This window comes from Silene latifolia, chromosome 1 (genome assembly GCF_048544455.1).
Source record: "Silene latifolia isolate original U9 population chromosome 1, ASM4854445v1, whole genome shotgun sequence".
Taxonomy (NCBI): domain Eukaryota; kingdom Viridiplantae; phylum Streptophyta; class Magnoliopsida; order Caryophyllales; family Caryophyllaceae; genus Silene; species Silene latifolia.
The window spans coordinates 5,018,302-5,299,797 of NC_133526.1; the positions used below are offsets into that span (position 1 = coordinate 5,018,302).

Below are 281,496 nucleotides of genomic sequence, written 5' to 3' on the forward strand. Positions count from 1 at the left end.
TGTAGCCAGGGGCGTCTAATACCCCGGGCGACCACGAGCGGCGGAACCGGGCCTCCACTTTTGGCCACCGAATTTATAAGCTTACTAATAAAATTTAATACAAATCTCGACGTGTAATACACTTATACATTCATATTTGGGGCCTCATTTTTTTGTGGTGCACCGGGCCTCCGTTTACTTTAAGACGCCCCTGCGTGTAGCATTACCTTATTACTCCGTATTAGTTTAAACAGACTATAGACGAAATATCTTCTTTAAAAATTGAACTGTTTTACACATGAACAAATTTACTAAGATTGTTTATTTACAAGGATAGGCTAGTCTTTTGTATAGGGTTTTACACAATTTGTTACGTAAAACCGCCTTACACGAGTATTTATGATTTATTATGAATATGAAGTATTCTTTGTTTTGATATTGGAAATACTCAGTAGGTTCCTCTATAGTCTTAGGTCCTTAAGGACAATGGAGTAGTGCTTCCGCCTTGGTTACGGACTTAAGACTCCTTTTGACCGTTGGGCGTTGGCTGCGTGGATAGTGGCAGAATTAGGATTTATAGTTAAAGTGGCGGGAAAAATTCCTTGCTTTTCGCTGTGAAAAGTGAAAAATACCTAAATTGAAGGTAACAAGAGTTACAATACCAGCCTTTGCCACAATATTGTGTTGTTATAAAGACTTACTGTTGCTTTCAGATTCGGCAAACACAGAATTATTTCATGTCATGAATCCCGCGACTAAAGTAAAAATCAGTCTGCCTCCCTTGGTCGGTTTCCTCAATTTTCAAAGTATGGGTTTAGCGGTTGATTCCTCTGGTCATTATAAAGTGGTGTATGTTTCTGGTGAAATTGGATCCTCTATGCAAGTACAGATGAGGGTATTTACTATAGGCGTTGATAAAACTTGAAGATTTATCGATTTTCAAGGTATATCTGATAAGTCAGCTCCGAAGTATTTTAGAAGTATGTTGGACTGTCAACACTGTTGTGGAGGATTTATATATTGGCTCACTAATCACAACTTGATGAGTTACCTTGGTTTAGCCTTGGATGTTAATACGGAAACCGTTTATCAATTTTCTAAGCCAAATTTCGTATGTCAAGGATATCATCCAGGGTGTGTTATCGGTATGGGATCAGGAATAGGCATGATATATTGTAATTATAAGCAATTCAAATGGAAGTTGTGGAAATTAAGAGACGTAAAATCTAATGAGTGGACTGAACTGGCCTGTATTGACATGTGGGATTGTATACGGAATTTGAACTGCGTGTGCAGTTTAGTTATATGCTCCATCCTGGGGGCCTTTCGGAAATAGCTCCAGTTAGGTTATCAAGGAAAAAAGTTTGTTGTGGTTCGTTATAATATAGGCAACGAAAGCTTCAAGATTTTTCCGTTCAACAAAAGACAGTTGCAAGTAATCAGACCCGTCATCTTCAAGCGAACACGTGATTTCACCCAAGAATTGCTAGCCTAACCTGTTTTTATCAGAAGTGTTAATTTTACAACTGTCTTTAATTATTGGTACCTAGTATTTCGTGGTTAAAACCATTGTGAGCTAAGACGATATTTATAATCAATTTAAATAAGGTTAAAACTATCATTATATGAAATATTTTTATCAGAAGTGTTAATTTACAACCGTCTTAAACATGATCTACTAATTCAAATTGTTTTATTGTTTTCAGTAATTCAATTCCGTAGGTTTGCGAACCAATACCACGGTCTTTGATTACAATGGTCCGTTACTACTTTCCCACATCCCTGCTAACGTCATACATGACGTTGTGAAATACGTGTGCAAGCAATGGTTCGAAATAGTTAGAGACCCTGATTTTGTTAAAGTGCATCGTCAAATATCTCCTCCCGGTTTCCTCCTCCAATTCCGTTAAAAATCATGAGTTTGCCTCCGTTGGTGGGATTCTGTTCGTTTCAAAGTATAGGTTTACCGTTGATTGCTCTGGTAATTATAAAGTAGTGCATATTTTCGATGAATCTATATTTTTTGAACAAAAGTATATATGAAGGTATTTACTATAGGCGTTGATGAAGCTTGGAGGTTTATCGATCTTCAAGGTATACATATTAACTCGGCTGTGAACAGGGCCGGTCCTAGACATTTTGAGGCCCTAGGCAAAATAGTAAAATTAGACCCTTTTAAAAAATTTAATATTGTAAATTTAATAATTGACTTAACACTTCATAAACACAAACAATAAATCAATAATACATGCTAGAAATTGAAAAAAAAAAAAATGTAAACAAAACGATACTATAACAGCAAAATAAAAATTAAACGAAAGAAAGGAATTAGAACACCCCGAGTCCTCGATTAATGAACAGGCGAACGAAAAAGCGGATGAAGTGGCCAACGGAGGTTAACGAATAACGAGCCGTAAAGACAAGGGTTATCTACTATTTTCGAAAATTCCAATGTTGAAGGATGAAAGTGTTGATTTTTTTAAGAACCCTAGATATTTTATAAGAGAAATTGATTTTGGGATTGAGAAAAACTTATATTAATTGAAAATTAAATATGGAAAAAATGTTAAATTAGAAAAACTATTTAATTTGATTCCTTATTAAAAGTTGACTTTTTTTTACCTCCCCTTTAGCCTTCCACTTCCTCGTCTTTCTTGTGTTTTTATTTTTTATTTTTTTATATTGAGCCCTTTCCAAGCTTTGGCCCTTGTCATTTAACCCGGCAAACCGGCCTCTGGGTCGGCCTGGCTGTGAAGAAATTAATGTTAGAACCTCCACATTGTTTTGGAGGGTTTATGTATTGGATCGATCGTTCGAAATGGACGAATTACCTGGTTTAGCCTTGGATGTTGATACAGAAACTATTTATCAATTTTCTAAGCCAAATTGCTTATTTCAAGGATATCAAATGAAGTGTGTACTCGGTATGGGAACAGAAGTAGGCTTGGTATATAATACTTATAAGAATTTAATGTGGAAGTTTTGGAAATTGACAAACGTAAAATCTGGTGAATGGACTGAACTAGCCTGTATTGACATAGAAGAACTGTATCTGCGTAGAGGATATAGTTATGTGCTCAGTTCTGGTTTATGTTTGCGAATAACTCCGGTTAATCAAAAGGAAAATATATACTCCGTAACTACTAAAACACTTTAAAATGAAATAATTTTTTTTTTTTTGGTGCAATAAAATGAAATAATTAAAAGACGTACTAATGATCACTAGAATACGTCTCAACTTAAGACCGTCACGACTTACGAATGAGGGTAAAATCGTGAATAGACCAAGTACAATTTCATCATCAGTTTATAATTTGTTACTCAAACTTCCGTAAAATCTTTGCTCGATCTACCAAACATTCAAACCTCAGAAAAACATTACATCAGGTGTTATCTCTGTTTCAATCTTTTAATTAAACCTAATTAATTCACTTCAATTAATTCAATAATTATTATGCGATATTAATCTGCGTTTATTAATTTAATCAATTTGATTTTGTCCTTAGCTTTGCTAACTGTATGATTGCGGTAATTTTATGCGTTTAATTGTACAATTTGATGTAGTAATTATTGTTGCTGGAAAAATGTTTTTGATCTTCTGTAGTTGTTGTTATGATTGTGAATTTCGTGATGTTGATTTATTGAGATGAAATTTGGATGATTTAGGTGATACTCAGGTGTATGAATTTGGTTGTGAATTGTGATTTTACTGATTTTGTTAGGGTAAACTCGATTAGTTTTTCGAAAAGAGGAAATGCCGGAGCGAAATGCGAGTGCCGGTAATGGACCGCCGTTGATTTTCGACATAGAAGATTTCAAGGTGAGGAAGACAACTTCATTTTTTATTATTATTAGCTGATGCTTATAGAGCTGGTTGTTTATGAAGCTGTGTTTTATCTGCTCTCGATTTTGGGGTTATTACAATACTAGGGAATGAAACATAGTTGCTCACTCAAGTGACCGTGTTCCTTTTTTTGGGGAAACAAATGTGAAGTAGCAGTTATTTGATGTAATTGTTGGCGCAATTTTCACCTTGGGTCAAAACAGCCTAGGGGGGTAAGACATCATAGGCGTTGGGGAAATGTTGTTGTCTATAGCAATGTTTATATATGAAGGGTTTCATAGTTCTGAATGGAGGAAAATACGGAATAAAGCAAAATCGATCACTGAAGTGACCACAACTGCGTTGTACCTTTTTGAAAAAAATATGTGTAGTAGTAGTAATTGATGCAATTGTCAGCTCAATTTTCATTTTGGGTCATTAGATTACCATCTTGTTAGCCTAAGGGGGTATGATATCATAGACGTTGGGTTAATGTTGTTGTTTCTATTGTAGGGGGATTTTTCGTTTGATGCATTGTTTGGCAATTTGGTGAATGAATTGCTACCATCTTACCAAGAAGATACCGGGGATGGGATTGAAGGGCATGGTGGTATTGGTGGCAATGATGTATTGTCAAACGGGAATTTGAGAAATTTCTCAGATGCAACAAAAGCGGCTCAAGGGCCTTCCATCCCTTTGTTTCCGGAAGTAGATTCATTGTTGGGGCTCTTCAAGGATTCTTGTAAGGAGTTAATTGAACTTCGCCAGCAGGTAATCGATAATGCTTTCTTGATAAGGGTCTTTTTTAACTGGATTGAGTAAAATTTTACAATGGGCACCGTGTTTTGCTTACTTGATTGTTGTGAATTATGAAGGTTGATGCAAGGCTTAGCAGTCTTAGGAAGGAGGTTTCTGGGCAGGATGCTAAACATCGGAAGACACTGGCTGAGGTTAGTTTGGAAAACGCTTTTTATTGTTTTACTTTTCCTTCATGTTTTCTTTTTTAAGTTATTAAATGTCACGTTTGTTACAACTTCAACACAAAACGTCCCAGGGTTTGACATGCTCAGGGAACTATATTTAACTGTGTCAGACACTTTTTAAGCTGTATAATGCTCGTGATTATCATTTGTAGATATTTTATTTGACAATAGATTGTTGTTTAAATGTTACTCCCTCCGTACCATACAAATGGTAACGTGGTAAAAAATGGGGTTTTTAAGAAAAGAGGATAAAAGAAGGGGCAAAGAGGGAAGAAAATAGGCGGGGTATGTAATTGTGGGTTTAATTGTGAGTTGGTAGGTGGGGTATGTAGTGGCATTTTATGTAAATATCAAATGGGTATAAGGATAATTTGGTAATGTTGTGGGCCAAATAAGGAATGTTACCATTGGTGTGGTACGGCCGTATTAGGTAAGTGTTACCATTGGTCTGGTACAGAGGGAGTATGTTTTAGCTTTACTTATAATTGAGTTATCTTCAAATAAACATATGATGAGATGGTTCATTGAATGCAAGACTGTGCTCATATTTCCTTTCTCTATCATTTCTCAGCTAGAACATGGTGTAGATGGGTTATTTGATAGCTTTGCAAGGTTGGATTCCCGTATCTCAAGTGTTGGACAAACTGCAGCTAAAATAGGAGATCATTTGCAGGTAAATGCACGCCCGTCAAATATATTTCATATCCTATTGTATGTTACTTTTTCTGTTTACTAGGTAGCATTTTTTATTCCTTTCCCGTCTGATTTTTAATGTTTTCTTACTGTAAATTATTAATTATTGATGTATGGGCTGTAAATCTTGACAACCCCATGCACATTTCTTTCTGATTGTGTTTGGTCTACACGTCTGGTTAGTTATCTTTATTTGCTTCTGTTGCCAGAGTGCTGATGCTCAGAGAGAAACGGCTACTCAAACTATAGATCTCATAAAGGTAATATGGTTTGCTGTTATGTAAAGGCTAGCATGTCAAACTGGTCTAGTTCTTTTATTCATGGTTGAAACAATTGCAGTATTTGATGGAGTTCAACAGCACCCCTGGTGACCTGATGGAACTTTCACCCCTGTTTTCGGATGACAGTCGTGTTGCTGAAGCAGCTTCAATTGCTCAGAAGCTACGTAAGATGTCACTTCAAACCTGACCTTCCATGTATCCCTTTTGTTTATTTTCTCATACATATTGTTATAATTTGTTACTATTCATATATACTGTATCAGCTATTGAGTCCGTCGTTGTTTTTTTGCTAATTTATGGACATTTTCTTTTGCCCATGAGGCCGTGACTTCTGTATTCAGCTGTTAACTGTGATCTTTAAATTGGAAGGTATGCTTTTCATCATGAGAGAATGTTGATTGAACAGGGCAATTTGCCGAAGAAGATGTAGGAAGACAAGGAATAGGAGTGCAATCAAACACCGGAAACGCCACTGCCAGCAGGGGATTGGAAGTGGCTGTTGCTAATCTCCAGGAGTATTGCAATGGTAATTAGTTGCTCTGCTAAGAGCATTTTATTGTTGACACGAATGTGGATGAGAATTAGGATTTTTTTTTTTTGATAAAGTCTAGCCGTGAACAAGGGAAGAGATAATGCCTTACTAGGTTTTATAATTTAAGGCTACAAGGATATGTTTTTTTATGTATCACTGGCTATTCCTAATCAAAGAACTCCTGTGTTACTCAGACACGCCGACACGTGTCGGTGTCCGACACGTGTCGGCGTGTCGGACACGGCTATTTGGGGTGAATTTTCCTGTTTTGTGGTCTAAATTGAAGTGTCGAAGTGTCGTGTCGTGTCGGACACCGACACGTGTCTGACACGCGACACGTGTCTGACACGCGACACGGCAATTAAGTGAAGTGTCGGAGTAACATAAAAGAACTCTACATATCCTTCTTTCTCAAAGATTGAAACAGAGCAATTACTATTTTGTGATATTCACGTAAAAGTTCTGGTTTCTGTTGTCAGAATTGGAGAATAGATTATTACAAAGGTTTGATTCTGCATCACAGAGAAGAGAATTGTCAACCATGGCAGAATGTGCGAAAATACTGTCCCAGGTATTTCACCTCTACTATTGCATCTCTGAAAAGCTATCAGATGAAGGGTATGATTGTGAGTCAGACACATTTATTTCAGTAACACAAAGATGATCAACTTTGTAAAGCGAGTGCTTCTTGTTCATAGATTCATACCTGTTGGATTCTGCATATCCTTCTTTCTCAATGGAAGAGCAAATATAGAAGCTGAACTCATGATTACATAGAACACAAGTTGACGTAAAATAGTTAATTGGACTCTACTGGACTAAACTGTTTGAGCTTAAATTAGATTATGTGGAATTTGGTTTACCAGCTTTGAATGAGTCAAATAATGGGCCCAATGAAAGAGACTCAGAGTGTGCTTGTTTCTTACATGCTTGGCAGCGGCACCAAATACTAGTACCAGATAACCACAACTATGACGTGAGCAGGACTAATTTGGAGATAGCAGTCATGATTCTTCATTTTATTGATAGTGATTTTTGTGTTTTCTTCTTTTGGGTCATTAGGTAGAAGTTATGTTCCACTAGGTAGAGTAAGGTAGCAACTTATAATTACTTTCATTCTGACTAATGACTATTTGTCATTGCTGACCAGTTTAACAGGGGCAGCAGTGCTATGCAACACTATGTAGCAACACGGCCTATGTTTATCGATGTGGAGATTATGAATGCAGATAATAGGCTTGTCCTTGGTGAGGAGGGGTCACAAGCTAGTCCCACTAATGTTGCTCGTGGACTTTCTTCGTTATATAAGGAGATAGCAGGTCAGGAAATTATTCTGAATGTGCCCTTTTGATTTATGTAAAATACAAATAGAAGAGAATGCAATTCGTTAAGTTCACTCTTGTTTCTCTTAAACCAATGTAATTTTGATTCTAATTGGAAGATAATTTACAGATACTGTAAGGAAAGAATCTGCTACAATAATGGCTGTATTCCCTTCTCCAAATGAAGTGATGGCTATCCTTGTTCAGGTACATATATGGGAGTCTAGTCATCCTCTTCTCCTTCTACGATCGGTAACTATCGTAGTAACCATGTTCGTTGTAGTAGTGGAAAATACAACTGTTGAGTGTAGAGTGTTCCTGTTACTTGTTGCAGAGAGTTTTGGAACAAAGAATCACAGCCCTATTGGACAAATTACTACAGAAACCCTCTCTTATCAATCCACCTCCAATAGAAGACGGTGGTCTCCTAGTAGTAAGTTCAAATTCCATCTATGGGGCTGCCCTCCTGAACCCTCTTTCTGTTGCATTTGGAAGAAGTCTTGATTATTCATTGAATGCTTATGCAGTACCTCAGAATGCTGGCTGTGGCATATGAAAAGACACAGGAGCTTGCAAGGGACCTTCGAGCAGTAGGCTGTGGGGACTTAGACGTTGAGGGTAAATCTTTGTTTCATCTGCTTAAAACATTCTGCATTTGTATTTACTTTTAGGGTACATTTATGAGAAGGAATTGACCTTACTTCCTGGTTTTGTCTAAAATGAATCATGGCTTTCTGTGACGCTACCCTTTTTAGTCTTCTGCTGCTATTTGTGCAATACAGTTCCATTTGTGCTTTATGTGACTGGGATGTATTAATATGATTTGCAACTATAAAACTGGAAAGCCTCAATTGTGAGTTGTCATGAAATTCTATTTGTGATATCACTGGCATCATTCAATTAACCATCAAGCTTATAAGAAACTTTTTTATTGTTTGTTCCTTAATATGACATGTCTGGAGCAAGATTCTGCTACAAAATACTAGTCTTGAAATATTAATTATCTGTGTTTTTTTTTTAATCTTTTCATTTATCTATTTTGTTTGAGGGCAAAAGGGTCAGGGTCGCTGCCTTGCTGTTGGGTCTTTTAGCTTATCGGGTTGGTTTACGATTTTATTTAGGGATTTGGTTTTCTTGAGCACAGTAACTTTGAATGACACGTGGGAATTATTTCTAGTAGCGAGGTTTGGATTTAGGTAACTCTTAGTGAATTGCCCTTGGATGGGACTTGGACGCTTCTTTTTAGTATTTTAGAAGAAAGGGTCGTTCTTGTAATGAAATCAAGCATATGGATATTGATTTTTTTTTTTTTTTTTATATTGCAACCGACAACTGACAGGCTTTTCTCTGTAGGACTAACGGAGTCATTATTTTCGGCCCACAAAGATGAATACCCCGAACATGAACAGGCCTCTCTCAAACAATTATATCAAGCAAAGGTGGGGACCTCAAAATGCATACATTTCTTAATATCTCTCAGATATATCAGTTTCTTATTTTTAGCTATATTCGAAATTTTGAATTTGCTCGGCTGTAAATTGTAATAAACTGGAAAGATGGGAGAACTGCGTGCTGAAAGTATGGCTGATGTCAGTGGAACTGGGTCTATAGGAAGATCCAAAGGTGCTTCTATATCTTCTTCCAGTTATCAGATCTCTGTCGCTGTGGTGACAGAGTTTGTGCGATGGAATGAAGAGGCAATATCCAGGTGCAACTTATTTTCATCACAGGTAATGTTTCTTTCCGACTTTTACTCTTTAGTATATTGGAATTTTCAAGTTGTTGGAGTGTTTGACAAGTCATAAGACTTTTTTTAAATTTCCTTTTTTGTTTTCTATTCTAGAAGTTTGAAACTTTCAGACAATTTCAATTGTAGTTTCAGAAATAATGTAACTTCTGAGAGTCTAGAAGAGGGCAGAGATGTTCATGAATTTTGAAATAATTTAGTTGGCGTACTTGGCGACGCTTTATGGCAAGTTGGTCTTTGCCACTTGGCATTCGAATTAGCAGAAGGGTAATTTATACGATATTTGTTTAACAATTTGTTATCTGTTGACAGCCATCTATTCTTGCATCCAACGTTAAAGCTATTTTCACTTGTCTCTTGGACCAAGTAAGTGGGTGGCTTTTGGTTTACTTTCTTAGCTTCACTTGGAAACTGAAATTGGATATTTGTTCTTATGTTCACTCAGGTTAGTCAATACTTAACGGAAGGGCTTGAGAAGGCTAGGGAAGGCTTGACTGAAGCTGCAGCTTTGCGGGAAAGGTTTGTTTTGGGAACAAATCTTAGCAGAAGAGTTGCAGCAGCTGCTGCTTCTGCTGTAAGTGCTTATCACTTGACCACTGGATATATTATCTCTCACATAACTTAAGATAAAAATAGTCTTTATAATACTAACAACATTGTAGACTTGTAGTAGTTTGTAGTAATATACAATAATAGTGTGAAAACTATTGTTTTTGTTCCCAATAGAGTCAAAGACCCATTATTCTTTGGTTTTGGATGATGATGGAATGAAGCAAATGGCTAAATAAATTGCTGTGCTTCCTTCATTATGAAGTGGCCATCATTCAATGCAGTTCAAATGAAATTCTCATTGTGGTTTGCTCAAAAATGTCTATGTGAGTTGTCAGCATAAGGGTTAGTACATCCTACCTCCTTACCCCTGCCATAGGTGGGAGCCTTTGGGTCACCGTGTAATGTTGTGGTGGTGTGAAAACTACTGTAAAAAATTGAAAGTAATGTATTATGTGTAGCTTGATAGCTTTTGCATATCGCAATATGTGGGAGTTATTCTGGAGAAACCCATTGCTTGACACAACGTATGTTTATTGATCATATGCAGGCGGAGGCAGCAGCAGCTGCTGGTGAAAGCAGTTTTAGGTCTTTCATGGTTGCGGTACAACGCTGTGCCAGCAGTGTTGCTTTAGTGCAGCAAGTATGTGAATGGCTCTTATATCAGTACTTCTGTTTTCTTTATCATTTGTGTGAGCATGACTTTAGCCAACCTTTTCATTGCAGTATTTTGCCAATTCCATCTCTAGGCTTTTGTTGCCTGTTGATGGAGCACATGCTGCATCATGTGAAGAAATGGCCACTGCAATGGCAAAAGCAGAATCTGCTGCTTATAAAGGACTTCAGCAATGCATCGACACTGTGATGGCTGAGGTTTGTCATGAATAAACGTTAAACAAAGAATCAGATTAAGTATTTCTTAATGTACTTATGTGGCTTCCATATACATTAAAGGGTATATCTTATACTCCGTAGTTGTCATAAATTGATTCAAATCCTTGGAGTTTATCTATATTTCTGCTCTATTTGCAGGTCGAAAGATTGTTGTCAGCTGAGCAAAAGGCAACTGATTTCCGCTCTCCTGAAGATGGGATGATTCCTGATCACAGACCCACAAGTGCATGCACTAGGTACTGCTTGTTCCTTCTTTACAGTTGCCTCATTGACTTTCAGCCAGGTGAATACACGTATACAAAACCATTTAAGGCAATGTTATCAGTGTGATTCTTGAGAGGCTAAATTGATACCTGAATATAATTTGCTATCCTTGATTCCAAAAGAAGTTGTGCATATTTTAACTTGTTATCATCTATTTTCGTGATCTCTTCTACTTTAGATACAATATGTTTTTATTTTAAGCTACTAACCTCCATTTCGCTGTTTTCTTTACAAATTCAAAATATGAGAGGGGGATTTTTAAAGTTGGAAATAACTAATAGGTGAAATGGAGAGAGTAACCGAGCAATACATTTTTGAGATCCCTTATTTCATGATTTTACCTGCAGAGCTGTTACTTACCTATCACGTGTTCTGGAATCTGCTTTCACAGCTCTAGAGGGCCTCAATAAACAGGCATTTCTTACGGAACTGGTATGGCTGTATGTGACTTTTTCATTGATATTTCAAAGAATGTTATTTATATCATTGTAGAATTAGCAAAAAGCTAAAGAATAGGTAATGGGAATTTTTTATCCACATGTTTAAGGTAGGCTTACCGGGTTCGCTCGGAAATCCTACGAATAGTGAATCATTGAGCGAATTCTATCTTGTTCTTACTGAAAAAACATATAAAACGCATTCTATAAAAGCGAATCGCGAATCAGTATGGGCGTATTTGTAGCAAACCCCGAAAGTCCGAAACCATGGTTGAAGGTTTAGAGGCGGTGTTTATTTAGGTCAACTGTGACAAGATTAGTTTGGGTCTCCTTCTCGCACCCCAGGCACATAGCAAGAAATTTTTTAATCTTCAAACATGAAGACCTATAAACATGTACATAAGTAGTTTCTGAAAAATCCCTGAACAATTTTTTTGATGAACCATGCATAAACATGACTTATGTATCAGGTCACAACTCTCTCGAGTCTGGAGACGATCCTTGTTTAAGTCTTCCGTTTCTGTAAATGTAGATTGGACTTGGAGTCAATTGGACCTATTTTTGTTACTGAGTTGTTTAAAATGTTAAGACTTAACATGGTTTTTTTTTTCAGGGAACCCGTTTGCACAAGTTGCTTCTCAATCATTGGCAGAAGTTCACTTTTAATCCCAGGTAGCATTCATTTCCGTTACCTCCCTTTCTATTGAAACTGGAACTATCAGCCTTTCTATGCGGCAGTCTCTCTGTAAATGAATTTTCTTTTATTCAGTTGATATGTGTTTTCATCTCTTATGTGTTTGTTCTTTTCCAGTGGGGGCCTAAGGCTGAAGCGTGACATAACTGAGTATGGGGAATTTGTACGAAGCTTCAATGCCCCTTCAGTTGATGAGAAATTTGAAGTCTTAGGAATGTAAGTCTACCTTCAGTTGAGTTGAAATTTGACGATTAATTTCTCTAAATATATGTGAAGATACAAACGTACAATAGTGACATTTGATTTATCAAAATTCAAAACTATATTCGTATGATCATTTAAACAAGGTTGTAGTTATTGAATACTGTGAGAAAATATTGGTAAAAGTTGGCGTCGGGTGACTACTAAAAATGGGAACAATGTAAATGGAATGGGGGTATATATTATTTACTAGAATAAAAGTACTTTGGACAGCATTTACTACAACTAACAAAAACTTGTTTCCAGCTTGGCCAATGTTTTCATTGTGGCTCCTGAAAGTCTTTCCACACTGTTTGAAGGATCCCCAAGTATCCGCAAAGACGCGCAAAGGTATGGTTGATACTACTGATACTCCACTTTTCTGACTCTACGTTTCTCTAGTTTTGCCCTATTGGAAAATAGGAAGAGCAGTTTATAGTGAATTCCAAACAAATCCCTACTCGTTTTAATATAAAATCAGATTGCAAAACAACTTGCATTGGCTAAAACATCACCAAAACTGGAGTGTCGTTTGTGTACTGCTGTTATATTTCTAAATTGTGTCCCACCCTCAACTCCATTAGTCCCCGTATCTGTAAATAAGTTGTATACTATTGCATTGCAAGCCTAGCATTATAGCTTACTCAACGGATAATAAAGTCCCTGATGCTTTTTTTTGTGCTCCTAAATAAATAACTATTCCTTGACTCACTTTCATTTCCGTGCTTTGTAAAACCTATCTGTTGGTTTTATGTCAGATTTATTCAGCTCCGGGAGGATTACAAGTCTGCCAAACTTGCAGCGAAACTCAGCTCATTGTGGCCGAGTCTAACTTAACTTGAAAATACAAAATGACAGAGAGGTAATATGCACTTTATACGGAGTAACATTTTCTAGTTGTGTACTAGCTGAAGTAATAACTTCCTGGTCGCCCTAGTTTTGCCCTCTCGCACCAACCAACTAAACATGGTATAGAAGTAAACAATTTTTAGATGGTCGCTTGTGACTTCATTTACCAAGTTTTGGTGGTCGTTTTTCCTTTCTTAGTGATGTATTTTTCTCATAGCCTTGTAGCCGTTGTAGGTAATGGAGAGCTTTATTGTAGATAGTTAAACACCTATGTAGTTCAGTTTGGTTAGGTTAAACAAATTTAGAAAGATCGGTATTGTTGCATTCGTGGATAATGCTTTTGTTTAGATTGTTGAATATTTGTGCATATCTGTCAAGCTTGTAAAAAAATCCACAGATCGAGTAAGTCTTGAGCCCCGGACCAAGGAATACTTATTTGTTTTGTTTTACGGGTGATGGCTTCATAAGCGTCTCATGCATGATCCAGGAAAAGAACAAAATATCTGACTACCACAACGGTGGCACACTTCGTGCTTCATACTTTTACCGATCACTACATGATTAATGGACTCGGTCCTGTAAGAACTGTATTTCTTTTTTTCTTTTTTTTGAAGCAGTATCCAAAATTTTGCTATTTCTTGTAAGTTTAAACGAAGGTATCAACTTGGTTAAAGTTAAATTTCTTATTAATACAACAAGCTCGAAGTTCATTAGTTACGTACTTGTTAGAGTAGATGAAGCTTCATACCTACGGAGACAAGTTAAGCAAAATGCAACGCAACCATCTCATCGGAATGAATTTCATAAAACATGTGTATCCTACAAGTTAAGCAAAATGCAACGCAACCATCTAATCGGAATGAATTTCGTAAAACATGTGTAACCTATAAAATTGTACGGACTAATACATGAACATACGAAGACGGTTTCAAGCCATTCAATGTAATCTACTCCCTACATTTCATAATAGAACAGTTCATGACGTGTTTATGCATACACCAGATTTGCTGTTTGCAGAAACTATGAAACATCATGGAAACAAAGTCTTAACATGGTTTGGAGTCGGCTAATATTGATCCGTTCTGGCGTAAATCCACCAATACTGTCAGGGGTTAATAAACAAAGTAAAAGAAATTAAATAAGATATTACACACAACATAAGATATTACTGATCTGTAGTAGTAAATTTGGTTCAATTGGGTAGGTTATTCAAGCATCTTCAACAAGTTCAACATAAAGAAATAGCACTACACAACCCCAACAGCTCAAAATAAACGCGAAGTACCACCAACAGCAACACAAGTCCGCCATCAACTGGACAATCTTTAACAAGATCGCCACAACACTAGCTGACTACAGTAGGCGGAGGGGAAGAAACCGGTGGGTTAAACATCAGAAGTCCAAGAGCCAGACGTCTGGTTAAGTCTTCAGGTTCCAACTTCACAACATCCTTCCTCATGCCGATGTCAGCTGCCACCCTGCTTGTGCAATACACACTCACTGCCATCACCGCCATCCCGTAGACATTGCTCGTCATAATACGCAACGGTGAAGAGAGAACAGCAGCAAGGGGACCGCCAATTAGCGACACTGCTTGTCCACTCTGGCCCATTGTTACTTGGTCCATAATTACAAGCCCGGTTTTGCAATATATAGTGAAATCTTCACAATTGTTCTTGAAGACGTTGTAACAGCCGAAGCCATTGTCAAGTAAGTACTTAGCTCGACGCACAACGACGTCACCGGGATCTGATCCTGCGAGAGTGCAGGTCCCACCACGCAGTTTTGCCACAAAGAGGGCAGGATTGACACTGTACTCAAACCGGTATAATATACCACCGGCAAGAAAGCAGTCTAGGCATGAGGAGAGCACTCCATGGCCTTCTTCTGGAGGGACACAAGTAGGGCAAGGTACATGGGATTTATTAGGTCCCGAGCTTACTAGGAGAATATCCAACACAGTTCCTGTTCCTACTTCTTGACCGCGTCTTGTGAAGTGAATTACTTTGTTGTCTCCAACATAAATACCTATATAAATAGAAGTATGGAGAAGTCAGATTATATAGAGTCAATAATTGCTGATAGAACACGGGTCATTGCTACAGCATCAGGTATTTTAGTGTTCAGTAATTTTATTGATATTCCTTGTGGCAACCTATCCCGCAAGTTAACATTATAATAGAGAATCTTCATATCTCATATGTTTCTACTTTCTAGTGTATCTAAGTGTGTTTTGGGACATAAGATTTCTACACGACAAAGGATACCCTATGGAAGCTTCAAAATTCTGAATTACGTAAAACATACAAGTTTCAACTGGGTTGAGACCCGAGTTCAGAAGAAGGGGAGTGGGAATGACTTCTCTTCCGGTTTTTCCAATACACGACAAAAGATGCAAACCAACTTTTACAGACCAACTTTTTAAAGTATGATGGTATATTGGAATATTACACAAGTATACCATAGTGGATATGAAATATGATACGACTTCAAAGAGACCCCGTTTGTCATGGTACCCTAGTTCAGTGCATAGAAAATACTATCACGACTTCACCCCCATGATAAACATGGAAGTGGCTAGTTCAATGCATCAAAAATACTAGCACGACTTCATCCCCACCATAACCATGGCAGCCCAATTCGTTAAAAGTACAGAACTACTGATTCGTGGTACACTGAAACACAATGTCTAGTATGTAATCCCTATGACCTGCAACAATCTTCTTTTACTTTCTTACTTCCCCTCAAAAATTTTGATATAATTGGAGAATAAGCTTAGTGTGGGACGAGCGACTGTATTTAACTAAGGACCAATACTATGATAGAACACAGTCAAGCCAATTCGCAATTCACCACGGGTTGAGCAAACCCAATAAACTCAGGGCATAACCTAGTAAAGCATTTCAACTTACTACAATTGATTCTAATTCTAATACAACTTCACTTTAACATTAAAAAATAAACATCCAATAACACACAATCAACAAGCTAAGACTAAACATCCAAGACGAACATGATTAAATGACTGAAGCAGCCATTTTAAATCATATTTCTAGTAAGTGACACCATACAACAATAAATACACTGACTTGATAATGCTAACTGCAACGCGATTGAACAAAAATAGAAGAGCGACATAGATAGACAAACCATGATGAGCATAAACATAAGCAGCCCTCCAAGAGTAGATGTGATCTCCTGCTTTCAAACTCTTCCTATCAACCCTATAGCCAAAATCCCACAATTCACAAAATCCATCAAACAAATATCATAAAGTTTCGATCTCTAGACATAAAATCACAAACAGTCCGTCTCATTATAGACGGCCACTATCCATCTATATCTATAGACGGATAGTGGCCCTCTCACAAAATTAAAGTGGGAGGACAAGTGGGGTATCCATTTCCCACCCACTTGTATTACCCACTTTCATTTCCGTCTATAGCTATAGACGGATAGTGTCCGTCTATAATGAGAATCTGTGAATCACAAATTTGACAATATCCACCCTATTGCTACAATCCCACATTTCTCAAAACCCATCCAACAAATATGAAATACCATAAAGTTTCGATCTTTAATCATAAACTCACAAATTCGACAATATCAATCATTTTGCAAACCCCCACAATTCTCAAAACCCATCAAACAAACATAATAGAGTTTCAATCTTTAATCATAATACAGAAATTTGACAATATTTATTTGATGGGTTTTGTGAACTAATCATAAAATCACAATGTTTATCAACCCTATTGCCAAAATCCCATAATTCTCAAAACCCACCAAACAAAAATCATAAAGTTTCAATCTTTAATCATAAGATCACAAATTTGACAAAATTGTCGGCAAAATTGTAAGGTTGCCATCAAAGTGTCATGCAAAATAATTACTCTCTCCGTCCCCAATCATTTGTTTACCTTTTTTATTCTTTGAACGAAATTTTAATCAAAGGTAAACAAATGATGGATGCGGAACAACTACATAAATTATACAGTATAATAATAAACTGATACACTTCATACCTGTTGGAAAGAAGTCCCATTTATCTGTGAAGCTCTCTCCTAGTTTCAAAAAATGCGAAAAAATTGGGTTCAAGTGAAAGAGGGGAAAGTGTTGGCTTTTTTTTCTAAAATTTTATTCGTATTTTTTTTTTAATATTTTGATCCTATCTATTTGGTGGTGTAATAATAGATGGAGTACATAAAATAATGTTGATGAAGTTTGCGCTGTTATTTCTTAACAACGAAGGCTCGTCGTACACTGCGTGTTGACGCCTTGGAAATTGGGAGTGCCGACTACTTCCTTCATTTAACTCTACTCTATCTATTTTCATTTTCTACACTATTCACAAGTGCATATTTAATTTCGATTGTCTCTCAATACATAAGTGAAAATATATTTATGTGTGATGTTATTTGATTCGTCTCTACGAATACATTAGAAATATATATCTTTTATAATTTTTACAAATACGTAGCTAACGGTATTTACCGCGTAAAACATGCGTTGGAGTGGAGTTAAATGGAGGGAGTATATTGTTGATCGCGATTTTAAGTAAAATCAACAATACTCCCTCGGTCCGTTTTACTTATGACGATCTTTTCAAAGAGATCTCTCACAAAGTCACAGCCTTGGAAACTTGTGAAAAGATGAACTGAGTTTAAATTACCTAAAAATCAAATTCAAAAGAAGAGAACCTTTGCAAACAAGGTAATTAAGTCGGGTCAAATTATACAGATCAGTTGTTAGCAAGTTTTGAACTCGATCAGTCTGATCCGTTATAATGAACTTGATCTGATCAAGTCTAGACATCATAAGTAGACCTGACAAAAGCAACCCGATCCGATTGACCTGACTCGAGACCCGAAACCCGAATTGACCCGACCCAACCCGAACATGAACATGAACCGAGCTTTCTTGACCTGTAACTGACTCAACACAAAAATGATCCGATCTGAAACAACCAAACTCAAAAATGACCCGACAAAACATAACTCTAATGGAACAAAAAAGGCTTGAAATTGTTTTTTATCTCTTATTCGTTGACCCGAAAATGACCCGGCCCGCTTTACTCGAAACAGACCCGACCAACAAATCCGAAATAGAGCCGAAACTCGAAATGACCCGACTTGGCCCGAATTAACCTCAAATTAATGAGAGACCTGTTCTGACCTGACCCGAACAAGCCCGATCTAAACCCGACCCAATTGACTCATTTATCAGGTCTAAATGTCTAATGAGAAGTCGGTAAATCCCATATTTACTAAAAGAATAAGCGAAACTCCAATATTTCCCGCCTAAAACATATTTCATAAAATTTTGTTTGGTATTTTTAGCATATATTATAGGTGTGGACATGATAAGTTATAAGACATAATCTTTTATATTTAAATATTTATAACATTTAATATGTCACATTCTGCATAAATTTTTGTCTGATCTTTTTTATGATAAAGAATTTTTTGTTTAAATAACTTTATGATAAAAATCTATTGATTTTTATGATAAAAAGTTGCGGCTAAAAAATATGTTATTAGTAAATATTTGTTAAAATTCATTGAGTTTTTATGATAAAAAGTTTCGGCTAAAAATATGTTATTAGTAAATATTCGTAAATTAACACCATTAATTTCTCGGTAAAAAACAAAAAAAGTGTTTTCAAAAAATACTCATTTCATTACTTCTTTCAATTTAAATTTTGATTTCTCTAATCAAATACAATGAAGAGAAACATGAAAAATATATAAATTGTAAATTTAAATTACATAAATAATACACTAAAAAGTAAAACTCTATAGATACCGTGCATATATTTCACCATAAGCTTGTGACAGGTTAAATAAAACCCACTCGGATAGATAAAGATAAGACATTTGTAATTTCGAAGGCACTCTTACTTTTATCTTATCTACTTAAATGAGTGATATTTGACCCGTTACGAGGGAGACCTATTAATATTGCACCGGATGTATACTTAGGGCATCAACAATAGAGGTTTGTCAACAAATGTTTGTGTACTTTTTAGAGGTTTGTTGACAAACCTCTCTATTGTTGGGAATTAGGGATGTCAATTTCACCCGCATCCATCAAAACCCGATCCAACCGATCCTAAAAGATGGATGAAAACCCGACTTAAATGGATGATGGATGGATGACGGATGAAACGGATGATGGATGACGGATGGGTTGGATGAAGAAATTCCACCCGCCATCCACCCGACATTCATCCATCACCCGATTTTTTTACTTTTTATTTAATTTTTTTTGACATATAACACATTATTAAGATATAAAATATTTAAATTTTCATATTTGTCTACTCTCAATATAGATATTTTTGTGAACCTACCCACTAAAAAGTTAAACTAACTAATTATCTAACTTTATTTTTGTAGAGAAAAAAAAAATCATCATTTTTTTGAACTTGAAATATATAAATACACAACACCCGTTTATCACCCGATCCACCCGTTTCATCCATGGATGATGGATGGATGGATGACGGATGATAGGTTTCACGGATGACGGACGGGTTGGATGAGATTTTAAAAGGACGGATGGATGACGGATGAGGCTTCACCCGACCCGAACCCGATCCATTGACATCCCTATTGGGAATGGGGTTTGAGGTTCATAGATGAGAATGGTTACAATTTTATATACAAGTTTGTGTTTTTGATTGTGAGTGATAGTGGACCCCATAGTATACTTTTATGAGGTTTGTCTATATTTAAGAGGTTTGTCTATTATCATATTGAGATTTATTGTTAAAGAGGTTTGTGTGTTGACTGATGTGACATTAGACAAACCTCATTTAACGTTTTGTCTATTGCTAATAGTTACAACTTACAAGTCACAAGAATAACTGTACCAAAAAAAAAAAAAACAAGTCACAAGAATAAACCGATATGATAAAGTCACGAGAATAACCCGAGGTGAAATCATGAACTCGATCCGTCCGATCCGTTTAATAGATCTACCATTCTACCCCCATCACGTTCACTCCCGGTCTCCCTCGGCCTCTCCCCATCCCTCTCTTTAAACCCGTACTGTATCAACTAACAATTGGACCAACTAATTCATTCATCAATCATCATTGATCAATTCACTACTGACAATCTCCATTAAAATCCTCTCAAAATCTCATTTTGTCGTATCCCAATAAAATGAACAACCTATTCTCATCCACATTTTCACCCCACTCCGGAAACGCGTCCGATCTCGAGTCGGGTTCAAGCGTAATCATAACCGGTGCAAATCTTGACAACTTCTTCCAAGATGTCGAAACCGTCAAACAAGACTTGACAGACTTAGATGACCTCCAAAGAAAACTCCGGTCTGCCCATGAGGAAACCAAAACGGCCCACACGTCCGGTTCGGTTAAACTGCTCCGGTCCACCATGGACCGGGACGTGAAGTTGACCTTGAGAAAGGCCAAGCAGATCAAGGTCCGGCTCGAGGCGTTAGACCGGTCTAATGCGGCGAACCGGAGTCAGACCGGTTGTGGACCGGGCAGCTCGACGGACCGGACTCGGACTTCGGTTGTGGCGGGGTTGAGAGAGAAGTTGAAGGAGAAGATGGAGGAGTTTCAGGAGTTGAGAGAGAGGGTAAATGCGGAATATAAGGAGACTGTTAAAAGACGGGTTTTTACTGTTACTGGTGAAAATCCTGATGATAATACTCTTGATCTTTTAATTACTACGGGTGAAAGTGAATCTCTTTTGCAAAAGGCTATTCAACATCAGGTTTGTTTGTTTTGTTGAATTACTCAATTTTCATTTTGGATCATTCAGAAACCGTCTCTTTGTGTTCTAACAATTGCGGGAATGCTGATGCTGTTGATTTTTTTGGTTTTGTTGAATTCCGCAATTTTTATTTTTGATCATTCGGAAATGTTACTAACAGTTGCTGGAATGTTACCAAAGTTGGCTGGTGTGAGTGGTTAGGACTCTCATCTCTTTTAAACAAGTGGTCAAGGGGTTCGATTCCTGACTCTTGCAAATGAAAAAGCTAAACTTGGGAGGGATCAACCCATTAAATTGCTTTCAGTACCCGAAGGAGACTGTCGGTAGAGGATACTCCTGGTCAACACCAAAAAAAAACAGTTGCAGGAATGTTGATGTTGTTGAATTTTGCAATTTTCATTTTGAATCCCTCGAAAACCGTCTCTTTGCGTTGCTGACAGTTGTGGGAATGTTAAATGTTCTCTTTTTTTGTTAGTTTTTTTTTGTTTTGGTGACATTGTTTGATTTGAAAGTATTTTGAAATGCAATGAAAAAGCTTGTTAATCAAAATTTTTGAGATATTTGGATTTTGGGGTATAGAATTTGGGTGATTGATTGCTAGTGTTTGGCTTTCATGATCAATGGCGGAACTAAGTACTGTAATTAGGGGGCGGGAATTTTAGGGGCAGTGAACTTCTTATGGAATAAGGTAAAGAGAGTAAATAATCGAAAATTTTAACCAAAATTTTCATTGTTTAGGCCTATAGGGGGTGACTGGCTGACTGCCCTGCTAGCCTCGTTAGTTCCGCCACTGTTCATGTTTCTCTACAATAGTTTGAGGGGAAATTGCAAATTTGGTCAGTATAAATGCGACAATAGCTTACATTGCTCGGATGATCTTACAGCTAACGATATTCTCACTTCTCAGGAAAATTAGGACAGGATGTTTCGGATTTGATTTATGATCAGGGAGACCTGATTTGAATGCAATTTCATTATTTCAGGGCAGAGGACAAGTACTAGACACAATTGCTGAGATTCATGAAAGGCACGATGCTGTAAAAGACATCGAAAGGAGCTTGAAGGAACTACATCAGACATTTCTCGACATGGCAGTTTTGGTTCAAGCCCAGGGTGAACAGCTGGATAACATCGAAGCTCATGTCGGTAAAGCAAGTTCCTTCATTAGGGGCGGAACTCAACAATTACACACTGCCAGGCAACACCAGAAGAATACCCGGAAATGGATTGTCTTTGCTATCATTTTGATTCTAGTCATCGTATTAATCATTGTCCTATCTTTACGCCCATGGGAACAAAAATCTGAGCCTCCTAAATCTTTATTGCTTGTTGCTGAATGCTGATCCCGCTTCTGTCAACCGAACTTTCCACACAGAAAACTGTCAGTTCATATATTTCTTCCCTTGCGCCTTTTCTCTTCTCATATTCTTTCATTGTGGAGTTTATACTGTGGAGAGCAAGATTGAATTTTTATCAGTCAAACCGAGTGTGAATGAACAATTTGTTACTCCTAGTTAGTAGTTAGTCTTGTGTGAGACCAACCAGTGTGAGATCGTCTCATTTAAATTTTTGTGAACGAGAGTGAGTGTTCTACTGTTGTACGGAGTATTTGTATATGTCGTCCCTGTTGTAAATACCATATTGTTTGCTCATGGATTAGGATGTGAATACTGTTTTTTCATATATTTATGGATTGTTTCTGTACATTGTTCTGTTGCACGAGTAATTCCATATTTTTACATAGACAACTAGACCTGGCAAAGCTGATCCGACCCGAGATCCGAAAATGACCCGAAATGTATCACCCGAAAGTGACCCGCCCCAAAACGACCCGACCCAAAGTGACCCGACTTAAGTGACCCAATTGACCCAAAATGACCTAATTAATGCAAAATCATGACCCGAAATGACCCAAACGACCCAGAATGCCAGATTGACCCGATCCGAAGTGACCCAAACCCGACCCGAATGACCCATTTGCCACAACACAAGGGACGACACGCTTTTCATAGTGACGTCTGCTCGATGGGAAATGATATCTTTAGGAGGGACTTGTAGAGTTGTAGGGGTGGTCGCCCTTGGAACAATCACAAGTTCAGCACAAGGGCTCTACTTTTTGGCCTATTCCTTTGGTATACTGTATGTAGCTGAAGACGGTCTTGCCGCAACGTCACTGCCTCACTGTGGATATAATTAAGGCTGTAATTGAGACTATTGAGTCGGATTAATTTGACAATTTTGCATAATTAATTTGGTCAAAGCTTGATCAAGTTGATCTTAAGCTGGAGCTCGACTTGAGCTCTATCTAAGTTTAGACTTGTTAGTTGTTACTGTCATAATTATATTCATTATCGCGATTAAGCATCATTTGCCTTTTCACATTTCCCATAAGAACTCCAAATAACGGGTTCATTGTAAAATATGCTTAAAATTGTGATATTTTTGGGCCTCACCATACAACTTGTTGCTTGTCTTATGCTTAAAATGGGTGGATAGTTGATCCGTCTATAACTATAGACGGATATCTCCCGTCTATAATGAGAATTTGTGATAGAAGAATATATTATTTCTGTCGATTAATTTTCAAAAGGGTAAAATTTAATGTATTAGTTATACCGCGCTTCAATTGAGCACGGCCACGCTCGAGCCTATTTCTATGTGAGCCCGAGACTAATTTTTTTTAAAGACACAAATACGGTTACGCCTAATCTAGAGTGGCGGAGTTTGTATTCTTGAACCAAATAACCAATAAAAAGATCATAAATTAAATTCAACTCGGTTACACAACTAGGAATAACAAAACCCAAATTGTGGATTCACATGACACAATTAACCACACGTAGTTGAGTTGGTCTCCCTTCAGGCCATTTTGGTCTGAAATAGTAAGACGGATATTGAGACCATTTTACAGTTAAATGTAACTATATTTGCAAATTAGTTATCATATGCTGTAACTGTAATACTAGCTTGGTCATTGACGCATTGTGATTACATTTAACTATAAAATGATCACAATACCCCATCTTATCTTATTTATTTTAGATGAAATTAACCGTCTAAAACAAGAATTTGCGCAAGTAGTTAGTTAACACCTTGGAAATTTTCTTTTGGTAACAAACCACTAGAAAACGTTGATCAAGTCTCCAAAACACGTATTTGTTCATTGTTAGGAAACACGTTTACGTAAAGTAGACTATATTCTTCCCATTATATTCCTCTCTGTTTAAATAAAAAAATAAAAAAATACTTGTTGATTTTAGACCAAATCATCTAAACTCGATACCATCCAGTACCGCTATCTCATTTTTCATCCGGGGAAATATCGTCTGAATAGTAATTATCTGAGGAAAGTTGATCACAATTCAACTTGAATTAAAGTCAAAGATTAAGCCACCTTCCTTCCTTATACCATTCCTATAATGTTTCTGGAAGCAGTAATGGAAGTTGAATGATATAATCCATGTTTTGACAAGTCTTACATTCAATTTCATACAAATAAAATTCCGACTCCGAAAACACAAAAGTCACCTCTCAAAAAAACTTGTCAATCTTCTCCAACATTTTCCGTCGAAAACAAAATGAACAATCTAAGATCATTTTCGTCATCCCGTCACACCGGCGACATAGAGATGGGTTCCCCAGGGAACCTAGACAAGTTCTACATCGACGTGGAAATGATCGAGAACGACCTGAAAGAAATCGACGAAATTCAGAACAAACTAAGAGCTGCCCATGAAGACAGTAAAACGGCTCACAAGGCCGGTGTGGTGAAGGAGTTGAGGTCTAGGATGCATGGAGACGTGACACGCGCTTTGAAAAAGGCTAAGGTTATTAAGGATAGAATTGAGGCGTTGAACAGGTCGAATGCTGAGAGTCTGAACACGCCAGGGTGCGGTCCTGGCAGCGCTACTGAACGTGCCAGGACGAATGTTGTTGCAGGTTTAGGGAATAAGTTGAAGGCGAAGATGGATGAGTTTATTAAGTTGAGGGAAAGGATTAATGAGGAGTATAAGGAGATTGTACAGCGGAGGTATTTTACTGTTACCGGTGAGAATCCCGATGAACAAACTGTTGATTTGTTGATTACTACCGGTGAAAGTGAGAGTTTCCTGCAGAGGGCTATTCAGCAACAGGTTTGTAGCATTCTGTTACAGTTTTCTGGTTTAGTTTTTTTCATCTGATTTTGAGTATGTTTTTGTATTTTATGTATGACGGGTTTTGAACCTAGGTCACATAACTCATAATGGAAACCTATCCTTGTGTTATGATATAGGGTCCATGCCTCCATGGTCCCATTACTTTGGTATTAGGAAAAAGTTCAGGGATATTCTACGTGGTACCTGTTAACTTCTTTTTTAACATAAACGTCTTTGACTGGCCATAATTCACGATCAAAACTTCTGAAAGCGACGATTTTTTTTTTTTCAAATTGACCGGCTTTACGAGATCTTTAATCTGGAAAAAAAATATTTCAGTTTCTGAACTCGTGGCAAGAATTATGGCCAGTTAAACTTTAAACTTTGACTGACCGTACCTCTTTGTAGCGTGTTCCGAATGCGACATTTTTTTTTTCAAATTGACCGCGTTAATGATATCTTTGATTTGAAAAAAAAAATCATAACTTTCGGAACTCATGGCCGTGAGTTATGGCCAGTCAAAGGCGTTTTTGGTGAAAATGAGGTTACCATGTAGAAAATAAAAAAAACGGGATTACCACGTAGAATATCCCTAAAAATTAAATTTACGAGTTTTTTGTTCTTTGATAGTCACTTTACCAACTACTTTAGCGGACATTTTCATTGGATGACGTCACTATTTATACGATATAGGGTCCATGGCACCATTATTTCAGTACTAACAAAAAAATTTGAATCTACAATTTTTTTTCGGACAAGTGACTTGGAAATTTCAATGGAACCCATAAACAAAATTTCACAAATTTTCTGTCATTGAAACAACTTTATCAACAGCTTTTAGCTAACATTTTTGTTGGATGAAGTCGTAATACCGCGAGTCTATTAGCTGGATTGGAAGATGTGCTGATAATGATAATGGTTAATGAAAATGTAGGGGAGGGGACAGATTCAAGATACAATAGCAGAGATACAGGAAAGGCATGATGCAGTCAAAGATATCGAAAGAAATTTGATTGAATTGCAGCAAATATTTCAAGACATGGCTACATTAGTGTTCCATCAAGGAGAGCAGTTGAATGATATCCAACGAAATGTTGAAAGATCAAAGTCAGTGGTACAGGCAGGAACACAACAGTTGGTGCAAGCGCGTAAGAGTCAAAAGAATACCCGAAAATGGACTTTTTTTGCCATTATTCTCCTGCTCATCATCATTTTGGTCGTCGTCCTCTCTATACGTCCATGGCAGAAATAGTCTCCTCATTGTTCGGGTTTCTATGGTTCTGTAACTGATCATCATATTTGGTTTTGATTTTTTGTTGATAATAGCCATTAGGTTATACTGTTTTTTTTTGGTTTGAGATACTGGTTTGGTTCGGTTATGGTGATATTCTTATACATTAATGTTCATATTTTGTGAGATGTTAATGTGGAGAAAATTCTTTTGTTTTTCATTAACAAGCCGAAACACTTACATTTCAAAACCGAAACCAATTCTCTACAATTCCTGCATGTTAATACAGATCTATGCCTCTGGCAATGATTCAAAATACATAGGTTTCTGTTTTAAGAGTTTACAGAAGAAAGTACTTCACTTTGCCCAGTAGCAGCCGCAGCGTTAGAGCGACTCCTATCCGTTGCCATATTCAATCGCAAAGGTCGCCCTTCCAGTTCCTATAAAACGCGGAAACACAAAGTTAGTGTTCCTATCCATATTGTGACATTCCTGAACAAAAATGGCAGATGTCAACTAGCTTAGTTGGTAAAGTCTTAAGTAGTGGTACTTAGGACCTGGGTTCAAACCCCGTTAGCATCATAATCGCCCAGAAAAAAAAAAACATTGCGAATAATATGCGTCTAGGCCGAAACGAGTTTAAGTCAAAGGAGTAATTTAATAAGTACACATACCACTCCATTCATGTCACTGATAGCAGATTGTGCATCCTCTGCTGATTGAAATGAAACAAACCCAAAACCTCGAGATCTTCCACTATCTCTCTCATAAACCACCTTGGCACTCGAAAAACCTGCTTGGTTTGAAAATGCGTCCCTAAGGCCTTGTGTAGTGACGCCCCATCCAAGATTACCAGCATAGATCTTATGAGGCGTGTCTACAAAACTCTGGTTGCTGATCCGGATTTTAGCCCCCATCATTTTCCGCTCACCTCCTTTTGGAACTTCAGGGAAGTTCACTCTAATTGTTCGGCCTCCTACTTCCTGCACAATGAACTTCCACATTACTTACATGATCGGTTTTATGATTACATAAATAACATCATTACCACACTGCCTCAGCCCTCAAGACTCTCTTCTACCGGACCATGAGTAACATGAAGCATCATGAAAATTGCATTGAACGACTGTTACTACATATCAGATATTGTTAAACCCTCTGCGAAACCACACAATGCACAAACGCAAAGCACCGTTCTGCATCTAAGACGACAGTAAAAATTTAACTGATGACAATTTGCCTCCTTCCCTTCTCAAAGTAACACATACTACCAATTAGCTTGATTATCACAGCAACAGTGACACACTGACACATATGCATCAACCAATTCTAACCCTATTTCCTCTAGAGACACCATCAGCCTACACAAGATCGAGGATAAGATGTACGCAACCTCTATGAATCTCAAAAGATTAATTCTTTTACCCGCATACTTCCAAAATTCATACTTGTAGATCACTGAAGTAACATCACAACTTCTACTCCATAAGTCTATACAAATTAGCAGTAAGCGAATTTCATCAACATAAGTTCCTCCGTATTAACCACTAGGCTAAGACAACTTCGGTCAGCAGAAGTAACAATTAGAAGTTTAGAACAATTAGAGAGACTTACAGAACCATCAAACATCCGGATGACCTCTTTCGCCTCCTCAACGCTTTCCATTGTCACAAATCCAAACCCTCTGCTCCTATCAGTCATCTTATCATGTATTATCTGCAATTCAGACCAAACTGATTAAAACAGTGGCGGAACTGGAGTGGCTAGCAGGTGCGCTCGTTCTTTACATATTCAAACTTTCAAACTTTTAATTAAAATTTCCGAACTTTTTTCAAGTATACCATACTACATTACTCATTGTCCGGTGACACGTCTGACAACTACAAATCCCAATTCCGCCACATTAATAATGTTCAAATTTAAGACAATTGTAACTTTTAATAAAAATTTCCAAACTTTTTCCGAGTTTACCATAATACATTACTCGTTCGTCCGTCCCCTAATAACTACAAATCCCAATTCCGCCACATTAAAATTATTCAAATATAAGAAAATTGAAATTTCTAATTAAAATTTCCAAACTTTTTCCGAGTTTACCATAATACATTACACGTTCGTCCCCTAACTACTAAAAATCCTAATTCCGCCACATTAAAATTATCCAAATATAAGACAATTAAAACTTCTAATTAAAATTTCCAAACTTTTTCCGAGTTTACCATAATAATACATTAGAGTAGGTCTCCTGAGAGACGGTCTCTCAATAAAGCTTAATAAGCTTGGTCTCTCAATAAACTTCTAATAAGCTTTATTGAGAGACCATTGTACAATTTTAAGAAAAAGTGGTACTAAAGGTAATAAAATAGGTACAAATCATGATTAATGATAAAATGGGTACATTTATTATCTAAATAGGTACGAAATTACTATATCACGATCAACAATAAAAAGAGTACGAAATACAAATAAAAGAGTACAAAAGATTGGTCTCTCAATAACTTATTAAGAGACCGTCTCTCCCAAGTTTTAGGGAATACATTACTCGTCCGTCCCCTAACAACTACAAATCCTAATTCCGCCACATTAAAATTATCCAAATATAAGACAATTAAAACTTCTAATTAAAAAGTTCCAAACTTTTTTCGAGTTTACCATAATACATTACTCGTTCGCTCCCTAACTACAAATCCCGACTCCGCCACTAAATGAAAACACAAGAATGTACCTCAACAGACTTGATTTGACCAGCCCTAGAAAAGATTTCAGACAATTGAGAAGAAGTCATAGAAAATGGCAAATTTCCCACATAAACTCTACCACCATCAGAACTTCTAACATCATTCTCTTCAACATCAGTTTCATCAATCTCACTGTCTTGCACTTCATCATCACCAGAGATATCACTGCTTTCGATATCGCCGAAAGCGGAAGAAGAGTGACATAAGTGAAAAGGGAAGAGAAAAGGAAGAGGGGTAGTATTGAAATTACTGGGTTTTAAGAAGAGGGATTTGTGAAGATGTTTACTGGGTTTGGGAGAGAAGTGTGTGAAGGAGTGAAAGTGGTCTGAAGGAAGAGGAGTGAGTGAAGTTGAGGAGGAGGAGGAAGGTGTAACAATGGCGGAAAGTGAGGATATTGCTCCTGCTGCTGCTGCCATTATTGTTGCACAGAGAATATTGGTGACTTGTCTTAGGAAAGTGGTTTGTTGTAGTTGTAGATAAGGTAGTTGGTACGAGTTTGATGGCAAATTGGCAATAGATAATGATACGGCGTCACCGGGTACCGCCCAATTTCGGCGCCACCCTCTTACATGCACCTCTTATTATTGAGGTCCCCACTTATTCTATGTGATGTATCCATTATTTTGTGGGTCCCATTTATTGCATGTGAGAGGGTGGCGCCGAGATTGGGCGCCACCGGGTGGCGCTAACTCATTTTCCATTAGCAAGATCCCGGATCTGACCCGATACCAATGTATTGGGTCTGGGCTCCATTTTTTCAGACCCGTTACTCTGTTAGATCCGGATCGGACTAGTCCACTGTCCACTGTTATTAGATCTGGTAAATGGGACAACATGCTCGGGTTATTTCGAGTTTAACAGAACTTCAGGTCTGCTTGGTCAATTCGAATCCAAGTTATGGAGTTCATTATTATCAAGTTATTTATAAATAATAGACCGTATAACAATTGATATTTAGGGTCAGGTCATTTTGATCGCTCAATTTGGGTTACTAGTCAAACTCAATTCCTTAGTTTTGGTTGTCGGGTCGGGTACAGGGCAGAGCATTAGGCTATTCGAGTTAAGATCTAATTCCACGTTTCCACTCCCAGACCTGGCAAATGGGTCAGTTGGCTCGGGTTCGGATCGGGCTAGCTTGGATCAGGTCATTTCAAATTTGTCACATTTTTAGGTTAGTTCAGGTCATTTCGGGTAACAGGCTTGTTTCAGGTTTGTTGGTTGGGTCTGTTTTGGGTCAAGCGGGTCGGTTTATTTCGGGTCGAGTCATTTTTGGGGCTGTTCGGGACACAATCAGATGATGTAGTTTGGGTCAAATTCAGATCTTAGGTCGGCCGTTTCAGGTCGGGTTGATTTTGTGAGGTCTACCACCACCCCTAGTTGTACACTCGTACTAGTACAGACCCCACATGAATCATTAAAAATACGGTAATGATAAATACAATCCTTATGGCTGTATTTAAGAACTAAATTACTTCCCAAAATGGAATTAAATTAGGAATTTATGATTACGCGTAAATAAATGTCATTAATGCTTGATTTAAGATTTTAATTTCTTTTTTGGCACCTTAAATACAGCCCTTAGGACTTAGGGCGATATTTATCATTTTCCTTAAAAATAAAAATAATAAAAACCAAAAAAAGGACTAGTATGGACAATAGAGGAAACCTATAAAAGCTCCACACTTAAATTTCAGGCCTTACAGCAATCTTTTGCCGCACTAATCCCCCTTCCATTGTTATCTACTCCTGAGTCCCGAGTAACCCCCAAAATTCGTTCATTCCAATTCACTTGTCAAGAATCAGACGGTGTTGAACTTGTGAATTATATAAAGATCATCTATCTCCTACAATTATCTTTCATAGTTATCAATATTCAAGGTAAAATTAATTCTCTTTTTCTTCATCAATTTTCTAATAACTGAATTACTCGTAATTCTCTCTTTTATCGTATCGAGAAATTCTCTCCCGAAAGACTGTTAGGGAATCTTACAGTATATGATAACAGTTTGTATTTGATGTTAATCGACACGAGTTGGTCTTACTTAACACCGTCTCTATTTTAATCGGGTGTTAGAGCCGTCTTAGGTATACTGAGAGGTTTTATATTCCGTACTTCATATTTGTTAGGTAGTACTTGAGGCCTCATTCTGAAATTTCGCACAGGTTCCCCAAAATCTCCGAGTCGGCCCTTGTTTATCCTCGAATTAGGATGAAAAACGCTTTCGACGTTCTAAGAAAAGCAGCAGCGCGAACATCAGCAAATAAACCGAAAAGATCAAGAAATGGGAAGGAAGAATGTGTATCAAAGAAAAAATCATCAACATTATTATCAAAAACCACAACACAAGACTACATTGATGTTAATGTTGATCTTCTGAAAACGAAGATAAGTAATTTGAAGAAAGACCCGATATCTTTTAACCCTGACTCAGTAACCTGTTGCTTCTCTAGGGCAGAAGACGGCCAGCTAATGCCGCTTCCTTTCGTATTTGTGTGCTTTGCTCTTGAACTTATGTCGGATGAACCTAAACGAAGTATAATTACGTATATTGCGTGTAATATGCTTAGAATTGCAATGTCGTCTTCTCAACAAGAGGAGGATTTGGTTGCTATTTTAGGTCTATTGTCTTACAAAATTGCCCCTATGACTGACGGTGGATCGGACCAACTTGGGATTGGAGAACATAACATTGCTAAGGCAATTGCCGAGACATATGGTTCAACTACAGACCTTGTTAAAAGTCGCCTTAAGGTCTTTCTTCTGTTCCATTGAATTGTATCTATACGTTTTTCAAATATGATTAATAATTTTTTTTATTATTCGTATAGGATAAGGGAGATCTCGGTCTTGTAGCTCAAACTGCTCGTTCAACGCAGTCTAAATTATTTAATTTTAAACCCAAGCCGTTGTCTGTGTCTGAAGTGTATCATAGCTTTCAGAAGATTGCACAGGTTTACTGTCAGAAGCTTGTTTATTAACGCGTTTTTCCAGTCTTCATCTTGTCTGGTTGTTGGTTATGTTTTCAATTGTTTATTAATAGATCTCCGGAAATGATAGCAAGGGGAAAAAAATTAGCATTCTGAGGAAACTTCTTTCTGCTTCACGCGAGTGTGAGCCTAAGTACCTAATCCGGCTCCTATTTCCTAAGGTACTGATAGGTCGTCATAAGTCATAACCGTGGATTGATTACTCTTGTTCAACTACTTACAAACACTTGAATCTGATTGCAGATAGGATTGCGGATTGGGGGTGCGGAGGCAACTCTTCTTGATGCATTAGGCCGAGCTGCTGTTTTTCTTGAGAAAGATAACCCGCCATCTTTGGAAGAGGTTAGATTCTTCCTGTTATGATTACGCTGAATCTTCCTGTTATGAGATGATTATGTACATTGTCTCCATTTCAGGGTGCTGCAATTGTCAAGCAGGCTTTCGCTGTTCTTCCTGATTATGATAAGATAGTTCATGCATTGTTCAGTATTGGCGTAAGGAAGCTCCAAAAGTCATATGGCCCTTCAGTGGGTACTGCTATGGCGCCCATGCTGTGCAAAGCAATTGGTTCAGTGCATGATGCGATAAAGAAATTTGGGAATTGTCCATACATATGTGAATACAAATACGATGGAGAAAGAGCTCAGGTAATTCCGAAAGTATTATATGTTGAGTTATAAAAGAACGGAACAATGAATTCCCTGTCTGCTGTGTCTCTCTTATGCAGATACATTTCATGGAGGATGGCAGAGTTGAGATTTTTAGTAGAAACCTTGAATGCAGTACAAGAAAGTACCCAGATGTTGTTGATACTGTCAAAAGGTATTTTAGTTTAGACTTTACCTGTTTGTTTGTTAATGCTATAAACAAATTGGGAGCCAAGTGTGTGAATGAAGCCTTTTGGTATGGGTCGGGGCGAGGTACTGAGGTGTGGGCAGTTGTGGATGTTGTTTGCTCCTAAGTTTATGTAATGTTTACATTGGTGCAGGCTTAAAATGTCCTCGGTTACGTCATTCATTATGGACTGTGAAATTGTTGCATTTGACCGTAGCAGCAAGAAACTTGTAACTTTTCAGGTATTACAATTTAGGGGCTTCGATATTTCTGGTTAATTTTTCTTGTGTTTAACAATTTTTGGTTCACATTTATGTGCTGTATCTTGTACAATGGAATAAACTATAAAGTAGCTGATGAATATGATTATATGAATATGCAAAATCAAAAGTTCTAAGGGATCTGAACTGCATTTCTAAAGGCTCCTCTTTTTGACAGCAACTCAGCAACTAAGGGAACTAACTATTCTAGTCTCTCTCTGATTCCATATGAGAGAAATATTCCAAGTGCTCTACTTATCAGCCTACCGTCATCTGGAATATACAATATCATCGTGTCAGTAATTCTATCATGTATCCATATCTCTGCACATCATATAGTTATCATTTATATTTATTTTGTGGACAGAAACTTATGACTCGCCCTCGTAAAGATGTCGATATAGATGATATCAAGATCAACGTCTGCATATTTGCGTTCGATTTATTGTATCTGAATAGCCAATCACTTATTCAAGAGCAACTTGGTGTTCGTCGAAAGGTATAGCTCTGTGACCTGTATTATAAAGTTTTGTTTGGGCTTCTTTTCCTGGCTCTTTGCTGGAGTACTAAATATACCTTGTCCGTATCAAAATGGTTGTACTTAATCAGTCATTGTATCAACTTATTTTTCTTGCCCATTTTTCTTTTGCAAGAATTTGCATTCTTATAGGTATAATATTTTTGTGCAGCATCTACTTGAATCTTTTGACGAGGATGCTGGGTATCTTCAGTTTGCAACTGCTTTGTCGTCTCAAGATCCAAAATTATTACAGAATTTCTTGGAGGAATCTGCTTCGGCAAGGTACTTGCATCTCTTGTTTCATGGTTTCAGTTATAGAAACTGTGATGTATGGTGCATGCTTGTTTGTGTTAGTAGGTATAATTAGTACAGTTATTTAGTTTCCATGATTTGCAAATTGCTCATGAAGTCGTATATAGAACTTTCAAAAGTCATCTCATCCTTGCCATCGAAACCCAATATCAGTGGCCTTTGCAAATTGGTATACTGGATGCGACTGTAAGCTGTTACGTTTCATTCTTTGAAGGCAGGGGGATTACTGTAGAACTTTTCATTGCTGCGAGATGTTATGAATGAATTGTCATCAAGTTGATATATGGTAAACTAAGGCTTGCTGAATGAGACAGAGGAATCATATTTCTATCGAATTCCATACTCTGGCTGGCTCTTTAGATGCTGTCCTGAGATTGTAAAAAATAAAGATTTATCGCGTGAATTTTCTACAGATTACTTCCTGCTTTATTTATTGTAATTTCTCCTGATCAAGAGTCAGTGCCTTGTATCTGGAGAAGATGGACCGGGTAGTTGCGATTTTCTGCTCATTGGAAATCAGCTTATACTATTGCATGTGTAGATGCTGTCCTGAGCTGCCTGTTGCAAGTGTTTCTACCCTTGTTAATCCTATTGCATGCTCTGTAAATGAATGCTACAAATTCTGGTTCTGTTACCGATTAGGAAAACTGAATTATACCGGTTATTTGTGGAATCTATACTCACTATCTTAACTTTTATCTCTTCTTGTAGCTGCGAGGGTCTGATATTCAAACCATTGGGGATGAACTCCAAATATGAACCTGGAAAACGCAATTGGCTAAAGTTAAAGAAAGATTTTATTGAGAGGTTGGTGCATTTTGTATGTATTGTGTGGTTATTCACTCAAATCTTTTCTTATTCTTCATGCTCCTCTTAATTCCTCCATTTCAGTATGTGGGATTCACTTGATCTCGTGCCTATCGGTGCTTTCTATGGCTGTGGCAAGCGTACTGGTAATTGACTTCTTCAGCTTTATTTTTTTAGCTGCAATCTTTGTATTTTATTTTTCTATTTCTTTGATTTTTCTTCACTTATTTATAATATATAATTTTTACAATAGGTGTTTATGGGACATTTCTTCTTGCTTGCTATGTCCCTGACACGGAGGAGTTCCAAACCATATGCAATGCAGGTTGGAACCACATGCATGTTAATCTTTCAGATTTAGGTTATTAATTATTAATGTGTCCCCTTAGGTTAAACGTTAGAAAGACCGTTATTATTATATCTATTTGAGAAATTTTTCCTTATTAACTGGTTAGGCACCGGTCTTTCTGACCAATTGCTGGATGACTGCCATGAACGTTTTGCACCTAAAGTCATAACAAATCCAAAGGTTCGTCTCATTTTTTTTGCTATCCTTGAATGAAATGAGACGGCCCTCTGTCTGAATTTGTAACTGAATTATACTGCTGACAATGTCTCTTCATGTGATGCAGTCGAATTACATATATAATGCAGACATTCAACCAGATGTATGGTTTGAACCAACAGAGGTAATGAGATTTTGATTTCTGTTGCGTAAAAGTTATAATAAATTTGATGTGATTGAATGCCGGATTGTTTGCATCTTGAAAATAGATGGACCTCTATTGATCCGATCTTGCGCTGCAGGTGTGGGAGGTGAAAGCCGGTGGATTGACAATCAGTTCCGTTTATTCTGCCGCGATTGGTTTAGTTGATTCTGACAAGGTTCAAAAGCATATAATTAAATTATAACCATCACCCCAGTTTTAATTATATCATTTTGGACTAAGGCTCTGTTGGTGCTGTTGTTGTAGGGCCTCTCTTTACGCAACCCGGCTGTGCTTCGTGTACGTGTAGACAAGGTTCCAGAAATGGCCACAACAGCTGACCAGGTTTTTTTTTGTCATCCTTTAGTGAGGAGTGAATTCATAACTATGCTTTCAGGAATGTTATCTTGCGCAATTTTTTTAATTTCTCTATTTTAGGTTGCTGAAATGTATTCTCAACAATGGCGGATATGCCCAAATTCCGAACGTGACGATGGTGAAGAAGTTAACTGACATTATCTCCCTCCGAGGTTCCCATAGTACTTGAATGATTTAATTGAAGTCATTTGAGGTTGTAGCATGACGTGCAAGATATCAATCACATTTGTGCTAAACTGATTTCTACGATGACCAATATAAAGGCAAGAAAAAAGTGATTTGTACGATGATTTAATTGAAGTCATTTGAGGTGTTTATTTTGACCACTTGTATTAGAGAGGACGTGAATGACAAAAACAAGAAAGTCTAAGAAATCAAACCAAACACGAGGGATTTGATCCGATAGAATCCCAAAATTGGGTGAACTGAAATTGATAGCGACTTTATTTTTTCTAACCCATGCCCGACTTAAACTGACCTGCATCGACACGTGGCCTAATATTAAGTATTAACTGCAAATGACTTGATAATAAATTAGTTTAATAATGGTGTAAAAAGACTAAATTGACGTTCATATTAATTTTGTTTCACTTAACACTAAAGTAAATAACCCGTATAAATTGTTTTTAACATGAAATTAGCAATCCAAATTAAGATAAGTTATATGGTGATAGCCCGATCGGTTATTGACCCGAACACAACCCGACTCGATTTTTCACCCTAGGATCACTTTATTCACTTCACCCTGAACACCATCATTGACCCGACACACCCCAATCTATTACATCCCGATTCGTTTTGACCTGATCCATAAGGGTCATAACTGACCCTAGTAACCCGATTGCCATAAGGGTCGGGTAGGATAAGATGCAAGTCAGTCCCAAAATTGGGCCACTAGGATAGCAGCCTCACGCCACCTGCACCACCGAGCTTACTAAAAAATTATTGTGATAGAGTTTTAAAACTTTGATGAGTCTGATTAATAATCATATCCTTAATAACTCTCACTACCTCTATTTATTTTCACTTTTATTTTAATCGAGATGATAATCGTTTTAAATTAAAATGGTTTCAAACATAAATTACTCAAATAGTCCTTAATTGACAATAGTGATTGAGTGACATAAACGATGATGTCAGTGGAATGAATAATGCGAGCCTAGTAGGCTACTGCTACTACTACTAACCTATTTAAACGCATACATAATCACACCTTAATAATCACAACCAAATTCATCTACATCTCTATATATTTTAAAATTAATAATCATAATCATTTAATTTTAATTTAATTAGGCTAAAAAATGGGTGATAATTTGAAATATTTTGAGTTAAATACAGGTGCCAAAATCCCTTCAATTGGATTTGGCACCTATTCAACTGCATCGGAAATGGTTGTTACTGCTATTAAGGTTTGTCTGTTTTAATCATCGTTTTTCAACATTTTTTCTTCTTAATTTGTGTTAATTAGTTATTCTTGCTTACTTCGAAAAGGCATGTGTGTAGTCTTGAATATTTGTAATCTGAGTTTTATGAGAATTCTCCTATAAGACGGTCTCACGAATTACAATAGTGTTTATGGAACCGTAGTTATTGGCATGTCCCACGACACACACATACCTAATTACCTATCATGAGACGATCTCTAAGGAGATCTACGCTGACTTTGATGACGTGGGGACGTGGGGTGTCTCGGCTTCCATTTCTGGTAGAACCCGACCCCATCTCTTGGATATGTGCCTGATGCTCTTATCCTATTAATAAAAATAAGAATAAAAATAGAATATACTCCCTCGGTCCCCATTCATTTGTTTGCCTACCCTAATATACTAATATATATTTTGCGAGGAATATTTTAATCAAAGGTAAACAAATAACGGAGGTAATATTTCATTGCAACTGTTTCATTGTAGGAAATGAAAGAAACATTAGTTTTTGCACAAATTCTCATATGGGAGTAGACATGGCAAACAGGTCAATCCGGGTTAGAGTTGTTAGGGTTTACATGAATTCTGGCTGGGCTGGGTCGGGTTGGGTCATTTCAGGTTTGGGTGGGTTGTTATCAAGCTATGTGAGGATAACGGTTAGGACTTAGGGGGTGTTTGTTTCTCGCATGAGTATGGGTTTGGAATGAGGAATCATACCTGGGTAGTATGGGGTTGGAAGTCCATTCCATGTGTTTGTTTCAATTCCGAGTGGTATGAGTTTGAAACTCAATTAAAGCTAAAATATGTAAAATATAATATTTTAAATATTATTTTTTAATATTATAAAATCATGAAAATAAATATTTAATCTAATAACTATATAAAAGCTCATTTACAATATTGGCATAATTTTTATTTTCACATTTTTGTTTCTTTTAATTTGATACCCATGGGTATCAATCTCATACCCACCCCCTCCTTAGGTATGAAAAACCCATACCTCATGGGTTTGAGGTATGGGTATGAAACCCTTATGTTTGACAAACAAACACTTGGTATGGGTTTGGAATGACCCATACCTCATACCTTTTGTGTTTGAACCAAACACCCCTAGTATGCAATCATAAACATTCAAGTCGGGTTGAATAGGGTTGGAGTAATTCGGGTCAAACTCGGGCCTTCCATTCGGGTACTGGAGACTAATTGGTTTTTTTAAAGCTATGATAGATCATTATCAGTGTAAATAGATTTTGTTGGTTTGTTTGTCATGAAATTAATGAATGGCAAGAGTTAGCTTGATGGTTCATTAATAAGAACAAGGAGTAAGGCCTTTTGGGAATTGATTGTGAGCGTTTGGAACTCGCCTTGAAACGGTATGAATATAGATGAGACAGACCATCAATGCCTGTGGATACTGTAGGTTTGTTATTCATGAGAAATATAATAACGGCGAAACTTGGCTTCAAGGTTCTATTGGATCTTATATCACTGTATACAGTTTCATCTTCTATTGGGATTTACGGAGAGAGGTAATGGCTTGAATCTTGACGCGAGCAGAGAGAGGATATTTTCGCCAACAGTTCACTGATGTTTGCCTTATTGCAGTTGGGTTACCGCCATATTGACTGCGCTCATATCTACCAAAATGAAAAGCAGGTAACCACCACAACAACCGTGTCTTGGATTCTGTAGTTCGTTATGGTAAGTTCTCAATTGCTGCAATGACCTTGATTTCCTTGGTTATCAGATCGGAGAGGTTTTAAAACAGCTTTTTGAAGAAGGCGTAGTGAAGCGAGAGGAATTATTCATCACCTCCAAACTCTGGTCAGTAATGACATTTACTTGCATTTTAAATACACTGGAAAGGAATGCACATAATGCCATAAAAGTACGTCAACAACAGTGTCGGTTTTTGTGAGCAGGAACTATGATCATGAGCCTGAAGATGTTCCAAAGGCCCTCGATAGGACTTTGGCGGACCTGCAACTTGACTACTTGGACCTGTACCTTGTATGTGACCAATTTCAAGCAAGAACCAATTTTCATTGAAAAAAACAAAGGTTTTATCTTCTTCCCCCGGTTTAATTTAACTGTTGATGTATGTCGCATAGATCCACTGGCCAGTAAAGGAGAAAAAGGGTCCAGTCAGTAACGCGTTTGAGAAATTGCTTCCAACTGACATACCTGGCACATGGAAAGCAATGGAGGGTCTTTATGATTCTGGCAAGGTTCGAGCTATTGGAGTCAGCAATTTCTCAACGAAGAAACTGCAAGACCTTTTGGAAGTGGCGCGTGTTCCACCTACTGTAAACCAGGTCGAATGCCATCCAATGTGGCAGCAGGAGAATCTTCATAAATTTTGTAAATCTAAAGGCATACATTTATCAGTAAGTTTGTTGCCTCAAAATCCTGAATTAGATGTTCAGAAAATTCTTGCCATACAGGTCCATTTTGTATTTGAAGCGCATTATTGTACGAAATTTTGATTATTCTCTCACAAAAAAGCCGGCTTTCAAAAGACCTGATATTTTTTGTGAAATTTGTTCAGGGTTATTCTCCACTGGGTTCTCAATCTCACGCAAAGAAGATTGGCGGGCTTTTTGAGTCTCCTATACTCAGCCTGATTGCGGAGGAACTAGGGAAGTCTCCGGCACAGGTAGCGCTTCGTTGGGGCATTCAGATGGGTCACAGTATTTTACCTAAAACATCTAATGAAGCAAGGCTGAAACAAAATATGGACTTGTTTGATTGGTCGATTCCTGAAGATTTGATCAGCAAGTTTTCAGAATTTAAGCAGGTAAAATCCTAGTCCCCGTCATTTACAAAAATTATGAGACAGTTTAACACATGAAAACGGCGTATTAAGTATTAACTTTACAATTAAATGATAGAAGACACTAAGATCGCTTCAAGTAAGTTGAAAATGGTTCTGTTTGTGGCGTTGCAGGTAAAATTTGTGCAGCCTATGAGTATGGTGCATGAAAAATCTGCCGGGTACAAAACCCTTGAAGAGCTGTGGGACGGAGAACTTTGATATTTTAGGTGTTCATGAACTGCGAATAAGTAAACCTGCCATTACTAAGCATCTACTTTTCCGATAAGACTTATTATGAACTTGCTTAACGCTCTGTAGACTGTAGTTTGTGCTGGTTATGATCTGATGTTGGTAACTATATATTGAAATAATTTTGACAGTGTGCCGTTGTTGTTTTCTGTCTAATATTTGTTGCCTATATTAGTCCGTCTTGTCGCCCAAACCAGTTTTTCTTGTAGTGGTCATAAAACAAGTAAACAAGCATGCAATGCAGTCTTTTGCTGCCTCTGTGCGCCTTAGCGCAGTAGCGGACCTTTCAGTTCTTGATTTCATTTACAGCTGATGAAATTTCACAGAATGGCATCTATCGGTAAGGCCCTGTTCTTTTGGACTTCAAGTCACTTAATTTAAGTTCACTTCAGATCCTTTAAGTTGATTCGATTCGATTCGATCCTATAAGTTCGATTCATATCCTATAAGTTCGATTCGATTCGATCCTATAAGTTGATTCGATTCGAGATCCTATAAGTTCGATTCGATCCTATAAGTTCGATTCGATTCGAATCCTATAAGTTGATTCGATTCATAAAATTTATATACGGAGTATTATTTTTAAAACCGACACAAAAACATTTATTTAATTATTCGATACACATAATATTTTTTTTTTTAAAAAAAAAAAAAAAAAAAAAAACTTAATAATTTCATCCGTGAGAGTTTACTCCTCATTAATAACACAAATTATTCATCACTCCCCTCATAAACTCTTACCACACTCCCCTCCCTCACTTATCACCTATTCAGCTCTCCCTATTATACAACATGACGTGAACATTCAAGGAACGGTAGATTCGGGCATGTTTGATAAAAAGCGGAAGAAGGCCATGTATAAGGTGCGGAACAACATAGTCAAACACATTTGGCGAGGCCATGGATTCTTTGTCGAGAGTGAGAGTGAGAGTGATAGTGAAGATGGAAGTGATGATGATTATGGTAATATGGAAATTAATGGTTAGAAAAAAAGATGTAATATGTGATTTATTTTTTATCGTAATGAAATCGTAGTATAATGTATGAACAAGTAACAACCAATGTATATAAAGTGGAAAAATGTTTTATCGTACCTTGTGTTTTAGACTATTTTTTTTTAATCAATGTCCTCTCTTAACAAATAATAATAATAATAATAATAATAATAATAATAAAGTTAAATTAAATTAAATTAAGTTAATTTAAGTTCAGATCTTATAAGTTCAGTTCAGATCCTATAAGTTCGATTCGATTCGATTCGAATCCTATAAGTTCGATTCGATTCGATCCTATAAGTTCGATTCGAATCCTATAAGTTCGATTCGATTCAATCCTATAAGTTCGATTCGATTCGAATCCTATAAGTTCGATTCGATTCGAATCCTATAAGTTCGATTCGATTCGATTCGATTCGATTCGATCCTATAAGTTCGATTCGATTCGATCCTATAAGTTTCGAATCCAAAAAAAACGCAGTAAAGTATGGTAAGTTTTACGGCCAAAGTTCCACCTCGACATTAGATAATAAGGTAAGTCAAGTGAGCCGAATAATGTGATTAATCATGCACTCCGGAGGAAAACAAATAATGTCGTCCATAACCCAAGAACTAACTTCCACTTCATCCTACCAGTACCATGGCAGAACACCAGTCTTAGTGACCGCCACCTTCCACCACCACCGTCTCCTAATTTATGGAGATGTCCTTATCTTGGCCCAAGTGCCAAATACGAGAGAAAAAGGACCGTGAAGTTTACTTAAAAGTGGAAAAAAAAGTGGAATAGAACATCTTTTTTTTTTTTTGGGTGCATAAGAGTGCATCATCTTTGGTGTGGGCAAAAATAGAGGAAAATGATAAAGATAGTGGGAAGTGAGTTGAGAAAAAGATGGAGTGAGGTGTCAAAAGAAATCATCCTCTTTAATGTGCATGTGCTGATGTGCATGGTCTAAGATTGTTGGTACATGATCTACGAGTTGCCAATTATGATCTTGAAGAGTTTTCTTTTATAGACTTGGTTGAGTTGATTATAAATGAATATTGATAATTTATTTTTGTTACGATATGTATTTGTCATATCTATCCTATCTGACTCATTTTAAATTTAACACAAATATGTATATATATATTTGAAAACCCTATGTTACAAAAGTACTCTGATACTCCTATTTCTGCCCAAAATAATGGGATTGCAATTTATGATTATAAACCTCTCTATTTCTTGTCAGTTTTCTCTCATATATCTATTTTAAATTTTAAATCATGTTAGGTAATATGTCGATATATCGACATAATATATTAGAATAAGTTATGATATTATATGGAATGGAATATTCTAGAATTAGGTTTAGAGATTTACCTATATACATGGATCTCTATATATATCCTATTGTATTTGTGAAAGATACCCATCAATAATACATCTCTTATTGTGCAATACTCCTCCCCTCTAAATCTTATCAAATCATTATACCAATACCAAAGTTGGTTGATGTGAGTAGTAAGTGGTAATGCCTCTCATCTTTTAACTTTCAGTATTCCGAAGAAGATTACATCAACCGTTGGTGGAAAATACTCTTGGTAAAGACCAAAAAAAAAAAAAAAAAATTAAATCATTATTCTTCTTTTACTAACCATCGATCAATTGATCGCACTTTTAGATGGTCTCAAAATAAAATTTGGATCTTTAAATAAAAATATAAAATATTCTAAATAGAGACAAAAGGCGAAGATTTTATTCGAAAACCAGGTAGTCTCTTTTAAGAGAAGGATACTACCCATTTTAAATAGATAAGACAAATTTTTAGTATTACCCAAGTTATCTATTTTTATCCTCATGGCTCATAATACTTGATCCGTTTAATTATAAAATGTTTTATCTTCGTTTTAGGCTCTGTTGGGTAAAACCAACTGAAGAGGTAGCTGAAACCTAAAAAGGTAGCTGAAAACTGAAAAGACAACTGGAACCTGAAAAGGTAACTGATAAGGTAGCTGAAAATTAGGAACTGATAAAGTAGTTGATTATATTAAAAAAGTGTTTGACAACCTTAACTGAAAATGTAACTGATTTTGACGAAATAACGTAAAATGATATGATAATTTTAATACTTCCTTCATTTTCCTATTTTCACGCCATTTGCTTTTTGGAGGAAACTTTGACCGTCAATAAGTTGGAGAATAAAAACTATTTATTTATAAAACTAAAACATTTACAATTAATATCAAGACATCTTTCACGAAAAAAAAATTCAAGAAAAAAAAATAACATATAAACATCGAAAAATAGGGTTAAAGTGGCGTGACGTCTTGGAGACCGCAATAAAGCAAATGGGGTGAAAATAGGAAAATGGGGGGAGTAGTATAAATTTAAGGAGTAAAAACGGAAAATTAAATTAAATCAGGTATCTGAAATCTCAAATCCTACTCTAGGTAGCATTTTATTTCAGATAGCTTATTTAGTTAAATAAGCAATTTACCAAAACGCTTATAAAAAAAATAAAGTATCTAAAATTTTAGTCAAATAAACTATTTTAACTAAATGAGATACTTGAAAAGCCTTTCAAAATGAAGTAATATAACATTAGACAAGAATTTGTGTTGCGATTGAAAATACGAGTTGAGTGACATAAACAATGAAGTCACTATAAGTCTACAACTAACTAACTAGAATAAAATAATCAATGTGGGGCCTATTCAGCTACTAATCTACTCATTACGTGATGTCTTTCTCTTCTTGATCATCGTACCTCATTTGTTCTCTATTCACTATATAAACACACCATCTAACCTTAATAATCTCAATCAAATTCATCTACACATTTTAAAATCATAAATTTAATTAATCTAAAAAAAATGGGTGATAATAATAATTTGAAATATTTTGAGTTAAATACCGGTGCCAAAATTCCTTCAATTGGATTAGGCACCTATGCCACCCCTCCAGAAATTGTTGTTGCTGCCATTAAGGTTATTTTCTCCTCCTCTCCTCTAATTTTTAGTAATAGGTTTACGGTTTTTCTAACGTATACGAATATACCCTTATATTCGGAACGACACAATATATACTCCGTAGTCAAGTATAAACTCATTTTTATTGTAATTAATGAGAATATGTTGTGAATGATATAGTATGGTACCTTATTTAGGTTGATGAGTTGTTCCCTTAACACACATTAGAAAAATCGCTCATTTCGTTGAACGCGGATTTGATTGCTTATAGTAATTTTATTTGTTTGTTAAGAATATCTCTCCATTTCATTCATTTGTTACTTTTTCTTATTGTTCGCAAGATGCTTTTTTAATCAAAGTCAAATAAATAACTCGGAGCTATGTTGTAGTATTGAGAATTTGTCAATATATAAAAAGTCAAAACTTTTGAAAACTTGGTCACAAATGTTAAATTGGGAAGAAAAAGAATGTATGGACTTGTGGATGAACTTTTACCGACAATAATTCTTAACCACAAATCTCAAAAGCGGTAAAACCCAAGATCTCGTAAAGATGATTAATTCGAGACAAAAAATACTTCTATTTGTTTTCAGAACTCGTGACCAGTCTATTTTGATTAAAAAGACACGATATTATACTTCTCCCGTTCAAGCTAGAATTTGCGTTTGGCTTGTTGACACTATTGAGTGAAGAGACTTTTTATCCTTTGCGGTATAGAATAAGAGTAAATTACGGTATATAATAAGAGTAAATATAGTCATGCAGTTTGATTTGCTTACCGTTATTAAGAATATCAAACTTTTATAATGTGTAATTAAAGATATTAACATTATAATTCTACCGCTGCAAAAAAAAAAAAAAAAAAAAAAAAAAAAAACTTTATTACAATATGTACAAGAATATAAGTTCAAAAAGAAGTGAGATATTTATGGGGTAGTAATGTTTTGATGCAAGAAGAGAGATTTGGTTGTTTTTTTTTTTTTTGCTTACAATTAGCTGATGTTTACCGTGATGCAGTTGGGTTATCGCCACATTGACTGTGCTCATGCCTACCAAAATGAGAAGCAGGTAACTATATATAACAACCGCGCCTTTGATTCTCTAGTTTGTTATGGTAAGTTCACAAACTGCTGCAAAAAATTCTTAGCTTGACCTTGATATTCTTGGTTATCAGATTGGACAGGTTTTGAAACAGCTTTTTGACGAAGGCGTAGTGAAACGAGAGGAATTATTCATCACCTCCAAACTCTGGTCAGTAATCAAAACCACCTGCACCGAAATTCACTGATTTCATCATTTTGTGTGTTTTGGTTCAACAAGAGTGCTGGTTTGTGTGTACAGGAACTTCGATCATGAGCCTGAAGATGTTCCGAAGGCCTTGCATACGACTTTGGCGGACCTGCAACTTGATTACTTGGACCTGTATCTTGTATGTCACCAAATTCCACAAAAATTATTTATCATCTTTGCGGTTTAATTTGACTATTAATGTTTGTCGCGTAGATCCACTGGCCAGTAAAAGAGAAAAAGGGTCCAGTCAATAACGCGTTTGAGAAATTGCTTCCGACTGACATACCTGGTACATGGAAAGCAATGGAGGGTCTTTATGATTCTGGCAAGGTTCGAGCTATTGGAGTCAGCAATTTCTCAACGAAGAAACTGCAAGACCTTTTGGATGTGGCGCGTGTTTCCCCTTCTGTAAACCAGGTTGAATGCCATCCAATGTGGCAGCAGGAGAATCTGCACAAATTTTGTGACTCAAAAGGCATTCATTTATCAGTAAGTTCGGTAACTCAAATCCTGAAGTTTAATTGCAGAAAACTCTTACAGATATTTATCCTGCAGATACGTCACTGCAGAAGATTTTTCATTATTTTTTTTTGAAGACGAGGGGGTTGAATTCCCCCCGTCCCCATGCATTCCCGCACCAACCTTCGGGGGCTACAGTGGCCAAGTGATCATCGCCCCAGCTGGTAGTCGAACCCGGGACCTCTCAACTCCTGCATTTTTGAGTTTTATTTTTGTGTAATTTTGATCAGGGTTATTCGCCACTGGGATCTCAAGCACCAGGGTCAAAGAAGGATGGCGGGCTTCTTGAGGATCCGGTACTCAGCCTGGTTGCAGAGAAACTAGGAAAGTCTCCGGCACAGGTAGCTCTTCGTTGGGGAATCCAGATGAGTCACAGTGTGTTGCCTAAAACATCTAGTGAAGCAAGGCTGAAACAAAATCTGGACTTGTTTGATTGGTCGATTCCTGAAGATTTGATTAGCAAGTTTTCAGAAATTAAGCAGGTAAAATCCTAATTCCATCATTTACAAAAATTATGAGACAGACACTGAGAATCGGTTCCATTTTTTTTTTTTTTTTTTTTTTTTTTTTTTTTTGTGGCGATGCAGGTAAAATTTGTGAAACCTATGAGTATGGTTCATGAAAAATCTGCCGGGTACAAAACCCTTGAAGAGATGTGGGATGGAGAACTTTGAGATTTGGATATATACATGAACTCCGAATAAGTACATCTGCCATTAACGAGCATCTACATAACTACATTTACGATAGATTTTATATGAATCTGCTTAAAACTATGTAGTTTAAACCGATATAAGAATAAAGTGCATCGTTTTAAGTTTAACACAGATATTTATCCGACACAAAAAATTGTGAAGAGCTTCTTGTATAACAAAAGTACTTCCAAATTCCAATACTTTATTGTAAGATGCTCCGTGCTTTGTCTAAAAATAGACGGATTATAATTTTCACTAAAAAACAGTGTATTTTGAAGGTTATTACCCACCGTTTTGGGCTGGCTGAATCCTGGGATAAGAAGTCTCCAAATTCGCACCATAGTCATCTATACCATATAAAAATGATTCAGGGTGGTTTGAAATAGAGACATTTAGGGACCTTAACAATACTTTAAGGCCGTGTTGGTCATAGATTAAAACAAGTTGTATACTATATTCTATATTGTCTTGAGATAGAAGGATCATCCGATATTCATGCCCATGCATTGCATGGGTAACTAAAGTGTCTTGTTTTTAAGCGAGGTTACGAAAAATATACGTTCTTTCTGTTGGAGTTGGATGTTGCTCCAAACTTTTATGTGTAATATTGTCTCACATTGAAAGAATAGTGGGGTTGTATTTTTGCTCCGGGTCCAAACTATTTCCTCGGATTCTAGCTGTTGGGATCAGGGGCGGACCCACATATAGGCTTGGTGTAGCATTTGCTACACCAAAGAAAACAATTTGTGCAGAATTTATTGAATGTGCTACACTATAATTACTCATTAATTGATTATTTGACCTATAATTATGGTTTTTATACTCACAAATCTCACTTTTAATCCAAAAATTTCAACTTATTTAATACACCTGCTTTATTGTTATATGTAAAACGTTTCAATTTCCAATTACATCATTTTTCTTCATGATTATCTTTGTTTAACTTACAATATCAATCCGTCCAAATTCCTAAATTTACAACATTTTGATTTTTGGGCAATTTTAACAATTTACATAATATTTTAAATAATAGTTCGACTAATGTTAACAATTTACGGAGTCTTTTATAGACTTTTCATTCTTGTTATCTCGTGATTATATAAATAGAAATGTCACTAGCTTGCTCATAGATAGAAATGTCACTTTATGTTGTGAGTTTGTGACATAAATTGCTTTGGCACAAAATCTCATTATAGACGGCACATATCCGTCTATAATTAAAGACGGGTCAAATACAATACCACATTCCTAATAGGACAAGCAACAAGGGGTGGTGGGGGCCAAAAATGTCACCACTTTTCAGCTATTTGACTAGCTGTTGCTTTGGTAGCATCGCACATTATCGTCTCAAATAATGTTGAGACACAAATTTACTTGTTATTAAATTATAAATGATTTACTCTTAAGAAATTAAAATATATAACGAATAAGTATACATGTCGTTCTCAATTTGTGTTTCGAAATTTGAGTGGATCTTAAGTTTCGACCCGAGCATGAACTTGAGTTTAAATCTAGTCATTGTCAGTAACGTCCGATTATTTACCTGCTATTTTTTGTTAACACAATAATCTTGCTACACCAAAAATAAACTTCTGGGTCCGCCCCTGGTTGGGATTCTAGTCATTGGAAGTTTATTACACAATGAATTCCGCATTGATTGTCCGATATTATTTCTATTAACTACCCAGATTTAATGCCATTAAATCTGGTATCTCTATGTGACTGTTGGAGCCTCTGTCTTCACTATAAAATCCTCATCTTTACACACTTTTACATATCAGCAAGTCTCTCTTGTGACGGACATACTAAAATATTCGGTTATGTCAGGTATACCACATTAAGTGAGTAAGATTGGTATGTATTATGTTTGTTAAGACTTATTTCTCTTTTATAATTTTGTTTTTTTGTAATGGATTATTGTCAGAAAAATGGTATTATACATGAGTTTTCAACCCCTTATACCCTCGAATAAAATGGTGTAGCTGAAAGGAAAAACAGAACTTTGAAGGATATGATGAATATATACTATGTTATTATCTTTTGGGTTATCTGATTTCATGTGGGGGGAAGCCATTCTATCTGCTTGTCATGTTCTAAACTGTGTACCTCGTAAGAAATTGAATGTGACTGCTTGTGAGATTTGGAAGAGTTATCCACCTAATTTAAGGTTTCTAATGGTTTGGCCATGTTTAACCAAATTGTCTTACCTGCTTTTAAAACAGACAAAATAGGACCTAAAACCATTGACCCAATTTTTGTGGGTTATGCTTCTAATAGTGCAGCCTATAGGTTTATGACCAAAGATGCGGATTTAGGGTTTTATGGTACTTTTGTGAATCTAGAGATGTTGTTTTCTCTGAGGACATCTTTCGGCTCCGTTTGGCACGACACTTCAGGTAGCTTATTTGACCAAAGTAGCTTATTTGACCAAAATTTCAGCTGCCTGATTTTTTTGCACGTGTTTGACAAGTAGCTTATTTGGTCAAAGAAGCTACCTGAAATGAAATGCTACCTAGAGTAGCATTTGGGATTTCAGGTACCTGAAACAAATTATCTTCCATTTATTGCCCCTACAATTTATAATATTAAATAATTATCATATCCTTTTACGTCATTTTACCAAAAATCAGCTACCTCTTCAGCTAGTTTGTCAAACATTTTTTTTTATAATCAGTTACCTTATCAGCTCCTACTTTTCAGCTACTTTATCAGTTAGCTTTTCAGGTTTCAGTTAGCTTTTCAGGTTTCAGGTAGCTTATCAGGTTTCAGGTAGCTTTTCAGCTAGTTTTGCCAAACAGAGCCTTCCTTTGAAACCTTGTTTGAGGATGGACTTAACTTTTGATGTTTCTTTCCATGAGGATAATGATAGTAGCTTTCCACCCCATGTTCAAACATTGAGTAAGAGTAATGGAGTATTATGAGTTATTCTCTCCGTTCAGATCAATTATTGTTCTTTGGTTTTGGCACAAAGATTAAGGAAATGGGATGAGACTAATTATAAGATGACAAGTTGACCAAATTGAGTGTGAAGGAACAAATTACGCATCAAATGCAATCCTAAAATAGAAAGGACAACAATTGACAGAGACACCCAAAATATGGAAAAGGACAACAAATAACCCGGACGGAGGAAGTAAAACATTCAATAGACCTAATAAAATTGTCCCGGCTATGCCTTAATCCGACACCCCAAGTGATGACCCGACTCGGATGTGTATTGTTATAAACTGACCATTTTCCTTAAATAACAGACCCGAAATTAAAGTGAGCCCAATCCGGATGAGCCGACCCTACTCAATCTGAGCCGATTTGCTGCAAACCGTATTCCGACCAATTGATCAGTTTGCCAGATTTACCGATGGTCGACTAAGGTCCGGTTCTTTTGGATTTAATTTTGTTGATTTGAACCGAGCAGAACTGAACTTATAAGAACTTAATTGAACTGGTTATTGAAAAATGGTTATTGAAATGTTCTTTTTGGTTAAAAAGACCTGAATCGAACTGAACTTAATGAAGTTAAACTTAACTAAACTGAATTTATAAGAACCGATTAAGTTCAAAAGAACAGAGTCTAACTCCACCGACCTACTAATTCTCCTTATTTAATGTCGATATAAGTTATATACCAATAAAGAACAAAATAATACTCCGTATTAAAAATGTACTGCTAGTACTTTATATTGTAGGATTTTTTGTCAAACACAACCTTTAAAAAATACTTTTTGCGAAACACTACCTTTAAAAAAATTATTTGTAATACACAACCTTTAAAAACCAAAATGTTGCAAAACACTACTTTTTTGCCGGATTCCGTTAGCTTAATTCATTTCCGGTGTCATGATAGTTTGCACGTGCAAGTATGTTTGACTTTTTTTTGTTCTCCCTCCAATTCATCCCCCTCTTTCTTAACACAAATTCTCATTATAGACGGACACTATCCGTCTATAGCTATAGACGGATAGTGTCCCTCTCACAAATGAAAATGGGTAGTGCAAGTGGGTGGGAAATGGATACCCCCACTTGCACTATCCACTTTCATTTGTGAGAGGGACACTATCCGTCTATAGTTATAGACGGATAATGTCTGTCTTTAATGAGACGGATTGCTTTCTTAATTTTCCCTCCATTTATCCAACAAACCCTTTATATTTAACTCCACCGACAAAAACCACCCTCCCTCTTCATCTCATTATCATCCCCTTCCCCACTTCCCTGCTCCTCTCTCTCTCTCTCTACAATGTCCAGTGACAGTTTAATATCTTCGTTAACTCCGCTTCACAAATGTCGTTGTGGCATCCTTGCCGCCTTGAGAACTTCCATGACGGAAAAAAAATCCAGGAAGAAGGTTTCTAACATGTAAGTGTTACAACCCAGGAACTCAAATGCGTGGATACAACTATTTCAAGTGGGTTGACAATCCTTTGAATGAAATTAGTAGTTTGAAGTCGGAAATTGTGGAACAAAAACTGAGATTAGAAGCTGACGTTGAGTATATGACTATGGAATTGTAGCTTCTAAGGAAGAAAAATAAGAGGATTATTTTTTTTTTTTGGTGAACTAATAGAGTAATTAATGGGTAGTCATCACCGGATTTTTATTAATTTGGTCAAACTCCGGCAAAAAAGTAGTGTTTTGCAACTTTTGGGTTTTTAAAGGTTGTGTTTTACAAATAATTTTTTTAAAGGTAGTGTTTCGCAAAGAGTGTTTTTTAAAGGTTGTGTTTGACAAAAAATCCTATATTGTAATATAATCGTACATGACTAATTGACCATAATGGACAGACACTGCATGACCTATACAATGAAGTCACTACAACTCCACAATTTGTGAATAAATAATGCATGGATTCAACTTTATCGTACTTATTCATATGTTCTCTACCTATACTATATAAACACCATATCTCATACCATTAATCTCAACAAAATTCATCTAAATTTCTCTAAACATTTTATTTGCATACTTACATTTTATGTGAAAATAATACATATAATAATTAAGCAAAAAACATGGGTGATAATTTGAAATATTTTGAATTAAATACAGGTGCCAAAATCCCTTCTATTGGATTAGGCACATATGCCACTCCTCCAGAAATTGTCGTTGCTGCCATTAAGGTATACAATTACGGTCTCGATTTTATTTGAGTTTTTGTGCTTTATTTAACTTACCGTTTAATTAATACTCCGTATTTTAATTCTGGTAATTGTGTGACAGTGTGACACATAAAAAACTACGTACATCGGATTAATCATATTTTTTCTTTTATCAGTCTGATATGTTTTGGCGCATATCCCACGTCTCATATAACTTTTATTACTCCATAAGTATAATTTTGGAGAAGAAACATTTATTTATTCAAATTCTCATATGGGAGGGTCTTAGACTCTTAGGTAACATGTGAAACATAACAAAGACAAAAGTTGAGATTTGGCTGTTTTTTTTTTGGGGGCATACAGTTTACTGATGTAAGTTTACCTTAATGCAGTCGGGTTACCGCCATATCGACTGTGCTCATGCCTACCAAAATGAGAAGCAGGTAATAACCACAACAACCGCGCCTTGCCTTTGATTCTGTAGTGCACAAACTGCTGCACGAAATTCTTCGCTTAACATTGATTTCCTTGGTTATCTATCAGATTGGACAGGTTTTGAAACAGCTTTTTGACGAAGGCGTAGTTAAGCGAGAGGAACTATTTATCACCTCCAAACTCTGGTCAGTAATGAAATTAACTGGTTATAACTTATAATCAAGCTTATGTTACTCCGACTAGTCACATTAACACGGTGCCTTGTGTCCGACACTGACAGGAACTACGATCATGAGCCTGAAGATGTTCCAAAGGCCTTAGAAAGGACTTTGGCGGACCTGCAACTCGATTACTTGGACCTCTACCTTGTATGTCACCAATTTCAATCAACAACAACTTATTCAAAATAGAATTTATATTATGTTTTCGGTTTAAGCTGAATATCAATGTTTGTCATACAGATCCATTGGCCGGTAAAAGAGAAAAAGGGTTCAGTCAGTGACGGATTTGAGAAATACATTCCAACTGACATACCTGGCACATGGAAAGCAATGGAGGAGCTTTACGATTCTGGCAAGGTCCGAGCCATTGGTATCAGCAACTTCTCTACCAACAAATTGCAAGACCTTTTGGATGTGGCGCGTGTTCTTCCTGCTGTAAACCAAGTTGAATCCCACCCAATGTGGCAACAAACAAAGCTGCACGAATTTTGTAAATCTAAAGGCATACATTTATCAGTAAGTCAGAAAAGGAGGTCGGATGTACGCAGCATTATTTTGTTTTTCGTAAAAAAAAAAAAAAATTGATGTTTTGGTGCGGATTTTTGTTCAGGCATATTCTCCACTGGGTTCTCAATTCGCGGAAGCAACCAAGACTTGGCTTCTTGCAGATCCGGTAATCAATTTGGTTGCGGAGAAATTAAGGAAGTCTCCGGCCCAGGTCGCTCTTCGTTGGGGCATCCAGATGGGTCACAGTCTTTTGCCTAAAACATCTAGTGAAGCAAGGCTGTTTCAAAATCTTGACTTGTTTGATTGGTCTATTCCTGAAAACTTGTTCTGCAAATTCTCGGAAATCAAGCAGGTAAATCCCTGTACATATCATCACTCACAAGTCACAATTATGAGACAGCTTTATGTGTGAGACCGTCATCATGGTAAAAACCACTAAGATCGGGTTTTTGGCGATGCAGGTAAAAATTGTGAAAGCTGAGTCTATGGTACATAAAACATCTGCTGGTTACAAAACTCTACAAGAGCTCTGGGATGAACAAGTTTGAGTTCCTGATACATATCAACTCGTAATTACGACATTTGCCACTTCAAAGCATCTACTCTCACTACAGCCTTGTTAAGGATCTGTTTAATGTTCTGTAATTTGTACCTGTTATGATCTTCTGTTCATAACTATCTATTGGAATAATATTGTCCTTTCATTGCACAATCCGCACTTTGTTGAATGACTTACTGAAGCGTACAGCGTACATATCTTGAACAAACGTATGGAAATGATCTGACTATATTTCTCACCCATTTGTTAACTTTGATCTAAAACCCGTGTAGATTCGATTCTAACACGGCTTGCTCGCCTGTTTGACAAGTCTACGCTCACATTTTTCAGCTTATTTGATGAATTCCCTTTCTAATAGAGAGAATCTAAGCAAGAGCAAAACACAGACAGCCAATAAGTGTAAGACCTGCAAAACAGCAAAAGGATAATGTATTTCCCGAAACTGGGAGATCCAGTGCGACATTAGCACGAGTTGAATTGAACACCGCCTCAAACAAACCACACATTTACAGTTCAAATAGCCATGGTGTAGAGTTCCTCAGCAAAATATTCACTACTACTTGCCAAAACTTCGGTAATACGGATTTACCAACAGCATCACCCTTAAACCAGTTTGAAATGCAGAATATATATATATATATACACAACTCATAAACCGAGAAACAAATTTCAAGAGATGGGAAATAGAATAAGAAAAAGTGGTTCTAATGCTAAAAACCTTACCAAAAGACTACAATATAAGTGGAAGCTGCGAATCTAATCTGAGCTGCAACTCCTTAAGCTTGGTGGAAAGCTCGAACTTCTCCTCCTTGTAGCTCTGAAGTAAGAACTCTTTCCCTTCAAGTACTTCTTTCAATTCTCCAATTTCCTTCCTCAACGATTCAATCCGATCTTCCCCTCCTTTATTCTCCTTATGAAACTCAAATTTGCTATCCCCGTTTGAAAAACCATTGGCATGACCATTTCTTTTATCATTTGGATCTCCATGTGCCAAGCAATGGTCAGCAATCGCTTTCCTCAATTTTTGAATCTCTCTTTCGGAATCAAAGAGGTCTCGGTTTGCTGAATCAAGTTGCAGTTGTACATCATTAGAATGAGAAACCTGGGAACTAAGTGCAGTTTGTAGTTCAGCAATCTGGTCTTGCATCTCCAATATCATGTCGTCTCTTCTCTTTAACTGTTGCCTGAGTTTCTGTATTACTTCTCGCTTGCTGAAGATATCAGACCCAGATTCCGAGACACCTGGTGAGTCAAGTGTATTAGACTCGTGATATGGCCTTTGACGTAGGTCACCACGCTCTGGGGACGACACCCAAACCATGCCATAATCACGTGTAGGGACAGTCACCAGAGGAAGTCCCCCCTCGGGTTCTGTGAAATTCTGGCCATTTGGAGCGTTCTTAGTCTCAACCACACGTTCTCCTGCGTCACATGTTTTGTTATTTAGACTCGGTTTCAAGTATCTGACATTGACGCATATCCAAGTGTGAGACCTGGCTTAAATGAAGTATCCAAGTGACCAAGTGTCACGGGGTCATACTCATGTCTGAGTGTTGAGTACAGGGTTACCGGATTCGCTAGGGACCCCACGAATCGCGAATCGTTAAGAGCGAATTCTATCCTGTCGCTTAATAAAAATACACATAACACACATTCTGTAAGAGCGAATCGTGAATCGGTAACGGCATATTCATAGCGAATCTGGTAACCATGATTGAGGGTTGGATATGCATGGCAATATGAAGAATAAAAAAACATACTCCGTATGTAACAACTCCATCCTCATAACTCATAACTCATAAGCATGCAACCCTTATATGTTCAAGAGCAGAGATAGACTACGAAAGTAGAAATGACATTCACGACTAGCACACTTCTGAAAGCCCTACCTGATGCACAATGGTAGTAGCTGTTATCATCCAAACCAAAGGAATGCAAACTTGAATTAGAACGACAGTTTCTCAACCTTCTCCTTTCAGCATATTTTTCACTACCTGAATCATTAAAAACCAGAGTTAAGTAACATGTCCAAAGTGATCACACAAAGCAGGCTACATCTATTCTGTATATCCAAACCATTTGTGTCAGCATTGTCCCGTTGTTTTCCGTCAAGCACCTGCCTCAACTTGTAGCCAATGCGAATAGACAAAGTGCTTAATAAGGCACCACCTAAAACAAGAACCCAATTTGGTCCTTCCCCTTGATTGGCCTTCAGCCTCTGCACCTTACTGTCCCTTTCAGATCTTGGATTCATTTGTAGAGCAAATTTCACAGAACTGGCAGATCAAAAACAAACCTAGGACCATAATTCAAACAAGTACGAGTAAGCATGGCATTAGAAATTGCAAATTAACAGTCAAACTTCCACCTTGACATTAGACAACAAGGGGAGTCAAAGGAGTCAAATGTGATTGATCGTGGAACTCTACAGGAAAACAAAAACTATGAAACTTGGATGTAATTCCAAAAGACTTCCCTCGATAATCCGGAAAAAGAGCAGAGCCTTATAATCAAACTCTATTCACTCGTAACACATCATTCACACCAACTATCAAACACAATCACGAAAAATTAACCTTGAAGTCTGGTGCAACTATATTGCATGAATTTGATAAAAGTTGATACAATGTAATTACATGAACAAGAGCGGCCACGGATAGAGGCCCATAATAAGAATAAGTAACTTCAGAAAAAGCCAGTTGTTAAAGTAACTAGTAGATTAAAGATTTGAAATTCAGTGACAAGACAGGGCCACATTAGAATATTGTACACATCCGCTTCCACAATAGACTACAGGTTGGAACAAAGATATCTACAACATAGAATGGCACTCCATTTTACCAAACATACAAACAACATAGCAAAGTAGGCACCCTGCCAAAGAGTTGACAAGGTATACATGTCGAAATGCACACAGCTTTACTGATAACCACGCACAAATAGTAAAGATCTATAGAAGACCTCAAGTACTTTTGTGGTGAAGAGAGTTAAAAGTGCAGTCTCGAATCTCGATGCAAACGGATTCGAACCTGGGTCATGAATACCACTCTTCATGATTTTACTAGCTAAGCTAGCTACATCTACAATCAAACCCTATTGAACATAAGCTAAGCAAGCTACTATGTCTATATGTCATTCGATTTAGCACTTCTATCAGCTAAATCAATTCTCCAACAATTGAGTGGATGAAAAATAATCAACTACAGTATGCAAGGGTTTGCTTGGAACGGGGGTAAATGTTAAGGGAGTAATAGATGTCAAACCAAATGCAAAAGGAGAAGAAGGAGGCTATTGCTCGCATATAAGCATAATATATTATCCGCGAGAAGATGGGTACTATTACCTGCCGTAATGGGATAACTGTTGTCCTCCCTATCCACTTTTCACTACCACCACGAGTCCACGACAAACATCTTTCTCTCACTGTTTCTCATTCATTACACCTTACTTGACACCCCAACCCCACCCCACCCCACATTCGTAACAAGTCATTAGTCTTAACCCCTTTCAGTCATCTCCGAAAATGTCCCCCACTAAAAGGTCGACTATTATTGCAACTCCCAACGCCTTCAAGCGCACTAAGCAGATGGCTATCCAAATTCCAAAAATTCAAACACTGATGACCTAATAAAATCATTCAGCACATACTTAATCGCCTACAACACAATCTAAAACCCAACTCTCGACATCAATCCGCTCGTCCGTAAACCTTACCAACCAGCAAAACTAATCTCGTACCAAAATCTTCCAAAAAAGCACACTGTATCTATCTCCGCATCATAAACTCCTAAAATTCATCAACAAACCAACCAACACACACACATTTCCTCATTCTACGAAACAACCCGAAACCCAAACCCTCTCGTCAACAAACCAACACACATTTCCTCATTTTACGAAACAACCCCGAAACCTGAACCCTCTCATCAACAAACCAAATGGGCACCTTTCATAATTTCCATTAAACCATCAAAAACCCATCATTACACAACCCATTTCCATTTTCCATTTTCCATTACAAACCCATTTTCTCTAACAAATAATCCAATAAATTTACATAACAAAATCACATTAGGAAACAACACCAATCATCACACAAAAAATCCCAAAAAAATAAATGAAAAAAAGTGATGAAATTATACTGAAATTAATACATTTAACTAAAATAATCCAAATATTTGCAGCAAACATTATAAAAAATTGGATGAAATTGGGAGATTATATACCTTAATTGAATGGTAGAGTGAAGGGGAATTAGGGTTTTGTAGTCAAACAAGAAAAAGTATTCATGGCAGTTACAAACAATATAGAGAGAGGTGATGTTTGATTTTAGTTAATTTCTGGTGACTATTGTTGTTAGCCCCATCGCCTGGAAGTATGGAACGACGTCGTTTTAGTAGACTTGCGAGGTTGGATTTACTTTTGTTCTTTTTGGGGTTGTTCCTTCACCACCACTTGTCCACTTTGTCTTTTTTCATAAGAGCTTTTTTTTTTCCCTTTTTTTTTTCTTATTTAATTAGTTTTTTCCAATTCTTCATCTTCCACAATTTGAGATTTTGACTATTAAGGTAGACTTGGCAAATTGATCTGGTCTTGATAACTTGATCCGAATAGTTTAATTTGTTCTTGATCGTGACACACTGACACCCGAATTCAAGGTTTGACTTTGACTAGTAATTCGAATTAGCTCAACTCTAGCTATATAACACCACTCGAATGCTTATTGTTACACATGAATTATCCATGAATATTGATGATAAAATATCAAGAAATGACTTGAATCAGAAAAGACCCGACCCAACCAATCTTACTAAACTCTTGCAAATTTGAAATGTGACCTAGCCTGGATTAACTAGAGTCTCAGATTGAACCTGTTTCGATTGACCCGCTTACCATGTCTACTAATGGGAAGAATGTAATGTATTATTGGTTATTTAAATTCGGTATAGATCGGGTTGATCTAAGCTTGCATTATTTTGAGTGTTGTTTGGGTTGATTTAGTTGGGCTGAGTACTTGAGTTATTTTGATTCAAAGGTGTTATGGTTGATTATTTAGAGGCAAAAATTTAGGTTAAGACCCAATAAAACTTGGGTCGGAGCCACTTGTGTGCCAAGGCAACTGCCTGCTAAAGGTCGTCGACAATTTACTAATTATCGTCGACAATTTTAATGAACTTCCAAAACTACCCCTCCCTCACACTCCCCCTTATATTTTTTCCGTCTTGTTTTGTTTTCGTAAAAAAATAATTAATAATTACTAATAAACCCCGTTCGGGGATAGTTCGTTTTATTTTAATTTTTTAATTTATTGAAACTTATTTTAATTAGCGATTATCGATCCACGCACCCAAAACTAATTTAAGACGGAAATTAATAATTTTTTTTAAAAAAAAAAATTGTTGAAAAAGGGCTTGGATGAAGAAATTTTTTCGTCCAGACTAAGGTCCGGACAAAGAAAATTTTCGTCCAGACCATGGTCCAGACAAAAATATTTTTCGTCCAGAGCCAGGTCTAGACGGAAAATATTTTCGTCCAGATTTCAGTCCGCATTTAAAAATATTTTCGTCCGGAAAAAAAAAAAAAAATTTAAATTCTTTTTCTAAAAAAAAAAAAAAAAAAAAAAAAAATTCCGGACGAAAATATTTTTCGCCTGGGACTGGTCCGACGAAAATATTTTCCGTCCGGACCTGGTCCGACGAAAAATATTTTTGTCTGACCATGGTCTGGACGAAAATTTTCTTTGTCCGGACCTTGGTCTGGACGAAAATGTTTTTCGTCCGGAAATTTTTTTTTTTTTTTTTTTTTGAAAAAAAAAATTCATTTTCTGACTTAGATTAATTTTTTGGTGCGGTAATCGATAATCGCTAAGTTCTCGTTCATGTTGTTAATTACAAATCCCGTTTTTTTTTTTTTTTTTTGAAAAACCCGTCTTTTTTTTTGTTTGAAAGATTTTAGTGAGACGGAAATTGACTTGTGTTTTAGTGAGACGGAAATTGCATTTTAGTGAGACGGAAATGGAGTTATGTTATGGAGGGCAAACTTGGAAATTTACATTAATTGTCGACGATAATTAGTAAATTGTCGACGACGTATAGCAGGACCCATTCTAAATTCCAACTCGAACTCAGATCAAGTAACAAGTATTGGGTTAATTTGATTTGGTCTAGTCAGTAAGTGAGCCCAACCATATAGTTCCCTTTACTTCTTTTAGTTTTGGACATTATATGAATTTTAAACACGATGAATTGTGTGTAGCATTAACCAAGTGATGTGAGTCTAGTGTGGTCCGAGCTCCCTCAAAGCGTTGAAATTTCGACGAACTGCGAGGTCCCGGGTTCAAACCCCCTGGATGAGCAAATCATGCGGTTATCACCTGCCATCTTCGGATGAAGATTATTTGTTTATTACCTTTATTAAAATACTTCTTACAAAAATTACAGGTAACGAAATAATTAGGACGATGGGGTGCATCCATATACCATAATAATAATAATATCTTTGTTGGTTAACTAAAATTTAATGGGAGATCAATTTAGAATGAAGTTGATCAAATCATTGCCTAAGTGTGGTGTCCTTATTCCTCAAGCTATAAGGTGTTGGATTTGACTTCCATGTAAAGCTTTGGCATGGGCGTTTTTGTGGTTCATTTGGATGTGCAGGCACGACCACTCCATGTAAGGCTTTCAATTGGTCGCTAATTAGTGGTGACTAATTAAGAAACGGTTTTTAGGGTTGGTTGCTAAATGACCTTTTACCATCTGTTTAGATAGATGCTCATGGCATAAACACATATAACTTCGATTACTAATATCAGTTTAGAAACCGACACTAGATAGTATATTGGCATCGGTTATTAGTTTAGAAACCGACACTAGATAGTATACTGATCCAAATACATACCCGTGCAAAATTGCACGGGTACATTTTAACATCACTTGTTACATCAGTTGTTCCGTTACAAGTTACAACCGATTTCATAAATAAGTTTTACATTAGTTATGTTTAAACAACCGACACCAATTATTCTCATTTTCAAGGAATAAAATTAATTACAAAATCAATTTCGTGACGGTAACAATAGATATAAGAAATTTTTCTACTAGTGAAAATCAAATGAAACGAAATGTGGTTCCATAAATCAAGTCAACTACATATACATATAACATTACTAATTCATTAAGGCCAATATACTATGTATGAAGATCATGTAAGTTAATTTAAGTGACCATTACTAATTACAAACAAAATCGCAATCATGCAAGACAATCTTATTTCTTACAGTATATCGTAATAGAACTGTCTTATAATGTGAGACCGTCTCTCTAATACTCGTAAGTATGTTGTCACGTACAAATACTCCTTAATTAATCAAATCTTCTGCGGTTGTGCTTCTCTGCAAATTGTCAGACCTCAGATTACCATGTTCTATATAAATGCAATCATAAAACAATATCTAATTTTCAAGAAAAGAAATGGGTGACTTTAAAGAATAATTTGGTGCATGTTTAAATTAAGTTTTCAAATGTCCCCCATCTAGCTAACAATTGAACTGAAATAAATTTACCAAAAAAATAACAAAAAAACCATGTTAAATAATCAAACAATCCAAGATAGAAATAAATAACTATTAAGTCGTTGATTAGTTTAACCAGAGTTCTTGAACCTCTAACCCTGAAAATACAACCGTGTACAAAACTCACACACAAAAGGTTATGTTACCAATATAGTTGTACCCAGCTCGAATCCAAACTATACCGTATCATTAAAAAAAAGAAACAAATTACCCACCTCTAATATTTGATGCAAGAGGGACAATTTCAGCTAAAGGAGTAGATTGAGGAGTAGGCAAAGGAGAAGTCCTACAAAGTGGACAAGTTGGGTGTAATCTAAGCCAAGGATCTATACATTTTACATGAAAAACATGCATACATTCTGGTAATTCTCTAATTACATCATTACCCTTATAATTTCCTAAACAAATTGAGCAACAAATTTCTGTTGACCCTTTTTTCATGCCACTTTCTTGTTTGTTTTTCTCTAATTGTGAGTAATAACATTTTGGGTATGACTTCAATGTGGCCTCGTCGATCCCCTCGATGTCTATCACGTGTTCCCCGCCTTGGCGCTGTCCCTCAGACAGTTCCCTGGCGGGGCTTGACTCGGTCTCACGTGCGCAAAAGTAGGAGGCTACGGTTATTGTTGTGATTAAAACAAGTACTCCTAGGGAGACGCCTAGGCCGTAGGTGAACCCGCCTATGTGCGAGTCAACTCCATCACGTTGGAACCCATTGTCGCTACCTGTACTGGGAGTAGTACTACTTCCTGTGTTCATTTCTTGTTATAATGGTATATGTGAATATGTGACCCCCTAGACTAGGGTTTGTCTTGAAGACGGGTTTTAGGCCCGGCTTACGATGCGATGAGAGGAGAGGATATTTGGTTTTGAGAAAAAATGAAGGATTTTGTGGATGTTGGTTTAGCCATGGAGAGGGGGTTTTGGAGGAATAATTTGAGGAGTTGAGGTTATGTGGGGGAGGCAAAGGCAATAGATTTTATTTAGAAAGTCAACTAGTAAATAAGATACTATAGGAAATTAAGTCTTCCTTACTACGGGTGATATCTGTCTTAATTAAAATAAGACAGATAAGATAAAAAAAAATTCTGATAAAAACTTATTATTAGCATATTATTGATTAGAAAGTGACAATTTTAGTTGAAAATTTCTATCAATAAATCTCACTTTTTATTATAAAGTGTTATTTCTGCATTTCTTTCGTTTTAAGTTAAGACCGTCTAAAATAATAATATCTGAAATTGCAAATGGGATTGGTGGAGTCATAATCAAGGGAGGTTATTGTACATGACATCTAGAGTTAGATCATTAGGTTGCATGTGAGCCTATTATCTTGATAGAATTATTAATATTATATGTCAAAAAGGTCAATAATCTAATTGATTACTACGTATTATTATTGATTTATATGGTGTATCCCTCTCTGTCTTTTGTTAATCGTGTAATGTAATTTGTCAAAGCTTGATTGAGTTTTTCTAGGTGTTAACATCAAACACTTGTCAACTTTGATATTTTAATTTTTTTATATAGTTGGGTGGGCTTGATTGGTTTGATCATCATCTATGGCTATGACATAATACAAAAATTTTCGGAATTTACCATGAATTTTGTCACAATTATTTAATAAATGTTCAATCATTGGCTCGAATTATGAAGGTTTATAGCCATGATCGAATGTTAACAAACAGCTTAGATGGTACTACCTCCATGTCAACCAATTCTATACATTTAATTAATTATAATTACATATATTTAACAAATTTATAGAAATGATTGAAATGGAGAAAATATAAATATGTAGATCGCGTATCACTAAAACAAGATGTTGCATGCGATGAAATAGCTAGTTGTTACAAAATAAGGAGTTGAAAAACAATTTGCGACCAATTTTTACAATTCTATGACGTACAACATGTTGCTTTAATCATTTGAAAATAATCTTAATTATACATTATCAACTAATAATACCAAATTGGTATATCTTCCCAAAATGTTTAAGCTAACATCTTTAACCGGAGAATTATTATCCATAATTCAATAATTAAATTGGTTTTAATCTTAGAGAGCCTAATTAATATTTCATGCCATCCACATTTCATAGTTATTTTTTTTAAATTAACTAATGATCTATTATTTTCACGTCATCAGATCATGTTTATAAGTAAACATAATAATATAAAATTTCATTTACTTTCTCAGAACAAGTATTTTTATATTTTAAAGTGTTAGATGATACTTTTGCATGCGTCTTAATCATTTATTTCTATTATTTTTATCGTAAACGATATCTTAATAAAAATCTTAAAGGTAAGCAGATAAATGAGACGATTTTGTAAAAATTATCAATTATGCATGATGATTCATAAAAAGGTACATGCACGCAAACTGAACGAACCACCTTTGTATTTTACGTAGGTTTCCCGTGATTAATTTAATTGTGTATACAGCATTTGGACAACTTGTGTGAACTATGTGCATTGCATATTCGCATATACAACTAACTAATGCATCAACTTGTAGTACTGTATTGTCCGTATAAATACTATATTGCGTCCTCTTTCCCAATTTTGTGCGTAAAACCGAAGCATTACCATGCATTATTACGCAACAATAACATTGCAATAGTAACTAGTACGGACTACGGAGTTATATGGACGATAATTGACTGTTCCGGTGATTGACAAACCAGTGGCAGTGGCAGAATTAGAGGAGAGTTATCGAAGGCACTCGTACCTTGAAAAAAGAAAAATTGGACATTGCTTGTTAAAAATACTACAAGTATAATTTTCTAATTTAGTCTATTACATTAGTAATCAAATACATCAATTAGCACGGGAAATATTTCATAATGGAACTTCGTCTTTAAAAAGGGTGGCCTTTAATTCCAACCGAATGATTTGTTAGTGGCTTAGCTTAGTGCCTTTAAAACCATATGTATTGACAACTAAATAACTATTTAGTATAAATGCATATAATTAAAAAATCAATAAGCAATGTTAAATAAAAAAACGGAATTACTTTTTCACATACAGATTTTACTCTTTCACATACAATTTTTCATAAATTTTCCATATTATACCCTTTTTCCTAAATCTAAGCAAATTAATTCTTACAAAAACCTTTTTGCCTAGAATCGAATTTAATTGCTCTATAAACTTGAACAATGGATTATAATACTCAAATTAATTAATTGATTTTCTTGTTTAACAATTATTAATATATTTTGCTTTTTTGAAATTAATAGGGTTTATCAATTAGTGGAATTCATGTTTACTTGTTTATCAATTACGCAGTAACCGTCATTGTTCGCACCATACTAAAGTTGGAAGTATTCTTGTATTTCGTATCATTTAGCCATGCCCAGATCTATAGATAAGCATTTGCACTATTATCAATATTATGTGATGATTTGCATATGATGCTGCAGGCCACATATTGTTGGGTTCCTTATGTTGATGATAACATGCCCATTTGATTTGTGCCATCTTAGTTTACCTTTTCAGGATTAATGATGTAATCAAGCATGGATTAAGAAGTGTTGAAGTTGTTAATCATCCCTTTGTATTAAGTCAAGTGTCATCTAATGTACAAGTGAGAAAGTAGAGTATAATAGAGTAATAGAAACAGTCCAGACGACTGTTGCTTTCACGAGTAAACAGCTGCTTGGACTATTGCCACAACTCGTAAAACTTGAAGTTCCATTTTTATCTTTCAAAAGCTTTCACGTGACTCTTATTTTTCAAAGATAAAAATCAGATTTTTATTAAGGAGATGGTCTTCATTAAAGAGTTGTTTGAATTATTATTTTCAAAATGTTTCCTCTTTGTGCAAATTCAACCCTTTGGTTCTTTAAGAAAACAAAGAATGCTTTTTGCCATTTTAGTGTCAACTTGTCATCATGTGACTTGTCTTTTCTCTCTTTGTTTTCTGAATTTGCAAGAGCTTTTAAGGTTATCTTTCAAACACTCTTTCTCTATTCTTACCTTTGCAAAAGAGGCCTTTTTGGTGCAAGTTTTGGGTGGTTGCAAATACCCTTCACATGTGTGGTCTTTGACCCTTCAAAACCCTAGCAACCCCTTCACTCACCTCCTCTATATAAACCGTGCCATCCTCCTCATAAAACTTAAGACTTCTTTCTGAATTTATTTTCAAGTTTGCAAATTTGTTTTTCAAAGTTTTAAAACCGTGTCATTTGCAAAACCTTCAAAGAGTCTTCAAGTTACTACAGTCGTGGCTACTGTTACTTTATAATACTAAACTCTCTTGCTTAAGAATTGTTGATCTTGTAAAAGTTGTCCATCTCTATTCTTTGCTAAGAATATGTTAGTGGAAACTTGATCCTATAACATTCTAAGTGTGTTAGTAGAGTTTAGGACGGAGTAGTCTTTAACTCTTGACAACCGGAGTAGGTTGTGAGTTGGCAACCGGAGTAGGTTGCGAGCTAGCTTGTCATAAGAACGGAGTAGTTCTTGTACTAGCTTTACAACCGGAGTAGGTTGGTGTCTTTTATTGTACGGGTCTTTTAGTAGTCGGAGTAGATCACTAAAAGAAAGCAATAAAATGGTAGATTGGACGTAGGCACTTGAGTTTCTTGCCGAACCAATTCAAAAATCTCGTGTTCAAGTGTTTACTTTATTTCCGCTGCAATTTACTTTGTTTGTTTTGCTTTGCTTAACCTTAGAAGTAACAGTTCATCATACTGTCGCATTTGGTCTGCAGTCATATTCCACAAACTGAGACAAATAGATACAGTCAGAACGATTGTTACTTTCATACTTCAGCAAACATTCATCGTGATACTTGTTCAATCTTTCTATATTATTCAAAGTATCTTCTCATCTCTTTTGTCCTCGTAACTCACTTTAATTAATAAAGTTGAAGTTATAAAATTTTAAAATTGTACCTAATTCACCCCCTCCCCCTCTTAGGTACTTGAATCCATAAACTCAACAATTGGTATCAGAGCCTCGTGCTCTTGATCGAGGCTAACCGCCTTAGAGTTTGATTCGTGGGTAATGGATTCCGAGAAACACTCCAAGATCCGGTCTTTACTTGGTTCAATTTTGGATGGTGGAAACTCAAAATGGAACATTACATCAAAAGTATCGATTATCAATGTTGGAACATCATCCAAAATGGACCTCTTGCCATTGAGGAAACCGATATTCTAAACGGTTTCACCAAGACAAAAGAGGAAAGAAATTACAATGAGAACGACTTCAAGCTTGCCGAAAAGAATTCCAAAGCAATGTCGATTCTTCAACGTTGTGTTGGTGAGGGGGAAGTTAGTCGAATCTACGGGTGTCCTACGGCAAAATCTATTTGGGATTCCCTTGTACTTGCATATGAAGGGACGTCCCAAGTAAGAAAACACCGTATTGACCTTCTCATGCAACAATATGAGATGTTTAGAATGTCTAAGGACGAGTCTTTAAATAGTTTCTCTTCTCGTTTTTATTGTATTATTAATGAGCTTAAAAGTCTAGGAAGGAATTTCGTGTCCGAGGACATCATTCGAAAAATCCTTCGTAGTCTAACTCCTAAATGGCAACCTAAAGTCATCGCCATAGAGGAAGCTAAAGACTTGTCAACCCTATCTCTTCATGAACTAATGGGATCACTAATGGCTCACGAGTTTAACCTCGATAAGCATTCTAGTGAGTCATAAAAGGGAAAGAGTCTCGCCCTCACATCTTCTCCAAGTGATGAAGAAGATGAGGAGGAAGACGAGTTTGCTATGTTCACAAGGAACCTAGCCGGGTTGGTCAATGGACAAGATAACAAAAGATTCACTAATAATTACTCGAAAAAACGCTTTCCTAAGAAACGACCTACCTCCACCGTGGGATGCTTTAAATGTGGTGATAAAACTCATCAAATTAAAGAATGTCCCAAGTGGGAAGAAATCAAATCGAAGGAAAGAAGAGAAAAGGTTAAAAAAGACTATAAACATAGAGTCATGAGTGCTATGTGGGGAATGTCCGACTCCGAGGAAGATGAGGAACTCATCGAGGAGGAACTTGAGGCTAAAATGTGCCTTGCAAATCATGGTAAAGAAAAAGTCTCAAAAACCTCAAAAATTGAACACTTAAGATGCCTTATGGCTAACCCCGACGATTCCGACTCCGATTCCGACAACGAGGTAAATCATCTAAAGGCCAAGGCTAGAACTTACTCCAAAGAGAAATTATGTAAGCTTCTTGACCAACTTTTTGATAAGTGTCGGTTTCAAAATGATAAGCTTGAGGTAATGCAAAATGAAATTGAGGAAATTGCTCAAGAAAACTTTAATCTGAAAAATGAACTAAAAGCAACAGACTGCGTCACTGTCACCTCTGGGCTCTGAGGCATATAATGAAGTTAAAAGAGTCAACAAGTTAAACAAACATTTGACTAAAGAACTAGAGCGTCTTAGGTCGACACCCACGGACGTCTCTGACCTTGAAAATGTCAACACTACCTTGGTGATGCAAGTTTCCTCACTAACCAAGGAACGTGATGATCTTTTGAAGGTCAAAGATGATCTTGAAAATGAGATCTATGACCTTGTAGTTGAAGTTGTAGACTTAAGAGAAACAGTGTCTAAGACTGTTGCTTCTGACCACGATTTAGACAAGTTTAAAAGAAAGAGTGAATGGTTGGAAAATGAAAATGAGTGTCTTAAGAGTAGACCTGGCAAATCGGGTTAACGGGTCGGGTTCGGGTCATGCCATTTCGGGTCGGGCCATTTCAGGTTTCTCAAATTTTCGGGTTAGCTCGGGTCGGGCCGGGTCATTTCGGATTCCGGGTCTGTTTCGAGTTTGTTTGTCGGGTCTATTTCGGGTTAAGCAAGTCGGGTTATTTTGGGTCAGATCATTTTCGGGTCAATAATTAAGAGAGAAAAAGGCATTTCAAGTCTTTTGGGGTCAATTAGAGTTATATTTTGTCGGGTCATTTTCGGGTTGAGTGGTTTCGGGTCGGGCATTTCGGGTCGGGTCTGTTACGGGTCCATGAAAGCTCGGGTCATTTTCGGGTCGGGTCGGGTCAATTCGGACTTCGGGTGTCATTCGGGTGCGGCAGTTTGGGTCGATTTCGGGTCTCGGGTCAACCTTTTCGGGTCGGGTCAATCGGGCCGGGTTGATTTTGCCAGGTCTACTTAAGAGTGAGGTTGTTTGTCTCAAGAACGAAATAGAAGATCTCCATGATAGGCTTACCTTCTTTCAAAAAGGTATGCCCGAATGTAGCACTTCTAGCTCTTCTCCTCACCATAGATCCGATGAAGTCGTTGATCTAAACAAAAGACTTGACGAGATGACATCTGAATATGAAGAGTCCAAAGAAAGAATCATATATCTCGTGTCTAAACTCAACAACCACACCCATGACTTCATTATTGAGAAAAGATTGTCCATAGAAAGTGTCAACAATGATGAACTCAAAAGAGAAAAGGAAAAGAATTTGCATCTCCTCTCACGTGTCAAAGACTTGACCAATGAACTTGTTAATGCAAAGAAAATCACTGAAAAGTGGGAAGGAAGTCAAACCGTGTTAAATTTCCTCACGAATCAAACCGAGAAATGTGATAAAGTTGCTGGTTTGGGCTTCAAATGGAACGGTCAGACTGACTGTTGCATCCAGAAGCCTAAAACTGATTTTAGAGGAAGGAAATACGTGAGTCTTCCCGAATACATCATTTGCAATTATTGTGGTGACAATGGTCATGTTTTTAATGGATGTACAAAACGGTTTGATGACATTGACAAGAATACGAAAACGTTAAAAGAAATGAGCATTAAGAAAGACACCACAAGTTATGTTGATCACAAAAAGGGACCCAAATTCATTTGGGTTCCTAAACTCAAAAACTAATCTTGTGTAGGGCTTGGTGAGAGGCGGCCGCAATTGGTACTTGGATAGTGGATGCTCTCGTCACATGACGGGTGATAGAAGCCAATTCCTCTCACTTAAAGCATATGATGGTGGCACGGTAAGGTTTGGTGACAACAAGAAAGGTGAAGTAATTGGCATTGGAAAAGTTGGTAAGTCATCATTACTTTGTGTCGACAACGTGCGGCTTGTCAAAGGTTTGAAGCATAATCTCCTTAGTATCTCTCAACTTTGTGATAAGGGTAATGTTGTAGAGTTTAGTGCTAATTTGTGTCGAATATTTGATGCCACTACTAATGAACTAATTCTCGAAGGAAGACGTGTCAAAGATGTATACTTAACTAATTTGAACACTCTATCCGGTCACACCATGTCTTGCATGAGTGTAATGAACAATGATCCTTGGTTATGGCATAAAAGGTTTGGTCATGTTAGTACAAAAACTCTTAATACCCTTAAAAGACTTGACTTAGTTGAAGGTATTTGTTGGAATATGTGTCCTCCGACAATAATGCGATCACGACTGTTGATCATGATGATCACATGTTTAAGTCTCATTAAAATGAATACAATTGGGAAGTAATATTGTTACTGTCAACTGGTCAACATATATCGGTAATGATTGGCTTACTAGAGTTTGACATTCTTTGTCGTGTGACGGTGGTGATCGGTTGACCCCCTAGGTCATACCTAAAGGGCAACCCTCTTAATTGATTATTTAATTAATCGTATAATGTTACGAGTTAATTAAATTACTTGAAAATTGACGGACGATTTTGGAAGTAAAATTTACGTATCATATTGAAATGTGATTAAATAAGATACGGTCTGAGTAATTAAATTGTATAATTACTCGGATGAAATAAATTGTTTAATGTAACAATTAAATTTGAATGAACTATTATAAATACAATCTGTTGTGATTTATAAATGGTAAAATATTTTTGGCACAAGTAATTATGAAATTACTAAGTCAATTTTTGTATGTGACGTATTTTATTAATACGTTGATTTTTAATATGATAAAAATTACATAACAAATATATGTGACATGTGACATGTAACATATAGACAATTGACAAAAATAATATGGATTCCATATTATCAAATGGACCGAAATATAGGAAGTGGATTAAGCTAATTAATTGTTTAATTAGTAGCTAAACATAATGATTGTTTTGCTTTTTAGCCATGCAACCCTACTACTCCTTGTGAAGACAAAAATGATCATGCATTGGCTCCCCTAAAAGCCTTCCCTTCCAACCGGTTTTTCATGTGAAAAATCATCATTGGTTTTTCAATTTAATTTACCTATTACTCTAAAATGTGTTAGAGATTAATTCATTCATACATCATCCAAAATATAAGTTTTCTAGAGAAATAAAATCCTCTCTTTATCTCTCAACAAAACCGAAAATATTCAAAGTGTTAACAATATTTTTGGTTCAATTTTCTTATAGATTAATATTATACTAGTATTATAATATTAATTAGATTAAGTGAAAGCCTTGGGTATTAAGCTTAGGGAGAGATCTTGCTCTTAGATCTTTGTTCTTCCATTGGAATAAGCTCAAGAACAAAAGAGAAAGGTGATCTCTTTTGTGCCCAAATATCCGAAATTTATTATGTAAGGACATGATTTCTCCTCTATTCATTTTATAGTTTGCATGCATAAGTTCCGTTATTAATTTTATGACAAATTATTAGACATATAAGAGTATGTTAACATGTATAAAGATCTACATTTCTATCAATCGGTATCATGAGCCACGGTTGTTTGCATGCAAATTGGTTAAAAGTTTTTCCGAGTTATATGAATAACAAAATAAAACTTGTAAAATTTGTGTTATTATGATATATCACGAAATAATTACATGCATGTTAATATTTCTGGTCCTAAAGTGTTTTAGGATATTTTGGTTAATTTTTCGGATTTTTATTGTTCATATTTAATAAAAATGACATTTAAATGTGATTTTATGAATAAAAATGTCATTTTTGGTCGAAAATTAGCTATACTTCGAATTTTAAGTTGATCTTTGGATATGTTATCACATATATTTTTTTGAGATAACCTGTAAATTTTCATAATTTTTGCACTTGTTATGCTCGAAAAATGAATTTTTCATGATTAAATTCGGATTTAAGAGAAAAATAGGTTAATATAAGTTAAATTTCGAATCTGGTCATAGAAAATTAATATGTTGTCACATGCAATTTTACAAGATGTGTGTAAAATAATTGGCTATAAAGAAGTCTTTTAGCATGATTTATGAATTTTTGAAGAAAAATGACATAAATAGTGACATTATTAGTGAAAATTAATAAAACATAATCTATGACTTGGGAAAAACGTCTAATGTTGCATTTTATTATATTTTTCAGATCTAAAATTGAAAAGTTAATGAAAATAATTTTTCCATGTTTTTATGATTATTTTATTAAATATCGATAAACCGCAACATTGTTTTTCCGAAAAATTTTTCGAAATTTTTAACCTAAGATTTTGAACATTATGAGTGTCATGGATTTTTTCCAGAATGTTCATGAATTTAAATTTCAAATTTTGAATTTATTTGAAATTTTTCGATTTATTTGAAGTTTAATGGCTTATTTTTGTAATTTTTGGTCCTTTTATGAACAATTTTATAAATAAAGGTTAATTATGGTCAAATTATTAGTGAAGACTATATTTTGAGTCCTAAGAGGTTAGGGTAATTAACTTATGCATAAATATGAGTTTGTGCATTTTTGTGATTATAAAATGTTGAAATCACGCAAATCCGTAAAAACCGAGTAATATACGATATTGGCTAATTAAAGGGCGATTTAGCATAAAAATTGAGCATGTTCATACATAATATAATGCTGCATTTTCTTTATGATTGTCATAATTTTAATTTATGTAATTTTACTTAGTATGGCCTTAGATTTTAATTGGTATTTCCCGAAATGTATGGGAATATCGATTCGGTTGTAATTTTTATTGTGATCTCGTATCACCGTTTTGTAATTTAATAGATTATTTTATTTTAGTTACAAATGTATAATAGGAAATTATGTAATTTTTATGTAATTTTATTCATTCCGGAGTTCCAAAAGACGGATTACTTCAAGAATGGCGATACATAAAGACGGTGTTACCTCGAGATGCGTGCCACAACCGAAGTTCAAGGGACCAATGGAGTTGGTTTCCGAATATGTAATAGATTAATAGTTTTTCTATTTTAGGAAAGGCCATACTAGGATTTATTTATTTTATGCTTGCATTTTATTTTATGTCACATGCATCGCTAAATCGCCATAACTAAACATGCATTGTTATTTTATCGAGTCTATCGACCGTGTCAATTAGAATTATCGTAGTTCACCGATTTAGTTCACTTAAAACGTGATAGATAATAAATTGACATGACCTCTCGCTAAAACAACTAATTGAGACATAGCCTTACCAAATAGTAGAAACCATGAAAACCTATTTCGCGAGGGAGTGCACTCGGCTACCCCGGGGTACAAACCTTGTTACGTAGGGGAAGTGGGTGATAAATGTCTAATCCACCGAATTCATGTTGATGAGGGTTTCATCGGCTACCCCGTGCCTAAGTTAATGTGGGTTTGGATAATGGACACATTTATTCGAAATTTGGATTGAACTCAACAAAAGTAATTAATGAGGGTTTCATCGGCTACCCCGTGCCCTTGTTGATGTGTTTTGGGCTATAGATAAATATTAGAGTAATTTTATCGACCAAGAGTTCTAAAAGTAGAATCGATTAAAAGGTTAATCCACCGAGTTATATTGATGAGGGTTTCATCGGCTACCCCGTGCCTAAGTCGATATGAATTTGGGTCTTGGAATCATTTTTCCTAGTTGGGTAGAGGTCACTAGAAAAATGCTCATAACTTGTTTAAATCATTCATTTTTACGAGTATTATTAAAACGACAATTGTTTTACTCCTTATATCTTGTTTTGTAGACCACTTCTTATTCATAACAAATGGCAACACCAACTCCTAATGCTACACCACTCGCTACTTCATCATGGCTCCGATCCTTTATGGATCGATGTAAACTTGAAAAGAATGGGTCAAATTTCTCCGAGTGGGATGCCCAACTCAAATTAGCCGCCGAAGGTGACGACAAGCTTCGTTACCTTACCGAGGCCTCTCCACCCGAGCCCACCACTAGGTCCACCGCGGCCACTAGGGAAGCCTATGAGGCTTACCAAAAGGAGTCCGCCGCAATGAAAAATGTCTTAATATTTGCGATGGAGGCGGAACTCCAAAGGAGAGCCTTCAAAATGGGCAATGCTAATGAGATTTACTCCAAACTTGTGACCATGTTTTCACAAACCCCGCGGATCGTCCAATATGAGGCGGCCGCGGCATTCTTTGATCTCGACTTCAAAGAGGGCCAAAAGGTTAGCCCTCATGTGCTCAAACTCATGGAGCTTGTCGAGACCTTGAAGATTCAAAAGGTTGAAATCCCCAAAGAACTCATCGTAGATAGGATTCTACACTCCTTGTCTAAGGTTAAGGCATATGTACAATTCCGGGTGAATTTCAATATGCAAGACAAGGATGTGTCTCTTGAGGAGTTGCACAAGTTACTTGTGCAAGCCGAGAGGGACATGGGGTTAAATGTGAACCCTCCCAAGGATGTGCTTAACATAAGCACAAAGAGTAAGGGAAGTTCAAGAAGAATGGGAGAAAGGGCAAGAAGCAAGCTCCCACATTCACCAAAGCTAAGTCTTGTGAAGCTAGCACCTCCAAAGTCAAGAAGGGTCCTCTTGACAAATGCCATTATTGTAATGGCATGGGACATTGGAAGAGGAATTGTTCCAAATATCTTGGTGATATCAAAGCTGGAAAGATCACTCCAGTAGGTAAATGACTAACCTTCTTTTATGTTTCTAAATTCAACTATGGTAATGTGATGCAAAGTTGTGATAATGTATCTCCCTTTTTATTGTAAATAGGGCCTCCACCAAGCAAAGACAAGGGAAAAGAAAAACAAGCGTGATAAACCATGGAGAAGCTAAGGATAGCTTTTATGGAGCTTTGTTTTTCATTGTCTTATTTTAAGTAATGTTTTGAATTTTTAGAACTTTAAGTTTCCGTGTTCGACATGGAAAGGTATTTTGGATAATGGTTTGTATTATGGATGATAGTGACTTGGTTTGCAACCCAAGTCACACGTTTTATCATTTATCCTTTATGTTCTAAAAATTTCATCTTTAAATGCTTGCGTTTTGAAACATAAGATTATTCACTAAAAATGATCTAATAGACAAATATAATGACCGGTTTCATTATATGTCCACATGCTTAAGGCTTGTGTATGATCATTTATAAAGTGATTTTGAGTCTATGAACTCTCTTAAAGGTATGTCAACCACCAAGTACACATATGAAATCAATAACAATTAGTCAACCTATGAGGTAGTCCTCCTAATACTTCAACATCATTAATTTGTGTCTCATATGCTATCTTTGAATGCTTAGTGTATTCATTCTAAAGATAGAGTGGGAGAAAAATGAGGACACAAGGCAACATGAAATTGTGCACTTGTGTAAATGAAGATCTACGCAAGAGAGAATGATTTGAATAAAGGTATATCTATTTACATAGTATGTCGAGTCTCAAGTTAGTTCTATATGACTTAAGAGACCAAGTGAAGTAATCATAAGAGTTTATTCTCAAGATTACTACACGAGGAGACCAAAAGAAGTTTTGGAAGAATAATGACTAATGTAAAGTCTTAACAAGCTTTTTGACTAAGGTTATGAATCATTTGACCAATAGTTTCAATCATGAGTTTTACTTAAGAGCCTAAATGAATCATAGTAACATACTAGTTATGATCAAGTTGCAAAGATTGATATTCCGATATCTTCAATAGCCAACTTTTAACCACGCAAATGTCATTGTTTAACCTCGCTATGAAATGGTTAAACCTCCTTCCGAAAGGGTATTCCGAAGGACCTATTCTAAATATTATTCGTATTTGAATAATGACATTGCTACACATCATTATGAAATGAGTGTGTTAGAGATTTAAAATCTTTTTCCATAAGGTTAAGATGAAGACCACTTCAAAATAGGCATTTTGAAAGGATATGATGGGAACATATATGGTTTTATCCTAGTAACTTGGCACGGCAATTTATATTTATATTCTTGACAATTTTTGATTGAGAAGTCAATTTCAAAACATGTTGAATTGAGTGGGAGTTAGGATATTCTCATGTGAAGACATGGAATTTAGTGGGAGCTATCATCCTTGAATGTATAAAACACATTACTCATTAAAGAATGACGAGCTAATACCTTCTTTCATAAAGAAGCTTTTGAGTTTTCAATTCTGGATGAAAATGGACAATGATGAATCCAATTACATCATGGAATGTTGGATTAGTATTAAAGAGATACACATCGTATCAACATATACATAGGTTATTCATATGAATGAAAATGGGATTACCATTAGCAGTCATGGTAGTTCATTGAACCTGAGAACGGTTGATCTCATGATTATTAGTAACTAATGTTTCCGCCATTAGAATAATCATGTACATGTCCAATTATAAATCATATGCATAAGAGCATGATGATAGACTTGGTGAGCCAAAATAGAAACGTCATGAATTCTCAAGTAGAATCCGATGAGCGATTTCAGTGTTTGACGGAATGTTCTATTGTGTGTCAAGAGGTTGCACATATTGTAGAAAATCCGAACACATATGAGGATTTATGAGAATCCCAAATCTTTCAAGCCCAGAAAAGAGAAATGAGAAGTTTTGGAAAGATGCTTGGTTAAGTAAGAGGTTATTCAATACAATCTTTCCTAGTAAAAGCTAGGACTTATAAGAAGTGCTAAGCTAAATAATCTTGTCAATTGTTACAAGATTCTACAAAACATATACCTAGTGCATTGTGTGTGGATGGAATACTTGATCGGTACAAGTTATATTATTCATCGCAAATTCGTTCGTTATGAGATGAGCGATGAGAAAGTTCTTTCAAGTTAAAGAACCAAAACCAAGGTCAAGAACCTTAAATGTGTACTTGGTAAGATTCATGCTATGAGAACATGAATGTGAAGGAAATTGCAAGTGCAAGAAGTTTGAACACATGGACACATGGGATGTTAAACTTCTATTGCAATCAATGAGTGTTTACACTTATGATATACATCACAAGGTTGTAATATGATATTGACTACCCGAGTGTGATGTCGACATTTGTCGTTTGAGTTATTATTAACTCACTTGGTACATTGTTATATCCAAACGGGTTGTAGAGACAATTGAACCCCGTTAAAGTGAACATGGATTAACATTGTTTTTGCCCATAGTTACTTATATGAGGTGACGTCTCGAAGTGACTAGAGTGTGATGCGATTGATGGCAAGTTCAAGTGCCATAGAGTCATGAGAGATGACTAGTCGATCACATAGGCAGATCACAGGAACATTTTGTCGGGCTAATGACCGCTTATAGAGTTCTGGCAAATTTATATAGCCTGGTCGTGGCGAGAGCTACTATAGTATTCAAATGAGTCGATTCTTTTGACTAAAGACTATTCGCCTAAGATGGCACAGTTTCAGATTAACTTTGATTTGTGTTACTACGACCTTCGTAAATGGGGTCAAATGGGCATATTTTGGGTTATGATGGTGTGGCTAGTCGAAGGAATGAGTGCGATAGAATTGTCCACCCCTTGTCAGGGTTATAACAATATCTCGGGGCCACTCGAGGAGTAATGAATCGAAATGCGTGGCCACGCTCGGATGGTATCCGAGTGGATAAATCCGGTCAATCGCTTATTCTCCGGATCGAGGAAACCGCTCTCGATATGATCACTTGCAAGTACGACCTGAAAGACACCTTGCATTGAGTGGGAGATAGTAATAGGACAAGAGAATTGGTGACGCACACTTGTCGAGGACAAGTGGGAGATTGTTGGAATATGTGTCCTCCGACAATAATGCGATCACGACCGTTGATCATGATGATCACATGTTTAAGTCTCATTAAAATGAATACAATTGGGAAGTAATATTGTTATCACAACTGGTCAACATATATCGGTAATGATTGGCTTACTAGAGTTTGACATTACTTGTCGTGTGACGGTGGTGATCATTGACCCCTAGGTCATACCTAAAGGGCAACCCTCTTAATTGATTATTTAATTAATCGTATAATGTTACGAGTTAATTAAATTACTTGAAAATTGACTGACGATTTTGGAAGTAAAATTTACGTATCATATTGAAATGTGATTAAATAAGATACGATCGAGTAATTAAATTGTATAATTACTCGGATGAAATAAATTGTTTAATGTAACAATTAAATTTGAATGAACTATTATAAATACAATCTGTTGTGATTTATAAATGGTAAAATATTTTTGGCACAAGTAATTATGAAATTACTAAGTCAATTTTTGTATGTGACGTATTTTATTAATACGTTGATTTTTAATATGATAAAAATTACATAACAAATATATGTGACATGTGACATGTAACATATAGACAATTGACAAAAATAATATGGATTCCATATTATCAAATGGACCGAAATATAGGAAGTGGATTAAGCTAATTAATTGTTTAATTAGTAGCTAAACATAATGATTGTTTTGCTTTTTAGCCATGCAACCCTACTACTCCTTGTGAAGACAAAAATGATCATGCATTGGCTCCCCTAAAAGCCTTCCCTTCCAACCGGTTTTTCATGTGAAAAATCATCATTGGTTTTTCAATTTAATTTACCTATTACTCTAAAATGTGTTAGAGATTAATTCATTCATACATCATCCAAAATATAAGTTTTCTAGAGAAATAAAATCCTCTCTTTATCTCTCAACAAAACCGAAAATATTCAAAGTGTTAACAATATTTTTGGTTCAATTTTCTTATAGATTAATATTATACTAGTATTATAATATTAATTAGATTAAGTGAAAGCCTTGGGTATTAAGCTTAGGGAGAGATCTTGCTCTTAGATCTTTGTTCTTCCATTGGAATAAGCTCAAGAACAAAAGAGAAAGGTGATCTCTTTTGTGCCCAAATATCCGAAATTTATTATGTAAGGACATGATTTCTCCTCTATTCATTTTATAGTTTGCATGCATAAGTTCCGTTATTAATTTTATGACAAATTATTAGACATATAAGAGTATGTTAACATGTATAAAGATCTACATTTCTATCAGTATTCCCAACATGAAGTTTGAATTTGATAAAGTCTGTGATGAATGTGCTAGAGGTAAACATGTTAGAAGTTCCTTTAAATCCAAAAGAATTATGAGTACATCTCAACCTTTGCAACTTTTACATATCGACTTGTGTGGACCAATGAGAACTAGAAGTAGAGGTGGTAGTCGTTATGTGTGTGTCATTGTTGATGATTACTCTAGGTTTGTTTGGGCACTCTTCCTAAGCTCTAAGGATGAGACATTTGATGAGTTTCTAATTTGGTTAAGAAAGATTCAAAATAAACTTGGTTTAAAACTTGTTTCAATGAGAACCGATCACGGAACCGAATTTGAAAACTCATCATTTGGTGCTTATTGTGATGACAATGGTGTAGACCATAACTTCTCGGCTCCTAGAACCCCACAACAAAATGGTGTGGTTGAAAGGATGAATAGAACCCTTGAAGGAATGGCTAGAACAATGTTATTAACTAGTAAGTTGCCAAAGAATTTTTGGGCCGAAGCGGTAAATACCGCTTGCTACATTCATAATCGTGTCATGATAAGGAGTATATTGAATAAAACTCCCTACGAATTGTTACGTGGAAGAAAACCCAACATTTCATATTTTAGATGTTTTGGAAGCAAATGTTTTGTTCACAACAATGGTAAAAACAATTTGGGTAAGTTCGATCCACGTAGTGATGAAGGAGTATTTATTGGGTACTCCGATCATAGCAAGGCCTATAAAGTTTACAATAAACGAACCTTGTTAATTGAAGAAAGCATCCATGTCATTTTTGATGAATCTAGTGTGCTTGGACAGGTACAACACATGGACGATGATGATGAGGACGATGAGTTTGAGATTGGTCTTGTTCGAAAGGACTTTGTATTCGAGGATGAAGAAGCTCCCAAAGATCAATTGCAACAGACACAGGAGGCTCACACCTTCAAAGGAGATCAACAACTCGGGGGAACACGTAGCAACTCGCTCTCTTTGTTTCTTCTCTGGAAGCAATGCACCCAACGATCGTTGCTTCTACCTCAATCAAGAAAACCAAAACAGTGAGGACGAAGATCTTTCCAGGCCAAAAGAAACAATCACTTGTGGATCTTTGCTTTGGGGAACAAGAAACCATTGTTCCAAAGAAGTGGAAACATCAAAGCTCTCATCCACTCACTAATCTCACAAGTGATCTCAACTCGGGAATTCGAACAAGATCATCCCTCAACAATCTCGCTCATCTCAATGAGTATTGTGCCCACAATGCGTTCCTTTCTCAAATTGAACTTTCAAATGTAACAGTCGCCTTGACTGATGCAGACTGGTTGCTTGCCATGCAAGAAGAACTTAATCAATTCAAAAGGAATGAGGTATGACACTTAGTCCCTAGACCGCCTAATCGTACCGTCATTGGTACTAGGTGGGTCTTTCGCAATAAGCTTGATGACTCGGGAGAAATTGTAAGGAACAAAGCTAGACTAGTGGTGCAAGGTTATAACCAACAAGAGGGTATTGATTACGATGAAACCTATGCACCGGTAGCTAGACTTGAGGCCATACGATTGCTTATAGCTTTTGCGGCTCACAAAGGCATTAAACTCTTCCAAATGGATGTCAAAACCGCTTTCTTAAATGGATATTTGGAAGAAGATGTCTTTGTAGAACAACCACCGGGTTTTGAGAACAATGATTTGCCTAACCATGTTTTCAAATTAGACAAAGCTCTTTATGGTTTAAAACAAGCACCAGGGTGTTGGTATGATAGATTGTCTAAATTTCTTATTGAAAATGGTTTTAAAAGAGGCTCCGTTGACAAAACATTGTTCTTGAAGCAACAAATGATCAGACAGAACTGTTGGTTGTACAAGTATATGTTGATGACATTATATTTGGTGCAACAAATGAACTCCTTTACTTATATTTTTCGGAACTAATGAAATCGGAGTTTGAAATGAGCATGATGGGTGAGCTAGGATTTTTCCTTGGGCTCCAAATTAAGCAATCAAAGGATGGAATCATGATCCATCAACAAAAGTACATCAAAGAAATGCTTAAGAAATTTGGGATGACTAATGGTAAGCCTCATGATACACCCATGGTAGCCGGGTCCAAATTGGACAAAGATGAACTCGGTAAGAGTGTTAGTGATAAGGTGTATAGAGGTATGATAGGCTCACTTCTTTACTTGACCGCAAGTCGTCCCGACATTCTCTTTAGCGTTTGTTTATGTGCTAGGTTCCAAGCAAATCCGAAAGAATCACATTTCAAAGCCGTCAAACGAATTCTTCGGTATTTGATTGGAACACAAAATCTTTACCTATGGTACCCTTTACATTGTCCTTTTGATCTTATAGGCTTTTCGGACGCGGACTATGCGGGGTGCACGGTAGATAGAAAGAGTACCTCCGGAATTGCAACGTTCTTGGGTCCTTACTTGACTTCTTGGGCCTCAAAGAAACAAAACACGGTAGCTCTTTCTACGGCCGAAAGTGAGTACGTTAGCGCGGCACATTGTTGTTCTCAACTCCTTTGGGTAAAACAACAACTCTTGGATTTTGGTATTATTTTTGACTCCATTCCTTTAATGAGTGATAATACGAGTGCAATAAATATTTCCAAAAATCCTATTCAACACTCTAAAACCAAACATATTGATATTCGTCACCATTTTATTCGTGATCATGTTGAAAGAGGACATATTAAACTTATCTTTTGCAAAACCGAAAATCAAATTGCCGATATTTTCACTAAGCCACTTGCAAGAGAACATTTTGAGAAATTTAGATTAGAAATTGGGTTAATCAATTGCTTGTGATTGTTAGTGTGAGTTCTACAAATTTCCTTAATTGATTAAATTAAAATTGGATATATGTTATTAAGTGTTCTAAGTGCATTGACATCATGTTTAGACCAAAAATTGACACCGTATTTGTGAGTCGGTAATCACTCAACCTCATATCTAAATTTACGTTTATTATATGCTACCTTGCGTTTCTATTTCGAGTGATTAAATATGTTTAGTTGGGCCAACCACCTCACTTACCACATTTAATGGGCCATTAACTACCTCAACCCAAAACCTATGCCTACCCGTCCAAACATCCCAATCCACTAAACCTTTCATCTCCAAATCCACAAAACTCCCTCATCTCACCTACCCATTAACCCACCATGGTCAAGACCTCTTTCAATACCCACATACCTATCAAACCAACAAACTTGACCTCACCACCTGTCACATCACACCCACCGACATCAACAACCCCAACAATGACTTCAACCAAAATCTCCTACGCATTCCCTCCTCAAACCTCAAACACGACTCCTTCAACAAACCCAGATCCACCAAACCCTCAACCATCACCGAACCCCACTGACCCACCATCATCCGACGACATCCCTATCTCCACTATGGTAGGACGGCGCACACGAGGTGGTCGAAAGAAAAATTCTTCTGTTCCGAGCTCTTCCTCTGAACCTGTTACCGTGGTTGTTGAAGATGTTGAAGAAGAAACCGAGTTTGATTTGAATGAGAATCCCACCAAGTCCGCCGAGTCTGACCCGATTCCGGCGAAGAAAAACAACAAAAGGAAAGAAAAAGCCTCTTCATCCCAATTACCCCCAATCTCAGAAAATGTCGAGCAAAGTAACATCGAAAACCCCATTGTTGATACTCCAATTGCAACTCATAAGAAGGTGAACCTAGTCGGGTTAATGTTTAAGCGTTTTCATCTTATTTCGACCAAACTTCGTAGACCCTCTTCTAGCATGATTCACTTGCCCTATGGAATGTGGTTATCGGTTGTGCTCAAGGCACAAGGGGTTTTAGTGAGTACTAGCTTGGGTTCTTTGGATATGTGTGATGTTATGAGTGATGGTCAAATGGGGAAGATGCTTATCAAAATTGAGAATGATGAATTAATTTCGGTGAAAATTAAGAAGGACCCGGAGGTTGGGTCATCTAGTCAAGTGAATACGGGTAGTATGCGGGAAGTTCTTAATGTTGTGGCTGAGTTGGGTGCGTGGCTTAAGGAAGATGCTCGTCAAAAGGACTTGGCAATCTCGGCCCTTGCTTCTACAGTGGACCTCATCCGTGGTGAGGTGGATATCATTTCCACCCTTGTGTCAACAAAAGAAATTGGTGATGATGCTCACGTGGATGATGATCCCTTGGGTAGTGGCTCGGATGGTGAACAAGCTTCCTCCCCTTAGCCTATCCCTTTCCTCTCGCCCCCCTAACCTTTTACCCGTGCCTTTTTCATTTTGTCCCACCTTGGTTGTGCCCTTCTAAGACTATTCTCTTTACTTGTTATCTTGATGCTTGGTGGTTTGTATTAAACTCTATTTAGCCGTGTTGAACTTTGATTAACTTATGTTTAATCCTTGTTTATGTTGACTTTGTTATCTTGTCACGACTACATGTGTCTTTTTGTGTTTTCTTGTGAAATATCTGCACTCTAATGCTTTTGACATCCCTATCCGTTTGATGATGTCAAGAGGGGGAAAAGGTAAACTCATGCTCTTAATCTCTTTGCATGTTGATTAACTAATGTCTTGTCTAACCTTCTTAGTCTTGAATCTTGTTTTGGGGCAATGTAAAATTGTCATGGTAGTGTGATTCTAGCTTTTGCCTTAGGTAAGGTAATAGTGTCCCTTCTCTCATTTGATCTTGCTTGCTTAAAATCTTGAATCAAGGTGTTTACATTGCTTATACATTCGTTTGGGGCTTGTCATCATCAAAGGGGGAATTTGTTGGGTTCCTTATGTTGATGATAACATGCCCATTTGATTTGTGCCATCTTAGTTTACCTTTTCAGGATTAATGATGTAATCAAGCATGGATTAAGAAGTGTTGAAGTTGTTAATCATCCCTTTGTATTAAGTCAAGTGTCATCTAATGTACAAGTGAGAAAGTAGAGTATAATAGAGTAATAGAAACAGTCCAGACGACTGTTGCTTTCACGAGTAAACAGCTGCTTGGACTATTGCCACAACTCGTAAAACTTGAAGTTCCATTTTTATCTTTCAAAAGCTTTCACGTGACTCTTATTTTTCAAAGATAAAAATCAGATTTTTATTAAGGAGATGGTCTTCATTAAAGAGTGGTTTGAATTATTATTTTCAAAATGTTTCCTCTTTGTGCAAATTCAACCCTTTGGTTCTTTAAGAAAACAAAGAATGCTTTTTGCCATTTTAGTGTCAACTTGTCATCATGTGACTTGTCTTTTCTCTCTTTGTTTTCTGAATTTGCAAGAGCTTTTAAGGTTATCTTTCAAACACTCTTTCTTTATTCTTACCTTTGCAAAAGAGGCCTTTTTGGTGCAAGTTTTGGGTGGTTGCAAATACCCTTCACATGTGTGGTCTTTGACCCTTCAAAACCCTAGCAACCCCTTCACTCACCTCCTCTATATAAACCGTGCCATCCTCCTCATAAAACTTAAGACTTCTTTCTGAATTTATTTTCAAGTTTGCAAATTTGTTTTTCAAAGTTTTAAAACCGTGTCAATTGCAAAACCTTCAAAGAGTCTTCAAATTACTACAGTCGTGGCTACTGTTACTTTATAATACTAAACTCTCTTGCTTAAGAATTGTTGATCTTGTAAAAGTTGTCCATCTCTATTCTTTGCTAAGAATATGTTAGTGGAAACTTGATCCTATAACATTCTAAGTGTGTTAGTAGAGTTTAGGACGGAGTAGTCTTTAACTCTTGACAACCGGAGTAGGTTGTGAGTTGGCAACCGGAGTAGGTTGCGAGCTAGCTTGTCATAAGAACGGAGTAGTTCTTGTACTAGCTTTACAACCGGAGTAGGTTGGTGTCTTTTATTGTACGGGTCTTTTAGTAGTCGGAGTAGATCACTAAAAGAAAGCAATAAAATGGTAGATTGGACGTAGGCACTTGAGTTTCTTGCCGAACCAATTCAAAAATCTCGTGTTCAAGTGTTTACTTTATTTCCGCTGCAATTTACTTTGTTTGTTTGTTTTGCTTTGCTTAACCTTAGAAGTAATAGTTCATCATACTGTCGCATTTGGTCTGCAGTCATATTCCACAAACTGAGACAAATAGATACAGTCAGAACGATTGTTACTTTCATACTTCAGCAAACATTCATCGTGATACTTGTTCAATCTTTCTATATTATTCAAAGTATCTTCTCATCTCTTTTGTCCTCGTAACTCACTTTAATTAATAAAGTTGAAGTTATAAAATTTTAAAATTGTACCTAATTCACCCCCTCCCCCTCTTAGGTACTTGAATCCATAAACTCAACACATATGTAATATGCAGACTTGATTTTTCGTTAATTTGTTGCTAAATCAAGCAGATTGACTTTATTTTTCTTTAATTTGTTGCTAGATCAAATACCTTCAGTTTCAGCTTCGATCATTGTATTGCTAACACCTACGGAGCAAGGGGTGGCTGGAGCGAGGTCGGCCGGAGAAACATTGAACGGTGACTAGACTGACCGAGCAAGGGATGTTGAATGAAGGTGGTGTTGGTGGTGAAGGGAGATGAGAGAAGGGAGAAAAAAATCAATTGATGAGAGAATGAAAAAAAAATGACAAGGGTAACATTGTAAAAGACGTATGTGAAAGAGTAAAAGACGTATGTGAAAAAGCACGTCCCTAAAAAAATTTCGTTAGTATTAAGTTAGCATAAGATAAGATTACTTTATAGTAGTATTAACATTTGGGGTAATTAAAAGTCGTAAAATGGTCATTAATAATTTAACGGTAAATACCCGTGTAAAATTTTTCGAAATTTTTAGTCTAAATTGATGGGGCATATTCAGCACCCGCTGACCGAGTCAACATATTGACCAAGGTCAAAGCTAAAACTGACAACAAGTCAACAAGAAGGACGACCTAGCCGACGAAGCCTGCCGGCCTGTCACTTGGGTCTCGGCTCGGCAACTAGCCGGCCGAGAGGCACATCCGTGTACTCACATCCAGTCCTCTCGGCATGGAGTCAACCAGGCCTGCCGGCCTGCCATGGGTCCCTCGGCCGAGGGCAAGATGGTCTTTCCACCTGCTCTGCCACTTGGCCACTACGTGACAAAAGGTGAAAGTCTATAAATACTCCGCATCTCTCATTGAGAAAAGGATTCCAAATCAATCCGAAAATCATAATAATCTGGTATAAACTCCCTTATCTCTCTACAATATACTTTGCCAAGTAACATACAACTTATCTCTCTAAGTTTACTGACTTGAGCGTCGGAGTGAGTACATTTGGCCCCAAGCCGAGTCCTCAGTTTGTTAATCTTTTACAGGAAAGAGTGAAAGGAAGAGACGAGCAACGACATCATTCAACAAGCTTACGTGGTCACAATAACTGCTTCGGAATTACACCCGGAACATAAATAACTTTCAAATTGTTTGATGAGCTAAAAGTGTGATCATGACAAAAGTTAAGGAAAAACTTGTTGAAAGATGTGGTCGTATGCCATAATAGAGGCTTTTTGTTAGTAGCGGAGTTATAATTTACACTTTAAAAAAATTGATAAAATCTTAGTGGGGCGAACATAATTTATATATAAAAACTCAAAAAAAGTTCGAAAATTTAAATTAATAACTTTGAAAGCTTAATCCGCCAATAGAGACGGTTTCCGGTTTCGTCTCTTGCTAACCCCTCCTAACACCACTTCTGTAGTTTGTTTGTACTTATTGTTAAGAAAATACATAACCTGCTGCCCTATATTCTTTCCTATTCTTTCTCATATTGTTTATATTGGTAGTAGTCAATTCTTGTTCCTAGTCTTTAGCTTGTAGTTCCTATAATTTAGCATCTTGTTATTTAGGATAGTTAGGTCTCTATTGCTATAAATATTGATGTATTCTGTACGTTGTATTCATTCACTCAATACAAATATTATTCATACTTTACATGGTATCACGAAGCCTTCGATCCTCACGATCATAAAAACCGATTCCCCGTCTTTCTTTGTCTCGTATATTCGTCACTCAGTCCGAGTTCCCTTCCTCCTGCAATGGCCAATCAACATCTCCAACTCGCCAATGCCGCACAACCAAACTCGCCCCTCACCCTTGTCACTCTCTCCAATTGTATCCAACTTAAGGATACAATGACTTTCCTACAATGGCGTTTCCAAGTACGCGCCATTATGAACGGCCTTCAACTCTTTTCCTATCTTGATGGCACGAACCCCGAACCACCCAAAACCATAACTGTAGCCGCAACCCCCTGCCACCGAGCCCACCATCGAACCCAACCCAGCCCATTCCACTTGGTACCGTCAGGACCAACTAATTCTTGGTGCCCTCACGGGCACCTTGTCTTCTCCTATCGCCGGATTTATTGTTAATGACAATACGTCCCATGAAGCTTGGTCTACTCTAACTCGGACCTTCGCTAATTCCTCCAGTGGTCATCGCCTACAAATTAAAGATCGCCTTGATAACATATCTCACACCGAAACTATGTCTATTACCGAGTACATGACATCCATCAAAGCGTGTACCGATGACCTTGCTCAGCTCGAACACCCTATGGACATTGATGATATTACCAACAAAATCCTCAATGGCCTCGATCAAGACAAATATCGGTCCGTCATTGAAGCGGTTCGTGCTAGAGACACTCCGATCTCCTTTGAAGCTCTACACGAAAAGCTCATTCAACATGAACTCCGTGTCAAACACACCACAACCCCCTCCGTTCCCACAACCTTTCAACCCTCCGCTCATGCTGCCTCTCACTCTCGCTATCAATACTCCAACAACAACCAAAATCGCTCCTATTCTTCCTCCTCGAAACCTGCCTACAACAACAACACTTACCAAAACTCGAACCGCAACTACTCTTCCAATTCGAACACCTCCTCCTCCCCGAAACCCTACCGTGGTCGATGCCACTTCTGTGATGAGGTCGGCCACGTCGCCTCTGCGTGCCCGCTTCTTCAGAAATTGTATCCCAATGTAGTCTTCCCCACCCGCCAAAACAGAGGACCGCGTCCTCAAGCCAATACCGACACTCAATCCAACACTGTGCCTCCTCGCTCTTGGGTTGTTGACAGTGGCGCCTCTCACCATATCACGGATGATTTGAATACTCTGTCCCTTCATAACCCATATGAAGGACCCGATGATCTTCTTATTGGTGATGGCTCGCCCCTCTCCATAACCCATACTGGTTCTTTTTCACTTCCCTGCTCTTCTCGCTCTCTTTCCTTTTCTAACGTTTTAGTTGTCCCACAAATATCTCATAAATTATTTTCCGTCTCTCAATTCTGCCGTGATAATAATGCCTATGCTAAATTCTTATCTGGCTCGTTTTCTTTACATGACATTCAGACGGACTCAATCCTCCTTCACGGCAATCTCATTGACGGCATGTACTATTGGACTCCGTCTTCGCCTCACGCACACACGACTCAAGCTTCCGACTCCTCCTCCTGGCATCATCGCTTAGGACACCCCTCAAATAAAATTATGCAGCTTTTTAATTCTAGGTTTAAATTACGTCTTTCTAATTTCGATCATTGTATTTCATGTCAACTCAATAAAAGTCACAAATTGCCTTTCTCTGTTTCTACACTACAATCATCAGCCCCTCTTGACTTAATATTTTCTGACCTATGGATATCTCCCGTCCCTTCTCCCGACTCATTTAAATATTATGTTATTTTCGTCGATCACTTTACACATTATATTTGGATTTATCCGTTAAAACAAAAATCCGACACCGCATCCACTTTTATTAAATTTCGAGCCATTGTTGAAAAATATTTCAACAAACCAATCCGACAATTTTACTCCGACAATGGAGGAGAATTCATTAAACTTACACAGCATCTTCTCACTAACGGTATAAATTTTCTCACTTCTCCTCCGCACACCCCTGAACACAATGGTTTTGTTGAAAGACGGCACCGTCACATTGTTGAGACGGGTCTCTCGCTGCTCTCTCACGCCCAACTTCCAACCTCGTTCTGGCCTTATGCGTTTTCCACGGAAGTTTATTTAATCAATAGATTGCCTACATCGACCCTCCAAAATAATTCCCCATACTCTATCCTATTTAAATCCGAACCAAACATTAATAAACTCCATAGTTTCGGTTGTCTCTGCTTTCCGTGGCTTCGCCCATATACCCGACATAAACTAGAATCCCGCTCTCTTCAATGTATCTTTCTTGGGTATTCACAAACCCAAAGTGCCTATTTGTGTCTCGACCTGATTACCTCACGGGTCTACACATCTCGACATGTCCGTTTCTTCGATACTGAATTCCCTTACTCTGCTCTTCTCAAACTTTCTGAAACCCCCTCTTCGATTAACCCCAATGACTGGTGCTCCTTCTCTGTTCCTGTTCTTCAATCCGCAACCTCACCAGCCACGCTCTCCACTGAAACCTCCACCGAACCCACCCAACACCCTTCCACCTCCCCTGCCACCTCTTCCCCTAACCACGACACAAACCAGCCTCCCTCCTTCTCTTAGATACCTTCATCATCTACCTCTCATCACAACACTCGTCTCTCCAATAATATCATCAAACCAAACCCGAAATACGCAAAGTTATCCTCTGTTCCTACTGCCTATATTACTCCAACCACTGTGAAACAGGCTCTCGTTGACCCCCGATGGAGAGCAGCTATGCAATCTGAGTACGATGCCCTCATACGCAATGGCACGTGGACTCTTGTCCCTCCCGATCAATCCCAAAACATTATTGGTTGTAAATGGGTTTCCGAATTAAATATAATCCTGATGGTTCTCTTAAGCAACACAAAGCCCGTCTTGTTGCCAAAGGATTCCATCAGAGACCTGGCCTTGACTATACCGAAACTTTCAGCCCCGTTATAAAACCCGTCACAATCCGTCTTGTCCTCTCCCTTGCCGTCTCTAGTGGTTGGTCCCTGCGTCAAATTGACATTAATAATGCCTTTCTTCAAGGAACTTTGACTGAGTCCGTATATATGGTTCAACCTCCGAGGTTCGCAAATAATGATACTCCGAATCACGTTTGCAAACTAAGCAAAGCTATTTACGGTTTGAAACAAGCACCGCGTGCTTGGTACACTGAACTGAAAAATTATTTTCTTTCATACGGTTTTCGAAATTCAATTTCAGACTCCTCCCTGTTTATTTTTGATCGCGCTAATGTTCGATTATTCGCTCTTGTCTATGTTGATGATATTGTTATTACAGGTCCTAACTCTACTAATGTTGATCGGTTTATTCAAGCCATATCAGCATGTTTTTCTTTGAAGGATTTAGGGCCTTTGTCGTATTTTCTGGGCATGGAAGTAACTCCAACGAAGAGTGGTATTCATCTTAATCAGTCCAAGTATATTTCTGACATTCTTGTTCGGTTTAATATGCTTGATTGCAATCCCTCGACAACTCCCATGCTCTCGCATCCTCAACTAATTCGTGAAGATCACTTGCCAATTATTGATGCTACAAACTACAGAGCAGCCGTTGGTAGCTTGCAATATCTTTCTTTAACGAGACCTGACATTGCTTTTCCGGTAAATAAATTGGCTCAGTTCCTCACCTATCCGACAACCACGCATTGGGGAGCGCTTAAGCGCCTTCTACGTTTCTTAAAGGGTACAATTCATAAGGGCATTTCGTTTGATAAATGCAATCAATTCAATTTTCATGCCTATTGCGATGCAGACTTAGCCGGTGATCACAATGACTACTTATCGACTACTGGTTTTATTGTTTTTATTGGTAAGCACCCAATCTCGTGGTCGTCGAAGAAGCAGCGTGCACTATCTCGCTCCTCAACAGAGGCGGAATTTCGTGCCATAGCAGATACAACTTCGGAAGTTTTATGGTTAAAATCCCTCTTTAGTGAGCTGCATATTCCTTTACCCAAATCACCTGTTATATTTTGTGATAACCTAAGTGCTACAAACTATTCTGCCAATCCTATTTTTCACTCTCGCATGAAGCACTTAACCTTGGCTTTCCATTTCGTTCGTGAGCAGGTGCATCTCAGGCATATAAGAGTCCAACATATTAATGGAGATGATCAACTCGCTGACATCTTAACTAAACCCTTGTCTAGACCACGGTTCGATTTGCTTGCATCCAAGATCGGTCTTACACTCCGTCTGTCCGTCTTGAGGGAGTGTGTTAAGAATACATAACCTGCTGCCCTATATTCTTTCCTATTCTTTCTCATATTGTTTATATTGTTAGTAGTCAATTCTTGTTCCTAGTCTTTAGCTTGTAGTTCCTATAATTTAGCATCTTGTTATTTAGGATAGTTAGGTCTCTATTGCTATAAATATTGATGTATTCTGTACGTTGTATTCATTCACTCAATACAAATATTATTCATACTTTACACTTCTCAATTAGGAATCATTAAGGACCGATGGCCTTGATCTTTCGCTAGAAATTTCCTACTACATACAAGACCACGCCCAATTCAGATTTGTCGCATCATGTGTGTGTATTTAGACTCGCTAATCGAGTTAGTTGGGTCGATGCCATGGGATTATTTCGAAATTGCGAGAATTTGGGTCAGGTTCGGATCATTTTAAGTTATGGATAACATACATTACAAGACGATAAACATTTGGGTTGGATAAGATGAGATTTGGTCGATTTGAATACCGGGTCAAATTTGAATATTCTATTCGGATGCGGATCAAATACGAATCAAATCAATTTTACCAGGTCTAGTCGTATTAAGATTTGAAATATTAGTCCGTCGAAAATAAATTTGGAGTCATTATCAAATATTCCATTCAATTGCCAAGGTTTAGACCCACCAAGATCCAATTCTTCACATTTATTCACATAAGAGTCCAAAGTCAAGAAATTTCCTACTTTGGCCACAATCAACAGTCTTCTCCTACAAGTATAACACTTGCGAATTGCTATTGCTCCCTTCACTAATTAACTTCATAACTTGTATCCACCTCTTCATCTATTTCGTGTTCTTCGCGAAAACCCTTTTCCCTCTTCCTCTCTCGAAACAAATTACAAAGACGTAAATATGAGCACGTTCATAATACCGCTTTTATTGTTTACCCTTCTTACTCGTCTAAGTCATGCCACTAACGTTCACTATTGCGGTACTAGTTCGTCTCCCTTCACCAATCGTTTAAGTCATGCCACTAACGTTCACTATGTTTAGTTGGTAAAGTTATAAGAGGTGGTACTCATGACGTGAGTTCAAATCCCGTCAGCATCAAAATCTCCTTTTATTACTAAACGGATATATGAGTTGTTTTAAATCTGTTTTACGCTTATAACCGTCTTAAATAAGAAGTTGTATTTGCTGACACTTATTACATTAACTGCAGATAAGAACATTGATTATGAAGTGAAGGTATATGCAATTGAAGTAACACCAAATCCAATTGCCAAAGGCCATCCTGCCACTCTAAGCATTTCTGCATCTACTGGTTATATATTTTTACTTTCTTCTATTTCTCCTTTTTTTTATAAACTTTCGTGTCGAACTCTGAAAATGACTTGACTAACCCTGACTTGTTACCCTTATACTATTACCTAGTCAGTTTAACATATAAGACTATTTCACACAACATTAACTGCAGTTATATTTTACCTGGTCGGTTTTACATGTCAGACTGTCTCAACCAACATTAATTGAATAATTGTAATTATATTATCGAGTTTTGTTTTTTTTTACCGCAGGAAAAACTATCTCAGGTGGGAAGGTGAAGATAGATGTCGCGTATTATGGATGGCATGTGTATAGTGAGAACCATGATTTGTGCACAGAGACCTCTTGCCCTGTTCCGACTGGTCATTTCGTCATCGCTCATTCTGAAATTTTGCCAGCTTTTATTATCCCGGTAAGACAACGTCTAATTCGTCTTTAAATTTGTCTGTCATTACTTATTTCGTATTGTTTAAGCATTCGGAGTTATACATTTTACAGGGTACCTATTATGTTAAGATGAATATCATGGATGCAAACAATAAGCAAATGTCTTGTGTTGGATTCGACATTACAATTGGGTTCGGGGCATCTGTAGCGGCTAGTTAAGACGATTAACCCGACATGGTGTATACGTACAGAAGTCTGGTTAAGTGGTTATGACTCTCAACTCGGAAATACAACAGCATTACTTTAGTGCAGACGACATATCTAGTAATCTAATGTATGTATACAACTTTATCTTAGTCAGGTTGGCTCGTGTTATATACTTGTATCGAGATGAGACCGACTTTCAGGGATTTCAAGAGTTCATCTGTATGACTCATGTTAAATAGCAATCTACTACTTAAAACTCAAAGAGGAGGAAAATGAGATAACTTGGGACCTCGTTATAAAATATCGCACAGGGCCCCAAAATCTCAGGAACGGCCCTGTTTACAATACTTGAAATACTGGTGTATGATTCTAATCAACTCAAGTTTCTGACCATAAAAGACACAGAGCTGCCCAAAACGACAGGTCAAACCAAATCGCATAAAACGGAATGCGAATCAGTCAATGTCCATTTTCTAACCAATACAGAGCCAGAATTCAATTAAATAAAAATAAATAAAAAAGACACATTTCTCTTCTAAGGCATTTAGTGGAACACTTGAAATGAACTATATATAAGAAAATATTAACAACATAGATCAGACAAATCACAAGAATGGAAACGTCGAGTAAAAAGGGTATTAAAAACAGAAATATGATTAATATTTATTAAACACAAATCGTATTACTTTAATGAGAAATTGTTTTTATTTATCTAAGTTTAGCTATGTTGCGTAGGAAATTTGTTCGCCTCTTTATGAATATATATTATGGTTAACACTAATTCTTATTTTAGACGGCCATTTTCGTCTGAAGGGAGACCTATCGGTTAGTTAACACCTAACAACTAAAGTGGATAATTATAGTTAACGGTTTCCTAAAGCTAAATTTTGACGGTTCGAGAATAGAAGACAATAAAGCTGCTTTAGGATATTGTATAAGAGATCGTAATGGTCAAGTAGTCGTGTTAGGAGCCAAAAAGTGCGGATCCAATAGTATTCTTGTTGCGGGAGCTCTCGCTTTAAAAGAGGGTGTTTTAGCCGCTAAACACTTAGGAATCTTAAAGTTAATTGTGGAGGGTGATAATTTATGTGTTATTCCTTGGGAAATCTCTAGTATTATAAGGATGTGAAATTAGACATTTATTTATTCGATGAAGTGATAATTAAACATTGCTTTCGTGAAGCGTTGCTGACTTCATGACTTCTATTGAACATTCATGTCCAACTCTTTCAAGATGGTTTGAAGGCCGGTGGCTTTAATTTACCACACTCATTCGTAAGGATGAGATAGGTTTAGTCCTACCTATAGGATCAACCTAGTTTTCTTACCTTAAAAAAAAAAAATTGTAAATATGAAATAAAATTCTATATTTATGATAAGATGGAATTTCTTTACGCGGATGACCCTGAATGAAAGAGAATAAGAACCTCTGATATTACCCGTCCTTTTTGCGGACGGTCCTCAATTTATACGGTTAATTCTCTAACACAAATTCTCATTATAGACGGACACTATCCGTTTATACGTATAGACAGATATCATTTTCTCTCACAAAGTACCCATTTACCATAAAGTGGGAAGCACATGGGAGTGCCCCACCTTGTCCCCCCTACCCATTTTATTAGAGGTCTTTACCCGTCTGTTCGCCCCACCCGTCTATACCAAGACCTATTGATTCTCTAATCTATACTTCTTTAAAGGGGAGAAGAGAAGTATGAAATAATTACAATTACTGGATCATCCCAAAATTCAATCCAGATCGTTCAAAAGTAATAAAAATCCATTTCTTTTTAAGTAATGGAGAGAATTCGGACCGTCAATATACCATGTCCCCTTTATCAATTTCCGGTTTCCTACCTCCTTTTGTGTTTACACATTTATCCTTTTGATTTATAAACCTGAGGAAGTCTTTACCTGGTCCATTCTTGTACTTGAAATTCGAATTTGTTCTCTCTAAAAAGCAATGGAGGAAAAACTTCTAAGCTTGTAGCTAATATTCCAATTTTCTCTATATATATCATCAATCTACTACAACAACTAATACCATAGTAAAAACAAACACAAGTATGGATAATTGGTTTGGTTTTGTATTCTTTTTTTGTTTTTGTTTTTATTTTTGAGTGTGAATATGAGTTCGGTTAATATTCCGTATAATTTAGTGGTGTGTTAATATTACTTCGTATAGAGGTAAACAAAACAGAAGTTGGAAAAACTAATGGTAAAAAGATTGATGCAGAAGAGCAAGGAGCACAAACAACCGTGGGAATTTGACCAATGAAGCTGGTCAATATGTAATCAATACCGGGGAAATACCTTGGCGAAAATACCTTGGTTGGTATTTCCGCCAGTATTGACTATAAATTGACCAGCATTAAGGAAATTGACAGGAAAAACGGCACCATCACTTTTCTTTTTTTTTTTTTTTTTTTTGGCAGCTGTAAAAATAGGTTCCTTATACGCACACCTGTATTTTCTAAATCAGGTACAAACACTACATTATTATTACAATAACTTAAACTAGGGGTGAGGGTTCTTAACACACGGGGTTTCTTCAAAGAGGCGCTGGATAGTACGCTGGGGATGCCATATTTAGAAATATTTACCTGATTTAGAAATACAGGTAGATATACGCTGGGTATGTGATGGAGTCACATACAGATGAACTCTTAAAAGCCATATGAATGTCGGTCTCGTCTAGATAGAAGTATATAAACATGAGCCAACCTGACTAAGATGCTGTTAGTAATGCTGTTGTATACACCGTGTCGGGTTAAGACTGTTGGTGCCGAAGTCTTCATCAAGAGTTGAGAGCTCAGTAACCTAAGTCTTCACATTGAAGAAGAGATGAAAGTTATGTGATCTCTTAACTAGCAGCCGCAGAGGACATAAACCCAATTGTAATGTCGAATCCAACACACGACATTTACTTGCTGTTTGCATCCATGACATTCATCTTCACATAGTAAGTACACTGTACAAGTACAACTCAGAAAACAGAATGCTTAAACAAGGAAATAAGTAATCCTACACAAAGCTGAACCTTTATCGAAAGTATATAGAAGTTTCGAAATGGAAGGAGGACGAGTTAGATAACGTCTTACCGGGATAATAAAGGCTGCCAAAATTTCAGAGTGAGCGATAACGAAATCACCAGTCGGAACAAGGCAAGGGGTCTCTGCACAAATCATGGTTCTCACTATACACATGCCATCCATAATATGCAACATCTATCTTCACCTCATTCCCACCTGATATAGCTTTTCCTGTGGAGACAACATAACATGTCCGGGAAGAGAAATTATATAATAAAAAAAAACGATAATATAACTACAGTATATGTAACTGACCAGATAATATAACTGCAATAAATTGAGATAGTCTCACATGTTAAACCGACTAGGTAATATAAGGGTAACAAGCCAGGGTTACTCAAATCATTTTCAAAGTTCGACAAGAAAGTCCACTAAAAAAGGCCTTCTGCATACTGGTATTGATGTTACAGACCTAAATACAAAGATGAGAAATCAAAAGGCACATTTCGGAATCTTTGAAAGTTAAAATTGTAAATCAGACTGAGAAAACTCTCTTTTATTATATCCTTAAACTTGCTCAGGAACGAGAACACATTCGAGTATAAGGAGTAAAATCCAAAAAAAAGGGTTTAAGTCAAAAGACAAACTCCTGTAAACCACGACGAGGACTGATGTTGTAACAAAATGCCATACGTAGATAAAAACAAGTAAATAAAATAAAAATAAAACTCCTCAGCTAAAAATAGTTTATGGATGTTATTTTCAAAGTAAGCCAACTCCCATAAAACCAGTAGAAGCCTCTAAAACAAAGAGGTTGAGTTTGCGAAGCCAAAATCAATAATGTACATGTAATATAACAAGAAGAGAAGAGTGTGAGGCATCAAGCAGGCAGCAGAGGAAACAATTGGCAGCTACAACCTAAGCCAAAAAGGTGACAGCGTACGTAAGCTTTGTCTACTAACAAATTCTTAGAAAACATGTAAGCATCATATATTAAGAATGTGAAAGCAGGCCGAAAACCATAAATCGCAACAGTACAGACAACGGAACCTTCTGGTAGTTACAACGCCACAGTTACTCGGGTTTACCATGGGAGAGTACACACATTGTATAAAGGCACGACCGCACGACAATACATCAGTTATATTAATCACAAGTACTAGCCACAACCAAAAGCATATGAAATGAGGAAAAGCTAGCATCATATCCATAACAGACCACAATGCTCGATCTATACTAGACTGCTTAATTTACCACCCAGAAACCCTATTTCATGTAAATAGACCTCCAATATGTGTCCAGCTTGAATTCCAGACCACATAAATATTTATAAGCCTCTATACATTAATTGCCAAAGAATGAGTGTACCTTCATCTAAGATCGAAGGCATAAAATCCAGTACAAAGACAAAAACTACTAAAAGAAGGGATTGCGACAAAACCAGAAAAGAAAAACTACATATTGAAGAAAAGTTACTCCCGAAGTCATCACAAGTCTACAAAGTACCACAATGCTGAATCCATAGTAAACTCATGACGTGCCTCGCACCAGGCTGAATCTACACAATCCTCCTCGACCAGAATAGCAACTAAACCAGTTGTCGTTAAATCCTTCCATTAAGAACCAAACACGCACCAAACCTTCGAATCCACAATAAGATTACCTAAGCTGATTTCAACGTTGTCTAGGATCAAAAGAGTAACATCCAGTCACAACAGATCCAGAATTGCAAGACGTCATAATGAAGAAAAAAGCTTTTTTTTATGTCAAATAACTTCATACCCCAAAGCTCAATTCATACCAGCCTCAATACACATGCCCAGCATCAGACTCAGTCCGTATGATCCTCCGTGACAAAAAGAAGAGCTACCCAAAAAAACGAAATTTTTTTACTTTTACTTCACAGCGACTTGATATCAAAAGTTTCACTTGTATAGGTTGCCAAAAATGAAAGTCATCTAATAAAGGCGACAAATAAAGAAATGCCAACTACTTTCATAAGGTTCCGGAAAAACAGGACCATGTGGAACTAATTATCACCAAAATTGTGGGGTTTCACCAATGCCCCTGTGAATCTTTGAAAAGAAAGGCAAAAAGACAAATATAACGGAACTGCCTCCAAGGCTCCAACAAAAGTTGTTCAAAAACGAGAAACAAGGTATCCAGATAATGAAAGCATTTTCAAATACAAGACAAATGTTTGTGGCTCTGTTGCCTCCTGCCATATGCTTCACCAGCGATTTCACTGCTCAATGACCCACCTACAGACCATCATGTCCATCAGTCATATCCCTAAGGCCTTGTTTGGATAGGAAAAAAGGAGGGAAAGGAAGGGGAGGGGGAAGGAGGGAAGAGAAAAGAAGGGAAGGGGAGGGAAGGGAGAATGGAGGAGATGATTTTCCCTCCAAATCTTGCCTATGTTGGCGGGGAAATAATTTGCCTTGTAGGAGGGAAATGGAGGGATCCATTTTCCCTCCCCTCCAAATCACTCTACCTTATTTTGCTAACCAAACAATGGAACTTCATTAGAAGTGAACAAACTCCCTCCAAACCAATAGAAACCTCTGCATCCTTAAACTTCATATCAAATAGACGGCATCCACCAAGCCTGCAGCATAAGCTTAACCCTCTAAGGATTCAAACACAGACTATGACAAGATAAATTCAATGCAGTGAAAAATGGAAGTTTATCCTACAGGAATCTCAAAAGCAAAAAATTGTAAAAAAAAATAGTTCACTAAGAGAGAGCATCTCCCTCCAAACCGATGGGAACCTCTATTATATCCTTAACTTCATCTCATATATATACAAGGCATTCTGCAAATCTGCGTAAAGAATTTGACTAGGACATAAACAAACCCTTTTACACCACCTATATTGCAATGGAGTGGCATACATAAATAAACAGAAAAAATCAAAATTGTAATGGGATACATGGACCTTGGTCAAGCAGTAGAAGCCTCTATATCCTTTAACATAAGCAAAGGAAAGTAGGAAACACATGGTATGAGAGGGAAAATTTAGAGTGAAAAAAAGATTTGGGTTAAAAGAGAAACTCCGATAAACCACAAAGCCTGGTGAGTGGAGAGAGGCAATCCTATATAAAATCAGAAAATTGAAAGAATCATGAGTGAGATACAGACCTCAAGGAATCTCAAAAGATTTAAAAAAAAAATGTTCAGCAAGAGTAACAAACTCCCTTCAAAGTAGTGATGAAACTCTATATCCTTAACTTCACGTCAACGTCAAATATACCGCATGCTCCAAGCCTATAGCGAAAGCTCACCTCACTAAGGAACGAAAACACATTTGACTACGAGGAGTGTCCAGCAGAAAAAAGGAAAAGAAATGTCTAGGTCAACAAACAAACTCCTGTAAATAACGAAGCCTGATGATGTAATGGAGTGACATACCAAAATAATAACTAATCAAAAGAATAATCAGTAGGATGCACTTATCCCTCACTTGTAAGCTAAAAAGTGTGTACAAAATATTCCCCAAGCGTGAGAAAATTCAATTAAAAAAATTAGAAGAGTCTATATCATTAAACTTTATGAAAAACAAATTGGGGGTTGTTAAGTGCGTAGCAAAAGCTTAACAAGGGAAGAACCTGGAGCGGAAGGGCACAACCTAAAAGTACAAAAGCCACGGTGTCATATACGAACAAGACTCCGAAAAATATAACACAATCTTAACTCATTTCATTAGGGTGTGGACACAGGTTCGGCAGTAATCGATTCATAAAGAATCTATGGACCTCAAAGTTGAAAGAGAAGAAACAATGCATTCAAATATCCACACTACGTTATCTGGATGCATGCCGAAACCTCAAAGACATAACAGGTACATTCCTCTAGACAGCCATGACTCTTCTGCACAAACCTGAAGGAAAGAGGATCATCCACTAATAGGAATAATTCTTCACAAATGAATTGACATACCTCTAACTGGCCGCATGTCTAAAGCCTAAATCAAATTCTATCAAAAAGTAAAATACATTCTCTTGACTGCCGTAACAAGACTGGAGTAATGCAGTACCACTCTGCAATGATTATTCTGCTTGAATCCAATTAAGCTAAGGATGCTTTCATTTTCCTGGAGCTTCAAAACTCGAATACACCACGATAGTAAGAAGGCGAACTATGGAACAATCCGGAGAAACTGAAGACATCAATAAGCAAGAATTCACGAGCCTTACGGAACGAATACCATATAAATCATCATAAGACTATATACCTAAGCACAATGTCATCTTTGTCTAGTATCAATACCATAACAACCAGCCATGAGCCCATGACCACTGCTGTCTACAGTAACGTGACGCAACTAAATGGTCGGTGTGATTTAAAATAAAAACCAACATAGCATACCACTGAATCAACGCCCTTCTCCAAAGCCACTTGATGATCAAAAATCAAACCACTAGACCCGGAGAGTATCAAAACCTAAATGAAGTCAGAAACCAAAAGAATTATGTGTAAGATGGATCTCAGAAGCTAAAAATTGTAAATGAAATTTCATTAAGAGTAAACCAACTCCCTCCAAACCAATGGAAACCTCTATAACCTTTAACTTCACATAATAGGCGGCGTCCTCCAAGCCTGTAACATAAGCTTAAACCGCTAAGGATTGAAAAACTGAGTCTATGAAAATGTAATACATGCGAAAAAAAAGTTTAAGCTGACATAGAGACTCCCATAAACCCTGAGGCCGATACAGTAATGGAGTGGCACCTCCATGCGCTTAACTTCGTGGCCTATAAACCGGGTGAGGTAACATCCGCTAATGAAGAGTCGGACCTAAAAAAGATTAGAAAATCAAAAGACAGGTGTGGGATATATTAATCTACAGGACTCTCAAAACTAACAGCTTTAAATGAAATGCTGAAGAAGAGTGAGCAACCTCCCTCTAAATTAGGGGAAACCTCTATATCAGGCCTTTTTCCAGGACTGCAGCAAAAGGTCAACTCACCAATGAAAAAAAACTCGTTTACAATGAAGTTTTAATTAACTAATTCAACGAAAGAAAGAAGATAAAGTCAACAAACAAACTCTTGTAAATCACGTGGACTTGTGTTATAATGGGGAATGACATACCTAAATTTAAACAAAAAAAAGGTAGGTAAATCAAAAGGATGAGCTTAACTGACCTTACTCGTAAGATTAAACTAGTAAAAAAGATATTGATTTTAAAGAGCAAGAAAACTCCCTTAAAACAAGTGAGATCCCTAAATAATGAAAGTTAAACTGGGGGATACAAACCTGCAGCAAAAGCTAAATTTGATGACAAAAGAAAATAAAAGCAAACAAGACTGTTAAAAAAAAAGTGTGGAATTATAAACAAACTCTCACAAAGGCGGAAACCACGAGACCCGGAGAGTGCAAAACCTAAATTAAGTCGGGAAACAAAAGAATCAAATCTAAGAATGGAATCCGAGAACCTAAAAATTGTAAATGAAATTTTATTAAGGAAATAAGGCACTCAAAAGCAAAAAATTGTAAATGAAAAGTTCATTAAGAGTGAATAACTCCCTCCAAACCAATGGGAATCTTTATCGTATCCTTAACTTCGTCTCATATATAAGGCATTCTGCAAGTCTGAAGCAAAAGCTCAACTCGCTGAGGAGAACACATTGACAAAAGAATAAAGGGTTATTTCATGGTAATAATCCATCTTATACTCCTTCTTCTCAGATTAATCTATCCTTGTGTTTAACTGAAAATAATCTCATCTTTAACGTTAATATAGGTTTCCTAACAGGTCATTGTTTTTTTTCTTTTTCTTTTTTCTTTTTGTGGTTGCTTCTTTATACTCTCTTCATCTTCATTCTCATTAAATAACCATTCTTATAGATCTCCATAACCAATCTTATTGACCTCCATAATAGTCATCATCTTCATTGCTATAATAGTCATCATCTTCATTGCTATCAATCTCTCTATAATAATGATTCTACTACTTTAATCATCAACAAACACAAATTATCCCCCCAAAAAAAACCCAAATCGATTAAGACTCAAAAGTAGCAGACAACAAATCGATTAATTTCAACACACCCAAATAATCCCCTAAAAGAAGTACAAACTGAAAGATAATAGACAAAACAAATCGATTTAATCATCAACAACCTCAAATAATCAGACACCATCTATAATCGATTCCAATCGATTTTAATTTTTCAACAAACTCAATCGATTTTTCGAAGGGGCGAACCCAGAAATCGTTTGAGTGAACCCAGATTTTTGGGGGTTTAACAAACCCAGATCGATTGAAAACCTAACATTAATCCCAGAAACCCAGATTTTTCGGGGGTTTAATTATCAACAAACCCAAATTAATTATGAGTGAACCCAGGTTTTGGTGCCATTCCTGGTAAATTGGGTTTGTTAAGTTTTCGTTTTTTTTGTCAAGTAAATGGTACTCTGGTTGACATGCGAATGGTTTATGCAACTAATTTATCCTTGCAGGTGTTGTAAGTTTTCATAGCCATTCGTTGAATCACTTGAATGGTATTGATTGCATGGGCCAGAAATATTACAAAGGGGTAACTAGTTTGCTATCTTGGCAACTTTTAGATTGTGATGGGTGGTAGGGTGAAATTAGGTGGGTGAAATTGCAGAAGTATGAGGAAGTGTTAGCATTTTTGATTGACGAAGGAGATGAAGATGTTGACTAATGTTTTTGTTTCTCATTTAAAATAAAAGAGTTTAAAAGAAAAGGTAACCAATTTGACAGGTATCCCTTCCAAAGGATCAATATAAGTGAAATGATGTCAAAGATGAGATTATTCTCAGTTAAACACAAGGATAGATTAATCTGAGAAGAAGGGGTATAGGATGGATTATTCCCATGAAATAACCCAAGAATAAATCCAGCAAAAAAATAAAGCAATCAAACAAACTCTTGTACACCACCGGTTTTGTAAGCAAACTCCCTTAAAACTAGTAGATGCCTCTATACCTTAACTTCATGACATATATACATTGAGAATTGCGAGCCTGTAGCAAAAAGTTCTCAATAAGTACAGGAAACACATGCTATGAAAGAATTAAAATTTAGTGCAAAAAGATAGTTTGGGTTAACAAAGAAACTCCCCAAGAGTAAGCGAAGTTCCTTGAGACCAGTGGACGAGTCTATATCCTTGAACTTCATGAAAAACAAACTGAGGGTTAGAAGCAAGTCGCAAAAACTTAACAATATAAGGAAGGGGAAAAACGTAGAGCAAAAGGGAACCACCCAAAAGTTCAAAGGCTATAAAACTTGGAAGAATATCCATAACGTTATCTGGATGCATGCCAAAACCCTAAGTCATAACAGGCACATTATTCCTGTACGCAGCCATAAATCTTCTGCACAAACTTGAAGGAAGGAGGATTGTCCACACAAATGTATAATATACCTCTGCTTGGCCGCATGTCCAAAGCCTAAATCAAATTCTATCAAAAGGAAGATACAAAATAGATTCACTTGACTACCAGTAACAAAACTGACGAATAAAAGAAGTACCAGTCTCCAACTGGCTCAACCTGGCACAGGTTCTCCAATAATTCTTCTGCATATCGTGCTCACTAACTATACACATCCACAATCATCGAACTGAAAGACAAAGACATATATAAACGTACTACATGGGGGGCACACACATTGAAGGCGGTAAACGACGTTCAAAATTGAGAAACAGGGTATCAAGATGATGAAAACTTTCAAATACCAGACAAATGTTGGCTGCTGAATTAAAAAACTCAACACACTCTTCCAAAGAATCAAGTCAAAGATAGTAATAAGGAAGGCCTAGATCAGGAGAAACCTGCCACATGCTCCACCAACTATTTCACTGCTCAATGACGCACGTACATACCATCATGTCAGTCATATTCCTAAGATTCAGACTATGAGGACTGAAATTCAATACAAAAGAAGGGCCAACAAAGTAACTCCCTTTCACCATGAGGCTTGGATGGCTGAGTGACAAGCCTAAAAAATTGAGAATAGCAAAAGAATTACAAAGCAAATGCTAAAAAGTTATTAGAGATTTAAATTAAGCACAAAAGAAAAAATTAGGTCGTCAACAAACTTTCCTAAACCCCAAGGCCTAAAATTTCATGTGGTATACATTGCCATCAAGGTATCTCAGAAGCCAAAAATGGTAATGAAATGTTCTTTAATGTTCTTCAAGAGCCAAAAATGGTAATGAAACACCGTGTAATGAGCCTGCAACATAAGCTCAATCCTCTAAGCAAAACAGAACACATACTGTATGAGGATATAAATCCAATGCAAAAAGATAAAACGTTAAGTTTATTTAGAAACTCCCATAAACCAAGAGGCTGCACGCTGTAATGGAATGACAGACCACAGACCTAAATAAAGATCAGAAAACCAAAAGAATCGCTTGTGGGATAAATTAACCTCCAGCAAAAGCTCAACTTGATAACGAAAGAGAAAACATAGCAGACTATAAGGATTTAAGTGCAGAGTACCAAAATAGTTGTTTTGGTCAACATAAAAACCTGTGCAAACCACGAGGCCTGGTGATGTAATCGGATGACAAACCTAAATAAAAATCAGGAAATAAAACTAATACATGAGGGAAACACCCACCTCAAGGAATCTCAGCTATAATAGTAACTAAAAGAATATAAGAACGAGCAAGCTCCCTCCAAAAACCCGTGGCAAGCACCATGCCCTTAACTTCACGGCCTATAGATCGTGTTGGTCACATACTCACATCCAGTATTGGAGTGACAGACCTAAACAGGACAAGAAAACCAAAAGACGTGTGTCGGATATATTAATCTACAGGAATCTCAAAAACTAACAGCTTTTAAATGAAATGTTTCAAGAGTGAGCAAACTCCCTTAAAACCAGTGAGATCCCTATATGGTGAAAGATAAACTGAGGGCACCTGAAGCAAAACCTTAATTCGATAAAGAAAGAAAATACAAGGTACAGAATTATTCAAAAAGAAAGTTTGAAAATATAACAAACTATCACAAAGGCGGAAACTATGACCCGGAGTGTCAAAAGAACCTAAATGAAGTCGGAAACCAAAAGAATTATGTGTAAGATGGAATCTCAGAAGCTAAGTATTTTAAATGAAATTTCATTAAGAGACAAACTCCCTCCAAACCAGTGAAACCCTCTGTATCCTTAACTTGACATCAAATAGACAGAATCATCCTCCTCCCAGCCTGCAGCATAAGCTTAACCCACTAAGGATTGAAAAGGTAGACTATGACAAGATAAATTCAGTGAAATGAAAGTTTAAGTCGACATAGAGACTCCCATAAACCATGAGGCCAGATGCAGTAATGGAGTGGCAGATCTATATAAAAAAAAGGAAGTCAAAAGGCACTTGTGAGTACGAAATGTTCATTTAAGAGTGAGCAACTGCCCCAAAACCAATGGAAACCTCTTGTGAACCACGTGCATTTACACTGAGGGTTGTGAGCCTGTAGAAAAAGTTTTAAACTCAGTAAGCAAGGGAAACACATGCTCTGAGCGGATTAAAATTTAGCACAAAAAAATAGGTTTGGGTTAACAAAGAAACTCCCATAAACCACGAAGCCTGGTGACTTGGTGATGGTGAGAGACAAACCTAAATAAAAATCAGAAAATCAAAAGAATCATGTGTGAGATACATACCTCAAGGAATCTCAAAAGCTAAAAATAGGAAATAAAAGGTTTAGCAAGTGTGACAAACTCCCTTCAAAGCAATGAAAAAACGCTATATCCTTAATTTCACGTGAAAAGATACAGCATGCTCCAAGCCTACAGCAAACGCTCACCTCACTAAGAAACGAAAACACATTTGACTACGAAGAGTGAAATCCAGCAGATAGGAAAAAAATGTTAAGTTCCAAGGCTATGTCAGTCATATCCCTAAGAAGCGCAGACAATGAAGATTTAAATACAATACAGAATAAGGGAAGTTTAACTTGACATAGAGACTCCCATAAACCATGCGGCCAGATATAGTGGCAGACCTATATAAAAAGGAAGTCAAAAGGCAGTTGTGAGATTCATATCCTACGGGAATCTCAAAAGCAAAAAACTGTAAATGAAAAGTTTATTAAGAGTGAGCAACTCCTTCCACAACAACAACAACAACAACATTATCCCAATGCCTCAATGGCTCCCGCAAATTGCGGGGTAAGGGGGGGTCGGATGTACGCAGCCTTACCCTTGTGTTAGAAACACAAAGAGGCTGTTTCCGAATGACCCAAGATGAAAATTGCGTCGATAACTGCATCGAAGGACTGCTACTTCACAAGAGAAAGAAGCGGAGCCACTTTAGTAAGCCATTTTGCTTTACTCCATCATAATCCAGAACCAAAGAGTAATGAGTCTTTGGCTCCATTGGAAATATGAAGAAAGTGAGTAACTCCTTCCAAACCAACAAAAACCTCTACTATATCCCTAACTTTATTTTAAATGTAAAGCCTTCAACAAGCCTACAGCAAAACCTCAACTCACCAAGGAACGAACACGCATTTGCCAATGAGGAATGAAATCCAGCACAAAAAAAATGCTTAGGTCAAACATACTCTTGTAAACCACAAAACCTTGAAGCCTGACTTGTAATCTTATTTCAAGTTAAGGGAAAATTTTTAAAGAAATGGGCACAAGTGAAAAGTACAAAGGCTATGCAGTCAGAAACAAACAAGGCTCGGCAGAATAGAACATGAACCTTGAAAGGTTAGGAGATAGGAAACGATCCATTCATATATCCATGATGTTATATGAATGCAAGCCGAATCCCAAAGTCAGAACAGGTACATTCTGCTAGACAGCCATATGACATAGCTCTGATTTCATGGCTAAAGCGTAAATCATATCATCAAAACAAATTCTATCAGAAGGAAGATATAAAATAGATTCTCTTGACTACCGTAACAAGATTGAAAAGTAAAAGCAAAGTACCGCTGTCCAACAGGTTCTACAATGCTGCTACTGTTCACACAAAACTTGCGACAGTGAGATTAGATCCTCCTTAAGAGACAAGGAGCAGGCATTGTACAGAAGGTCTATCCCAGCCCTTGTACCACAAATCTAGCTGCGGAGTAAAACCTCAACTCACTTAAGGCAAGAAAACAGATACGATCAAGTTTGCAGCAACTTGATCGAACTGAAAGGAAGGTGGACATTCTTAGAGAGAACAATAGAAAAAAACCCAACGAAAGGAATACAACCTAAGAGTAAAAAGAACAAATCGGGCAACAACGGTGGTTATAATATGTTGTATGGTTGCATTCCTATGACTGTATGAGACACTCAGCAGATGAAGAGAAAGATTAGAGACAGCGGCTATCAAGAAGCAACCTGATACGGGTGAAGCGTCAGCCACCACCATCAATTGAGCCAAAAATCTTGATACAACCCCACAGAGTCCAAGCTGTCCTTGAAGATACATAATACTCCGTTCGTCCTAATCATTTGTTGACCTTTTATATTCTATGTGATAATCAAGATAAACAAGTGATTGGGACGGAGGGAGTACATAATAAACTAGAAAAACAAGTGATTGGGATAGATTTACAGATGAGAAGAACCAGCTTGTTTGATCTGATGCCACTGCAGCCCTTATAAGAGGGATGCTACAGCTTCACCACCGCGTCTAAAACAGACTTTACAGGGATGCTGCAGTTTCACCACCGCGTCTAAAACGGGCTTACAGAAAAGGAGGGACTGCATGAGAGGTTCCATTTTCTATCCATTGTGTCATATATCTTCTAAAAAAGAATCTTCCGCAACGATGGTTCTATCTCTCTGCCAATATTATGATGCTACTCAAGATTTATTTATTTGTCTTGAATGATGATGTGAAATTCACATTTTGTGCGAAAGAAGTAGCATTAGTGCTTACTATTCGAAACAGCGGAAATGACGTAGATGTAGGTCAAACAGGTGGTGGCAGTACACCTGAGTATGCACTAGACTTAAGAAAGCATGTATTACATAATTCTTGTGATAGAAGTGCTCCATTGTCCACTGCCGATTTAAAGGCCATTATATGTGGTATATCTGTTAGTTCCAAGGAGTCAAAGTTAAACTTTCGAAAGTTGTTTTGCTATTATGTGGTCGATCAATTTTTGGTTGCTTGGACGAGTCATAAAGGGAGAAGCACAACATTCTGGAATGTGATTGAAAATCAGGAGACATTCGAAGCAGTCAACTGGGCCAAAATAAGATGCCAGCATATTAAGAACGAGTTACGTGCCTTGAAGTCGAGAATAACCGGACAAGAAGCTCCGAGTGATACATTTTTTTGTGGCTGTGTTCTAGTACTAGAGGTAACTAAGTCTCTTTTTCATTCTTCATCCAATTACATCAAAAGTAATGATAGGAAAAGTAATGATAGGAATATATTTCGTTAATAACATTCCTATTGCTCATTTGATGACGCCTTTCATTTGTTTTTACTCATTTTTCAATCAGCACTTCCGTTGAGTTTATAGGGGTAAAATAATTTATAGGGTAAACCTGATCGGAAGTTAATTGAGAGAATGTCCAATATTCAATTTCCTTCCGTTGAGTTTGATACATTTGTATCAGAGGAGGATCGTGTATGACCTTTGCTGGAGCAAAAGATTGAATTCTACGATAAATGATCGCCTAAAAACAAATGAAAGGCGTCATCAAATGAGCAATAGGAATGTTATTAACTAAATATATTTCTATCATTACTTTTGATGTAATTGGATGAAGAATGAAAAAGAGACTTAGTTACCTCCAGTGGAACACAGCCACAAAAAAATGTACCACTCGGAGCTTCTTGTCCGGTTATTCTCGACTTCAAGGCACGTAACTCGTTCTTAATATGCAGGCATGTTATTTTGGCCCAGTTGACTGCTTCGAATGTCTCCTGAAAATCAGTCACATTCCAGAATGTTGTGCTTCTCCCTTTATGACTCGTCCAAGCAACCAAAAATTGATCGACCACATAATAACAAAACAACTTTCGAAAGTTTAACTTTGACTCCTCGGAACTAACAAACATACCACATATAATGGCCTTTAAATCGGCAGTGGACAATGGAGCACTTCCATCACAAGAATCAGGTAATACATGCTTTCTTAAGTCTAGTGCATACTCAGGTGTACTGCCACCACCTGTTTGACCTACATCTACGTCATTTCCGCTGTTTCGAATACTAAGCACTAATGCTACTTCTTTTGCATAGAATGTGAATTTCACATCATTATTCAAGACAAATAAATAAATCTTGAGTAGCATCATAATATTGGCAGAGAGATAGAACCATCGTTGCGAAAGATTCTTTTTTAGAAGATATATGACACTGGATAGAAAATGGAACCTCTCACGCAGTCCCTTTTCTTTTGACTTAATTTCAACTTCTGGAGTCTTCCCAAACTTGCAAGACATTTAAGTAATTGAGGTTTCTTTGACATCTTTGCTATCGGTTAGAAACAAAAACGAAGACATTACAAATTATCGCAAATATGATCAAAAGACAACAATAATAATAATAATAATAGTTGAGAAACAAATACAAGGACTCCATTCGGATATTAGAGGTGCAGCAAACAACAAGCATCAAACATATTATGTGTGGCCTAGCTTCTGAAAATTACCCCGAAATCAAACAAACAATCTCCAAATTAAAAACCCAAAATTTAATAACAATAATAATAATAACGATTGATTTTGATTTATATGATTAATTAGAACCTTATTATTATGTAGAGATTAATATAGAAATTAAACCTAGATTGAGAAATTAGAGAAAAGTGAAAAGTAAGGCTCCTGGTGAGCATTGAGTAGACTTCGCTGACGAGGAAAGGCGGCGACAAAGAAGATCGGCGGCCGGAGGAGGCGAGGGGAGGATGACGATGTGGAAGGAGTAAGGGGAGAAGTGAGATCAAATTGATTCTTCTAAATAAATGTTGATACCCAAGTATAAGAAATTTGCACGGTGGTCTTCATTGTTTAAGCGGATGAAATTTGCACGATTTAGGAATTTGTGAGGGTTTTTTCTGAGTTTCCGAGGAAGGAGAATGAATGTTTGATTTTCTGAAGTGTTTGATTGGAGTCTAAATGGTCTTCATCAAATTAGTTACTCCGTATTAAACTAGTTGTACCACTAGACCTGTCAAACGAGTCGGTGGATCGATTCTTGCTACACGGGTCGGATCAGAGTACCAGTCGTCAACGAACGGGTTTTGGGTTGGGTTAGGGTCAGAACACGGGGTGAGAATATTTTCGCGGCTTTTTATTTTCTTACTTTTTTTAATGAAAAATAATTTATCAATATTATTTTTTTAATAAAATTATTGTATTTATTTTAATTTATAATCTCAAAGTAAAAAATATAATTAAAATATTAATACTAAATAAAAAATAATATTGATAAATTATTTTTTATTAAAAAAAATAAGAAAATAAAAAGGCGCGAAAATATTCTCGACCCGTATTCTGACCCTAACCCAACCTGATAAAAACCTTGCTAGGAAAAACCCATTGGGACAAAAACCTAGTCGGAGGACTGGATGGAGCGTGATAGAGGTAGCAAAGGTAAGGGGGTGCTGGTGGTGAATATGGTGGACGATGACGAAGTTTTTGCTTGGGACATTGAGGGAGAAGAATCAGAGGTGGTAACACGGAACGTTGAGAGTATGGAAAATTTAATATGGCAATGTTGGGGAAACAGGCATGGAGGCTTATAACGAATGGAACATGTTTGATGTCGAGAGTTTTGAAAGGTAAATATTTTCCAGAGGGCAGTTATATGGAAACGGAATTAGGGACGAATCCTAATTATAAAATGAGACAAAAGGGGTAATTAAAATTATTAATTACCTTTAGTACCACTCTGCCTTAAAATTGTAAAATCTCAGTAAGCTAGCATCATATCCATAAGAGACCACAATGCTCGATCCATACTAGACTGCTTAATTTACCACCCAGAAACCCTATTTCATGTAAATAGACCTCCAAGGCTCCAATATGTGTCCAGCTTGAATTCCAGACCACATACATAAAATTTCATAAGCCTCTATTTACATTAGTTGCCAAAGAATGAGGGCACCTTCATCTAAGATCGAAGGCATAAAATCCACTACAGAGACAAAAACTACTAAAAGAAGGCTTCATGACAACCAGAAAAGCAAAACTACATATTGAAGAAAACTTACTCTCCGAAGTCATCACAAGTCTAATTACCACAATGCTGAATCCATAGTAAACTCCATGACGTGCCTCGCACCAAGCTGAATCTACATGATCCTCCTCAACAAGAATAACAACTAAACCAGTTGTCGTTTAATCCTTCCATTAAGAACCAAACACGCACCAAACCTTCGAATCCACAATAAGTTACCTAAGCTGATTTCAACTTTGTCTAGGATCAAAAGAGTAACATCCAGTCACAACAGAACCAGAATTGCAAGACGTCATAATAAAGAAAAACCTTATTTTTTGTCAGATAACAACATACCCCAATGCTCAATTCATACCAGCCTCAATACACATGCCCAGCATCAGACTCAGTCCGTATGATTCTCCGTGACAAGAAGGAAAGCTACCCAAAAAAAAAAGGAATTTTTTTACTTTTACTTCACAGCGACTTGATATCGAAAGTTTCACTTGTATAGGTTGCCAAAAATGAAAGTCATCTAATAAAGGCGACAAATAAAGAAATGCCAAAGTACTTGACAAACCTTCAATAAAATTACAACAGCTTGCATTTTTATCTTCAAAGCCCATTAATCACATTTCTATGATCCCATCTTCGCCTAAGAGAGCAGACAACAAATCTGAAGCCTTCATAAGGTGCCGGAAAAACAGGACCATGTGGAACTAATTATCACCAAAATTGTGTGGTTTCACCAATGCCCCTGTGAATCTTTGAAAAGAAAGGCAAAAAGACAAATATAACGGAACTGCCTCCAACAAAAGTCGTTCAAAAACGAGAAACAAGGTATCCAGATAACGAAAGCACTTTCAAATACAAGACAAATGTTGGTGGCTCTGTTGCCTCCTGCCATATGCTTCACCAGCAATTTCACTGCTCAATGACCCACCTACAGACCATCATGTCAGTCAGTCATAACCCTAAGACGCAGACTGAGGATATAATACAATACAAAAAAGGATCAACAAAGTAACTCCCTAAACCAAGAGGCCTGGATGCCATAGTGGAGTGACCAGCCTAAAAAAATTGAGAATAACGAAGGAATCACAAGGGTGAATGCATTGAGATCATAAGCTAAAAATAATAAGCTACTAGAGGATTTAATTTTGACATACAGTATCTCAGAAGCCAAAAATAGTAGTGAAATGTTCTTTAAGAGTGAGTGAACTCCCTCTAAACCGCTGGAAACCACTTTACTTTAGCTCCTTGTAAAACAAACACCATGTTGTGAGTGGGGATAAATTAACCTCTAGGAATTTCAAAGCCAATAGGAGAAATCAAACATCCAAGAGTTAGTAGACACTCTCTAAACCAGTGTAGACTTCGACATCTTCAACCTTATGTCAAATATACAGCAAGCTCCAAAGTCCAAACCTCCAGCAAAAGCTTAACTTGATAAGGAAAGATAACACATAGACTATAAGGATTTAACCAGAGCATAAAAAAGTAGTAGCATTGGTCAACAAAGAAACCTGAGTAAACCACGAAGCCTGGTGATAGTAATCGGGTGACAAACCTAAATCAAAATCAGGAAATAAAAGAACTACGTGAGGACGTGAGGGGAACACCCGCCTTAGGAAATCTCAGCTGTAATAGTAGAACTAAAAGAATCTAAGAACGAGCAAGCTCCCTCTAAAAACCCGTGGAAACCTCTATGCCCTTATGGCCTTTTCTTCATGGCCTATGATCCGTGAACGAAGTTACGGACCTAAATAAGATGAGAAAATCAATATTAATCTACAGGAACCTAAAACTAACAGCTTTTAATGAAATGTTTTGATAAGAGTGAGCAAACTCCCTTAATCCAGTGAGATCCCTATATCATGAAAGACAAACTGAGGGCAGCAAACCTGAAGCAAAAGCTTAATTCGATAAAGAAAGGAAATACAAGGTCTAAGATTATCCAAAAGAAAGTTCGGAATTATTCTACAGGAATCTCAAAAGCAAAAAATTGTAAAAAAAAAAAATAGTTCACTAAGAGAGAGCAACTCCCTCCAAACCGATTGGAACCTCTATTATATCCTTAACTCAGCTTGTAGCAAAATTTTAACTCAATAAGCAAAGGAAACATATGGTATGAGAGGAAAAATTTAGCGTAAAATTGTAATGGGATACATGGACCTTGGTCAACCAGTAGCAGCCTCTATATCCTTTTAACATTATGACACACATACATTGAGGGTTGCGAGCCTGTAACAAATTTTAACTCAATAAGCAAAGGAACCACATGGTATGAGAGGAAAAATTTAGCGTAAAAAAAAAAAAAGATTTGGGCTAAAAAACAAACTCCTATAAACCACGGAGCCTGGTGAGTGGCAATCCTAAATAAAATCAGAAAATTGAAAGAATCAATATGTGAGATACAGACCTCAAGGAATCTCAAAAGATAAAAAAATAAAATGTTCAGTAAGAGTGACGAACTCCCTTCAAAGTAGTGATGAATGTCAAGGTCAAATATACCGCATGCTCCAAGCCTACAGAGAAAGCTCACCTCACTAAGGAACGAAAACACATTTGACTACGAGGAGTATCCAGCAGAAAAAAGGAAAAGAAATGTCTAGGTCAACAAACAAACTCCTGTAAATAACGAAGCCTGATGATGTAATGGAGTGACATACCTACATAACAACTAATCAAAAGAATAATCAGTAGGATGCACTTCCCCAAGCGTGAGAAAATTCAATTAAAACAGATAGAAGAGTCTATATCCTTAAACTTTATGAAAGACAAATTGAGGGTTGATAGTGCATAGCAAAAGCTTAACAAGATAAGGGAAAAACCTGGAGCGGAAGGGCACAACATAAGTCAAAGGGCACAACATATACGAACAAGACTCCGAAAAATAAAACACAATTTTAACTGATTTCATTAGTGTAAACACAGGTTCGGCAGTAATCGATTCATAAAAAATCTACGGACCTCAAAGTTGAAAGAGAAGAAACAATCCATTCAAATATCCACTACGTTATCTGGATGCATGCCGAAACCCCAAGTCATAACAGGCACATTCCTCTAGACAGCCATAAATCTTCTGCACAAACCAGAAGGAAAGAGGATCATCCACACAAATGAATTGACATACCTCTAACTGGCCGCATGTCTAAAGCCTAAATCAAATTCTATAGAAGGTAAAATATTTCTCTTGACTGCCGTAACGGAAGAGTAAATGCAGTATCACTCTGAAATGATTATTCTGCTTGAATCCAATTAAGCTAAGGCTGCTTTCATTTTCCCGGAGCTTCAAAACTCTAATACACCACGATAGAAAGAAGGCGAACTATGGAACAATCCGAAGAAACTGAAGACATCAATAAGCAAGAATTCATGAGCCTTACGGAACGAATACGATATAAATCATCATAAGACTATATACCTAAGCACAATGTCATCTTTATCTAGTATCAATACCATTACATCCAGCCATAACCACTGCTGCCTACAGTAACGTGATGCGACTAAATAATTGGTGTGATTTAAAATAAGAACCAACATAGCATACCAATGAATCAACGCCCTTCTCCAAAACCACTTGATGATCAAAAATCAAACCACTAGACCCGGAGAGTATCAAAACCTAAATGAAGACAGAAACCAAAAGAATTGTGTAAGATGGATCTCAGAAGATAAAAATTGTAAATGAAATTTAATTAAGAGTGAACCAAGTCCCTCCAAACCAACGGAAACCTCTTATATCCATTAACTTCACAAAATAGACTGCATCCTCCAAGCCTGTAACATAAGCTTAACCCGCTAAGGATTGAAAAACTCAAGTCTGAAAATCTATTACATGCAAAAAAAGAAGTTTAAGCTGACACAGAGACTCCCATAAACCCCGAGGCCGATACAGTAATGGAGTGGCAACCTCCATGCCCTTAACTTCATGGCCTATATACCAGGTGAGGCAACATCCGCTAATGAAGAGTCGGACCTAAAAAAGATTAGAAAATCAAAAGACAGGTGTGGGATATATTGATCTACAGGAACCTCAAAACTAACAGCTTTAAATGAAATGCTCAAGAAGAGTGAGCAACCTCCCTCTAAATCAGGGGAAACCTCTATATCAGGCCTGAAGCAAAAGGTCAACTCACCAATGAAAAAAAAACTCGTTTACAATGAAGTTTTAATTAACTAATTCACGAAAGAAAGAAGATAAACTGATAAAGTTAAATCACCTGGACTTTTGTTATAATGGAAGGACATACCTAAATTTAAACAAAGAAAAGGTAAATCAAAAGGATGATGGATGAGGTAAGCTTAACTGACCTTACTCGTAATATTAAAATAGTAAAAAAAAAATGATTTTGAAGAGTAAGAAAACTCCCTTAAAACAAGTGAAATCCCTATATCATGAATGATAAACTGAGGGATGCAAACCTGTAGCAAAAGCCAAATTCGATAACAAAAGAAAATAAAAGAAAAGAAGACTATACAAAAAAAAATGTGGAATTATAAACAAACTCTCACAAAGGCTCAAGAATAGTGAACAACTCCCTCCAAATCAAAGGGGACCTCTATTGTATCCTTAACTTCATCTCATATATACGACATTCTGCAAGTCTGCAGCAAAAGCTCAACTCGCTAAGGACAACACATAGACGAAGGAATAAATCCAGCAAAAAAATAAAGCAATCAAACAAACTCTTGTACACCACCTGTATTGTATGCAAAGTCCCTTAAAACTAGTAGAAGCCTCTATACCTTAAGTTCATGACATATACATTGAGAAATGTGAGCCTGTAGTAAAAAGTCCTCAATAAGTACAGGGAACACATGCTATGGAAGGATTAAAATTTAGCGCAAAAAGAATGTTTGGGTTAACAAAGAAACTCCCCAAGAGTAAGCGAAGTTCCTGAAGACCAGTGGACGAGTTTATATCCTTGAACTTCATGATAGACAAATTGAGGATTGAATTGAAAGGCATGAAAGTGTGTCGCAAAAGTTACAGGAAGGGGAAAAACAAGGAGAAAAGGGAACAACCCAAAAGTTCAAAGGCTATAAAACTTGGAAGAATATAAATTACGTTATCTGGATGCATGCCGAAACCCCAAGTCATAACAGGCACATTCCTATAGACAGCCATAAATTTTCTAAACAAACCTGAAGGATGGAGGATTGTCCACACAAATGTATGATATACCTCTGCTTGGCCGCATGTCCAAAGCCTAAATCAAATTCTATCAAAAGGAAGGTATAAAATAGATTCACTTGACTGCCGGTAACAAAATTGACGAATAAAAGAAGTACCACTCTCCAACTGGCTCAACCTGGCACAGGTTCTCCAATAATTCTTCTGCATGAATCTAACTGACGAAGGAACGTTCACGCAAACTTGTGACATGCTGAGAATCTGAGATTAGATCCAACACTACTGGGAATTAATTTACTAAAGAGGACCCATGGACGATTCTACATCCTTAAACTTCGTGAAAGACAAATTGAGAGTTGAAAGCGTGCAGCAAAAGTTTAACAATATAAGGAGTATTCATATACCAAAAGTTCAACGAGCACAACCCAAAAGTTCCAAGGCTATGTCAGTCATATCCCTAGATGCACAGACAATGGGGATATACGCATCCACTTACAGACTAGAGGCAACATCTACGGAGTAAAACCTCAATTCACTTCAGGGAAGAAAACTGACATATATAAAATTGTCAGTAAGTACATAAAATACTAAGATAAGATCAGATAAGTATGTTATTATATTCATGAAGCTTCAAAACCCTCATACGCTCACAATAGTAAGAAGCCCAATTGAGCAAATTCATGAAGAAAAAGATCGACATTCTTACAGAGGGCAATGAAGAAACCATGACTTGAGGATAAAGAGAAAGATCGGGGCAGCGGTTATCCGGAAACAACCTGATTTTTGAAGTAGAGTGGCAGTGGCCACAAAAACCATCAATTGAGCCAAACATCATGATACAACCCCACAGTGTCCTAGCTGTACTTAAGAAAGGTTACTTCCCAAAAACATCACAAGTTCACAAAGTACCACAATGCTGAATCCATAGTAAACTCAATGACAAATCACAGTAAGATTAGTTGCCCAAGCGGATTTCACCTTTGTTTAGGATCAAAGCGTAATATCCAGTCACGACCAATAACAGTAGCCTGAAGCAGAAGGAGAAAATTGAAAGACCAAGGGGTCATGACAAACCAAAATTGCAAGACGTCATGATGAAGAAAAGGTACTTTTATGTCGTAACATACCCTGATGCTCAAGTCATACCAGCATGGCAGCATCAATACACATGCCCAGCATCAGACCCTAGGTCAACTATATAGGTTGCCAAAAATGGAAGTCAACTGATAAAGGTGAGAAATAAAGAAGGGTCGACTATTTGACCTTCAAAAAGATTGCAACCGCTGGCCTTTTTATCTTCAAAGCCCATTATTTCTATGATCCCATCTTCATCTAACTATCTAAGAGAAAAGAAAACAAATCTAAAGTCTTCATAGGGTTCCGGAAAAACAGGATCATGTGGAACTAATTATCACCAAAGTTGGGAGGATTCAGAAACTATACTCTTTAATCCTTTATACTTGCCTTCACCAATGCACCTGTGATTCTGTAAAACTCCGGTAGTAGTAAGGAGAAACCTGCCACATGCTCCACCAACTATTTCACTGCTCAATGACGCATGTACATACCATCATGTCAGTCATATTCCTAAGATGCAGACTAAGAGGATCTAAATTCAATACAAAAGAAGGGCCAACAAAGGAACTCCCTTTCACCATGAGGCTTGGATGGCTGAGTGACAAGCCTAAAATATTGAGAAAGAAAAGAAAGTTGAAGCAAACCTTAAGCCAAACTCCCTATAATTCGATAACTGAGGACAGCAAACCTGAAGCAAAACCTTAATTCGATAAAGAAAGAAAATACAAGGTACAGGATTATTCAAAAAGAAAGTTTGGAAATATAACAAACTCTCACAAAGGCGGAAACCATGACCCGGAGAGTGTCAAAAGAACCTAAATGAAGTCAGAAACCAAAAGAATGTGTAAGATGGAATCTCAGAAGCCAAGTATTTTAAATGAAATTTCATTAAGAGACAAACTCCCTCCAAAACAGTGAAACCCTCTGTATCCTTGACATCAAAGACGGAATCATCCTCCTCCAAGCCTGCAGCATAAGCTTAACCCACTAAGGATTGAAAAGGTAGACTATGACAAGATAAATTCAGTGAAATAAAAGTTTAAGTTGACATAGAGACTCCCATAAACCATGAGGCCAGATGCAGTAATGGAGTGGCAGATCTATATAAAAAAGCAAGTCAAAAGGCACTTGTGAGGAATACTTATCCTATAAGAATCCCAAAAGCAAAAAATTGTAAATGAAAAGTTCATTTATGAGTGAGCAACTGCCCCAAAACCAATGGGAACCTCTTGTGAACCACGTGCATTTACACTGAGGGTTGCGAGCCTGTAGAAAAAGTTTGTAAACTCAGTAAGCAAGGGAAACACATGCACTGAGCGGATTAAAATTTAGCACAAAAAAATAGGTTTGGGTTAACAAAGAAACTCCCATAAATCCACGAAGCCTGGTGACTTGGTGATGGTGAGAGACAAACCTAAACACAAACCAGAAAATCAAAAGAATCATGTGTGCGATACAGGCCTCAAGGAATCTATGTAGGAAAGGAAATCAAGAGGCACTTGTGAGATACTTATCCAACAGAAATCTCTAAAGCAAAAAATTGTAAATGAAAAATTCATCAAGAGTGAGCAACTCCCTCCAACCCAGTCGGAACCTCTATTGTATCCTCAACTTCATCTCATATATAAGGCATTCTGCAAGTCTGCAGCAAAAGCTCAACTCACTAAGGAAGGAGAACACATTGACTAGGAATTTAAATCCAGCAAAAGAAAAATGAAGCAAACACACACTTCTGAACCACGTGCATTTACAATGAGGGTTGCGAGCCTGTAGCAAAAGTTTTTAACTCAATAAGCAAGGGAAGCAAATGCTATGAGAGAATTAAAATTTAGCGCAAAAAATAGGTTTGGGTTAACAAAAAAACTCCCAAAAACCACGAAGCCTGGTGATTTGGTGATGGTGAGAGACATACCTAAATAAAAATCAGAAAATCAAAAGAATCATGTGTGAGATAGACATCAAGGAATCTAAAAAGCTAAAAATAGGAAATAAAAGGTTTAGCAAGTGTGAGTGTGTGACAAACTCCCTTCAAAGCAGTGAAAAAACTCGACCCTTAATTTCACGTGAAAGATACAGCATGCTCCAAGCCTACAGCAAAACTCACCTCACTAAGGAACGAAAACACATTTGACTACGAAGAGTGAAATCCAGCAGATAAGAAAACAAAAGGTTAAGGTCAACAAAGACTCCTGTAACCACGAAGCCTGATGTTGTAACGGGGTGACATACCTACATAAAACCAAGTAATCAAAAGAATAGTAGGTAGGACGCACTTAACCCTCACTCGTAAGCCTAAAGGCTGCACACTGTAATGGAATGACAGACCACAAACCTAAACAAAGATCAGAAAACCAAAAGAATCGCTTATGGGATAAACTAACCTCCAGCAAAAGCTCAACTTGATAACGAAAGAGAAAACATAGCAGACTAAGGATTTAAGTGCAGAGTACCAAAATAGTTGTTTTGGTCAACATAAAAACCTGTGCAAACCACGAGGCCTGGTGATGTAATCGGGTGACAAACCTAAATAAAAATCCGGAAATAAAACTAATACATGAGGGAAACACGCACCTCAAGGAATCTAAGGTATAATAATAATAGTAACTAAAAGAATCTAAGAACGAGCAAGCTCCCTCCAAAAACCCATGGCAAGCACCATGCCCTTAACTTCACGGCCTATAGACTCGTGTGGTCACATTATCACATCCAGTACTGAAATGACAGACCTAAACAGGACAAGAAAACCAAAAGACATGTGTCGGATATATTAATCTACAGGAATCTCAAAAACCAAAGGTTTTCAAAATGAAATGTTTCATGAGTGAGCAAACTCCCTTAATACCATTGAAAGATAAAACTGAGGGCAGCAAACCTGAAGCAAAACCTTAATTCGATAAAGAAAGAAAATACAAGGTACAGGATTTTTCAAAAAGAAAGTTTGGAAATATAACAAACTCTCACAAAGGCGGGGAAACCATGACCCGGAGAGTGTCAAAAAGAACCTAAACGAAGTCAGAAACCAAAAGAATTATGTGTAAGATGGAATCTCAAAAGCCAAGTATTTTAAATAAAATTTCATTAAGAGACAAACTCCCTCCAAACCAGTGAAACCCTCTGTATCCTTAACTTGACATCAAATAGACAGAATCATCCTCCTCCAAGCCTGCAGCATAAGCTTAACCCACTAAGGATTGAAGAGGTAGACTATGACAAGATAAATTCAGTGAAATGAAAGTTTAAGTTGACGTAGAGACTCCCATAAACCAGGAGGCCAAATGCAGTAATGGAGTGGCAGAACTATATAAAAAAGGAAGTTAAAGGCATTTGTGAGGATACTTATCCTACAAGAATCTCAAAAGCAAAAAATTGTAAATGAAAAGTTTATTCAAGAGTGAGCAACTGCCCCAAAACTGAGGGTTGCGAGCCTGTAGAAAAAGTTTTTAAACTCAGTAAGCAAGGGAAACACATGCTCTGAGCGGATTAAAATTTAGCACAAAAAAATAGGTTTGGGTTAACAAAGAAACTCCATAAACCGCGAAACCTGGTGACTTGGTGATGGTGATGGTGAGAGACAAACCTAAATAAAAATCAGAAAATCAAAAGAATATGTGTGAGAAACAGACCTCAAGGAATCTCAAAAGCTAAAAATAGGAAATAAAAGGTTTAGCAAGTGAGACAAACTCCCTTCAAAGCACTGAAAAAACTCTTTGCCATTAATTTCACGTGAAAAGATACAGCACGCTCCAAGCCTACAGCAAACGCTCACCTCACTAAGAAACGAAAACACATTTGACTACAAAGAGTGAAATCCAACAGATAGGAAAAAAATGTTAAGGTCAAAGACTCCTGTAACCACGAAGCCTGATGTTGCAACGGAGTGACATACCTACATAAAATCAAGTAATCAAAAGAATAGTGGGTAGGATGCACTTATCCCTCACTCGTAAGCCTAAAGGTAAGCAATTCGCATTAAAACCAATGGACGATTTTATATCTTTTAACTTTGTGAAAGACAAATTGAGAGTTGAATGCATGCAGCAAAAGCTTGGGACAATACAAGGAGTCTTCATATCCCTAAAGTTCGTAGAGCACAATCCAAAAGTTCCCAAGGCTATGTCAGTCAAGTCCCTAAGACACGCAGACAATGAAGATTTAAATACAATACAGAAAAAGGGAAGTTTAACTTGACATAGAGACTCCCATAAACCGTGCGGCCAGATACAGTAAGGGAGTGGCAGACCTATATAAAAAGGAAGTCAAAAGGCAGTTGTGAGATTCATATCCTACAGAAATCTCAAAAGCAAAAAACTGTAAATGAAAAGTTTATTAAGAGTGAGCAACTCCTTCCAAACCAACAAGAACCTCTATTATATTCTTAACTTCATCTCATAGTCATATGCAAGTCAGTTCGCAAGTCCGCAGCAAAACCTCAACTCGCTAACGAAGAAAACAAGGACATTTAAATCCAGCAACAAAAATCAGGCAAGCAAACAGACTCTTGTACACCACCTGTATTGAAATGGAGTGGCATACATAAATAAATAGAGGAGATCAAAATTATGGGAATACACAGACCTTGGTCTTAAGCTTAAGATAGTAAATAAAATGCTATTTCAGAGTAAGCAAACTCCCTTAAAACCAGTAGTAGCTGCTATATCCTTAACTTCAATTGAGCCAAAAATCTTGATACAACCCCAAAGAGTCCTAGCTGTCCTTGAAGATACATAATACTCCGTTCGTCCTAATCATTTGTTGACCTTTTATATTCTATGTGATAATCAAGATAAACAAGTGATTGGGACGGAGGGAGTACATAATAAACTAGAAAAACAAGTGATTGGGATAGATTTACAGATGAGAAGAACCAGCTTGTTTGATCTTATAACAGGTACACCGCGTCCAAAAAACAGGCTTACAGGGATGCTGCAGCTTCACCACCGTGTCTTAAACAGGCTTACAGAAACACAAACACAACACACATTCAAAGCAGCCATGTTAATTAATTAATTAATCTGATTACTATAACCTAAGTAAAGAATATTACCCACCAAAACACAACGGGCGCATAGACATGTCGTTGAGCAACCTAAAAAAGACGTAAATTCCAGAACTATCTAATTAGGCGCAAGATCAAAATGATGGGATACACAGACCTTAAGCTAAAGATAGTAAATAAAATGCTACTTCAGAGTAAGCAAACGCCCTTAAAACCAGTAGTAGCTGCTATATCCTTAACTTCATGACACATACATTGAGGGTATTTATAGTATGTTGTATGGTTGCCTTCCTATGACTGTATGAGACACTCAGCGAGAGAGATTAGAGACAGCGGCTATCTAGAAACAACCTGATAAGCATTGGCCACGGAAGTCAGCCACCACCATCAATTGAGCCAAAAATCATGATACAACCCCACAGAGTCCTAGCTGTCCTTGACGATACATAATACTCCGTTCGTGATTGGGACGGAGGGAGTACATAATAAACTAGAAAAACAAGTGATTTGGATAGATTTACAGATGAGAAGAACCAGCTTGTTTGATCTTATAGCAGGGATGCTGCAGCTTCATCACCGCGTCTAAAACAGGCTTATAGGGATGCTGCAGCTTCACCACCGCGTCTTAAAGGCTTATGGAAACACAAACACAACACACATTCAAATCTTGAACAGCTTACGGAAACACAAACACAACACACATTCAAAACAACCAAAGTAAAGAACATTACCCACTAAAACACAACGAGTGCATCCATATTAATTAATCTGAAATATAAAATCCAAAACTTGACATGTCGTTGTTCAACCTAGAGAAGGCGTAAATTCCAGAACTATCTAATTATTCGCATGATCCAGAATATCTGAAACCCTAAAAAAATCAAGTACATCAAATATAAGTGGGTACTTATCACCAAATTAACGTATTTCAGGAACTAGAAACTTAATGGGTTAAACCTTCTCCAAATAATGTGAAACCCTAAAAAAGTATTAGTAAATTAAATCCAAACGAGAGTAAATTATCACCGAATTAAGGAATTTTCAGGATCCAGAATCATGTTTAAACCTTCTCCCACGAATCTGAAATACAACTGATCATCACTGCCAAAATCATCATCAAATCCTCTTCCACAAATTAATACCAAATCAACAACCAAAATTAGAGCCGTTAAATCCTCGAAATCATATGACGAAAGAAATTCCTTAAAAACCTAGCAGATGAATTCAATCAACGACGAAAAGTCAAATTAAATCAAATTGAATACCAAATCAATCACCAAAATTAGACCGCACGCCGTTAAATCCTTGAAATCGTCTCAGGAAAGAAATTCTTTAAAATCTAGCAGGATGAAATCAATCAATCAATCAATCAATCAATCAATCAATCAACGGAAGCACAATCACGGAAAATCAATTCTATATCATCAAATTAATTCATCAATCTTCCAATAACATAACCTAGAAAACAAGGATCTAAACTAGCTGGATAATAACATCATCAACGCAAATTAATAGGAAGAAGAAGAAACAAGGAAAGACGAGGAAGTTAGGGAGAGGAGAAAGAGAGCGGGGAAGATTGGAAGATGAAATTATGAGAACCACAAAAGAGCTATATATAGGGGGAAATAAGGCGGTTGGCAACTTGGGCCACCTGGCATTGCGGATTTTCCACGCGTTTTTTTTAGTCCGTTACTTGACTTTTTCTTTTTTTATTTTTTTTCCTTTATCCCGCCAACGACATTTTTTTTTTCCGGTGTTACAACAGCTAGTGTAATTGTAAATTACTAAAACTTGGGAAATATGGATTTAAAAAAAAAAAAAAAAAAAAAAAAAAAAAAAAAAAAAAAACTTGGGAAATATGGTCTTTTGATAAGTTATTGACATAACAGTCTTTTGTACCTTTTTATTTGTATTTCGTGACCCTTTCAATGTTGATCGTGACATAGTAATTCCGTACCTATTTATATGAAAAATATACCCATTTTATTTTAATTGTTTTATACCTATTTTATTACCTTTAGTACCACTTTACCTTAAAATTGTAATATAATCTCTCAATAAGCTAGCATCATATGCATAAGAGACCACAATGCTCGATCCATACTAGACTGCTTAATTTACCACCCAGAAACCCTATTTCATGTAAATAGACCTCCAATATGTGTCCAGCTTGAATTCCAGACCACATACATAAATTTTAGAAGCCAGAAACCCTATTTACATTAGTTGCCAAAGAATGAGTGCATCTTCATCTAAGATCGAAGGCATAAAATCCAGTACAGAGAGAAAAACTACTAACAGAAGGGATCGTGACAAAACCAGAAAAGCAAAACTACATATTGAAGAAAAGTTACTCTCCGAAGTCATCACAAGTCTGCAAAGTACCACAATGCTGAATCCATAGTAAACTCCATGACGTGCCTCGCACCAGGCTGAATCTACACGATCCTCTATCCTCCTCGACCAGAATAGCAACTAAACGAGTTGTCGTTAAATCCTTCCATTAAGAACCAAACACGCACCAAACCTTCGAATCCACAATAAGATTACCTAAGCTGATTTCAACTTTGTCTAGGATCAAAAGAGCAACATCCAGTCACAACAGAACCAGAATTGCAAGACGTCATGATGAATAAAAAAGCTTTTTTATGTCAAATAACTGCATACCCAAATGCTCAATTCATACCAGCCTCAATACACATGCCCAGCATCAGACTCGGTCCGTATGATCCTCCGTGACAAGACAAGAAGGAGAGCTACCCAAAAAAAAAGGAATTTTTTAACTTCTACTTCACAGCGACTTGATATCAAAAGTTTCACTTGTATAGGTTGCCAAAAATGAAAGTCATCTAATAAAGGCGACGAGTAAAGAAATGCCAACTAGACAAACCTTCAAAAAAATTAACACCACCTCACATTTTTATCTTCGAAGCCCATTAATCACATTTCTATGATCCAATCTTCGCCCAAAAGAGCAGACAAAAAATCTGAAGCCTTCATAAGGTACCGGAAAAACAGGACCATGTGGAACTAATTACCACCGAAATTATGTGGTTTCGCCAATGCCCCTGTGAATATAACGAAACTGCCTCCAACAAAAGTTGTACAAGACAAATGTTAGTGGCTCTGTTGCCTCCTGCCATACGCTTCACCACCGACTTCACTGCTCAGTCATATCCCTAAGACGAAGACTATGAGGATATAATACAATACAAAAAAGGATCAACAAAGTAACTCCCTTAACCGAGAGGCCTGGATGCCATAGTGGAATGACCAGCCTAAAAAAATTGAGAATAACGAAGGAATCACAAGGGTGAATGCATTGAGATCATAAGCCAAAAATAGTAGTGAAATGTTCTTTAAGAGTGAGTGAACTCCCTCTAAACCCCTGGAAACCACTTTACTTTAGCTCTAGGGATCTCAAAGCCAATAGTCTAAGAGTTAGTAGACTCTCTAAGCCAGTGTAGACTTCGACATCTTCGACCTTCATGTCAAATTCGACCTTCATGTCAAATATACAGCAAGCTCCAAACCTTGAGCAAAAGCTTAACTTGATAAGGAAAGATAACACATACTTCATAGACTATAAGGATTTAACCAGAGCATAAAAAAGTAGTAGCATTGGTCAACAAAGAAACCTGAGTGAACCACGAAGCCTCGTGATGTAATCGGGTGACAAACCTAAAAAAAATCAGGATATAAAAGAACTACGTGAGGCCGTGAGGGGAACACCCACCTTAGGAAATCTCAAAAGCAAGTTTGGAATTATAACAAAGAAAGTTTGGAATTATAACAAACTCGTGAGGCAGAAACCACTAGACCCTGAAAGTGTCAAAACCTAAACGAAGTCGGAAATCAAAAGAATTGTGTCAGATGGAGTCTCAGAAGCTAAAATTGTAAATGAAACTTCATATCAAATAGACAGCAATCACCAAGCCTGCAGCATAAGCTTAACCCTCTTAAGGATTCAAACACGTAGACTATGACAAGATAAATTCAATGCAGTGAAAAATGGAAGTTTAAGTTAAACCATGAGGCCAGATACAGTAATGGAGAAATGACACACATACATTGAGGGTTGCGAGCCTGTAGCAAAATTTTAACTCAATAAGCAAAGGAAACACATGGTATGAGAGGAAAAATTTAGCGTAAAAAAAGATTTGGGTTAAAAACAAACTCCCATAAACCACGAAGCTTGGTGAGTGGTGAGAGGCAATCCTATATAAAATCAGAAAATTGAAAGAATCATGTGTGAGATACAGACCTCGAGGAATCACAAAAGATAAAAAAAAAAATGTTCAATAAGAGTGACAAACTCCCTTCAAAGTAGTGATGAAACTCTATATCCTTAACTTCACGTCAACGTCAAATATACCGCATGCTCCAAGCCTACAGCGAAAGCTCACCTTACTAAGGAACGAAAACACAATTGACTACGAGTAGTGTCCAGCAGAAAAAGGGAAAAAAATGTGTAGGTCAACAAACAAACTCCTGTAAATAACGAAGCCTGATGATGTAATGGAGTGACATACCTACATAACAACTAATCAAAAGAATAATGAGTAGGATGCACTTATCCCTCACTTGTAAGCTAAAAAGTGTGTACAAAATATTCCCCAAGAGTCTATATCCTTAAAATTTAAGAAAGACAAATTGAGGGTTGATAGTGCGTAGCAAAAGCTTAACAAGATAAGGGGAAAAGAGCGGAAGGGCGCAATAAAATCTATGGACCTCAAAGTTGAAAGAGAAGAAACAATCTATACTTTATCTGGATACATGCCGAAACCTCAAGTCATAACAGGTACATTCCTCCAGACAGCCTGAAGGAAAGAGAATCATCCACACAAATGAATTGACATGCCTCTAACTGGCCGCATGTCTAAAGCCTAAATCAAATTCTATCAAAAGGAAGATATAAAATACATTCTCTTGACTGCTGTAACAAGATTGAAGAGTAAAGGCAGTACCACTCTGCAATGATTCTTCTGCTTGAATCTAATAAGCTAAGGATGCTTTCATTTTCCTGGAGCTTCAAAACTCTAATACACCACAATAGTAAGAAGGCGAACTATGGAAGAATCTAGAGAAACTAAAGACATCAATAAGCAAATTCACGGCCCTTAAGGAACGAATAAATCATCATAAGACCATATACCTAAGCAGAATATCCAGCCATGACCACATCAATAATTCACGGCATCCTCCAAGCCTGTAACATAAGCTTAAGCAGCCAAGGATTGAAAAACTCAGTCTACGAAAATCTAATACGTGCGAAAAAAATAAGTTTAAGCTCACATAGAGAAATCCCATAAACCCCGAGACCGATACACTAATGGAGTGGCAACCTCCATGCCCTTAACTTCATGGCCTATAAACCGGGTGAGGTAACATTCGCTAATGAAGTGACAGACCTAAAAAAGATTAGAAAATCAAAAGACAAGTTTACAATGAAATGCTCAAGAAGAGTGAGCAACCTCCCTCTAAATCAGGGAAAACCTCTATATCAGGCCTGCAGCAAAAGGTCATCTCACCAATGAAAAAAACTCGTTTACAATGAAGTTTTAATTAACTAATTCAACGAAAGAAAGAAGATAAACTGATAAAGTCAACAAACAAACTCTGAGTAAATCACCTGGACTTTTGTTATAATGGAAGGACATACCTAAATTTAAACAAAGAAAAGGTAAATCAAAAGGATGATGGATGAGGTAAGCATAACTGACCTTACTCATAATATTAAAATAGTAAAAAAAAAAATGATTTTGAAGAGTAAGAAAACTCCCTTAAAACAAGTGAGATCCCTATATCATGAAAGATAAACTGGGGGATGCAAACCTGTAGCAAAAGCCAAATTCGATAACAAAAGAAAATAAAAGCGAAGAAGACTATACAAAAAAAAAGTGTGGAATTATAAACAAACTCTCACAAAGGCGGAAACCACGAGACCCGGAGAGTGTCAAAACCTAAATTAAGTCGGAAAACAAAAGAATCAAATTTAAGAATGGAATCCGAGAACCTAAAAATTGTAAATGAAATTTTATTAAAGAAATAAGGCACTCAAAAGCAAAAATTGTAAATGAAAAGTTTATTAAGAGTGAACAACTCCCTCCAAATCAAAGGGGATCTCTATTGTATACTTAACTTAATTTCATATATACGACATTCTGCAAGTCTGCAGCAAAAGCTCAACTCGCTAAGGACAACACATAGACGAAGGAATAAATCCAGCAAAAAAATAAAGCAATCAAACAAACTCTTGTACACCACCTGTATTGTATGCAAAGTCCCTTAAAACTAGTAGAAGCCTCTATACCTTAAGTTCATGACATATACATTGAGAAATGCGAGCCTGTAGTAAAAAGTCCTCAATAAGTACAGGGAACACATGCTATGGAAGGATTGAAATTTAGCAAATTTAGCGCAAAAAGAAGGTTTGGGTTAACAAAGAAACTCCCCAAGAGTAAGCGAAGTTCCTGAAGACCAGTGGACGAGTTTATATCCTTGAACTTCATGAAAGACAAATTCAGGATTGAATTGAAAGGCATGAAAGTGTGTCGCAAAAGTTACAGGAAGGGGAAAAACATGGAGAAAAAGGGAACAACACAAAAGTTCAAAGGCTATAAAACTTGGAAGAATAAAAATTACGTTATCTAACAAGCACATTCCTCTAGATAGCCATAAATTTTTCAGCACAAACCTGAAGGAAAGAGGATCATCCACACAAATGAATTGACATACCTCTAACTGGCCGCATGTCTAAAGCCTAAATCAAATTCTATCAGAAGGTAAAATACATTCTCTTGAATGCCGTAACTGAAGAGTAAATGCAGTACCACTCTGAAATGATTATTCTGCTTGAATCCAATTAAGCTAAGGCTGCTTTCATTTTCCTGGAGCTTCAAAACTCTAATACACCACGATAGTAAGAAGGCGAACTATGGAACAATCCGGACTTCCGGAGAAACCAAAGACATCAATAAGCAAGAATTCACGACCCTTACGGAACGAATACCATATAAATCATCATAAGACTATATACCTAAGCACAATGTCATCTTTGTCTAGTATCAATACCATAACATCCAGCCATGACCACTGCTGTCTACAGTAACGTGACAGCAACTAAATGATCGGCGTGATTTAAAATAAAAACCAACATAGCATACCACTGAATCGACGCCCTTCTCCAAAGCCACTTGATGATCAAAAATCAAACCACTAGACCCGGAGAGAGTCAAAACCTAAATGAAGTCAGAAGCCAAAAGAATTATGTGTAAGACGGGTCTCAGAAGCCAAAAATTGTAAATGAAATTTCAGTAAGAGTGAACCAACTCCCTCCAAACCAATGGAAACCTCTATATCCTTTAACTTCACATAATAGGCGGCATCCTTCAAGCCTGTAACATAAGCTTAACCCGCTAAGGATTGAAAACCTGAGTCTATGAAAATGTAATAAAAAAAAATAAAAAAAGTTTAAGCTGACATAGAGACTCCCATAAAGGCCGATACAGTAATGGAGTGGCAACCTCCATGCGCTTAACTTCATGGCCTATAAACCAGGTGACGTAACATCCACTAATGAAGTGACAGACCTAAAAAAGATTAGAAAATCAAAAGACAAGCGTGGGATATATTAATCTACAGGACTCTCAAAACTAACAGCTTTCAATGAAATGTTCAAGAAGAGTGAGCAACCTCCCTATAAACCAATGGAAACCTCTATATCAGGCCTGGGAAAAGGCCTGCAGCAAAAGGTCAACTCACCAATGAAAGAGAACTCGTTTACAATGAAATTTTAATTAACTAATTCAACAAAAGAAAGAAGATAAAGTCAACAAACAAACTCTTGTAAATCACGTGGACTTGTGTTATAATGGGGAAGGACATACCTAAATTTAAACAAAAAAAGGTAGGTAAATCAAAAGGATGGTGGATGATATGAGCTTAACTGACCTTACTCGTCAGATTAAACTAGTAAAAAAGATATTGATTTTAAAGAGTAAGAAAACTCCCTTAAAACAAGTGAGATCCCTAAATCATGAAAGTTAAACTGGGGGATACAAACCTGCAGCAAAAGCTAAATTCGATGACAAAAGAAAATAAAAGCAAACAAGACTGTTCAAAAAAAAAGTGTAGAAATATAAACAAACTCTCACAAAGGAGGAAACCACGAGACCCGGAGAGTGTCAAAACCTAAATTAAGTCAGAAACCAAAAGAATCAAATGTAAGAATGGAACCCCAGAAGCTAAAGATTGTAAATGAAATTTTATTAAGGAAATACAGCTGCCAAAAAAAAAAGCAAAAAATTGTAAATGAAAAATTCATTAAGAGTGAATAACTCCCTCCAAACCAATGGGAATCTCTATTGTATCCTTAAGGAGAACACCAAGAGGCTGCACAATGTAATGGAATGACAGACCACAGACCTAAATAAAGATCAGAAAACCAAAAGAATCACTTGTGGGATAAATTAACCTCCAGCAAAAGCTCAACTTGATAACGAAAGAGAAAACATAGCAGACTATAATGATTTAAGTGCAGAGTACCAAAATAGTTGTTTTGGTCAACATAAAAACCTGTGCAAACCACGAGGCCTGGTGATGTAATCGGGTGACAAACCTAAATAAAAATCAGGAAATAAAACTAATACATGAGGGAAACACCCACCTCAAGGAATCTCAGCTATAATAGTAACTAAAAGAATATAAGAATGAGCAAGCTCCCTCCAAAAACCCGTGGCAAGCACCATGCCCTTAACTTCACGGCCTATAGATCGAGTGGTCACATACTCACATCCAGTATTGGAGTGACAGACCTAAACAGGACAAGAAAACCAAAAGACATATGTCGGATATATTAATCTACAGGAATCTCAAAAACTAACAGCTTTTGAATGAAATGTTTCAAGAGTGAGCAAACTCCCTTAAAACCAGTGAGATCCCTATATGGTGAAAGATAAACTGAGGGCAGCAAACCTGAAGCAAAACCTTAATTCAATAAAGAAAGAAAATACAAGGTACAGGATTATTCAAAAAGAAAGTTTGGAAATATAACAAACTCTCACAAACGCGGAAACCATGACCCGGAGTGTCAAAAGAACCTAAAGGAAGTAAGAAACCAAAAGAATTATGTGTAAGATGGAATCTCAGAAGCCAAGCATTTTAAATGAAATTTCATTAAGAGACAAACTCCCTCCAAACCAGTGAAACCCTCTGTATCCTTCACTTGACATCAAATAGACAGAATCATCCTCCTCCCAGCCTGCAGCATAAGCTTAACCCACTAAGGATTGAAAAGGTAGACTATGACAAGATAAATTCAGTGAAATGAAAGTTTAAGTCGACATAGAGACTCCCATAAACCATGAGGCCAGATGCAGTAATGGAGTGGCAGATCTATATAAAAAAAGGAAGTCAAAAGGCACTTGTGAGTACGAAAAGTTCATTTAAGAGTGAGCAACTGCCCCAAAACCGATGGAAACCTCTTGTGAACCACGTGCATTTACACTGAGGGTTGTGAGCCTGTAGAAAAAGTTTTTAAACTCAGTAAGCAAGGGAAACACATGCTCTGAGCGGATTAAAATTTAGCACAAAAAAATAGGTTTGGGTTAACAAAGAAACTCCCATAAACCACGAAGCCTGGTGACTTGGTGATGGTGAGAGACAAACCTAAATAAAAATCAGAAAATCAAAAGAATCATGTGTGAGATACAGACCTCAAGGAATCTCAAAAGCTAAAAATAGGAAATAAAAGGTTTAGCAAGTGTGACAAACTCCCTTCAAAGCAGTGAAAAAACTCGATATCCATAATTTCACGTGAAAAGATACAGCATGCTCCAAGCCTACAGCAAACGCTCACCTCAGTAAGAAACGGAAACACATTTGACTACGAAGAGTGAAATCCAGCAGATAGGAAAAAAATGTTAAGTTCCAAGGCTATGTCAGTCATCCTAGAGGAATCTCAAAAGCAAAAAACTGTAAATGAAAAGTTTATTAAGAGTGAAGCAACTCCCTCCAAACCAACAAAAACCTCTACTATATCCCTAACTTTATTTTAAATGTAAAGCCTTCAGCAAGCCTACAGCAAAACCTCAACACACCAAGGAACGAACACACACTTGCCAACGAGGAATGGTTTCTCTCTGTCGAAAGTCAGTTTAAACACTTAGTCAAGGCGATTGGAGTCACATGGAGCTTGAAGAAAGACTCTTTCTGGGGAAGCAGTAGAAGGAGCAGCAAGCAAGTTAAACTAGTACTAACGTGAGATGGGGCATTAGTCAGTGATTCATGGCTTAAATAGATTAGAAAAGCAGGGGGCACTTGGGCACTAACTCCTTTCTTCTTCTTCTTCTTCTTGATGAGCGAGTGCAAGAAATGGGGCATCCAGCAGAAAAAAAATGCTTAGGTCAAACATACTCTTGTAAACCACAAAACCTTGAAGCCTGACTTGTAATCTTATTTCAAGTTAAGGGAAAAACTTTAAAGAAATGGGCACAAGTGAAAAGTACAAAGGCTATGCAGTCAGAAACAAACAAGGCTCGGAAGAATAGAACATGAACCTTGAAAGGTTAGGAGATAGGAAACGATCCATTCATATATCCATGATGTTATATGAATGCAAGCCGAATCCCAAAGTCAGAACAGGTACATTCTGCTAGACAGCCATGACTCTTATGTACAAAACCGATCCACACAAACGTATGACATAGCTCTGATTTCATGGCTAAAGCGTAAATCATATCATCAAAACAAATTCTATCAAAAGGAAGATATAAAATAGATTCTCTTGACTACCGTAACAGGATTGAAAAGTAAAAGCAAAGTACCGCTGTCCAACAGGTTCTACAATGCTGCTACTGTTCACACAAAACTTGTGACAGTGAGATTAGATCCTCCTTAAGAGACAAGGAGCAGGCATTGTACAGAAGGTCTATCCCAGCCCTTGTACCACAAATCTAGCTGCGGAGTAAAACCTCAACTCACTTCAGGCAAGAAAACAGATACGATCAAGTTTGCAGCAACTTGATCGAACTGAAAGGAAAAGGTGGACATTCTTAGAGAGAACAATGAAAAAACCCAAACGAAAGGAATACAACCTAAGAGTAAAAAGAACAAATCGGGCAACAACGGTGGTTATAGTATGTTGTATGGTTGCCTTCCTATGACTGTATGAGACACTCGGCGGATGAAGAGAAAGATTAGAGACAACGGCTATCAAGAAACAACCTGGTACGTGTTGGCCAGGGAAGTCAGCCACCACCATCAATTGAGCCAAAAATCTTGATACAACCCCACCGAGTCCTAGCTGTCCTTGAAGATACATAATACTCCGTTCGTCCTAATCATTTGTTGACCTTGTATATTCTATGTGAAAATCAAGATAAACAAGTGATTGGGACGGAAGGAGTACATAATAAACTAGAAAAACAAGTGATTGGGATAGATTTACAGATGAGAAGAACCAGCTTGTTTGATCTGATGCAGCTGCAGCCATTATAACAGGGATGCTACAGCTTCACCACCCATCTAAAGCAGGAAACAGGCTTACAGGGATGCTGCAGCTTCACCAACGCGTCTAAAACAGGCTTACAGAAACACAAACACAACACACATTCAAAGCAGCCATGTTAATTAATTAATTAATCTGATTACTATAACCTAAGTAAAGAATATTACCCACCAAAACTATCTAATTAGGCGCCTGATCCAGAATATCTGAAACCCCTAAAAAAAATAAAGTAAATCAAATATAAGTGGGTACTTATCACCAAATTAACGTATTTTGAGGAGCTAGAAACTTAGTTAAACCTTCTCCAAATAATGTGAAACCCTAATAAAGTTTTAGTAAATTAAATCCAAACGAGAGTAAATTAAATTCAAAAAGAAAGTTTGGAAATATAACAAACTCTCACAAAGGCGGAAACCATGACCCGGAGAGTGTCAAAAGAACCTAAATGAAGTCAGAAGCCAAAAGAATTATGTGTAAGATGGAATCTCAGAAGCTAAGTATTTTAAATGAAATTTCATTAAGAGACAAACTCCCTCCAAACCAGTGAAACCCTCTGTATCCTTAACTTGACATCAAATAGACTATGACAAGATAAATTCAGTGAAATGAAAGTTTAAGTTGACATAGAGACTCCCATAAACCATGAGGCCAGATGCAGTAATGGAGTGGCAGATCTATATAAAAAAGGAAGTCAAAAGGCACTTGTGAGGATACTTATCCGACAAGAATCTCAAAAGCAAAAAAATGTAAATGAAAAGTCCATTTAAGAGTGAGGAACTGCCCCAAAACCAATGGGAACCTCTTGTGAACCACGTGCATTTACACTGAGTGTTGCGAGCCTGTAGAAAAAGTTTTTAAACTCAGTAAGCAAGGTAAACACATGCTCTGAGCGGATTAAAATTTTGAACAAAAAAATAGGTTTGGGTTAACAAAGAAACTCCCATAAACCACGAAGCCTGGTTCAAAAGAATCATGTCTGAGATACAGACCTCAAGGAATCTCAAAAGCTAAAAATGGGAAATAAAAGGTTTAGCAAGTGTGACAAACTCCCTTCAAAGCAGTGAAAAAACTATATATCCTTAATTTCACTTGAAAAGATACAGCATGCTCCAAGCCTACAGCAAACGCTCACCTCACTAAGAAACGAAAACACATTTGACTACAAAGAGTGAAATCCAGCAGATAGGAAAAAAATGTTAAGGTCAACAAAGACTCCTGTAACCACGAAACCTGATGTAACGGAGTGACATACCTACATAAAATCAAGTAATCAAAAGAATAGTGGGTATGATGCACTTATCCCTCACTTGTAAGCCTATGAGTAAGCAAATCCCCTTAAAACCAATGGACGATTCTATATCTTTTAACTTTGCGAAAGACAAATTGAGAGTTGAATGCATGCAGCAAAAGCTTGAGAATACAAGGAGTCTTCATATCCCTAAAGTTCGTAGAGCACAATCCAAAAGTTCCAAGGCTATGTCAGTCATATCCCTAAGACGCGCAGACAATGAAGATTTAAATACAATACAGGAAAAGGGAAGTTTAATTTAAAAAATCTTGATACAACCCCACAAAGTCCTAGGTGTCCTTGAAGATACAAAATACTCCGTTCGTCCTAATCATTTGTTGACCTTTAATATTCTATGTGATAATCAAGATAAACAAGTGATTGGGACGGAAGGAGTACATAATAAACAAGAAAAACAAGTGATTGGGATAGATTTTAAAGATGAGAAGAACCAGCTTGTTTGATCTGATGCAGCTGCAGCCCTTATAACAGGGATACTACAGCTTCACCACCCATCTAAAACAGGAAGCAGGCTTACAGGGATGCTGCAGCTTCACCAACGCGTCTAAAACAGGCTTACAGAAACACAAACACAACACACATTCAAAACAGCGATGTTAATTAATTAATTAATCTGATTACTATAACCTAAGTAAAGAATATTACCCACCAAAACACAACTGGCGCATCCATGTTAATTAATCTGAAATATAAAATCCAAAATTTAAGCAAGACATGTCGTTGCGCAACCTAGAAAAGACGTAAATTCCATAACTATCTAACTAGGCGCGTGATCCAGAATATCTGAAACCCCTAAAATATTAAGTAAATCAAATATAAGTGAGTATTTAATTATCACCAAACTAACGTATTTCAGGAGCTAGAAACTCAATTAAACATCCTCCAAAGAATCTGAAACACAACCAATCATCACCTACGTTATGAGAGTATCCGATAGTCCGGGTACAATCAAAGCAATTTAAAGGGTCGTGGTTTGAGTAAACAGACAAATAGGCGAACAAAAATCTGAAACCCTAAAAAAGCTTTTAGTAAATTAAATCCAGTAAATTAAATCCAAACGAGAGTAATTATCACCGAATTAACGTATTTTCAGGATTCCGAATCTTGATTAAATCTCCTCCAAAGAATCTGAAATACAACCGATCATCACCACCAAAACTATCATCAAATCGTCTTCAGAAATTAATACCAAATCAGTAACCAAAATTAGAGCCGTTAAATCCTCAAAATCATCTGACAAAAGAAATTCCTTAAAACCTAGCAGATGAATTCAATCAACGACGAAAAGTCAAATTAAATCAAATTGAATACCAAATCAATCACCAAAATTAGACCGCGCGCCGTTAAATCCTCGAAATCGTCTCTCGAAAGAAATTCGTTAAACCCTAGCAGATGAAATCAATCAACGGAACCACAATCACGGAAAATCAATTCTATATCATCAAATTAATTCATCAATCTTCGAATAACATAACCTAGAAAACAACGATCTAAACTAGCTGGATAATAACCTCATCAACGCAAATTAATAGGAAGAAGAAGAAACAAGGAAAGACGATGAAATTAGACGGAGGAAAAAGAGAGCGGGGAAGATTGGAAGATGAAATTATGAGAACCACAAAAGAGGTATATATATATATAGTAGGAAATAAGGCGGTTGGCAACTTGGGCCACCTGGCATTGCGGATTTTCCACGCGTTTTTTTTAGTCGGTTACTTGACTTTTTTCTTTTTTTATTCTTTTTCCTTTATCCCGCCAATCACATCTTTTTTTTTATCCTTTTTTTTTTTTGGGACTTGCTAAATCCCGCACACAATTTTACTTAATCTCGCACATTTTTACTCATTATTCCGACTCTACCCCTATCATTTCACCCATCTACCAAGAGAGATAAATCAGAAACCCTAAAAAAAAAAAAAAAAAAAAATTCCCCAAAAATACTTGAGTGGACCACCGGTCTCGCACCCTCTCCCACCCCAAAATGTTTGCACCACCAGCCGCCAAACCAACTAATCGGCGATAGGGAAGGACGAAGGTCTAAGAAGACGGAATAAGAGGAAGGTTGTCGGCGTCGGAGAAGGGAGAAGATGTTTGGATCAACGGCGGCGTTCACAGGGCTGGGGTCGACGGGCACGGGAAGGGTGGTCGGCGCTCGGTGAGGAGGTTAGGGCTGGGAACAGTGGTCAGAGCAAGCCAGCAAGGGGAAGATGAAGTTGGGGCGGGAGGGTGTCGGGGATGGCCTGGGATTGTATCTTTTTTTTTTTTTTTTTGTATAATTTTTATTGTTTCTAAATTAAAGGGTAGAAGTGGAAAAAAAAGGGAAAATGTGTAGGATATAGCAAAATCGTGTGTGGGATTTAGCAATTACGTTTTTTTTTTGTGTTACAAGTCTTTACAACTGCTATTGTAATCCCCCCATAACTAATAACTAAAAGAATAAGAAATCTTATGTTCTTTCCCGCTCAATTGTCTTCACCTTCTTAAAGGGCCTAATTTTTCAACGTATCAAATCAGCCCATATACTTATTCTAATAATGGCCCAAATTTCAAATCTGCCCAACTGATATTTTTCCATCCAAATGAACTCTTCATACGTTACATACAAATCTTACAAATCTTTAATAAAATCAAATTTAAAATCAAAATATTGGCTCAATCTTTGCCACAAATAAAATATGAGACGTACTTTTTCACATACGAATTTTACTCTTTCACATACGCCTTTTACCATATTACCCTTGTCATTTTTTTCATCACTCATCCCTTCCTTCATCTCCCTTCGGCCTTCACCACCAAGTCACTAACACCAACCACGGTCTACTCCGTTAACAAACTCCATCCAATATTGTCGTCGGCAACCTCATACTGATCAACTTCACCCGCCATCCAACGTCGACCTCCCCCTGCCCTGCACACTTCATCTCCCTCTACATCATTCCCCTTCTACGTACTCTAAGATTTCAATAAAAAAAAAATCGATGATTTATTTGCGGCATTTGATTGTCCCTACATAATGTGTACAACATTGACTATCAAGACTCATCAAAAGTGTAGCAGTACCGAGAGTGTATTGCATTGACAAACACAAGACTCAAAACTTCAAAAGTTTATCTACAACATTGTTAATTAGATAATGGTTGAACAATTGAAAACCCTAATTTTTTCAATTTATAATTGCTATATAACAAAACTATTTCACTAATTGCTGAATTATAGTTCATTATTCAAATTTTTAGAATAATTAGATTCGATTTAAGGAGAAAATGCATGTATAAGACTTAGTTTGTCTAGGTTTAGGAAAAGGGTATGCTATGGAAAGTTAATGAAAAATTGTATGTGAAAGAGTAAAGTCCGTATGTGAAAAAATAATTCCGTAAAATATTTGGCAAGAAAAATTCCACAACTTTATCCCATATTTAATCAAATATTTTGCATTCAATTAACTTCTTATTTAATATCGCATTTACACTCCAATCTTCATAAAAAAACCTGAAAATAAATTAAAAAACATATTAATGTAAATTATGTAAAATAAGAAATTAAATTATATACTAGGTATATAATTTTCATATTGTGAATATATGCTACGTGATATTATAATTATCCCGTGATATTAAAATTATCTCAATTAATAATATATGCACGTGGTATATTGATTTATGAATATCCTATAATATATATACTTATTTATTATGACTATATGCTATGTGATATTATATAGTATGATAATATATATATCCTATATATACTACGAGATTATACTTATATAGTCAAGTAATCCTAAATGGAGTAATATATTATAGAGGAATGTCCCTATTAGTAGTGACCCTATATTAGAGTATGTTTTTGAATAATAATCGGTTTTCATTATATGTAATAATAAAAAAAATCTTGCACAAAAATAATTTAATCTAAAAGTCTTTAAATAGTGCACTTTTTTTTAAAATCCCCCTTATACTAAAAGAATAAGAGTTCTCAAAAATTTTCCCGCCTAAATGAATTTGACTATAATTGGGCTTTTATTATAACATATATGTTATTGGGCTTTTATTATAACATATATGCTATTGGGCTTTCATCTGGATTATACTGAACTTTTGCTTTTCCACCGATTAATACAAAATATTAATAACAATAAATTTACAATTAAATTTCAAATTAAGTTAAATATCAGTTTTATTATTATTTTCTTTAATGTTTCTATTTAAAATACCGTGCATTCGCGCGGGATCTATACTAGTTGTAAATTACTAAAACTTGGGAGATATAGTCTTTTGATAAGTTATTGACATAACAGTCTTTTATACCTTTTTATTTGTATTTCGTAACCCTTTTAGAGTAATTTCGTACCTAATTATTAATTACCCCTGTTATATAATCACTAATTAAGGGGGTGTTTGGTAAACGGCGGATTGGGAAATTTTCAGCATATTCAAGGCTTTTAGCATGTTTGACTTACCAATCTACTATTTTGAGTGTTTGGTAAATGGCATATTGAAAGAGTAGATTGGAGCTCAATCTAAAGAGTAGATTGGAGCTCAATCTACTGTTTTCCAATATGCTGCTCTACCCAGCATATTCACATTAGTAGATAGTGAAATATGAATCCGTCAACAATTTATACATAGATACAACAATCTATTAACCAAAATCTGCTAATTACCAAACACTTCTACTAAATCTGCTAACTGAAATATACTAGTCAAACCTGTTAATCCAATCTGTCATTTATAATCTGCTTGACAAATCTGTTTCTGCTAATATCAATCTGCTAATTACCAAACATGGCCTAAATCGTGCAAATTTCATCCGCTTAAACAATGAAGACCACCGTGCAAATTTCTTATACTTAGGTATCAACATTTATTTAGAAGAATCAATTTGATCTCACTTCTCCCCTTACTCCTTCCACACCGTCAGCCTCCCCTCGCCTCCTCCGGCCACCGGTCTTCTTTGTCGCCGCCTTTCCTCGTTAGCGAAGTCTACTCAGTGCTCACCAGGTGCCTTACTTTTCACCTTTCTCTAATTTCTCAATCTAGGTTTAATTTCTATATTAATCTCTACATAATAATAAGGTTCTAATTAATCATATAAATCAAAATCAATCGTTATTATTATTGTTGTTGTTATTAAATTTTGGGTTTTTAATTCGGAGATTGTTTGTTTGATTTTGGGAATCTAGGGATTGTTTGATTTCGGGGTAATTTTCAGAAGCTAGGCCACGCATAATATGTTTGATGCTTGTTGTTTGTTGCACCTCTAATATCCGAATGGAGTCCTTGATTAAGACCTTAGAACCGTTGACCTTAGAATCTCTAACTTTATTAGATTTCGTTTAAATTCGGAAACCTACTTTTGAGAAGTTTGATTAAACTTGTAGTTTGATTGATCATTGAAATCCTAATTTTGTGAATTTCAATCTATATATATATAAAAGAGAGTTTTTTCGAGCGATCTGAGAGCGTCCACATCATCAAAAATCAATTTAGGAAAGTATAATTTTTGATGTAAAAAATAAAGTGGAAAATCTTGTAATTATTATAATATGTATATTTCCTAAATTATATTCAAGTGATATTTCCAATTTTTATATCAAACTTTTACATTTCATTTGGCAAAAAAATATCGTTAAAAAAATTATGAAAATAATATAATTAGCTTTGTGGAAAAAAATGCTATCATTAGAGTATAGATTTCATATTATTTGCACATATTAAAGATGGTGTACTTCTTAATACGTAAAATTGTGTACTTTTTAGTATGTTTTGTCCCACATTGAAAAAAAAGTAGGAGTGGTGAATATATTACATATAAATAGTAGTGATGGGGCATATTCTGCACCGCTGACCAAGTCAACATGATTGAGCAAGGTCAAAGATATCCACAGCAAGTCAACGACTTGGACAATCTAGCCGATGACCCACCGCCCGTCGGCTGGTCTCGGCATGGTAACCTGCCAGCCGGGACACATATCCGCGTACTCATATCCAAGACCCCTCGGCGGCGAGCCAACAGATCCGCCGGCCAGCATAGGCCCCTCGGGGGTAGATCGATCTTTCCACCGCTAGCCACTTGGCCACTTGGCCACTACGTGACAAAAGGTGAAAGCCTATAAATACTCCTCAACCTTCATTGAGGAAAGGATCCCAACAAATACACAACTAAACCTAAATACACTATTCATCTGGTAATATCTTCCTTATCTCTCTACAATACACATTCTGCCAAGTAACAACTTATCTCTTAAAGTTTACTGACTTGAGCGTCGGAGTGAGTACGCTTGGCACAAAGCCAAACCCTCAGTTCGTTCATTGTTGCGGGAGGCCGTGAGGAACGATTGAGACCAAAGGAGAATCCAACTCAAGACATCATTCAACAAGCCAAGGGTGGTAACTATACTTGATCTGGAATTACACCCGGAACAATTGGCGCCGTCTGTGGGAAAAGACACTAGAAGCTAGTCACATTCATTCCCAAACAAAAAAAAAAAAAAACAAAAACCCACCCAAAAAGCTAAGAAGATGTCAAAACAACAAGACGCAGTCGTGACCGACGAAACCGCATTTTTCCACCAGGATGACACCTTCAACAATTCTGGAGTCGTGCAGCCCTCCACCGGCGGAGTAATCCAACCGGAGTTCGGCATGCCAATAATGCCGGACACGTCGCCGCCAGCCAACCAGGTCACCATCATGGGACACGTGGTTGACATAGCAAAACTGAAAATGGTCCTGGACCTAATTAGTAATACGCCTGCTCACACTGTCACGCCGACAAGAGTGGCGGAAAACGCCCAGGAGACCAGGGCCCAAAACGTGACTCAGAGAAATTTGAACGGAGCATTGGGAGAAGCCGACCCAGCCAAGTCGCCGGGGGAGCCCAAAGTGGGCGTCGTAGACCTAAGTCCTTCCCGCACTCATGGGAGGACAGCGTCCCCCACTACAAGAAAAAGGCTGATTTGCAACGGACTAATTGCAACGAACTGTATAAGCCGTTGCTAAGTATTACTTGCAACAGATATTATTATATTTGCAACGGATATTAAATTATGCAACGGCTAAATGAAAATTTGCAACGGATATTAAATTATGTAACGGCTTAATGAAAATTTGCAACGGATATGCGTCATATCTATTTACCCGCCTAATAAATTTAAAGCTGGTTAATTTATGCAACGGATTTTGTAATGCCTATCCGTTGCATATTGGTTAAACTCCTACAATCTATATATCTATCTATATCTATATCTATATTCTATATTCTATATATATATATATATATATATATATATATATATATATAAAATTATAAAACAAAAACCATCTTATGTCAGCAAGTACACGTGTCATCCTATCGTTCTCCCAATTCCCGCCTAAGTTCTCAGTACTTTAGACTTAAACCCTAGATTTTCAACTTATTACTCCGTTTTTAAGTCGGCATATTGAAGCAGTCTTCCTTTTAATTAGCCTCTCATCCTCTCCTCAGAATCTTTTTCAGCGCCTAATCATTCAATTATGAGCATCATTCACCCATAAGCCCCTTCTAATATTTAATTTGCTTCATCCCTTCTAATTGAATAATATGCTCATTTCGATTTAATTCAGTCCGAAATGCATCGACGGTTTTGCAAAGAAGCAGGTAAAATGCTCTAATTATGTACTATATGAATTGTTTCTAACTATTACTGCGCTTGAATTATCATCTCAACTTTTCGAATTCGATTGGAAATTGGACTAATTTCTACGGAGTATTAGGCAAGACGATAACCATAAAAGATTACTCCATGCTTTTTTTTTTGACAAATCCATTGTTAACAATATTAGTTGATTATAACCACATGCTAGCGTTATAATGAGGTTATAAATTGTTCTCTCTTGTGTTTGTATTTTCTTGCCTTATAATTATTTTAATTATTTAGTCACTAACGACAGATCTTTCATTCCCTTTCTTCATGTTTTAATGTTTGGTGCCTTATATTTTTTTTGATCTTTTGTTTTCTTTATCTATGCGATATAAATGACAACTTTATTTGTTCTTATTTTGATGTATTAGTTCTGGCGCTACTTCAATCAAATATCTTTTTAACATTAATATTTGTTTTGTTTGTTGGCTTTGCAGTGGGGACTGGGGAATGGACACCATCTCTAAGCAATTAGAAAGCGGTAACTGGTAATCACTAATTCATCTTATATATATATCTCTTCACAGCTAAAATTCTGTGTTTGTAGTTGCTGATTTTACATTATCATGTGAATAAGTATACGAATTAGTTACTGTTTTTTTATCTATAGGGGTCAAACAAATCTATGTGTAATCTCCATTTTTATTCGTTTAACTCTGTTTTTGTTAAATTTTTTGGATGATACAGTGATAGTCATTATGCTTATCTACCAAAAAATTGTTTCTCAATCCAATATTTGGCATGGTAAATTATGCCTAGCATTAGAGTTTTGACATTCTAGATAATTACCTTAAGCTTAATCAATTTTTGACATTCTGTAGGTGCACAAGTAGCAGACTAGTCATTTTTCATTGACTTGATTTCAAAAATCCAAGTCAATGAATATTTGAAGGCTTCTGTTTTACAAAGTGCAGATGTTAATCAGATTTGAAATGTTAGATATAAGAGTATCGATAATATAAGAGGATAAGATTAAGGGCAATAGTACTGAAATACTGATAGTTGTCATTAGCACAGATGCAAATCTATTCAACTTCATACTTGCCATTCTATTACTTATTTCTGTTTGATTTATTTTGCAGGGCCGAGACTTATGAGTGATAGTTTCATTACATAGATTTAATTACCATTCTATTACTTATGAGTGATAGTTTCATTACATAGATTTAACATGTCATTTTACCAGTGATGTACAAGTCAGAAACTTTGAATGCATTGGAAGATATGTTGTTAAAATGTTTAGGTATACTTAAATTATGTTGGTAAAGGTTTACTCTCTTTTAAAGAATACTACCTGTATCTCAATCATTTGTTTAACTTTTTAATTCTTTGTGGGTATTTTAATCAAAGGAAAGCATATGATTGAGACGGAGGGAGTAATACATAAGATTAGCAACATCGAGTTTCTATGAGGTTACAAATTTTTCTCTATTTATTGATTTAAATTTGATTCATAGATTACGTTAATAAGAGTTGTTACAGTCTAATTTGTTTGTTATCAATCCTGCTACTTTTATTTTCATTGGTTATATAGTTGCCTCTCATATCTGAATGTATGGTTTTGTATTTGGCAATTCTAAATTTGCTAAGGTTCATCGTTATAACCTATTACCTATGGGTTAGTGTATAAAAGTTGATAGATTTCGATTATCTGAAGGTTCATCCTCACTCTTTTACCCATTTACTTCACCATTGTCTAATCTTACGGGCTTAACTCTCTCCGCCTTTATCTTCTCATCTTATTTCTGACTCAGAAATAAAATGTACATAATGAGATAAATTTCTCATGATTTTTTTGTTTTTGGAAAAGTCAGCGAGTTCAATTGGATGAGCATGGGCGCATGGCAGATTACGATTTTGCCCCATCATCTTTTCTTCTTCACCAGATTGATGCATCACATAGAGGTATGAGGGAGGAGATCCCTTTGAAGTTTGTATTGAGGTTGATTTTGATTTTTCCATAGATATCTTTATACTTTGACCCCTCCCCAAATTTCAATTTTGTGAGTGTTTTGTATGTTCAATTTGATATGATATGAATACTACCTCGACTTGTGAGCAAAAATCTTGAAACTGAGCTCCGCAACAAAGTGCTTGAAGACAAAGTACAAAGAATGGAGGCGTTTCTACAAGCAAAGTTTGGGTCTGACTTTGACCCAAATTGTGATAGCAACCAGTTCCAAAATCGAGACGACTTCAATGATGATGGTGGAAGTGGCAACTCGACATCAATCCCAACTAATTAGCTAGATTACTCCATAATAGCTAGACAACGAAATTGCTTAGCAAATTACGTATGTATTTTTTTTGAGGATGTTTTCAATGTATGTACTCTTTTAAATTTGCTAAATGAACAATTCCAAGTTTCTATATTGTTGGCTTCTTTAAAGTTTATTGTTTAATTGTTTGATATCGTAACGAAATGGAGGAAAATGGATGCAGGAATGCTTGAATCTCCCATTTGTGTTTGCAACGGAAATTACGGGTTTTGTGACAAATTATCCATTAATTAAAAAAGTCAATGCATTTGTGTTTGCAACGGAAATTACAGGTTTTGTGACGGCTATCCATTAATTTAAAAAGTCAATTTGTTGACTTTTCCCTCTACTATGCAACGGAAAACATTTTTTTTGCCACGGAAATCCGTCTCATAATTGACCAAACAGGTGCCACGTGGACCTCATTTAAGCAACGGATCATTCGTTGCAAATAATATACGTCCGTTGCATAAAAATTAGCAACGCCGATCCGTTGCATATTTTTTCATTTGCAACGCCATATAAGCAACGCACCAGTTTGCAACGAATATCCGTTGCAAACTGTATATAAGCAACGGATTAGGGTTATTTCGCAACGGATTGTTCCGTTGCAAATAGGCCTTTTTCTTGTAGTGCCCGCAACACGAACGAGGCTTACCCCGGAGGAACCAGAGGAGTCCGACTCAGCAGAGTTGGAGAAGAAGTCCGAGTCGAAGAAGAAGTCCCTCCCGCTACGAGGAGAGGAGCCGGATTAGGAATGCGAGGAGCCGATCGCCGCGCGTCGTTCGATCTGCGGTCGACACGGCCCCTCAACGCCTCGTCCTGGGCGTCCGGTGCCAACTAAGCTCAAGTTGCCACCTCTATCATACAAGGGAGACAGTGATCCAGCCGACCACGCTGAGGCTTTCGAGTCTTACATGTCGGTATGGGAACAGCCCGATGAGGTCTGGTGCCGAGTCTTCCCGACAACTTTGCATGGGATGGCCCAAAGTTGGTACAAGGGGCTTCCCGACGGCTCGGTATACTATTACGCCGACCTAAGAGACGCCTTTCTAGCCCAGTACTCTTGCAACAAGAGAAGGGCCGTGGAGACATCGGACCTCCTAACTATCAAACAGGAGGGGGGCGAGTCTCTACGAAGCTATGTGAAGAGGTTCGACGGAAAGGTCCAGCAGATTCGAGAAATTAATCCCGAATTGGCGGCCTTCGCGCTGATGAAGGGCCTCCCAAGGGGAGACTTGAAAAATGAGCTCATCAAGTGCGGAGGGCTGAACTTGGACGCCGCTAGAAAAATGGCCGACCAGGCCATCAAGGTAGAGGACTATCACAAGACCTGGGTAGGCCCCAACGAGGCCGAGCACTCAGAAAAGAAGAGTCACCGGGAGGACAACCCGGATGAGAGACGCCGTGACAACAACGGGTCACGGTCCGATGAAAGACGCCGTGAGAATAATAGGTCACGGTCGGACAAACTGCCAGAGACAGGACTCGACGGGCGCCGGGTGGAGTTCGGGAACGTACCACCGGAGGCGGTATAGTGATAAGACCCCTCTCGTCGTATCGCCGCCGAGGTCTTTGCCCCGAGCAAAAGCGAGGGCCGAGAAGTGGGAAAGACCCCCCAAGCCAAAAAGTGACGGTGACACGAGCCAGTACTGTGAGTACCACGGCCACACCGGCCATTTAACCAACGACTGCCGGCATCTAAAGAATGCCATTGAAGAGCTGATCCGGAAGGGGAGCCTCGGCAAGTACGTTGCCAAAGGCCAAAGACCGACGCCGACGGCTCGGGTAAGAAATCCGTCTTGAACGGATAGGAGTGATCCATGTTGTCATCGGGGGCAACGAGAACGGAGGGTCCGCTCATGGGCACAAACGGCACCTGAACGAGCTATATCGGGCCATCAACTTTGTGCCCAACACAAATGATCCCCGCTTCCAACATCCCCGATATAACCATCGGAAGGAAGGACTACGAAGGAGTCATCGCTCCTCACAAATGACCCGCTTGTAGTCAATTTGGACATATCCAACCACCTGGTCAAGAGGTGCCCGATTGACACAGCGCGTACACAAACATCATGTTCGGGAGTGCTTCCTCGGCCTCGGCCGAAAGTCAAGGACTTGAGCCCCGCACCAACCCACTATACTGACTTCTGCGGGGCCGGCTTGGTACCACTGGGATCAATCGGACTCCCGGTGACGTTCGGCGAAAAGAATGCGGCTAAAAACGTCCTAGCCGAGTTCGTGGTCATCGACGGCTCGTCCGCCTACAACGTTCTCATAGGCCGAGTCACTCTGAGCGAGGCCGACGCAATGATGTCCATCCGGGCCCTAACACTGATGTATGTCTCGGACCGGGGGGAAGCGTATAAGCTCGTCTCCAAAGACGAGAATGACGAGGTGGTCAACGTCCGGATAGCCGCCGGAGGATGCAACATGCAATCCCTCAAAGTGGCCAGAAATCGAGAAAGGGAAAGGTCTATCCTTACAACAAGAGGGCGACCTCATGGATGTAACTAGCGGCTGACTAGGACGTTGTGCCTTCGACAGGCCATTAGGACGCTGGTAATCTCGGGAATAACCTATGTAGCGGCGAAGGTGTCCAAAACGATTGTGGGCACCCCGACGCATGTTTTTACCTAAATGAAAAATCATCCAAGTCTTCCATCAAAATGTTCACTCTTCCCATAGTCACTAGGAAAGCGCAGACGCCGACTCACACACCTTGTCATACCGACAAGAGCGGCGATCTATCGATAAGCGACGCCGACTCACACCGTCATACCGACAAGAGCGGCAGCCTCATGAAGAAACAGCGCCGTCGCAGTCACCCCAAGTAGTAGACGCCACGGCAATCACCCCAAGAGGTTGGACGCCGTCGCAGTCACTCCAAGTGGTAGACGCCACGGCAGCCTCATGAAGAAACAGCGCCCGTCGCAGTCACCCCAAGTAGTAGACGCCATGGCAGTCACCCCAAGAGGTTGGACGCCGTCGCAGTCACTCCAAGTGGTAGACGCCACGGCAGCCTCATGAAGAAACAAAGCGCCGTCGCAGTCACCCCAAGTAGTAGACGCCACTACAGCCACCCCAAGAGGTTGGACGCCGTCGCAGTCACTCCAAGTGGTAGACGCCACGGCAGCCTCTATGAAGAAACAGCGCCGTCGCAGTCACCCCAAGTAGTAGACGCCACGGCAGCCACCCCAAGAGGTTTGACGCCGTCGCAGCCACTCCAAGTGGTAGACGCCACGGCCTCATGAAGAAACAAAGGCGTCGTCGCATCACCCCAAGTAGTAGACGCCACGGCAGTCACCCCAAGAGGTTGGACGCCGTCGCAGTCACTCAAGTGGTAGACGCCACGGCAGCCTCATGAAGACGCAGATGCTTGCGCTCACACACTCGTCACACCGACAAGAGCGGCAATCACGACCATCGCAGTCGATACTCGCAAAGCAATCAAAATGCCTTAGAAGCGTTAACACGATTGAGATACGCGCTCTGGACTGCCTCGGCCAAGCCGAGTCGGAAACAAAAGAGACACTCAATTAATAACGTGAGACAACCCAGACGAAGACAGAGGTGCTAAAAGTACAGTTGAGGCAAACACTAGCGCAAGAAAAAGGGGTAAGGTAAAAACCTCGGCCAGGCCGGAGGCAGAAGAAACGAGCTCTTATTAAAAAAAAAAAAAAAAAAAAAAAATGTTCAACGAATTACTAGTAATTACAAGGACAAACCAAAAGACAAAAGGCTACGGATATCATCTCCCTATGTCTGCCGTTGCTCGCCATCGCGCCGGTAGCAAAGACCTTCTTCAAGGGGCAACCCAAAGTAGCTCCCTCGGCGACCTCGGCTTCAAGCGGCCCGGCCTTAGCCTCGGCGGCCTCAATCGCCCTTGCCCAATCGGCTTCCGCCTTGGCCGCCTTAGCTTTCTCGGCAAGAATAGCCGCCTCCTCGGCCGCTTTTTGCTCTATCTTCACTCTCGCCGCCTCCTTGACCCTCTCCTCCACGGCTTTCTCCTTAGCCTCGAGCTTATCGTCAAACAGCTTGTCGTATTTGTCCCACGGAAAGGAACCTTCAAGAGGAAAAAGCTCCTCAATTACTTCCCCGGCAAATGCTTCGGCCGGATCCCTAATCGAACACGGTCGGGGAGCATTTTGGTTTGGAGCATCTCAATGTCGTCCTCCTTTTGCCTGATGATGGCCTCCTTGCTCCGGATCACCTTCCCCTGGATCTGAAATTTGCTCCTAAATTCATTCCTCTGCTGGAGATAAAGGTCGGCATGCCTCTGAACAAGGTCACACTTCTCCGGAACTTTGCGGCTTCGGCGCAGCGAGCCTCGGCTTTGGCTCTCTCAAGAAGACCTCCTTTTCAGCGTCCTCCCTGAGCTTTTTCTCAGCCAAGAGCGCCTTCTCGGCCTCCCCCCTAAGCCTCTGCTCATTGAGGAGATCCAGCCTCGCCTTCGCGGCCACCTTCTTAGTGACATCAAGCTCAAGAGCGGACTGAGCCACGGCCTTCTCTTGCTCTATAATGCGAGCACCGGCCAGCTCGTTCCACCTCGCCGCCTCCTCGACCAACCTCGCACCTCGCGCCACGAGCCGGAGGGGGAAACCTTCGGGATGAAGGGTCAACGGTGACATTTCGATCACTAGTCTGCGGTCGGGAAAGGGAAACCTTCTGGGATGAAGACCCAATGGCGACGTCATGATCATCAGCCTGCGTCACTTTCTCTTCCACTTGCTGCTCAACAGGAGCGGCGGCTGATCTACAAAATTTAAAAGAAAACATCAGTATCAACATACATCGACATGCCGAAGAGCCTGTCATCGGCAGCGCCTGATAAACCGGCTAAATCTAAGCCACCGGATAGATCAGTACCGTGCTTGGCCTTCTTGGCCGAAGGGCCCACCTCCTCGTCGGCGAGAAGCAACGGCGCGTAAAGGTCGCTGTTTTCTCTTACGAACAAGGGGAGACCCCTCCTCCTCGTCAGAATCATCCCCATTAGAGATGTAAACGATCTCCACCGTCTCCTTCTGAACAGGGGGGATGGGGGGTGGAACTGGTGTCGGCGCCACCACCGCCGAAGACTTTGTTCTTCGCATACGGCGCGGCACTTGACTAATGACCCTCGCCTGGGCTTCCACCGCATTCAAGCGTCTCAGCTGCTGGTTCATAAGCTCATTCGGCGACGTCCTGCGGTCATGGGTTAGAGCCTTGGGATGCAATTGAGACACGGTCTTATCTTTGTGCAACCCCATTCTCCGGAGGATATTCTCAGACAGGTCCGGCCCAAAGTGGTCTGCAAAGGAAACAAAGCAGGAGTTAGGTGGAAGAAATAAATCAAAGTTCGAAGAACAAGAACATTGAGAGCGATGATGGGCCTCGCACCGACCCCACTCACCCCGCTAGGGCAGTATGAGGCAGAGCATAGCAAAGCGGCTCATCATGAAGAATGATCTGCGTCGGGGGAATCCATCTTCTCGACACCCCACTCTCATCCGTCTCAAAGAGCCTCATCGCCAGCTTCTCATCCGCGTTAAGGTAGACACAGCTGGCATCCATCTTGAGCTTCTTGTATGAAACCCACTTATCGCGCTCCGCCTTAGTCTCGCACCGCAAATTAACCGGGTGCTGGAAGGAGCGAGGCGGCGGATAGTCATCCCAAGACCTTAACGTACACCCACCGATCCCTCCAAATCCTTGCAGGAGGTAAGTTTGTCAACGAAGCATAACCATGCTCCGTTTGCACACTCGTACCATCCGACACGGTTAGTACGATGGCCGGAGATAATGAAGCCGACGGAATAAATTCACTGTCGGGGCCTCTCCCTTGAAGAGACACAGCCAAACAAAACCGACTATGGTCCTCATGGCCAACGGGTGTAGTTGGGCAACGGCAACGTTCATGGCTTTAATGATAGCCATAACGTACTCATTTAGCGGAAACCGGAGCCCGTACTCCAAATGCCGCATGTATACACCAGTATGACCCGGTGGAGGACAACAAACCGCCTGACCCTCCCTAGGGATAACGATCTCGTACCCCTCGCCAAAGAAAAAATGGTCCTCGAATAATCTCTCGCCGGAACAACGGGCAAGCTTATGGGTCCAAGCACAGTCAAGGCTGACCTTACAAGCGTCGCCGTGATCCATAACACGCTGCCTCTCCTCATTAGGGCGAGCCTTTTCATCATCATCACCAAAATCGTCATCAACCTCATCAGAATCATCCCATTCCTCCAAAACTCGAGGATCAACTTCAGGAGAAGGAGACCTAGCACCCCCCGGTGCAGAAGTACTAGCCCCGGCGTCGACAGAAGACATGATAACAATAGTTACTTAACAAAATAAGAAGGAAGTTTGTTTGTTTACCTTAAAGAAAACACTCGCCGGAATAACAATTCTGAAAAATCGAAGACGAAGAAAACCCTTGAAAGTTTAGAGGAAAATTTTAGAGAATGAAATTGGTGGCCAATTTCACGGGATAACTGCCCTATTTATAGGGAAAAGCCCATGAAGAAGGACCAATCGAGAAACACCCATGAAGCGTCAACCAATCAGCGTGCAGACACGTGTCGGACATGCAACCACGGGATGTCAATCGTTGCAACAGTTAGACGTCAATCAATGCAACAGTGACCAAGCGTCTTCAACACGCCTATTCATATCTCCTTGCCTATTCACCTTCCTCAACAAATTCCCAAGCATCTGCTCTCCGCCGGCCACATAATCAACCAAGCTAAAAAGCGCCGGCCGGGGGCAATCAAAAACAACCGGCACTCTCAACCCTGGTCTCGGCCAGCGTCACTTTCTTTTCCACATCGGATGCCCTTTACGCATCCATGTGGAGGGGGAATATGGTACGGCCTAAGAAAGACCAGGCCGAGGTACAAGAAGCCGCCGTAGAAGAAGCCGATGCAGGAAATTTTTTACAAAATTACTTGCGCAGAATATACGCTCAAACATACATCGGAGCCCATACCACGGCATAGACTACGCTGGGGGCAAATTGATGGGGCATATTCTGCACCGCTGACCAAGTCAACATGATTGAGCAAGGTCAAAGATATCCACACAAGTCAACGACTTGGACAATCTAGCCGATCGACCCACCGGCCGTCGGCTGGTCTCGGCATGGTAACCCGCCAAATAGGGACACATATCCGCGTACTCATATCCAAGACCCCTCGGCGGCGAGCCAACAGGATCCGCCGGCCAGCCATAGGCCCCTCGGCCGAGGGGTAGATCAGTCTTTCCACCTGCTAGCCACTTGGCCACTTGGCCACTACGTGACAAAAGGTGAAAGCCTATAAATACTCCTCAACCTTCATTGAGGAAAGGATCCCAACAAATACACAACTAAACCTAAATACACTATTCATCTGGTAATATCTTCCTTATCTCTCTACAATACACATTCTGCCAAGTAACAACTTATCTCTTAAAGTTTACTGACTTGAGCGTCGGAGTGAGTACGCTTGGCACAAAGCCAAGCCCTCAGTTCGTTCATTGTTGCAGGAGAGGCCGTGAGGAACGATTGAGACCAAAGGAGAATCCAACTCAAGACATCATTCAACAAGCCAAGGGTGGTAACTATACTTGATCTGGAATTACACCCGGAACAAGTAGAATTGTCCCACATCGAAGGATTAGTATAAGGTGATGTGATCCTATGATTATAAATAGGAGGCATATTTAGAACTTATGTATCCACCCAAAAAATTTTGAGTCTCATAAATATTGTTTTACAGAGCTCTTAAGATTTTCTATCATTATCTACGATATGATATAAAAAATAAAGTGGAAATCGTTGCAGGGAACTACCCGGGAAAGAGTTAAGAACATGAACAAGAAAATCAAAAAATACAAAACTAAAGGTTTTACTAATGGTAGTCTCCTGACACAGTACAAAACTAAAGATTTTACTAATGGTTGTCTTCTGAATGCAGTAATAGAGTGTTAATGAGTCGTTATATGTACGATGTAGAGATCCCTATCTAATGATCGAGACTAAGTGGTTTTACCTTCAAAGAAAAATAATATGTATACAATAGTAACTTTTTTAAGAAGAGACATGTATTTATTGGTATGTTATATCTTTCACATTGAAAAATAATGTAGGCATGATGAACATACTACGTCTAAATAATTAAATTATGTATCTCACGTTGAAATAATAGTATACGGTAGGGTGATTCTATAAATATAAATAGGAGGCATCCTTGACACTTAGGTATTAGCCCAAAATTTTTTGATATAAAAGATATGTACTTTTTAGTATGTTATATGTCCCACATTGAAAAATAATGTAGGTGTAATGAATATATTATGTATAAATAATAGAATTGTCCCATATATATATACATTTTCTATATTATATTAAAGTGATGTTTATAATTTTGATATAAAAACTTTATATTTTATTTGACAAAAAAGTATCATATGAAAATTATATAATTAGATTTTGACAAAAAAATGCTATCATTAGAGTGTAGATTGTATTGTATTTTCTCATTATTAAATCGGATTGATGTCAAAGTAGGTGCAAAAAAAATGGTGTACTTAGTATGTTATTTGCCCTACATTGAAAAGTAATGTAAGTCTGGTGAATATACTATGTATAAATATTAGAATTGTCCCACATCGGAAGATTATCATAAGGCAAGGTGATCTTATGATTATAAATAGAAGTCATAACCCAAAATCTTTTGATTCTTTTAAGTATTGTCAAATAGAGCTCTTAAAAGAGTTTGTATTACTGTCTCTATAATAATGATTTCTAACCTAAGTTAATCTTTGGAAAATCTTTTAGTTATTGTAATATATACTCTGTATTTCTTATTCTATATTCAAGTGATGTTTCTAATTTTTATATAAAAACTTTTACATTTCATTTGGCAAAATAATATCCGTAAAAAAATTATGAAAATAATATTATTAGATTCATGGTAACAAATGTTATCATTAGAGTATATATAGATTTCATATAATTTGCACATATTAAAGATGGTGTATTTCATAGTATGTTATATGTCCCACATTGAAAAATAATATAGGTGTGATAAATATACTACATATAAAAAATAGAATTTTCCGACATCAAAATATAGCATAAGTTGGGTGATTCTATGATTATAAATATGAGGCATCCTTGGAACTTAGGCATCAACCCAAAATCTTTTGAGTCTCTTAAGTATTGTCTTGGAGAACTCTTAAAAGTTTATATCATTATATTTTCTACCTATAGATTTTATATGTCCCATATTGAAAAATAATGTAGGTGTGGTAAATATACCACGTTTAACTAATATATTTAGAATTGTGTTAAAAAATATTCTATCATTAGAGTATAGGTTCCTATCATTTGCACATATTTTAATTATGATAAAAAAAAATAGAAAAAAAACGTCCATGGTAACATGTGTAATCTATAAAGAGGTTACCATGAGAAATTTTCCAATATTATAATGATATAGTTAATTAAATTTTCGTTTAAAAGAGAGAGATATCCGTACCAATAAAACAATAAAAGGGGTATTATTTTTTAATTGTTATTTTATTGCCACGCCATCAAACTTAACGTCCATTTAACAGCCTTTACATTAGGGGGTATCATGGGCAAAAAAATGGAACCTCAAGGGTACCATAGGCAAATTCTTAAAAGTAGGGGTAACATAGAAAATCTGACAAAATTAAGGGGTAACACGGGAAATTTCCGTATCTAAATTATGTTAAATTTTTTTTTTTGAAGAAAAACAACGTACAAATATTAATGGAGAGTATTTGATCATATTATTAAATTTAAATATAACTAATAATGAGTAGCAATTGTGTGTATTCGGTATTCGAAATCTGGTTGGATGTCGAACTAATGCAAAAAAGATGATGTAATTCTGAGTATGTTATTTGTCCACATTGAAAAACAATGCAGGTTTGTTGAATATATATTACGTATAAATAGTAGAATTGTCACACATCAGAAAAAAATCCAAGTTTGGTGAATATATTACTTATAAATAGTAGAATTGTCTCACATCGAAAGATTAGTATAAGATATTAGTATAAGATGGGGTGATTATATGATTATAAATAAGAGTTAACCCCCGTATATATTAATCTTTTTTTTTTTTTTTTGAAAGAGATATTTTAATAATATGTAAACAAATCATTAGACATAGAATGTAAACATTAAACCCTTATAACGTTTTTTTTTGCATTATAAATAAGTTAATTACCCCGTTGCAACGCACGGACATTCAAACTAGTTGAATTTTATTTTGATTAATTAATAAAACCCTAACTTTGTGAATTCATTGAAGAACTGTGATTTATGGTGAAATTTTTGGTAGATTTGAATAATTTTGGGTTTTGAAGAGGAATAGAGTCTTGGATGATTTTGTTTTCAGCTTTATTACTACTCAATAGTTCAAATTTTAATTACAATCCTCATCAAATTTTGGGAGCAACAAACGTTAAACTAAAAGAAACTCAATGTCAAACGTTAAATTCCAAATAGAGAGGAGGAGAATAACAATTTAGAAATTAGATGATTAGAACAACCTCAAGCATTTAAACTAATAGAAACCAAGGAATTAGATGATTAGAACAACCTCAAGCATATTACTAGTGTGGTGTTGTTGTATGGTCATTTTGTTTAAATGGTGTTTGTTAAGATAGTCATTTTGTTTGGCCAAACAACCAAATAGGTAAAAAAAAGTAGGTGTTTAACGACATATTGGTAAAAAAAACTTATCAAAACGACAAATAGGCCACAAAAGTTGAGATTTCTCACAAATACACCAAAACCTGCACACCAACAAACACCATAGTCAGCGCGTGTAATTCATCCTCATAACAACAATTTTTTTGCTTACAATTTATCCACACTACTCATTCTTTTATTAACAACCTTCCTCCATCCAACAAAAATTATGATCAACGACTCTAGTGTTTGATGAGTACTACACGTGATTTTGATCAATACACCAAAATTAGCTTTGATACATAAAATTTTCACCACCAAAAAAATAAAATTGATCAACGTCTACAAACAAAAGCTAATAATACTAGCATGAGTAAAGCTCGCAGCACGTAGAGCCAGCTAGTTAGGCTCGGTCACTTGACGAGAACGTAGGGGTCACTGATAACGATGCCCAGAGAACAAATTAATCAATCCAGAAAATCTATATCTATATATAAAAGAGAGTTTTTTCGAGCGATTCTAGAGCGCCCACACCATCAAAAATTAATCGGTTTTTTCCCATGGTACCCTCGAACTTTGGCAGATTACACATGGTACCCCTCCTTTTAACTTTCTACATATGGTACCCCTATATTTACGTTTTTCTTTCCCAGAATGCCCCTAGCCAAACTTCCGTCATCACTCCGTTAGTTTTTTTTACTAATGACCCCTTTTTTTGGTTATTTAACACACTAATAATACATAATTCCTTAATTTATACAATTAACTAATTTTAATAACTAAATCCCCAAACCACCCTTATCATCATCATCTTCAAAATCACCCCAAACATCCTCCTCTTTCACCCACCACTATACCAATCACCATCATAATTTTCATGCCTTCGACGACCACCACGCCGACGCCACCACCCATCCACCACCGCACAACCTTCACCACCGCACAACCCTCTGAATATCGCCACCACTCACGCACCCCATCACCAACTGCGGCCGACATTCCTTATTTAATCCACCGTACAATTTTTCAGATCTGATTTCCTTCTTGATTTCTTCTTCCTCCTTCCTTAAAAGCATCGACTGCTAATTCAACTTTGGTTTCGATGCCGCAATCGAGTCATGGCGACTCGATTTGGGTTCATTTTTGGGCTGCTCATTGTTGTAGACGGGGGTGCGTGGAGCAGGTGATGAATTGAGGTGAATGGAATTGGTCGTTGATGGTGGTCGGGATCTGGAATTAGAAGGAGGTGGATGGTAATTGACGGTAATGGTGATTGATAGTGATGCGGTGGTGGCGAAGTTGTTGATTGCTGGTGCTTGTTGATGGGCACGAGTCTTGGTGGCATGATTTCGAGGCCGCGTTGGATGGAGACGGAAACGGAGGAGCAGCTGGTGGTGGTTGAATGGTAGTGACGATGGTGAAAGTTGGCTGCTTGTTGACTCGATTCCGATGTCCGGTTTTCAGACGAAGAATATGGCAATGGTGTTTTGTTAAATGAGAACTGAAATTGGAGGTGATAACATGGGCTTTCATGGTGGATTAAATGGCTATTAGATTGAAGTATGGAAATTGTTGATTAAGTTTGCAGCATAACAAAAGAGACAAAAGAAGTTGTTGAGTTGATGTTGTTGTTATTGTTGGCGGTTGGTGGTGGTTGTCGTTGGTGTGGGCAGTGGTGGTCGAAGATGATGGTGGTGGTGGGTGAAAGTGGAGACTTTTTGGGATGATTTTGAAGATGATGATTGAAGAAGATGATGGTTAATAAGGATTTTATGTATTATTAGTGTATTAATTAACAAAAATAAAGGGTCAATAGTGAGAGGACTAACGGAGTGATGACGGAATTTTGGTAAAGGGCGTTTTGGGAAAGAAAAAGGTAAATACAGGGGTACCATATGTAGAAACTTAAAATGAGGGGTACCATGTGTAATCTGCCAAAGTTCGAGGGTACCATGGGAAATATCCGAAAATTAATTTAGGAAAGTTTCATAAATAATATTTTCCACATAAAAAATAAAGTTTTGAATCTTTTAATTATTATAATATCTATATTTCTTATTTTATATTCATGAGAAGTTTCTAATTTTCATATAAAAACTTTGACATTTCATTTGACAAAAAAATGTCGTTATAAAAATTATGAAGATAATATAATTAGATTCGTGGTAAAAAAATGCTTTCATTAGAGTATAGATTCATATGATTTGCACATATTAAAGATGTATACTTCTTAATACGTTATATGTCCCACATTGAAAAACAATGTTAGTATGATGATTATAATACGTAGAAATTATAGAATTGCCCCACATTGAAAGATTAACATAAGGTGGGTGATCATATGATTATAAATAGGAGTCATCATTGAACCTATATACTAATCAAAAACATTAGAGTCTCTTAAGTATTGTTTTGGAGAGTTCTTAAGAGTTTATATCATTATCTTCACAGTATGATATAAATATATTTTCTATATTATGTATTATATTCAAGTGATGTTTATAATATTTATATAAAAACTTATACATCTCATTTCCCAAAAAATTATTATAAAAAAAATTATGAAAATTATATTATAATAGATTCTTGGTAAAAGAAATGATAATATTAGAATATAGTATCATATTATTTGCATATATTTTTAATTATGATAAAAAATTAAAAAAACAAACGTACGAATATTAATAGATAGTACTCCCTCCATTCAAGGCCAGATACAACATTTTTATTTACACATTCGACAAGACACAAATTACAACATAAATATCTTTAAGTTTACATTATAAAAAATTTAAAAATTTGATATTCTCATTGTACTTTATAGGTGAATCAAATAAGATCCCACATGACAATATTTTGTCTTACATATTGCAAGAAATCGTAAAGATTCTATTCGTTCATGAATAGTATAAAAAAAAAAGGAATGTTGTATTTGTTTTGAATCGAGGGAGTATAGTATTTGCTCATTATTATTAATTCGGGTGAGATGTCGAATTATGTGCGAAAAAGATAGTGGATTTCTAAGTATGTTATTTGTCCCACATTGAAAAATATGTTGGTGTGGTGGATATATTACGTATAAATAATAGAACTGTCTCACATCGAAAGTTTAGCATAAGGTGGGTGATCATATGGTTATAAATATAAGGCATCTTTAGAACCTAAATACCAACCCAAAACCTTCTGAGTCTCTTAAGCACTGTCTTGGAGACCTCTTAAGAGTTTATTATCATTATAACCACGGTATGATATATATATTTTTTATATTATTTCAAGTGATGTTTATAATTTTTATATAAATTGCTACATCTCATTTAGCAAAAAAGTAACATAATTTATTTTTGAAAAATTATATAATTAGATTCGTGGTAAATAAATGCTAGCATTAGAATATAGTATCATATTATTTGCACATATTTTATTATGATAAGAAGTTAAAAAAAATGTACTATACGAATATTAATAAATAGTATAGTATTTGCTTATTATTATTAAACTGGGTTAGATGTCGAACTAGGTGCGAAAAAGATGGTGTATTTCTAAGTATATTGTTTGTCCCACATTGAAAAATAATGTAGGTGTGGTAAATATACTACATATAAATTGTTGAATTGTCCCACATTAGAGGATTATCATGAGCTGAAGTATCACATGATTATAAATAGGAGTCATATTTGAAATTTAGGGGTATCAACCCAAAATATTTTGAATCGCTTAAATATTATCTTAGAGAGTTCTTATAAGAGTTTGTATTAACGGCAAACCTTAGTTACAACAATACCATACAAATATTAATCACGTAGATATTTATAAAAGCGATTATATGTTACTATATTAGTGATATTATAATGTTTGTTTTAAGACAACCCAAATTTTTTTGATATAAAAAATATACTTTTTAGTATGTTATATGTCCCACATTGAAAAATAATGTAGGTGTGGTGAATATATTATGTATAAATAATAGAACTGTCCCATATATATACATTTTCTATATTATATTAAAGTGATGTTTATAATTTTAATATAAAAACTTTATATTTCATTTAACAAAAAAATATCGTATGAAAATTATATAATTAGATTGTGACAAAAAAATGTCATCATCAGATTGTAGATTTTATTGTCATTTCTCATTATTAAATCGGGTTGATGTCAAAGTAGGTACAAAAAAAATGGTGTATTTAGTATGTTATTTTTTCTACATTGAAAAGTAATGTAAGTGTGGTGAATATACTATATATAAATATTAGAATTGTCCCGCATCAGAAGATTACCATAAGGCAAAGTGATCTTATGATTATAAATAGAAGTCATAACCCAAATTTTTTTGATTCTCTTAAGTATATTGTCAGAGAGAGCTCTTAAAAGAGTTTGTATTACTATCTCTAGAATAATGATCTCTAACCTAAGTTAATCTTTGGAAAATCTTTTAGTTATTATATATAATATATACTCTGTATTTCTTATTTTATATTCAAGTGGTAATCTGGGAAAGAAAAAGGTGAACACATGGGTACCATTTGTAGAAACTTAAAATTAGGGGTACCATGTGTAATCTATCAAAGTTCAAGGTTACCATGAGAAATTTCCAATATTATAATGATATAGTAGTTAATTAAATTTTCATTTAAAAGAGAGAGAAATCTATACCAATAAAACAATAAAAGTGGTATTATTTTTTAATTTTTATTTTATTGTCACGCTATCAAACTTAACGTCCATTTAACAACCTTTACATTAGAGGGTACCATGGGCAAAAAAAATGGAACCTCAAGGGTACCATAGGCAGATTCTTAAAAGTAGGGGTAACATGAAAAATCTGACAAAACTAAGGGGTACCACGGGAAATTTCCGTATCTCAATTATGATAAATAAAAAATTGAAGAAAAACAAAATATAAATATTAATGGAGAGTACTTTATCATATTATTAAATTTAAATATAACTATTAGATAAATGAGTAGCAATTGTCCGTATTCGGTATTCATGATCTGGTTGGATGTCGAACTAAGTGCCAAAAAAATGGTGTAACTTTGAGTATGATATTTGTCCCACATTGAAGAATAATGCAGGTTTGATGAATATATACTACATATAAATAGTAGAATTGTCCCACATCAGAAAAATAATCGACGTGAGATACATAATTTAATTATTTAGACGTAGTATGTTCATCATGCCAACATTATTTTTCAATGTGAAGCTATAACATACCAAGAAGTACATGTATCTTCTTAAAAAAACCCACTATTGTATACATATTATTTTTCTTTGAAGGTAAAACCACTTAGTCTCGATCATTAGATAGGGATCTCTACATCGTACATATAACGACTCATTAACGGTCTATTACTGCATTCACAAGACAACCATTAGTAAAATCTTTAGTTTTGTACTGTGTCAGGAGACTACCTTTAGTAAAACCTTTAAATTTGTATTTTTTGATTTTCTTGTTCATGTTCTTAACTCTTTCCTGGGTAGTTCCCAACGATTTTCACTTTGTTTTTTATATCATATCGTAGATAATGATAGAAAATCTTAAGAGCTCTTTAAAATAATATTTATGAGATTCAAAAAATTTTGGGTGGATAAATAAGTTCCAAATATGCTTCCTATTTATAATCATATGATCACATCACCTTATACTAATCTTTCGATGTGGGACAATTCTACTATTTATATGTAGTATATTCACCACACCTACGTTATTTTCCAATGTGGGGCAAAACATACTAAAAATTACACAATTTTACATACGAAGAAGTTTTAAAATGTGCAAATAATATGAAATCTATACTCTAATGATAACATTTTTTACCACGAAACTAATTATATTATTTTAATAATTTTTTTAACGATACTTTTTTGCCAAGTGAAATGTAAAAGTTTGATATAAAAATTGGAAATATCACTTGAATATAATTTAGGAAATATATATATTATAATAATTAAAAGATTCTCCACTTTATTTTTTACATAAAAAATTATTACTTATGATACTTTCCTAAATTAGTTTTTGATGATGTGGACGCTCTCAGATCGCTCGAAAAAACTCTCTTTTATGTATATATATATATATATATATATTTAAATATAAATATTAGATATAATGAGTAGCAATTGTCCGTATTCGGTATTCGGGATCTGGTTGGATGTCGAACTAAGTGCAAAAAAAATGGTGTAATTCTGAATATGATATTTGTCCCACATTGAAAAATAATGCAGGTTTGATGAATATATAATACGTATAAATAGTAAAATTGTCCCACATCAGAAAAATAATCCAAGTTTGGTGAATATATTACTTATAAATAGTAGAATTATACCACACCAAAATATTAGTATAAGACGGAGTGATTATATGATTATAAATAAGTTAACCCACGTATATATATATATATATATTAATCCTTTATTTTTTTTGCAACTCACGGACATTGTACATACCTCATTTCTACACCTCCCGCAAACCACCCGGTGATGATTGGGCTGCATGTTTGGTACGCGGAACGATTTGTGACAGTTCGTAAGTTTATCGTCAAGTGATTGCTCAAACATTTATGTCTACCTCTTAATTGTCATCTACGCGCCGATACGGTCGTTTTGACAGTAATTAGAGTACATTTGGACTCTGGGCCTAAAACCGTCTTCATTTTCTGATAACCGCTAAATCCCGAGTCGGAATGTTCTGGAATGTTCCGGATATTTCTATTCCATATTTTATAAATCTTTTACAATCTTTTAATTTTTGGTAAAGAATTTCCCGTAATATTCATACAAAATATTAAGGAAAATAAGATTAATCCGTTATTCCATAAATTAAACACGGAAATCTTTCTTCCGCAGGAGGAAACCACTTGGGAACAGACGCAGCAGGTGCTGCGCCTCTTCCAAGGGACGCAGTGCATGTTGCGCCTCTTCCCAAGTCCTTTTCTGCGTATTTCTTCGTATCCTTTCATATCTTTTCAAGATTTACTTCCAAAGTCTTTCCGAAAATCCTAATTCCTCTGTGTGATTAGTATAAATAGGAGCCTTCGCTCCTCATATTTCTCACGCGAGTGTCCGCCCTTCTCTTCTCCCTTTGCATTGTAGACCACGTTATTACTTTTTGGCGTCTACGTGCTTGAACTTTTGACCACGTAAGCTCGGATCCTTCTGAGTACCAGCCTCGTTTTGCATGACCGACCAATTTGACCAACTCCAACCAACTCCACAATAATCAACATTAATCAATCTTAGTCTTTTTCCTCTTACGAGGGCACTTTCGTTACATTCGAGTCGAGCATCACTAATCGTTAACTTAGTTCATCTCGTTTCGTCAAACATGTAAGTCTGAGGGTGTATAATCTCTCTTTTATTTATTGTTCTTTTTTATTGTAATCATATTGTAAGGTTTATGTCGAAAATACAATTAAAACCGATTTCTAAAACCATGTTTTAAAACCTTTTTTACGAATTACCAGAAGATGACCGTCGAGAAAGGACGCAGCAATTGCTGCGCCTCTTCGAAAGGACGCAGCAACTGCTGCGCCTCTCTGAAGAGACGCAGTACCTGCTGCGTCTCTCTGAAGAGACGCAGTACCTGCTGCGCCTCTTCGTGAGGCTGCCGCAATTCCTGCTTCATTTCTTCTTCCTTCGTCTTTTGTTAATTTGCTTGTTTTTCTTTCTTCAATTGTTCATTGTTCATATGACGATTTAAGCATAATAATTCTAACATGTAATATATTATTCATAATCCATTGTTAATTATCCTGACTTAAATCCCAAGTAATTCATATTTGCGGGTTTTCGTCATTAAAGTCAATCCGGGTTTTAGAAATTCGATTCATTCATATTGAGTTTCTGGAATTCGATCTTTGATATATTTCACCTGTTTATTATCGTGTTCGTCATTAGTCCATCGTTAATTCATCGTATTTAACCTAATTAATTTGTTTAGTTTATTTATATTCATTAATTAATCTCATTAATCTTGTATATAATCCAGTTTTAATCAGTTTCATCCATGTTTATTGCTATTATGACCTTTAATCATATGTAAATAACCCGTTAATCACTTCCATCCGAGTCAATTAGTCATAATCGATCATTAAAACCACCAACGAACATTAACGACTCGCAATTCCGGTTTCACAGCCAGAACTGAGCCAAGGAACGGACGCAGCAACCGCTGCGCCTCTTCCAAGGGACGCAGCTCTGCTGCGCCTGTTCCTGGTTGATTTCTGTCTCTGAACTCCCGTTTTGCTTTGACGTAGTTTATTAATTACGTATTAATTAACTATTAATCGTATTATCGCCCTAATTCCTGTTCGTTTATTCCTTTGTTTATTCTTTTCCAAATTATCCGTTTTGAATGTATTTTCGACATAAATCAATTAACCGGATGTAATTATTGTAACTTTTCATTATTGTATTTATTATTGTATTTCTTTTATTGTATCACTCGTATGGCTTCACATGTAATCAACTTAAATTCCTACTTGGACCCAATTGTATGATTAAACTACATGTTCACCGACTTATTGTAATTCTCACATGCTAGGATCAATTTATTGGATGTTGCATTGCATGCATATAATCGACGATATATCGAGTATAGACGATTTTCCCTAATCATTAGTAGAGGCCGCTATCGAGGCGGGCGGGATTAGGTGATCGATCAAAAGAGCTTCCTACTACGTACCTTCACCCCTTACTCCAGATCTCTGTGAACATCCGTGTTCATTGGCATTCACGAGAGTCATTGTAGACATAGAATGCTAAGGGTAACGAGTTCTTGGTGTTCATGTCACTACTTTGTGTCTTGACATGGCACGAGGTATTCGAACGGTTTCCAATTTTCCACAATAAATTGGTGGCGACTCCACAAAATGCAAACGCTTGTTCTCTCTCCCAAGCGCCCCCGTGGGCCCATTGTCCACAAGCATTCAAACTAAGTTAATGTCGGAACATTATTAATGAAGAGTACTTGATCATAGTATTAAATTTAAATATAACTATTAGATATAATGAGTAGCAATTGTCCGTATTCAGTATTCGGGATCTGGTTGGATATCGAACTAAATAGAAAAGAGATGGTGTAATTATGAGTATGTTATTTGTCCCACATTGAAAAACAATGCAGGTTTGATGAATATATAATACCTATAAATAGTAGAATTGTCCCACATCAGAAAAATAATCTAAGTTTGGTGAATATTAGTATATTACTTATAAATAGTATAATTGTCCCACATAGAAAGATTAATATAAGGTGGGGTGATTATAAATAAGAGTTAACCCACGTATATATTAATCTTTTATTTTTTTTGAAAGAATATTTTAATAATATGTAAGCAAATCATTAGACATAAAATGTGAACATTAAACCCTTATAACGTTTTTTTTTTTTGCATTATAAATAAGTTAATTATCCTGTTGTAACGCACGGGCAATCAAACTAGTTACTGTAATATTTGAAGGATCGATTAAACACGTAATTCAATCTCCACATGTGTTTTACTATACATTTTTATTCGTGTGGAGAGTATATGGTAATAACTAACTAGTCAAATAACACCAATTAACGTATATATATTTTGTAATTTAATTTCGATAACCAAATATTTTAGAATTGTATATTGTGAAACTTGCAACTTAAACTGATTTTGTATTAGTATAGGATATAAAATTTTAAAAGGACAATTATTACTCCAATGTTGTCCTATTTTTGTTTATAATACTCCATAACTTGTTAAGCTTTTTATATTTTGTACTTTTTCCACATCGAGGAACCACCTCCGAAGAGGATGGTCGATTATTATACACCTCATGAAATTGATATGAAAAAGGTTTTCTTCATTTATTTTTTTAAAATTATTGAAAATCAATGTTCTGGTTGTTTGTTAGGATTAGTTATCATGCTAAGATATCAGTCATTTATAACACAAATTCCTCATTCCCATGATTAGGTATGTACCAAAAAAATGATTAGGTAGATTTGAATATACTCAGTTTTACTAGTTTACTAATTAGGGGGCGTTTGGTTGGGGGAATAAGGAAAGGGAAAGAGAATAAAAATGGTTTATTCCTTTTGTTGTTGTTTGTTTGACACAAAGAAAGGGTAACCAATACCCCCCTTACCCCCAAAACCATTCTCATCCTTACCCCTCCCCCCCTTGGGTAAGCCCATAACCCCATAATCCCTTCTTCCTCCTACTCTCTATTTCCACCACTCTCACCAACACCCACCACACCCTCTCACACCGTCAACCACTGCCACCTACACCCTACACCCACCACACCGACACAACCACCACCAAGGACGCCGACACAACCACCACCAGCGACGCCGCCTGTCCACGGTACCCCATATCCTCAACCACTAAACACCACACCAACACCTTCAGTAATTCTCCCACCCCACCAACCACCACCAACACCTTCCTCGCCCACACCACTGCAACCGCCCGACGCCGGCCACACCAGATCTAGTGTTTTAAGGGGTGGGGGAGGGGTTTTCGAAGGGTTGTGGTGGATTTTTTAGAATGAATAAGGTGTTTAGGGTCGGGATTGTGGTGTTTGTTGAGGGCGTGAGACGCGGTGATTAGGTTCGTCGTGGGCGTCGCTACTTGTGGTGGTGTCGGTGTAGATAATGGTGGCAGGTGGTGGGTAATGGTGGCGGAGGTTGGCTTTTAATTCCCTTTTCCTCTAATTGTCAACCAAACACCCAATTATAATATGGGTGATCCCATTCATTTCCCTCTCTTACCCTTTCTTGATTTCATTCTCTTACCCTTTCCCATACCAAACGCCCCCTTAATATAATACATACTCTGTAATACTTGCCAATATTTTTATAAAATAAGACCGATAAAATGTTGCCATTTTTTAAGAGAATGTAACCATTTAATCCACAAAATATTATCACTAGAGGTATCACTTTTTACCCTGAAAATAATTGTGAAAAATAATGGTAACATGTTATTAGAAAATAACAACATTTTATTGTAAAATGACATGTTGCCCATTTTATTTCAGACGAAAAACAGTCGGCTGAAGCAAGACGCGCTGTTTTGTAAATTACTCATAATTTGCACTTGTAAACATATATCCTTCTACACTAAGACTTGTTATGAGGGGTAGAACCAAAAATGATTATAGAGAGCTTTTTACTCTGAGTGATATTTGCTGACTAGAAAGTAAGAAACAAGATTAGGATAGTGCTTCCGATTGGTTCATACTTCTACAAAGTATGTTACAATGTAATTTGTGTTTAATCATTTGTGTGTCATTCTCATTGATAATTGATGGTTTAAATACAATGCTCTGGGCCTTAATTGTCTATAATATAAGCCGGCCCTAATACCCCCCCTCAAACTGGAGCATGTAAATCAAGAATGCCCAGTTTGCGAAGAAGGAATACAAATTGAGACGATGGTAAGGCCTTAGTAAAAATGTCAGCTAACTGGTCCTTAGTGGATACATGAGAAGGCTTAATCAAACGATCAATAATCGCATCACGAATGAAATGGCAGTCAATCTCGATATGTTTCGTGCGCTCGTGAAAAACTGGATTTTGAGCAAGTTGAATCGCAGATTGACTGTCGGAGTACACATCGATTGGAGAGGAAAACGACACCCCAAGACTGAGAAGCAAACCTTTGACCCATTTCAACTCACAAAGAACAACAGCCATGGCTCGATACTCAGCTTCTGCGGAAGATAAAGAAACCGTGTTTTGCTTCTTAGTCTTCCAGGAAATAGGAGAACCACCGAGAAAGACGATCCAACCTGAGACAGAACGGCGAGTAGATGGATCACTACCCCAGTCGGAGTCACACCAGCCGGTCATAGTAAGAGCATTATTGGCTCGAAATAAAAGGCCTTGACCCGGACTCCCCTTAAGATAGCGAACAACACGAAGAGCAGCGTCATAATGTTCCTTGCGAGGTTTACTCAAATAACGAGACAAAGTATGAACAGCAAAAGACAAATCAGGCCGTGTCACAACCAAATAAACTAGACGACCAACGAGCCTACGGTATGACTCAACATCGTCGAGAAAAGCACCCGTTGCCAATCCGAGATTGTGGTTGAGCTCGATAGGAGTAGCAACGGGTTTTGCACCCAACAAGCCGGTTTCGGTAATAATGTCAAGGGCATATTTCCGCTGACTCAAGAAAATACCTTCGGAATTTCGTGCAACTTCAATTCCTAAGAAATATTTTAGAATACCCAAATCCTTCATATGAAAACATTCACCAAGATACGTTTTAAATTTGGATATAGCCAATGAATTATTTCCGGCTACAACGAGATCGTCCACATAAACTAAGACGTGTAAGCAAACAGTACCATGGGTATAACTGAACAAGGAATAGTCGGAGTAAGATTGAGTAAACCCATACCGTCGCAAAGCAGAAGCTAACTTGGCAAACCAACACCAAGGAGCCTGTCGTAGACCATATAAGGATTTTCTCATCCTACATACTTTACCTTCTTTTCCGCTACCAAAACCTGGGGGAAGTTTCATATAAACTTCTTCATCAAGATCGCCGTGCAAAAAAGCATTATGTACGTCCATCTGATGTAGCTCCCAATTCTTGACAGCAGCAACAGCTAAGAAAGAACGAATAGTAACCATTTTGACCACCGGTGCAAAGGTTTCGCCATAATCAATGCCCTCCACCTGATGATTGCCCAAGATTACCAATCGAGCCTTATACCGTTCAATACTGCCGTCAGAATGATATTTTATTTTAAACACCCAACGACAACCCAGCGCCTTTTTGCCTGCTGGAAGATCGGATAATTCCCAAGTGGCATTATTTTCTAATGCTTCAATCTCATCCGCCATTGCCTTGCACCATTTCGGATCAGCAAGAGCAACACGGAAATTCGGGGGCTCATCATTGGAAGTAATGGCTGCAAGAAAAGCACGATGTTTCGTAGAAATTTGTTACATGAAACATAATTAGCAAGGGCATAAGAAGTACCTGAGGAACGAGGCGAGTCGGGAGGTGAGTCGGAGGTGGAAGAAGTGCGTGTGGTGCCAACAACATATCCACGAAGACGGGTCGAAGAAATTTTAGTTCGCTTTCCCTGGCCCATTTCATCAACCGAAGAAGAAGAAGCACCAGCAGTAGTGGTATGGTCCGAAACAAGAGGATCCGGTCCCGGACTAGCAGAAGGATCCGGACCCGTGGTAATGTCCAGACCGGTATTGGACCGTGTCTCCACGGCTGGACCAGGCCCATCCCCTATATTCCCGGCAATAAACTCATCACCAGTGGCCATGTCATCACACGAGTCATAAGGCAATTGATCACCGTAACGCTCGGAGTCGAAATGGGGCTGGAGGATGAAGTAGTGTCGGGGATAAAAGGAAAACTATGCTCGTAGAAGAACACATCCCTACTTACAAAAATTTCCCGAGTAGTAAGATCAAACACCTTCCAACCTTTTTTATTAAGAGGGTACCCAATAAATAAGCATTTGCGACTCCTTTTAGCAAACTTGTCACCTTTGGTATTTAAATTATGTGCAAAGCAGAGACACCCAAATGTACGTATATGGGTGTAGTTAGGTGGCGAGCCAAACAAAAGCTCATAAGGGGTTTTATTAGCCAATAAGTGAGATGGTGTGCGATTAATAACATAAGCAGCTGTCAAAATACATTCACCCCAAAAAGAGACCGGTAAATTAGCTTGAAACATCAAAGCACGAGCGACATTAAGGATATGTCGATGTTTGCGCTCAACGCGGCCATTCTGTTGGGGTGTCCCAACACAAGACGTACGAAATAGCACACCATTTTTGGTGAAAAAATTAGCCATGTTGAAGAATTCGGTCCCATTGTCTGATTGCACGGTTTTAACAGTAGCATGAAATTGAGTTTTAACTAAAGCAAAGTAACTCAAAAACATGTCGGTGACTTCCCGTTTATCAAGAAGCAAATAAACCCAAACAGTTTGAGAAAAATCATCAACAATCGTGAGAAAATACTTAGCCCCACAGCTAGACGGAGACCGATATGGACCCCATAAATCGCAGTGAATTAATTCAAAAATAGTGGAGGCCTTATTTTCATTCAAATCAAAGGAATGGCGGCTGTGTTTGGCTTCATGACAAATGTCACAAATAATATCCTTATTAGAACGAGAATTACTACTAACACAAGGTAAAAGCTGAACTATTTTATTAGACGGATGGCCAAGACGTCGGTGCCACAGCTCAAAGGAATCAGCGCTCACCCGATGAATAGTTGGCTTGACCACCGCACGCAGCAAATAAAGACCATCCCGTTGCTCACCGACTCCAATCCTCGTCCTCAAAGATCGGTCCTGAATGTGACAAGATCAATCAGTAAAGCTAATGACACAATCGGTCACCACAATTAATTGAAAAACGGAAAGGAGATTGCAGGTAAGACTAGGAACCTATAAAACATTTCGCAAAACGAGAAATTCATTTAAGCGGACCGTTTCGGCTATAGTAGCCGACACACTCTCCCCATTAGGTAATGTAACCGGGAAGGGTGGTATGGGATGCGGGTCAGCCAGCCAAGTTTCGTCACCTGTTACATGATGCGATGCCCCTGTATCAATTATCCAAGTAGGAGACATACCGCTAAGACGATCGGAAGACGGAATTGAATTGGACCCGCCTAGAAAATTTACACGGGCAGAATTGCGAGTTGCAGAGGCACGCTTCGCTTTTAATTCATCGAGAGTCCGTGGCCTATCTTCCCACCAATCCGGGAATTTTTGAGTGCGAATAAAACAGGAGACAGCTTCATGTCCAGGAGCCTGACAGAAAGTACAGGTTAGTTTCCGACGCTCCTGCCGCTCAGCCTCGCGTAAAACGCGCCAGTCCGGAGTGGACCCTGTTGAGGCAAACGACGAAGGCTCGTGACGAACAGCGAACGCCATTACTTCCGCTGTGTCCGGAACAGCAGAAGAAGAAACAAGACTTTCTTCTTGCAAAACAGAGTGGTAAACATGATTTAAAGAAGGCAACGGAGTAAGACCGAGTTGTTGGGATCAGATTTGTTTATACAGAGTAGGATCTTAACCCATTTAAAATTTATAAACCCGTTCCGTATCTTGTCGAGCTAAAACATCCTTACCAATATTACATTTGCAATCACCGCATTTGCAAGCGAAGGGTGGTTCGTAATTAGCAATAGCATCCCATAAGACCTTCAATGCGCCAAAATAAGAGGTTACAGTCATACCTTTAGTTTGACGGCATTCATGGAGTTTCTCTTTGAGCGCGTAAATACGCGACCCATCAACCACACTGAATCGTTCCTGAAGTTCGAGCCATAGTGCACGGGCATCTTCGGTGTAAGAAACGGATTGCTTGACCGAATCCTCGATGGAGTGCATTATCCATTGAGCAATCGCATAAATGCGGTGGGCAACTTCCCACTGTTGAAAAAGAAAATCATCATCCTTTGGTTGTTTTATCGTACCATCGCAAAACCCGAATTTGCGGCGTGATTTGAGAGAAGTACGCATAGAACGACTCCATTCCTCATAGTTATCGCTGCGAAGACGGATATGAGTGATAGATTGACCGGGCCCTTCTTGATTTGCAAGAGAGAAGGGTGAAAGAGGGTCGAGTTTCTGCACCTCGGTTTTGGCACTGGTAGCAGAGTGATTGGGGTTTGTCATTGTGAGGGCGGAAGCGTAGATTAGGGTTTAGGAGGTGACACTGATACCATGTTACAATGTAATTTGTGTTTAATCATTTGTGTGTCATTCTCATTGATAATTGATGGTTTAAATACAACGCTTTGGGCCTTAATTGTCTATAATATAAGCCGGCCCTAATAAAGTAAAACACAAGTGATGCACTTGGTCATTTTCGGTCGACGAATAAAGGCTTCCAACTTTTTTCGGTCAGAAAGTCGCTTTCACGTCTTTCATCTTATCACTACTGATTTAAGTAAGCGATTTAGGGGGGCCTGTTTGCATCAAACGCCCTAAAATATCCAAGTTTTGTCGTTTCATCTAATCAGGCCGGTTTTGAAGAAACCAGTTTGGGCCTTGTTGGTTATTCTATTCGGTTTGGGCCTAAGGTTGGTGTGCTTGGGCCCTTGCGGACCTATCAAGCCCGACTCGATCCGAAGTATCCGACATTCCGACTGATAAGGTCAAGGTAGAACCAGAAAGTCGTAGAAGAACATGACTCAAACTTGACCCGATGGACTTGAACTGACCCTACCTGAAATGATCCAACTTGAAGTGACCCGAAATGACCCATAGACCCAAAATGACTTATTTTAAGCAAAATCCTGATCTGAAGGGCCCAAACGACCCAAACTTAGATGGTCCAACCCGATAATGACCCGGCCTGAATAACCCATTTGCTAGGTCTAGGCTTGGGGGTATGTCTAGCAAAAATCTCCTAAATGATGTGATTCGATTTAGCTCGTACTTAAATAGGTGAATTTGGAAGCGACTCAAGCTTGGATTGACTCGGTCTAACTTGACTCAACTCGTATCCAAACAGTTGAATTAGAACATGACCCAGTCCCGACTTGACTCCCAAACCTATCAGTGTCATGAACGACTCGATTGTAATATATCTGAAACAAACTTCTACTTCAAATGACGGAACCGTACTCAATCTGACCCGATCCTATCAAATGCAACCTCGATCTCTTGGATGCAAGCATCACACCTCTATTGGGCTACTGCCTACTGGTGGATCCTTCACATGTTGGGCACCCAAGACATTTAATACAGTATGTCATTAGAACTAGAGAATTAAACTCAAACATAAATTGTAATCTGCAATATTTGTCACAAGTTACACATTGGACAATCAACAAATGAATGACAAATCATTGAGTGGTATCCAATCTGTTTTCTTTCCTTTATACTCCCTCCATTCAACTCCATACACTTTTTTTTTTTTCACGTTTTCAACGCGCGTTTCGTGATAAATATCATTAACTACGTATTTGCAAAAATTATAAAAGTTAGATATTTTTAATGTACTCGTAAAGACGAATCAAACAAGATCCCACATGAATATATTTTCACTTACGTATTGAGAGAAAATTGATATTGAATGCTCACTTGTGAATAGTGTGTAAAATAGAAAAGGTCCATGTGGAGTTGAATGGAGGGAGTATGTAGTAACTACAGTAATCTGTTTATGCAGCGAGACGGAGACAAAACGTATAGATCAACTCTAGTGAGATGCTGCATTCCTGTTCTTTAAAATCACTTGTCCCATGTATCTGTATACAACAACGCAAAACAAGCACCCATTGTTATAATCAACAGTTCCTTAGTTTAGTCCGTACTTAAGCGGTGTAAGATAAGATAATTTTAACTCGTGAGACACTTACTGCACCAGGTTTACAGGACGCTCCCCCAGCAAAAGGTTATGATTATTAGATATCTACTGTTTTTTTTTTTTTTTTTTTTTCTAAAGGGACAGTTCTTATGTTAGTTAACCTGTGTGTAGGGATGTCAATGGATCGGGTTCGGGTCGGGTGAAGCCTCATCCGTCATCCATCCGTCTTTTTAAAATCTCATCCAACCCGTCCGTCATCCGTGAAACATATCATCCGTCATCCATCCATCCATCATCCATGGATGAAACGGGTGGATCGGGTGATAAACGGGTGTTGTGCATTTATAATTTCAAGTTTAAAAAAATGATGATTTTTTTTTTCTCTACAAAAATAAAGTTAGATAATTAATTTAGTTTAACTTTCTAAATGGGTAGAGCTTACAAAATATTTATATTGAGAGTAGAAAAATATGAAAATTTAAATATTTTATATCTTAATAATGTGTTATATGTAAAAAAAATTAAATAAAAAATAATAAAATCGGGTGATGGATGGATGGCGGGTGGATGGCGGGTGGAATTTCTTCATCCAACCCATCCGTCATCCACATCCGTTTCATCCGTCATCCATCCACCATCCATTTAAATCGGGTTTTCATCCATCTTTTAGGATCGGGTGGATCGGGTTTTGATGGATGCGGGTGAAATTGACATCCCTACCTGTGTGAATTGAACAACTAAACTAGCTAACATCCGCAGTTGACATGTATGTATATGAAATCATCAAACCATACCTTCCAAGCATCATAACAGTGGCTTGAGGATTAGTCCCAGGAGAGTCATACAAGGTGGAACCATCAATAACTCGAAGCCCACTAACATTGAAAACCTTGTAGTTCCTATCAACCACTTTACCAACTTGGCAACCTCCATGGTAATGCCATATAGTCATCACAGTATCCTTACAAAATTGTTCAAGGGTGGTGAACTCAATATCAGCAGCCGCCTTCGGAACTTGATTAAGAGGTAGGTTAAGCATAGTGGTCAGAAGGTCTTGCATTGTTACCTCCGGATACCGGAAATTTGAGAATGATTTCGACTCTATGACCTTGATTATGGTCTCCATCCCTCTAACACACCTTGAAAGGTCTTCCTTTTCCTTAAAGTAGTTGAATGTAACTGAAGGATTGTCATTTGGGTTTTTGGTCTTAAGTTTAAGGTACCCTGAAGAAAGTGGTCCTATGATTTTCTCAAGAATTAAGCCTGCATTTAATTGATCATCTGCTAAAGAGCCCAGGAATTCATCATACTTTATCTTTTGTTTCTCATTGCTAATGCTTGTTGGTTGGCTCATCTGCAAAAATGTAGTTTAAATTGTCCCTTACAAACTTAAACAAGTGCCATATGTTTCTTACACAAATAAAAACAAGAATTTGGTTAAGGCAACCTAGAATAATATACAAGGAGAAGAGTCGATTTTCGGTTTTATTTCGGGTTTTTTATATTTAATGGGTGAATTTGCTAAAAAAATTATAACAAATTCAGCCCAGGCACGTCATGACACGCGTTAGCACGCTCAACATACACGAAGAAATAAGGGTAAAGTGGAGGATTTACATGAGCTAGCCCAAGCACGGCACGCCAAGACGCGCAGCCGTCTTGAGCCATATTTCCATTTCAATGGCACGGTACGAGGCCCACCGGCCTTCGCGTGCCTTGGCCATGTCATTTTCTTCTCCTAGCACGGTGGGCCGACACGAGGCCCAGTCCGACATGACCCACTTCCATCTCTACACTCTCTAGTGATCACTATAGAGTTTAGACAATTAAGATTTTTCAATTTTTTTAAAATTTATTTTATTACATTGCTAGTTCGCCTCAACAAGTCTTTTTACCCAAAATTTGCAACATTAACAACAAAAGATGTACATACATATACCACCTGCAAAAGAATTAAATACAGTATGTAATATGCATAAACATACCTCGTACGAGTGAATAATAGCATTGGCAAAACTAGTACTGCTAGCAGCTTCAATATAAGTACCAAAATCAGTAATACCAACAGCTTGAATTAGTGATACTTCAACAGGATTTGGAGATGGAATTACAACTGCATTCATTGAATTATCTGTCATGCCTTGGCCCACCAACGGCTGATCAACTTGGACTTGTATACCAAATTGTTTAAGATGGGCCTCAGGCCCAATTCCACTTAACATCAACAATTGTGGGCTTCCTAGTGCTCCTGCGGATACTATTATTTCATTATTTTCTCCTGGATTTAGGTATGCTTTGTGTTTTACTCCTTTTGAATCTCTGAATATTACTCCATGAGCTCTTGGTTTTTGTGTGTATCTCCCTGCGAGGATAATAGTTATGTCAATTGTATGTTCATGTACCACTAAGTTAAATCCTACATCCTCCATTTCACATTGATCTTCCGGTTATTATTTTCGCATAAGAAAAAACAAATATGTAATTTTTATTTAAGGAATAATGTGCGTACAATTTATAGATTATACATCAGATGTAATACAACTAGTTGTGTAACTTTTAAATTTTATAACAGAGTTTTCGAACTTTGTTTTACAATTATGGGTTTTCCTATAATGTTTTTGAACTCGTTCACTTAAACATTAAGCTAAAATAATACTCCGTACAATCAAAGCGTCTTGCTTGTGACGGACAATATCCGTCACAAGCTGAAGACCTCTCACAATAAAGCAAGTGGGTTGGCAAGTGGGAGGGAAAATGGAGCACCCATGCATATTGCCACTTGCATCTTGTGAGAGGGGCACTATCCGTCTTCAGCTTGTGACGGATAGTGCCCGTCTTCAATGAGATTTTGGGCCGTACAATATTGCTAAAAAACTATACATATAAATTCAGTTAATTTTGAGTTTTGATGTCAAAAAATTAAAATATACTCCCTCCAATCTCCACACACTCATTTTCACCCCATTTCATTAAAATACTCATCTCATATATTAGAGAAATGAGGTGAAAATGAGTGTGTGGAGGGAATAACTTAAAAACTTTAAATGCTTAGAGAAAATACATGTAAGCTTAATTATTAAAGAGATCTGATGTAATACATCACATGCATATTCCTTTTTTCCATGTGTGGAGGTATAAGCTATACAATTATCATGTTTGTTCTTGTAAAGGAAGAAAAAAGAGTATATAGGATTTTATATAAGACAATCTTATATAAGCCTCACTAGCTGAACCAGGACATGACCCGAGATAGGGGATGGGTCGGGCAGGCCGGGCTGGGACGAGCTTGGTGTAGGTGAACCCGAAAACGGCCCGAAGTAGGGTCAAGGGGAAAGTTGAGGACGGGTCAAGGGCGGGCCGAGTAAGATTTGCTCGACCTGGCCCAACCCTAGTTTTTGACGGGTTCGTTGGGCTTGCCATAGGTTAAAGCTGGCAAAAGCTGACCCGTCCCGAGGAACTCAACCCGACCCGCTCGAAACCCGACCCGATACAACCCGAAAATTGGGTAACCCGAAACCGGCCCGACCAAACCCGACAACATCCTTATTTTTTCCAACCCGAACTGAACCGACCCGACCCGACCCGTGACCCGATATTGACTCAACCCGATACATGACCAGATAATGAATTAGCTTAATAATTATGTAAATAAGACCAAATTGACATTAATCTTAATTATTTTCACTTAAAATTACAATTAATACTCCTACATGGTGTTTAAACATAAAATTACCCATCTAAAACTAAATACATAAGAGAAAATATATGCTTATAATCGGACCCGATACTAACCCGACCTGACTTGCTACCCGCTGATTACCCGACATGAACCGTAACCGACCCGGCCCATCGCTAACCCGACACAACCCGAACTCGATATGACCCGACCCGCTTCAACCCGACCCGTAACCCACCCGAGTGACCCGAGTGACCCGTCTACCATAGGTAAGGCAGGCTAGGAAATAAAATAACGTCCCAGGGGCAGGTCGGGTCCGGGTGGGCCGGGTCGGCCTGAGATTTGACCACCCCTGACTCTTAGACCATCCGCAATGGTGAAATCTCACCAATTTTCATCTTACTCTTTTTCACCTTTTTTTTCAATTTGTCAAAAAATATCAAACAAACACCCACATTAACAAATACTCAAGTCTCATTCCCTCTCATGAATAATATTAATATAATATTAATAATATTAATATTATAACACAAATAAATGGACAAAGTGTACGCACAAAGAAAAATCAAAAGAAAATGGGTCCCTTTTTCCTCTTCGCCAGTTTTCTGTCTCCCGAGAATTTTCACTACTCCTCAACTGTCTTTTGTCCACATGTCACCCATAGACATGCTCAGTTGCTCACCCTCTTTTCACACTTTTTGAGAACGCCGTTGTGGATGGCCTTAGATACGCGTTCAAAAAACATTACTCCCTCTCATGTAGGGTATTCTTTCTTCACAAATTCTTACTTAAGACGGGCACTATCCGTCTTAAGTTGTAGACGGGTACCATTTTGTGAGACAAAATGCCCAAATAGAGGATAGTGGGAGGCACATGGGGGTGCCCCCACCTTGTCCCCCATATTCGTTTTGTGAGTGTAACTACCCGTTTTAAGATTCGACCCGTCTTAAGCAAGACCTACTCTTCTTTCTTATTTCTGTTTTGGAATTATTCATGTTTTCTTTCCACTTTCTTTTTTTTTGGAAGTTTTATGTTGTCCAAATTCAATTGCATGTAGGGTAATGTATTTGTGTGGTCAAAATTCATTTCCTTATTTCATGTGCAAAAAGGAAAGTGGAAAAAAAACACCGAATAAGAGAGAGTATTTTGGTACATGTACGGATGTACCAGGGTATTCTAGTCCGTCAAAGTTTATTCCGTCAAAAGACTTTGACCGAACATAATGCCCTTCAAAAAACAATGTTTTTTTAAAACCGAATATCTAGTAATAAAGACTTTCAAATTGGAAAAAAATAATTACCGTTTTTTGAAATCGTAGGCAAAAGTGACTGATAGTCAAACATTTTGTTTTCAAAAAAATAAAAAATAAAGAGTCCAAGTGAGAGAGAAAATGAAGGAGTGGTATAAGCGAGAAAATTTCTTAATTATTTAAATAGTACCCCGTCTCAATTAATAGTTATATCTATTTCTTTTAGTACAAAGATTAGGGAAGACAAGATGGGTAGATTTGGACCACACAAACACATAACGTCACATGCATGTATTAAGGTGACTCATAAAAAGTTACCATAAAATGAGCTAGTCTTGCCTGAAAGTGGTGACATTTTTTGCCTCCACCATCCCACTTATTGCTTGTCCTATTAGGAATGTGGTATTGTATTTGACCCGTCTTTAGTTATAGACGGATATGTGCCGTCTATAATGAGATTTTGTGAAAATGAAAATAGATAACTATTAACCAATACCTCTCTTAAAAATCGATAACTATTAACCGGGACGGAGGAAGAATCATCCTACGGCAGAGGAGGAGGACAAGAAATAGCCAGAGTCTTGACAAAATATTTAATAAAACTGATGGGGCATATTCTGCACCGCTGACCAAGTCAACATATTGAGCAAGGTCAAGGGTATCCACAGCAAAGTCAACGACTTAGACAGTCTTGCCGATGGAGCCCATCGGCTTTGTCCTGGTCTCGGCCGACAACTAGCCCGCCGGGACACAAATCCGCGTACTCATATCCAAGACCCTCGGCGAGCCCGCCACAGTCCATCGGCCGAGGGTACAATGATCTTTTCACCTGATAGCCACTTGGCCACTTGGCCACTACGTGACAAAAGGTGAATGCCTATAAATACTCCTCAACCTTCATTGAGGAAACGATCCACAAATTGACCTAATAACCACTATTCATCTGGTAATATCTTCCTTATCTCTCTACAATATATTCTTAGCCAAGTAACAACAACTTACCTCTCTAAGTTAACTGACTTGAGCGTCGGAGTGAGTACGCTCGGCCAAAGCCGAGCCCTCAGTTTGTTCATCGTTTCAGGATAGATCAAAGGAGAACTCAAGCAAGGACATCTCTCTACGAGCTACGAGTGGTACCAAATATCTGCTCTGGAATCACACCCGGAACAATTGGCGCCGTCTGTGGGAATGGACACTAGAAGCTAGTCACATTCATTCCCAAAAACAACAAAAACAAAAACACAAAAAATAAACCCACCCCAAGAGCTAAGAAGATGTCAAAACAACAAGTAGTCGTGACCGACGAAACCGAACTACACCAAGATGATACATTTCACCATTCTGGAGTAGTGCAACCCTCCACCGGCGGAGTAATCCAACCGGAATTCGGAATGCCGATAACACCAGACACACCGCCGCCCGCCAACCAGGTCACCATCATGGGACGGTGGTTGACGTAGCAAACCGAAGACACTCCTGGACCCTGGTGGGAGTACACCAGCTCACATAGGCACGCCGACACGAGCGGTGGAAGCCGTCCAGGAGACCAGGGCCCAAAACGTGACTCCAAGAAACTTGAACGGAGCACTGGGAGAAGCAGACCCTATCAAGACGCCGGAGGAGCCCAAAGTGGTCGTGGTAAACATAAGTCCTTTTCGCACTCGCGAGAGGACAGCGTCGCCGCAACACCGACGAGGCACACCCCGGGGGAACCAGCGAAGCCCGACTCAGGAGAGTCGGAGAAGAAGCCCAAGTCGAAGAAGGAGTCCTTCCCGCTACGAGGAGAGAAGCCGGACTAGGAATGCGAGGAGTCGGTCGCCACGTGTCATCCGACACGTGGTCAAGCAGCCCCTCAGTGATTATGTCCTTGACACCGCCGTGCCAGCTAAGCTGAAGTTGCCGGCGTTCACGTACAAAGGAGACAGTGATCCAACCGACCACGTCGAGGCCTTTGAGTCTTACATGTCGGTATGGGAGCAGCCCGATGAGGTCTGGTGCCGGGTCTTCCCGACGACTCTGCATGGGATGGCTCAGAGTTGGTACAAGGGGCTTCCCGACGGTTCGGTATACTGTTTCGCCGACCTAAAGGACGCCTTCTTAGCCCAAGACTCTTGCAACAAGAGGACGGTCGTGGAGACTTCGGACCTCCTAACTCTCAAACGGGAGGAGGGCGAGTCTCTGAAGCTATGTGAAGAGGTTCGACAACAAGGTTCGGCGAGATTCGGAAATCAACCCCGAACTAGCGGCTTTCGCACTGATGAAGGGCCTCCCCAAGGGAAACCTAAAGGACGAACTCATCAAGCACGGGGGTTTGGGCCTAGATGCCGCTAGGAGGATGGCCGGTCAGACCATCAAGGTAGAAGACTACCACAAAACCTGGCTAGGCCCCAGCGAGGTTGAGCCCTCGGAAACAAAAAGCCGCCGGGATGACAACCCGGATGAGAGACGCCGTGACAATAACGAGTCACGGTCCGACGAGAAACGCCGTGACAATAACAGGTCACGGTCTGATAGATCCGCCAGGAAACAAGGCTCGACGGGCGCCGGGGGGAGTTCGGGAACGTTTTACCAAAGGCATTACCATGATAAAACCCCCCTGGTCGCATCGGCCGCCGAAGTCTTCGCCCTGAGCAGAAACGAGGGCCAGAAGTGGGAACGGCCTCCCAAGCCAAAAGGAGACGGTGACGCGAGCCAGTATTGCGAGTATCACGGTTGCGCCGGTCACCTGACTGACAATTGCCGGCATCTGAAGAATGCCATTGAAGAGCTAATCCGGAAGGGAAGCCTCGACAAGTATGTGGCCAAAGGCCAGAAGACTGACGCTAGCGGCTCTGATAAGAAATCCGTTTTCCAACGGATAGGAGTAATCCATGTGGTCATCGGGGGAAACGAAAACGGTGGGTCGGCTCATGGACACAAGCGGCACCTAAACGAGCTGTATCAAGCCATCAACTTTGTGCCCAGCACAGCGATTGCCCCCGACATTCCCGATATGACTATTGGGAGGAAGGACTACGAGGAATCATCGCCCCTCACAAATGACCCGCTTGTCGTCAACTTGGACATATCCAACCACCTGGTGAAGAGGTGCCCGATTGACACAGCGCCTACACGAACATCATGTTCGGGGAGTGCTTCCACGATCTCGGCCGAGAATCAAGGACTTGAGCCCCTGCACCCATCCATTATACAGCTTCTCCGGGGCTGGCCTGGTACCCCTCGGTTCAATCAAACTACCGGTGATATTCGGCGAAGGGAATGCGGCCAAGAACGTCCTAGCTGAGTTCATGGTCATCGACGGCTCATCTGCCTACAACGTTCTCATAGGCCGAGTCACTCTGAGCGAGGCCGACGCGGCAATGTCCATCCGGGCTCTTACACTTTTGTATGTCTCGGACCGGGGGGAAGCGCAAAAGCTCGTCTCCAAGAACGAGAAGGACGAGGTGGTCAACGTCCAGATATCTGCCAGAGGATGCAACATGCAATCCCTCAAAGTGGCAAAACAGTCCGAGAAGGGAAAAAGCCCATCCCTACAACAGGAAGGCGACCTCATGGACGCCACCGATGCCTGACGGGGGGGGGAGCCTTTAGCAAGCGTTTAGGACACTGGCGATTCTGCGAAAACTTTGTATGGCGGCAGAGGTGTCTAAAACAGTTGTGGACACCCCGACGCATATTTGTATCTAATGTAGAATAATCTAAGTTTTCCCTTCAAAGTGTTCTTTTTTCCCGCAGTCATTATGAAGAAACAGACGCCGTCTCATACTGTCAATTAGACAGGAGCGGTGGTCTCTACCAAGAGGCCGACGCCGTCTCACATTGTCGATTCGACAAGAGCGGCAGTCGTTGTGAAGAAAGAGGCCGACGCCGTCTCATACTGTCGATTCGACAAGAGCGGCAGTCGTTGTGAAGAAAGAGGCCGACGCCGTCTCATACTGTCGATTCGACAAGAGCGGCAGTCGTTGTGAAGAAAGAGGCCGACGCCGTCTCATACTGTCGATTCGACAAGAGCGGCGATCGTTGTGAAGAAAGAGGCCGACGCCGTCTCATACTTGTCGATTCGACAAGAGCGGCGATCGTTGTGAAAAAGAGGCCGACGCCGCCTCACTCATCTGTCGATTCGACAAGAGCGGCGATCGTTGTGAAAGAAAGAGGCCGACGCCGTCTCATCTTGTCGATTAGACAAGAGCGGCGATCGTTGTGAAGAAAGAGACCGACGCCGTCTCATACTGTCGATTCGACAAGAGCGGCAGTCGTTGTGAAGAAAGAGACCGACGCCGTCTCATACTGTCGATTCGACAAGAGCGGCAGTCGTTGTAAAGAAAGAAGCCGACGCCGACTCATACTGTCGATTCGACAAGAGCGGCAGTCGTTATGAAGAAATGTAGTGCTGTGGCAGTCACCCCAAATAGTAGACGCTTCGGCAGTCACTTAAAGTGGTAGACGCCGCGTAACACACTATCCGTGACGCCACCTCACACTTTGTCATAGACAAGAGCGGTGGTCTCCATGAAGAAATGTAGTGCTGTGGCAGTCACCCCAAATAGTAGACGCTTCGGCAGTCACTTAAAGTGGTAGACGCCGCGTAACACGCTATCCAGACGCCGACTCTTACTGTCGTACCGACAGGAGCGGCGGTCTCCATCAGAAAGCAGACACCGCGACAGTCGCGGCCAGCGCAGTTGATAAACAATCAAAACGCCTTAAAAACGTTAACAGTTGAGACACACACTCTAAACCGCCTCGGCCAAGCCAAGCCGGAAACAAAAAGATATGCTCAATTAATAACGTAAGAGGGCAACTCAGACAAAAACGAGAGAAGACCTCGGCCAAGCCAGAGGCAAAGTGGAAACACTAAATACCGTTGAGACGCTCAAAAGAAATGAGGAAAAGACCTCGGCATACCGAAGGCAAAAGAAACGAACTCTTATTAATAATAACAGTTTACAGGCTGGGGATGACGGCCGTCCCCATTGGGATAAACCAAAACACAACCTACCAAAGTTGTACAAAATACAAGGAAAGAAAAGCAAAAATTACAATTATGTCATTTAAAGCACCAGAAGATAGCAGGGGGGAAGGGCTTAATAATTAACTCCCGAGCAGCTGAAGCAGATCTGCTGTAAACTTGTTCTCATCAAAGCAGCACATAGTAGCGTGTGAGGAGCTGAAGCAGATCTACTGTAAACTTGTTCTCATCAAGCAGCCCTATGCCCGTTGCTACTTACCATCGGCGCGCCAGCCGCATCTTCTTCATCGAGCAACCCAAGAGCTTTCCTAGCAGCCTCAGCTTTGGCCTCGGCGTCATCAGCCGCCCTCATTCTCTCGGCTTCCTCCTTGGCCGCCTTAGCTTTCTCAGCAAGAGCTGCTTTCTCCGCGGCCGCCTCCCTCTCCATCTTCGCCCTCACCGCCTCCTTGGCCTTCTCCGCCACGGCATTCTCCTTAGCCTCGAGCTTATCCTCAAGCAGCTCGTCATATTTGCCCCATGGAAAGGAACCATCAAGAGGATAAAGCTCCCCGATCACTTCCCTAGCAGCTCCTTCGGCCAAGTCCCGAAATTCGGCGCACAGGTTGGGGAGCATGACGGTTTGGAGCATCTCAATGTCCTCCTCCTTTTGCTTGATGATGGCCTCTTTGCTCCGGACCACCTCCGCCTGGGCCTCAAACAGGTCCCTGAACTCGTTCCTCTGCCGAAGAAAGAGGTCGGCACGCCCCTGAACAAAGCTAAACTTCTCCGACAGCTTCACAGCTTCGGCTGCCGCAGCCTCGGCCTTCGCTCTCTCAGCGAGGACCTCCTTTTCAGCGTCCTCCCTGAGTTTTCTCTCAGCCAAGAGCGCCTTCTCAGCATCACCCCTAAGCGTCCGCTCATTGAGGAGATCCAGCTTCGCCGACGCAGCCACCCGCTTAATGGCATTGCGCTCATAAACGGCTCGAGCCACGGCCTTCTCCTGCTCCATGAGACGAGCACCGGTAACCACGTTCCACCTCGCCAGCTCCCTAATTAGCTTCGTGCCTTCCTCTATAAGCTGGGAGACGGAAGCCTTCTGGGATGAAGGGACGGTGGTGACAATTTGACCACCAACTGCGGGCCGGGAATGGGAAGCCTTCAGGATGAAGGGTTGACGGAGGCGCCTTGATCACCAACCCGCGCGCAGGTCCCCTCCACCTGCCGCCTAACGAGAGCGGAAGTTTACCGCGGCCGATCTACAAAAATTTAATAAAGACGTCGGTATCAACGTATATCGACATGTCGGGAAGCTGTCATCGGGAGCACCCAATGACTCGGCTAAATTTAAGCCACGGAATGAATAGGTACCGTGCTTCGCCTTCTTGGCCGGAGGAGGCACTTCCTTGCCAACGGTAGAGGCTGCCTCCTTCCTCTTTCGGATAAGGGGAGATTCCTCCGCATCGGAGTCCCCCTCAGAAGGAATATCAACAACCTCCACCGTCTCCTTTTTAGGAGGGGGGGTGGGAGTTGGAACCGGCGTCGACGCCCTCGCCGCCGAAGACATTGTTTTCCGCGTCCGACGCACAACGCCGCTAACAACCCTCGCTTGAGCCTCCTCCACGCTCAAGCCCTTCAGCCGTTGTTCCATAAGTTCACTCGGCGACTTCCTGCGGTCGTGGGCCAAAGCCTTGGGATGCAAGTTAGCAACAGTTTTATCTTTGTGCAGTCCCATTCTCCGGAGGATATCCTCAGACAGGTCCGGTCCAAAGTGGCCTGCGAAAGAGACAAAGCAAAGTTTTAGAGGAAACAAATCAAAGTTCGAGAAACAGAAACGTTGAGAGCGGTGATGGGCCCCACACCGGCCCCACTCACCCTGTGCTAGGGCCGGTATGAGGCCGACATGGCAGAGCGGCTCATCCTGAAGAATGATCTGCGTCGGGGGAACCCATCTCTTCGGCACCCCATCCTTGTCCACCTCAAAGAGCCTCATCGCCAGCCTCTCATCGTCCGTAAGAGGGACCCTGCTGGCATCCATTTTGAGCTTCTTCCGAGAAACCCATCTGTCGTGCTCCGCCTGAGTCTCACACCGCAAGTTAACTCGGTGCTGGAAAAAGCAGGGCAGCGGATAGTCATCCGGCACCTTAACGTACACCCACCGGCCTTGCCAGTCCTTGCAAGAAGGAAGTTTGTTGACAGAGACATAACCCGGCTCCATCTCCACACTGTACCATCCGACGCGGCCAGAGAATGGTTTGAGATGGTGAAGCCGGCGAAATAAATTCACCGTCGGAGCCTCTCCTTTGAAGAGACAAAGCCAGACGAAGCCGACTATGGTCCTCATAGCCAACGGGTGCAGTTGGGCAACAGCAACGTTCATGGCTTTGATGATGGCCACAACGTACCCATTCAGCGGAAACCGGAGCCCATACTCCAAATGCTTCATGTACACGCCGGTGTAGCCCGATGGAGGGCAACAGACGGCTTCACCCTCCTCGGGGATAACAATTTTATATCCCCTACCGAAGAAAAAATGGCCCTCGAAAAATGTCTCGCGCCAACAATCGGCGAGCTTATGAGTCCAGTGCGGTCAAGACGGACCTTACAGCGTCGCCATGATCCATAACGTCGCCTCCCTTCGTTAGGGGCGAGGCCTTTCCACTTCATCACCGAAATCATCACCAAAATCACCATAGGAATCGTCATCCTCCCATTCCTCCAAAATTTGAGGGTCAACTTCGGGAGAAGGGGGCCTAGGGCCCCGACGCAGTTCACTAGGTCCAAGATCGGCGAGAAGACATGTTCACAACAAATTATTAGCAAGATAAAAAAGAATTTGTTTGTTTACCTCAAAGAAAAACACTCGCCGGATCGAAGACCGAAGATTGGAAGAAAAGAAAGCCCTTGAAAGTTTAGAGAGATGAAGATTTTGGGAGAAAATTTTCGAAAATTTGAGGAAATGAAAGTAATGGCCAAAATCACGGAATAACTGCCCTATTTATAGGGAAAAGCCCATGAAGAGGGACCAATCAGGGCACAGCCCATGAAGCGTCAACCAATCAGCGAACAGACACGTGTCGGACATGCAACCACGGAATGTCAATCGTTGCAACAGTTAAATGTCAATCAATGCCAAGTGACCAAGCGTATTCAACACGCCCATTCACATCTCTTCGCCTGTTCATCTCCCTCAACAAGTTCCTAGGTACCTGCTCTCCGCCGGCCACATAATCGACCAAGCCAGGAAGCACCGGCCGGGGGCAATCAAAAATAGCCGGCACTCTCAGCCCTGGTCTCGGCCGGCGTCACCTTCTTTTCCACATAGGATGCCCCCTACGCATCCATGTGGAGGGGGGATATGGTACGGCCTAACAAGAACCACGCCGATGCTTCAGAAGAAGCCGATACCAGAAATTTTGCAAAAATACTTACGCAGAATATACGCTCAACATACATCGGAGCCCATACCACGGCATAGACTACGCTGGGGGCAAATTGATGGGGCATATTCTCGCACCGTGACCAAGTCAACATATTGAGCAAGGTCAAGGGTATCCACAAAGAAAGTCAACGACTTAGACAGTCTTCTTGATGGAGCCCATCGGCTGTCACTGGTCTCGGCCGGACAACTAGCCACCGGGACACAACCGCGTACTCATATCCAAGACCCTCGGCGAGCCTGCCACAGGTCCATCGGCCGAGGGTACAACGGTCTTTTCACCTGATAGCCACTTGGCCACTTGGCCACTACGTGACAAAAGGTGAATGCCTATAAATACTCCTCAACCTTCATTGAGGAAAGGATCCACAAATTGACCTAATAACCACTATTCATCTGGTAATATCTTCCTTATCTCTCTACAATATATTCTTAGCCAAGTAACAACAACTTACCTCTCTAAGTTAACTGACTTGAGCGTCGGAGTGAGTACGCTCGGCCAAAGCCGAGCCCTCAGTTTGTTCATCGTTTCAGGATAGATCAAAGGAGAACTCAAGCAAGGACATCTCTCTACGAGCTACGAGTGGTACCAAATATCTGCTCTGGAATCACACCCGGAACAAAAACATATCAAAATTTTCAAGAGAAAAAGTCTATTATGGACCCCAATAGATTTTTATTAGCCTTAAAATTAAATGAGAATTGATGATAATTTAGATGGCCTTCACTTGTGAGATGATGTCATAAAAACTCTCAAATTAATAATGTGGTGTTAGTCTAGTAATAGCCGGGTTAAACCTTGAAACTTGATAAACTGGTTTAGTAACTATTCGACATTGTATATAGAATCGTCGATTTGATTCTATTCTCCAAAGCTGAGAGCTAAACGAGTCCTAAGTTTGGACCAAGTCGATAATAAGTAGGGAAAGGGAAAGAAGGATAATTAATAAGATGGTTGAACAACTTACGTACCTTTCCTAATAAACAAAATCATATGGACCGTGGCATACAAATAAACAGTAGTTGAATTAGTAACAGCATACTCCAATAAATCAGCAGCAGTATGCCTCTTTCCATTGCTATCAAATATTGTTCCACCAATTTTAGTCCCAGTCATATGATCATACGTAAAACCATTATACGGTCTTACTCCAACTTCATATAATCCATCTTTAAATGCAGATTGAAATTCCAACATTGGTGGTCTAAATGCAACTTTCTTTTCAACCCATCTATATGACTCATTTACCATGGATCCATCCCACCCGACTTGCGCTACGTAAGATGGGCTTGCTCGGGTGTAGAACCCGGCATTTACTGCTGAGCCACCCCCTAGGACACGGGCTCTGGCGTTGATTACCCCGTCTTCTGACACAAATGGTTGTGCTGAGGCTGCCCATGAATTGTTGCCTAGGTTGGATCCGAATTTTCCCATTTCCTCTACGTCTTGTCTTCCGTAGGGTTGTCCACCTCGCTCGAGGAGGAGCACTTTTGCGCCTTCTGAGAGTGTTGCGGTTAGTGCGCACCCGGCTGTACCGCCACCCACGATTATGTAGTCGTAGTATGACACTTCTGGTGCTAATGTTGCTGGCTTACTGAAACTATACTTTAGAGCTGCATAGTATAATTCACATGAATTATTATTATTATCTGAAACAATCACTATAATTAAGTAAAAGAAAAAAAACACAATAACTTATTAGTATCATGCATAATTGCATATGCGAATGAATGTAATCAATACGGAGTACTATGCATACAATTCAAAGGTGTCCATTAGGCTATAACACAAATAATATGGTTTGAAACTATCGCTATAAAGTATAAAAAGAAAAACAATAAATTATATCACGCATGCGCGAATAAATGTAATCGGCACTAGGCATACAATTCAAAGGTGATTGGAGAATATACGTTGAAGTTCGGGGGTTATTTGTAAAAATGCAAATACGTGGTGGTAATTTGTAAAAAGACGCAAATACGAGGTGATTATTTGTAATTTTTCCTAAATTATATCATGCATACGCGAATAAATGTAATCAACAGTACGCATACAATTCAAAGGTGTCAATTAGGCTATAAATAATTTCGTTGCTTACCTTGTTGTTGAGATTTGCAGGAATGAAAGAATGTAGAAATGGCACATAAAATAATAGTGAAAACAAAAGTTATGTGCCGTGAAGTTGAAGTCATAATGAAATAGTTTTGTTAATGTACAAGTGATGAAGTTGGATTTATTAATGTCATCATGTGTGTGATATCTATATATATATATATATATATACACAAATTTTATTACAAAAAAGGAGGGAAGAATTATACGAAGATTAATGCTCCAACCCCCTAACTCCAACCCGTAAAGGGCCCTTCATTAAGCACAAGTTGTAACTTGAAATAGAATTTGCGTGGTTCAGTAGTATACATAACCCTACTTCTTGCATTTAATGGCGTATGAGCTAAATCTAATCAACTGGGGTGTTAACTATATGTATTTACGGTCAAAGCGGGTCGACTCGACAAGACACGAGTAATGAGGGGGAGTTTACTATAGGCTCATATGATGTTTTCTCGCTCGTAAAACTAATTAGTACGAATAAACAACTCGCTAGTCTTTTGAGATAATTAAATAGAACTGAACTGATCAACTAAAGTGAGCTGAAGTGAATTGAAATTCGCTGAGATGAATAGTGTTTAAATAAGCTTAGCTGAATGAGAGCTAAAACTAAAGTGAAAGAACGGGGCCTAAAATATCCTAGTGAGATATTATATTTAAGCGGCATTAAAGAGGATGTTAAGGGCGCTAGGATGTCACAATCAAGTGTGAAGGATAGATACAATAATGGAAAGACTTGGATATACTGTATATACCAATTCTTATGGCTGAAATATATACAATGTGGCACATACATGAAAAACGACAACTTGAAAACTTTCTCTTAAAATCCGTGGAATTGTCAAAGTTGATTGAGATATAGTAACTTCAATACATAAACCACACAATAATACTACTCACTAATTAAGTCACAAGTTTAACTACTCCATATCACTTTTGAGCTCGAAACCTAGCTATAAACATAATAAAATTAAAGCTTATGATGAAGAACTATACTTCTTACTCCGTACATAGTTTTAATGCTCTTCGGTTCTGCTTGATTCAAAATTGTACATAGACGCTAGACCGCAAGCTCCCATTGTGAAAAACCAAAGTGCTACCGACTTAACGGATAATTAGTTAAAATATTCTTAAGAAATAGGGAACATCATATTTAGCCAGTATCTATTGACTCATTTTTTATGTCCATGTACCATTTATTTCGAATTATGTACTAATAATACGGAGTAATTCTTAAAGTAACAAAAATCGCGGTTATTTACAGAGATTTCAAATAAATTAATTTGTACGTTAATTGATTTTTTTTTTCTTTTAAACTATAGTATCCATTCTTGGATAGAACTTTAATAGTCAACTCAAAGTAATGTAGTATCACACCTTTTATTTGATCCTTCTGGTATCTTACTATGGTCCTAGTCGTAATTTGGCAAACGTATTTATATACGGAGTGTAAGAGTAAACTTGACAAGAAACTTAAGTATACTCAAAGTAATGGCTAGCTTGCAAGACAGGAGAATGATGAAATACAGGTGCCACTAAATATTGTAAATGAAATAAATTATACGGTGTAGTAGGTATTGTAGATGAGGCTAATGTCGCATCAAAATTATACGCTTTTAATACACTATATATTCTTTTGTCTTTCGGTATTCAATACGCCTAATTATCAACAACACTCTCATAAAACAATAAGGCCCTGTTCTTTTGGACTTAATTTCGATTCTAATCGATTCGATTCGATTCGATTCACTCCATTCGATTCGATTCGATTCGATTCAAACTCAATTGATTGATTGATTGATTGATTGATTCGAATCGATTCATTGATTCAAGTTTATTTCAACATTACTATTATTATTCTTATTGATATTCTTATTATTATTTTTATGTTAATGTATTTACTATTGTTATTATTATTATTATTATTATTATTATTATTATTATATTTATTATATTACTATTATATTACTATTATATTTATTAATAATTAATTCGTATTGTTTATATTATTATATTTATATTTAATACATTTATTATTATTATTATTATTATATTTATTATTTTATTAATATATTTATTATTATTAATATTATTCATAACATATTTATTATTATTATATTTAATATTATTATATTAATAAGTTATTATTTATTATTTATTATTTTATTAATATACTCATTATTAATATTATTAATCACATATTTATTATTACTATTATTATATTTAATATTATTATGTTAATAAGTTGTTATATTAGACCTATTATTATTATTATTATATTATTTATTTTTTAGTTATTATTATTATTAATAATGTTATCATTTATATTACTAATATATTATTATTATTACTTTATTTATTATTATATTAATATTTTATTTTTTATATATCTTATTAGATTATTATTATTAGATTATATTAATATATTATTATTATTAATGAATAATATTATAATAATATTTATTATTATTATTGGTATTATTTTTATTATAATATTTAATAATAATAATAATAATATAATCTTTTTATTATTGTTTCGATTCAATTGATTCGATTCGATTCGAATCGATTCGATTCGATTCGATTCGATTCGATTCACTCCATTAAGTTCGATTCGATTCGATTCGGCTCCATTCGATTCAATTCGATTCGATTCGACAATTTCGGTCAAAAGAACAGGGCCTAAGTCTTGCTTGTGACGGGTCGGATCTTGCGACGGATATTTTGTGAGTGGAAATGGGTAGAGGGGACAAGGTGGGCACCCACCCCATGTGCTCCTTCTCTCACCCCCTATGGGTTTTTTGTGAGACAATATGGTACCCGTCTCTTATTTGTGACGGATACCCTCCGTCACAAATAAGAATTTGTGCTCATAAAATTGTGCTCGGATAAGACAAGTCCTTTAATGAGATAACGGGTTCTGACCTTTTGCATAATCCTAATGAGATTGTTGGTGGGTTGGGGCAGACTATGAATGAGAGAACTTATCATTGTGTGCTTAGCTATCGGTTGAGTGTTCTTTTGTTTTCGGTGCATAGGCCGTGTTCTGCTTCTTCTCGAGTCTTTGATGAAGATATTTACGGGGATCATGCTGTGTTGTGTGTTGGAACTGTTGACCTTGTTCGTGACTCCATCTTGGATATCGGCTTTCGATCTGAGATTTATGCTCGTAAGGAGATGGATAATGGATTGATTGATGGGCATGACAAACCCCTGCGTCCTGTGGATTTGTTGCTTTATTCTTGGGACAGGAGGCGTGATGTGTGTGGATCTGACTGGGTCTTTTACCTTGACTGGTTCTAGAATGTCTGATTTCGTGCCCGGATGCGTGCTGGTTGATGCTGCTATGCGCAAGTGTGCCAAAAATCGGGGCTTGTGTACGTACGGCGATCGGAAATTGTTTCTTTCATTTCTACTTCTCTTCATTGGGGGTGGGGTGTGGAGACGGGTGCGGTTGCTTTGCTCAAACGGATTCAGAAATTCTCTGTGTCTCGGGATGCCGGGACCCGTACTACTGTTCAAATTTTTAATAGACTTAACTTTGTTATTGGTAAGGGAGTGAGAGTCCATATAGTATCTCAGCTGCACACTAATTATTTCTTGTGTTTTTATCTCAATAATAATAATAATTACATATGGAGTATAATAATAATAATAATAAAATAATATTAATCAAATATGTCGACGATTTTATTATAACTACTATACCGAGTACTTTGTATGCTTAAATACTCCATACTTTTTCATCTTTAAATTTATTTATATAACTTGATACTTTATTAGCTCAAACTGAGCTCATACAAATTTAGAAGCTTTTGGTTCAACAGTCTGGGGATGGGGAGTTAGTGAGGCAAGAATATAAGGCTCACAACAAGTTTCTTACTTTAAATCAAGCTAAGATGAAATTTCTACCGCAAAAGGCAAAGGCTCACTGAATGACCGAGAGGGATACTAATTCTTCTTATTTTCATGGTATTATTAAGGCCAGAAGAAGTAAGTGTTATGGAAGTAGGTGTATATATTTCCATATCTTGTGTATCTAGTGTTTTGGTAGGTTATGTCTTGTATTTATTTAGCGGTTATATTAGTTTCCTAAAGGTGTCGGGTTTGTAAGTTGTATAAATACGTTGCTATTTCTAATGAGAAAACATACAGAAATATTCTCAAAATATTATTGTTTACCAAAGTAACGTTTAACTTGGTAATCAGAGCTAGGTTTTGTTTTTGTTCCGGGTATAATTCCAGAGCAGTGATTAGTTACCACCCGTGGCTTGTAGTATGATGTCTTGAGTTGAATCCTTCTTGCTTCTATCGTCCCTCGCGGCCTTCCCTGCAACAATGAACGAACTGAGGGCTTGGCTGTGTGCCAAGCGTACTCACTCCGACGCTCAAGTCAGTAAACTTAAAGGATCAAGCTGTGTAACTTGGCTAGGTATATATTGTAGAGAGATAAGGGAGATATTACCAGATGAATAGTGTATTTAGGTTATAATTGTGAGATGCTTTCCTCAATGAAGGTTGATGAGTATTTATAGACTTTCACCTTTTGTCACGTAGTGGCCAATTGGCCAAGTGGCTAGCAGGTGGAAAGACTGATCTACCCCTCGGCCGAGGGACCTATGGTAGGCCGGCGGACAATGTTGACTCGCCGTAGGGTCTTGGATATGAGTACGCGGATGTGTGTCCCTTGTGGCGGTTGTCACGCCGAGACCCAGGTGGCAGGCCGATGGGATGCATCGGCTAGGCTATCTAAGTCGTTGACTTGCTGTGGATATCTTTGACCTTGCTCAGTGTGTTGACTTGGTCAGCGGTGCAGAATATGCCCCATCAATTTGCCCCAGGCGTAGTCTATGCTTGTGGTATGGGCTCCGATGTACGTTGAGCATGTATTCTGCACAAGTAATTTCTAGAAATTTTCTGCATCGGCTTCTTCTTGTGCATCGGCGTGGCTCTTGCTAGGCCGTGCCGTATACCATATCCCCCCTCCACATGGATGCGTAAAGGGCACTCGATGTGGAAAAGAATATGACGCCGGTGACCAAGGCCGAGAGTCTTGGTTGATTTTGATTGCCCCCGGCCGGTGCTTCCTAGCTTGGTTGATCAGGTGGCCGGCGGAGACCAGATACCTAGGAATTTATTGAGGAAGATGAATAGTTGAAGGGATGTGAACGGGCGTGTTGAAGACGCTTGGTCACTGTTGCATTGATTGACGTTTAACTGTTGCGACGATTGACATTCCGTGGTTGCATGCTCGACACGTGTTTGCTCGTTGATTGGCTGTTGCTTCATGGGCTGTGCTCTGATTGGCCCTTTATTATGGGCTTTTTCCCTATAAATAGGGCAGTTTTTCCGTGATTTTGGTCACTAATTTCATTTTCTCAAATTTTCTTCAAAATTTTCGTCTTGCTAAACTGAAGGGCTTCTTCTTTCTTCCAATCTTCGGAGTTTTTGATCCGGCTAGCACTTTTTCCTTTGAAGGTAAACAAACGAATTTTTCTTTTCTTTGCTAGTAATTTGTTGTGAACATGTCTGCCACTGATGCCGGGGCTAGCACTTCCGCGCCGGGGGGTTCCCCGTCGCGTCTTGACGAGGAGGAGATTTTAGAGGCCATCCCGCTAAGGTTAGGGGGTCCTAGGCCTCCTTCTCCCGTAGATGACCTGCCCCTCCTGGGGGAGTTGGAGGATGATGTTGATGTTGATCACGGTGATGGGGCTCCCGTCGATGGTGGGAGGATGACTGTTCCGAGTCATGGCGAGGCCTGCACGACTGGCCTCGACCGTGTTTGGACGAATAAATTCGCTAGTAGTTCCGGAGGGACCCTGTTCGGAGATCATTTCTTCTTCGGTGAGGGATATAAAATTGTTATCCCGGAGGAGGGTCGAGTGGTCTGTTGCCCTCCCCCGGGCCATATCGGCGTGTACCTTAAGCATTTGGAGTACGGGCTCCGGTTTCCTTTAAACGAGCATGTTGTGGCCATCATCAAAGCTATGAACCTTGCCGTGGCCCAACTACATCCGCTGGCCATGAGAACGATAATCGGCTTTGTGTGGCTCTGCCTTTTTAAAGGGGAGGTCCCTACGGTCAACCTATTCCGCCGACTTCATAGTCTTCGGCCGTCGATCTCCCGAAAGGTGGGGTGGTACAGCGTCCAGACGGAGCCTGGATATGTCTCCGTAAACAAACTTACTTCCTGCAAAGATTGGCTGGGGCGATGGGTGTACGTCCAGGTGCCGGAGGACTACCCGTTGCCGAGGTCTTTCCAGGGCCCCGTTCATTTGCGGTGTGAGACCCGGGAAGAGTATGCGAAGTACGTCTCCCGGGGTAGCAAGGTTAAGATGGACGCTTCTTTTGTCCCCCTTACGGCGGATGAGAAGCGGGCAATGCAGCTATTTGATGCTGAGGAGGGATGGCTGCCCCCGACCCAGATTATCCTTCAGGACGAGATGCTCTGCCGCGTCGGCCTCATACCGGCCCTCAGCCGTGGTGAGTAGGGTCGGTGTGAGGCCCACCTTTACTTGTTATGCTCCTGTTTGGAGCTTTATTACTTCTTTCATATAACTCTTGTTTGGTTATTTGCAGATCGATTTGGTCAGGACCTGTCAGAGAAGGACTTGGAGAGGCTTGGGCTTGATAAGGACGGAAAGGTTCTCATCCGCCATCCTACTACGGCAAGCACGCGATCGCCGACTGTCTCCTAACGAAGTCATGGAAAGACAGACAAAGGCATTGGATCCGGAGACGGCTCAAGCACGGGTTCTTGGCAACGTGCTGAGAAGATCAAAGAAGGCGGCGTCCAAGTCGGCGGCTGCATCAGTGGCAACTCCCTCTCCGACCCCCGTGGTCGCGAAGGACCGTGTGGAGGTGATCAACATTTCTGAGGGAGAGGTGACCGTTGCCGAATATGACCGTGCGGAACAGTTTTTTTTAGCCGCCGCCGAATATGACTGGTGTTGGTGCGACTGGTGATTCTGGTGTTAAGGGTGTATCCGACGACGAAAAAAGGTCAGTAATCAGTCCCTATTTTCTTCCTACTAGTGATAAACCCGGAGATAAAATCATTCATGTTATGTTAACGGGTGATAATTATGATGAGTGGTAAGTTAAATTACGTGGTGCACTAAGGTCTAGGAAGAAAACGGGTTTTGTTGATGGTACAATTAAAAACCCGACAGAAGAGTCTGAGGATTTAGAGGATTGGTACATGGTTAATGCCATGGTTGTAGCTTAGATTTTTAATGTTATTGAACCGTCATTAGGGTCACAAATTACGTATGTTGAGGATGCAAAGGTGTTGTGGGACGACATAGAACAGCGGTTTAGTGTGGGTAATGGTCCAAAAACCCACCGTGTCAAGTGCTCCATCTCGACTTGTAAACAGGGAGATAAGGAGTCTGTGTCGGACTACTTTGGTCGATTGAAGCGTTTATGGGATGATCTTGATAAGTATGACCGTAATCCAACTTGTGATTGTGGTGGATGTAAGTGCAATATTAATCGCAAATTGGATAAGAAGCGAGACGAAGGGAAAGTCCATGATTTTCTAATGGGTCTGAACTCGAAATTTTCCACTGTGCGTTCTAACTTATTGCTGCAGGAGCCGCTACCTCACTGAACAGGGCCTACGCCACTACTATTCAAGAAGAAGGAGTGCGAGGTGATGCTGGTGGAAGTATGTCTGGTGCCAGGGGCAAAACTTGAGCAGATGCGGTTGGGTTTACAGCAAGGACGACAGGTCAGAATTCTGATAAAGGTAATAATTGGCGTTCTGATGCAGGGGCGCGCAATAAGGTGATAGAGATGATAGTGTTAGTCGACCCCGCTGTACTGAATGTAACCGCTGGGGTCACACGCGTGACAAGTGTTATAATATAGTCGGTCATCCTTCACGAAGAAGAGGTTATCGTGGAGGGAATGCGAATGGAGGTCGTGGTGGTGGTAGAAGCAGAGGTGGTGGCAGGGGTGCTGCAAACTACAGCTGTGCTAGTGAGGATGCGGCCGAGTCTAAGGAAGAATACATAAGCGTTCCAAAAGAGCAATGGGATGCGTACGTGAATAATGCAAAGGGTCCATCTACCTCGGGTACAACTGGTCGAATGTCTGGTAAGACAAGTAAATCTATTTTTTGGTTGTTAGACTCCGGTGCTACGCATCATATGACCGGTAATTATCAGTTGTTAATTGCTTATAAGGAAACTGAACCTTGTATGGTTGTTCTTCCTAATGGGAAGTCGACTAAGTCGTGCAAAAAGGGTAAAGTTAATCTCGGGAGAACGCATATTTGGGAAGTTGTTTTCACATGAAGGATATGGGGTTGCTCAAATATTTTTTAGGAATCGAAGTAGCCTGGAGCCAGAAGGGTATATTTATTTGTCAGTGTAAATATGCACTTGATATTTTGTCTGAGTCTGGTCTCCTCGGTGGTAAACCAGAGTCGGTGCCTATTCCTCAGCATCATCGACTAGCCTTAGCTGATGACGTGGTCATGATGGATCCGGACAAGTACAGGCGTCTTATAGGGCGTTTTATTTATCTTACTATTACACGACCTGACTTGTCGTATCCTGTTCATATATTGTCTCAGTTTATGCATCAGCCTAGGCTCGCTCACTAGAATGCGGCGCTTCAGGATGTACGGTATTTGAAGAAGAGCCCGGGTCAGGGGCTATTGTATTCGCCCAACTCGGGTCTGGGTGTGTCGGTATATTGTGATGCGGATTATGCCAGTTGTCTGTTGACTCGTCGTTCGTTGACTGCTTATTTGGTGTTTATGGGTGGATGTTCTGTTTCTTGGAAGACAAAGAAGCAGCCCAGTCTTTGTCGTCTGCTGAAGCCGAGTATCGGGCTATGGCCGCTGCTACGTGCGAGGTTAAATGGTTGCGTGGTCTACTGCGTTTTCTTGGTCTTTCCATTGCTAGTCCTGCGATTCTTCGTTGTGATAATAAGTCTGCTATGTCCCTTGCTCGGAATCCTGTCTTTCATGCGCGAAGTAAGCACATTGAAGTAGATTGTCATTTTGTACGTGATGCTATTCACGAAGGTGTGTTGCGTCCTGAGTATGTCCATACTTCCGAGCAATCGCGCGATTTGTTTACTAAAGCTCTTGGAGCACGTCAGTTTGAGTATTTGTTGTCCAAGTTGGGCGTTGTTGATCCATACGCTCCAAGTTGAGGGGGGTGTTATGGAAGTAGGTGTATATATTTCCATATCTTGTGTATCTAGTGTTTTGGTAGGTTATGTCTTGTATTTATTTAGTGGTTATATTAGTTTCCTAAAGGTGTCGAGTTTGTAAGTTATATAAATACGTTGTTATTTCTAATGAGAAAACATACAAAAATATTCTCAAAATATTATTGTTTAACAAAAGTAACGTTTAACTGTAAGAACTCTATTTACCAGATTAAAGATCATAATAATAAATTATATACTGATGATGTTGGTATTCAGAAGGCCTTCTTGGACTATTATCATATGTTATTGGGTTCCAATACTGAAGTTCTCAATGTTAAGAAGGTTGTGGTACTCAAAGGACAGATTTGTACTGAGGCTAATTTTCAGTAGTTCCTAGCTCCTATTAACCCTAAAGAGAATAAAGAAATGTTGTTCAATAGCTCCTAGCTCCTATTAGCTCCCCAGTGACAATGCCTCAGGCCCTGATGGATATTCTAGTCAATTGTTTAAAGATTCATGGGATATTGTTAGGGAAGAGGTTTGTCCATCTATTTCGAATTATTTTCACTCTGGTCAACTACTCAAGCAGATTAATGCCATTCTTATCATTCTCATCCCTAAGTGGCAAATCCCTCTACTGTCCTAGAGTATAGGCCTATTGCCCGTTGTAATGTAGTTTCCAAATGCATATCTAAGCTACTTCGTAATAGACTGGCCCTTGTTCTTCCTGATTTAATCTGTCAAAATCAGGGTGGATTTATTCAAGGAAGCATTATTATGGAGAACATCCTCATTTGTCAAGATATTATTAGAATGCATGAAAAGCAGGTTGTATCCCCTAGATGTCTGATCAAGATGGACCTTCAGAAGGCCTATGACACTATAGAATGGGATTTTCTTGATCAAATGCTGATTGCTCTTAATTTCCCAGATGTTTTTAGAGGGTGGATAATGAAATGTGTCACTACTGCAAGTTATTCACTTAATCTTAATGGGAGTATGTTTGGTTTTTTTAAGGGACAAAGAGGGCTGAGGCAGGGAGACTTTTTATCTCCTTTGTCATTTACCATTTGTATGGAATACCTCACTAGGCTAGCTATTTAATTGTTCTACTGCAACTTTGAGCTTCAAGTTTCATCCCCTCTGTAAACCTATGAAGTTGTATGATCTCATCTTATGTTTGCAGTTGACCTGCTGCTATTTAGTAAGGGAGATCTTCATCTATTGTTATTATTATACTAAGGACTTTTTCTACTTTTTCAGCTACATCAGGGCTCAGGACGAGTAAAGCTAGGGTAAGTCCAATGTATATTTTATTGGGGCGAATGAGGTTCTAAAGTCTGACATTTTGCAAGTCTCTGGTCTAGTTGAAGGCAAGCTGCCTGTCAGGTATCTAGGGGTGCCTATTAAGACTTCAAGACTCAATGCCCAAGATTTCAAGCCTCTTATTGATAAGATTGTTGCTAGAATCAGGACTTTAGGAGCCAGAAAAGTGTCATATGTAGGGAGATTGATATTGGTCAGGTCTGTGCTTAAGACTTTCCATAGATATTGGGCTCAAATATTCATATTACCTAATGGGATCATCACCAGAATTGAGCAAATATGTAGAAATTCCTTATTGGATTGGGGGGAGGGGGTAGATTTCATGAGATCCCCTCTAGTCTCCTGGGATAAAATTTGCATACCAAAAAAAAAGGAAGGCTTAGGCCTCAAAAATGATTTATTATGGAACGCAGCTATTGGTAAGTTAGTATGGTGGATTATTACAAAATCTGATCTTCTATGGATCAAATGGGTTAGTTAAATCTATCTCAAGGGTTCATATTGGCAGGTTTACTCCCCAAGCACCACCTCTACTTGGTATTGGAGGAAAATATGTCAAGTTAAGGCTGATTTTTAACAGGCTTACCAACAACAGATATGGATAAACCAAGCTCACTATGGTTATACCATAGCTAAAGGATATGATTACCTCAGAACGAAAGCCAACCCCGTTTAGTGGCATAGGTTAGTATGGAACACAAGGACCGTACCAAAGCATGGTTTTCTAGCTTGGATTTACCATCATGGGAACATGAACACAAAGAGTAAACTATTCAATTTGGGGATTAGTGGTGATTATACATGCTGCATATGCGGAGGATCCTCCGAAAAGGTGTGGAACATTTGTTCTTTGACTGCCTTTATAGTAAAAACGCTATCTTGCATGTAGGATACTGGATTGAGATCTCTCTCTTCTTAGCAGTAACATGGTTGATTGGAGGCTCACAAGGAACGACACACAACTGCAGCGTGGTATTCTTAATGATGTTATAAATGTGTGTATCTCTCACATCTGGCAACAAAGAAACCAGAGTAAACATGATTTGGTGCTTATTCGACAAAAAAACTTGCTCAAATTATAGTTGAGGAGTTGAAGATGAGATTTCGAGGTTTGTATAAGCTAGGATAGTTAGAATGTATAACTAACTATAACTACTCGGAATAAAGGGAGTTTGTTAGAGGTTGTTAGAAGGTTGTTATAATCAACCAATTATAACTACTATAAATACATATGATGTACAATGTATTCAATACAAGTTTATAAAATACAATTCAGTTTACAATGATAATCTCTCTCTCTCTCTCTCTCTCTCTCTCTCTCTCTCTCTCTCTCTCTCTCTCTCTCTCTCTCTCTCTCTCTAATTCATCTTATTCTTCCTTCTACAATTCTCTCTAATTCATCAATGGTGAATTAGTTTTATATGGTATCTTTCGCATAGTTTTTTCGATCTTACACTTCCGCCATTATAATCAAGCTTTAATCTCTATTACAAATTTTTTCTTCTTTACAAAATGCCTGAAATTCAGAAAATACATCTCTCTATTCTCTCTTTGATGATCCATTATTCCTCTCTCAAACTGATAAGCCAAGTTTAGTTTTGTCTTCGTTCTTGTTCGATGGTACCAGCTTTCTTCCATGGCAACGAGAATTTATTGCTGCTCTATTATCCAAGAACAAGAGTGGTTTTCTTTCTGGGGAATGCACCTGTCCTACTTCATCTGATAGCAAGTATAATCAATGGATCAGATGTGATGTTCTGGTTAAGAGATGGATTCTTAATTCCATGGTTCCTCTCCTTTGTGACAATCTGCAGTTTGCTACATCATCAAAGAGCTTTGTGGATTGACATTGTTGAGCGTTATGGTCAGATTAACATCCTTGAAGTCTATGAGTTGAAGAAGGATCTTAGGAAGATTTCTCAAGAAAATATGTCTCTTGTTAAGTATTATGGAAAACTCAAGAATGTCTGGGAAAGTTTGGATCACATGGACCCTATTCCATCCTGCACCTGTGGAGCCAAGAATCAGTGTTCCTGTCAACTGTTTAAAAGACTGGTTGAGGGGGAAGCACAGGCTAAGCTCTTGTAGTTATTGATGGGACTGAACTCAGGATATGAGCATGCACAAACCAACTTGTTGTCTTTGGATCCTTTACCTCCAATCAACAAAGCCTTGGACATGTTGCAGAAAATTGAAAGACAGAAGCATCTCAATGATCATGCTCCTGAAGTTATTGTGGAAACTAGAGCTTACACTTCCAAGAAAAGGAATTACAACCAGAATTTTTCTGATTCTGGTAATACTTGGAAATGCCCAAAGGAAGATGATTCTGATTCTGAAATCAAGAATTGTGCTCATTGTAAGAAAAATGGTCATACTATTGAGGATTGCCACAGGTTAATGACATGTACTTTCTGCAAGGTGAAGGGCCATATCCAGGAAAGATGCTACAAGTACAAAGCATTTCTGGCTAAGAAGGGTAAAGAAAGAGTTGAATCTGCTTCTTTTTCAAAGTTTGCTAATGCGGGTATGATCACTTATGATCAGGATTCTGAGTATGAAGATATTTCTCCCCTTGAATGTCTTGCTGTTAGTCAGACTCATCAACTTACTCAGTTTCAGAATATAGTTTCTCCTCATGTTAATCCTGATTTTGTGCAAGGGATCATACAATCAGTTACCAAGTATGTTCTTCATCAGGTGTTTCAAGCTATTTCTGATAAGCCTACTTCTGATTCTACTGATTTAAGGTCTTTAGTTCATTTTGCTGGTATGAAAGTTTCTTCTCATGCTTTCTCTGCAAACTTATTTGATTTCAGTAATCTTGATTGGATAGTTGACACAGGTGCATCAGATCACATTACTTCTAATATGTCTCTTATGCATAATGTGAAATCTCTTGCCAAACCTGTTTATGTAGCTCTTCCTGATGGTACTGTGAAAATTGTGCATAAGATAGGTGATATAACCCTATCCAAATTGATAGTTTTACATGATGTTTTATATATACCAGATTTCAAACAAAACCTGATGTCTGTGGCAAAGTTGATTAGTGCAACAGGTTTAACTGTTAGTTTTCTGAAGACTAAATGTGTGTTTCAGGACCATTTAAGTAAAGCTGTGGTTGCTGAGGCAAAGAGAGTTGGCAATCATTATAAGTTTAGAGTGGTATCACCTAGAGATGTCAAATCTTCTTTTTCATTTTGTTCAAATAAAGTTAGAAATCCCAAGCATTATACTGTTAATTCTGCTAAGATTTCTGATATAGCACTAGTACATTCTCATTTTGGACATAGTTCCTTAGAAAAATTGCAACATGTATAGTACATGGAATTAGTAGGAAAGGAATAAAAAAATTTCTTTGTGAAGCTTGCATTTTTGCCAAATATCATTCTTTGGCTTTTCCTGTTAGTGTTGCTTATGCTAAACATTGTTTTGATTTGATTCATTTTGATGTTTGGGGACCATACAAAACACCAGCATTATCCGGTGCTAAATCCTTTCTTACCATATTAAATGATCACTCTAGGAATACCTAGACTTTTTTGATCCTGAATAAGACTCAAGTACCTGGATTTGTTAAAGGTTTTTGATGGTTATCAAATAATACCTCGCAAGTGCACGATTTATCGTTGTGCAAAATTGAGGGTCGATCCCACAAGGAGTTGGTAGACTACTAATCGTTCTAATCCTTTTGTTTAGCTAAGCCGACAATATAAGATGAAGTTGTTATACCAATTCTACCTTAAACAAAATAAAATGCAAACCAAACTAAAGAAAGATAAATGAGCAAGACGAGGATAAGTTGTAAATCAAGGAATTAAAAGGCCTAGAACTCGGTTCTCCCACGACAATTCATAATTCCACACATTGATTCCCTAGGCTAATCGTTTAGGTAAACGGGTAAGGAGGAGATGACTCTAATTTGCCTAAGACCTCCCTCTCGGGTTCGAAGTAGGACACTAGCACTACCCACCAACCCCCCTCTCGGTTCGAAGGTCGGAATCCCCAACTCAACACCCAACAACCCCAAACACATGCATTTTTCCGAGGTGGTCAAGAATTTGGTCAAGGTCATTAAGCCCCCATCGTATTCCGGGTCATCCCACTCCTCCTCTCGGAGGTCGATTTCAAAAGCTAGTCTAAAGGTACCCTCCCTTGGTTCTCCCTTTCGGTCTCAACCTTGGTTAGTGATAAGATCAATTTCCGGGTATCCAATTCATAACCTAACCAACTCTCGTTGGTGGATAAGGGTTACAAGTCGACACTACCCAAAATTAATCCATAAACCGTGTCATTACTCTAAACTACCCTCACCAATTTCACCAAACAATTAGCCTTTATGAGAATCAATTAGTGAAATTACTCATGTCGGGTCAAACCGAGTCCTAGTAGAAGTCTACTCACTAATCATGTTTCTAAAGGCAAGAGAAACAACAAAGATGGAGTCTTTAAGCATAAACATGGTGGAATAATAAATTCTACTACTAATCATGCAATAATCCAACACAATTATGAAGAAGGACAATTTAATCTAAGAAATGATGAGGATTAAACTAAAAGACACAACTTTTAACACAAGTAACTCAAATATTCAATCTTTAACATAGGAAAATCAAAGACTCAATCTTTGGGTGTAAACAACAATGGTGAACAAAGAAAAGATAAATAAGAGAGAGAATAATAACAATCAAACAACTAAGATTGAATTTCTAACATAAACAATTAAACAAAACTTGAAAGAAAAGCAAATGTAAACAAATGAAATTGGGAAGAGAAATTATACCAACTCGATAGCAAAGAGAAGAACTTGGATTGAAAATGAGAAAGGAGATGCCTTCAATCTTCTTATAACCCAATTTCTAACACTAATTATAGTCTAATTATTGAAGAACTTGCTCTAATTAAGGAAAGATTAACAAAGTAATTAGTAAAGTTTGAAACTTGAAAATGGGAAATAAATTAGATCTAGGGTTGTGTGTCTAAACACGATTTTGAGGGAGTATTTATAGTATCCTCCTACTTAGGTTACAAAAAAGAAATTAAGACAAAACACGGGTAGCAGCGACCGCAAGCCGGTCGACCGGCGGCCGGCTGCACCTCCGGCGTCGAGACATGTCAAATTTGAAGCTTAAAATGGCCAAGCTGACTCTCCACCGGTTGACCGGCCGCATGCCATGCTCAATTACTCATCTAGTTACTCATAGGAGTAACGACGTTATGAAAAAAGTAAACACAAGGGTATTATATGTACAAACTTACAATTAGGGGTATTATGTGTAATCTAACAAAATTCGAGGGTACCATAAAAAATTTTCGTTATAATATTGACCATTTTATCGATCTTTCTCCCACCTAAAAAAATGTTACAACTTTAAAAATTTAACATTTAATTCAAGATAATAAGTATACTTTGAGAGATTCAATATATTTGGGGTGATATATTTGGGGTGATACCTAAGTTCCAAGGATAAATCTTATTTATAATCATGGGATCACCCCACCTTATGATAATCTTATGATGTGGAACAATTCAACTATTTATACGTAGTATATATTTATCACACCTACATTATTTTTCAATGTGAGACGAATAACATATTTAAAAGTACACCATATTTTTTGAACCTAATTCGACATTCAACCCGATTTAATAATAAGCAAATACTATATTATCTATTAATATTCATACGTTTGTATTTTATTTATTTTTTATCATAATTAAAATGTGTGCAAATGATATGAAATTATGAACCTATACTCTAATGATAGAATTTTCTTTAACACAATTCTAATTATACGGAGTATTATTTAAACGTAATATATTTACCACATCTACATTATTTTTCAATGTGGGACATATAAAATCTATAGGTAGAAAATACAATGATATAAACTTTTAAGAGCTCTCCAAGACAATACTTAAGAGACTCAAAAGATTTTGGGTTGATGCTTAAGTTCCAAGTATGCCTCCTATTTATAATTATAGAATCACCCACCTTATACTAATCTTTCGATGTGGGACAATTCTACTATTTATATGTAGTATGTTCACCACACCTACTTATTTTTCAATATGGGACAAAACATACTAAAAAGTACACAATTTTTCATATTAAGAAGTACACCATCTTTAATATGTGCAAATAATATGAAATTTATACTCTAATGATAGCATTTTTTACCACAAAGCTAATTATATTATTTTCATAATTTTTTTAACGATATTTTTTTTGACAAATGAAATGTAAAAGTTTGATATAAAAATTGGAAATATCACTTGAATATAATTTAGGAAATATACATACTATAATAATTAAAAGATTCTCCACTTTATTTTTTACATCAAAAATCATACTTTCCTAAATTTATTTTTGATGATGTGGACGCTCTCAGATCGCTCGAAAAAACTCTCTTTTATATATATACTAGATTTAATACCCGTGCGATGCACGGACCTTTTTGTAACGTTCTATTGATTACTCCGATAACTTATCTATAAAGTAATAAATACTCAGTCAATTATTTACCTTTCTGTTTTCGGAATGTCTTTGATGAACAATTTGATCCTACAAACCCAATATTTTTTTTCATATATTAATTTATGTTACACGTATGAAAGCAACGAAAGTAATAACAGTATATACGTGTAGCTGTCGACTTACCATCAATAACACCGATACAATGATAAAAGAAATACTAATCTTATTGTTGATGTTGCGATTATCCAAATCCTTTCTTCCTGTCTCCTGAAAAAACATAAAAAATAAAAAATAAAACATATAATTAGATTTCATAGTGTAAAAGCATATTGGGTGTAACAAATTAAAGCAACGTGCATCACCACAAGTTCAAAACATAAATTAAACTCATGTTCAATTTGTTTCTGATTAATATAGAGGAATGGGGATATTGAAAGGTTAATGACAGATATCACAAATAAGATCTTACAACCTGTTGTACAGTAGCATTGTACAACAGGCCCATATATATCACATATTAAACAATTTAGGCCCAATAAAAGAAAAAAATTCTACACAACTCCTCTTTCCCTAATTCTGATTTCTCTCCAATCGACAAACCCTTCTCTTTCTTTTCTCTAAATTTCTATTAAACGACAGTAAAAAAAACCTCTCTTTTCCATAATCCTGATTCTAATATGATGAAAGGGAAGCAATTAGCATCATAATAAAGAAGAAAAACGCATCTAACAATATTTTGGTGAACGAGAAGCAATTTACATTATCATCAAGACGGAAAAATGGATCTAACAATACTTTGAGGTAAATTTCTACATCAATCATACGAACTATTATTAGAAGAATACAAACTAAAAAATACGAGCTATTAAGATAAGAATACGAGCTAATGTAAAAAGAATACGAGCTTAAAAGAATCACGAACTTAAAAATAGGAGCACATAAGGATACAAGCTATTAAGATAAGAATACGAGCTAATGTAAAAAAAATACGAGTTTAAAAGAATCACGAGCTTAAAAAAACGAGCACATAAGAATACGAGCTATTAAGATAAGAATACGAGCTAATGTAAAAAAAATACGAGTTTACAAGAATCACGAGCTTAAAAATACGAGCACATAAGAATACGAGTTATTAAGATAAGAATACGAGCTAATCTAAGAAGAATACGAGCTTAAAAGGATCAAGAGCTTTAAAATACGAGCACATAAGAATACGAGATATAATGTAAAAAGAATACGAGCTAATGTAAAAAAGAATACGAGCTTTAACTATTTTCATGCATTATAATTTTAGATAAAAAAATTCCTTTCTCACGAGTCATGTCCTATGATTTGTTCCGCATAGTCAATTAATTAATTATAATAATTTAAGGAAGAATATGATTCATTAATTGAATGATGGAGAAGATGAAGATTAGTTAGGAAAATATGAAAGCATTAGATGAGAGAAGGGGGATTTGATTAAAATTTTATTACGTTATTTTTTTTCTAAAAGTATTTGAAAAATGACTAAAATACCCTTGGATGTACAATAGCATTGTACATCCAGTTGTATAGTCTTGGAACTGGACAGATATTCATGATCATTGGGTTTAATACTATTATATTCTAGATAGTCCTAAATTCTTCACAATTTAGTTTGCATAAAAAGATAAATCGTTCTACAATTTTATTAGCTTTACAATTCTGTATGGTTACTTGTGATCATGATGTGATAAAATTTGTTCTTCTCCAATATATAATTAATTTACATCTTGATGATTATCTATAAATAAATAAATAAAAGTAGATTAGATAGTTTTGAAAACTTGGACTCTCTATAATCGCTCAAAAAAAGTTTCATTTAATAATATAGATAGATAGATATATATAGAATATAGATAGATATATAGATTTATTTCCTATATTATATTCAAGTGATGTTTCTAATTTTTATATAAAAACTTTTACATTTCATTTGGCAAAAAATATCGTTAAGAACATTATGAAAATAACATAATTTGATTCCTGATAAAAATTCTATCATTAGCGTATAGATTTCATATAATTTGTACATATATAAAATTGTGTACTTCTTAGCATGTTATATGTCTCACATTGAAAAATAATGTAGGATTATATAAAAATAATAGAATTGTCCCACATCGAAAGATTAACATATGGTGGTCTTATGATTATAAATATGAGGCATCCTTGGAACTTATGTATCAACCCAACATCTTTTGCGTCTCTTAAATAAGATGTTTTGACTTTTGATCATATCTAAATAAATGATTAGACATAAGATGTAAATATTAAGACCTTATAACTATTTTTTTGTTACTAAGTTAATTACCCCGTTGCAACGCACGGGCATCCAAACTAGTAGTCTAACAAGCTTATGGGTGTAACGAACCACCCCTAAGATAAAAATAAATAAAACAAGGATCATTCGAGTTTTATGTAATGGAGGCCTGTGAGTGTTGTGACTAACTTTACATAAGAACTCAATAAGCCTTGAGATTTTTACGCCAATCAATCATGCTTCCCATAATTTAATTAAAAAATATAATTGTATTTTACCCCTAAATCATAAACCCTTAAATATTTTCCAAATGAATCATAAAGCCAAGTACATTCTACCTAATTAAATTACCAAAACTAACATATTTTATTCACAACATCATAAAATCCAACACAAATTTCATATTATTTACACTTCCTCCTAATATACGGAGTATTCTATGGACTTGTTTGGTTGACATAAGGGAACTAAAGTTCCCGGGAACTTCAAGTTCACATGAATTTCCAATTCATGTGAATTCCCAAAAAATGTTTGGTTTGCATGTGAGAAGTTAATTCATGTGGGAAGTTCCAATGACCAAGGGGGGCTTGGTGAGTGACTTCCCACATAATGGAGGAAGTAGATTCATGTGGGAAGTTCTACTTCCCATGATTTTGGCAACCAAACATCATGGTTTTACACTTCCTAGGAAGTTTAAGATCCCATGATTTTAATGGGCAACCAAACAAGCCCTATATGTACATGCATGTAGAGAACAATCAAAGTTTCAACTTTTATCAAAATAATCAATATAATAAAAAAAGGAAAACCACCTTACTTTGCTCTATAGTTTATATTATGCCAATTTATTAATGCAACAAACTTTGAAGGTTACTGGGTTTTGATTATCAAATCTTGAAATGGTGTGAAGGATTGAAAATGATTAGTCATGGACTCATGGTGGAGAATGGAGAGATAAGTTTCTGGGTTTTAATATTTTAAGAGGAAAGGAAAATCATCAAGGAAAATAAGCGTACATTCCAACCCAAAAAAGTTTATATTGAGTGTTTGGAACCACGCGCCTTGTTTTCCTGTGTATATGTCAGGAATCTCTATTTTTTTACCTATTTGTCGCATTGAGTAGTTTTTTTACCAATCTGTCGTCAAACACCTACTTTTTTTTTACCTATTTGGTTGTTTGGCCCATTTGGTTTAAATGCTTTTCTGCATTTAATTGTTGTTCTCACACACTATTTGTACACTTGAGTATTCACTAGACTTAAGAAAGCATGTATTACATGATTCTTGTGATAGAAGTGCTCCATTGTCCACTCCCCATTTAAAGGCCATTATATGTGGTATGTCTGTTAGTTCCGAGGAGTCAAAGTTAACTTTCGAAAGTTGTTTTGTTATTATGTGGTCGATCAATTTTTAGTTGCTGATTTTCTGTCATATTCCATAATGTTGTGCTTCTCCCTTTATGACTCGCGAAGCAACCAAGAGGCCTGGATGCCATAGTGGAGTGACCAGCCTAAAAAAAGTGAGAATAACGAAGGAATACAAGGGTGAATGCATTGAGATCATAAGCTAAAAATAATAAGCTACTAGAGGGTTTAATTTTGACATACACAATCTCAGAAGCCAAAAATAGTAGTGAAATATATTTAAGCTCCTTGTAAAACAAACACCATGTTGTGAGTGGGGAAATCAAACATCCAAGAGTTAGTAGACTCTCTCTAAACCAGTGTAGACTTCGACATCTTCAACCTTCATGTCAAATATACAGCAAGCTCCAAACCTCCACCAAAAGCTTAACTTGACAAGGAAAGATAACACATACTTCATAGACTATAAGGATTTAACCAGAGCATAAAAAACTAGTAGCATTGGTCAACAAAGAAACCCAAGTAAACCACGAAGCCTGGTGATGTAATCGGGTGACAAACTCTCACAAAGGAGGAAACAACGAGACCCGGAGACTGTCAAAACCTAAATTAACTCGGAAACCAAAAGAATCAAATGTAAGAATGGAACCCCAGAAGCTAAAGATTGTAAATGAAATTTTATCAAGGAAATACAGCACTCAAAAGCAAAAAATTGTAAATGAACAGTTTATTAAGAGTGAACAACTCCCTCCAAATCAAAGGGGATCTCTATTGTATCCTTAACTTCATCTCATATATACGACATTCTGCAAATCTGCAGCAAAAGCTCAACTAGCTAAGGACAACACATTAACGAAGGAATAAATCCAGCAAAAAAATAAAGCAATCAAACAAACTCTTGTACACCACCTGTATTGTATGCAAAGTCCCTTAAAACTAGTAGAAGCCTTTACACCTCAAGTTCATGACATATACATTGAGAAATGCGAGCCTGTAGTAGAAAGTCCTCAATAAGTACAGGGAACACATGCTATGGAAGGATTAAAATTTAGCGCAAAAAGAATGTTTGGGTTAACAAAGAAACTCCCCAAGAGTAAGCGAAGTTCCTGAAGACCAGTGGACGAGTTTATATCCTAGAACTTCAACAACAACAACAACAACATCAGAGCCTTAATCCCAAAATGATTTGGGGTCGGCTGACATGAATCATCTTTTCGAACCGTCCATGGGTGCACGCACGCCTCAAAATGCGAATAAAAAAGGGAAGATGAAAAACAAAAAGGAAGAACGAAAATGTAATTGAAAGTCAAGGTGAACTTAGGGGTTTTAAAATCGAATTCCGTCTTTCTTTTATAAAAACTTCAAATTTAAATCGAGAGAAAAGATTAAAACGATTTTTAAAAACCGAAATAGAGTGAAGGATCCGGAATGAACCAGATGAAATCTATAAGGAAGTGGTTGGTGAAAAAGTGTAATAAAGGAGAGAAAAATAAATAAATTAATTTCTTTAAATTAAATAAAAAAAACACTAAATATGTCAAAAAACATCCAATACTAAAAATCCACATGTATCCTTTCCCTCCATTTTGCCCTCTCCGTCACCATACTCTCCTCAAGCCCCAGGCTCTCATATCGTGCTCTCTATCACTCTCAACCATGTCTGTCTCGGTCTTCCTCTACCTCTAGGGACCTTTTTCTTCTCCAAGTCTCCGGCCTCTAACCTGTACGTCCATAGGTCTCCTTCTCACGTGGCCAAACCATCTTAGTCGGTTTTCCATCATCTTGTCCTCTATTGCGCCCACTTTTACCTTTTCCCTAATCACCTCATTCCTTAACCGATCTTTCCTTGTATGTCCGCACATCCACCTCAACATGCGCATCTCCGCCACACTCATCTTTTGAATGTGACAATGCTTCACGACCCAACACTCGGGTCGTAAAGTAGAAGGCGAGCCTAATTGCCGTGCGATAAAATTTTCCCTTTAATCTTTGGGGCATATCTTTATCGCATAAAACCCCAAGCACTCTTCCATTTCAACCATCCCGCTTTAATTACGCGAGCCACATCTCCGTCTAACTCCCCATCTTTTTGAATAATAGATCCTAGATATCCGAAGAAATCCGAACCCTCAACAACATTCCCATCGAAAATAATACTCCCCGCCTCTGTCGATCTCAACCCCGCCACCTTAGTGAACCGACACCTCAAATACTCGGTCTTATTCTGCTCGGCTGAACCCACGAGTCTCTAAAGTCTGCCTCCACAATTCCAACTTTCTCTCCACCCCGTCTTTTGTCTCATCAATCAACACAATATCATCGGCAAACATCATACACCAAGGGATGTCGTTCTGAATATCCCTTGTCAACTCATCCATAACTATAGCAAAGAGAAAAGGACTAAGTGCGGAACCTTGATGCACCCAGATGGTAATAGGAAATTCTTAGTTCTCCCAACATTAGTGCGAACACTTGCACTAGCCCCCTCATACATGTCCTTTATGAGGTCAATATATTTTCGCGACACACCCTTTCTCGCCAAAGCCCACCAAAGTACTTCTCTTGGTACCCTATCATATGCCTTTTCCAAGTCAATAAAAACCATATGTAAGTCCTTCTTCTTGTCCCGATGGTATTCCATCAACTGTCTCATGATAAAAATCGCATCCATAGTCGATCTCCCGGGCATAAATCCAAATTGGTTTTCCGAGATGTCTACACATCTCCTAAGCCTTTGCTCGATTACCCGCTCCCATAACTTCATCGTATGACTCACAAGTTTAATTCCCCGATAATTGGAACACTCTTGAACATCACCTTTGTTCTTGTACAAAGGGACAAGAGTGCTTCTCCTCCAAGCCGATGGCATCTTGTTGAAGAGCATGGTTACCCATTCGATCCCTTTCTCCCCAAAGCACCTCCAAACTTCTATGGGTATACCATCCGGTCCCTCTGCTTTCTTTGACCCCATCTTCCTTAACGCCTTTCTAACTTCACTCTTTTGTATTCTACGCACAAATTCCCGATTAATCATGCTTGGTGTTACCTCTACATCCCCAAAACCTTGTCCTGATGTCCATTGAATAAATTATCAAAGTAAGAACTCCATCTAGCCTTTATTTCGGTATCCGAACTTAACCTTGTCGTCCATATCTTTCACACACCAAACTCTCCCAATATCTCTCGTCTTTCGGTCTCTTATCCGAGCCAGTTTATAGATATCCTTCTCTCCTTCTCTCGTGTCCAACCTGGCATACACTTCTTGGTTAACTTTTGCCCTCGCATCTCGTACGGCCTTTTTAGCGGCTCGTCTAGCCTCCTTGTACTTTTCAAAGTTCTCATCACTCATGCATTTCCCCAGAACCTTATAGCATTCACGTTTAGTCTTTATCGCTTGTCTCACCACATCGTTCCACCAAGATGTGTCCTTACTTGATGGTCTATTCCCTTTAGATTCCCCTAACACCTCTCTCGCCAAATCCTTTACAACATGCTCCAATTTATCCCACGTTGCATCAATATCTTTCTCCTCGCAATCCGACCAAATATCGCTACTTCCAACCTTATCCAAAAACGCTTGTTGGTTTCCCCCTTGTAGCTTCCACCACTTGATCCGTGCCTCACCGATTATCTTTCTCTTCCTCAAGTCTCTCTTACCCCGAAAATCAAGAACCACTAGTCTATGTTGTGTTGCGGCACTTTCCCCGGGTATGACCTTGCAATCGGTGTACTCTTTCCTCCACACATTCCTTACCAAAAGGAAGTCAATTTGACTAGCATTACCTCCACTTCTATAAGTCACCAAATGCATGATAGACAAATTGAGGATTGAATTGAAAGGCATGAAAGTGTGTCGCAAAAGTTACAGGAAGGGGAAAAACATGGAGAAAAGGGAACAACCCAAAAGTTCAAAGGCTATAAAACTTGGAAGAATATAAATTACGTTATCTGGATGCATGCCGAAACCCCAAGTCATAACAGGCACATTCCTCTAGACAGCCATAAATTTTTCTGCACAAACCTGAAGGAAAGAGGATCATCCACACAAATGAATTGACACACCTCTAACTGGCAGCATGTCTAAAGCCTAAATCAAATTCTATCAAAAGGTAGAATACATTCTTTGAACTGAAGAGTAAATGCAGTATCACTCTGCAATGATTCTTCACAATGCAGAGAAACTAAAGACATCAATAAGCAAGAATTCACGACCCTTAAGGAACGAATACCATATAAACAAACCATCATAAGACTATATACCTAAGCACAATGTCATCTTTGTCTAGTATCAATACCATAACCACTGCTGTCTACAGTAACATGACGCAATCGGTGTCATTTAAAATAAAAACCAACATAGCATAGCACTGAATCAACGCCCTTCTCCAAAGCCACTTGATGATCAAAAATCAAACCACTAGACCCGGAGAGAGTCAAAACCTAAATGAAGTCAGAAACCAAAAGAATTATGTGTAAGATGGATCTCAGAAGCTAAAAATTGTAAATGAAATTTCATTAAGAGTGAACCAACTCCCTCCAAACCAATGGAAACCTCTATATCCTTTAACTTCACATAATAGGCGGCATCCTCCAAGCCTGTAACATAAGCTTAACCCGCTAAGGATTGAAAAACTGAGTCTATGAAAATGTAATACATGCGAAAAAAAAAGAAGTTTAAGCTGACATAGAGACTCCCATAAACCCCGAGGCCGATACAGTAATGGAGTGGCAACCTCCATGCGCTTAACTTCATGGCCTATAAACCAGGTGACGTAACATCCACTTATGAAGTGACAGACCTAAAAAAGATGACAAGCGTGGGATATATTAATCTACAGCAAAAGGTCAACTCACCAATGAAAGAGAACTCGTTTACAATGAAGTTTTAATTAACTAATTCAACGAAAGAAAGAAGATAAAGTCAACAAACTCTTGTAAATCACGTGGACTTTGCTATAATGGGGAATGACACACCTAAATTTAAACAAAAAAAAGGTAGATAAATCAAAAGGATGATGGATGTGATGAGCTTAACTGACCTTACTCGTAAGATTAAACTAGTAAAAAAGATACTGATTTTAAAGAGCAAGAAAACTCCCTTAAAACAAGTGAGATCTCTAAATCATGAAAGTTAAACTGGGGGATACAAACCTGCAGCAAAAGTTAAATTCGATAACAAAAGAAAATAAAAGCAAACAAGACTGTCAAAACCTAAATTAAGTCGGAAACCAAAATAATCAAATGTAAGAATGGAGCCCAGAAGCAAAAAATTGTAAATGAAAAGTTCATTTAAGAGTGAATAACTCCCTCCAAACCAATGGGAATCTCTATTGTATCCTTAACTTCGTCTCATATATAAGGCATTCTGCAAGTTTGAAGCAAAAGCTCACCTCGCTAAGGAGAACACATTGACGAAAGAATAAATCCAGCAAAAAAATAAAGCAATCAAACACTCTTGTACACCACCTGTATTGAAAGCAAACTCCCTTAAAACTAGACTACTAGTAAATGCCTCTATACCTTAATTTCATGACATATATACATTGAGAATTGCAAGCCTGTAGCAAAAAGTTCTCAAGAAGTACAGGAAACACATGCTATGAAAGGACTAAATTTAGTGCAAAAAGAAGGTTTGGTCAACATAGAAACTCCTCAAGAGTAAGCGAAGTTCCTTAAGACCAGTGGACGAGTCTATATCCTTGAACTTCTTGAAAAACAAATTGAGGGTTGAAAGCATGTCGCAAAAGCTTAACAATATAGGGGGGGGGGGGGGGTACGTGGAGCAAAAGGGAACAACCCAAAAGTTCAAAGGCTATAAAACTTGGAAGAATATCCATGACGTTATCTGGATGCATGCCATAAATCTTCTATACAAACCTGAAGGATGGAGGATTGTCCACACAAATGTATAATATACCTCTGCTTGGCCGCATGTCCAAAGCCTAAATCAAATTCTATCAAAAGGAAGGTATAAAATAGATTCACTTGACTGTCGGTAACAAAATTGACGAATAAAAGAAGTACCACTCTCCAACTGGCTCAACCTGGCACAGGTTCTCCAATAATTCTTCTGCGTGAATCTAACTGACGAAGGAACGTTCTCCAATAATTCTTCTGCGTGAATCTGGAAATTAATTTAATAAAGAGGACCCATGGACGATTCTACATCCTTAAACTTCGTGAAAGACAAATTGAGAGTTGAAAGCGTGCAGCAAAAGTTTAACAATATAAGGAGTATTCATATACCAAAAGTTCAACGAGCACAACCCAAAAGTTCCAAGGCTATGTCAGTCATATCCCTAGACGCGCAGACAATGGGGATATACGCATCCACTTACAGACTAGAGGCAACATCTACGGAGTAAAACCAAACTAACAGTCAGTACATAAAATACTAAGATAAGATCAGATAAGTATGTTATTATATTCATGAAGCTTCAAAACCCTCATACGCCCACAATAGTAAGAAGCCCATTTGAGCAAATTCATGAAGAAAAAGATCGACATTCTTACAGAGGGCAATGAAGAAGAAACCATGACTTGAGGATAAAGAGAAAGATCGGGGCAGCAGTTATCCGGAAACAACCTGATTTTTGAAGTAGTGGCAAGTGGCCACAAAAACCATCAATTGAGCCAAACATCATGATACAACCCCACAGTGTCCTAGCTGTACTTAAAAAAGGTTACTCCCCAAAAACATCACAAGTTCACAAAGTACCACAATGCTGAATCCATAGTAAACTCAATGACAAATCACAATAAGATTAGTTACCCAAGCCGATTGCACCTTTGTTTAGGATCAAAGCGTAACATCCAGTCACGACCAATACTCATTGTAGCCTGTAGCAGAAGCAGAATCAAGTCAAAGATAGTAATAAGGAAGACCTAAAAAAACGATCAGGAGAAACCTGCCACATGCTCCACCAACTATTTCACTGCTCAATGACGCACGTACATACCATCATGTCAGTCACATTCCTAAGATGCAGACTATGAGGATTTAAATTCATTACAAAAGAAGGGCCAACAAAGGAACTCCCTTTCACCATGAGGCTTGGATGGCTGAGTGACAAGCCTAAAAAATTGAGAATAGCAGAAGAATTACAAAGCAAATGCTAAAAAGTTATTAGGGATTTAAATTAAGCACAAAAGAAAAAATTAGGTCATCAACAAACTTCCGTAAACCCCAAGGCCTAGAATTTCATGTGGTACATTGCCATCAAGGTATCCCAGAAGCCAAAAATGGTAATGAAATGTTCTTTAATGTTCGTTAAGAGTCAGGGAACTCCCTATAAGCCGCTGGAAACAACTATATCTCTAGCTTCTTGTAAAACAAATACCGTGTAACGAGCCTGCAACATAAGCTATTCCTCTAAGCAAAACAGAACACATGCTGTATGAGGATATAAATCCAATGCAAAAAGATAAAACGTTGAAGTTTATTAAGAAACTCCCATAAACCAAGAGGCTGCACGCTGTAATGGAATGACAGACCACAGACCTAAATAAAGATCAGAAAACCAAAAGAATCGCTTGTGGGATAAATTAACCTCCAGCAAAAGCTCAACATGATAACGAAAGAGAAAACATAGTAGACTATAAGGTTTTAAGTGCAGAGTACCGAAATAGTTGTTTTGTTTAACATAAAAACCTGTGCAAACCACGAGGCCTGGTGATGTAATCGGGTGACAAACCTAAATAAAAATCAGGAAATAAAACTAATACATGAGGGAAACACCCACCTCAAGGAATCTCAGCTATAATAATAATAGTAAATAAAAGAATCCAAGAACGAGCAAGCTCCCTCCAAAACCGGTGGCAAGCACCATGCCCTTAACTTCACGGCCTATAGATCGTGTGGTCACATACTCACATCCAGTATTGAAGTGACAGACCTAAACAGGACAAGAAAACCAAAAGACATGTGTCGGATATATTAATCTACAGGAACCTCAAAAACTAACAGCTTTTAAATGAAATGTTTCATATGAGTGAGCAAACTCCCTTCAAACCAGTGAGATCCCTATATGGTGAAAGATAAACTGAGGGCAGCAAACCTGAAGCAAAACCTTAATTCGATAAAGAAAGAAAATACAAGGTACAGGATTATTCAAAAAGAAAGTTTGGAAATATAACACTCTCACAAAGGCGGAAACCATGACCCGGAGAGTGTCAAAAGAACCTAAATGAAATCAGAAATCAAAAGAATTATGTGTAAGATGGAATCTCAGAAGCTACGTATTTTAAATGAAATTTCATTAAGAGACAAACTTCCTCCAAACCAGTGAAACCCTTAACTTGACATCAAATAGACAGAATCATCCTCCTCCAAGCCTGCAGCATAAGCTTAACCCACTAAGGATTGAAAAGGTATACTATGACAAGATAAATTCAGTGAAATGAAAGTTTAAGTTGACATAGAGACTCCCATAAACCATGAGGCCAGATGCGGTAATGAAGTGGCAGACCTATATAAAAAAGTAAGTCAAAAGACACTTGTGAGGATACTTATCCTACAAGAATCTCAAAAGCAAAAAATTGGGAAAGTTCATTAAGAGTGAGAAACTCCCCCCAAACCAATGGGAACCTCTTGTGAACCACGTGCATTTACACTGAGGGTTACGAGCCTGTAGAAAAAGTTTTTAAACTCAGTAAGCAAGGGAAACACATGCTCTGAGCGGATTAAAATTTAGCACAAAAAAATAGGTTTGGGTTAACAAAGAAACTCCATAAATCGCGAAGCCTGGTGACTTGGTGATGGTGAGAGACAAACCTAAATAAAAATCACAAAATCAAAAGAATCATGTCTGAGATACAGACCTCAAGGAATCTCAAAAGCTAAAAATTGGAAATAAAAGGTTTAGCAAGTGTGACAAACTCCCTTCAAAGCAGTGAAAAAACTCTATATCCTTAATTTCACTTGAAAAGATAGAGCATGCTCCAAGCCTACAGCAAACGCTCACCTCACTAAGAAACGAAGACACATTTGACTACATAGAGTGAAATCCAGCAGATAGGAAAAAAATGTTAAGGTCAACAAAGACTCCTGTAACCACGAAACCTGATGTAACGGAGTGACATACCTACATAAAATCAAGTAATCAAAAGAATAGTGGGTAGGATGCACTTATCCCTCACTCGTAAGCCTAAGAGTAAGCAAATCCCCTTAAAACCAATGGACGATTCTATATCTTTTAACTTTGTGAAAGACAAATTGAGAGTTGAATGCATGCAGCAAAAGCTTGACAATACAAGGAGTCTTCATATCCCTAAAGTTCGTAGAGCACAATCCAAAAGTTCCCAAGGCTATGTCAGTCATATCGCTAAGACACGCAGACAATGAAGATTTAAATACAATACAGATAAAGGGAAGTTTAACACTTGACATAGAGACTCCCATAACCCGTGCGGCCAGATACGGTGGCAAACCTATATAAAAAGGAAGTCAAAAGGCAGTTGTGAGATTCATATCCTACAGGAATCTCAAAAGCAAAAAAACAGTAAATGAAAAGTTCTACAATCCTGCTTCTGTTCACACAAAACTTGTGACAGTGAGATTAGATCCTCCTTAAGAGACAAGGAGCAGGCATTGTACAGAAGGTCTATCCCAGCCCTTGTACCACAAATCTAGCTGCGGAGTAAAACCTCAACTCATCTAAGGCAAGAAAACAGATACGATCAAGTTTGCAGCAACTTTGATCGAACTGAAAGGAAAAGGTGGACGGACATTGTTAGAGAGGACAATGAAAAAACCGCGATGTGGAAGGAATACAACCTGAGAGTAAAAAGAACAAATCGGCAACAACGGTGGTTATAGTATGTTGTATGGTTGCCTTCCTATGACTGTATGAGACACTCAGCGGATGAAGAGAAAGATTAGCGGCAGCGGCTATCAAGAAACAATCTGATACCACTTGAATACCACTGAATCAAAGCCCTTCTCCAAAGCCACTTGATGATAAAAAATCAAACCACTAGACGCGGAGGGAGTCAAAACCTAAATGAAGTCAGAAACCAAAAGAATTATGTGTAAGATGGATCTCAGAAGCTAAAAATTGTAATGAGATTTCATTAAGAGTGAACCAACTCCCTCCAAACCAACGGAAACCTCTATATCCTTTAACTTCACATAATAGACGGCACCTTCCAAGCCTGCAACATAAGCTTAACCAGCTAAGGATTGCAAAACTCGTCTATGAAAATCTAATACATGCGAAAAAAACAAAGTTTAAGCTGACATAGACACTCCCATAAACCCTGAGGCCTATACAGCAATGGAGTGGCAACCTCCATGCCCTTAACTTCATGGCCTATAAACCGGGTGAGGTGACATCCACTAATGAAGTGACGGACCTAAAAAAGATCAGAAAATCAAAAGACAAGTGTGGGATATATTAATCTACAGGACTCTCAAAACTAACAGCTTTAAATGAAATGTTCAAGAAGAGTGAGCAACCTCCCTCTACACCAGGGGAAACCTCTATATCAGACCTTTTTCCAGGCCTGCAGCAAAAGGTCAACTCACCAATGAAAGAGAACTCGTTTACAATGTTTTAATTAACTAACTCAACGAAAGAAGATAAACTGATGAAGTCAACAAACAAACTCTTGTAAATCACCTGGACTTTTGTTATAATGGAAGGATATATCTAAATTTAAACAAAGAAAAGGTAGATCAAAAGGATGATGGATGAGGAAAGCATAACTAACCTTACTCGTAAGATTAAAATAGTTTAAAAAAAAAAGTGTGGAATTATAAACAAACTCTCACAAAGGCGGAAGCCACGAGACCCGGAGAGTGTCAAAACCTAAATATAGTCCGAAACCAAAAGAATCAAATTTAAAAATGGAATCCCAGAAGCTAAAAATTGTAAATGAAATTTTATTAAGGAAATAAGGCACTCAGAAGCAAAAAAAAATTGTAAATGAAATGTTCATTAAGAGTGAACAACACTCCAAACCAATGGGAATCTCTAATCTCATATACAAGGCATTCTGCAAGTCTGCAGCAAAAGCTCAACTCGCTAAGGACAACACATTGACGAAGGAATAAATCCAGCAAAAAAATAAAGCAATCAAACAAACTCTTGTACACCACCTGTATTGTATGCAAACTCCCTTAAAACTAGTAGAAGCCTCTATACCTTAACTTCCAAGACATGTGCATTGAGAATTGCGAGCCTGTAGCAAAAAGTCCTCAATAAGAACAGGAAACACATGCTATGGAAGGGTTAAAATTTAGCGCAAAAAGAAGGTTTGGGTTAACAAAGAAACACCCCAAGAGTAAGCGAAGTTCCTTAAGACCTCGCAAAAGCGTAACCATGCAAGGAAGGGGAAAAACATGGAGCAAAAGGGAACAACCCAAAAGTTCAAAGGCTATAAAACTTGGAAGAATATCCATGACGTTATCTGGATGCATGCCGAAACCCGAAGTCATAACAGGCACATTACTCTAGACAGTCATAAATCTTCTGCACAAACCTGAAGGAAAGAGGATTGTCCACACAAATGTATGATATACCTCTGCTTAGCCGCATGTCCAAAGCCTAAATCAAATTCTATCAAAAGGAAGATATAAAATAGATTCACTTGACTACCGGTAACAAAATTGAAGCTGGCTCAACCTGGCACAGGTTCTCCAATGATACTTCTGCGTGAATCTAACTGAGGAAGGAACGTTCACGCAAAACTTGTGACATACTGAGATTAGATCAATCCCTACTGGAAATTAATTTAATAAAGAGGACCCATCGACAATTCTATATCCTTAAACTTCGTGAAAGACAAATTGAGGGTTGAAAGGGTGCAGCAAAAGCTTAACAGTATAAGGAGCCTTCATATCCCAAAAGTTCAAAGAGCACAACCCAAAAGTTCCAAGGCTGTCAGTCATATCCCTAAGACGCGCAGACAATGGGGATATATGCATCCACTTACAGAATAGAGGCAACATCAATTGAAAAACATAGGGATGGTTAGCTAAGTACATATAATACTAAGATAAGGTAAGTATGTTATTATATTCATGAAGCTTCAAAACCTTATACGCCCACAATAGTAAGAAGCCCTTTTGAGCATATTCATGAAGGAAAAGATCGACATTCTTACAGAGGACAATGAAGAAACCATGACTTGAGGATAAAGAGAAAGATCGGGGCAGCGGTTATCCGGAACCAACCTGATTATTGAAGTATAGTGGGCAGTGGCCACAAAAACCATCAATTGAGCCAAACATCATGATACAACCCCACAGTGTCCTAGCTGTACTTAAGAAATGTTACTCCCTAAAAAGATCACAAGTTCACAAAGTACCATAATGCTGAATCCATAGTAAACTCAATGACAAATCATAGTAAGATTAGTTGCCCAAGAGGATTTAACCTTTGTTTAGGATCAAAGCGTAACATCCAGTCACGAGTCACGACCAATACTCATTGTAGCCTGAAGCAGAAGGAGAAAATTGAAAGACCAAGGGGTCATGACAAACCAAAATTTAAAAGATGTCGGGATGAAGAAAAGCTACTCTTATGTCATAACAACATACCCCGATGCTCAAATCATACCAGCATCAATACACATGCCCAGCATCAGACGCAATCTGTATGATTCTCCTTAGGTTAACTATATAGGTTGCCAAAACAAATAAAGAAGGGTCGACTACTTGACCTTCAAAAAGATTGCAACCGCTGGCCTTTTTATCTTCAAAGCCCACTATTTCTGTGATCCCATCTTCATCCAAGAGAAACGAAAACAAATCTAAAGTCTTCATAGGGTTCCGGAAAAACAGGATCATGTGGAACTAATTATCATCAAGTTATGAGGATTCAGAAACAATACCCTTGGCTTACCTTCACTAATGCACCTGTGATTCTGTAAAACTCCAGGAGTAGTAATCTTCGACACTAATTTATCGCAAGACTGATCAAACAAAAAAGCATATCGTGCTCAATAGCTATACACATCCACAATCTTCGTATTGAAAGACAAATACATGGGTTCTACCTCCAACGTACTACATGGGGGGCACACTCCTTGAAGGCCATAAACATAGGTTGTTCAAAAATGAGAAACAGGGTATCCAGATGATGAAAGCTCTTACAAAGAATCAAGTCCAAGATAGTAACAAAGGAAGACATATAAAAAAAACAATCAGGAGAAACCTGCCACATGCTCTACCAGCGATTTCACTGCTCAATGACACGTACATACCATCATGTCAGTCATATTCTAAGATGCAGACTATGAGGATTGAAATTCAATACAAAAAAGGGCCAACAAAGAAACTCCCTTTCACCATGAGGCTTGGATGGCTGAGTGACAAGCCTAAAAAATTGAGAATAGCAAAAGAATTACAAATCAAATGCTAAAAGGTTACTAGAGGATTTATATTAGGCACAAAAGGAAAAAATTAGGTCGTCAACAAACTCCCGTACCCCAAGGCCTAGAATTTCATGTGGAATACATTGCCATCAAGGTATCTCAGAAGTCAAAAATGGTAATGAAATGTTATTAAAGAGTTGGGGAACTCCCTATAAACTGCTGGAAACAACTACTTGTAAAACAAACACCATGTAACGAGCCTGCAACATAGTTGTTTTGGTCAACACAAAAACCTGTGCAAACCACGAGGCCTGGTGATGTAATCGGGTGACAAACCTAAATAAAAATCAGGAAATAAAAGAAATACGTGAGGGAAATACCCACCTCAAGGAATCTCAGCTATAATAATAGTAACTAAAAGAATCTAAGAACAAGCAAGCTCCCTCCACAAACCCATGGCAACCACCATTCCCTTAACTTCATAGCCTATTAATTGTGTGGCCACATCCCGTAATGAAGTGACAGACCTAAACAAGACGAGAAAACTAAAAGACATGTGCGGGATATATTAATCTACAGGACTCTCAAAAACTAACAGCTTTTAAATGAAATGTTTCATAAGAACCAATCAAAACCTCTATATAAATCTTTTGCCAGGCCTGCGAAAAAAGGTCAACTCGCCAATGAAAGAAAACACAAAATTTAAGTCAACATACAAACTCCTGTAAATCACGTGGACTGTGTGTTGTAACGGAATTGCCATACCTAATACAACAACAACAACAACAACAACATCAGAGCCTTAATCCCAAAATGATTTGGGATCGGCTGACATGAATCATCCTTTCAAACAGTCCATGGGTGAACGCACGCCTCAAAATGCGAATAAAAAAGGGAAGATGAAAAACAAAAAGGGAGAACGAAAATGTGATGGAAAGTCAAGGTGAACTTAGGGGTTTTAAAATCGAATTTCGTCTTTCTTTTATAAAAACTTAAAATTTAAATCGAGAGAAAAGATTAAAACGATTTTTAAAAACCGAAATAGAGTTAAGGATCCGGAATGAACCAGGTAAAATCTATAAGAAAGTGGTTCTTGAAAAAGTGTGTAATAAAGGAGAGAAAGATAAATAAATTAATTTCTTTAAATTAAATAAATAAAAAAACACTAAATCTGTCAAAAAAACATCAAATACTAAAAATCCACATGTATCCTTTCCCTCCATTGTGCCCTCTCCGTCACCATACTCTCCTCAAGCCCCAGAACTCTCATATCGTGCTCTATCACTCTCAACCATGTCTGTCTCGGTCTTCCTCTCGCCTCTAGGGACCTTTTTCTGTTCTCCAAGTCTCCGGCCCTCTAACCGGTACGTCCATAGGTCTCCTTCTCACGTGGCCAAACCATCTTAGTCGGTTTTCCATCATCTTGTCCTCTATTGGCGCCACTTTTACCTTTTCCCTAATCACCTCATTCCTTAACCGATCTTTCCTTGTATGTCCGCACATCCACCTCAACATGCGCATCTCCGCCACACTCATCTTTTGAATGTGACAATGCTTCACGGCCCAACACTCGGAGCCGTAAAGTAGAAGCGAGCCTAATTGCCGTGCGATAAAATTTTCCCTTTAATCTTTGGGGCATATCTTTATCGCATAGAAACCCTGAAGCACTCTTCCATTTCAACCATCCCGCTTTAATTCTGTGAGCCACATCTCCGTCTAACTCCCCATCTTTTTGAATAATAGATCCTAGATATCTGAAGAAATCTGAACCCTCAACAACATTCCCATCGAAAATAATACTCCCCGCCACCTTAGTGAACTGACACCTCAAATACTCAGTCTTACTCCTGCTCAGCCTGAACCCACGAGTCTCTAAAGTCTGCCTCCACAATTCCAACTTTCTCTCCACCCTCTCTTTTGTCTCATCAATTGCCATACCTAATTTTTAAAAAAAATAAATCAAAAGCATGATGGTTAAGGATAAACTGACATTCCTCGTAAAATAAAAATGATTTCAAAGAGTAAGCGAACTCCTATAAGATTATTGAAAAAACAAAAGTTGGAATTATAGACAAACTCTCACAAAGGCAGAAACCACCAAACCTGGATAGTGTCAAAACCTAAATAAAGTCAGAAACCAAGAGAATTATGTGCAAGATGGAATCACAGAAGCTAAAGATTGTAAATGAAATTTCATTAAGAGATAACAAACTCCCTCCAAACCACCGGAAACCCTCTATATCCTTAACTTCACATCAAATAGACAGCATCCTCCTCCAAGCCTGCAGCATAAGCTTAACCCACTAAGGATCGAAACACTACAAGTCTACGACAATATAAATTAAGTGAAAAAAAGAAGTTTAACATAGAGACTCCCATAAACCATGAGGCCAGATACAGTAATGGCGTGGTAGACCTATATAGGAAAGGAAATCAAGAGGCACTTGTGAGATACTTATCCAACAGAAATCTCAAAACCAAAAAATTGTAAATGAAAAATTCATTTAGAGTGAGCAACTCCCTCCAACCCAATGGGAACCTCTATTGTATCCTCAACTTCATCTCATATATAAGGCATTCTGCAAGTCTGCAGCAAAAGCTCAACTCACTAAGGAAGGAGAACACATTGACTAGGAAATTTAAATCCAGCAAAAGAAAAATTAAGCAAACACAATCTTGTGAACCACGTGCATCTACACTGGGGGTTGCGAGCCTGTAGCAAAAGTTTTTAACTCAATAAGCAAGGGAAACAAATGCTATGAGAGGATTAAAATTTAGTGCAAAAAATAGGTTTGGGTTAACAAAGAAACTCCCATAAACCACGAAGCCTGGTGATTTGGTGATGGTGAAAGACACCTAAATAAAAATCAGAAAATCAAAAGAATCATGTGTGAGTGTGTGACAAACTCCCTTCAAATCAGTGAAAAAACTCTATCCTTAATTTCACGTGAAAGATGCAGCATGCTCCAAGCCTACAGCAAAAGCTCACCTCACTAAGGAACGAAAACACGTTCGACTACGAAGAGTGAAATCCAGCAGATAAGAAAACAAAAGGTTAAGGTCAACAAAGACTACTGTAAACACGAAGCCTGATGTTGTAGCGGAGTGACATACCTCCATAAAATCAAGTAATCAAAAGAATAGTGGGTAGGATGCACTTATCCCTCACTCGTACGCCTAAAGGCTGCACGCTGTAATGGAATGACAGACCACAGACCTAAATAAAGATTAGAAAACCAAAAGAATCGCTTGTGGGATAAATTAACCTCCAGCAAAAGCTCAACTTGATAACGGAAGAGAAAACATAGCAGACTAGTACCAAAATAGTTGTTTTGGTCAAAATAAAAACCTGTGCAAACCACGAGGCCTGGTGATGTAATCGGGTGACAAACCTAAATAAAAATCAGGAAATAAAACTAATACATGAGGGAAACACCCACCTCAAGGAATCTCACCTATAATAATAATAGTAACTAAAAGAATCTAAGAACGAGCAAGCTCCCTCCAAAAACCCATGGCAAGCACCATGCCCTATAGATCGTGTGGTCACATACTCACATCCAGTACTGAAGTGACCCACCTAAACAGGACAAGAAAACCAAAAGACATGTGTCGGATATATTAATCTACAGGAATCACAAAAACTAACAGTTTTTAAATGAAATGTTTCATATGAGTGAGCAAACTCCCTTAAAACCAGTGAGATTCCTAGACGGTGAAAGATAAACTGAGGGCAGCAAACCTGAAGCAAAACCTTAATTCGATAAAGAAACAAAATACAAGGTACAGGATTATTCAAAAAGAAAGTTTGGAAATATAACAAACTCTCACAAAGGCGGGGAAACCATGACCCGGAGTGTGTCAAAAAGAACCTAATGCTATGTTTGGGAACCTTGAATTGGAATTGAATTATGGAATTGAGACATTTCAAGTGTTTGGGAACTCTTAGAATTTGGAATTGGAATTGACTCAATTCCTTATCAATTCCAAGCTAGTTTAAATTTGGGATTCTCAAATACCTACCATATACTAGTCATTTCAATTCCATGACTTCTTACGTTTTATTTTGTGACGCAAATTTCATCACAATATTTTTATTTATGATATTTTTTCCGATGACAAATATTTTTCGAGACAATATTTTATTTTTTCAAATATAAAACATCCAATGGCCTCAACCCATATCCGTCTCGCCCAAATTCAATTCCAATTCCACGGGTTTACCAAACACAATTTTGGAATTGAATTTGGAATTGAATTCAAACATTTCAAATTCTACAATTGAAATCATGAAAATGAAATTAATTCCGTGTTTCCAAACACTACCTAAATGAATTCAGAAACCAAAAGAATTATGTGTAAGATGGAATCTCAGAAGCCAAGTATTTTAAATGAAATTTCAGAAGCCAAGTATTTTAAATGAATTCAAAAAGTCAAAAGGCGCTTGTTAGATACTTATCTACAGGAATCTCAAAAGCAAAAAATTGTAAAAAAAAAAAAAAAGTTTACTAAGAGAGAAACTCCGTCCAAACCGATGGGAACCTCTATTATATCCTTAACTTCATCTCATATATATACAAGACATTGGTTTGGCTCGAAACACACGAAATACCAATCTCAGAATTTGACTAGGACATAAACAAACCCTTTTACGCCACCCGCATTGTAATGGAGTGGCATAAATAAACAGAAAAAATTCAAAATTGTAATGGGATACATGGACCTTGGTCAACCAGTAGAAGCCTCTATATCCTTAACATTATGACACACATACATTGAGGGTTGCGAGCCTGTAGCAAAATTTTAACCCAATAAGCAAAGGAAACAGAGAGTATGAGAGGAAAAATTTAGCATAAAAAAAAGATTTGGGTTAAAAACAAACTCCCATAAACCACGGAGCCTGGTGAGTGGTGATAGGCAATCCTAAATAAAATCAGAAAATTGAAAGAATCATGTGTGAGATACAGACCTCAAGGAATCTCAAAAGATGAAAAAATAAAATGTTCAGTAAGAGTGACAAACTCCCTTCAAAGTAGTGATGAAACTCTATATCCTTAACTTCACGTCAAGGTCAAATATACCGCATGCTCCAAGCCTACAGCAAAAGCTCACCTCACTAAGGAACGAAAACACATTCGACTACGAGGAGTGTCCAGCAGAAACAAGGAAAAAAAAATGTCTAGGTCAACAAACAAACTCTTGTAAATAATTAAGCCTGATGATGTAATGGAGTGACATACCAAAATAACAACTAATCAAAAGAACAATCAGTAGGATGCACTTATCCCTCACTTGTAAGCTAAAAAGTGTGTACAAAATATTCCCCAAGTGACAGGCCATGGTGTCATATACGAACTGGACTCCGAAAAATAAAACAACAATCTTAACTCATTTCATTAGGGTGTAGACACAGGTTCGGCAGTAATCGATTGATAAAGAATCTATGGACCTCAAAGTTGAAAGAGAAGATACCAATCCATTCAAATATCCACTACTTTATGTGGATGCATGCCGAAACCTCAAGTCATAACAGATACATTCCTCTAGACAGCCATGACTCTTCTGCACAAACCTGAAGGAAAGAGAATCATCCACACAAATGAATCGACATACCTCTAACTGGCCGCATGTCTAAAGCCTAAATCAAATTCTATCAAAAGGTAAAATATATTTTCGACTGGCGTAACAAGACTGAAGAGTAAATGCAATACCACTCTGCAATGATTCTTCTGCTTGAATCTAATTAAGCTAAGGATGCTTTCATTTTCCTGGAGCTTCAAAACTCTAATACACCACGATACTAAGAAGGTGAACTATGGAATAATCCGGAGAAACTGAAGACATCAATAAGCAAGAATTCACGACCCTTACGGAACGAATACCATATAAATCATCATAAGACTATATACCTAAGCACAATGTCATCTTTGTCTAGTATCAATACCATTACATCCAGCCATGACCACTGCTGTCTACAGTAACGTGACGCAACTAAATGATCGGTGTGATTTAAAATAAAAACCAACATAGCATACCACTGAATCAACGCCCTTCTCCAAAGCCACTTGATGATCAAAAATCAAACCACTAGACCCAGAGAGTGTCAAAACCTAAATGAAGTCAGAAACCAAAAGAATTATGTGTAAGATGGATCTCAGAAGCTAAAAATTGTAAATGAAATTTCATTAAGAGTGAACCAACTCCCTCCAAACCAATGGAAACCTCTATATCCTTTAACTTCACATAATAGGCGGCATCCTCCAAGCCTGTAACATAAGCTTAACCCGCTAAGGATTGAAAAACCGAGTCTATGAAAAAAAGGAAGTTTAAGCTGACATACAGACTCCCATAAACCCTGAGGCCGATACAGTAATGGAGTGGCAACCTCCATGCGCTTAACTTCATGGCCTATAAACCGGGTGAGGTAACATACGCTAATGAAGTGACAGACCTAAAAAAGATTAGAAAATCAAGAGACAAGCGTGGGATATATCTATAGGACTCTCAAAACTAACAGCTTTCAATGAAATGTTCAAGAAGAGTGAGCAACCTCCCTCTAAACCAATGGAAACCTCTATATCAGGCCCGGGAAAAGGCCTGCAGCAAAAGGTCAACTCACCAATGAAAGAGAACTCGTTTACAATGAAGTTTTAATTAACTAATTCAACGAAAGAAAGAAGATAAAGTCAACAAACAAACTCTTGTAAATCACGTGGACTTGTGTTAAAAATGGGAATGACATACCTAAATTTAAACAAAAAAAAGGTAGGTAAATCAAAAGGATGACGGATGAGATGAGATTAACTGACCTTACTCATAAGATTAAACTAGTAAAAAAAGATATTGATTTTAAAGAGTAAGAAAACTCCCTCAAAACAAGTGAGATCCCTAAATCATGAAAGTTAAACTGGGGGATACAAACCTGCAGCAAAAGCTAAATTTGATAACAAAAGAAAATAAAAGCAAACAAGACTGTTCAAAAAAAAAGTTTGGAAATATTACAAACTCTTACAAAGGCGGGGAAACCATGACCCAGAGAGTGTCAAAAGAACCTAAATGAAGTCAGAAACCAAAAGAATTGTGTAAGATGGAATCTCAGAAGCCAAGTATTTTAAAAGAAATTTCATTAAGAGACAAACTCCCTCCAAACCAGTGAAACCCTCTGTATCCTTGACATCAAAGACGGAATCATCCTCCTCCAAGCCTGCAGCATAAGCTTAACCCACTAAGGATTGAAAAGGTAGACTATGACAAGATAAATTCAGTGAAATGAAAGTTTAAGTTGACATAGAGACTTCCATAAACCATGAGGCCAGATGCAGTAATGGAGTGGCAGATCTATATAAAAAAGGAAGTCAAAAGGCACTTCTGAGGATACATATCCTACAAGAATCTCAAAAGCAAAATATTGTAAATGAAAAGTTTATTTAAGAGTGAGCAACTGCAATTTATTTAAGATCGGACAATCAGGAGTATCCCTACCAATAGTCAGCTACAATCAAAGCAATTTAAAGGGTCGTGGTTCGAGTAAACAGACAAATAGGCAAACAAAAATCTGAAACCCTAAAAAAGTTTTAGTAAATTAAATCCAAACGAGAGTAATTATCACCGAATTAACGTATTTTCAGGATTCCGAATCTTGATTAAATCTCCTCCAAAGAATCTGAAATACAACCGATCATCACCACCAAAACTATCATCAAATCGTCTTCAACAAATTAATACCAAATCAATTACCAAAATTAGAGCCGTTAAATCCTCGAAATCATCTGACGAAAGAAATTCCTTAAAACCTAGCAGATGAATTCAATCAACGACGAAAAGCCAAATTAAATCAAATTGAATACCAAATCAATCACCAAAATTAGACCGCGCGCTGTTAAATCCTCGAAATCGTCTCTCGAAAGAAATTCTTTAAAATCTAGCAGGATGAAATCAATCAATCAATCAACGGAACCTCTATATCAGGCCCGAGAAAAGGCCTGCAGCAAAAGGTCCACTCACCAATGAAAGAGAACTCGTTTACAATGAAGTTTTAATTAACTAATTCAACGAAAGAAAGAAGATAAAGTCAACAAACAAACTCTTGTAAATCACGTGGACTTGTGTTAAAATGGGAATGACATACCTAAATTTAAACAAAAAAAAAGGTAGGTAAATCAAAAGGATGATGGATGAGATGAGATTAACTGACCTTACTCATAAGATTAAACTAGTAAAAAAAGATATTGATTTTAAAGAGTAAGAAAACTCCCTCAAAACAAGTGAGATCCCTAAATCATGAAAGTTAAACTGGGGGATACAATCCTGCAGCAAAAGCTAAATTTGATAACAAAAGAAAATAAAAGCAAACAAGACTGTTCAAAAAAAAAAAGTTTGGAAATATAACACACTCTTACAAAGGCGGGGAAACCATGACCCAGAGAGTGTCAAAAGAACCTAAATGAAGTCGGAAACCAAAAGAATTGTGTAAGATGGAATCTCAGAAGCCAAGTATTTTAAATGAAATTTCATTAAGAGGCAAACTCCCTCCAAACCAGTGAAACCCTCTGTATCCTTGACATTAAATAGACAGAATCCTCCTCCTCCAAGCCTGCAGCATAAGCTTAACCCACTAAGGATTGAAACGGTAGACTATGACAAGATAAATTCAGTGAAATGAAAATTTAAGTTGACATAGAGACTCCCATAAACCATGAGGCCAGATGCAGTAATGGAGTGGCAGATCTATATAAAAAAGGAAGTCAAAAGGCACTTGTGAGGATGCTTATCCTACAAGAATCTCAAAAGAGAGTGAGCAACTGCCCCAAAACCAATAGGAACCTCTTGTGAACCACGTGCATTTACACTGAGGGTTGTGAGCCTGTAGAAAAAGTTTTTAAACTCAGTAAGCAAGGGAAACACATGCTCTGAGCGGATTAAAATTTAGCACAAAAAAATAGGTTTGGGTTAACAAAGAAACTCCCATAAACCACGAAGCCTGGTGACTTGGTGATGCTGAGAGACAAACCTAAATAAAAATCAGAAAATCAAAAGAATCATGTGGGAGATACAGACCTCAAGGAATCTCAAAAGCTAAAAATAGGAAATAAAAGGTTTAGCAAGGGTAACAAGCCAGGGTAACTCAAATCATTTTCAAAGTTCGACAAGAAAGTCCACCAAAAAAGGAGGACTAAAAGAGTAAAACTAATCTGGCGATTGGATTTGGTGTTTACTTCAAGGCCTTCTGCATACTGTATTGGTGTTACAGACCTAATTACAAAGATGAGAAATCAAAAGGCACATTTCGGAATTAATTCATGAAAGGAGTCTTTGAAAGTTAAAATCGTAAATGGTGAATTCATTCAGACTGAAAAAACTCCCTTTTATTTTATCCTTAAACTTCAGGTCATATGTAAGGTCTTCTTCAAGCCTACAGCAAGAGCTGAACATGCTCAGGAACGAGAACACAGTTCGAGTATAAGGAGTAAAATCCACAAAAAAAGGGTTTAGGTCAAAAGACAAATTCCTGTAAACCACCACGAGGCCTGATGTTGTAACAAAATGCAATACGTAGATAAAAACAAGTAAATAAAATAAAAATAAAAGTCCTCAGCTAAAAATAGTTTATGGATGTTATTTTCAAAGTAAGCCGACTCCCATAAAACCAGTAGAAGCCTCTAAAACAAAGAGGTTGAGTTTGCGAAGCCAAAATCAATAATGTACATGTAATATAATACCAATATATACCGCTACAATGGGCCAAGAGGGATAACAAGAAGAGAAGAGCGGGAGGCATCAAGCAGGCAGCAGAGGAAACAACTGGCAGCTACCACCTAAGCCAAAAAGGTGACAGCGTATATTAAGGTGGTGGAAGCAGGCCGAAAACCATAAATCGCAACAGTACAGACAACGGAACCTTCTGTTAGTTAGGACGCCACACAGTTACTCGGGTTTACTTAACCATGGGATAGTACACTTTTCAAGCATTCAACATCTGGAGCAATTCCCGTACCACATCACCACATTGTAGAAAGGCACAACAATACATCAGCTATATTAATCACAAGTACTAGCCACAACCAAAAGCATATGAAATGAGGAAAAGCTAGCATCATATCCATAACAGACCATAATGCTCGATCCATACTAGACTGATGAAATAGCATGTTTAATTTATCACCCAGAAACCCTATTTCATGTAAATAGACCTCCAATACAGAGACAGGAGCTACTAAAAGAAGGATTGGACAAAACCAGAAAAGCAAAACTACATATTGAAGAAAAGTTACTCTCCGAAGTAGTCACAAGTCTACAAAGTACCACACAATGCTGAATCCATAGTAAACTCCATGACGTGCCTCGCACCAGGCTGAATCTACACGATCCTCCTCAACAAGGATAGCAACTAAGCCAGTTGTTGTTTAATCCTTCCATTAAGAACCAAACACGTACCAAACCTTCGAATCCGCAATAAGATTACCTAAGCTGATTTCAACTTTGTCTAGGATCAAAAGAGTAACATCCAGTCACAACAGAGCCAGAATTGCACGACGTCATGATGAAGAAAAAAGCTTTTTTTTTATGTCAAATAACTCCATACCCCAATGCTCAATTCATACCAGCCTCGATACACATGCGCAGCATCAGACTCAGTCCGTATGATCCTCCGTGACATAAAGAAGCGCTACCCAAAAAAAAAAAGGAATTTTTTTACTTTTACTTCACAGCGACTTGATATCAAAAGTTTGACTTGATATCTAATAAAGGCGACAAATAAAGAAACGCTAACTACTTGACAAACCTTCAAAAAAATTACAACAGCTCGCATTTTTATCTTCAAAGCCCATTAATCACATTTCTATGATCCCATCTTCGCCTAAGAGAGCAGACAACAAATCTGAAGCCTTTTCCAGAAAAACAGGACCATGTGGAACTAATTATCACCAAAATTATGTGGTTTCCCCAATGCCCCTGTGAATCTTTGAAAAGAAAGGCAAAAGGACAAATATAACGGAACTGCCTCCAACAAAAATTGTTCAAAACCGAGAAACAAGGTATATCTAGATAATGAAAGCACTTTCAAACAAGACAAATGTTGGTGGCTCTGTTGCCTCCTGCCATATGCTGCACCAGCGAGTTCACTGCCCAATGACCCACCTACAGACCATCATGTCCATCAGTCATACCCCTAAGACGCAGACTATGAGGATATAATACAATACAAAAAAGGATCAACAAAGTAACTCCCTTAACCGAGAGGCCTGGATGCCATAGTGGAGTGACCAGCCTAAAAAAATTGAGAATAACGAAGGAATCACAAGGGTGAATGCATTTAATTTTGAGAATATCTCAGAAGCCAAAACTAGTAGTGAAATGTTCTTTAAGAGTGAGTGAACTCCCTCTAAACCGCTGGAAACCACTTTACTTTAGCTCCTTGTAAAACAAACACCAAGTTGTGACTGGGGATAAATTAACCTCTAGGAATTTCAAAGCCAAGAGGAGAAATCAAACATCCAAGAGTTAGTGGACTCTCTCTAAACCAGTGTAGACTTCGACATCTTCAACCTTCATGTCAAATATACAGCAAGGTCCAAACCTCCAGCAAAAGCTTAACTTGATAAGGAAAGATAACACATGCTTCATAGACTAAGGATTTAACCAAAGCATAAAAAAGTAGTAGCATTGGTCAACAAAGAAACCTGAGTGAACCACGAAGCCTGGTGACGTAATCGATAAAAATCAGGAAATGAAAGAACTACGTGAGGCCGTGAGGGGAACACCCACCTTAGGAAATCTCAGCTGTAAAGTAGAACTAAAGAAATCTAAGAAAGAGCAAGCTCCCTCTAAAAAGCCATGGAAACCTCTATGCCCTTGTGGCCTTTTCTTCATGGCCTATGATCCGTGAGGTCACATCCCGTAATGAAGTTACAGACCTAAATAAGATGAGAAAATCAAAAGACAAGTGTGGGATATATTAATCTACAGGAACCTCAAAAACTAAAAGCTTTTAATGAAATGTTTGATAAGAGTGAGCAAACTCCCTTAAACCAGTGAGATCCCTACATCATGAGAGACAAACTGAGGGCAGCAAACCTGAAGCAGAAGCTTAATTCGATAAAGAAAGGAAATACAAGGTCTAAGATTATTCAAAAGAAAGTTTGGAATTATAACAAACTCCCACAAAGGCAGAAACAACTAGGACCCAGAATGTGTCAAAACCTAAATGAAGTCAGAAATCAAAAGAATTGTGTAAGATAGAGTCTCAGAAGCTAAAATTGTAAATGAAACTTCATTAAACGTGAACAAACTCCCTCAAAATCAACAGAAACCTCTGCATCCTTAAACTTCATATCAAATAGACAGCATCCACCAAGCCTGCAGCATAAGGTTAACCCTCTTCTAAGGATTCAAACACGTAGACTATGACAAGATAAATTCAGTGCAGTGAAAAATTAAAGTTTTAAGTTAACATAGACACTCCCATAAACCATGAGGCCAGATACAGTAATGGCAGACCTAAATAAAAAAGAAAGTCAAAAGGTGCTTGTTAGATACTTATCCTACAGGAATATCAAAAGCCAAAAATTGTAAAAAAAAAAAAAAAAAAAAAAAAAAAAAAAAAAAGTTTACTAAGAGAGAGAAACTCCGTCCAAACCGATGGGAACCTCTATTATATCCTTAACTTCATCTCATATATATACAAGACATTGGTTTGGCTCGAAACACACGAAATACCAATCTCAGAATTTGACTAGGACATAAACAAACCCTTTTACGCCACCCGCATTGTAATGGAGTGGCATAAATAAACAGAAAAAAATCAAAATTGTAATGGGATACATATGGACCTTGGTCAACCAGTAGAAGCCTCTATATCCTTAACATTATGACACACATACATTGAGGGTTGCGAGCCTGTAGCAAAATTTTAACTCAATAAGCAAAGGAAACAGATAGTATGAGAGGAAAAATTTAGCGTAAAAAAAAGATTTGGGTTAAAAACAAACTCCCATAAACCATGGAGCCTGGTGAGTGGTGATAGGCAATCCTAAATAAAATCAGAAAATTGAAAGAATCATGTGTGAGATACAGAACTCAAGGAATCTCAAAAGATGAAAAAATAAAATGTTCAGTAAGAGTGACAAACTCCCTTCAAAGTAGTGATGAAACTCTATATCCTTAACTTCACGTCAAGGTCAAATATACCGCATGCTCCAAGCCTACAGCAAAAGCACACCTCACTAAGGAACGAAAACACATTCGACTACGAGGAGTGTCCAGCAGAAACAAGGAAAAAAAATGTCTAGGTCAACAAACAAACTCCGGTAAATAATGAAGCCTGATGATGTAATGGAGTGACATACCAAAATAACAACTAATCAAAAGAACAATCAGTAGGATGCACTTATCCCTCACTTGTAAGCTAAAAAGTGTGTACAAAATATTCCCCAAGTGACAGGCTATGGTGTCATAAACGAACTGGACTCCGAAAAATAAAACAACAATCTTAACTCATTTCATTAGGGTGTAGACACAGGTTCGGCAGTAATCGATTCATAATCTATGGACCTCAAAGTTGAAAGAGAAGATACAAATCCATTCAAATATCCACTACTTTATGTGGACGAAAAATAAAACAACAATCTTAACTCATTTCATTAGGGTGTAGACACAGGTTCGGCAGTAATCGATTCATAATCTATGGACCTCAAAGTTGAAAGAGAAGATACAAATCCATTCAAATATCCACTACTTTATGTGGATGCATGCCGAAACCTCAAGTCATAACAGATACATTCCTCTAGACAGCCATGACTCTTCTGCACAAACCTGAAGAAAAGAGAATCATCCACACAAATGAATCGACATACCTCTAACTGGCCGCATGTCTAAAGCCTAAATCAAATTCTATCAAAAGGTAAAATACATTTTCGACTGGCGTAACAAGACTGAAGAGTAAATGCAATACCACTCTGCAATGATTCTTCTGCTTGAATCTAATTAAGCTAAGGATGCTTTCATTTTCCTGGAGCTTCAAAACTCTAATACACCGCGATACTAAGAAGGTGAACTATGGAATAATCCGGAGAAACTGAAGACATCAATAAGCAAGAATTCACGACCCTTACGGAACGAATACCATATAAATCATCATAAGACTATATACCTAAGCACAATGTCATCTTTGTCCAGTATCAATACCATTACATCCAGCCATGACCACTGCTGTCTACAGTAACGTGACGCAACTAAATGATCGGTGTGATTTAAAATAAAAACCAACATAGCATACCACTGAATCAACGCCCTTCTCCAAAGCCACTTGATGATCAAAAATCAAACCACTAGACCCAGAGAGTGTCAAAACCTAAATGAAGTCAGAAACCAAAAGAATTATGTGTAAGATGGATCTCAGAAGCTAAAAATTGTAAATGAAATTTCATTAAGAGTGAACCAACTCCCTCCAAACCAATGGAAACCTCTATATCCTTTAACTTCACATAATAGGTGTCATCCTCCAAGCCTGTAACATAAGCTTAACCCGCTAAGGATTGAAAAACCGAGTCTATGAAAAAAAGGAAGTTTAAGCTGACATACAGACTCCCATAAACCCTGAGGCCGATACAGTAATGGAGTGACAACCTCCATGCGCTTAACTTCATGGCCTATAAACCGGGTGAGGTAACATCTGCTAATGAAGTGACAGACCTAAAAAAGATAAGAAAATCAAGAGACAAGCGTGGGATATATCTATAGGACTCTCAAAACTAACAGCTTTCAATGAAATGTTCAAGAAGAGTGAGCAACCTCCCTCTAAACCAATGGAAACCTCTATATCAGGCCCGGGAAAAGGCCTGCAGCAAAAGGTCAACTCACCAATGAAAGAGAACTCGTTTACAATGAAGTTTTAATTAACTAATTCAACGAAAGAAAGAAGATAAAGTCAACAAACAAACTCTTGTAAATCACGTGGACTTGTGTTAAAATGGGAATGACATACCTAAATTTAAACAAAAAAAAGGTAGGTAAATCAAAAGGATGATGGATGAGATGAGATTAACTGACCTTACTCATAAGATTAAACTAGTAAAAAAAGACCTTGATTTGAAAGAGTAAGAAAACTCCCTCAAAACAAGTGAGATCCCTAAATCATGAAAGTTAAACTGGGGGATACAAACCTGCAGCAAAAGCTAAATTTGATAACAAGAGAAAATAAAAGCAAACAAGACTGTTCAAAAAAAAAAGTTTGGAAATATAACACTCTTACAAAGGCGGGGAAACCATGACCCAGAGAGTGTCTAAATGAAGTCAGAAACCAAAAGAATTGTGCAAGATGGAATCTCAGAAGCCAAGTATTTTAAATGAAATTTCATTAAGAGACAAACTCCCTCCAAACCAGTGAAACCCTCTGTATCCTTGACATCAAATAGACAGAATCCTCCTCCTCCAAGCCTGCAGCATAAGCTTAACCAACTAAGGATTGAAACGGTAGACTATGACAAGATAAATTCAGTGAAATGAAAATTTAAGTTGACAGATCTATATAAAAAAGGAAGTCAAAAGGCACTTGTGAGGATGCTTATCCTACAAGAATCTCAAAAGCAAAATATTGTAAATGAAAAGTTTATTTAAGAGTGAGCAACTGCCACAAAACCAATGGAAACCTCCTGTGAACCACGTGCATTTACACTGAGGGTTGCGAGCCTGTAGAAAAAGTTCTTAAACTCAGTAAGCAAGGGACACACATGCTCTGAGCGGATTAAAATTTAGCACAAAAAAATAGGTTTGGGTTAACAAAGAAACTCCCATAAACCACGAAGCCTGGTGACTTGGTGATGGTGAGAGACAAACCTAAATAAAAATGAGAAAATCAAAAGAATCATGTGTGAGATACAGACCTCAAGGAATCTCAAAAGCTAAAAATAGGAAATAAAAGGTTTAGCAAGTGTGACAAACTCCCTTCAAAGGGGTGAAAAAACTCGATATCCTTAATTACGTGAAAAGATACAGCATGCTCCAAGCCTACAGCAAACGCTCACCACACTAAGAAACGAAAACACATTTGACTACAAAGAGTGAAATCCAGCAGATAGGAAAAAAATGTTTAAGGTCAACAAAGACTCCTGTAAAACCACGAAGCCTGATGTTGTAACGGAGTGACATACCTACATAAAATCAAGTAATCAAAAGAATAGAGGGTAGGATGCACTTATCCCTCACTCGTAAGCCTAAAGGTAAGCAAATCCCCTTAAAACCAATGGACGATTCTATATCTTTTAGGGTGTGTTTGGATTGAGTGATTTAGAGTGAAAAGAAAGGGAGGGAGAGTAGGGGATTTAAAATCCCTTGTTTGGATAGCAAATGAGGGTGGAGGGAAATGGAGGGATTCAATTTCCCTCCTCCAAGCCTAATCAAAATCTCTCCACAATAGGCAAGATTGGGAGGAAAATTGTATCCAAACACCCACACTCCATTCCCCCTCCCCTTCCTTTCCCTTCCTTCCCCTTCCCTCCTTCCCCCTCCCCTCCCTTTCCCTCCCTTTCCCTCCTTTTTTCCTATCCAAACACACCCTTAACTTTGTGAACGACAAATTGAGAGTTGAATGCATGCAGCAAAAGCTTGACAATACAAGGAGTCTTCATATCCCTAAAGTTCGTAGAGCACAATCCAAAAGTTTCAAGGCTATGTCAAGTCATATCCCTAAGACGCGCAGACAATTAAGATTTAAATACAATACAGAAAGAGGGAAGTTTAATTGACATAGAGACTACCATAAACCGTGCGGCCAGATACAGTGATGGAGTGGCAGACCTATATAAAAAGGAAGTCAAAAGGCAGTGTGAGATTCATATCCTATAGGAATCTCAAAAGCCAAAAACTATAAATGAAAAGTTCATTAAGAGTGAGCAACTCCCTCCAAACCAACAAGAACCTCTATTATATCCTCAACTTCATCTCATATGCAAGGCATTTTGGAGTCTGCAGCAAAAGCTCAACTCGCTAAGGAAGAAAACAAGGACATTCAAATCCAGTAACAAAAAATTAAGCAAGCAAACAGACTCTTGTACACCACCTGTATTGAAATGGAGTGGCATACATAAATAAACAGGGAAGATCAAAATTATGGGATACACAGACCTTAAGCTAAAGATAGTAAATAAAATGCTATTTCACAGTAAGCAAACTCCCTTAAAAAGTTAAAACCAGTAGTAGACTAGTAGCTGCTATATCCTTAACTTCGTAACACATTGAGGGTTGGGAGCCTGTAGCAAAATTTTAACTCAATAAGCAAAGGAACACATGCTATGAGAGGATTACAATTTAGTGTAAGAAAAAAAAGATTTGGGTAAACACAGAAAACTCCCATAGACCACGAAGCCTGGTGAGGGACCAACCTAAATAAAATCAGAAAATTGAAAGAATCGTGTGTGAGATAAAGACCTCAAGGAATCTCAAAAGTTTAAAATAGTAGATCAAACATTCAGTAAGTGTGATAAACTCCCTAAGTGTGACAAACCCCTTTCAAAGCACTGATAAACCTCTATATCCTCAACTTCGCTAAAATATACAGCGTGCTCCAAGCCTGCAACATAAGCTCAAGTCCCTAATCATTGTGATTGCGTAAACTACTACAATATAAATCCAATGAAAAAAGGGTATGTTGATCAGTTGATGTAGCAATTCCCATGAAAATGAGGTTCCATACCGTGAGGAATGACGCATGACTTATTAATGTAGCAAACACCCTCTTATTATATCCCTAACATCATTTTAAACGTAAAGCCTTCAGCAAACCTACAGCAAAAGCTCAACTCACTAAGGAACGAACACATATTTTGCCTACAAGGAATGAAATCCAGCAAAAAAATACACTTAGGTCAAACATACTCCTGTAATCCACAAAGCCTCGAAGCCTGACATTGTAAAATCTTATTTCAAGAAAAGGGAAAAACTTGATGCGGGCAGAAAGAAACAAGGCTTGGAGGAATAGAACATGAACCTTGAAAGATTAGGAGATAAGAAACATCCATTCATGTATCAATGATGTCATATGAATGCAAGCCGAATCCCGAAGACATAACAGGTACATCCCTCTAGACAGCCATGACTCTTCTGTACAAAACCGATCCACACAAACGTATGACATAGCTCTGATTTCATGGCTACAGCCTAAATCATATCATCAAATCAAATTCTATCAAAAGGAAGATATAAAATAGATTCTCTTGACTACCATAACAAGATTGAAAAGTAAAAGCAAAGTACCGCTGTCCAACAGGTTCTACAATGCTGCTACTGTTCACACAAAACTTGCAATAGTGAGATTAGATTCTCCTTAAGAGATAAAACAGATTCTCTCCCGTAACAAGATTGGAAAGTAAAGGCAGAGTACCGCTCTGCGACAACGGCTATGAAGAAACAACCGAGACGCGTTAGCCATGGAAGCATCAGCCACCACCATCAATTGAACCAAAAATCTTGATACATAATACACCGTTCGTCCTAATCATTTGTTGACCTTATATATTCTATGCGATAATCAAGATAAACAAGTGATTGGGACGGAGGGAGTACATAATAAACTAAAAAAACAAGTGATTGGGATAGATTTAAAGATGGGAAGAACCAGATCTGATGCCGCTGCAGCCCTTATAACAGGGATGCTACAGCTTCACCACCACGTCTAAAACAGGCTTACAGGGATGCTGCAGCTTCACCACCGCGTCTAAAACAGACTCGCAGAAACACAAACATCAACACACATTCAAAGCAGCCTAGAAAAGACGTAAATTCCAGAACACAAACATCAACACACATTAATTAATTAATCTGATTACTATAACCTAAGTAAAGAATATTTTAACGTATTTCAGGAGCTAGAAACTTAATTAAACCTTCTCCAAATATCTGAAACCCTAAAAAAGTTTTAGTAAATTAAATCCAAACAAGAGTAATTATCACGGAATCAACGTATTTTCAGGATCCATAATCTTGATTAAATCTTCTCCAAAGAATCTGAAATACAACCGATCATCACTACTTATCATCAAATCGTCTCCAACAAATTAATACCAAATCAATTACCAAAATTAGAGCCGTTAAATCCTCGAAATCATATGACGAAAGAAATTCCTTAAAAACCTAGCAGATGAATTCAATCAACGACGAAAAGTCAAATTAAATCAAATTGAATACCAAATCAATCACCAAAATTAGACCGCGCGCCCCGTTAAATCCTCGATATCGTCTCAGGGAAGAAATTAATCTAGCAGGATGAAATCAATTAATCAATCAATCAACGGAACCACAATCACGGAAAATCAATTCTATATCATCAAATTAATTCATCAACTCATCAATCTTCGAATAACATAACCTAGAAAACAAGGATCTAAACTAGCTGGATAATAACAAATAGGAAGAAGAAGAAACAAGGAAAGAAGATGAAATTAGGGAGAGGAGAAAGAGAGACGGGAAGATTGGAAGATGAAATTACGAGAACCACAAAAGAGGTATATATAGGGAGAAATAAGGCGGTTGCCAACTTGGGCCACCTGGCATTGCGGATTTTCCACGCGTTTTTTTAGTCCGTTACTTGACTTTTTCTTTTTTTATTCTTTTTCCTTTATCCCGCCAACCACATCTTTCTTTCTTTTTTTACGGTTTTTTCCTCTAGTACTCTTCGAACTTTAGGGATAAGAAGTGAGTTTGTGATTTGTGTATAATTAGTTTATTAAATAACCAAAAAAAAGGGTCATTAGTCAAAAAACTAACGGAGTGATGACAGAAGTTTGGCTAGGGGCATTCTGGGAAAGAAAAACGTAAATACAGGGATACCATATGTAGAAAGTTAAAAGGAGGGGTACCATGTGTAATCTGTCAAAGTTCGATGGTACCATGGGAAAAAACCGTTTTTTTTTATCCTTCTTTTTTTTTAAGTAAATTAATTGACATCTTTTTTTTTTCGGTGTTACAATAAATCGCTAAAACTTGGGAGGTATGGTCTTTTAATAAGTTATTGACAGAACAGTTTTTTTGTATCTTTTCATTTATACTAGTTTGAATGCCCGTGCGTTACAACGGGGTAATTAACTTATTTATAATGCAAAAAAAAACGTTATAAGGGTTTAATGTTTACATTCTATTTCTAATGATTTGTTTACATATTATTAAAATATCTCTTTTAAAAAAAATAAAAGATTAATATATATACATGAGTTAACTCTTATTTATAATCATATAATCACCCCGCCTTATACTAATATTTCGATGTGGGACAATTCTACTATTTATAAGTAATATATTCACCAAACTTGGATTTTTTTCTGATGTGGGATAATTCTACTATTTATTCGTAATATATATTCATCAAACCTGCATTGTTTTTCAATGTGGAACAAATAACATACTCAGAATTTCACCATCTTTTTTGCACTTAGTTCGACATCCAATCAGATTCCGAATACCGAATACAGACAAACGCTACTCATTATATCTAATAGTTATATTTAAATTTAATAATATGATCAAGTACTCTCCATTAATATTTGTACGTTGTTTTTCTTCAAAAATATTTTAACATAATTGAGATACGGAAATTTTCCGCGGTACCCATAATTTTGTCAGATTTTTCATGTTACCCCTACTTTTAAGAATCTGCCTATGGTGCCCTTGAAGTTCCATTTTTTTGCCCATGGTACCCCCTAATGTAAAGGCTTTTAAATGGACGTTAAGTTTGATGGCGTGACAATAAAATAACAAAAAAATAATACCTAAGTTATAATCATAGAATCACCCACCTTATGCTATATTTCGATGTGGAAAAATTCTATTTTTTATATTTAGTATATTTATCACACCTATATTATTTTTCAATGTGAGACATATAACATACTATGAAATACATCATCTTTAATATGTGCAAATTATAAGAAATCTATATATACTCTAATGATAGCATTTCTTACCATGAATCTAATAATATTATTTTCATAATTTTTTTACCGACATTATTTTGCCAAATGAAATGTAAAAGTTTTTATATAAAAATTATAAACATCACTTGAATATAAAATAAGAAATACAGAGTATATATTATAATAACTAAAAGATTTTTCAAAGATTAACTTATGTTAGACAGTAATACAAACTCTTTTAAGAGCTCTCTCTGACAATACTTAAGAGAATCAAAAGATTTTGGGTTATGATCGACTTCTATTTATAATCATAAGATCACCCTGCCTTATGGTAATCTTACGATGTGGGACATTTCTAATATTTATACATAGTATATTCACCACACTTACATTACTTCTCAATATTTTTTTGTCACAATATAATTTTCATACGATACTTTTTTGTCAAATGAAATATAAAGTTTTTATATCAAAATTATAAACATCACTTTAATATAATATAGAAAATGTATATATATGGGAAAATTTTATTATTTATACATAATATATTCAGCACATCTACATTATTTTTCAATATGAGACATATAACATACTTAAAAGTACATATCTTTTATATCAAAAAATTTTGGGTTAATACCTAAGTTTCAATGATGCCTCCTATTTATATTTATAGAATCACCATATCTTATACTATTATTTCAATGTGAGATACATAATTTAATTATTTAGACGTAGTATGTTCATCATGCCTACATTATTTTTCAATGTGAAAGATATAACATACCAAGAAATACATGTCTCCTCTTAAAAAAACCACTATTGTATACATATTATTTTTCTTTGAAAGTAAAACCACTTAGTCTCGATCATTAGATAGGGATCTCTACATCGTAGATATAACGACTCATTAACGCTCTATTACTGCATTCAGAAGACAACTATTAGTAAAATCTTTAGTTTTGTACTGTGTCAGGAGACTACCATTAGCAAAACCTTTAGTTTTGTATTTTTTGATTTTCTTGTTCATTTTCTTAACTCTTTCCCAGGTAGTTCCCAACGATTTCCACTATATTTTTTATATCATATCATAGATAATGATAGAAAATCTTAAGAGCTCTTTAAAACAATATTTATGAGACTCAAAAAATTTTGGGTGGATACATAAGTTCCAAATATGCCTCCTATTTATAATCATAGGATCACATCACCTTATACTAATCTTTCGATGTGGGACAATTCTACTATTTATATGTAGTATATTCACCACACCTACTTATTTTCCAATGTGGGACAAAACATACTAAAAAGTACACAATTTTACGTATTAAGAAGTACATCATCTTTAATATGTGCAAATAATATGAAATCTATACTCTAATGATAGCATTTTTTACCACAAAGCTAATTATATTATTTTCATAATTTTTTTAACGATATTCTTTTGCCAAATGAAATGTAAAAGTTTGATATAAAAATTGGAAATATCACTTGAATATAATTTACGAAATATACATATTATAATAATTAAAAGATTTTCCACTTTATTTTTTACATCAAAAATTATACTTTCCTAAATTGATTTTTGATGATGTGGACGCTCTCAGATCGCTCGAAAAAACTCTCTTTTATATATATATATAGATATAGATATAGATTTTGTGACCTTTTTGTTGTTGATTGTGACATAGTAATTTCGTACCTATTTATATGATAAATGTACCCATTATTAAGTCAAAGGTATCAAACTAAACACTTAGTCGCTTTCCATTTCATCAATATTAAACTTAATAATTATCGAGTCGTCAATTTAATCGGGTCAATACCGGGTCGGGAAGGTTTGGGTTCGACTTCGGCTTCGGGTCATCGGTTTGCAATTTTCTCGGATTATGTCGGGTGGGATCCGACTTGCCACATCTACATATAAGGCAGGAGTCGGTGTAACGGTACACATCTCCTATTTTACGTTATGTGACAGTCCTATTATATAAAAAATTATTTATATTTATTTAGAGACATATGAAGAAGTTTTTTTTTTTTTTGTAAGGATCGTTTTATTTTACAGTTTGTGATATATAGAAGGCTTGAATAGATTGTAATGAACTTGACTCGGCTAGCCAATAATGTAATTTTCAAGCATTGGTCCAAGTTTGTGAGAACAACGTTAATTATGAGGTGGGGTCGCGTTAGGGCAAAGGCAGAGGTGGTCGAGGGAAACTGTGATGGGTGGTATGGAGGGGATGCTATGGTGGTCAAAAGACAATGGTATGAGGATAATTGTGTTATTGTAGTGATGAAGGTCGAGTGCGCGATTGGGAGAGAAAGCTAGATGACACAGGTGGCGGGGTTGGGGTGACCTGGACAGGTGGGTAATCATGTACTCCCTCATATATCATGTACTCCCTCATATTCTCTAAGATTTTCCATATTTCCTAAAACGACAAATTCACAAAGATCTTTCACTTTCCTTAATTGTCTATTTTTGTGGTTATAATAAGTTATGACCCCACATTATCTTTCTTACTTTCATTTACATTCAGATATCATCACACCACTAAATTCTACCCAAAAAGTAATGTAAAAGAACATAGAGAATAGCAGGGAGTAGTTCAGTAGGAGTATATGATTAGTAAATCATATACATAAAAAGGAGTTCATTTTCTCTCTATTTCCTAAAAGAAATGGAGAGGCAAGTTCCTATTAATGGTCCGGATCGCATTTTAACATCTAACGGTTCTAAATTTACGCATTTACGCATAAAAATAATGGAAAATGAGTGTAAAAGAAGAAATTATTATTTAAAGAGATTGTGAGAGGATATGAAGAGGATCCATATCCATAAAAAAGGATAACTCTAAAATCATGTTTATCGGGACTCTATTACTAAGCGTTTATAATTTGTTGAGTAAGACTCATGAGTGACCGTGTCACACTAAATATGTGTGTGATAACTACCCCTATCATATAAGACATTTTACATAATAATAAAAGACGGTCTCACGTAAAAATTAATGTTTTTTTTACCTGACTTGTCTCCCCAAATATATTATGACCTATTAGCACAAGGAACAAGTGTGTTTGACTTATTTCCTTGATTACGTATCTTATTATGTTGGATTCAAACAACAATGTGAATACGAAAAGGGAAGTGAGAACATGAGAATGGTGGTGTTATTTGATTATGTGGTGGTCGGAGTAAGGAGAACGGAGATGACGAATGTATTAGAGTATTGAAAAGATGATATGAATTGTATGTATATTATTGAATGAGGAATACATGTATATATAGTTACAATGCAATAGGGAATAGGAAAGTAAATAACCTAAACTAAGGACATATGGAAAGGAATACAATCAACTAAGATACACGAAATATATACGGAGTAGCTAGCAAGGAACGTATATACATCGAATATAGACTAATGACTAATACGCCCCCGCAAGATGGACTGTCCGGAGGAAAGGCCAATCTTGGAGCAAAGAAGATCAAACCGAGGTCGAGGCAGTGGTTTGGTTAGTATGTCTGCGAGCTGATCACCACTGGCGATATGTTGAACACGAAGAAGACCGGATTGAACACGCTCACGAACAAAATGGAAAGCAAGTGCGACATGTTTCATACGTGAGTGAAAGACGGGATTAGCAGAATAGTGCGTAGCTCCAAGGTTGTCACAGTAAACCGTGGGAGGATGAGACAAAGAGATACCAAGATCAGTGAGGAGATTTTGAACCCATTGAAGCTCGGCAGTTGTATCAGCTATAGACCGAAACTCCGCTTCAGTAGTGGAGAGTGCCAGTGTCCGTTGTTTGCGTGAAGACCAAGTGATGGGATTCCGTCCTAGGTACACAAAGTAACCAGAGGTGGATACGTAATGATCCTTATCGCCACCCCAATCAGCGTCACAATAAGCATGTAGGCGAAGAGGAGAATTGCGAAATAACTGGAGACCAACATTGAGAGTGCCGTGGAGATATCGTAGTAATCGTTTCACGGCTGCCCAATGTAAATCAGTGGGAGCGGACATGAATTGAGCAAGCTTGTTGACTGCAAAAGAAATGTCAGGTCGCGTAAGTGTGAGGTACTGTAGACTGCCAATAACAGCGCGGTAATCAGTGGCATTCGGCAGAGGTGAGCCATGGTTTTGAATAAGCGGAGGGTGAGAAACAATGGGCGTAGGGAGTGGCTTCGACTCAGCCATCTTAAAGCGCTCAAGCAAGTCAAGTGCATACTTTGTTTGGGTAAGTAGTAAACCCGTGGAGTTGGGCGTGACTTCAACGCCAAGAAAATAAGACAGCGGACCCAGATCTTTTAGAGAAAACCGAGAGGAGATGTGAGTGACAAATTCAGTGAGTGTAGTATCAGACGGAGAGGTAACAATGATGTCGTCTACGTATACAAGCAAGTAAATAGGGGTAGCAGTGTGAGACCGAATGAATAAAGAGGAGTCAGCAGTGGACATTCGAAAGCCATAAGAAACGAGATAATTCTTCAATTCAGTATACCACGCACGAGGGGCCTGCTTGAGACCATATATCGCTTTGCTCAGTTTACAGATGTGTGACGGGTTTGAAGGGTCGACAAATCCCGGGGGTTGTGACATGTATACTGTCTCGGATAAGGAGCCTTGGAGGAAGGCGTTATTTACGTCGAGTTGACGTAAATTCCAACCATTTCCAACTGCCAGCGAGAGGAGAAGCCGGATGGTGGCAGATTTAACAACGGGACTAAAGGTTTCGGTGTAGTCAAGACCCGGGCGTTGATTAAATCCTTTGGCGACGAGGCGAGCTTTGTATTTGTGAATGGTGTTGTCGGGATTGTATTTAATCCGAAATATCCACTTACATCCAATAATGTTGCGGTCACAGATGGAGTTGGGAGGGACTAGGGACCACGTATTGTTGCGGGTGAGGGCATTATATTCGTCAAGCATGGCTTGACGCCAATGAGGGATGGTGAGGGCTTGTTTGGGAGTCGTGGGTAAGTAGTGTGGGGAGGAGAGAATAGAGGTCTTGGCATATTTAGGATTAGGTTTTCTTATGTTGTTTTGGAGGCGAGTAGTGACATGTCGAGTAGGTGGAGGAGGTGGAGGGGGTGGTGGTGGAGGTGTGGACTGAGGGTGGGAAGAGGTAGGGGTTGTGATTGGTGGGGCAGTAGGATTGGTGGTGGTATTTGGAGCGGGAGTGGCAGGGGAGGACGTGTTGGGTGAGGGTGATGCAGGGGTCGTGGGGATAGGCTGGGATGCAGGGGTTGGATTATCAGGTGTGGGAGTTGGTAAAATAGGCAGGGGAAGAGGGCACCAGGCAGCGGCATTATAATCAGTAGCAGGGGAGAGTTGTGTGAGACGGTTGTATGGGTAGTCCGTCTCAACGAATTTTACGTGACGAGAAGTGTATATACGGTTAGTGATGGGATCAAGGCAGTGATACGCGCTCTGTGTGGCAGAGTAGCCAACGAAAATACATGGTTTAGATCGAGGCTCAAGTTTGTGATGAGTGTATGGTCGAAGCCATGGGTAACAAAGACACCCAAAGCTTCGAAGCTTGAGATAATTAGGTGATTTTTGGAAGAGTTTAAGATAGGGTGAGGCGTGGGAGAGGGTTGCGGTTGGAAGGCGATTTATGAGATATGTGGCAGTAGAAAAGGCATGTGTCCAGAATTGAAGAGGGAGTTTGGCGTGGGAGAGGAGTGCAAGGCCGGTTTCGACGATATGTCGGTGGCGTCTTTCAGCATACCCGTTGTGTTCCGGGGTGTGGGGTGGTGAGGTGAGGTGGGATATACCGTGATTGGACAGGGACGGTGTGAGTTTGAGGTACTCGCCCCCGTTGTCGGAGAAAAATTGAATGATAGGACGGTTGAAGAATTTTTCAACAAGAGCTTTGAATCGTTGGAAGACAGCGAAGGTGTCAGATTTATTTTTAAGGGGATAAAGCCATATATATTTGGTATAGTGATCAACGAAAATGACGTAATATTTGAAGTTATCATAGGATAGAACGGGTGATGTCCATACGTCAGAAAAAATTAATTCAAGGGGAGCAGTAGTGCGTAAAGAAGACTCGGAAAATAATAATTTGTGGCTTTTATTAATGTCGCACGCATTACAATTCGAGTGACTAGTAGTAGGAATGCTTAAAGAAAATTGAGTGCGTAAATATGAAATAATTTGACTTGAGGGATGGCCGAGCTTGTGGTGCCAGGCTAGTGAAGACGAGAGTTGGCTTGAGTGTGCTTGAGGAGACGGAGGATACCATAGATAGATGCCATCTTCAAGCTGTCCTTGAAGAAGAACTTGGGATGTTTTGATGTCCTTTATAAGAAAAGAGGAGTGTAAGAATTCAATACAAGCATTATTATCAAGACAAAACTTGGAAACGGAAAGAATGTTACGGGCAATACGCGGGACATGTAAAACAGTAGAGAATTGTAAAGTAGTATGAGAAATAGAAAGTTGAAAAGAACCTATGTTGGAGATGGGTAGCGATGAACCATCACCGATGATAACATCGTCTGAGCCATCATACGGGCTGTGAAGAGACAAATTTTCAAGATCATGAGTGATGTGGTGACTTGCACCACTATCGACGATCCAAGGGCGAGTAGAGGGAGGAGGAGCTGCTGCCGTGTGAGCTTGGGGAGTAGTGTTGTTGCGGTGGTTGGAGCGAGGTGGAGGATTGTCGAATGACGGGAGAGTAACAGTAGGGAAGTCACGTTTAAATTTTCGACAAATAGAGAGGTAGTGACCAATATGTTTGCAGTATTGGCAACGTCCTTTGAATGGGGCAGGGGTCTCCTCGCTAGGTGAGGACGGAGGTGTAGGAAGGAGGGGTGGGTTGTAGGCAGGGCGAGTGTTTTGACGGTGGTAGGATGGACGGGATTGAGCAGCAAGAGCCGTGGCAGGGAGAGGGGTGGATGGTGAAGGTGTTTGTTTGAGAGTGAGTTCATGGTTGATGAGTTTTTCGTGGAGGGATTCAAAGGAGATCGTGGTGTCACGTGCTCGGACAGCGTCGATAAGTGATTGATATGTGCTATCAAGACCACGCAACACCTTAGCAACAATGTCCTCTGAGTCCATGGGTTTTCCTAGGGCTGCTAATTTGTCAGTGTAAGTTTTAATTTGTGTCATGTAGTCGGAGACGGAGAGATTTCCTTTGGTGAGGGATTCGAGGGTGTCTTTAACTTGTAATATGTGACCACGGGAGGGATTGGCATAGGTTTGTGCTAGGAGAAGCCATGCTTCACGGGATGTGGTGGCATTGGTGAGGAGGGAGGAGATGTTGGTGGGGAGCGTGCCAATAAGTGCCCCTAGGATGAGGCGATCTTGGCGCTGCCAAGTGTGATGAGCTGGGTTCGGTTTGGTGATTTTGGTGGTGTCGTCAGTGAGAGTGGCGGGTGGACAAGGGTGTGTACCATCAATGAATTTGAGTATATCGTATCCGAATAAGATGTTGGAGATTTGGTTTTTCCAGGAGAAGTATGTGAGGGGTGTTAGTTCTTTGCATTGGGAGAGATTGACATCAATGAAGGGAGAGTTGGGGTTGCCCGGATTGGGAATGAGGCTACTGTGAGGTGCCATGGGAGGAGTCGAAGGGTAAGGTTAGAGGTGAGGGGATGACCGGAAAAAAAATTGGATGTAAAGGGAGGTGACGGATCTTTATTGGCTCGATACCATATTAGAGTATTGAAAAGATGATATGAATTGTATGTATATTATTGAATGAGGAATACATGTATATATAGTTACAATGCAATAGGGAATAGGAAAGTAAATAACCTAAACTAAGGACATATGGAAAGGAATACAATCAACTAAGATACACGAAATATATACGGAGTAGCTAGCAAGGAACGTATATACATCGAATATAGACTAATGACTAATAGAATGTAGCTTATCAAAAACACGAATATGGAACCAACATATCGCTGTCCAGGACAGCGACAAGTGATGAATTTCAAAAAAAAATAAGAAAAATCGAAAATGATGACGTGGACTCATTTTTTGTAAATAGTTTGAAACCCGCCCTATTTTGTTAAATAGTTTGGATTTCAACCCCATTTAAGCAAAAAGTTCCGAAATATATTACTCCCTCTGTTTCTTTTGTTGTATTATTTCATTTTGGGTGTCTCAATTAATTTTGGATTCAGATATTACAATCGGGACAGGAGTACTTATCCTGTGCTGCTATAAATTTCTACAAGAGTCTAGTTAAAGAATGACCCAACTTTGTGATACAACAGTAGTAATGCAGTATTACCCTTGTTCGACCTCAAGGATCGGACATTCGCAAGTGACGGAGATAGTAATCCGTTCTACGCAACTTTATCTTAGTCAGGTTGTCGCACATTGCCACATTATATCCATATATGAGACTGCCTTTCACGATTTTCAAGAGACTCGTGATTTTTGATTTATATATACGAATCAAAGTAACAATAAATTGCATGATATGGGATTCCCAAACACATAAAAAAAAAAAAACAACATAAGAAATTAATCAAGAGATAACATGATAAAAATCATTTATATATTCAATCGATTTTCCAACTTATGCCCTAAGCGTACAAAAACACAGTAATTTTACTCAAGAAATCAGAGTTTAACCAAAGCAAAAGACATTTCATCCTTAACCCTAAAACACCAGACTTGTACCACATCTTTCACCTTAAGATGATTAAGATTAACCAGTTCATTCCAGGAACCATTGAACACATACGACGACACCGTATCCCACTTATTCAATTTCATCATCATCTCCCTCACTTCGTCATCAGGCCGATAAATCATCTTCACCGGCTTATTCCTCGTGTCACCCAAATCAACCCGACATTGCTTGTAAGGCAGAGTCAGACGAGACTTATAACTATCCACATCACAAGTAAACAACGTTTTGACAAACACTAGTCTCGGATCTGACCCACCCAATTCCGCAATCTTTTTCTTGAAATCCAAAGGTAATTCGGGTTGAGGAACTGGTGGTTTGACACAGATAGTAAATCTTAGTTTCCTCGAACTCTGTGAAGAAGAACTTGAAGAACCGGGTTCTTGTGACACTTTTGTATTACACAACCTCGAACTCTGTGAAGAAGAACTTGAAGAACCGAATTCTTGTGACACTTTTGTATTACACAACCTCGAACTCTGTGAAGAAGAACTTGAAGAACCGAATTTTGGTGACACTTCTATATTACACAACCTCGAACTCTGTGAAGAAGAACTTGAAGAACCGAATTCTTGTGAAACTTTTGTATAACACAACCTCAAACTCTGTGAAGAAGAACTTGAAGAACCGAATTCTTGTGATACTTTTGTATTACACAACCTCGAACTCTGTGAAGAAGAACTTGAAGAACCGAGTTTTGGTGACACTTTTGTATTACACAACCTCAAACTTTGTGAAGAAGAACTTGAAGAACCGAGTTTTGGTGAGTCGTGTGATGATTTACGAATTTGGTGAAGGTAAGGGAGTAAAGTGCGTATGTCAAAGGGAGTGGAGCGAGGTTTCCTATATGTTCGCGGTTTTAAATTGAGATTGAAAGGAAGGGGCGGTTTGTTTTTCTTGTTTTTCTTCGTCTCCAAGGCTAACATGTGTTTGGCGATATATGAACGTCTAATGTTGTCTTCTTTTTCAGAACAAATGGCAAGCTTTAACAAATTTGAGGATGCTGATTCGATCATCTTAAGTTCTTCGTCCTTGAAATCCGCCAAATTAACAGACGGTATCAAATCCTCCATTGTAATTAAATTAGTAATTGTTGCGATTAATTAATATAAATTCAGGTGATGAAATTATAAATGGGTTCGGGTGTATTTATAAGGATACGATTGTGGAAATTTGGAAACCGGAAGTTCAACTAAGATTAGGGAAGTTGATGAAAGAGTGATCGTAATTCATAAATCATAATATGAGAAAGATTAGGAAAGTTGAAGAAATTAAAGAGTAATCGTAATTCATAACATGAGTAAGATTTGGAAAGTTTTGAAAGAGTTAAAAGAAATTATTAACGGTACACTGTCTTTTGAAATCAGGTTTTTATTTTCGCGGGAAACTTAACGGTACCTGTATGAAGACTCAAGACTCTGTTGGTGAAATTTTTTTGGAGTTGATTACCTTAAGAGCATCCGCAACAATGGGGCTCCCCATATTTTCTCTTTCCTTTTCTTATTCGTCCACCTAATTTTCCACTAACTTTTCCATTTAACCTCCCCATTTCATAACTACATCTCTGCAACAATGGGGTTCCCCATTTCAACTCCACTTTACCACTTTACTTTTTCACGTTTGTCAACGCGTGTTTTACGCGGTAAATATCGTTAGCTACGTATTTGCAAAAATTATAAAAGTTCGATATTTTTAATGTACTCGTAAAGACGAATCAAACAAGATCTCACATGAATATATTTGGTCCACTTTTTAATAGAACTTGACCCACTTTTTCATATGGGAACCTCCCCTACAAATGGTGGAGCCTCTAATTAAGGGGAGGTGTGTGCAATAATGAGGCTCCCCATTTGAGGAGAGAGAGTACATATGGGGAGGCACCTCCTCACCTTTGCGGATGCTCTAAGGGAAAGTGAGGATCTAAAGAGTAGCTAGTAGCTACATACTCGGAACTAGACTTTGCAAAATTGACCCGACTCGAATAATCCAATCTGATATCTGAGTGTTGCTCGAACCCAAATTGAGCAGACTCGTATAAACTGAACCGAATTTTTGTTGTTGTAAAATGATTATTAACCACAATTCCACAAATAACTTGATAATCGTTGAATCGAAAATGACCCGAACCCAACTCAAAATCTACAAACCTGAAATGACCTGAAGTTGACCTGACATGAACCCAACCCGATTGACCCATTGCCAGTCAAAACGGAGTTAGTCTCTTGAAAAACCGTTTTAAAATTATTATATTAAATGTGTGACAAATTTTGAAACATCGAATTCGAGAATAAAAATAGTGGGATATAAAAATGTGAATTGTAAGATGGTTTACACAAATTTATCAAAAAACAAGATCTTTATTTTATCCACTAATAAGTTGTGTTTTAATTTGTTTTACAACTATATTAGTGTAAAACCGCCTTACACGAGACTATCTTAATTTGTATTTGCGACGAAAGTATTATTCATACGAAAGTATAATATAACTAGTTTTTGAACCCGTACATTGCACGGGTTGTATCGAAAAGTATTATTAAAAGTAAAAGCATACTTTTTTTTTGGATTTAGTAAATAACTAAATTTTGAAATTTTACTTTGTCTATTCCTACACTTTTGATAAGTTTTTTGCAAGAAAATTACCTCCCATTTTATTCATCCACTTTTGAGGGGTCGTTTGGTTCGCTGCTTAGGAATGGAATGGATTGGAATTAGAAACCATAGAAGAAGTATGGGGTTTGAACTTCATAACTTTCAAAACTTGTTTGGTTCATTAGAAAAATAAATATAAAAGTATGAAGTTTGAATCCTGGGGGAGAAGGTGAGTATGAGATTCCAAGGGGTTAGAATTTAGTTAGAATCCAATATATATCTAACTCCATTCCAAAATGCTCCAGCAAAACATTGAATTAATCAAATCCATTACAATCCATTCCAATAACGTCAACCAAACACCCCATGATAAGTTAATATTACTTAATTTTATCAAAGTATACTTCACTTCTTTTTTTATTGACCTATTAAATTATGAGAGGTGAAATATGAAAAGTGGAGATAAAATTATTGTATTTTTTATAACCTATTTAGTTACGCAATATACATTTAATTTTACTCATAGTTGCCCCCTTTGTTTATGATATTACGTACCCCTCTTGTTTGTTCGCCTCTTAATGCTTTACTTACCTTCTCTCTCATTTCTACTCTCGCCCGCCATTGCCTTAAACATCTGAAAGCAGCATTCGCCATCACTCACGGACTACCTTGAGACCCACCAGCAAACCCTCCACCGCAGTGGTGACCGCACCCAACACTCAGACCAAGACGTCCCTCTCAACCCCTATCATTGCACCCCCTCCCCACCACCACTACAGCCACTAACCACCACCCTATAATTGAACTCAACGGAACTGAACGTAACTTGATGGACCTAAACTAAATTGAATTTATAATAGTCGAAATTAACTCTAAAAAAACAGGGTCTTAGTATTAATTCTTTAAATACGTACAAAATTAGTACCAAAAAATACGTACAAAAATGATAATCACCTTAAACTTTACCTATGACATACTTCTCAATAACCTGGCATACGGGTCATTGATTCGGTTTCGGATTGGGTTAAATCGGTTTGACTTTATTATTTTTGATTTTAGTTCAATTTCGACCGGGTTCATTTCAATTAGCTATTTTAATCAGTTTGTACTAACTCAAGTTGGGTACAGTTCAGGTCGGATCAATTGTAGTTCAGTTCTATTTTAGGTCATAATTTTCTTGACTTAACAGTAAAAGAATTAGTTTAAATGTGTATCTTATACTTTGCAATTTGAATGTAATGATTTATAATACCATTAATAAACAAAAAAATTAATGAAAAACACCTAAATTATGAGTTTATTATCAGAAATAAATTCTTTTATTTCAGGACAATCGATTCGGTTGTTATCGGTTCAGAAATATTCAGTTTCGGGTATCATTCGGTTATTGTTGAATTCAATTCAGTTTTGGTTCGATTCGGATAAAGTCGGGTTTCGGGCACTATTCATGATACTCATTTCGGATGTTCGATTGATTATCAATTCAGATATTAATCGATTATTCAGGTTTGGGTTTATTTTGTCAGGTTTACTTCTCATATACACATTTAAGATCTCATCATTAAAGTCTCGGTTTATGCAAAATGCTTAACTACCATTAAGTGTAGAAAACGACATCCATTAAAAAACTATGATCATAGAAGGTTAATGACAACAAATTGTCGACCGAAAGATAAAGAAGAAGACCATTTTCCTTTTATAATGAATAAATGATCAACAAAGATGCTTGAAAAATACTTCTAAAACAATTGATAAATTTAAATCTTAATATATTATTATAAAAATAATGGTAAATAAAATGCATCAAAATACAATCTTAACTTGTATTTTGACATAAGTCGATCCATCCCCTTAAACTAAAAGAATAAGAAACCTTCAATATTTTCCCGCCTAAATGAAAACTACTCTATAATTGGGCTTAAATTATGTCATATCAATTGGGCCTAACTGTTTAGTTTAGTAAATTTATAATTCTAACCTATTTTAGCCTTTTTTTTTCCTTACACTTTAACTTATTATCTATCTTTGCTTAATACTATGTGAACCGTTTAAATTTCGGATAATTTTTTTTATTCAACATATATACATAAGTACATACTCCATATTATAACACATATCTTATCTGATTGTATTATTAAAGACATTAATCAACAGTTATATTACACTTTTGGTGGATATTAATTCATATAATGCTATAATAATAATAATATTTTTTTAAACAAAGTTGTTTCAAGAAACCAAAAATCTTATACGGATTAGAAGTGTTCAATCATTTCTTTATACCTCTTAATACAAAACATCATTAATAGTAAATTGTATAATAAAATGTCAAATTGAGTTAAATAATATTAGTATAATTATTATTTTCTCTAATATGCCTATCTACAAAAACGCGCATTCGCGCGAGATCTATACTAGTTTTTTTTTAACTTGACTCAACCCTGTCGTAACCCTAACCCGAGTAGATCTCCTAAACCGACCGCCCCGAATGACCTTACGCGTACCCACGACACCTAAATTGAGGACCCGAACTTGACCTATAACCTGAATTGACCCTATTAAGTATGATCTTACCCGATTTTTTTTTGTGCGCTCGTTCCATTATCCTAAACAACTTGAAAATAGCTGACCCGAAAATTACCCAGAGCTGACTCGAAATCTTACAAACCCAAAATGTTTGAACTCAAACTAACCCGATCGAGACCATGTTGACCTATTTGCAGATCTTAGCCCATTGACCTATTTGTCTGACATATTTAAAGACATTGCAGGTAGATAGGGTTTCATTTCATCTATTTCATATATTTTATAGTGGTGATATATTGAATGTCATTTTCTAGTTGTGAAACGTAACCCACATACAAATGGATCTGAGGTTTTCATCAAATACAGTAACAAAATTAAGATAAATAACTTCGACAGATCTATAATTCTAAATCATATCATCACACACCCTCTAAGTTCATAACTATTTGTTGTTCTATTTCTTCTACTACTGTTGTACAGATTAAACCAACCAATATTAATGCACTGTAAAAAGAAAGGAAAACGAAAAAAAAAAAAAAAAAAGTTAAATCCAAAATGACCATTATACAAACCGCCTTTTAATTTCGCTATACACCGTTGTTCATCAGTCTACTTAGCTATCATTCCATTGTCCCAACTCATAACATAACTCGTGTCTTAAACAATAGTTTTAAGATGTAGCATAAAAAAAGAACAACAGTTTTAACAATGATAATATAATTCGTGTCTTAAACAATAGTTTTAAAAAAAAAATTAAATAACTAACATTGAACAACAATTGATTATTATAGTGGCAACTAAATCGCCATCAAGTTTTTAAATAATCAAATTACAATATAAACATAGAAATTAGAGGAACATTTTAACCAAAATTTAAAAAAATAGAAAACGCAAATTACCAAAGGGAAGTAACGACGACGGTACGTATGGGCTCTTAGTTTGACGTCCATTGTAACTTAGTCTTCGTACATATCCTCAACACCAAATACAAATTTACCGCTCTTTATCTTGCACATCAAACATAACTCATCTTTAGAATAATTGAAAACTTTAGAGTTTAATTACGTATAGCATTATAAATTATACATAAACAAATTTGAAAGCAATATAAAAAACAAAATGAAACGAAGAGGTGTAGAGTTGGAATTTGAATATAGAGTAGGTAATAGGGCTAGATATTTCAAATTTTTAATGGCAAAAATTATGTTAAATATGCTCAAATAAGATAGCTCTCCTTATACAATTTCTGTAAAGTCACAAAGATTTCAATTATTTGATGAAATCTCGGCAAAATGAAAGCTCATTTCAAATTTAAGATGAATAATTTTGTAGTTTTCAACTGTCCATAGATGACATCAGTTGATATTCCTATAATCAAGTTGAAAAGGGCGAGAATTTTTGGCTTAGTGAATTAGGCAAGATTTGTGTTTGTTATTCTCATGTAGAATATTTTGGTTAATAAGTGAAATGACAATGTTAGTCAAACTATCAATATTAATCAAGTTAAAATATTCCGGATTTGAAGGGGTTGTTCAAAGACGTTGACTTGATATTTTAATGCACCTTTTTTAAAATTATTTTGACTGAAGTAAAGGGGAACTGATATTCTGATAACATAAATCTAGGGAAATAATCATATTTCCGAAGATTGATATCCAAAAGTTTCTCCAAAACCAATTAAAATATCTAATATTTTACTTGATTGGCTTGAAATAATACTACAAAATATATTGTTTCCTCATTTTTGTAATTGATTGTTATGTTAATTTGAAGATTAGTTGGAGATAATATTGATGGGGCATATTCTGCACCGCTGACCAAGTCAACATATTGAGCAAGGTCAAAGATATCCACAGCAAAGTCAACGACTTAGACAGCCTAGCCGATGAAGCCCATCGGCCTGTCACCTGGGTCTCGGCCAGGCAACTAGCCAGCCGGGGCACATATCCGCGTACTCATATCCAAGACCCCTCGGCCGGCCTGCCATGGGTCCATCGGCCGAGGGTAGAACGGTCTTTCCACCTGCTAGCCACTTGGCCACTACGTGACAAAAGGTGAAAGTCTATAAATACTCCTCAACCCTCATTGAGGAAAGGATCCACAATTTAACCTAAGAATCACTATTCATCTGGTAATATCTTCCTTATCTCTCTACAATACATACTCTAAGCCAAGCAACAACTTACCTCTCTAAGTTTACTGACTTGGGCGTCGGAGTGAGTACGCTCGGCCAAAGCCGAGCCCTCAGTTTGTTCATCGTTTCAGGAGACCGCAAGGAGGATTCAAGCAAAGACGTCATTCTACAAGCCACGGGTGGTAACAATACTTGCTCTGGAATTACACCCGGAACAATTGGCGCCGTCTGTGGGAAGAGATACTAGAAGCTAGTCACAATCATTCCCAAACAAAAAAAAAAAATAAAACACAAAAAACCCACCCAAAAAGCCAAGAAGATGTCAAAACAACAAGAGGTGTTCGTAAATGACGAAACCGAGCTACACCAAGATGATACCTTCCAAAATTCTGGAGTTGCGCAGCCCTCCACCGGCGGAGTAATCCAACCGGAATTCAGGATGCCAAATATGCCGGATACACCGCCGCCCGCCGACCAGTGTCACCATCATGGGACATGTGGTTGATGCAAAGAAACCGAAGATGCTCCCGGACCTAATGGGAGTACGCCGCTCACACTGTCACGCCGACAAGAGCGGCGGAAACCGTCCAGGAGACCAGGGCCCAAAATGTGACTCCAATAAACTTGAACGGAGCATTAGGAGAAGTTGACCCTGTCAAGACACCGGAGGAGCCCAAAGTGGTCGTGGTAGACCTAAGTCCTTCTCGCACTCGTGAGAGGACCGCGTCGCCGCGGCACAAACGAGGCACACCCCGGAGGAGCGAAAGAAGCCCAACTCGCCAGAGTTGGAGAAGAAGCCCGACTCACCAGAGTCGGAGGAGAAGTCCTTCTCGCTACGAGGAGAGAAGACGGACTAGGAATGCGAGGAGCCGATCGCCGCGTGTCGTTCGACATGTGGTCAGACAGCCCCTCAGTGCCTATGTCCTTGAAACCGCCGTGCCAACCAAGCTGAAGTTGTCGGCACTCACATATAAAGGGGATAGCGACCCCACCGACCACGCCGAAACCTTCGAGTCGTACATGTCGGTGTGGGAGCAACCCGACGAGGTCTGGTGCCGAGTCTTCCCAACGACCTTGCATGGGATGGCTCAAAGTTGGTACAAGGGACTGCCCGATGGCTCGGTATACTGTTACGCAGATCTAAGGGACGCCTTCTTAGCCCAGTACTCTTGCAATAAGAGGAGGGCCGTAGAGACATCGGATCTCCTGACTATCAGACAGGAGGGCGGCGAGTCTCTGCGAAGCTATGTGAAGAGGTTCGACGCCAAGGTTCAACAGATTCGGGAGATTAATCCCGAATTGGCAGCCTTCGCACTGATGAAAGGCCTCCCAAGGGGAGCCTTAAAAAACGAGCTCATCAAGTGCGGCGGTCGACCTTGACGCCGCGAAAGTTGGCGATCAAGCCATTAAGGTGGAGGACTATCACAAAACCTGGGTAGGCCCAAACGAGGCCGAACCCTCGAAAAGGAGAGCGCCGGAGGACAACCCGAATGAAGGACGCCGTGACAATAATGGGCCACGGTCCGATGAAAGACGCCGTGATAATAATAGGTCACGGTCTGACAAGTCCGCCAGGAAACAGAACTCGGCTGGTGCCGGGGGGAGTTCGGGAACGTACTACCAGCAGCGATACGAAGATCGCACCTCCCTGGTCGTATCGGCCGCTGAAGTTATCGCCCTGAGCAAAAACGAGGGCCAGAAATGGGAAAGGCCACCCAAGCCAAAGGGGGACGGTGACACGAGCCAGTACTGTGAGTACCACGGCCACACCGGTCATGTAACACCCCCATATTCAGAGGAGCCTTAACTAGGCCTTCCTTAGCATATAAGGGCGTTACCATCTCGGTTGCCCGAGGTAGTAATTATCAAACGTCAATAAAAGAACTGTTAAGTTGTGTTACAAGTGATTTAACCCCAAAATACAATACAATGTTACAACTCAAGGACTACTCGCTATAACCATCATAACTCGTGAAGACTCATCCTCGCCCGAAATCGCTATCAACATCATCAACACCTGCTAAGACCGACTGCTCACCATAAGGGATCACGGCAGACACATAACAAACAAACAACCACACAAGGTCAGTACTGAGACAAGACAAGACAGAGACAACTACAAACAACAATACAACCAACGCTACCAATTCCAAACACAGTCACCACAACCCAATCAACCTGTCACTGACTGTCCACTGGACCAGCCCTGCCAGTGGGGGACCGCAGCCGTTCCCACCTAAGCCCCGCTCATCGTACGAGCGATAACCCTGTCCATTAATGTGCACATCCCCTCCCGTGGCGGGTTCCACGAAGGGCGAAACTAGGGCGTGAAGTCACTCCCGCAAGTGACCCCACTCAGCCGAGAACGCATCTCGAGAACCATCAACAACGACCACCACCACGATCACAACACAAACAAATACTATAACAAACAAGCACAACAATACCACAACGACCAACACACTAGACCGTCAACAGAAACTGAGTAGGCGAACCTACCTTTAAGCGACCGCAACCAATCCATGCCGACCGATAACACATCCAGCCACCAAGCAAAGCCTATTACCATTATGCAAATATCTATTACTACAAGCAAAACCCTAACTATAGAAGCAGAGGTACGGATGATGAATATGACATACCTAATAGGGGAAACTCAGCAAGAGACCGCTACCCGACTCAAAAGACGCCCTCCTAAGGCTCAAGACTCTTCAAAAGACATCCATGGAGGTTTTGAGGTGAAGGGAAGGGAAAGGGGCGGCTGAAGGATAGGAGGAAAGTGGCGGAAGTGATTTGCGGATTTAACAAAACGCGATATATAACCCTCGCTGGAAACCGGGCACTCGATCGAGTACCCAACATACTCGATCGAGTAACCCCCTACTCGATCGAGTACCCTAGCTACTCGATCGAGTGGCCTCTACTCTATCGAGTACCACTCTTACACGCAGCTCAAACAGGTTTTGGTATATTTTCCTAAGACTACTTCCGCTCCCAAGGTCGGTCAACGATGGTCAAAGGGTCCCCAAAAGGGCGGGTATTACAGTCTTCCCCCCTTAAAAAGAACTTCGTCCCCGAAGTTCAACTCACCTCTCCCGCTCACGACTCGGAACTAACATAACCTCACCAATCTTCCCGGCTAAACCGCTACTCCTTGTAAAGCACCATCCCCCCCATGTCATCATCATCACCGTCCACCTTTATACCTATCGACTCTCGCCACTATCATGCAAGCTCTATCACAGACAACCGTTATTTTATATATATATAAAGCATCCAACCCGCAATGCGAATCGTCACTCACGATTTCCAAACATACAATAATTACTATCCACCCGTCAACCCAAAACATGTCTCACATTAATTATCATATGGTACAACCAATGCCACCATGTTACTTGGCAACGTAACTTGAGTACGATTTATCACACTATAACTATTTTTATTATTATATTTATTATTATTATTTTTTTTTTTTTTTATGACCGTCTCTTGAACATACAGCCCCTTCACTTTAGATGACTAAAGCAATTCGTTATATCTCAGAATTTTTTTGTAGTTAAAGCAAAACATAATACCGACAACATTATAAACAAGCAAAGCATTATTCAAAAACAGCCTTTTTGTTTGCATTATTCAAAAACAGCCTTTTTGTTTCGCGACATTACTCTTCCCCTCTAAAAGGAACTTCGTCCCCGAAGTTCACCATCCAAATATCGACACGTCTTACTTATTATGGGCATCAAAACATGAACGAAAACCACATTATTATGGACATTACTCACTAATTGCACACCCGTTAGATTAAAATCATACACACACCACCGGAATAACTAGTCACTGTTGATAATATATATTAACATGGTATGTACAAATGCACGAGAAGTTACAACTCCGATAAATAGATCGTAATGAGGCGTATGCAACATAAAAGTAACAAGAAATTATTACCGCCTTACTAATTGTGACAAATACGCTTATAAAACTTCAATCATGACTTGTAACATATGAAATTAACGGTTCAAAGGTGTTACTATACACTAATAACCACATTAAACAGTAAACTTCCAATTATAAAACAATTGAACATTTTTAATTTTCAAAAACCCCCTGTAACAGTGCTACTCGATCGAGTAACTAACGGTACTCGATCGAGTGCCATGCTACTCGATCGAGTGTCTTGGATACTCGATCGAGTAGCCCGAGATCGAATGTCTCTTTACTTCCTTCCTGCCGCAATACTCGATAGAGTGTGGGGTACTCGTCGAGTACCGCAGTCAAGTACTTTTCATAACCGTCGTAAACCGACATATAACAACATGACTATCACATAAATTGAGTCGGGGTGATGCCCCGACCCTCAATAATCCTGCAAAAGGTTAGTGTAGCAATTCCGGCCTTATGGCCAATCATACAAATCCAACTAAATCTCCACAATAAAAGAAAACAACTACTAAAGTCTAACACCAATATCATCATCCAACATCAACTACTATCAACAAGGATAATAAAACAAGGAGGATCACTCCTGCTGCTGCTGCTGCTCAAACATCACCTCATCATCACCACCACCACCTCCAGATGAACCCACTCCCGCATCACCCCCCGCTCCTGCTCCCGGGGCCACGTACCATGGAGTCAAGCCTCCATAGGGAAAGGACTGAGGGGCTCCCCATGTCGACTGATCCACCCCGTAGGAATGGAAAACCCCCGAGTAGTTCCCAACTCCACTCCACCAAACTGGATGCGGTCCCTCGGTGTAACACCCCCATACTCCAAGTGCCTTACCAGGACCACTCGGGTATGAAGACATCACCATCTCGGTTGCCCGAGGTATGATAATCAAATAGACAAAACAGAAACAACGTTTATTATAAATAGTTTAATGAATGAATACAATCCTCAAAACCAAACCAAAGTATGATACAATATTCTCAAAGACTGTTCTAACCGAAATGTAAATAAACTAAGGCTACAATGGAAGACTCCTATCATCCGTCGTGGCATCCCAAATATCCCAAGACTCATCTCAATACTCGCTCAATATCTCGCTCACCATCCCCGAATGGATCACCGCAGTTTACAAAACAACACCGGGTCGATTAATCACACAATCAATATAGATAACAATAACAAGATACACAGACATACCGAACTGTCACACACACACACACACACCAACTCCCATCATCTCAATACCGACCGTCCACCGGACCACCACGCCAGCTGGGGACCGCAGCCGTTCCCACCTAAGCCCCGCTCATCGCATTTGAGCGATAACCCCGTCCATTAATGTGCACATCCCCTTCCGTGGCGGGTTCCACGAAGGGCGAAACTAGGGCGTGAGATCACTCCCGCAAGTGACCCCACTCAGCCGAGAACGCATCTCGAGAGCCATAGACAACCAAACACAATCGCAATCACAATCACAAACGCAATCATCATATCAAACAACTAACTACAGCACATCACCAATATCCCATTATGGGACTAATACTGAGTAGGAAATCCTACCTGGAAAGCACAACACGCAGACGGTATCTACAGCTGTATCAAAACGGCTCCTCTACGAATTCTCCTCCTACCATACAACACATAGATGCTACCATTCAAATACTACTCATAAAAACCCTCAATTCCTAAATTAGGGTTTCATCAATCTTAACAAAACATTATATAAATTATATTAAAAGCTTACCCTCGACGCAAGGAATCCAACGACGCGAACTACGATACGAACTGACCGTCTGAACTCCGGGAATTGTCAAGAACGCGATTAGGAAGAAGACTAGTTGCTTTCTCTCTTAAACAGGTTTTAGGTTTTGTAAAAAGTGATTTAAAACAATTACGAATATGTTTAAATACCTTAATCGCGTAATTAACAAAACCCGAGAAAACTCCCCCGTAAAACCGGACACTCGATCGAGTACCCCCTTACTCGATCGAGTACCCCAGCTACTCGATCGAGTACCCAACAGGTCAGAAACTATTTTATTTCGCAACTTGCTCTTACTCGACAGGGTAAGGGCTACTCGATAGAGTACCCCAAGACATATAAATACGGAGTATTACAGTCTTCCCTCCTTAAAAGGAACTTCGTCCCCGAAGTTCAACCCATACATAAAAACAACCATACTGACTCGACCAAGACACAACAACTTAGCTAAGGACTCAAGAACTCGACCGAACATAGAACATGAACTCTTAACCCCCACTCTACCAACTATGTTTACTTCCACAACATGATCACTATATCGTATCTACCACATATATATATATCTCACGACACCAACTCCATACATAACCAACTACATAAACATCAAACGGAATGTTACATTCTACCACCCTTAAAAGGAACTTCGTCCTCGAAGTTTACTCACACTCATAACCTCATCATCCAACTGTCAACACTATCGAAGTATTCTCGCATTCCTAACATCGAACTACTATAAGCACGTCCATGACCTTTTAACACTATCAACCACAACATATACAAATCCATACCTTATGCTACACCAACACTCTACTTCCAAATATACTACCATATGTACAACCATTAAAATCTCTTTTATCGCATCCTACTCCTCTTAAGATAAATGTTACGTCCTCGTAACTCACTAATACTAAATCCTAGCTATATCTTCTCATTATCCTCATCTCCACCGCATGTCATAAATAACCACCTATACTCTAAACATCGCCATACATATATCCAATGCTCTCTTACTTAAACATTTCTCATACCTCAACTCATACGGCACACCACCTAACCTATACCATAAAACTCGTAGCAAAATCACCATACTAACTCTCCATTCTTACTGCAAGACAACATATCTCTCTATATAAACTATATAAAACTCTCATTGCCAAAAGCATAACTCACGATCCACACTTGTTACGTACACTCACACTAGATCCTCAAGTTCTTTCTTCCATTACCGCAAAACTCATACATAACTCAACATGGCACTAATTCCCCAACATCCTGCACTCACTGTCTTCAATAAAGGATTATGAACCACCTGCATCTTTCGGATCATTACCACACATGTTCTACGACTCACTTGCCATTACCATGTCTACTGAAACCTTAACTAGAACAAGATCAAAATTATTGTAACAACCTCTCACAACCGTGTCCCATTAACAGAACATCACTATACCATGACAACAACGAAAACATTTTCAACTCTATTTCATATCATACTCTACCTCATTCTTAACTTAACCTGGTAAAGAAAACATCAATAAGCAAGACAATTGTCTATCTGCACAAACTGAAACTCGCAGGGGGCAACATCAAACAAAGCAACAATCTATGTATAACTGGTATGTACTTTCGAAACTCGAATCATAATCATCCCGCCTACTCCACCACAACCGGTGACGGTATCACAACACCGCCACCAACAGCCACACCGTAGTGCGAAAATACCCGCATCACAACACTATGTACCGTGCCCGGATCACCACCCGAGGCATCACAACCACATACACCGATAGACATCACAACGCATACAATTCCCATAAACACCGATCAAAGATAACTTTTCGACAAGAAAAACTTACTCAAATCCACTTATTAATTCACCACGCAACATATGATATGGATAAACAGATAAGCATCTCATGAACATCATCTCTACCATTTCACGGAATACACGCGTGTTATTAATACACACAAAATTATAACTAGCCATGTTAAATTAATCAAATTATTACCCTTTTGGATATCATTCAATTAGTATACCGTACCCAACATGCATTACAGAACATTCAAATAACAACTTTATGATAATCACACCATATCACGACTTGTGAGGTCAAAACCTCACACAAACATTTATATATATCACAGACCCGTAATCACATCCAACCAGTCAATCCTGATCACGTAAGTTACCACCCAACATAGGTTACCTGCCGCCCGAGCTTAGCTCATATGCCCCTCATAACATTTTCCCCCATTCGCATGCCCAACACCTTCTGCCATACATAACCATATAGCTAACACTCACTATGAGAAACCGCCTCCCAAGACTATGTCTTATACTTCCTCACAACCATACTTATCAATTCAGTCTCTACAAAATCAGCCTCTTTAGAATTACCATCTCTCTAACATACCGTCACTCTTAACCATTAGTAAAAAACCATAACACTACCACTATCCGGACATTGAACCCTTTTTACTCATCTCTAAACATCACGATTTCTTTCCTATCTTTGGTTAACATCCCAAACAACGAACAACAAACCCATCAACAAAATTACCTCAACATTATTCCCAATATTATCTTATTTGTATTGTCATCTAACTCTCCACCAAAATCTCATATCATGCAGGTATTCTACCAACTTCTTGCTTTCCTTAATTCCTCAAAACTCAAAACTAATCATGTTGTTCTGGAACTTCTATATAACTGTAAACTCAAATCCTCATGATAGTATCATACATCTCGACGATTCCTTACTTTTATATCACATAACCTCGGTGGACATTTCCTTAGTTTTATTCCCCTCATTCTTTTCTTTTGCCTTTGACAAAATCCCTTATTAACTCAACTCTTCATTATTTCTATCTAACTCTCTAGTGCTCCGGTTACCTTCTCATTGTTCAAGAACTCACATCTCATTATTTTATATCGATATCATCTCCCTCTTCCTTACCATAGATATCCTCTTATTATGCTATCACTCACCCTTGCCACTAATTTATCCATAAAATCAACGTTCACTGTTCAAACAATTGCATCTCCTTTGTATCTCTCTTGAAATCCAAATTTATTTCATACCATTAATTGCCCAAGGAAGTCACACATTAGTTTCACCTCTTAATGAACCAAGTCTCCCAATCTCACTCACTATCTGCAAATCTACGTCGCGACATGCCTCCATTAAGTTCGCTATATACCACTATTTCCAAACGACCTTTCATTACATATGTTCTTACTCAACACTATTTCTAACCATCTCCCTCCATAATTTATTATACATCTCAGGTTGCTACTATCCACATCCTTTCTTTCACTCTTTTCATTCTCACGTTCCTTAAACTTACATCATGCCTTGCTCACATTCACTTACATTTTCATTACTCAACATACAATCATGTCACTCATCTCGTCTCACACAACATGCTCTATACCTCAATTAAGTCTTACAAATCCCAACACATATAAATCATGTCCTCCCCACCGAACTCATACTCATCATAGGTGCCACTCTTTACACCACAAAATTGGGTAACTTACGCGTCAAGACCAACATACATGTAAAACAATGCATAAAGAAGCAAAATGACGCCTTTGAATTAAACATAATATGCAACGAAGTCAAAAGATAAGCATATGACCCAAAACAGGGGTCACTAGATCGAGTACAGGCCACTCGATCGAGTAAGTGACTTACTCGGTCGAGTAGGTGAAGATCAGAAGCACGTAAACAAATTACCAGGGCTACTCGATCGAGTACCCAAGGCTACTCGATCGAGTACCCCCCTACTCGATCGAGTATCTTAGTTACTCGATCGAGTACCCCAATTCCTCAAGACTGTCCAGTTTTCGTAAAACAGTCATAACTCACTCATTACTTGGTCATTTTGGGCGTGTGACCTATCGTTAGAATCGTAAAAGGACAAGCTATCACCTCCAATTGGAATCACATCAAAATCATTTATGCATATCAAGTTATAACAGTTTAAAGACAACTTCTTTATCATCGAAAAACACAACTATTGATTTTTACTTCCCAAACGACTTAAACAACAACAAGGTAGACAAAAACAACTCAATACTCACAAAACCAGTATTCCTAATCACATGTTACTATCTCCAAAAGCCAAGCAACAACATTCATCATGCACCTAGATTATTTAACTTGTCAATCACATATTACCCACATGTTATCTCACATCTCCCAACATACTAAGCAACATTATAAACGCAACATGTGATATAGCTAAGCATGAAATTTTATCAAGCTTTTCATATAATCAACGAAACAGTGACGTCATATTATCAAATGCCACATAGTAATCATCCAACATGCTTTTCTATTCCAACAACAATTCTATATATCCCATCAATCTTTCAATTCAGATCCCCCATCCTCCACATACATGCATCCATCAATTCATACAACATACTACTACATAGATACACACAACACACAATCAGCACATAACGATCCCGACACATATCCCATGGTGACCGGTTCAAAATTGTAGGGCGAGTTCGCGACTTTAGGACGTCTCCCAAGTCTTTGCATTAGCTCCTACAACCTTTACCCGGGTTCATTTTAATTTGACTCCCTATATTCATTAGGTTCATTGGTTACAGGTTTCAGGATCGTCGCTCTGATACCATTTGTAACACCCCCATACTCCAAGTGCCTTACCAGGACCACTCGGGTATGAAGACATCACCATCTCGGTTGCCCGAGGTATGATAATCAAATAGACAAAACAGAAACAACGTTTATTATAAATAGTTTAATGAATGAATACAATCCTCAAAACCAAACCAAACCAAAGTATGATACAATATTCTCAAAGACTGTTCTAACTGAAATGTAAATAAACTAAGGCTACACCGGAAGACTCCTATCATCTGTCGTGGCATCCCAGCTATCCCAGTACTCATCTCAATACCTGCTCAATATCCGCTCACCATCCCCGAATGGATCACCGCAGTTTACAAAACAACACCGGGTCGCACTAATCACACAATCAATATAGATAACAATAACAAGATACACAGACAAATGAATCACACACACACACACACACAACTCCCATCATCTCAATACCGATCGTCCACCGGACCACCGCCAGCTGGGGACCGCAGCCGTTCCCACCTAAGCCCCGCTCATCGTACGAGCGATAACCCTGTCCATTAATGTGCACATCCCCTTCCGTGGCGGGTTCCACGAAGGGCGAAACTAGGGCGTGAGATCACTCCCGCAAGTGACCCCACTCAGCCGAGAACGCATCTCGAGAGCCATAGACAACCAAACACAATCGCAATCACAATCACAAACGCAATCATCATATCAAACAACTAACTACAGCACATCACCAATATCCCATTATGGGACTAATACTGAGTAGGAAATCCTACCTGGAAAGCACAACACGCAGACGGTATCTACAGCTGTATCAAAACGGCTCCTCTACGAATTCTCCTCCTACCATACAACACATAGATGCTACCATTCAAATACTACTCATAAAAACCCTCAATTCCTAAATTAGGGTTTCATCAATCTTAACAAAACATTATATAAATTATATTAAAAGCTTACCCTCGACGCAAGGAATCCAACGACGCGAACTACGATACGAACTGACCGTCTGAACTCCGGGAATTGTCAAGAACACGATTAGGAAGAAGACTAGTTGCTTTCTCTCTTAAACAGGTTTTAGGTTTTGTAAAAAGTGATTTAAAACAATTACGAATATGTTTAAATACCTTAATCGCGTAATTAACAAAACCCGAGAAAACTCCCCCGTAAAACCGGACACTCGATCGAGTACCCAAGGTACTCGATCGAGTACCCCCTTACTCGATCGAGTACCCCAGCTACTCGATCGAGTACCCAACAGGTCAGAAACTATTTTATTTCGCAACTTGCCCTTACTCGACAGAGTAAGGGCTACTCGATAGAGTACCCCAAGACATATAAATACGGAGTATTACACTCGGTCCCTATCCCCTGAGCGTAAGCCATCTCGTGCATGTTCCGGAGTGTCAAGGTAGATGACACTCTCTCCGCCAGGTAACTGGATCGCGTCTCCGGGGTATCAAGGTAAGGGTAGCATGGGAAGGACTGCTGCTGTGGTGGTGCTACCGGCTGTGGCCTAGCCTCCGGGGCCCTCTCTCTCACTCGACGGGGTCCCCTCACCACTCTAGGTCTCTCTGCCACCTGAACTCCCGCATTCTCGCCCTTCGTCGGCTCCGGCATCTCCTGGAGGATGGTGCCATCAATGAGATAGGTCTGCAGGTGGCGGGGGTGTATCCTCATCCTCCTCCTCCTCCTCATCGTCCACGTTCTACGTCACCACACCGGCTCCAAGGGCTCTGTGGCTGGGAGGTGCTCAGGAGCTGGAATCTTCATCCAACTCATGCCATATACTCTCCATGCTAGGCTACCGTCAGCCAAGGTCCTCAACCATTTCAGGTCGAGATAATATTCACGGTCCATGGTAGGCACAGGGGTAACTAAAGGCACGTCGTGAAGAAGCCTCAAAGGAGGTTAGCTTTTCACTAACCGAGTGGCAATGGCACCACACTCAGTGCACCGAGAAGGAGAAGAAGCCATCAAGGCAAGGGCAACAAGCAAACTATAGAAGGAGCATTAAAGACCACTTTCTTGGCCCGCTCCGGATTGAGGTACGACATCAAAAGCAAGACTTCATGGTTATTCAATTTACTGATATCCTTTCGGTCATAGAGGAGGTTCGAGAGAGATCGGAGGAAGATTCTCAAGGTGATGTGCTGAACGTCATTAATCAGCATGTTACTCGAGGTGGGAGCTTGCTTCCCAGTCAAGCAAGGCATTAGGCGGCAGACGCCGCACTCACCGGAATGTCATGATGGAGTCCTTGGGAGGCTTGGCCAACCCAAGGTGAGAGGCAAACAAATCCATGGTCAACAGTAAAACGGTATTCATCAATCTAAACTCAACAATCGACCACTGGGTCATAGTTAAAGGAACTCATGAATTCTAGGGTAAGGAAGGGGTAAGTGTGCTTCCTCACCCCGAGTGCACCCGTAAACCCCAAGGTCTCGAATATGTGACGGATATCCGTCTCTATTTCCAACTCCTCTAACACAGCGGTGTCAATACACTTTGTGGGTCTCATCTTGCGTTTTTGTAAAGCTACAAAATGCTCCCTTTGCTTAAAGTCGACAAAAACAACAGAAGGGTACTCAGAAACTGCGGGTACTACCGGTCCACTAGCCTCCCCCCTCTCAGGTGGATCAACCCTTCCCCGTTTACTCTGACGGGTTCCTAGGTTTAGTCTCGGCATCTGCTTTAGACATATGTTCAAACAGTTTATATATAAACATGCAAGCATATGTTTTATGTAAATTAAATTCACTTGCTCAGCTAGGCACACAATTTTCCAACAAATTTTGACATGTGAAGCACATAATTCATACTATCAAACTTAGGTGCTCAGCTAGGTACACACCAATTTACCAACAATTCTCAGCATGTGAAGCACATATTTCACGTTGTTACTTTGAATATGAAGATAAGTACACATGCTCATTAGCAGTTTCTACGATTTCAACATACAAGTTCATATTATTACTACTCATAAGCCATAGTGGTGAAAGGAAATTATCATGGCGGTTACCTATGTTCGACAATTTGAGTATCCTAGCATGATTCTAAAGTTATTCCAAACACATTTCCCATCACATATTACTAAATTAAGAGAAAGAGTAAGAAATTTCATAGCATATCATCATCACTTCCACATCATGTTTAATAACCCAAATGAATTTTTCAGACGGTCTTTACAGCTGAGACAATTTTGGCATAATTTTCATCATCAATCGTTCCTACTATCATACTGAGGTTCAACTTGTACTTATAATGTGAATGGCAACATAAATTTTCAATTATAAATCACGAATTTCCATTTGGGGCACTTTTAAGACGGAGTTTTAAGGCGAATTGTTAAGGGTAAAATCATCAAAATCTATCCTCCAACATAATATAAACAATGCTTAAGGCTCAATTCTACCATCTAACCATTACAAAACAATCAAAAATCAATTTCAATTTTGGTAACCCTAGAAATTTCGATTCCAACTATGTATGTTTCTAATCTAATCTACAAAGAATTAGTCACCAACAAGTACGAATAGGAGGCATGTGAATCATGTTTCAACCATCCAAAACACCAACTTACTCATGTGGATCGAAATTTTCTGATTACTTCACTATTTTAACACATTCAAAGTAACAAATCGCATAAATTAAGAAGAATAACATACCTTGATTGATTAGTAAAGTAAAGAAACGAATTAAACAAGGAAAATCGACCCCAACAATCACTACTAGCCCAAGAGAAAGAGAGGATTTGTGAGGAAAAAGGAATTTGAGAGTGTTTTAGGATGGGTGTGTCGAAATATAGAAGAATAAGAAGAAGAATTAGAAAGATGAAGGGTTTTAAGAAAACCCGTAGGAATGCTGCACAGTAACCTACTCGATCGAGTGCCTGGGGTACTCGATCGAGTACCACCCTACTCGATCGAGTAGAGTCAATCATCGAGTAATCATGGGAATTTTCCCACATTCCGATATCATGGCTTCCTAATGGATCGAGTGAGGTCTACTCGGTCAAGTAAGCACTCGCACTCGGTCAAGTATAGCTAAGTGCTCGATCAAAAGTACGAAATAACTTGAAGATTCCTGCAAAAACAACACCGCGTGTCGATTCCAACTAAGTTCGGAATTCGGCACTCATTATCAAATTCATTCACGCATTACTATTATTAACAAAGCCTATCATATCGTCAAACAGATGGAGCTTACTCCACGTACCCTACACCCATTACCCTACTCGGTTTACCTGCTACCGAATCTTTCATAAATATAATCACGTCATCGTCTTACATTCAAGCTTACTTTATATATATTACTACCAAATTGAAACATTTAAATTAATATTAGTTCATTCTTTCACGTATTACATAAATGCATATTTTTCAACACAAATTAATCTACCATGTTTCACATTCTATCATAAGCAATTTATCTTACTTAAATCAAATATTACGCAGCGGAAAATTCCAACTAAATAGCGAAGCATACACACATTATCACATACTTGATTCGGGTCATTACTCACCTACACTATAATTATCGATATAGTCATCGCGGTAGGATCCATAATCTCACGTAAAACTCCCGTTATCATAAATTCTATGGCAACTACCCACGTGTTCACTACTCATATTACACATTCGATTTCACACTTTCACGCATTTCCATGACGAGAAATTTCGCCACGCATCACATAGCTATCATATAAGCTCACTAATCATTCAAAGAACTCCATAACTTCATCGACAATTACTATACTCGATCCAAACATTACTATTACACCGCTATTAATTCTAACAAAACTTAACCGGAGGTAGCTCCGGCACAATTAACATACCCAGTACACATAGAGACACGGACTCCACATTCCCATCCCGTGTGACTGGCTTAAGTGTCATGGGGCCAAGATTTTGAAATGAGGGCGCCTACTCACCCAAAATCTAGCATCAGCCGGGGCTCCCATTACACATACACCAGGTTCATTTTATTAGACTCTCTACATTCGTTGTGTTCATTTGTTTACAGGTTCCAAAATCGTCGCTCGATACCACTTTGTAACACCCCATATTCGAGGGAGCCTTAACTAGGCCTTCCTTAGCATATAAGGGCGTTACCATCTCGGTTGCCCGAGGTAGTAATTATCAAACGTCAATAAAAGAACTGTTAAGTTGTGTTACAAGTGATTTAACCCCAAAATACAATACAATGTTACAACTCAAGGACTACTCGCTATAACCATCATAACTCGTGAAGACTCATCCCTGCCCGGAAATCAGCTATCAACATCATCAACACCTGCTAAGACCGACTGCTCACCATAAGGGATCACGGCAGACACATAACAAACAAACAACCACACAAGGTCAGTACTGAGACAAGACAAGACAGAGACAACTACAAACAACAATACAACCAACGCTACCAATTCCAAACACAGTCACCACAACCCAATCAACCTCACATCGATCGTCCACCGGACCACCGCCAGGGGGACCGCAGCCCGTTCCCACCTAAGCCCCGCTCATCGTACGAGCGATAACCCTGTCCATTAATGTGCACATCCCCTCCCGTGGCGGGTTCCACGAAGGGCGAAACTAGGGCGTGAAGTCACTCCCGCAAGTGACCCCACTCAGCCGAGAACGCATCTCGAGAACCATCAACAACGACCACCACCACGATCACAACACAAACAAATACTATAACAAACAAGCACAACAATACCACAACGACCAACACACTAGACCGTCAACAGAAACTGAGTAGGCGAACCTACCTTTAAGCGACCGCAACCAATCCATGCCGACCGATAACACATCCAGCCACCAAGCAAAGCCTATTACCATTATGCAAATATCTATTACTACAAGCAAAACCCTAACTATAGAAGCAGAGGTACGGATGATGAATATGACATACCTAATAGGGGAAACTCAGCAAGAGACCGCTACCCGACTCAAAAGACGCCCTCCTAAGGCTCAAGACTCTTCAAAAGACATCCATGGAGGTTTTGAGGTGAAGGGAAGGGAAAGGGGCGGCTGAAGGATAGGAGGAAAGTGGCGGAAGTGATTTGCGGATTTAACAAAACGCGATATATAACCCTCGGCTTGAAACCGGCACTCGATCGAGTACCCAACATACTCGATCGAGTAACCCCCTACTCGATCGAGTACCCTAGCTACTCGATCGAGTGGCCTCTACTCTATCGAGTACCACTCTTACACGCAGCTCAAACAGGTTTTGGTATATTTTTCTAAGACTACTTCCGCTCCCAAGGTCGGTCAACGATGGTCAAAGGGTCCCCAAAAGGGCGGGTATTACAGGTCACCTTACTGACAACTGCCGGCATCTGAAGAACGCCATTGAAGAGATGATCCGGAAGGGGAGCCTCGGCAAGTACGTTGCCAAAGGCCAAAAAACTGACGCCGGCGGTTCAGACAAGAAATCCGTCTTTGAACGGATAGGAGTGATCCACGTTGTCATCGGGGGCAACGAGAACGGTGGGTCCGCTCATGGGCACAAACGGCACCCGAACGACCTATATCGGGCCATCAACTTTGTGCCCAACACAATGGCCCCCGCTTCCAACATCCCCGACATGACTATTGGGAAGAAGGACTACGCGGAGTCATCGCCCCTCACAATGACCCACTTGTAGTCCATTTGGACGTATCCAACCACCTGTCAAGAGGTGCCCGATTGACACAGCGCCTACACGAACATCATGTTCAGGGAATGCTTTCTCAATCTCGGTCTCAAGGTTGAAGACTTAAGCCCCGCACCACCCCACCGTGCCTTTTTCCGGGCCGGCCGTACCCCGGGTCAATCGGGATCACGGTGATGTTCGGCAAGGGGTATGCGGCCAAGAATGTCCTAGCCGAGTTCGTGGTCATTGACGGCTCGTCCGCCTACAACGTTCTCATAGGCCGAGTCACGCTAAGCGAGGCTGACGCGGTGATGTCCATCCGGGCCCTGACACTAATGTATGTCTCGGACCGGGGGAAAGCGCATAAGCTCGTCTCCAAGGACGAGAAGGACGAAGTAGTCAATATCCAAATATCTGCCAGAGGGTGCAACATGCAATCCTTCAAAGTGGCGAAGAAATCAGAGAAGGGAAAAAGCTCATCCTTACAACAAGAGGGCAACTTCATGGAGGCGACCGACGGCTGACTAGGGAGGGTGCGTCTTTGATGGGCCATGAGGACACTGACAACCTCGTGAAAAACTCTGTATAGCGGCGGAGGTGTCCAAGACAGTTGTGGACACCCCGACGCATGTTTAAATCTAATGTAGAATAATCCAAGTTTTTCATCAAAGTGTTCATTTTTCCATAGTCGTCATCAAGAAGAAGCAGACGCCACGGCAGTCACCCCAAGAGGTAGACGCCGTCGCAGTCACCTCAAGAGGTAGACGACGCAGCAGTCACTCCAAGTGGTAGACGCCACGTTAGTCGCTATCAAAAAACAGACGCCGGCTTACACTGTCACATCGACAAGAGCGGCAGTCGTCAAGAAGAAGCAGGCGCCGCCGCAGTCACCCCAAGTAGTAGACGCTACGGCAGTCACCCCAAGAGGTAGACGCCGCAGCAGTCACTCCAAGTGGTAGACGCCACGTTAGTCGCTATCAAGAAGCGTACGCCGGCTCACACCGTCACACCGACAAGAGCGGCAATCTCTATCGAAATGTACGCTAGCTCACACCGTCACATCGACAAGAGCGGCAAGTCAAGAAGAAGCAAGAAGCGCGCCGTCGCAGCTCACCCCAAGTAGTAGACGCTACGGCAGTCACCCCAAGAGGTAGACGCCGCAGCAGTCACTCCAAGTGGTAGATGCCACGTTAGTCGCTATCAAGAAGCGTACGCCGCCACACTTTGTCACACCGACAAGAGCGGCAGCTCTATCGAAAATGACGCTAGCTCACACCGTCACACCGACAAGAGCGGCAAATCGTCAAGAAGAAGCAGGCGCCGTCGTCAGCCACCCCAAGTAGTAGACGCTACGGCAGTCACCCCAAGAGGTAGACGCCGCAGTAGTCACTCCAAGTGGTAGACGCCACGTTAGTCGCTATCAAGAAGCGTACGCCCGCTCACACTGTCACACCGACAAGAGCGGCGATCTCTCACAAGAAATGACGCTAGCTCACACCGTCACATCGACCGAGCGGCAGCAAAAAAGAAGAAGCAGCGCCGTCGCAGCACCCCAAGTAGTAGACGCTACGGGCAAATCACCCCAAGAGGTAGACGCCGCAGCAGTCACTCCAAGTGGTAGACGCCACGTTAGTCGCTATCAAGAAGCAGACGCCGGCTCACACTGTCACACCGACAAGAGCGGCAGTCCCTATCAGTAAATAGACGCTAGCTCACACTGTCACACCGACAAAAGCGGCAGTCTATATCAAGAAGCAGACGCCGCGACAGTTACGGCCAGCGCAGTTGATACTCGCAAAAGCGATCAAAACGCCTTAAAAGCGTGTAAACACAGTTGGTATGCGCACTTTAGACTGCCTCGGCCAGGTCGAGGCGGAAGCAAAAAGACAACTCAGACGAAGACGCAAAAAGACCTCGGCCAAGCCAGAGGCAAAGTGAAGACGCTAAGTACAGTTGATACGCTCAACTATTAGCGCAAGGAAACTCAAAGTGAGGTAAAGACCTCGGCCAAGCCAAAGGCAAAAGAAACGAACTCTTATTAAAAATGATAACAAGTTACAAGTGAGGAGAATACAGTCGACGGCCGTCCCCATAGGGATAAGCCAAAACACAACCTACCAAAGTTGTACAAAATACAGGGAAAGAAAAGCAAAAAGTTACAAATATGTCATTTGAAGCGCCAAAAGATGGCAGGGAGGAAGGGCTTAATAATTGGCTCCCGAACACCGAAGCTATCCGAGACGCCGGTGAGCCTCGGTGACGACCGCCCGTCTCCCTATGCCTGTTGCTCCTTGCCATCAGCAGCGGTAGCAGCATCTTCTTCGATGGGCAACCCGGCAGCGTTCTTAGCAGCCTCAGCTTCAGTAGCCTCCGCCTTAGCCTCAGCTGCCCTCATTCTCTCGGCTTCCTGCTTGGCCGCCTTAGCCTTTTCAGCAAGGGCCGCTTTCTCCGCGGCCGCCTCTTTCTCTATCTTCACCCTCACCGCCTCCTTGGCCTTCTCCTCCACGGCTTTCTCCTTAGCTTCGAGCTTATCGTCAAACAAACTCGTCAAATTTGCCCCAAGGAAAGAAACCATCAAGAGGAAAGAGCTCCCCAATCACTTCCCCGGCGCCTTCTTCGGCCGATCCCGTATTCGACACACATGTTAGGGAGCATGACGGTTTGGAGCATCTCAATGTCCTCCTCCTTTTGCCTCGATGATGGCCTCTTTGCTCCGATTACCTTCCCCCGACTGAAATCGGTCCCCGAATTCGTTCCTCTGGAAATAAAGGTCGGCGTGCCTCTCGAACAAGTTTACACTTCTCCAAAGCAGCCTTAGCGCTTTGGCCGCCGCAGCCTCGGCCTTGGCTCTCTCAAAGAAGGACCTCCTTTTCGCGTCCTCCCCGAGTTTTCTCTCACCAAAAGCGCCTTCTCGATCTCCCCTAAGCCTCTGCTCATCGAGGAGATCCAGCTTCGCCGACACGGCCACCTTCTTAGTGGCATTAAGCTCAAGAATGATTGAGCCACGGCTTTCTCCCGCTCTATGATACGAGCACCGGTCGCTCGTTCCACCTCGCCACTCTCCTTGATCGCCTTCGTGCCTTCCACTATAAGCCGGGAGACGGAAGCCTTCGGGATGAAGAGCCAATGGTGACCCTTTGATCACCAAACACTGCACTTGCTTTGAAGCCTTCGGGATGAAGAGCCAATGGTGACCCTTTGATCACCAAACACACTTTGGGAAGCCTTCGGGATGAAGAGACAATAGTGACGTTTTGATCACCAAACCGCACGGGGGTTCTTCTCCACTCGCTGCTCATTAAGAGCAACGGCCGACAACGAGTGATCTGCACGAAAATCAATTAAAGCATCCATGTCAACATACATGGACATACCGGAGAGCCTGTCATCTAAACGTCTAATAAACCTAAGTTAAATCGGGCCACGGGATAGATATGTACCGTGCTTGGCCTTCTTGGCCGGAGGACGCATTTCCTTGCCGACAAGCGAACTTCAAGAAGAGCGGAGCAGCTCCTTCCTCTTACGAACAAGGGGAGATCCCTCCGCACGGAGTCACCATTGTAATGTCAACAATCTCCACCGTCTCCTTCGGGATCAAGGGATGGGAGGTGGAACCGGTGTCGACGCCGTCGCCGCCGAAGACTTTGTTTTCCGCGTCCGGCGCGCCATGCTACCAACAACCTTCGCCTGGGCCGCCTCCATATTCAAGCCCTTCACCGTTGCTCCATGAGATCACTCGGCGACGTTCTGCGGTCATAGGCTAAAGCCTTAGGGTGCAAATCGGAACGGTCTTATCCTTGTTCAGCCCCATTCTCCGAAGGATATCCTCAGACAGGTCCGGTCCAAAGTGGTCTGCAAAGGAAACAAGGCAAGAGTTAAGTAGAAGAAACAAATAGAAGTTCAACAGAAACGTCGAGAGCAGAGATGGGCCTCACACCGACCCCACTCACCCTGCGCTAGGGCCGGTATGAGGCCGACATGGCAGAGCGGCTCATCCTGAAGAATGATCTCAAGTTGGGGAATCCATCTTTTCGGCACCCCCTTGTCCGCCTCAAAAGCCTCATCGACAGCTTCTCATCCGCCTTAAGAGGGACCTTGCTGGCGTCCATCTTAAGCTTTTTCCGGGAAACCCATCTGTCATGCTCCGCCTTAGTCTCGCACCGCAAATTAACTTGGTGCTGGAAAGACCGGGGCAGCGGATAGTCATTTGGCACCTCAACATACACCCACCAATCTTTCCAGCCTTTGCAGGAAGAAAGTTTATCAACGGAGACGTAACCCGGCTCCATTTGCACACTATACCATCCGACGCGACCAGAAAACGACGGCTTGAGGTGGTGAAGCCGACGGAATAAATTTACCGTTGGAGCCTCTCCCTTGAAGAGACAGAGCCAGACAAAGCCGACTATGGTCCTAATGGCTAACGGGTGCAGTTGGGCCACGGCGACGTTCATGGCCCTAATGATGGCCATAACATACTCATTCAGCGGAAACCGGAGCCCGTACTCCAAGTGCCGCATGTATACGCCGGTGCAGCCCGGTGGGGGGCAACAAACGGCTGACCCTCCTCGGGGACAACAATTTTGTATCCCCTGCCAAAGTGGAAATGGCCCTCGAAAAATGTCTCGCCGGAACAACTGGCGAACTTATGGGTCCAAGCACAGTCAAGACGGACCTTACAGGCGTCACGGTGATCCATGACGTACTGCCTCCCCTCATTAGGATGAGCCCTTCCAGCATCATCAGCAAAATCATCACCGAGGTCATCATCATCATCATCCTCCCATTCCTCCAAAATTTGAGGATCAACTTCAGGAGAAGGAGACCTAGGGCCCCCAGACTTTATCGGGATGGCGTCTAGTATTCCCTCCTCATCAAGACGCGACGGGGAACCCCCCGGCGCAGAAGTGCCAGTCCCGGCGTCAGCAGCAGACATGATAGCAAAGATTACGTAACGAAATAAGAGTTTGAAGAAAATTTGTTTGTTTACCTTGAAGAAAAGCACTAGCCGAGGTGACAACTCTGAAAGTTAGAAGAAAAAGAAGCCCTTGAAAGTTTGGAGATGAAAATTTTGGAGAAAAATTTGAGAAAATGAAATTGGTGGCCAAATTCACGGAACAACTGCCCTATTTATAGGGAAAAGCCCATGAAGAAGGGCCAATCAGGCACAGCCCATGAAGCGCCACCAATCGGCGACGAATGTACACGTGTCAGACATGCAACCACGGAATGTCAATCGTTGCAACAGTTGAACGTCAATCAATGCAACAGTGACCAAGCGTCTTCAACACGCCCCTTCACATCTCTTTGCCTATCCATCTTCCTCAACAAATTCCTAAGTATCTGCTCTCCGCCGGCCACATGATCAACCAAGCTAGGAAGCACCGGTCTGGGGGCAATCAAAAACAACCGGCACTCTCAAACCTGGTCTCGGCCAGCGTCACCTTCTTTTCCACATCGGATGCCCTTTACACATCCATGTGGAGGGGGGATATGGTACGGCCTAAGCGAGAACCAGGCCGAGGTAGAAGAAGCCGATCTGAAAAAGTTTCGAAATTACTTGCGCAGAATATACGCTCAACATACATCGGAGCCCATACCACGGCATAGACTACGCTGGGGCAAATTGATGGGGCATATTCTCGCACCACGACCAAGTCAACATATTGAGCAAGGTCAAAGATATCCACAAGAAAGTCAACGACTTAGACAAATAGCCGATGAAGCCCATCGGCTGTCACCCGGTCTCGGCCAGGCAACTAGCTACCGGGGCACATATCCGCGTACTCATATCCAAGACCCCTCGGCCGGCCTGCCATGGGTCCATCGGCCGAGGGTAGAACGGTCTTTCCACCTGCTAGCCACTTGGCCACTACGTGACAAAAGGTG

At 38.4% G+C, this 281,496-nt stretch overlaps 13 protein-coding genes and 3 long non-coding RNA genes across 20 annotated transcripts; 10 read left to right on the plus strand and 6 right to left on the minus strand.

Moving 5' to 3' along the window:
* The first annotated feature begins 3,229 nt into the window (after positions 1-3,229).
* LOC141594718 (exocyst complex component SEC10b-like) lies at positions 3,230-13,595 on the plus strand. Its single transcript, XM_074414716.1, has 25 exons — positions 3,230-3,366; positions 3,702-3,799; positions 4,316-4,573; positions 4,678-4,752; positions 5,357-5,458; positions 5,688-5,738; positions 5,818-5,923; positions 6,166-6,285; positions 6,771-6,862; positions 7,442-7,610; positions 7,744-7,820; positions 7,948-8,046; positions 8,141-8,231; positions 8,967-9,052; positions 9,170-9,343; positions 9,673-9,726; positions 9,806-9,934; positions 10,460-10,552; positions 10,636-10,782; positions 10,942-11,039; positions 11,415-11,499; positions 12,118-12,176; positions 12,316-12,414; positions 12,706-12,789; positions 13,197-13,595. Exons 2-25 carry the CDS (start codon positions 3,734-3,736, stop codon positions 13,273-13,275), a joined length of 2,493 nt encoding a protein of 830 aa, XP_074270817.1. The 5' UTR covers positions 3,230-3,366; positions 3,702-3,733; the 3' UTR covers positions 13,276-13,595.
* Positions 13,596-14,339: 744 nt separating this feature from the next.
* Positions 14,340-17,565, minus strand: LOC141594726 (protein LEAD-SENSITIVE 1). Its single transcript, XM_074414723.1, has 3 exons — positions 17,313-17,565; positions 16,438-16,511; positions 14,340-15,315 (listed from the first exon to the last, which is right to left on the minus strand). The coding sequence occupies exons 1-3, from the start codon at positions 17,330-17,332 to the stop codon at positions 14,633-14,635; spliced, it is 777 nt and encodes a 258-aa protein (XP_074270824.1). The 5' UTR covers positions 17,333-17,565; the 3' UTR covers positions 14,340-14,632.
* A 2,668-nt stretch (positions 17,566-20,233) lies between these two features.
* LOC141594732 (syntaxin-125-like) lies at positions 20,234-22,739 on the plus strand. Its single transcript, XM_074414730.1, has 2 exons — positions 20,234-21,035; positions 22,019-22,739. The coding sequence occupies exons 1-2, from the start codon at positions 20,457-20,459 to the stop codon at positions 22,376-22,378; spliced, it is 939 nt and encodes a 312-aa protein (XP_074270831.1). The 5' UTR covers positions 20,234-20,456; the 3' UTR covers positions 22,379-22,739.
* Positions 22,740-24,237: 1,498 nt separating this feature from the next.
* Positions 24,238-26,587, plus strand: LOC141594735 (syntaxin-125-like). Its single transcript, XM_074414732.1, has 2 exons — positions 24,238-25,168; positions 26,106-26,587. Exons 1-2 carry the CDS (start codon positions 24,614-24,616, stop codon positions 26,421-26,423), a joined length of 873 nt encoding a protein of 290 aa, XP_074270833.1. The 5' UTR covers positions 24,238-24,613; the 3' UTR covers positions 26,424-26,587.
* LOC141594739 (33 kDa ribonucleoprotein, chloroplastic-like) lies at positions 26,168-29,628 on the minus strand. The gene is made up of 5 exons (XM_074414735.1): positions 29,128-29,628; positions 28,017-28,118; positions 27,077-27,385; positions 26,759-26,842; positions 26,168-26,451 (listed from the first exon to the last, which is right to left on the minus strand). The coding sequence occupies exons 1-5, from the start codon at positions 29,554-29,556 to the stop codon at positions 26,401-26,403; spliced, it is 975 nt and encodes a 324-aa protein (XP_074270836.1). The 5' UTR covers positions 29,557-29,628; the 3' UTR covers positions 26,168-26,400.
* Positions 29,629-30,821: 1,193 nt separating this feature from the next.
* Positions 30,822-36,270, plus strand: LOC141594746 (DNA ligase 1-like). The gene is made up of 18 exons (XM_074414740.1): positions 30,822-31,018; positions 31,304-31,892; positions 31,970-32,092; positions 32,182-32,289; positions 32,372-32,470; positions 32,545-32,775; positions 32,856-32,950; positions 33,117-33,204; positions 33,590-33,721; positions 33,912-34,024; positions 34,766-34,861; positions 34,946-35,007; positions 35,115-35,186; positions 35,317-35,390; positions 35,494-35,550; positions 35,669-35,746; positions 35,836-35,913; positions 36,007-36,270. The coding sequence occupies exons 2-18, from the start codon at positions 31,350-31,352 to the stop codon at positions 36,079-36,081; spliced, it is 2,124 nt and encodes a 707-aa protein (XP_074270841.1). The 5' UTR covers positions 30,822-31,018; positions 31,304-31,349; the 3' UTR covers positions 36,082-36,270.
* Positions 36,271-37,096: 826 nt separating this feature from the next.
* Positions 37,097-40,593, plus strand: LOC141594755 (NADPH-dependent aldo-keto reductase, chloroplastic-like). Its single transcript, XM_074414751.1, has 7 exons — positions 37,097-37,358; positions 38,979-39,029; positions 39,121-39,197; positions 39,296-39,383; positions 39,485-39,760; positions 39,922-40,170; positions 40,321-40,593. The coding sequence occupies exons 1-7, from the start codon at positions 37,251-37,253 to the stop codon at positions 40,405-40,407; spliced, it is 936 nt and encodes a 311-aa protein (XP_074270852.1). The 5' UTR covers positions 37,097-37,250; the 3' UTR covers positions 40,408-40,593.
* A 3,575-nt stretch (positions 40,594-44,168) lies between these two features.
* Positions 44,169-47,503, plus strand: LOC141594749 (aldo-keto reductase family 4 member C8-like). The gene is made up of 7 exons (XM_074414744.1): positions 44,169-44,399; positions 45,399-45,449; positions 45,556-45,632; positions 45,723-45,810; positions 45,885-46,160; positions 46,421-46,672; positions 46,778-47,503. The coding sequence occupies exons 1-7, from the start codon at positions 44,286-44,288 to the stop codon at positions 46,862-46,864; spliced, it is 945 nt and encodes a 314-aa protein (XP_074270845.1). The 5' UTR covers positions 44,169-44,285; the 3' UTR covers positions 46,865-47,503.
* A 4,246-nt stretch (positions 47,504-51,749) lies between these two features.
* LOC141594641 (NADPH-dependent aldo-keto reductase, chloroplastic-like) lies at positions 51,750-53,858 on the plus strand. The gene is made up of 7 exons (XM_074414647.1): positions 51,750-52,002; positions 52,374-52,424; positions 52,525-52,601; positions 52,697-52,784; positions 52,878-53,153; positions 53,248-53,496; positions 53,606-53,858. Exons 1-7 carry the CDS (start codon positions 51,895-51,897, stop codon positions 53,690-53,692), a joined length of 936 nt encoding a protein of 311 aa, XP_074270748.1. The 5' UTR covers positions 51,750-51,894; the 3' UTR covers positions 53,693-53,858.
* Positions 53,859-54,265: 407 nt separating this feature from the next.
* On the minus strand, positions 54,266-58,170 carry LOC141594633 (uncharacterized). The gene is made up of 4 exons (XM_074414640.1): positions 57,930-58,170; positions 55,780-55,999; positions 55,593-55,697; positions 54,266-55,125 (listed from the first exon to the last, which is right to left on the minus strand). The coding sequence occupies exons 2-4, from the start codon at positions 55,955-55,957 to the stop codon at positions 54,434-54,436; spliced, it is 975 nt and encodes a 324-aa protein (XP_074270741.1). The 5' UTR covers positions 55,958-55,999; positions 57,930-58,170; the 3' UTR covers positions 54,266-54,433.
* A 3,146-nt stretch (positions 58,171-61,316) lies between these two features.
* Positions 61,317-62,295, minus strand: LOC141646049 (RING-H2 finger protein ATL70). Its single transcript, XM_074454157.1, has one exon. The coding sequence runs from the start codon at positions 62,033-62,035 to the stop codon at positions 61,484-61,486; it is 552 nt and encodes a 183-aa protein (XP_074310258.1). The 5' UTR covers positions 62,036-62,295; the 3' UTR covers positions 61,317-61,483.
* Positions 62,296-91,236: 28,941 nt separating this feature from the next.
* On the plus strand, positions 91,237-92,566 carry LOC141594646 (phosphatidylglycerol/phosphatidylinositol transfer protein-like). Its single transcript, XM_074414652.1, has 4 exons — positions 91,237-91,421; positions 91,653-91,754; positions 92,008-92,168; positions 92,255-92,566. The coding sequence occupies exons 1-4, from the start codon at positions 91,343-91,345 to the stop codon at positions 92,360-92,362; spliced, it is 450 nt and encodes a 149-aa protein (XP_074270753.1). The 5' UTR covers positions 91,237-91,342; the 3' UTR covers positions 92,363-92,566.
* Positions 92,567-94,376: 1,810 nt separating this feature from the next.
* On the minus strand, positions 94,377-241,265 carry LOC141594778 (uncharacterized). 2 transcript variants are annotated; one of them, XR_012522233.1, is made up of 10 exons: positions 240,060-241,265; positions 232,594-239,963; positions 231,540-232,476; positions 227,522-229,014; positions 212,437-212,504; positions 125,199-128,045; positions 111,064-111,874; positions 95,735-97,248; positions 95,452-95,613; positions 94,377-95,321 (listed from the first exon to the last, which is right to left on the minus strand). It is a non-coding gene; the product is annotated as an uncharacterized LOC141594778 (long non-coding RNA). The 2 variants fall into 2 exon arrangements; XR_012522234.1 differs by lacking the exons at positions 94,377-95,321; positions 95,452-95,613; positions 95,735-97,248; positions 111,064-111,874 and adding an exon at positions 123,813-124,452 and having other exon boundaries at positions 124,587-128,045.
* Positions 141,907-144,605, plus strand: LOC141646178 (uncharacterized). Of its 2 annotated transcripts, none has more exons than XR_012545466.1 (3): positions 141,907-142,152; positions 142,633-142,683; positions 144,006-144,605. It is a non-coding gene; the product is annotated as an uncharacterized LOC141646178 (long non-coding RNA). The 2 variants fall into 2 exon arrangements; XR_012545441.1 differs by having other exon boundaries at positions 144,010-144,605.
* Positions 169,373-188,010, minus strand: LOC141594764 (protein HOTHEAD-like). 3 transcript variants are annotated; one of them, XR_012522232.1, is made up of 6 exons: positions 187,856-188,010; positions 186,729-187,370; positions 174,433-174,809; positions 173,242-173,801; positions 172,225-172,388; positions 169,373-169,476 (listed from the first exon to the last, which is right to left on the minus strand). XR_012522232.1 is itself a non-coding variant. In XM_074414763.1 (5 exons), the coding sequence occupies exons 1-5, from the start codon at positions 187,947-187,949 to the stop codon at positions 172,340-172,342; spliced, it is 1,722 nt and encodes a 573-aa protein (XP_074270864.1). In that variant the 5' UTR covers positions 187,950-188,010; the 3' UTR covers positions 172,094-172,339. The 3 variants fall into 3 exon arrangements, 2 of the variants coding, with proteins under 2 accessions (XP_074270864.1, XP_074270859.1); XM_074414763.1 differs by lacking the exon at positions 169,373-169,476 and having other exon boundaries at positions 172,094-172,388; XM_074414758.1 differs by lacking the exons at positions 169,373-169,476; positions 172,225-172,388 and adding an exon at positions 172,424-172,608 and having other exon boundaries at positions 173,168-173,801.
* Positions 228,847-234,165, plus strand: LOC141594784 (uncharacterized). The gene is made up of 2 exons (XR_012522235.1): positions 228,847-229,243; positions 230,603-234,165. It is a non-coding gene; the product is annotated as an uncharacterized LOC141594784 (long non-coding RNA).
* Positions 241,266-281,496: the final 40,231 nt, after the last annotated feature.

Bases quoted from the DNA above. Each gene is read 5' to 3' on its own strand.
- LOC141594755 (XM_074414751.1), top strand. From the start codon at position 37,251: ATGGGTGATAATTTGAAATATTTTGAGTTAAATACAGGTGCCAAAATC. The intron at 39,198-39,295 runs GTCAGTAATGAC...TTTTGTGAGCAG, and splicing joins TTCATCACCTCCAAACTCTG to GAACTATGATCATGAGCCTG. The intron at 39,761-39,921 runs GTAAGTTTGTTG...AAATTTGTTCAG, and splicing joins CTAAAGGCATACATTTATCA to GGTTATTCTCCACTGGGTTC.
- LOC141594746 (XM_074414740.1), top strand. From the start codon at position 31,350: ATGAAAAACGCTTTCGACGTTCTAAGAAAAGCAGCAGCGCGAACATCA. The intron at 32,093-32,181 runs GTTTACTGTCAG...GTTTATTAATAG, and splicing joins GCTTTCAGAAGATTGCACAG to ATCTCCGGAAATGATAGCAA. The intron at 33,205-33,589 runs GTATTACAATTT...TTTTGTGGACAG, and splicing joins AGAAACTTGTAACTTTTCAG to AAACTTATGACTCGCCCTCG.
- LOC141594732 (XM_074414730.1), top strand. From the start codon at position 20,457: ATGAACAACCTATTCTCATCCACATTTTCACCCCACTCCGGAAACGCG. The intron at 21,036-22,018 runs GTTTGTTTGTTT...TCATTATTTCAG, and splicing joins AAAAGGCTATTCAACATCAG to GGCAGAGGACAAGTACTAGA.
- LOC141594633 (XM_074414640.1), bottom strand. From the start codon at position 55,957: ATGAATCCAAGATCTGAAAGGGACAGTAAGGTGCAGAGGCTGAAGGCC. The intron at 55,698-55,779 runs GTTTGGATATAC...TTAATGATTCAG, and splicing joins GGACAATGCTGACACAAATG to GTAGTGAAAAATATGCTGAA. The intron at 55,126-55,592 runs GTAGGGCTTTCA...CATGTGACGCAG, and splicing joins CTACTACCATTGTGCATCAG to GAGAACGTGTGGTTGAGACT.
- LOC141594646 (XM_074414652.1), top strand. From the start codon at position 91,343: ATGAGCACGTTCATAATACCGCTTTTATTGTTTACCCTTCTTACTCGT. The intron at 91,422-91,652 runs GTACTAGTTCGT...CATTAACTGCAG, and splicing joins CACTAACGTTCACTATTGCG to ATAAGAACATTGATTATGAA. The intron at 92,169-92,254 runs GTAAGACAACGT...TACATTTTACAG, and splicing joins TGCCAGCTTTTATTATCCCG to GGTACCTATTATGTTAAGAT.
- LOC141594726 (XM_074414723.1), bottom strand. From the start codon at position 17,332: ATGGGACTTCTTTCCAACAG. The intron at 16,512-17,312 runs GTATGAAGTGTA...TTTTGGCTATAG, and splicing joins ATGGGACTTCTTTCCAACAG to GGTTGATAGGAAGAGTTTGA. The intron at 15,316-16,437 runs GTTTGTCTATCT...CTATTTATATAG, and splicing joins TTATGTTTATGCTCATCATG to GTATTTATGTTGGAGACAAC.
- LOC141594718 (XM_074414716.1), top strand. From the start codon at position 3,734: ATGCCGGAGCGAAATGCGAGTGCCGGTAATGGACCGCCGTTGATTTTC. The intron at 8,047-8,140 runs GTAAGTTCAAAT...ATGCTTATGCAG, and splicing joins AAGACGGTGGTCTCCTAGTA to TACCTCAGAATGCTGGCTGT. The intron at 11,500-12,117 runs GTATGGCTGTAT...TTTTTTTTTCAG, and splicing joins AGGCATTTCTTACGGAACTG to GGAACCCGTTTGCACAAGTT.
- LOC141594735 (XM_074414732.1), top strand. From the start codon at position 24,614: ATGAACAATCTAAGATCATTTTCGTCATCCCGTCACACCGGCGACATA. The intron at 25,169-26,105 runs GTTTGTAGCATT...ATGAAAATGTAG, and splicing joins AGAGGGCTATTCAGCAACAG to GGGAGGGGACAGATTCAAGA.
- LOC141594641 (XM_074414647.1), top strand. From the start codon at position 51,895: ATGGGTGATAATTTGAAATATTTTGAATTAAATACAGGTGCCAAAATC. The intron at 52,003-52,373 runs GTATACAATTAC...ACCTTAATGCAG, and splicing joins TTGTCGTTGCTGCCATTAAG to TCGGGTTACCGCCATATCGA. The intron at 52,602-52,696 runs GTCAGTAATGAA...CGACACTGACAG, and splicing joins TTTATCACCTCCAAACTCTG to GAACTACGATCATGAGCCTG.
- LOC141594739 (XM_074414735.1), bottom strand. From the start codon at position 29,556: ATGGCAGCAGCAGCAGGAGCAATATCCTCACTTTCCGCCATTGTTACA. The intron at 28,119-29,127 runs GTACATTCTTGT...TCTGAATTGCAG, and splicing joins GTCAAATCAAGTCTGTTGAG to ATAATACATGATAAGATGAC. The intron at 26,843-27,076 runs GTATGTGTACTT...CGCGTTTTATAG, and splicing joins TCAGTGACATGAATGGAGTG to GAACTGGAAGGGCGACCTTT.
- LOC141646049 (XM_074454157.1), bottom strand. From the start codon at position 62,035: ATGAACACAGGAAGTAGTACTACTCCCAGTACAGGTAGCGACAATGGG.
- LOC141594749 (XM_074414744.1), top strand. From the start codon at position 44,286: ATGGGTGATAATAATAATTTGAAATATTTTGAGTTAAATACCGGTGCC. The intron at 44,400-45,398 runs GTTATTTTCTCC...ACCGTGATGCAG, and splicing joins TTGTTGTTGCTGCCATTAAG to TTGGGTTATCGCCACATTGA. The intron at 45,811-45,884 runs GTATGTCACCAA...TTTGTCGCGTAG, and splicing joins ATTACTTGGACCTGTATCTT to ATCCACTGGCCAGTAAAAGA.
- LOC141594764 (XM_074414758.1), bottom strand. From the start codon at position 187,949: ATGACTTCAACTTCACGGCACATAACTTTTGTTTTCACTATTATTTTA. The intron at 187,371-187,855 runs GTAAGCAACGAA...TATACTATGCAG, and splicing joins CTGCAAATCTCAACAACAAG to CTCTAAAGTATAGTTTCAGT. The intron at 173,802-174,432 runs GTATGTTTATGC...ACATTTTTGCAG, and splicing joins CTATTATTCACTCGTACGAG to ATGAGCCAACCAACAAGCAT.